General features: G+C 35.8%; 25 protein-coding genes and 2 long non-coding RNA genes across 62 annotated transcripts in view; 15 read left to right on the forward strand and 12 right to left on the reverse strand.

The window, feature by feature from the left end:
• Positions 1–27,034: 27,034 nt before the first annotated feature.
• Positions 27,035–28,260, reverse strand: LOC129792154 (uncharacterized). Its single transcript, XR_008750783.1, has 2 exons — positions 27,450–28,260; positions 27,035–27,391 (listed from the first exon to the last, which is right to left on the reverse strand). It is a non-coding gene; the product is annotated as an uncharacterized LOC129792154 (long non-coding RNA).
• A 9,691-nt stretch (positions 28,261–37,951) lies between these two features.
• LOC129792074 (CCR4-NOT transcription complex subunit 1) lies at positions 37,952–61,100 on the reverse strand. Of its 3 annotated transcripts, none has more exons than XM_055830792.1 (10): positions 60,691–61,100; positions 60,241–60,441; positions 59,864–60,044; positions 55,501–57,599; positions 46,326–48,587; positions 42,939–44,243; positions 40,854–41,524; positions 40,560–40,770; positions 39,146–39,294; positions 37,952–39,053 (listed from the first exon to the last, which is right to left on the reverse strand). In XM_055830792.1, exons 1-10 carry the CDS (start codon positions 60,790–60,792, stop codon positions 38,957–38,959), a joined length of 7,278 nt encoding a protein of 2,425 aa, XP_055686767.1. In that variant the 5' UTR covers positions 60,793–61,100; the 3' UTR covers positions 37,952–38,956. The 3 variants fall into 3 exon arrangements, with proteins under 3 accessions (XP_055686767.1, XP_055686768.1, XP_055686769.1); XM_055830793.1 differs by having other exon boundaries at positions 40,854–41,506; positions 60,691–61,094; XM_055830794.1 differs by lacking the exons at positions 59,864–60,044; positions 60,691–61,100 and having other exon boundaries at positions 60,241–60,351.
• A 1,471-nt stretch (positions 61,101–62,571) lies between these two features.
• LOC129792097 (SET and MYND domain-containing protein 4) lies at positions 62,572–66,669 on the forward strand. The gene is made up of 7 exons (XM_055830845.1): positions 62,572–62,821; positions 62,951–63,184; positions 63,296–63,482; positions 63,552–63,642; positions 63,711–64,728; positions 65,713–66,025; positions 66,093–66,669. Exons 2-7 carry the CDS (start codon positions 62,966–62,968, stop codon positions 66,368–66,370), a joined length of 2,106 nt encoding a protein of 701 aa, XP_055686820.1. The 5' UTR covers positions 62,572–62,821; positions 62,951–62,965; the 3' UTR covers positions 66,371–66,669.
• On the reverse strand, positions 66,602–71,651 carry LOC129794337 (uncharacterized). The gene is made up of 4 exons (XM_055835138.1): positions 70,599–71,651; positions 69,887–70,538; positions 67,822–68,843; positions 66,602–67,352 (listed from the first exon to the last, which is right to left on the reverse strand). The coding sequence occupies exons 1-4, from the start codon at positions 71,623–71,625 to the stop codon at positions 66,682–66,684; spliced, it is 3,372 nt and encodes a 1,123-aa protein (XP_055691113.1). The 5' UTR covers positions 71,626–71,651; the 3' UTR covers positions 66,602–66,681.
• Positions 71,652–72,924: 1,273 nt separating this feature from the next.
• On the forward strand, positions 72,925–74,922 carry LOC129792101 (venom carboxylesterase-6-like). The gene is made up of 2 exons (XM_055830873.1): positions 72,925–74,084; positions 74,146–74,922. The coding sequence occupies exons 1-2, from the start codon at positions 73,070–73,072 to the stop codon at positions 74,784–74,786; spliced, it is 1,656 nt and encodes a 551-aa protein (XP_055686848.1). The 5' UTR covers positions 72,925–73,069; the 3' UTR covers positions 74,787–74,922.
• A 167-nt stretch (positions 74,923–75,089) lies between these two features.
• On the forward strand, positions 75,090–83,840 carry LOC129792123 (lachesin). The gene is made up of 2 exons (XM_055830904.1): positions 75,090–75,726; positions 82,581–83,840. Exons 1-2 carry the CDS (start codon positions 75,204–75,206, stop codon positions 83,117–83,119), a joined length of 1,062 nt encoding a protein of 353 aa, XP_055686879.1. The 5' UTR covers positions 75,090–75,203; the 3' UTR covers positions 83,120–83,840.
• Positions 83,841–83,975: 135 nt separating this feature from the next.
• Positions 83,976–85,384, forward strand: LOC129792132 (RAB6-interacting golgin). Its single transcript, XM_055830914.1, has 4 exons — positions 83,976–84,106; positions 84,441–84,777; positions 84,839–84,979; positions 85,048–85,384. The coding sequence occupies exons 1-4, from the start codon at positions 84,034–84,036 to the stop codon at positions 85,238–85,240; spliced, it is 744 nt and encodes a 247-aa protein (XP_055686889.1). The 5' UTR covers positions 83,976–84,033; the 3' UTR covers positions 85,241–85,384.
• Positions 85,385–85,621: 237 nt separating this feature from the next.
• On the forward strand, positions 85,622–108,887 carry LOC129792091 (sodium-dependent nutrient amino acid transporter 1). Of its 7 annotated transcripts, none has more exons than XM_055830829.1 (8): positions 85,622–85,714; positions 91,517–91,975; positions 97,083–97,397; positions 106,033–106,264; positions 106,463–106,605; positions 106,668–106,711; positions 106,784–107,922; positions 108,144–108,887. In XM_055830829.1, the coding sequence occupies exons 2-8, from the start codon at positions 91,931–91,933 to the stop codon at positions 108,731–108,733; spliced, it is 2,508 nt and encodes an 835-aa protein (XP_055686804.1). In that variant the 5' UTR covers positions 85,622–85,714; positions 91,517–91,930; the 3' UTR covers positions 108,734–108,887. The 7 variants fall into 7 exon arrangements, with proteins under 7 accessions (XP_055686804.1, XP_055686803.1, XP_055686806.1 ...); XM_055830828.1 differs by lacking the exon at positions 85,622–85,714 and adding an exon at positions 86,892–87,042; XM_055830831.1 differs by lacking the exons at positions 85,622–85,714; positions 91,517–91,975 and adding exons at positions 93,791–94,051; positions 94,196–94,346.
• Positions 108,888–109,430: 543 nt separating this feature from the next.
• Positions 109,431–116,089, forward strand: LOC129792146 (LITAF domain-containing protein). The gene is made up of 3 exons (XM_055830933.1): positions 109,431–109,551; positions 109,922–110,217; positions 115,350–116,089. Exons 2-3 carry the CDS (start codon positions 109,934–109,936, stop codon positions 115,453–115,455), a joined length of 390 nt encoding a protein of 129 aa, XP_055686908.1. The 5' UTR covers positions 109,431–109,551; positions 109,922–109,933; the 3' UTR covers positions 115,456–116,089.
• On the reverse strand, positions 111,327–114,096 carry LOC129792131 (peptidoglycan-recognition protein LF-like). Its single transcript, XM_055830913.1, has 2 exons — positions 113,364–114,096; positions 111,327–113,288 (listed from the first exon to the last, which is right to left on the reverse strand). The coding sequence occupies exons 1-2, from the start codon at positions 113,754–113,756 to the stop codon at positions 112,905–112,907; spliced, it is 777 nt and encodes a 258-aa protein (XP_055686888.1). The 5' UTR covers positions 113,757–114,096; the 3' UTR covers positions 111,327–112,904.
• Positions 116,090–116,227: 138 nt separating the features above from the next.
• On the forward strand, positions 116,228–130,261 carry LOC129792100 (palmitoyltransferase ZDHHC9). 4 transcript variants are annotated; one of them, XM_055830868.1, is made up of 7 exons: positions 116,228–116,440; positions 118,864–119,156; positions 119,317–119,662; positions 119,749–119,860; positions 121,549–121,973; positions 122,041–122,104; positions 127,159–130,261. In XM_055830868.1, the coding sequence occupies exons 2-7, from the start codon at positions 118,978–118,980 to the stop codon at positions 127,833–127,835; spliced, it is 1,803 nt and encodes a 600-aa protein (XP_055686843.1). In that variant the 5' UTR covers positions 116,228–116,440; positions 118,864–118,977; the 3' UTR covers positions 127,836–130,261. The 4 variants fall into 4 exon arrangements, with proteins under 4 accessions (XP_055686843.1, XP_055686844.1, XP_055686846.1 ...); XM_055830869.1 differs by having other exon boundaries at positions 116,234–116,444; XM_055830871.1 differs by having other exon boundaries at positions 116,244–116,440; positions 118,869–119,156.
• LOC129792128 (uncharacterized) lies at positions 130,256–131,285 on the reverse strand. The gene is made up of 2 exons (XM_055830910.1): positions 131,160–131,285; positions 130,256–131,094 (listed from the first exon to the last, which is right to left on the reverse strand). Exons 1-2 carry the CDS (start codon positions 131,196–131,198, stop codon positions 130,279–130,281), a joined length of 855 nt encoding a protein of 284 aa, XP_055686885.1. The 5' UTR covers positions 131,199–131,285; the 3' UTR covers positions 130,256–130,278.
• Positions 131,286–131,753: 468 nt separating this feature from the next.
• LOC129792089 (ionotropic receptor 25a) lies at positions 131,754–136,900 on the forward strand. The gene is made up of 8 exons (XM_055830826.1): positions 131,754–132,326; positions 133,362–133,511; positions 133,597–133,899; positions 134,088–134,252; positions 134,321–134,919; positions 134,995–135,587; positions 135,658–136,173; positions 136,239–136,900. Exons 1-8 carry the CDS (start codon positions 132,221–132,223, stop codon positions 136,636–136,638), a joined length of 2,832 nt encoding a protein of 943 aa, XP_055686801.1. The 5' UTR covers positions 131,754–132,220; the 3' UTR covers positions 136,639–136,900.
• Positions 136,901–137,235: 335 nt separating this feature from the next.
• Positions 137,236–153,570, forward strand: LOC129792079 (uncharacterized). Of its 2 annotated transcripts, XM_055830803.1 has the most exons (10): positions 137,262–137,425; positions 138,530–138,818; positions 139,016–139,174; positions 140,476–142,616; positions 145,852–146,503; positions 146,568–146,769; positions 147,067–147,304; positions 148,574–148,837; positions 148,907–149,135; positions 149,211–153,570. In XM_055830803.1, exons 1-10 carry the CDS (start codon positions 137,408–137,410, stop codon positions 149,486–149,488), a joined length of 4,470 nt encoding a protein of 1,489 aa, XP_055686778.1. In that variant the 5' UTR covers positions 137,262–137,407; the 3' UTR covers positions 149,489–153,570. The 2 variants fall into 2 exon arrangements, with proteins under 2 accessions (XP_055686779.1, XP_055686778.1); XM_055830804.1 differs by lacking the exon at positions 139,016–139,174 and having other exon boundaries at positions 137,236–137,425.
• On the reverse strand, positions 138,206–139,168 carry LOC129792155 (uncharacterized). Its single transcript, XR_008750784.1, has 2 exons — positions 138,929–139,168; positions 138,206–138,854 (listed from the first exon to the last, which is right to left on the reverse strand). It is a non-coding gene; the product is annotated as an uncharacterized LOC129792155 (long non-coding RNA).
• Positions 153,571–155,622: 2,052 nt separating the features above from the next.
• On the forward strand, positions 155,623–156,998 carry LOC129792136 (uncharacterized). The gene is made up of 2 exons (XM_055830920.1): positions 155,623–156,159; positions 156,226–156,998. The coding sequence occupies exons 1-2, from the start codon at positions 156,073–156,075 to the stop codon at positions 156,814–156,816; spliced, it is 678 nt and encodes a 225-aa protein (XP_055686895.1). The 5' UTR covers positions 155,623–156,072; the 3' UTR covers positions 156,817–156,998.
• Positions 156,999–164,355: 7,357 nt separating this feature from the next.
• Positions 164,356–193,214, forward strand: LOC129792081 (glucose transporter type 1). The gene is given in 17 exon segments (XM_055830806.1): positions 164,356–164,546; positions 164,673–164,954; positions 165,441–165,590; positions 166,605–166,724; positions 166,796–166,940; positions 167,915–167,950; positions 169,759–169,924; positions 170,003–170,140; positions 170,337–170,593; positions 170,663–170,787; positions 170,863–171,141; positions 171,223–171,500; positions 171,586–171,708; positions 175,111–175,314; positions 175,385–175,524; positions 177,161–177,264; positions 187,828–193,214. Coding segments are annotated over 15 exon segments (4,044 nt in total). The 5' UTR covers positions 164,356–164,546; positions 164,673–164,954; positions 165,441–165,457; the 3' UTR covers positions 189,624–193,214.
• A 3,838-nt stretch (positions 193,215–197,052) lies between these two features.
• On the reverse strand, positions 197,053–204,676 carry LOC129792083 (homeodomain-interacting protein kinase 2). 4 transcript variants are annotated; one of them, XM_055830811.1, is made up of 10 exons: positions 204,278–204,655; positions 203,085–203,802; positions 201,020–201,243; positions 200,574–200,894; positions 200,382–200,482; positions 200,101–200,310; positions 199,589–200,029; positions 199,351–199,502; positions 197,503–199,280; positions 197,053–197,447 (listed from the first exon to the last, which is right to left on the reverse strand). In XM_055830811.1, exons 2-10 carry the CDS (start codon positions 203,581–203,583, stop codon positions 197,313–197,315), a joined length of 3,861 nt encoding a protein of 1,286 aa, XP_055686786.1. In that variant the 5' UTR covers positions 203,584–203,802; positions 204,278–204,655; the 3' UTR covers positions 197,053–197,312. The 4 variants fall into 4 exon arrangements, with proteins under 4 accessions (XP_055686786.1, XP_055686785.1, XP_055686784.1 ...); XM_055830810.1 differs by having other exon boundaries at positions 203,085–204,676; XM_055830809.1 differs by having other exon boundaries at positions 197,053–199,280; positions 204,278–204,645.
• A 497-nt stretch (positions 204,677–205,173) lies between these two features.
• On the forward strand, positions 205,174–209,623 carry LOC129792099 (coiled-coil domain-containing protein 102A). 4 transcript variants are annotated; one of them, XM_055830865.1, is made up of 11 exons: positions 205,174–205,211; positions 205,281–205,547; positions 205,620–205,823; positions 206,237–206,347; positions 206,950–207,246; positions 207,307–207,346; positions 207,409–207,553; positions 207,622–208,060; positions 208,151–208,404; positions 208,531–209,020; positions 209,208–209,623. In XM_055830865.1, exons 3-11 carry the CDS (start codon positions 205,773–205,775, stop codon positions 209,214–209,216), a joined length of 1,836 nt encoding a protein of 611 aa, XP_055686840.1. In that variant the 5' UTR covers positions 205,174–205,211; positions 205,281–205,547; positions 205,620–205,772; the 3' UTR covers positions 209,217–209,623. The 4 variants fall into 4 exon arrangements, with proteins under 4 accessions (XP_055686840.1, XP_055686839.1, XP_055686842.1 ...); XM_055830864.1 differs by having other exon boundaries at positions 205,175–205,211; positions 206,950–207,346; XM_055830867.1 differs by lacking the exon at positions 208,531–209,020 and having other exon boundaries at positions 205,183–205,211.
• A 106-nt stretch (positions 209,624–209,729) lies between these two features.
• On the reverse strand, positions 209,730–218,229 carry LOC129792078 (collagen alpha-1(I) chain). 2 transcript variants are annotated; one of them, XM_055830802.1, is made up of 12 exons: positions 217,929–218,229; positions 217,396–217,468; positions 215,457–215,554; positions 215,282–215,385; positions 213,793–215,196; positions 211,856–213,724; positions 211,714–211,782; positions 211,274–211,641; positions 211,012–211,211; positions 210,827–210,949; positions 210,683–210,756; positions 209,730–210,620 (listed from the first exon to the last, which is right to left on the reverse strand). In XM_055830802.1, the coding sequence occupies exons 2-12, from the start codon at positions 217,459–217,461 to the stop codon at positions 209,926–209,928; spliced, it is 5,070 nt and encodes a 1,689-aa protein (XP_055686777.1). In that variant the 5' UTR covers positions 217,462–217,468; positions 217,929–218,229; the 3' UTR covers positions 209,730–209,925. The 2 variants fall into 2 exon arrangements, with proteins under 2 accessions (XP_055686777.1, XP_055686776.1); XM_055830801.1 differs by having other exon boundaries at positions 215,457–215,560.
• Positions 218,230–221,399: 3,170 nt separating this feature from the next.
• Positions 221,400–231,210, forward strand: LOC129792098 (longitudinals lacking protein, isoforms H/M/V). 16 transcript variants are annotated; one of them, XM_055830854.1, is made up of 7 exons: positions 221,400–221,643; positions 221,880–222,068; positions 222,525–223,029; positions 223,090–223,352; positions 223,454–223,565; positions 229,004–229,662; positions 230,182–231,210. In XM_055830854.1, exons 2-7 carry the CDS (start codon positions 221,898–221,900, stop codon positions 230,485–230,487), a joined length of 2,016 nt encoding a protein of 671 aa, XP_055686829.1. In that variant the 5' UTR covers positions 221,400–221,643; positions 221,880–221,897; the 3' UTR covers positions 230,488–231,210. The 16 variants fall into 16 exon arrangements, with proteins under 16 accessions (XP_055686829.1, XP_055686836.1, XP_055686837.1 ...); XM_055830861.1 differs by having other exon boundaries at positions 222,525–222,776; positions 222,849–223,352; XM_055830862.1 differs by having other exon boundaries at positions 222,525–222,776; positions 222,852–223,352.
• Positions 231,211–232,201: 991 nt separating this feature from the next.
• Positions 232,202–235,323, reverse strand: LOC129792110 (latent-transforming growth factor beta-binding protein 2). The gene is made up of 3 exons (XM_055830886.1): positions 235,081–235,323; positions 233,338–233,888; positions 232,202–233,265 (listed from the first exon to the last, which is right to left on the reverse strand). Exons 2-3 carry the CDS (start codon positions 233,848–233,850, stop codon positions 232,399–232,401), a joined length of 1,380 nt encoding a protein of 459 aa, XP_055686861.1. The 5' UTR covers positions 233,851–233,888; positions 235,081–235,323; the 3' UTR covers positions 232,202–232,398.
• A 1,046-nt stretch (positions 235,324–236,369) lies between these two features.
• LOC129794338 (uncharacterized) lies at positions 236,370–236,978 on the reverse strand. Its single transcript, XM_055835139.1, has 2 exons — positions 236,922–236,978; positions 236,370–236,861 (listed from the first exon to the last, which is right to left on the reverse strand). The coding sequence occupies exons 1-2, from the start codon at positions 236,976–236,978 to the stop codon at positions 236,370–236,372; spliced, it is 549 nt and encodes a 182-aa protein (XP_055691114.1).
• A 540-nt stretch (positions 236,979–237,518) lies between these two features.
• Positions 237,519–238,657, forward strand: LOC129792125 (protein mono-ADP-ribosyltransferase PARP16). Its single transcript, XM_055830906.1, has one exon. It carries the CDS (start codon positions 237,630–237,632, stop codon positions 238,611–238,613), a length of 984 nt encoding a protein of 327 aa, XP_055686881.1. The 5' UTR covers positions 237,519–237,629; the 3' UTR covers positions 238,614–238,657.
• A 9-nt stretch (positions 238,658–238,666) lies between these two features.
• LOC129792082 (E3 ubiquitin-protein ligase SHPRH) lies at positions 238,667–243,048 on the reverse strand. The gene is made up of 4 exons (XM_055830807.1): positions 242,786–243,048; positions 239,672–242,670; positions 239,497–239,612; positions 238,667–239,423 (listed from the first exon to the last, which is right to left on the reverse strand). The coding sequence occupies exons 1-4, from the start codon at positions 242,955–242,957 to the stop codon at positions 238,832–238,834; spliced, it is 3,879 nt and encodes a 1,292-aa protein (XP_055686782.1). The 5' UTR covers positions 242,958–243,048; the 3' UTR covers positions 238,667–238,831.
• Positions 243,049–243,103: 55 nt separating this feature from the next.
• LOC129792129 (proteasome inhibitor PI31 subunit) lies at positions 243,104–244,183 on the forward strand. Its single transcript, XM_055830911.1, has 2 exons — positions 243,104–243,368; positions 243,428–244,183. The coding sequence occupies exons 1-2, from the start codon at positions 243,228–243,230 to the stop codon at positions 244,127–244,129; spliced, it is 843 nt and encodes a 280-aa protein (XP_055686886.1). The 5' UTR covers positions 243,104–243,227; the 3' UTR covers positions 244,130–244,183.
• LOC129792093 (uncharacterized) overlaps positions 244,168–284,503 on the reverse strand; it is a 103,436-nt gene continuing 63,100 nt past the window's right edge. Inside the window, exons 4-11 of one of the 2 annotated variants that reach the window (XM_055830838.1) lie at positions 279,544–279,701; positions 262,772–262,844; positions 259,274–259,441; positions 258,526–258,724; positions 251,182–251,435; positions 250,951–251,038; positions 248,110–248,367; positions 244,168–246,119 (exon numbers count right to left, since the gene is read on the reverse strand). In XM_055830838.1, coding sequence (XP_055686813.1) covers positions 246,007–246,119; positions 248,110–248,367; positions 250,951–251,038; positions 251,182–251,435; positions 258,526–258,724; positions 259,274–259,441; positions 262,772–262,844; positions 279,544–279,701 — 1,311 coding nt within the window. In that variant the 3' untranslated portion in view covers positions 244,168–246,006. Of the gene's footprint in view, positions 246,120–248,109; positions 248,368–250,950; positions 251,051–251,181; positions 251,436–258,525; positions 258,725–259,273; positions 259,442–262,771; positions 262,845–279,543; positions 279,702–284,503 lie in introns of both variants that reach the window. The other variant, XM_055830837.1, reaches the window with a different exon arrangement.

The following is a 284,503-nucleotide window of genomic DNA, read 5'->3' on the forward strand; positions in this document are numbered from 1 at the left end:
GCATTTAATTTTCCCTCTCTGCACTGAATATTGCCAGCTGAAACCACTAATCCCATAGAGTTAATAATATGTCTAATACAAGGCTCGTCGGGCTTGTTATGCGCTATCATACGTTGCACATAAATTGCAATCTAATTAAATCCTTTCTATATGCAAATACCAATTATTCACACACACCCACCCAAAAGCTCCCAAAAAGCCCATCCACCCACATTGTGGGAAAATTATGTGGTGCAAATTGAATTTCAGCTGATAAACTCCCAACGCGTGATGTTTTTTTTCCTCGTTTTATTTTGCTAACAAATTCGGGTGATTAGCCCTTTTTGGATGGAGCAGCAACACAAGAGCACAAGCACAGCTTCCTCGCATGAAGGAAAATTTAAATGTTTATTAAATCTATTTTTATCTTCTCGCAACACATTGTGCGATATAAGATAAATTCCAAGCTCATATGAATGCCTCTCGTAATTTTCTCCATATCTCTGGTGCCCCATTTGGGGGCACATACTCCAAACAATTGAAATCAATGGCCGAGTTAAATCCCAATTTGCTGCCTCAGCTGCATGGTGTCTCGCAATTCTTCTCCCTCTGCCACCACTGTGATGGTGCCCAATTAAAGTTCCCAAGGCGATGGAGGTGATTAAACGATTAACGGATTGAGCTAAATTCCCTGCTGCGGCGGAGATCCCTGCTGCTGTGTCAAAAAAAAGCCTCCTCCCACCCACAATCATCCAAGCGGGTCAATTGATGTGTATTTTTTTCCAACCCTTTTCCCCCTGTGTGACGGAATTCCCTCTGAGAGGGAAATTCCAGAGAAAATGCCTCGGAAAATGCAACACCCTGCGATGTCCCCTCGCCCTCAAGATTTTCCCAAGAACGCACACATGCGCGCAAAAAATCTATCGTTCAATACGAACGCACACACCCTAAAACTCGAGCATTCCACGGAGTTTCTTTCTCCATTCCTCCACGGAGTATGGGTGAAGTTTGGTAAATAGGACGCCCTGTGACTACACCGCACAGGGTGACTCAACTGGAAGTTTTGTAAATTGAATTCAGAAAACTTTTACCCCCAAAGAATAATCTACAGAAGTGATCGAGAGTTCCATTTTCAGGATGTTTGCAGAATGAATTTACAACAAAAGTTGCATAAAAGTTCTATGTATGTAGGAGAAAACTTCTTCTTATGGCTGTAAATATTTCATGAGAGAAAATTAATATAATATTTTCAACGGCACGTATTTTATTATTCTATATGAGAGTGTTTTAAACAATTTAAATATATTTCATTAGAAAACTTTTCGTATAAAATGAATTTTCCATTCTTATTTGAGAAAATATTAAAATTTTCACGAAGAAAAATTTAATATATATATATTTTTTAAATATATTTTTTAACGTATAATTCGACTGATTTAATATTTTTATACAAAAAAAGAGATTTTTTTAAAAGTATTCTTTAGGTATTTATTAAAAATTCTTTCATCATAAAAATAACAAATAGGTGGTACATAAAGCCTAAGAATTTGTTAACAACAATTTGTTAAATTTTAAGATTCAGTAAAGATATCTCCTTGAAGCATATGCACATAGAGCATATGCGTGTAAAGCATATTATAATTTCATTCAATTTGTGTAAAATTTAGCAAAATAATTAGAAGTATTTTAAAACGTCTGTAAAGGCACTAAAAACGAACTTTGATGCTAAAGCTGCAGATCATGCTGTTAAATTATTCCTTCACACCGAGAGGTAATTTAAAAGACAAAGAGATCTAACGCCCCCTGTCAGCTCATTAAAAGGGCACGTCTTCCTTCCAGTAAAAATATGCTTTTGCCTCCCTTTGGCGCGTTCATTGTGATGTTATTGAGTTCATAACACATAAGCTTTTTTATTGCCTTTTTCTTGGGAAATGATTGATCAAACTTTCAGCACCTTTCACCTCGTGACGCCGTTGAATTTGTTATGACCCTTTTTCGTTGATGGCGTGGAGTTCGGTGGCATTTTGATAGATTTTTCGACACATCCTGTGACACTCTGCTTATGCTCGCGTGTCCTCTGTATTGGTGCAATGTGTGTATGGATAAGGGAAGAAGAAGAATGAAAAAAAGAAGCTGAAGCATTGCACACACTCCCATTGTAAAGGGCCTTCGATATGTACATGAATGGTACACGTGCTCATGCGGGAAAGAGATGGAATGCAGTTCAGCGACCTCAGCAACATTACACGTGCAACAAAGAGTCATGCACTCTTAGGAAAAGGCATTCACATCTCTCGTTTACTCCGCTCTCGTACACAAAAGGGCAAAAACACCCAAATTGTCGACGTCCATCGATATCTCTCCCGCGAGCTCTTTCGCGAGATGAGAACGATAGGGGTCATTTTTTTTTCAACGTTTGGGGTCACATCAAGGACACCCACCCAAAAGGACGCTATAAGATGACTTTTCCCTTTATTTTTTTTCATTTTTTTTGGGTGAAAAATAAAACTCCAAATGCATCATTTTTCATGCTTTCTCAGACTTTTTCTGTATGGTTCGTTTTTTTTTATTATTCTTTTTTTCTCTGTTGTTTCTGACCTCCCCCTCCACATGCCATCATCTCGACAATTGTCGGAAGTATCTCTACATTGGAGGGGGCCACGTCCATTTTCTTCCATCTCACTCCATCCTGCGCCGTCCAATTGATTTTCTCAGCGCTTTCCACACGCAAAGGCGCGCGCTATCTCCCCGAATCAACTCTACGCGAGTTCGTAGTTCAGTTGGAGTCGTCGACCAGTGTAGTTTGAATTTTTTACTCTTCTCTGTGTGAGCAAATCGGTCATCTCACCCAAGCCATCATATTTAGGTCATTGATTTTTGTACATACCACTCCACAAAGCTGAAAATCACTCTGAAAATCCACCTTCAGTGTCCCCAATTTTCCTCAAATCTCACCTCCAATCAAACGTGAAAATCGGTCAAACTGTCAATAAATTGTGCAATCAATCCCACAAACTTGTGTTGTAAGTGTTAATCTATAAAAGAATAATGATAAAAAAAATATCAAGTGTTAAAAAAACTACAAGTGCATCAAACTATTAATTTTTTTTTCAAACAAAGAAAACGTTAAAGTTTTTCTTTTTTTATTTTTGTTCTATACATTTAATTTTTTCATATTTCCTGCACAATGTGTAGATGTGTGCGTGCAATTAGTTTTTTTTCTCTCCATCTCACAGAGAATATTAGACGACGCAGTGAGAAACAAAGAACTTTGTAAGTGCTTTGTGTGCTTTGCCTTGGTAGTGCAAAAGGAAAATCTTAGAGGGCACTGGTGAGCCCTGTAGCGACATCGTACGGTAGTAGTGGAAACTACTACTACACAAATACATATATTTTCTCTATGTAGCGCTTTTTGTGCCATTTGACCCGAATACCACTACATGCATCCTTCTCTACTTCATTACTCCCAACACAGCTTTATCTCTTTCTAGCAATTCCCCCCCCCCTCCCTCTTCCCCCCACTTCATACTACTTTGGAAATATGTAGTAATCACCCTACATTTCCCATCTCCCTCATACACCCTACAATACCCAATGTAGGCCATCTCTTCATCCACTTTTCTCTCTATGTATGAAGCATTATATATATTTTACAACAAAGGCGCGCGCTGTGTACATAAGAAAAGTTTTTTTTTTAGTACATAAGTGAAAAATATTGCGCAACTGATATTAATTATGGAATGATGTCATTCTGAAGCCACCTCTCCACATATACATAATGTTTCTATTGGAACAAAGTGAATTAATCTCATGAGAGAATCACATTTAATTATTTTCAATTGTCGAGGGATGGAATTTTCTCGCTGTGTACTAAATTGGGCGTGTGGGAGTGAGATGGGAGGCATCGTTTTTTTTTCTTTTCAAATTGTACATAGCAACGTGTAATAATTCGTAGAATTTAGAATACGAGAAATAAGTACATAAGTGCCCTTATGTACTTAATCGATCCACATCTCCCATGTATACATAAGGGCACCCATACTGCTTTTCACACTCAATAGATTCTTTGTTCTCTCGAATATTTTTTTTTAGAACTAACACCACTTTGTTTCCAGTACTAATTTTAAAGTTTTTCATTATTTTAAGGAAAAAAAGTCCAAATTATATATTTTTACTATTTCTTACGAATTAAAGTGTAAAAAAAACTATAATTTTTTAGTGTTACTGCAAGTTAGCAGACATTTTACTTTAGTACTAAAAAGTATTAAAAAAAAATGCAGAAAAATCCTTCGGGAAGAGGGTTTAATTTTTTCTTCGTTTCTTTTTTTTTGGAAGAAAAAGAAGCATTTTATTGTATTCTCTCCTTCCCTCCTTACACCTCCCCCACTCCTCTCCCCAAATGTGGCTCCATCGCGCGAGAACATCAATGCGGCGATTGCGCGCGCAATTCCGTGCTGACCAACACAGTTCCATCGACCCAATATATAATGTGGCCAACATAGCATAGGTTCCAATTGGTGGAACGAAGAAAGGTATATAGATCCCCATTCTCCCAAAATATATAACGCCACACTGTGCTGCAGTAGTGTACGTGTGCACGAGTACTTACCGAAAGCAAGCCGATAGCGTGGAAGTAGCACAAAATTCACAGCGAACAACCAAACTACGTTCCATTCGTCACTGAGTTGTCGCGCCGCGTGGACGTGTTTTCCAAAGAAAAATCATCAAGTGTTTTTCTTCATTCAATATTGGAGACTTTTCACATCCATCCTATATATTGTCTTCAACAAAGCCCCCACAATTTGGGTATTCAAACAAATTCACAGAGCACCATTTGAAATTCCCACCAAAAAAGTGCCAACGTTTTTTTTAGTACTACGTGAAGTTAAAACTTTTTTTTTCGCGATGGCCGAATTTCGCGTGTTGAAAAAAAAAATGGCCGAAATTCTTGTTTCATTTTTGAGGCGCGCTATCGGGTGGTGAAGGAAATCCTTCCTCCCAAGTAACACGCGAAATCGTTTTAGTTCTCATTTTAGTACAAGAGAAAATTTATACAATTACGCAACGAGTGTGTGATATCACGACCCAATTTTCCAACTTCCGCATTGAGCGCCATTTTGAAGAAATATACAGAGAGGAGGAAAAAACGAGCGACTGTAGAAGAGAAATGCCATTAATTATGGATATTGCGAAACAGGGTGGATTGTGTGGAAATTGTGAAGAATTATGAAGAGAAAAAAAAGTCGTTCGAATTTAGTACTAAACTTTTTTTTACTGTTAATTCAATTTTTTGAGAGATAAAAGTTCAAGATTTCGGGGAGAAAATCATGTGCTCGCGAAAGTGGAATGAACGACAAAGAAAAACGTGGGATCATGTGATTTTTTTTCTATGTAGGCTCATTTAAAAATTTTCCACAATGATATTGAATTACCTATAGGCGCGCGGGATTCTCAATCTAAAACGTTAAAATTCAGCAAATTGTGACGTAATGGCGGTTTTTTTTGGGGGATTAGTTGGCCATGGAACGTCTCATGATAGCCTTCGTAGAGCAAAAAGAGAGAAAAAAAAGACAGCCAACTATGTTACTAATTAGATAGCAATCGGGTAAAAAGCGTAAAAAGTGTCAAGGAAAAATTGGCATAGAGAGAGGAAAAACCTTCAATTTGTGTGTCACGAAAAGGCGGGAAAAAAGAGTTAGATTAGATGTTGAAAGCAAAAAAAATTATATACCTTCAGTTGGAACGTTTTTTTTTTATATCTCCCTCCGTTTCTAACATTATATCACGTTTCTATGGGTTGGCAGAGTGTGGGTTAATTCAAAAGAGGTGTGTGGGGGGGGCAAAGCAGCGAGATCCAGCCTTGGAGAGATAAATCCGTTTTTGTGCCCGCAGGAGTGAGATAGGGACTTACTTGTAAAAGTAATAAGCAGTCAGTCTTTTTCTCTCTCCTATGGGACTAGCGGATCTCAACAGCAACGGGGTGCGCAAAATGGAAGTTTAACACTACACAACTATCTCATTCGCACACATACAGTTGGATGAGAACATGAAAATGGGAATTTCTGTGCGGGAGCAGGATGCGAGATCCCGCGCGGAGAGAAGGCGGGAATTGAGGCCTCTCCTCTCTTTGTGACTCACAGCACACACCAAAAGAAAATCCACGTACTTTTTTTTTATTTTACTTCAAACACTCAGATAAAAAGACCTTGAAGCTGAAATATGATGAGATGTGGATTTTTTTCACAATGTGCATGCATCTCTTTCCCGCACGCATGTACAATTTATCGCGGTTGTACTAAAAAGTGCTACAATGGGGTTGGAAAAGGTAAAAAAAAGAAAATGCAGTGAAAACGAGAGTATCGCTTGCTGTGGCTAAAAGAACAAGCTGCGAGACTATCGATATTTACTGTGAAAAATGAAAAACATCGGAAAATGTGGATGTACTAAAAATGTTCTAAAACCCCCAGAATGCTCACAAAAATGTACCTTAGAGATAAAATAAAAAAAAGAAAAGAAAAACCGACGCACCCTTGAACAGAGAGAAAAAACCATCCATGAAGGTACAACAAAGATGGTATTAGCTTAGTAGGCTGTCATGCGTGTCGCGTGTGCGTAAATTAGTATACGCAGGGCGTGTGTGGGAGAGAAAGAGAGAGGAAATGGAAGAATTGAAGGACAGAGGAAAAACACTGGAAATTTCCAGGGCGTAGGGGGTGAGTCAGCACTTCGGCGAATCCGACGCCATGGCACGACGTTTGAAAGTGAAAGTGGGTGCAAGCGAGAGGGGTGAAAAGACGCGGGGTTTTTTCAACTATCTCTCACTCTCGCCCTAGCCCCACCCCCATTCCACCCTTCAGCGGTCTTCCATCTTTGAACACTTGCTGTACAAAGAAAAAAAATTCTCAAGGCTCCGCCACATCATCCATCAATCGATCTCCTCCCACCCGAAAATAGTTGAAGGACGAAAGGTTCACCCATCTCTCTCTTCCACGGGTTTAATGATTAATTTTCCGTCTCAAGCACGCGGGGTCTCTCACTTAGAAACCCAGTTTCTGTACGCCTTCGAATACTGTTATAATAGTGATCCACTATTACAGCAATCGCGCTAGATTCTCGCACACAGTTTACATTTTTTTTATTCAACTCTCAAGTTGATTTATGTGAAAAACCGCCATTTTTTTAAGAGAATAAAGATTCTTTGTTAAAGAAGTTTGGAACAGAAACTTTTTAACTATTCAACGTGATTGAGTACATCCGATGTGACGCTAACCAATACCTGACTGTATAAAAAAAAACTTTTAGTACTCAAGGATCTTTTAATTTAGTACAAAATGAAAATAAGATTCATTTTGTATTATTACAAAATTGCAAAAATAAACATTACAGCGAAGACTACATGAAAAAAATCAACAATATGTAAACTCTAGGCGTGGTTGATGTACATATATATTTAATTTTGAGTAAGTTAAGTGTTCCTGAAGGTCTCACTGTATTATTGATAAATAAAGTATTTCTAATGTGAAGAAAAAATCGTTTTTCTTAATAGTTTTCCTTCTCAACGTCGTTTAACATGTCTTTGATCGATTGACTGCAACTATTGGGACACATTCTGCGTTGTCAAATGGATTTTTCATTGCGAAAGGCTTGCGCAGATGATTTCCCAACGCATATGCTCAAATCGGACGTATCCGATTGGGAAACCGCGCGCGCGTTTGTTTCAATATTGAAGTCGCGGCATGTGAATGTGTGTGGATGAGTTGCATATGGTAGGTTAGATATGTTGGGAATTGTTTCAAAAGAAAAACCCATTTTGTTCTCTTGTTGCTAACGCAAACTCGTAGGTATGCTGCGGGGCTATCGCGGTGGGTTTTGGGGTAAAAATGTGCGGTGTAATCTCAATCCGCGAGCTGTGTGTGTGCGACGAAGCTGGCGCGGAGAAAAAGGCGCGCGCGCGCTTGTTGGGGGGTATTTTAAGCATTTCAGCTCCATACAGAATCGCGCGTAGTTTGTATTAGCAAATTGCAATGGATGGTGTAAACAGAGTTTTGGGCGATTCTATCGATTTAAGTCACGTTTTTTGTGATGAAAAAAAAGGCAAAAGAGAATTTTCTTCTTCGTTAGCATAGAATGAAAAGCTGTGCAAAAGTAGCGCGAAAGTTTCCAGCTGCCATGTGGTTGCGCACGCATCCACATGGACCTGATGCGAGAGGGTGTTTAAATTTAGAACCAGGAGGCGCAGCAAGCCCGATGGGCGCTGGCCAGATGTGGGATTTGAAGCGTGCGTGGCTACGTATTTTTGGCGGGCACATTGACTAAATTGTGATGCTCCCATCACCCCCGTTGCCCAATGAACCCCGTGCGCGCAGCAATGCTGTAGTAATGGCAAATTGGACCCAATTGTCTCCAACACCGTATCGTCGTCATCCACGCCAACGCAGCTCCAACGGACCATGCATCTGACCATGACGATTGGGAAGAATCAAACAAACACACAAACACAACTCTATACGAATGACGGGGAAATTCTGAGAATCATGCAGATTTGTCACCTTCTCATCCCAAGAGTCATCTCTATATTTAATTTTAAAATGCAAACCATTGCTATCGTCACAGGAATGCCTCATTGTGACTTCCTTGATGCGATGATGAGTCATGAGAGTGTTTAAAAGAAATTATTACCACTCTCGGGGAACTTTTGCTGATTTCTTGTTTTTTTTTCTTCAGAGACAAAGAAATAATACGACAAAGAATAAGAATAAAATGTAGGTTGGGTGAATGAACTACATAATTTAAAAAAGGTACCTTTGCAGATGTTGAGGAACGATATTTTTGTAGACCGCCGAAAGTTGTTGAAAATAATTATCTAAATTAATGTATTCTTAATTTTTGTATCTAAGCTCCGCCTACTAATAGAGCATATGATGCAAATAAATGAGAGAAATTTATATTTTTTTAAATTAAATAAAATTTCTTAACTTACTATTTCTTATCAGATAATTTTCTTTTTTTCCCTCAAAACTATTTATTCCCCGTTTTTATCCTCTATCAATTAGGCCTACATACTTCAAATTTTAGTGTACTAAAAAATAAATTTAAAAAAATTAAATTCAAATTTATTGTCGTTAAGACTATTTTATTCAAGCCTTACATCGAAGCTCAATCTTCAAAAAGAAGTTAATTAAAATAAAATCTTTAGAGTATAAAATCTGTAAAATGAAATGTAAATAAATAAGAAGAAAAATTACATTTTTCCAAGATCTCTGATTGGCTGAAAAGGCTGAAAATTTCAAAAAAGAGTTTTTTCATTGGCTATCGTTCAGAAGGTTCAGACCTTCAATGCAAAGTTAATTTAAACGACAGCATGAAAATGATATTTTTTACAACAAAAACAAATTAATGCAGCTTTTCTAAACTTATTTTTTTAGAGTTGGCTTTAATGCATAAAATAAATGCGGTAGCTCATTAGTGCTAGCTTTTATCTTTTGGCATCGCAACTTCCTCTTTTATGTGAAATGCTGCGCAATCTGATACAAAATAAAAGAGAGAAGATTAGCTTCGGATAGTGATGTGGAGCTGTGCGAGAGAATTGAAATTGAAATAGTTCCACCATCTGTTTTGTATTAAATTTCATTTTGTGTGGCGACTTTAATGTGTTGAGCATAGCAAATTGAGCACTCTCCAAATGCTCGCCCCGCATAGAGAAGTGGAGTTGAAAAATATTAATTGAACTTACTGTATGTGGAGTATGTCCACTGACGCAATACTGCGCGCTTTGCTCATTTTTTTCAGCTTGGATTGATGATGGCTTTTTCGACATCCCCGCAGCTCGCATTATGTACAAAAAAAGCTGACTTACAAGGAGATGACCAAGCTGATGGGTCTTCGATTTGGTCCATCTTCGGGCAGGTGGTAGCTATGGGCCAAGGTGAATACCTCGCCGAGAGGGTTGGTGCCAATGCGTCCTCCTTCTGCAGATATGCGTGGGTGTTGTGCTTTTGGCATGTCTTGGGTTTTTGACCAATATCTCGGTCTAGGGTTGATGGATTGCAATGAGCTTGGGCTCGTTGGAAAGCTAGATAGATGGGCTACAAGTGGTCCGAAGAGACCAAAATTGTGGGGGCACCCCATGGGGCTCAAAAAGGGGCTTCTTTCGAACATTTGCATTTTTCTCCAAGAATAAATATATATATGCGGATGGTTCATATACCATAAGATGGGGTTCATGGAGTTGTACAATTCGTCCATACATGACTTTCTTGTGCGACAACGTTAAATATGAGTTTTTTTGCATTTTGTGAAAAATCAGTGATTTTTGTTCATTTGTTGCCATTTTGCGATGACAGCTCACAGGGTGCACCGGCTGATGTGTCTCCGTACAGTGGAAAAATCCCTTTGGGGAGAATTTTGGGATTTTCATGTTTTCTTCGTGGCAGTATTCAATGGATTTGGGTGCTCCACGATGATGACCATGCAATTGGACATTCTTTGGTGGTTGATGATGGCACATGCAATTATGCTATGTACATTTTTTCAACAAAACAAATTTATTTTCTTTCTCAAACCTCTCCAATGCTCCCGTACGTGTCTCATTCGGTGCAAATTCATGCAAAATTGTTAAATATGAATGGTCAAGTGGTTGCCGATGGACATTGCTATATATATTTTTCAACATTTACCATTCTTTTTCCTCTTCAAAAAATTGAAGAAAATACAAATTAAAGGGAAATTTTATGTGTGCGGTGGGTGATTGCTGCTGATGGTAATTTTCTTTCTTCTACTTTTTCTTCTTTAAATAAATAAATAAAATTATTATTTATTAAATTCGAGAAAATAATAAAATTGTTAATTCTATTTTCTTCTCCAACATGTTCTTTTAAAGAAAATTGAGAAAATACGCATTTGATAAGTGAAAATGGTAAATGTGGTGGTTTGTTGCTGATGGAAATTTTTCTCTTTTTCTCTTTTAATATACATAATTACCATTTTCTTTACCAATTTCTTCATATTATTTTGAGATGATTTTTTTGTTCATCTTCAACTATTTGAAGAAATGGGAGAAAATAATGAAATTTTGTTAATTGTGGTGGGTGGTAAATTTTTCTCTTCTTTTCCTTCAATTTATATTTTTCAATATTTCCCTTTTCTTCACCAACTTCTTCGTATTATTTTGAGGTGATTTTTTTCTTCTTCTTCAATGACAACAATTTTTGAAGGAATTTAAAAGAAATTTCATAAATAAATTGGTAAATGTGGTGGGTGGTAATTTTTCCTCTTCTTTTACATCAATTTATTGCCATTTTTCACCAATTTCATAATAACACTTTGAGGTGATTTTAAAGTGATTTTTTAAAGAAATTTAATTTATTTTATATTGAAAATAATAAAATTGGTAAATGTAGGTTCTTCAACAATTTTTAAGAAAATACAAATTAATTCTTTATCAACTTTTTTCATATTACTATGAGGTGAATTTTTTCTTCTTCATCAACTATTTGAAGAAAATACAAATTAAAGGGAATTTGTAAATGTGCGGTGGGTGGTTGCTGATGGAAATTATTCCTCCACTTTTTTTTTATAAAATTAAAAAATTTTTTGCCATTTTTCACCAATTTCATAATAACACTTTGAGGTGATTTTTTTCTTCTTCTTCATCAACAACAATTTTGAAGACATTAAAATTGAAAGATGTAGTGGTTGATTGCCGATGAATAATATTAAATAAGAAAGGAAACATATTGACAATTTACAGACATTTTCCAATCTTATATTGGGGAAATTTCTCTTCTTCAACAACAACAACCATGATGAATCTTATGGTAAAACAATATTTATTGAAAACTATTTTTGCCTTTGTGATTTCTGCGGTTCTAACGGAAATATTTTTTAAATAAACACAATACGACCATGTTCTTTGGATAGTTGCAGATGGCACAATTGAACATTTTTTTTAAAAATTTATTTGGTGAAAGTTGAAGATGGTAACAATTTTAACACTTGAGGAAGAATTGTTTTCTGACTTCCTTGGGTGTAAATTCGAGGATCTGTAGCTTCTTCACTGCAATTTGGTCACTTTTACTGTTGCAATTGGAAATGTTTTTATTTAAATTTTTGTGTCAGCAATGATTTTTATTTTAACATCCTTTTGATGGCTGCAGAGAGCAACAATTAACATTGATTCTTCCATCCCCTCATAGGGTCCATGAAGCGAAATTTCACATTACATTTACCTCAAGCTCAAAAATACAATCGAAAAGCATTTTTGAAAAAGGGCTCTCAAACCAAATGTATTGCTGACAAAATATTATCAACACTTCCATCTGCAACACCCCTTAAAATTACCATTGACAAACAGGAAAATAAATCAACTCACAAATGATCCCAAAGTAAAATTTAATTAAAAAAATAAATTTATTAATTCTTGCCAAATACCATCTTCAACGTGAACCAAAGATCTGCATGACCTCACTAACCATCGAGGTATATGCTCTTGAGTGCCATAAATCCATTGCAAACCAAATACCATGGTCATTTCTAGCTCAAATACAAATTTGCAAGCGTCTGGGTCGAAAGCTTTAATGAATCTGGCATTGGGTATCTTGTATGACAAAATAGCCCTGTGGATGGTGTACTGGATTCCCTATTTTACAGTCCGGGGATCTAATCCCGCTGCGGAATTTTCTTTTTTCCCCTAAATTCCCCTTTTTACCAATAAATACCCATTGGAATGTCTCACAAATTGCCACGGGGAGTGTTCTGATGGTGGACAGAGTGGATGATGGACATACAATGTCTTTTCTTTGATATTTTCTCAACACCTCACATACATCATTGCTGAATATCATCAAAATATTAATAAAATCGCAATTGATAATTATTGCAGAGCTCCCATTGGGTTATAGGGAGTTCATTGAGATCTTTGACATGAGCCTCAAGTGTTTTGCAGACCATGGTCACATGTTGAAGATGGTCACAACTGTTAATTTTTATTCTTTCACATGGAAAATAAGTACAAAAATCATTCTTTCTACCTAAATCTTTCACGGTGTGTATTATTACTATCATTTTACCATTCTTGTAGGTGATCATAATGGTAAAATTATACATTGCAGATGGCAACATTTTTTCAACAATGCTATTTTTTCCAAATGTTTCCTAAAAATTCCTTTTAATTTGCAATGTCTCTCTTGCAAGAGTTTACTATATCTATATTCATCTTAAAAAATGGACCTTTAGGGGAGGGGGGATGTGTTGAATAAAGAGAGATAATTTTTGATAAAAAAAAAGTTATTCTGAAATTTTAATTTTATTAGTATTGGTAATTAAATTACCTTTCAGGAAGGTTTTAGTTTTATACTATGAGGTATGTCTTAAAGATTTCTTTTGCTTTCTTTAAAAAATAACATTTAATTTTTATTTTATAATACAAGGGGTTTAAACAAAGGAATTTCATTGCTGTACATACACATGTACGTACATGGCTTATGTAATGCAATCCGCGATAATAAATTATTCTATTTTTTTCTGGTAACTTGACAATTGCAGAGGACAATTTTCTTTTTTTCCCATAATGTTCTTTTGGTTTTATTGGCTTTTTTTCAATGCCTTGATATTTTTGGTGTAAAACAAGAGGTTTGGGAACGGTCCACATGGGTCAGTAGACCCGAAGACCTTAGGGAAGGGTGGGGAGGAAAGAAGAGAAGAGGTTTGGGGTAAAAACATTTAAATGGAAATGACTTAAAAATTTTATTTTGATAATTAATTCTTGAGATATAAGGATTTCAGTTGATAGTACGAGGTTTATTGTAAAAGATTTTTTTGCTGTCTGAAATTTCTATTCACGACCCTGAGGATAAACAAACAATATCTAATTTTTCTTATATAAAAATAAATTAAATATTTGGTTGCTGGAATGGAGCTATCAAGGTGTAATTTTTATTGGAGAAGAAAAAAACAGAAAATGTTATCAATATTTCTTTGTTAGAAACATTCTCTAATTTTGACATAAAATTAAACGACGATTACCAACAAACAGGCCTTTCTTTATTATATAGATAGATAATACATTTTTTACTTGCCTTTAATTGAAAAGAGTATTTTAACCTGATTTTAACATAAAATATTACTGTTAAATTAAAAACTAATTTAATCAATTTTAATTATTTGCAAAAGGAGTTCTTGTGAGTGATATTCCGAATGTGAAGAAGATATTCATGTTCACTTTTTTTTTTAAATAAAAGGAGTAATAATATGTAAGTCATAAGATTTTTGGTATTATGGTAAATATATTAAGAAATTTTGACATTTTATTTCTTTCTTTAATCAGATCATTGGATGAACATTACTTTTCCATTGCTGTTTAAAGCTCCTTCTTATCGTTTTCTAGAACAAAAAGTCTTTGTTTTCCTTTTTGTAGAACAAAAAAAGAAAACGGTAAAAAAACACCATCTATAGTGCTACTATAGATCACTGTATCTCTTGCATATAATAAACTATATATTCATTCATTCATTCATTAAAATCTTACAACATCTTTTAAGTTGTTAGAAAAGAAAAGATTTTAATCAAAATCGACCGATAATTCTTTAAAAATTATAAACTTAAATACATTCAAGAAATTAAAAACTTCAGATTGAACGTTATTTTACTTCATATTAAATGGAATGAAATTCTTGAGCCGTGGTAAGAAAAAGAGAAAATTCTCTGTACGGCTTTTACTTGACGAAAGAAAAGGATTTCTAATGATTTAAAAACCAAAGATAATGTATCAAGATTTTCTTTACTACTTTTTAGGAAAACTTTATTTTAAAAAATTATGACTCTTATGATATATTATTCTTCAAATTACTGCATTTCTCCCATTCTTATTATTTACAAAGATGTTAAGATGGATAGATAGATTATTTTACTCATCTCATGAAGGTTTTCCAACCCCATATTACATCAATTTACATGTGCATTAGAAGAATGAGGTGACCCATAAGGGAGAGAGGATAACCTAGCTAAATACAAACTCCATATTTACCAATATCCTTTCTACATTATTTCATGAAAACGTTGTCCTTTAAGCTTGTAAAAAATGAAAAAGGTCCACTAAAACTTTCAAATTACCGGATAAAATAAGAATGATTTAAAATATTTCATATCAAAGATTTACTTCTTTATAGCCAAACTTAAATTTTTGCAAGAGATACATGAGAAATTTAAAAAAAAGAAAATATGTAAATAATGAATTAATGAAAATAAAAGAAGAATGATGAAAGTTCAGAATATGACCATTAATATACCGTAGAGACCCTGTATTAAAAATATTATTTGATGAGTTTGTATGCAGTAAAGTATTTATGTTAAAAAAGTAAGACTTCTGAAGAACCATAGAGCCATTACAGCTCTGTCTCTCTCAATGGGTAAAATTATTTCTCCATATACATTGTATTTTTGCTCTATGGAGCAGGGATGGCAACTAATAACCATCATCACTATGGTCACTTTTCACAGCGCGCAACATCTAGGACTATATGCGAGGCAACTAATAAATGAATAAATAATTCTATTTATCTACTGTATATTTTAACATCTTTATAAAAAGAGCGAGAAAAGGGCATATTCTTTTGAACTATTGATTTTAAAAGTTGAGTTATTTTTAAGAAAAAAATATATAATATGAATCATGATTTTTTTTTAACAAACTTTTCCCAGAAAATAGTAAGACAAAAAGTTTTGAATTATTTTTTTCATGGTTTTTAAAGGAATAGAAATCATTTAATTTTAAAACGTTCTCACAGTTTGCCCTCTCGATCCTGTACTATTATGTACACAGTCTCGACTCTCAAGATATCTAACAGAATAGAAAGTAAAATTACGCACAATCATAATTCTTCCAGACACTGCATTTTTTTAACTCCTGAATATACATTAACATTGAAGCAAGTGAACATGAATCATTTCTTCCCATTCGGAATTTCACAAGAAATCCCATAGCAAAAAAACTGAATTGATTTTTTCTTCATTTAAATATAGTATTTTATGTTAAAATACCTCTCTTGTATTTATTTTGAATACGAATAATAAAAAAATATTTAAACTTAAAAATATATTTTTTTTTGAATGATAATTATTTTTCCTTAATGAAAGTAAGGAGAGTAGATTTCACTTTATTCCATTCATATGCTTCAATTGTTAAGAACCTTATTTATATCTTTTAACATATATGTAAGAAAGCAAAACAATTTAAAATACCAATTTCATTTGTAGAAATTGAATGCGTGATTAAAAAGACTTGAAATCAGACATGATGACAATTATTTCTTATATCCTCCTAATGAATAAGATAATAATAGTTTTTTTTTATGATTATTAGCTAAATAGTTTATTAGTGTACTAATAATCTTTATAATAAAATCATAAAAACCCCTTTTATAATGAATTTAATATTAGAACTGCATTAAAATTAAGTCTTATTTAAGACCAATTGCCCTCTCTTGTGACCTATGGTCAGCAATGAATGCTAAAAAATCAATTATAAATGAAAATCATTCAATCTTTCCTTTCTAACAATATTACTCTTGAAGATTAACATTTTATCGTTAGAGATTGTGAGAAACCCTCTTTTATCAATCTAATCCACAATTTTCCTAACAAAGAATTATTTACCAATACTAATAAAATTAAAATTTCAGAATAACTTTTTTTTTATCAAAAATTATCTCTCTTTATTCAACACATCCCCCCCTCCCCTAAAGGTCCATTTTTTAAGATGAATATAGATATAGTAAACTCTTGCAAGAGAGACATTGCAAATTAAAAGGAATTTTTAGGAAACATTTGGAAAAAATAGCATTGTTGAAAAAATGTTGCCATCTGCAATGTATAATTTTACCATTATGATCACCTACAAGAATGGTAAAATGATAGTAATAATACACACCGTGAAAGATTTAGGTAGAAAGAATGATTTTTGTACTTATTTTCCATGTGAAAGAATAAAAATTAACAGTTGTGACCATCTTCAACATGTGACCATGGTCTGCAAAACACTTGAGGCTCATGTCAAAGATCTCAATGAACTCCCTATAACCCAATGGGAGCTCTGCAATAATTATCAATTGCGATTTTATTAATATTTTGATGATATTCAGCAATGATGTATGTGAGGTGTTGAGAAAATATCAAAGAAAAGACATTGTATGTCCATCATCCACTCTGTCCACCATCAGAACACTCCCCGTGGCAATTTGTGAGACATTCCAATGGGTATTTATTGGTAAAAAGGGGAATTTAGGGGAAAAAAGAAAATTCCGCAGCGGGATTAGATCCCCGGACTGTAAAATAGGGAATCCAGTACACCATCCACAGGGCTATTTTGTCATACAAGATACCCAATGCCAGATTCATTAAAGCTTTCGACCCAGACGCTTGCAAATTTGTATTTGAGCTAGAAATGACCATGGTATTTGGTTTGCAATGGATTTATGGCACTCAAGAGCATATACCTCGATGGTTAGTGAGGTCATGCAGATCTTTGGTTCACGTTGAAGATGGTATTTGGCAAGAATTAATAAATTTATTTTTTTAATTAAATTTTACTTTGGGATCATTTGTGAGTTGATTTATTTTCCTGTTTGTCAATGGTAATTTTAAGGGGTGTTGCAGATGGAAGTGTTGATAATATTTTGTCAGCAATACATTTGGTTTGAGAGCCCTTTTTCAAAAATGCTTTTCGATTGTATTTTTGAGCTTGAGGTAAATGTAATGTGAAATTTCGCTTCATGGACCCTATGAGGGGATGGAAGAATCAATGTTAATTGTTGCTCTCTGCAGCCATCAAAAGGATGTTAAAATAAAAATCATTGCTGACACAAAAATTTAAATAAAAACATTTCCAATTGCAACAGTAAAAGTGACCAAATTGCAGTGAAGAAGCTACAGATCCTCGAATTTACACCCAAGGAAGTCAGAAAACAATTCTTCCTCAAGTGTTAAAATTGTTACCATCTTCAACTTTCACCAAATAAATTTTTAAAAAAAATGTTCAATTGTGCCATCTGCAACTATCCAAAGAACATGGTCGTATTGTGTTTATTTAAAAAATATTTCCGTTAGAACCGCAGAAATCACAAAGGCAAAAATAGTTTTCAATAAATATTGTTTTACCATAAGATTCATCATGGTTGTTGTTGTTGAAGAAGAGAAATTTCCCCAATATAAGATTGGAAAATGTCTGTAAATTGTCAATATGTTTCCTTTCTTATTTAATATTATTCATCGGCAATCAACCACTACATCTTTCAATTTTAATGTCTTCAAAATTGTTGTTGATGAAGAAGAAGAAAAAAATCACCTCAAAGTGTTATTATGAAATTGGTGAAAAATGGCAAAAAATTTTTTAATTTTATAAAAAAAAAGTGGAGGAATAATTTCCATCAGCAACCACCCACCGCACATTTACAAATTCCCTTTAATTTGTATTTTCTTCAAATAGTTGATGAAGAAGAAAAAATTCACCTCATAGTAATATGAAAAAAGTTGATAAAGAATTAATTTGTATTTTCTTAAAAATTGTTGAAGAACCTACATTTACCAATTTTATTATTTTCAATATAAAATAAATTAAATTTCTTTAAAAAATCACTTTAAAATCACCTCAAAGTGTTATTATGAAATTGGTGAAAAATGGCAATAAATTGATGTAAAAGAAGAGGAAAAATTACCACCCACCACATTTACCAATTTATTTATGAAATTTCTTTTAAATTCCTTCAAAAATTGTTGTCATTGAAGAAGAAGAAAAAAATCACCTCAAAATAATACGAAGAAGTTGGTGAAGAAAAGGGAAATATTGAAAAATATAAATTGAAGGAAAAGAAGAGAAAAATTTACCACCCACCACAATTAACAAAATTTCATTATTTTCTCCCATTTCTTCAAATAGTTGAAGATGAACAAAAAAATCATCTCAAAATAATATGAAGAAATTGGTAAAGAAAATGGTAATTATGTATATTAAAAGAGAAAAAGAGAAAAATTTCCATCAGCAACAAACCACCACATTTACCATTTTCACTTATCAAATGCGTATTTTCTCAATTTTCTTTAAAAGAACATGTTGGAGAAGAAAATAGAATTAACAATTTTATTATTTTCTCGAATTTAATAAATAATAATTTTATTTATTTATTTAAAGAAGAAAAAGTAGAAGAAAGAAAATTACCATCAGCAGCAATCACCCACCGCACACATAAAATTTCCCTTTAATTTGTATTTTCTTCAATTTTTTGAAGAGGAAAAAGAATGGTAAATGTTGAAAAATATATATAGCAATGTCCATCGGCAACCACTTGACCATTCATATTTAACAATTTTGCATGAATTTGCACCGAATGAGACACGTACGGGAGCATTGGAGAGGTTTGAGAAAGAAAATAAATTTGTTTTGTTGAAAAAATGTACATAGCATAATTGCATGTGCCATCATCAACCACCAAAGAATGTCCAATTGCATGGTCATCATCGTGGAGCACCCAAATCCATTGAATACTGCCACGAAGAAAACATGAAAATCCCAAAATTCTCCCCAAAGGGATTTTTCCACTGTACGGAGACACATCAGCCGGTGCACCCTGTGAGCTGTCATCGCAAAATGGCAACAAATGAACAAAAATCACTGATTTTTCACAAAATGCAAAAAAACTCATATTTAACGTTGTCGCACAAGAAAGTCATGTATGGACGAATTGTACAACTCCATGAACCCCATCTTATGGTATATGAACCATCCGCATATATATATTTATTCTTGGAGAAAAATGCAAATGTTCGAAAGAAGCCCCTTTTTGAGCCCCATGGGGTGCCCCCACAATTTTGGTCTCTTCGGACCACTTGTAGCCCATCTATCTAGCTTTCCAACGAGCCCAAGCTCATTGCAATCCATCAACCCTAGACCGAGATATTGGTCAAAAACCCAAGACATGCCAAAAGCACAACACCCACGCATATCTGCAGAAGGAGGACGCATTGGCACCAACCCTCTCGGCGAGGTATTCACCTTGGCCCATAGCTACCACCTGCCCGAAGATGGACCAAATCGAAGACCCATCAGCTTGGTCATCTCCTTGTTAGAGTGGTTACACATTGAAGGTAAAATATGAAAGGATTTTTTTTCTCAACCAGCCATACTCTGCGTCCCACTTGAATTGTGTTTGGATTTCCATCAACCAATTCCAACGTTGGAAGCCTCTTGGCGTCTTTTCACGGACGCTGTGCGTGAAAAATTGAGTGTGACACCATCGTTTGCGCGATGATGGAGAGAAGATGAATAAAAAAAATATATAATACAGCCTGACCACAGCAGAATATGCTAATTGCAGTGGAGTATTACAAGGCAGTTGTATTTGATTCTCGCGCGCTATTTTGCATTTAATTACTCTGTGCCAACAATGAATTTCCAATGTTGGGTGTAAATTGTTTCGTAATTACACACCGCGAGATTTGCATGAAGAACATTTATTGAAATTGAAGGTTAGATTGCATAAAAGGTTGCCTTTTCCTCTTTCAAATCATCTGCGACACGTTTTATTGGTCGACTTGTGGCTTTTAGAACTTCTTTTTTTTTTGTTGTAACGATCAGTAATGATTTTTTATTCTTGTAAATAGGGATTCTTTTGAATCATCCTCGAGGGTGTGGGTGATATCATTGCAATATCTACTACACCCTCTCTCAAACATTCTGCAGAAGTAAGTGCGGTGAGATAAGGGTGGAAAAAAAGCCAGAGGGTTGATAAAAAAAATGGCGGCTACTGTGTTGTGCCTCTGTTGGTTTTGCTGCCTGAAATTCTGCCTTAAAAAGGGAATCATGCCAATAAATCCATCTTTTCATCATCAAAGATCATAAAAATCATATTTAGATCATGATTTAACGTTGTTCTCGTCCTAAAAGCATAAAATGCTATTACAAGACCCTGACAGTTTTCTTTAAGATTTCTTATTTAGCTTTTTAGTACAGGATTGTGTACTAAAAAAACAAATTCTGTGCTACCTAACCTACATTTTTTACTTCATTCTCCATTATTCCATGATTTTTCTTTTCTTTTTTTTTGGGCAAACCACTCATTATATGTGTAAATTGCCTATTTGGCTTCTTTTTCTTTTGCTTGAACGAAGGCGCGCATTTTGTGGCTGGAGATTATCTCATTTTCTGCCGTATGTGTTTTCTTCTTGGTCGTTTTTTTTGGGACAACCACGGAGTGAAGGGGGCCCAAAGGGGGACACAAACACTTGGCAGAGTGGAAATACTCCAAGAGAGTCTCTAAATATTCCGTTATGTACAAGCTTTTGCCTATAAGAAAACTCATATATATATAGCAAGAAGATGCTTCTCGACCTATAATACAATAATCATAAATAAATTAAATACTCGTTCTTCTTCTTTCTCTGCACAACTCTTTGAGCGCGCGGGGCAATCAATTTGCCTTTTTGCCATACAAACACCATCAATTTGCTCTCTTTTGCATGCTCTCGAGGCTTCTGGGGAGATACGAGATACGGCGAGATGGAGAAAAATTTCTCAAGTATTTGGACATCATCCAGATTCTTGCACTTGAAATTCTTTTCTATCATTCCTCACATCGAGTGAGGTCAATTTTTTTTAATCATCGATTTATCCCATTCATCCGTTATTTTGATAAAAAAGGAGTTTTCTTTCATTTTTTTAGAACAAAGTTTAGTACTCATTTAATTTCTTATGAGAGTAATATCAACGTCTCTAATATAAGGAAGGCATGCAAGGCTAACACTATATTCTTGTGGCTTTTTAAATTTTAATCTTAGGTAGGTACGTAATAAAATTTTAATGAAAACGCGAGTTTATTGTATTTAACAAAAAAAAATCTGAGAGGTTCTAAATTTAGAAATTAAAAAAATAATAATTAAGTAAATACTTGAGAGTTTTTGCGTAACATTTTCTTTCATTCTTTGTATTCTTTAAGAAAACACTTTCACAGTGATAAAAAAAAACTTTTTAGTACAACGGATTTTCTTGGAAACTCTTGTAATCATTTCAAAGAATTGGGCAACTTTTGCAAATCTTTACTCAATAAAATATTAAAAAATATTTTTAAAATCTCAAAATTATGTACTAAAATTTGCCATATCTTGGAAATTTCTTATTCTCACATATCCGTCCTAATAGTTTATTGCTTGCATGAATTCAAATTGACATAGCGGAATATGCCGCCATCTTTGAAATATAGAACGCAACGGAAGAAATGAAAGACAAAAGACGAGAACTCCTAAATTACAATCTTTGCGCAATCTCTTCGTCAAAATTGGGTTAAAATGTAAATCTCTTGTGTGGAAACTCGTATTTTAAGTGATTCTGATCCATCTGCCTCGCGAGATCAATTTGTATAATCAAAAGTGGGATCGGGTGAGTGATCGAGGCGCCAAAAAATGTTTGCAAAATATCTCACCGGACAACATCCGATGTTTAGTTATTGTGGGCATTATCAGTCAACCACCCAGCTGAAAGGCAAAGAAATCATCAAAAAAGAAAAAGAAAAAAAGAAGTCGGTCAAAGTTTTCGAATTCTAATCGTTGCTTTTACATGTAAAATTCACGAGCAAGGAAGGAAGGAAAATTCGATGCCAAAGCACGATATCGCGTCGAATTGGCGCGAGATGGTTTGATGAGGTATACCTAAAAAATGGTGTGCGTGCGCACAAGAGACATATGTTTTTTCAGGGTGCGATAGAAAAAATTGTAACTCATCCATTATTGATGTCTCTTCAGCTCTTTTTGGGCGAAAATAAATTATATTGTACGATTTTTTTTTTGTCATGGCAGAGAAGCATTAAATGCTGAAGAAGAAAAAAAACATGAGAAATTCTAATATGTTAACACACACCGCCGAACCCGCAATGTACATAGAACTGTGTGCTATGTACAAAGCGCGAGATGACGTAATCTCGGGCCACTACGACTCCACCCGAACCCCATCTTCGTGCGCGAATTCAATACGCCTTTTCATGCAGAATTCACCATCGACCTATATTTCGCGACTCATAGCATTTCTCATCACTATTCATCCCTGTGCTGTGTGTGGCAACAAAAGAAGAAAAATAAAAAAACGCTGAGAAATCCCCGCATCAATTTCCGCGACATTGCAATTTCCATTGTCCACCACACAGTACAACATCCCAAATGTAGGCCCTCTCGCATTTGCTTTGCAAAAGTCCCCACAATGGCTGCAAGAGCGGGAAAGAGGGAGAACAAAGAATGTTGAAATGACTGCGAAAAGGCGTATGGAGTATGTATGAAAAAAAAGTTCTAAAACCTAGTTTTTAGCAAAAGTTGCCGTGCCAAAAACTAGTTTCAGGCTCTTTAACATATACGTATGTTTTCTACATACATAATTGACATACACAGCAGTGGTGCGAGAGACGAACTTCTTGTACCGAATTGGCACGACATGATTGCATTGTTGAGATGAAAAACCGATTTTTAGCAAAAATCCTCAAGTCTTTATAATGTTTAAATTCACATACAAAAAGAAGATTTAGTTAAATCCTTTTGAAATTTTATTTAGTTTGAATTTAGTACAGTTTTAGTACATAAACTATTTGTCTGTAATTTTAAAAGACAAACAACTGAATTTAATATTTAAAAAAAAAGATTTACTCCACTCTAATTATTTTTAACTGATGTTAAAAATTAGGTATTTTTTATTTTAGTTTCGTCTTCTGCTATCTAATTAGTAATTACATCAAGTCTATTACAAAAAAAAACAGAAAACAGCAGTAAACCAATTTTATTAATAAAACACTAATCACCTTTTTATAGAATAGTAAAGATTTTTTGTTTATATTTTCTTGATATTTAATTAAAAATATTTTAAATTGCAACAAGGAATAATTTTAGTACAATTTAGATGTTCTAAAATTGGAGAAAATAATTTAAAGAACATCTAAGCACAAGAAAATAAAGCTTGAAAAATAAATTATTAATTCCTTATTTACAAAATTATTAAATTTTTGAATCCAAAAGCTTTAGAAAACTTAATGAAATTAATTTGCCAAAAAAAAATTTTTAAAAATGAGATGTGATTTTAACGAATTCAGTAGCATTTGAAGGATTTGAAGGCTTTTTCAGACACAAAAACGAAAATTGGGATGTGTTTAAAAATCTTCCTCTAACCTAAGCTTTTCCATTTTCATTCAAAGAAAATTCTTATGCTAATTTTTAACATTAAAAGTCAAGAAAATTTTTCCTGTGTACTAAATATAAAGTAGAACCTTTAAGAAAATCTAGAATAATTTTAGTACAACATTTTTGCTTAAATTCACCTTAAACTTTATAGACTTTTTAGCTGTGATTCTTTCTTCAAAGAAGCACAGCTTCTGTGTACACTCAAAAATCCAAAGTCGTCAGATCGGGCTCAAACTTGGGATGACCACGAATTAGGGTCCCCACATTCCAAAAAACGGTGGCGCCAAAAATTGGTCCGTCCGTCCGTCCGTCCGTCCGTCCGGCCGTTCGGAACCTTTCGCTAAATTACAAGAGAACGGTAATAGATAGAGACTTGCGGTCAACGGCAAAGTTCATATATCAGGTGGAAGACATCCGATTATGAAGTCAAATTTGACCCCCCACCCCCCCGTCCGCCATTTTGAATAACCTCAAAATTTTGTTTTGCTTATATCTCAGCCCCTGTAATAGCTAAAAATCTGAAATTTTTATATGTTGTAGGGGACATCAACACCTTTCCAACGATACCTCATTTTCGAAAATCGGTCAAGCCGTTTAGTCAATATGGCCGCCACAATTTTTCATCGAAAATCGATCATAACTCGAAAACGGCTTGACCGATTTTGATCAACCCGGGCTCAAATGAAAGATCTCAAGAAGCCCTACAACCCCCCGGAACATCGCAAGTTCGAAAAATGACCGCAAGTGGCACTAAAATCGAAAACAAAATTTTCGATGAGTTTTCGATGAATATCTCGAGCACGGCTTTATAGATTTGCTTCATATTTTGATATGTTATAGTTGGCTATAATATCTTTCATCATGCCAAAAATGAAGAAAATCTATGTAACCGTTCCGGAGATATCGCGTTTTAAAGTTAACATGTCATATCTTGAGTTGCAAAGGACCAACGCCCCGCGAAGCGGAGCGTTTTATATACATATATACACATATAAAAGTAAAGTAAAATATATATAAATGCATAGATATATACATTATATATACATATAAAAATGCAAAGATAAAGATATATAAACTGCAAATATAAAAATTAAATATAGCATGGATGGAACAGTATAAAGCGAAAGAACGGTAAGTAAAACTTACAGGCTGTGATTCTTTCTTTGTCAATGAAATGTGAAGATGGCAGAAAATTGAGGATGAGCAAATTTTGAGGAGAGACTTACTCGTGAGCCGAATCACAGCCAACGCCCTCCACGATTCAGACTTTCTTCAAAATTTCAGCGCGTTGGCTGTGATTCGGCTCGCGAGTAAGTCTCTCCTCAAAATTTGCTCATCCTCAATTTTCTGCCATCTTCACATTTCATTGACAAAGAAAGAATCACAGTCTGTAAGTTTTACTTACCGTTCTCTCGTTTTATACTGTTCCATCCATGCTATATTTAATTTTTATATTTGCAGTTTATATATCTTTATCTTTGCATTTTTTCAAAATTCCGTCCAAGTCCTTTGGCTAAACTTAAAAAAAAAATTTGCGAGTGGTTTTCTCTCCTCCCTTTGCTTTTGTACGATTTTCATTGCAACATTTTTTAGATTCATGCAGATGCCATAAGCGCGCGAAATCCCTAATGTATGAGCACGATAGCACCCTTAAATGAAGGAGACACCATCATATTTATTTAGCCAACATAGGACTCTCTATGCAAATTTTGGGTGCATCTGTTGTGGCAAAAAGGAAGCCAAAGAGTGCAAAAAAAAATACCAAGGAAGGGTCTCAAGTTGCGCTTCCCGTTTTTCTCCCAGTTTGGTGGTGGTGCCACAAAAGGGCAAAAAGAAATTCTTCTCGAAGGGGTGGATAATTTGCAAAGTTTCATGTTGTTTATAAATTCTACAAAAAATCATCTTGGAAGTGCAAAAAGTATTTTTTTTCTAAATAAACTTCCCTCTCTCGGCTGTAAAGTTCTCTCCTTGAGATTTGTGCGAGATTTGCTGTTTTTTTTTACGCCACACACCGCTTGTACTGGCCTCTGTACAAAGAGATGCAGCAATTAACATCGCAATCTACAAGTGAATTAAAAAGAATTATGAAGAGTGGAGAGAAAAATGAGCACTCGACTACATCTCGCGCGCGGGAAATTACGTAAGATTTCGCAACATTGTTCCACTCTTCGTGAATATTTTTCCACACTCACGTGTTTCGCATTAGGACCATTCATTTTCGCAGCGCGCGTACATGCTTTAGTACATGCTACGGTGAGCGTGTTCTAAAACACATAAAAGCACGATCACCAAAAAGGGGTTTGTCACTTAGGAATTTTTGGTACTTGTATTATTTTTTGGGGAGATTCTCAATAACTTCTATCATATATTGAGAATAAAAATTAGAATTAAAGGAAACAATTCGAGATCTGCGAGGAAATTAATTTTCTCTCAAACATCAATCTCCTAATTAATTCAATTCACAACAAATTAAAATCTTCTTGCCACTAACTTCCGCATTGCAATCACAGTAAAGCAATAGAAAATGTTCTTTGTGTTAAAAGAAAATGAAACCCTTCTTTGTTCAACACAACTTCTCCGTGTATAGGAAAATCAAAGCCGCCACAATCTCGTTGCAATCGCAAAAATGCGCAAAATTTCATTTAGCTGTAGAAAAGAAATTACATTTCATTCTATAGAAAAAAAATAAACGCCTTTCCTGCATCGCGGGACGCACAGAGTGAATTGTGAATTCCTCTACTGATAAGAGAAAATTTTCGCGGTGTTGGAGAGAGCAAATATAGTTGGGCTTGTGCAAGTTTTATCAACGGCACTGTTGATTCTTAATGTGGACTTAAATAAATATAAAGCTGATAAGAATTTTTTTTTAAATTTATTTCAGTACATATGGCAAGGGGTTGGGTACTCTGTGCATACAAATGCAAGCCCCCGTGCGATTCGTGTGAATTTCTCACAGCGATTGGGCAATTTATAGGTATGTACGCAACTCTTATGGAGATCTTTGGCATCTTGAGCAATCGCACTGCGGATTTTCCACTACTGTCGATTTCCTCACTTCCATCGATCACAAGCGATGGAATGTTTGGGTACAATGGTCGCAAATGAGGTGAGTTTCACGATGCAAATTCACCTGTCACTCCGCCAAAGTGGTTTCTTGCACTTTGGTGTGTCTTTAACTGGGAGGAAGGTGGTGGTTGTGAAAAACCGTTTTTTTCTTAAATTCAAAAAAATCACTTTAATTTTGAATTAATTATTTAGGAAATTTAACTTACCAATAGAGCGTTTTTTTGTCTTTTCATAGTTTGGAAGTACGTTCAGCGATGTAGCACACCTGGTTTAGCATAAAATTATGATTTTAACTGATTCTTCACAATTTTGCGGTCATGTAAAAATTCAATGAAAGTGCTCACCACGAGAGGTGCTGTTGATTGAAAGGAGGGTTTTTCTATAACAAATCGTCCGCCGTTTTGTTAGGCTCAACAAAATGGCGGACATCATGCGCGGCATTCAAACATCTTCCATCTAAAAAACTTTTCAAAAAAAAAAATAAAACCCCAACGGATGCTTCTTTGTTAGCAACCACATTCACTGCACATCTCAATGGATTTCTGTGGCAACATCAAAGCACCTGAGAGTGCAGAAAGCTCACATAGTGAGACGCCCACGGAGCCATCATCAAAGTTTAACGGCAGGAGTGTCAAGGATGGTAGTGCTTTTGGAGCACCTTTCGCAAATGTGCTAGATTTTTCTCGCTGCATCTGGCGTACGAAAAGCACCTCAAAAAGCTGCGAGGAAGTCATAAAGAAAAATCCCGCGAGCAAAATTTACGATCGGTACAGCTTTTAGTTCGTGAGGCACCCATAAAATTCCATCTCTTGCCATTTTATGCCATCTCGCACAACTTTATTGAGCTTTTTTTTCTCTTCGGTTAATCATGCGCAAAAGTTTGCATTCTGTGTGATGGGGACTTTTTTATTGTGGCACTTTATTCGAATTTATTGATCCATTATTGCAGAATGTGCTTATGTGTGCATTCTCTATGCTTTTATGCGGGAATTGTGTGCAAGTATGATTTTACTTTTGCATATATGGAAAAGAGCTTTCAGTGCACTTGTTCAGGAGGAAATCATTGTGAAATTCAAAAAGAATAGTAATGAAAGGTTTTGCCTGAAAATCTCGCTGCTGACGAAAAAAAAGAGAATAAAGCCAATTCATGGTGAAGAAGACAAAGAATATATGCCAGGTGAGACTCTTAACCCTTTGAAGGTTTATGGATTCATTAATGAGCCAAACCAACAATCTTTACCTAACCTATAATACAATCCACATTGTAGAGATAAATTTCTTTAAAAAAGTCTAAAGATCAGGAACTCTTGAACTCTTTCTTCAAAGAATTCTGAACAGCTATTTGGGATCCAACTTAAGGCCTAAATACCTAAAAGGTTCTAAATACCCTGATGAAGTACTAAAAACAAACGAACAACCGTTAGGAAGCCATATTTAAACCAACAACGCCAACTGTTTAAACTTTGATATTTATTCTACTAAAAGAAATCCCAATAAAATGCAATAGCTGCCCTGATATTCATTCCACCACAATAATGTTCAAATGCGCTGGCGAAGACGTGCTAAAATGTATTTTAATCCATGAGATATGGCTCTTTGTTGACTCTTTTTGGGCCTCCAACAAAGGTTTTGCCAGCTGTGTGGGGAAACAATAAAAACTTCCAAATTTGACGCTTGATGGATTTCACGGAGGACAAAGATGCACGCTGGAGTCGCCCACATTGGTCACCATTGTTTAGCATAAAAGCTAAAAGTAATTTCTAGGTCGCAAAATGGTCAGACCTACAGTGCCCATCTACCATTTTTCATGGGTTTTTTGTCCAGTATATGAAAAAAAAAAAGATCTTTCATGCGCGAAGAGAAGGCAAAAATTAGAAATTAGTGACACTTTGCTGGGTTTTTTTTGCTTTTTCTCTCTCTCTGTGAGCTGAGTGTGGGGCAAACGGTTCGAAAGAGAAAGCTCCTCCATATGATGGCTCAATGACCCACATTTTTTTACATCTTACAGAGATAACTGTCAAAAATATTCATTATAAACAATTCTTTTGCTTCTTTCGCTGTAGTTGTATTTTATTAGCCTCACAATTCCATGGGGTCAGCGCCATGTGAATGGGAAAAGGCTTGTTGATCAAACGACAAACATTCAAATTTGAATAATGTCCTAACGTTAGTTTGACAGTATTTTGTAGGAACTGTCACAGATCGGGAAGTTTCGTTTTTACCAATCTTAATTACATAGATAGTTGCGAACGTTATGCGAATATTACGAATAATTTTCCCAAACGGAAACACTCTCACGGTGATTATAGTTAATCACACCGTGATGACCACTTTGGTGCAAATGTGGAAATTCAGCATGAACAAAAAAATCGAGGAAAAAAGTGATGAAATGCATTTTGTTGGGAGATGTTAAATCATATTTTTGGAAATTTCACAATTCTTTTAGTTTTTTTTTTTATTGCAGCACTTCGTTACGAAGGTTACCCATCCGTAAATCTTTCCGCTTTTGGTTTGAATCTTTCATTTTTTTTTCTCTCTGCAAATGCATTGAATTATTTCAAAATATATATATTTTTTAAATAGTAATAAAATGAACGAAAAAATATATATTCGAAATGTCCATAAAACTTTCTCTCAGTGTGACAAAATGTGGGCAGATATTTATTTTATTAGCTGAATATGAAATTAAGTTTGCATGACAATGTATTTAATTTCTGGGGAATTTCTGTGTGTAAGAAAACTGTTAAATGATTCAGAATATAATAGAAAATTGAATACTTATAGCGATATAGAATTACTTTTAAAGGAAAAAGGAGAATATCCTTTAAGTTTCCTTAAATTTCCTTTAAATGTCTCAAAAAGTTTGTTTGAACCAACAATTCAATCTTGATTATTTCCTTCATCGCTCTTCTATGCTGATTTTCCTAAAACATTCATTGTTTCATTAGAATGTTGAACGTCTGTTCTGTGTTAGAAAAAAGAAGAAAAACCATAAATTATTGTAGTGATTCGTAAATCAATTCTTGAAATATTTCCTTTGAGAAAAAAATCATGACATTTAAAACCTTTTTACCTAAATATTCGCATCTAAACATCCATCAACTCTGGGCTTTTTCTCAGATCTCAAGCCAATCAATTGAGCTGTGCAAGAGCATTTATTTGTGATTGTGCTACAGCATTTCCGCTCGGCATGGAGGACGTGGTGGTAGAATAAAACGAGATGTTTCATTAGAATCGTCAAAGAGCATCTTCAACATCCGTTACGTGGTGCGGTAAAAGAAGAGCTGCGAAGAGTTGCTTTCTTGGACAGCTCTCTCGAGCAATCTTGTGGGAAATTCTTTCCGCCTCCTCGTTGGAAGTTTATCGTGTGAAAATGCCGTTCTTTCTGGGGAAAAGTTGATTTTCCACAAGAGAAAAACAATTTAATTTTCTTCCAAGAAAGAGAAGTTTAAATAATTTTTAAATTTTAAACATTAAAAAATGATCTTTTCCAGTACTTAGCTATCACATGCGGTTGTAATTTATTTTCTAAACTTGTTTGAAATCACGGTGGTATAGAGATGGAGTAAGAAGAGGCCAGAGGAAGTTGATTAAGTGGTTGATTATGAGCCCATCGAGGTTTTTTTTTGCTTCGCCAACAAGCTGCTTGGCCTCAATTTTCACGAAGAAGCAACTCCTGCTCCTTTTGAGATAGCCTCACATTGACCCGAAACACGCGGTGGTTGTTGTGTCCTTTTCAGCCCAATTAGATGGCAAGCTCACTCCCAAGGACTCTTGTCCTCTCCTTGAGAAACCCATCCCCAACAAACCACCCCCTACATCGATCGATCTGGAATATTCTACCACCGCCATGGCAGAGCGAGAGAGCGAGAGAAAGACCCAAAAATAGGCCGCAGTGTTTTGCACCCGTCCATCGTTCTCCATGGCAACAAGGGCCAAACCTTTTCGGCACGGTACTTATTGGCCTAAAAAACCATCAAGCTCCGATTTCCCATCACACCCGTCGGAAGTTCACCACCCCCACAATGCCACCCACGTGCCACACCGTGGGTGGTTCATGTGGGGGGAAGTTAACAAAGAGGAGATCGATTTGGGATTAACTCTTTAAAATTGCAACAGCAAGCTGCAAAATTTAAGTTTTCTATTTGGAAAAAAATATTCAGAATGTAACGGAATTTAAGGATTTTTGATCCTTTTGAAATTAATTAAAAAATTATTTGATTTAGAATTTTTAACCCTTTGAGGCCTCTGAGGTCCATTAATTCCCTGCATAAGGTTATACTGGAAAATTTTAAAGACAGAATATTGAGAAAAAGCATATTTATTTTTAAAAAAATTGACATCCTTCTTTTTAATTAAAATTAAAATACTTCTTTGTGATTTCGGGATCTTCGTCGGATGGTTTGAGGTGGGATTAAAACACGAATATTCTTTTCCCAAAGCTTTCGATTCTACCCAGAACCTTCATCAGTGGCGTATGTGAGGGATTTATTCAGAACAATTAGTCATCTACATCATAAATTAATTTTTTCATCATTCACTCAAAATTTGTGTCTTTCTTTTTCTTCCTCCTTCTCCTTCAGCTAAAATTATAATTTCAATTAAAATTAAAATAATGCCCCTAGAATATAATCATCCCCACCGTTGCCTCAAACATACTACTTTAGCCGCAATATTCTAAATCATCTGCACCAGGGGAATGCCATCCGTGTCATTTCTGCCTCCCTGCTGGCTCAATTTATTGGGGCAATTGGCGTGCAAGTGCATGAAAAATTCATTAAATGGAAAATAAACGGGAAATTTAATCCTTCATTTGGGAAATGCGATTTATCCCCCAAGGAAGGGGCAGTGAGGGAGAATTAATTTACATGAGATCTCCCCCTCCCTGTGCGGGAAAATTGTATCAACAAATTAAATTCATTTTATTTGTACATTTTACCCACCATCCACATCCCACGGGAAACACTGGCGGGACAAATTGGTGACTTTTTTTTTCTCATTTTCTTTTGCAAATTTTGTGCGTTCTACTGGCCTCATTTTAGAATCTCATGAATTTCCGAGTGGGGTGTATTACTACGATAGCGATCCCGGAAACAGAGAGAGCACCCCTTTCACCCATAAATCCACCCTCAACCCTAAATCGACATTTTGTTCAACCCCCTCATATATGGATTTCCCGAGAGAAAGAAAGGCAAGAGGAGGCAGGAGAGCAAAAGAGCCCCATCAGGCTGAGAGGTCGGCAGATTACATTCCCAGGGGAGCAAATCGTCGGTGGATTTGCTATGTGTAAGGGGTTTCCTTACAAGAGAAGCTCAATTTCCACCCCCAACAACCTCCAGCGCGGTGTCGCCATGTGCGCCTCACGATGTTATTTGTGGGGTAGGAACGACAGGCGGTTTTACCTCATAGAGTCTTTGTTCCTCTCACGGGTAGAGCATCAAAAGTAGGTCACCACCCGCACCATCCTTTCCCCAATATCACCCTAATGTGTACCTCACGAACAAATAAACCACCCCAGAGACTCACCCACCTTCACGTCGCTCATTTCCCATCGATGAGCGAGTGCGCACCTTCCTCAAGCACAGCAGCACTCCCTCAATCTACGAATAAATTTTTAAAAATGATTTTTTTGGGAAATTCGAACAATTTTGTGAATTTTCTGGAATTGAGGAAATAGCAAAACTCATAAGAAAAATTATTCTTTTAAATTCTAGAGAGTGAAAATAAGCTTTTTTTGCATTCCAGCGACGTTTTCCTTTTAATTTTCTTGTCAATTGTTGTAAATGAAGAAGACTAATTTAATATTTAGATTACCTATTTTTATTATTTCTATTAAAATGATCGAGAGGTTGGAACAATAAAAAGAAAAATGAAAATTTTAATTAAGAAAAGAAACTTTAATGTTTTGCAAATATTTTTTTTAAACATACAGTCATACCCCGCATAATCAAGTCGAGGTTATACTCTTCTCACCCATTAATTTTAATGCGTAAGAAGAGTATAACCTCGACTTGATTATGCGGGGTATGACTGTAATTGCATTCAATGGGTTGTAAAATTTAATCCCCAATTAAATAAAAGGGTTGCGGAAGGAAACTCGGAAGCAGTCTTTGGAAAAAGGTGTTTTATTTATCGCATAGAACTACTTTTAGGCCTCTTTTTGAGCCTTCTTCAGGTACTGTTAAGTAACAATTCAGACAAAAGAAAATATAAGAAACCGGGAGAAGTAAAAAGTCTAATGCAGTAATATTTAGGGGAACATGGCCCAAATCCGACCTCCAAAGGTCCGCGTAGAGTGAGAAAAAATGGTATAAAACAAAAAGAAATATTCTTAAATTTGATACCATTTTAAAGCCCTTTTAATATTCTTTTAACTTCCATAACTTTCTACATTTAAAGTTTTATCAGTTTTAAGTAATAGCGGATTGAAAAAGGCCTTAAGAGGTCCGAATTGGGCCACATTCCCCTAATATTTCCGTTTTTATTTGAAATTTCCTTTAACTTTTTTCTTCTCCGGTTTCTTGTATTTTCTTTTGTCCGAACTGTTACATATTTAACAGAACCTGAAGAAGGCCCAAAAAGAGGCCGAAACGTTGTTCTATGTGATAAATAAAGCACCTGATTCCAAAGACTGCTTCCGAGTTTCCTTCCGCACACCAACCAATCTATTGTTAATCATAAAACAACATAAATAAGAGGAGAGTCCTGATTTTTGAACTAATATCGACCACTCTGTTGGCAATTTATTGATTTTATGCTTCCGCAATGTGGCTGATAAAATGAAAATCTTCCTCTTCATACGGGCCTGCCTCTAAAAGCAATATTTTCCTCACTCTATGTGCTGGCTGCTTGTTGTGTGGATCATGTCATATGTATTTTATGTACTCCACTTTCCCCCCCCCCTCCCCTCGCCCCCGTCCCATTTCCCTGCACATAAAATATAGATAAAACACAATGTGGAGAAATTACATACAATCCCACTGTGGATTGTGAAAATCCACCCACCCATCTACCACCCCCCACCCCCCCCCCCTTCAGCGTTTGCGGGCAGGTATTTCCTCCGGTGTGTGTGCTTTTTCACAATGTTGGGAAAATCAATAAAGGGTGGTTCATTTCCATCGTGTATGAAAATTGTGTTGCAATTAAAATCGCATTTGGAACCTAATCGAACACATCTTTCATTTTGGATTTTTCTTCATTTTTCCAATGATAAATTCCATGTTGGGCTTTCCACAAAGAAAATTAATGCTGCATTCACCGGAGGTGTCGGGGGTGGTTTATTTATTCGTTTCACTGTCCGATGTTAAATATTCACATTGTGTGGGGGAGTGATTTTCATCACACACAATGCCACCCCTCATCCTGACAAGGTCAAGGGAGTCGTTCAAGGATCCGCCCAAGGACGTTTGAATTTTTTAACGAGGAGCAATTTATTGAGGTGAAATTACACGAAAATTGGCACAGTGTTGATTTATTAATGTTTGAGGAAACCCTCTGGGCGGAATTCAATACTCAGTCGGGCTTATTTTAAGTCGATCTTAAAATTTATTTTAATATATTTTTTTTTATTTTATGAAAAAAGTGTAGAAAACATGATTGAATACTTCCGCCCTTATCTCAACATTATGTATATTTTCAATGGGAATATTTCTGTCTTTGAATTGGTTCTGAAAATTGACTTTAACACGCGATTCTCGATCAATTTAACGCTGCATCTGCCTTCCCTTGAACATGGAAGAATAGCAAATAATTTCCGCGAGATTTTTTTTCTTAAAATTCTCAAAAATGTGATCTCTTTAAGCTAAAAAGAAATTTATTATAAATCTCACTTATTTCTTGTCATTTTAAAAATTAACTGTCTTGAAATTTTTCTGCCATTTAATTTGCTCTTTTGGGAGGGAAACAAAAGGAATTTTTTTCGAGGGTTTTTGCATAATTTTGAGACATTTCTCACTGAGAAATTTCTCTCATAGAGAGCCATTGGAATGCCTTTTATTGAGCATAGAGAGCTATTTCTTCACTAATTGTATCTAATTTCAATGTATTTAAGTATTTTTGCCAAAAAGCAATTTTTATATTGCTCCTCTGTGCGTAATTGCTTTCGCCTCAATTCTCAACAATTTTTGAAATCATTCCCCGCGCGCGCTATTACGGAATTAATTGCCAAAATAATACAGTGATGTCCCTCAGAAAAAAAAACATTCTTTTATTTTAAATTCATTTTGAGGAAATATTTCGTTTGTATTTTATAAAAGTTTCGAAAGATAATTGTTTAAAAGATTTCGAATGAATGATTAGATTTATTATTTAAAATTATTGAATAAAAAAAATATTGAAATTTAATTTTTTGAAAGAAAAGTGTTAATTTTTATTTTAATCGTCTGCACGCCGTTGTTAATTCATCAAGAAATTTATGAAAATTTTGAAACATTAAACTTTTCTTGATGAAATTAAGAATAAAAAAAACTCTGATCATCCAAATAATGGACGTTCTACGAATCAATCCCTAAATGACCTTTGTTCGGGACCTCCCTGTACTTATGTGAGATGAAGATTTTCCTTCGCAACGATTGATTTAACTGTGGGCACATTGAAGGAGCAGCTTAAAGCAAAAACATACAGCAAAATGATGGCTTTTCTAGCCTTTTCTTTTTACTTTTTCAACCACACGGAATATGTTGTTCTATTGAGAACTTTATGGGGAGAAAAGTCATAAAATATCGCCGCATTATATACATTTGAAATGCATTCTCGTAAATCCATTCGCGCAGTTTGGCTATTGTTAGAAAATGTTATTAAATTACATTCTTCGTTTTGATTTACACCATCCTCCCATCTCCAAACATTATTAATCTTTATGGCCTCATTTTAGGAGATGGTTTATACTGAAATTTCACTAATTGACTTTGCTTGCTTACCCGCGATTGATGGGCCTTCAATCGAGAGTTTTTTTTTGTGGAAAAATTGCGGTTGGAAAATTTACTGTATGGCGTGCCTTTTAGCTTGATTAATATTTCTTTCTTTCTTCTCCAGTTTTTCTTAATTAAAAATTTATTCACAACAAAACTTTATATCTTCTTGGAAATTGAAAGTTTCTCAAATAGAATTTTATTTAATGAGTGGAGAGATGGATTTTTTTAAGTATTCTCTGTGAGTTATATGCTTGTGGTTTTATAGTTAAGTAGTTAGATCCACTAATTTTCCAGTAATTACTCAAATTTAACCCTTTCACGGGCATTAGGTCATACGTAGACCGAAATGTGAAATATCTTAATTTTCCTAAATTTAACTTTATTTAGTTGTTTTTCCAACTTAGAAATTCCTAAATTTTATGGAAATTATGCCAAAGAAAAATTCTCTGTTTCACGTGTACACAAAACGGGTTAAGAAAAAATTATTAAGAAAAATTCTGATAAATTAACTATAGTGATATGTGGGGAGGTGTGGCTACGGAGGAGGGCATTTGGGATTATGGATCCCCTGGCTCTGATCGACTATCGTAGTCCATAAACTGGTGGTAGGTCACTATGGATTTACAGATGGCGGTCATATGGAGACTTTGATGGCAAATATTTTGTGCCTATTCGGAGCCTGTTGTCGGCCCAGTAGAGCAGTGGCAAAGCAGACGGTCCCAGTGTCCGTTTGCTCTGTCCCTGGGAGGGTCGGCGGGTTCGAGGCTCGGTGGTGTTCGATTGGCTGTAATGCAGATATGAAAAAAGATCTCATTCGGTCAGGAATGCCCCCACTCGTTCCCACCAGTGCAATATTACAACGAGAGGCAACTCTTGAACTGATATTGACTGCTCTGCACCGTTGCTTGTGATAAAAACTTATGAATGAGGAATATTCCTAACACAAAGTCACAATGCAACAAAAGTGCCTCTCTGAGGTTGACGTCAGGTCGGCAGCCGGTCATTAAAATCAAAAGCCAAAATTTGTGTGTGAGAAGCCAACCCCAGTAATGGGACAAATGGCTATGTGTGTTGTTTTGTTGTTTATTCGGAGCCTGTTAAATTCGGAGGCCGTCTAAAGTCTGCTTCGGATTTTTTTAATTTATTATTTTAATAATTTTTTTACATGTGTTGTGTTAGTTTTAATTTTACTTTATTTTTTTCCTTTATCTCGGCTTCTTTGGTTTCATCCTGGATAGAGGGATCCTTTACTTTTTCAGCATACTCATCAAGGGTCCCGCGAACGTCCATCATGTACTCCCTCATTTGTTTCACTTTATCATCCAAATCGACGCTCCCGAAGATTATGAACCATACTCCTTTGTTAAAAGATAGGAATATGGTTCATAATCTTCGGGCACGTCGAAATACTTTTCGTGATTCTTTAATTCTTGTTTCAGTTGGAATGTAACGTTTTCTTCCATTTTAATTTATTTTTTAATTTTCGCGTTTTCACTTTGAGATCGATTCACTTTTATGTACTTTTTTAAAACTCAAACTCAACTCTCATTTGCGCTTGAGTTGATCAAAATCGGACTTGTAGAACCCGAGTTATGACATGACAAAGTTGGAACTCAATATTTTCAAAATGGCGACATAATTTTTTTTATAATCAGGTTATAGTAGGCTATAATAAATCAAAATTTGAAGCAAATCGATAATGGCATTTTCGAGATATTCGAGTTCGAAGTTTTCGAAGATTTTGCTCAAACTGTGTCTGAAAGAAACACAGCTAAAAAGGCTAAAAATAAAAGATATTTTTTATGATTTTTTTATCTGCTTTATTTAAATCTAAAAACACATTTTTCTAATATTATTTTCATCATCATATTTTTTTTTAATATCAATCTCCTCCCTATTTATTCTACACACTACAAAGTGTTTTATATGTATATTTATATCGTGTTATTAAACTATTTATTTTTTCCATAAACAATGTTATTCATTATTTAAAAAATATTTTGTTTATATATAATATTTACGTGTTTTTAATTAGACTGTTTCATTTAATTCACTTCCCTACGCAAACTTTACCCCCTTCACAATAATTTTAAATCTTTTATTAATCTTATTTTTCCCATCAATTTTAGGCTCTCACAAAAGCTCTCTCAAACATTTTAGTTATAACCATTTATCTATAAAATCTTTTCATTAAATAATTTCACATTTATGCTTCTTTTTTTTCTCTACAAAATCTTGGCCAAATGTACAAATTTTGGTTCTTTTTTTCAATCAAAAAATAAATTTACAAAAAAAAAAGAGAACAATCAATTGAGTTTCGTTTCATATTCTCGTTCATTTCTTCTTTTTTTTTCTCACTTTGTTATCGCTTTGAGAGGCAAAGAGGAGACAAAAAAATTAATATAACTTTCGTATTGTTTTTTTTTATCGTTTTGCTTTAAAAAAAAAGTTTTTCTTTCTGCGTAGAAGTTGTCTCTTCGTCTTTTCTTCTTCTTGTTTTTCTGTACTCTTGTGTGCGTGTTTTTTTCCTCATATTAGACAAGCACCACGTGTGCTACCTTTAGTGGCACAGAGGCTGAGAGTGAGAGACATAAAAAAACACCCCAAGAGACGAAGGAACACCTTTATACAATTTATTAAATTTCTCTCTCTCTCTGTGACTTGCCTCATTTCCTCCGTCGTCGTCGCCCCCCCCCTCTGTCTCACCTGACGAAAATTCAATACATTGATGTCTGCCTGTCTCTCACCATCATTACACTTTAAGAATTTCTGCTGTGCCCACGGAGGACAAAGCAGACACTTCAGTTGCACTCCTGCAGTTCCGCCTCGACGCTGTTCAGTGTCTGCTGATTGTTTGTCTTCACAACCATACACGAGCGTGCCACGGACTCAAAGAGCCTTCAAAAAGCAAAACAAAAAGAAATATAAATTTAATTTTCAGAACTTTCAGCATAACTTCACAGAGAAGCTTTAATGCTTTTAAAACTTACTTTTCAATTTCAGGGGCGCAGTGAACAAAATCATGATCCCAGAATTTGTAGACGGGATTCTTTATGAGCTCAATGAAGGTAATTAGCAAACCCCATGGATGTGGGCGATTGACAATGAGACGCTCCAGAAGAACTCTTGTTATTTGTTCCTAAATTTCAATTAAAATAATTAATTATGTTGAATTTTCACAAAAAAGGAGTTTAAATTGAAATGTGTAAACTCCTTTCTTTAAGAATGTTTTTTTCTCCGCAAAAGTTTAAGAATTTTTGTGACTTAAGCTTAATTTTAGTACTTTTTAAACTTGAATATTTAGTACTTTTTATGTTTAAATTTTAGTATTTTTGGGCTTGGATTTAGTACTTTTAAGCTTGAATGCAACATTTGTCAAGCTAAAATTTAGTATGTACAAATTAGGCTAAATTTTAGTAATAATTACGCTTAATTTTAGTACTTTTTAAGCTTGAATTTAGTACTTTTTTATTTATTTATTTAAGTACTTTTTCTCCTGAATCTGAGCCTGTTTGTGACTAATTTTTTTAGGCTTGAATTTAGTATTTTTAAAGCTTGAATTAAGTACTTTTTTGTGTTTCAATTAAGTACCTTAGGCTTAATGTCAGTATTTTTTCGGTTTGAATTCAGCATTTTTTCAAGCTTAAATTTAATAATTTTTAAGCTTGAATCAGGTATTTTTTAAGCATTATATCAAGTACTATTTAGGCTTAATTTCAGTACTTTTTCAAGCTTAAATTTAGCAGTTTTTACCCTTAATTTAGTTCCTTTTTTGAGCTATTTCTCCACAATCTGACCCTCTTAAGCCCTAAAATCCAAATAACTCTCTTCGACAATAATTGGTTACTTTTAAGGCTAGAATTTAGTACATTTTTGGCGTAAATCCAATACTTTTTAGGATTGAATTTACTACATAATAAGCTTAATCTGTTAGTACTTTTAAGATAAAATTCAGTATTTTTTAAGCTTTAATTTAGTACTTTGTAAAGCTATTTTTCTTTTAAATCTGAGCCTCTTTAGAATTGAAATCAAACTAACTTTTGTTAGAGTTAAATTTAGTACTTTTTGGGCTACAATTTGGTGTCTTTTTTTTAGGCTTGAATTCAACATTTCTCGAGCTAAAATTTAGTATTTTTCAGTCTTAAATTTGATTATTGCTTTAGGCTTGAATTTAGTATTTTTAGGGTTAAACTAAAAGTAATTTTCTGGTTAGAATTTAGTACTAATTTGTTTTTTTAGTACTTTTTCTCTTTAATCTGTGTCTCCTAATAACTGAAAACTAATATCTGCGGAATATTTTGATTTTTTTCTCACAAATTATCTAAATATTTCCAAAGATTTTGAATATTTTTATTCTTTGATTTTTCATCAACAATTGAGAGAGAAAAAAGGACAAAAACTCACCTGAATTGCTTCAGAATTTGCCTCGACAAACAAGTAGAGGAGGACACAGCTGAAGTAGTGCGTGTGACTGTTGGGATAGCGTAGTTGATTGGCAACTGCATTGAGGAAGAGATACCTTCCCTCATTATCCAAATCCACTGCTAAATTCTGGAAAATATCCATGTGAGCACTGTGGACGATTGTTGTCATATTCGGGACGAGATTTTTCGATCTAAAATAACAAAAACTTTTTCTTTTAGAATGTCCTTCGTGTGAAGAACTGAAAGAGAGAGCGAGAGAGAGAGAGATCCTTACCGAATGAGTGTGATCGCTTGATTCCCAACATAGAGTACGAGGGCATTCATTAGGGGGATATTGTACCTCGAGCCAGGCTCATTGGACACCTGTAGGTGCCCCCTGAGTTCCGACAGGAACGTCACGGGTGCCCGGGCTTTCAAGTACGAATCGAGGTCCTTCTTGAATGTCGCCGGTTGGATGTTTGATACGTAATTTGTGAAAATTCTCGGTGCCGTGGAAATCTCACTCAGCATATCCACCTTGAGATTCGGCGTGAATGGGTCCGGGAGGCGCATATTGCGCGGAAAGGCCGAAAGGATAATGTTGCGCATTTGAATGCAATTCGGGGGGATTGCATCGCAAAAGCCAAAATGATGATCACACAGGAATTCCGGGAAATCATGCAGGAGCACAAGGAGCACCCGGAGTGTACCCTTGTACAGCAATGTGACGGGTTTTGCGAGTTCAGCATTCCGCAAGAATGGGGCGAGATACTTAAAGAGATCCATCAGGAGTTGCGAATACATTGACCAACCCTTCTGCTGCGGGATCATCGCCAGCACACGCCCAATGAAGACACGATGGGAAATCAATTCCAGCCACGAGTAGCAGAAGCCCGGGGCCACGGAGGGCCTTATGAGGTGATATGTGTGGCAGAAAGCTGTGACAGTCTGTTGGGAAAGGCCTTCCTGTTAGGATCCGTTTGGAAATGGCAAATAGTTTGCAATCAGAATGAGGAAATTTTTCACTTTTTTGTGTTTTTTTTGTTGTTATTGTTTTTAGTCTATCTAATTTTTATTTAATAATTCTTTTTAGTCTAATACAAAAAATATTTTATTTTCTCTACCATCAAATTAGATTTTACTACAAGAAACATGCCAAAAATATAATATTACTAAATCCTCTATGAAGTAGAAACTAATTTTGAAATTTTTGAAAAATAAAAGAATTTTTAAAATAAAAAGAAAGTTTTTTTTTTAAGGTTCTCAGGTTCAGGAATTAAAGTTCTTTAATTCAGATCCTTTAAAAACCTAATTATAATTTAAAGAAAAAATGTCTTTAAAGAGTTTTGTTTAAAAATATTTTATAAAGTAGGTATGTGAAAGAAATATTAAAATTACATTACACAAAAAAATGAAATAAAATAATGAATGAAATAAAGCAAATAGTAAAAAAAAGTAATAAAATATGAAAATGAAGCATTATATATTTAAAAAAAAACTCTACAAGTTTTTTTATGTCTTTATTATTTAACATAAAAAAAAACGAAAAAAATTCTTAAATATTAAAATTAAGGCTTTTCTTTAAAATTAAAAACAATTTAGAAGATAAATTTTAATAAAAAAAAAGATGAAAAATGAAGAAATAATGAAAATCAAAACATTTTTAAATTAAACTGCTTTTAAAGGAAGTTAAAAGAAATTTAAAAAAAGCTCCACAAAATCACTTAAAAGTATTTTTTAAGTCTTTAATATTTAACATTAAAAATATGAAAAAAAACAACTTTTTTAAATTTAAAATTAAGGTTTTTCTTTAGGATTTAAAAAAAAACAATTTAGAAAAAGATATTTATAAAAAAGATGAAAAAAGAGGAAATAAAGAAAATTAAAACGTTTTTAGATCAAATCGCTTTTAAAGAAAAGTTAATTCAATTTTTTTTAAAAAGAAGGAATAATGAGCCTTAAACAGCGACCAAGAAATCCTTTAATCTTTGAATTTTTTACGCAAATTTCAAGATTTCAAGCCAATTTAAAGGATTTCTACGTCGCTGATTAAGGCCCAATATTAAAAAAAAAATTATTAAAGATTTATTAATATAATAAATAAAATATGAGAATGAAGCATTATTTTGAAGAAAGTTCAACAAAATCAGTTAAAAGTATTTTTTTATGTCTTTATTATTTAACATAAAAAAATCTTGGATCTTAAAATTAAGGCTTTTCTTTAAGATAAAAAGTAAAACAATTTAAAAAAAGATGAAAAAATAAGAAATAATGAAAATCAAAACGTTTTTAGATGAAACCGTTTTAAAAGAATTAAAAAAAAGTTAATTGAGAGAATATTAAAATAAGAATAATTAAAAAAAAAAATTATTAAACTCACGTGAAGACTAATATTCTCCAGGACTGGCTCGGGATTACTCAACTCAAGGAAGAGCATGATGAAGAGACGATGATAGCCAAGCTGTTGGAATGCAACACCACGAACTTCCTGATCCTGCTGCAAGACTCCCACAACAATGCCCAAAACTTTATTCAGCAGATTAATCTTTGTTGTTGCATTCCCATTATCCCCCGAGTGCTTAACAAGGAGCGCAATGAGACGCACAAAGGCATCAATCCATTGGAAACACTTTGATTTACCCACTGTTGGCATATTATTCACTTCATTGATATTCGTGTACACAACATCAATGCACAGCTGCGTGGCCTGACGGAAGAAGCGCGTAATGAGATCATCCGTCTTGAGTATCCCACAAATATTCATTTTCCCCACAAACATCCCGAAAACTTTCATTGGATCCCGATTGAGTGCTTGATTGTGGTAAATGTTGACCCAATCCTTCAGCAGATACTCCGTTTTGCTTATCAACCCCGGTGGATCTTCCATTTCATTTGTATTGCGCACCTGCACAATGCCCGAATTAATGTGCGGATTCTGCATACGTTCAATCGAAAGGAGATTATTCGGATCCTGATTGAGACGGAGAATCTCAATGAGGTGCGGTAAGCCCTCGGGGGCACGATGATGATGCACCGAAATGCGCGTTAGGAGATCAATCGTATTGACAAAATCATTCTCCGTGAGTACCGTCGCCTGACGCTCCTCAATGCAAAAATGCTGAATGAGTTGCATTGCAAATGCCACAGCCAAATAGTTATTCCCATTGTCCATTAGCTGACTCAGTAGTATGTCAAAGTTGGGGACATTGATGAAGTTTGAGGAGAAGAGTAAATCAATTGCTTCCAAATTGTAGCGAATCTCCTCGCGGCATTCAAAGAAATACTTCGTAATGATGCGATTTGTCGTAACCACACCGAAAGCTCGGCTATCCTGCATCATACGCATTACACGCAAATGGATATCACGGAACATCTTAATATGCTCCGCATGCTCGGGGATATTGACAAAGCCATCCAGTAAGCCCTCAACGGCTTTATTCAGCAACGAAATTGCCGTCATGTTGTCACGCTGACGACGTGCTGCCACCAAGTAGTCCAGCAGGGAAGCCATATTTGTCGTTTGCACCTGCAATCCCGGCATATTCATTGTCCCATTGAGGAAGGACTCAATCTTATTGCCCAAATCATCGTACAACGTCCCAAAGTCCGAGCCGCTGAATTGATTAGATCCCACAACAGTCTGCTGTGGCATCTGAGCTGCAAATGATGACATCGACATGGGATCCTACATGGGGGGCATAATGAATCTTTAGGATACATTTTAAACTTTTTTGATTTATTTAGGAAAGTGTTTTTGTTAAAATAAAAACTTTTTAAAAAATCAGGAACAGAGGGGTTAAATAAATCAAGAGAAATGAGGCAAAATTAATCAAATCTAACACTTTAAGTTTTCTGGAACCTTACTTAAAGAAAACTTTAGTTTGACTTAAAAAAAAATCAGCCTAACTCATAAAACTTAAACCTAACTTTTAGATAAACTTAAGCCTGACTTCAAAAATTGAATCTAAGCTCAAGAAACTTTAATTTCATCCCATGAGTGAAGTCCAACTTGATTTTCTCAAGTCAGTCTTTAAGTTTTCTTAAGAGCAGCTTTATTTTTTTTAAGCTAGCCTTTAGTTTTTAGGCAAGGCCTAAGTTTCTAAGCTAAACTTAAGTTTTCTTTTAAAACAGGCCTAGTTTATTAAACTAGATTAGACTAGACTCGACAGTCTTCTTAAGCCAGACTTTTATTTTTTAAGTCAGACCTGAAGTTTTAAAGTTAGTCCAAAATTTTTAAAGCTTAAAGTTTTGAAAAAAAGTCTTTGTTTTTTTTGTAACTAGGACTAAGCTTTCTTATTCCAAGATATAATTTTCAAAGCTGTTTTAAACGTTTTTATTTTATTTGGCTGAAGAATTCAAAGTAAGGCTTAAGTTTTTGAGGCAAGACCTTTAAGTACATGGATTTATATAGGGGGACAACCGGAAGTCTTCATGCTGCACAATTGTTAGATGGCACCACTAACTCCCAGTCATAAAAATTAAAAAGGGTGTTATCCTTCTGAGCCAATATTCGTTGAGAAATGACGAGAAACAATTTATGATTTTACAACAGCTCGTTGAAGCCCGCGGGCAAATGTGAGTTACTTGTAATATTCAAGATGTTTATTTTCAATATTGAAACGGACTTTTTCACATAAAAATATTTTGATTACGGCGTTTTGTTTTATTTTGAATTAATAAAAAAAAATGGTTTCTTACAGATAAAAGAGCTAATAATTTTTTTTCAAGCTTGTAAAGATAAATATAATCTATAAATATCAACAAAAAATTAGACAACAAATTTTAGATAATGAAGAAATCGACCGTTGATTGTTAATGGAAAATCGAGGGGTGTTTATCTGAATAAAAATCTTCGGATCTTCGGATTATTCGCCAAAAAGATCAAAAAATTCGCCAAATAAACACCGCGTTTGGAGCGATGTCAAAATTCATTCATTTTGACTCTAAAACTAACAAAATACAAATTTGATCGTCACGGATACAATTGTTATCGTCACCGATACATTTTTTGGCGTCACGGATACGTTTTTTGGCGTCACGGATACATTTTTTAGCGTCACGGATACATTTTTTGGCGTCACGGATACATTTTTTGGCGTCGCGGATAGATTTTTTGACGTCACGGATACATTTTTTTAGCGTCACGGACACATTTTGATTTCTTAAACGAGTTTTTTTTATAGTTTTAATTCATTTTAATATTAAATTAAAATCTTTAAGAAAAATCAGGAAATTCCTAAAGCAGGACTAGTTTTTTAGACTAGATTGCAGTATTCTAAAGTCAGACTTTTATTTTTTAAGTCAGGTCTGAAGTTTTAAAGTTAGTCTTAAATTTTTGGACTAAATTAAAATCTTCTCGGCTTAAAGTTTTTAAATATACGGCCCAATGTTGCTTTTTTTTTAAACTTAAACTTAAGATTTTTCAACTAGGCCTAACATTCTCTAAATTAGACTTGAGATTTTTGAGCTTGGCCAAGGCTTTTAAGGCTATGTGTAAGTTTTTTAGACTTGGGCAGATTTTTTTAAACATAGGTTTGAAGTCAGGCTGAATTAAGGCTGAATCCAAAAAAAAGTATTCAGCTTGTCTTGACCTTAAAAGCCTGATCTAGTTAAGCCTAGCTGAACACAGTAATGAAATTCATCCAAAACTCTTGACTTTTTCAAACTCTTCAAAAGTTCTTTCAAAAAATAAATAAATTTAAGACTTGAAGAAAACTATTCTAAAAAAAAAAATAAAAAAGATAAAAGATCAAAAGGCATCACATACCTGGAAGGACTGTGCTGGTAGGAAATGCGCCATATCCTGATCAGTAATAGGTTGAAATCCGGGGATATTCCTTGCGAATTCATCATAAACTGCAAATTGCTCACTTGAGATCCCCCCAATTTTGAGCCGAATCCTTTTTGGCATATTTTCGCAGTGATAATTGTAAACTGCCTCATCGCAGTACCTTCTTCCCTCCTGCCGTGTCACCTTTCTTATTTCGTAGTCACTCGCAAGGCGCTTATCAATCTCCGGAATTGCCTTCTCAACCGTTGTCTTCTGTATTATAGCACAAGCCAGCTCCATATTGTCCGATGCAAGTTGCGTGGCAGCTGCATCAACAAATTCCTTCTGTTGCGGCGTCACGGCGGCATTGAAGGCATTCTTGATGTTTGTCGTAATGGTAAGGAGTAGTTGTTCGCGACAAGTTATCATGGCCATACCGGCTGACAAATTCCTTATCATGTAGTGTGCTGCCGTTCGCATGCGATTCTCATCGCCATCGAGGGCAAAATCTTTCCGGATAATTTGTTCGCATGTTGTTGTTGCTATCTTCACACTACGCTCCACAACGGGGGTCATCCAATCCGTTAGGGTGCGCTCAATTGCTGTACGTACGAGCGCCTTGAGATGTGGCTGCGTGTGCAGGAGTAGAATATTCGGGGAGATTGTCATGAGGTTGTTGATGCATGAGAAATTCGACACAGTGATGTCCATGTAGTTGAAACGTGGTTCCGGTGGACCCAGGGCTGTTGATTGGGCATCCAACGATTGACTCGGTGACCCCGCAACATTCCCACTTGACGACGAAGGAGCAGGAGTTGATGAAGTCACGGAACTCGTATCATCTGATGCTGTTGCACCACTGTGAAGGGGAGCAATTGGCTGCTGAATTGGCTCCTTCACCTTACCCGGTTGCGATAGTTGATACTCAATCTTGTGCGCCTTCTCGGCATCCTTGAGGTACACCACGGGCTTCAGGTCAGACACATCAATGTTGAAATTCTTACAAAGTACCTCAATTTCAAATTTTAAATTTAACTTCAACTCTGGCTCCTGATGCAACTCCGCAAGGACATTCATAATTGCCATTGTCCACGGATTCGGTGGTTGGAAAACTTTACTTTTGGCGCATGATTCAAGGACTTTTGCCACAAAAGGGACAACATACAGCAACTCCTGCTGTCCCTTGTGATAGGCCTCCATGAGGAGACTCTTGAGATCAATGTCAACATGAAGGATTGGCCTATTCCGCCCTAGCGTCAGCATCCCAAGCCAATGCCCGAGATTCTTCAGCAAACTCCTATCGGAGAAATTTGCAATACTCTTATCGCTTCGCAAGAGAACACGAATATTCCGGAAAGTTTCCTTCGTGACAAGACGATTAATCTCATTGATCTTCAGGGCATCCAAGAAGTTTGAGTACAGCACGTGGAAATTCACCTCAATCGAGGCACGCTTGAGTACAAGATACTGCGATAGCCATGCCCAGTAGTCCTTTGTCATAATCTCCTTAATCTCCTCGCATTTCTGCGTCAAATTCAACTGACTCAAATTATTAAAGATAAACGCCGTCTTCTCTTGCACCGCATCCGGCGGCGTAACAATCTTCTCCTCACGATCCTGCGTTGCCACAAGTAACGTATCAATATTCGTAGCATTTGCAATTGATTTCACCCGCGACGTCGTTAGGGACGCCGATGGGGGATTCGTCGGATTGGGAGTCTTTGCCGTAGGCGTTGTGGTCAAGTTACTCGTCACTGAACTACTACGACTATACAATGCCGATGTACCCCCCGTACTCGATGGCATTGCTGCCATTTGCGCAAGGGTTGACTGTACAATGGCCTGCGGCTTATTCGGTGGCTCCTGCTGATTCGCCCCATACTCCACATACTCCACCAAATGCGGCGGAAATTGATCGAAATGCGGTATCGTCCGGACATGCTCGCAGTATTTTTGATACAAGTGCAACTTGCTCTTGAAACGATCTAATGCCGTAATACCGAAGTAGTACATTTTAGATCCCTCAGGCTTGCGCAATGCGTCAAAGACACAGCGTAGGGCAAGGCCAAGTGACACGTACGTAGCCACGAGACTTCTTTCAATCATCCCACCAAATAGTTGAGCTGTAATTTGCAACTCTTTATCGGGGTACTGAGGGAAGAAGCGATATTCCTCGAATAAATTTCGTAGCATGCACGTGTACACCTCATTTTCGAAACGAATACGCGATTCCTGGAAGCGCTGGAGAATGTCCAGGACCTACAAAACAATACATACATCAAATGTATTTTTTTTTAAAGCTCTTTTTCTAACGTTTTTGGGAATTCTTTTGCCCACGTTTAACAATTTTTACTAACTATTTTGACACTCCAATTGTTTGAAGTTTCATTTCCAATGTTTAACATTTCTGTACTAAAATTTGACGTATAATTTCTAACGTCAATTCTTTGTCACGTTTGACATTAAGTTTCTCTAATTTGGCTTTTTTTTAAACCTTTTTTTTACTTTTCAATTGTTTGAAGTTTCTTTTCCAATGTTTGACATTTCTGTACTAAAATTTGACATTTCATTTCTAACGTTGGACTTTTCCGTTGTAATATTGACATTTAAAAAAAATGATATTTCTTACATTGAACGTCTTTGTACTAAAGTTTGAGATTATAAAAATGTTTAACGTCGTTGTATTAAAGTTTTACTTTCTTTTCCAATGTTTTACATTTCTGTACTAAAATTTGACGTTTCATTTCTAAATTTGTTTTTTTTCCTTCGTATTAAAAATTTTATTTTAGGATTGATATTTCTACCGTTAAACGTCTTTGTACTAAAGTTTTTAGATTATAAAAATGTTTAACCTCTTTCTTTTTAACAACATTTTGTAGTCCTAATTTTTTTCCAGACCCTAGTCTCATGGCTAAAGGGTGGAGGGAATGTGCGAGCTAAATGTCCTAGGCGGTGGATGTACGTGTGAGCGTCGTCCATCAGCACGCTCCGGTATGAGTCAGTCTCTCTCTGAGTTTCGTCGGGAGCGCATGTGGGGCATTTAGTTAGCCGTGCCCTACCGCTCAAATAGAATTTCTAGGTAGCCCAACTTAATTGGACTACATATCAGAAGTGGGATGAAGATCCCTAAAGAATCGCAGAAGTGAAACTGCGAGGTGTACGCGAGTGAAAAGTGAGAAATGTGGTGAAAAGTGTGGAAAAGCTGCGCAATCGACGGAGCGACAAGATGGCGGACGGCAAAATTCTCGGAAAGAGAATTTCTTCCTCATCTGGCAGCGAGGTTTCCGGCACCAGGCAGCCATCAAGGGCCCCAAAAGGGAAACTGTGAGTAGAAACGGGGGGTGTTCCGCCCCCGGGGCACGCGGAAGAGACCATCGCCGAAGGAAAAAGTGGCGGATGGGGTGCCCGTTGGTAAGAGAGAGAAAATAAATGGAAAAAAAAAAGAGAATTAAATACATGCGCATTTTCTTCATTTTCTTATGAAAAACTCTATATATGTGTATATATATGTAAATGTTGCAACAAAATCTACCCCTGGGGTGTATGAGTGTGTGTGTGTGCATGAGAGATCTCTCCGACACGAATTATTTCCGATTGTTTTCGATGACGTCACGTCAAACAGAAATTTCGAGAATTTATGACAAAGTGACAAGTAGTTGCGCGGAATTTCTTATTTCTGGCAATTTTATCAGCAAAATATCGTGTGAAAATCAAGGAGAATTCCTAAAGGTAAACAAAAAGGGCGATAAAAGCCGAGAAATACGTGAATTTTATCCCAATTTGGGTCATTTGCAGTGAATACTGTGTGCAGTGCAGGGCAGCTGGTGAAGACACATTGTGTGAAGAAGACGAATTTTTGGGTTTTATGCAAGAAAAAGGAACCAAAGTAAGTACAAGAGGGTAATTCAGGTGTGAAAGAGGATGACTAAGTGCAGAGAAATGCTGGATAGAGCCGCAAGAAGTGATAAACAAGCACAAAAAAAGGACAACATGTTTAGAGGTTATGTTGTTATTGTTTTTTTTTTGAGCAAAAATGAGCGGATTTGCGAGCATTTGTCCACATTATTTACGCGAAGAACCTCATGTTAGTCAACCTCGAGCACCGGGGGTGCGAGATGTACCATCTTATGTACTAAATGTCGTTGTTTTGGGGTTTTCAGACAACAATGACTACTCCTCCGACTCAACGTCCACGGCTCACTGCAGTGGAAATGGAGGCTCTTATCCCTGCGTTCGAACCTGGACAGAAAAACGGGCTTCTTGCGGAAGAGTGGATCCGGAAAGTGGATGATGCCATTGTCCTTTTTGATATGGACGCCAAACAATCCCTGGTGGCTGCAGTGTTTCGGCTTAAAGGTGCCGCCAAGGATTGGTATGAAGGAAACCAAGGGAATATACGATCGTACAGTGACTTCAAGAAGGAGATTCTACTGAATTTTCCGGAGAAGTTGTCCGTGGCACAAGTGCACCACGAACTGAAGTCAAGGAAGAAGAAAGAGGACGAGTCGATCGAAGAATATTTCCACGCGGTAGTAAAGCAGGCCAGGAGAATCAGACTGGGAGACGATGCAATTCGTGACTACCTAATAGAGGGCATCCCGGACACAATGATGCAGGGTCTGTTGACAGCAGCTCCACCTTCTTCTCTTACGGAGTTTCTGACTTATATGAAAAAGGTCCACACAATTATCAAGGACAAGAGTGGCAATAATTCAGAGGAGAAGAAGAGATATCATCCGTACAAGAGATGGGGTGGAAAGAAAGGAGCCAACGATGCTGGGACGTCAGCCTCCGAGGCAGAAGAAAAGGATTCCATGGAGGAAAAAGAGGAAGAGAAGAAGATAAACCCAGGAAAGCCACGAAAGCGACAGTGTTTTGCTTGCGGGTCAGAAGAGCACCTCGTCAAACAGTGCCCCAAACGCAAGGATTTTCCGTAGGGGTGGTGCGGAGGCCCACCACCCAACCAAATCAAGGTTTCCTAGTGATTGTGCGAGTGGGAGAAAGAGAGACGAATGCGCTGATTGACCTCGGGAGAGTGGCGACACTGGTGGCTGAATTCTTGGCAGAAGAGCTCAGATGGAATGTAACTTGTGATCGGAAGGTATTTTCAGGCTTTGGTGGAGGTTCGTGTACATCCCTGGGGAGCTTGAACACCGAAATGATTGTGGAAGAATTCCAGAGACCCTCAAACACGAAATCGTTGAGACAATTCCTCGGATTGTCGGGTTATTTTCGACGATTTGTGCCCGCTTATTCCATGATTGCCAAGTCATTGTATGATCTACAAAAGAGTGAAGTTTATGAATGGAAGGCAGAACACGAAGAAGCGTTCAACAAGTTGAAACAAATTCTTTCGCATTGGCCTCTTTTCACCTTGTTTGACCCGGACTTAGAACGTGAGCTGCATTGCGATGGGTTCAGCTGCGGTATGGGGTCAGTGTTGATGCAGGTGGATACAAGTGAAGATGCCCGACCGGTGGCATATTACGGCAGAGTGACTAGCAAGGAGGAGGCTAAATATTCAAGTTTTCAATTGAAGACGTTGGCAGTAGTAGATGGTTCGAAGCGATTTCGATACTACTTGCTGGGGCATCACTTCAAAATCTTAACGGACTGCTATGCCCTTAAACGAGTGCATGAAAAGCGAGATGTGTCACCACGAATGACTCGTTGGTGGGTGGAAATCTTGAAGGATGATTTTGAGTTGTACTTCTGCAACGGATGCCACATGGCACGTGCCGACTTTTTCAGCCGGAATGCCCTGGAGTCAGATCCGGGAAATAGAGAAGCGATCTGTTAGTCGGGTTAAATTGTCGTACTTCCTGTGAAATAATTAATTATCATTAATTATGCTGTTGTGTTGAATCTCTTCTAATTCTTTCCTGTTTATTTGTAGGCATAAATCTCCTTGTTCCTCGCATGGATTGGGTAGAGGCATTGCAGACCCAGGATGGAGACATTGTGCAATTAAGGAAGGTTTTGGATGTAGTGTTCCATGAGCACGTGAATAAGGAAAATGTTTTGGCCTCCTATGAAGTGATCGGTGAAAGAGTCTTCAGGGAAACACCCCATGGGCCAAAATTCTACGTTCCGAGAGGCGTGCGATACAACATCACGCAATTGTGCCATGATAAAAATGGGCACGCAGCATACGAACGTACGCTGGTGCACATTCAAAGGGATTTCTACTGGCTACGGATGTGGGCAATGGTGCAAAGAGATGTTGATAGCTGCATTAATTGTTGTCAGGCGAAACGGGGTAAAGATGAAATTCGCATTGAGCTGCATTCACGCGGGAAGTCCCCGATCCCATTCAAAGTGATACAGTGGGACCACAGTGGGCCTATCCCGAAATTTGCAGGAGGTTGCGAGTATGGCCTCATCGCTATAGATGCATCTACCAAATTCAACATCTTGAGGCCAGTGCAATCCGCGGGTGTGGTGAAAATGTTGAAGGAACTTAGCCAGTTCGTGGGCTTCCCAGCGGTGATTGAGTGCGATCGAGGCTTTGCATTTATCTCGGAAGCCTTTGAGGAATTCTGTGCCGAACGTGACATCATGCAGGCTCTAATTGCGATGAAGACGCCCAGAACGACTGGACAAGCAGATTGTGTTCGGATCGTAGGGGAGGCTTTGAGAGTGATGTGTGCGACAGAGAATGGAATTGACTGGTATAAAAATCCACTGGTGATTCAATGGTATTTGAACACGTCAAAGAATCGAATTATCGGACTCTCTCTGCAAAAGTTTCTGTTCGGATTACGGCCAAGACATATTTTGGGGAATACCCTGGCAAATGCGGTAATGGACGAAGCTGATACCAGCGATCCCATTGTGAGTCTGGGGCAAATTCGTGAAGTCGCAGCACGCAGGGTACAGGGGCTAAAGGAAACCCAAGTGGCAAAATGCAACGCAATTCGTCAGGGGCCGCAGAGATGCGCTGAGAAGGAATTTGTGTTAGTAAGGTGGGACACCACTGGCTTTAGCCAGAAGTTGCTGGGGCGACACCGAGAACCGTACGTGATCGGTGGGGTGTTGAGAATTGATCGCTATTTGGTGAAGGATACTTCCACCACGCAGCTCTCTAACAAACCCTTTGAATCCGTAGGTGTGGCGGATGAAATCAAGCCATGAGCTGATAAGGGAGAGCTAGAAGCGGTGGAATATGAATATGAAGATGTGTACAAGAAATAAAACCCCTTTCTAGGTATTTGGAATAAATTTTGGTGAAGTTAACTGAACATCTTCTGAGTACGTTAATCGTGCGTGAGGACTTTAAGTCTGAGTCATTCTAACCCCTGTCATTTTCTCGAGAACATCCTAAGTCGAATAATTGAAACAGAAAAGATGGAAAATTCTCGTGGGGTTAGCCTCTTGTGAGAGGGTGTCGCTATCTTGGCACAAGCATTTTCCTTGGGAGGGTACTTGGAGTCACAGTAGCGGGGAATTATTCTTCTAATCGAGTTTGCTGCAGTAGTGGTGGGTTGGATAAAAGAAGATGATTCCGTGTTCAATGGCATTTACGGTGAATGTCGTTGGTGCTGGCAATTATGCCGTGTTATCCACATAATTGTGGGAAAGGTCTTGTGTCATACCATCCGTGGGTGGAGATTCACTGACCGTGGATCAGTAAATCTGATCATTTGGCAATCTTGCCGTGTCGACTGCGCTGTGGTACGGTCGGGTCGATTTATTCGACTGTGGATCAGTCAATCTGGTCGTGTAAGGACAGCCGAGCTGATGTGGGGAAAGAACGGATTACGGGTGAGGTGGCGTGTTCCAAAACTGTGGACTCACTACGCTCATCGGTGACAAGGGACGTCACCACATCAGTATGGCCGAATGTAGTCCTAATTTTTTTCCAGACCCTAGTCTCATGGCTAAAGGGTGGAGGGAATGTGCGAGCTAAATGTCCTAGGCGGTGGATGTACGTGTGAGCGTCGTCCATCAGCACGCTCCGGTATGAGTCAGTCTCTCTCTGAGTTTCGTCGGGAGCGCATGTGGGGCATTTAGTTAGCCGTGCCCTACCGCTCAAATAGAATTTCTAGGTAGCCCAACTTAATTGGACTACAATTTATTGACATTTCTTTTCAAAAATTTGACATTCCCTTCTTAATGGAAGAACATTTGCTTTTTACAAAATGATTTTTATAATCACAAACCTTAGTACAAAGACGTTCAACGTAAGAAATAACAATCTTTAAAATAAATTTCAAAATTAGGAAGGAAAAGTCGAACGTTAAAGAAACGTCAAATTTTAGTACAGAAATATTTTGCATTAGTAAAACTTCATTTATAAAAGGCAATTCTATCGTTTAACGTCTCTGTACAAAAATTAGATTTAAAATAATTAACGTCTTTAAAATTAAATTTCCCAATTCTTTTCTTACGTTTGACATTTATTTTCTCTAGTTTGTGCACTTTGTTCTAAGCCATAATTTTCTAACCAGATTGACATTTCTATTGTTTAATGTTTCTTTTGCTAAGATTAACATTCCTGTACTAAAGTTTGTTATTTCTAATATTTGACATTTTTGTACTAAAATTTGACGTTTCATTTCTTGCGTTTGACTTTCCCTCTTAATATTGACAATTTTTTTAAAAAAAGATTAATATTTCTTACGTTGAAAGTCTTTGTACTAAAGTTTGGTATTTTAAATAATTAACGACTTTAAATTATAATTTGTCAATTCTTTTTTTACGCATGACTTTTCTTTTTTTCTAGTTTGTAGCATTGTTGTGACATTTCTATTGTTTGACGTTTCTTTTGCTATGTTTAAGATTCCTGTACTAAAGTTTGTCATATGTAACACTTGACGTATTTGTACTAAAATTTCACGTTTCATTTATAATTTTTGACCATTTCTTTCCCAATGTTGACTTTTCTATTACAAAATTTGACATTTATAATATTAGCGACTCTGTACTAAAGTTTGCTGCTTCTTTTCTTCCTTTTAAACATTTATATTCAAAAGTTTGACATTTATTTTTTAAAACTTTTGACGCTTATTTACCCATTTTTGGCATTTCTTTCCTTACCTAAATCAACTGAATTTTTACCGTTTTACTATACACAAAATATCCTCCCTGACTACCCCACAATTCAATGTCAAACTAACCCCTCTCAATTAATTTCTCTTTAAACGAAACCAAATTAAAAAAAAAAACTCACCTCATCAACCGAAAGTGTTGGGTGTGGTGGATGATTGTAGATGCGCTGAAAGTAGCTATTAGCTTCATCTTCTGCCTCCTTGGACACCGTTGATGTTCCATCTGTGAACAATTGCTGCGTATTGGGTGCCATTGTGATTTTATCCCCCGTTGGCGTTGGCTGAATGCGCGTTATGTTCATTTGGGGCGTTGATTGCATCGGCATAATGGAGAAGGGGCTATTTGAGGGGGCTGAGAGCAATCGCGACGGCGATGCGGGTGTCGACATGAGATTGCCGAGAACGTTGAAATTGAACGACCCATTCCCGGGTCCACCCAAATTCAATCCAGCCATATTTGATGTGAACGAATCCACCGTGGGTGCCGTGAAGATCTGCCCACCGAGACTTGAGGCATTAAAGGGTGTCTCAATGGCACGATGTGGCCGCAGAACATTGGGTGGTGGTGGCTGTCGCTGTTGCATCTTCATCAAATTATTGCAATTGGCATTCATTGTGATGATTATTTCATTCAGCTCCGGCTGGACATTCCCAATGCACGCATGGAGGCAGGACACCATTGTATTGAGTGTCTCATGGGGTAGTTGAGCTGCCTTCGGGAGTTGATCATCGAGAATTTTCGCCCCGACAATTTGTGGGCAACGCCGTTGGAGGAATTTCACCATGACCTGCACAAAGGGTTCACCGTGTTCGCGAATTTTATCACTGAGCCACTTCTCCAACTTGAGGTACTCCCTACGTGACGCCAGGCACGCCAGATCAATGACAAACATAAATGAGCGAACATTCAGGAGATTTGAGAGTGCCTTCAAGTCCTGCGCAACATCGAGAATACGTGAAAGGCGTGATTGATCATTATCCCCACGGAGGTACCATTCACTCATTGAATGCATTATGATATGCCTGAGGGATGGACTGAGATTTGCCGAATTCCATGCATGATGCAGAATAGCTCCGGAATTTGGGTGATTACCCAAAAAGATGGGAATGAGATTTTGAAAGAGTTCCTGCCGCAGCACCGTTAGCGGCGGATTAATCTGCAGCAGGGCCATAAACAAGACATCCGGACAGTGTTGAATGGGTGTCTTAAACAACTCCATTACAGCCGTATAGAAGCCATTCTCAGCAATGTACAGGAGCACCTCTACAAGATGAAGTGACTTCCATGCGGCAATTTCCTTATTATCCGCCTCCGGGGGTGTCTTGAGCAACTCCACCGAGACACTCGTGAAGATGTAGTCGGCAAAGGAGAAAATGTCGGCATTCTTGAGAATGAGGGAGATCAGCGAGAGTTGTCCTTCGGTATTCGTCCAATGCCTATAGAGGCATTCAGCTGGGAAATTCTGTGGTGGTGTCATCGATTGCAAACCCAAACGGAGTGTTGTCACGAGAAGATTCAATCCTGCACGATCTTTCAGCATAAATTCCGCATGATCCAATCCCACGCAAACATCCTTCCAACTCAGCGCCGGAACAACCTCCTTGAGTGCCTGAACAAACACATCGGGCTTCCATGTGACATGATCTGCAGCCGGTGTCCCCGGTGGTCCTGCTGTAACTTTATCCTTTGTCCCATCGGCAGGTGTTCCCGTTGCCCCTGCCCCACCTTGTGCCCCTGCCGCCCAGAAAGCACCCGGTGTTGGCAAATTAATACTACTCTCCGACAAATTGCTATGCGTCCGACACATAAGAGCGAGAATTTTGGCCACATCCTGTGCCCCAATCTCCCGCCCTGTCACCTTAATCAAATGATTCTTGCACTCATCCACGGACACCGTGAACGAATACCCAATGTCCATCACAAGATTCGCCCACGATGTATCCATTATTCCACTCGACATCACACCCACAGCCGCTTGATTCCCCCCAACAATCCTATCAGCTGGCACTTCGGGCTCCTCAGCGTACAGCAAAGGTGCAAGGATGAGTGGTACTCTATCGCGTGGAAAGTCCCGACACAAATGTGTGATGAATTTGTCGTAGATAACGTCCGATAGCCCAAATTGCGCGTGTTTCCCGTGCGATATAACCGAAATAATCACCTGCAGCAATTCCGGAGCGATATCGTTTAAACTCCCCTCTTGATTCGGACGAGATGGGTCTGCAAATGACAAATTAAAAACCCAACATTTCAGGGACGAGCACACACACCCCAATTCCAAAAACAATATTTTTTTTTAATTCAAATTTCACATTAAACAGCTTTTTTTTTTCTTAAAAATCCTTTAAAGAAATTCAGTGCTTTTCAAACTTTTATGCCCAACATTAAACAAAATAAATAAATAAAAAAGATAAAGAGCTAAGAAAGAACAGGTTAAAAGCAAAAAAAAGACACCGTGGCGAACAACAAATGAGTTTGATGAAGAAGTAACAAAGACAGGGTTATTTACACCAACAAAAATTAAATGAAATGCTTAACACAAAATTTTGCCACCTCCTTTTAAAAATAAATTTAAATAAATTATTCCCAAAAATATTTTGCAGCCAAAACCAAATGAAAAAGTTATTTATTTATTTTATATTGGTAAAGCATTAATATATGTACATAAAAATGCAACATCAGGGAGTTTATATACAAGAAATTTTCATTTTAAATATCATTTGAAGAAGAGCATTCAAGCTTGTGCAGTACAATCAAAATTAAAGATCTAATTCACTTTTTTTTTGAATAAAACTCAATTTAGGGGTTAATGAAAGCTACACAGAGCAAGAAAAATGAGTAAACTTCATAAAAAAAAACTTCTGTAGTAAAATTTCGAAGATGTTTGAGTACTTCATCAGGTCTTTAAGCATTTAAAAAAAATGTTGTCATTTATTTATCTAGAAAGGTTTGATGAGAATGAGACAAACCTGTAAATTATTTTCAGAAAAATGTTTAAAAAAAATTGTTTATTAAGCAAACTGAAAGAATAATTAATAAAAGAATAAAATAGAACTGCGCATTTGAAGCACTGAAGCATACGCTTTATACACGATGACGAAATCAATGCCAATTATTTCTAGCTATTTATTTATTAAAAGAAAAAGTATTTAAATCCGCGTTTTTATCGTTTTATTGAATAACTTTTTAACTTAAAATATCAGTTAACCCTCCGTATACTGTGACTAAAACACTTATGCGCATTACTACATAATATGGGGTAACTGACCGACTCTATAGAATTTTTCGCAATAAAAACAAATTCTTTCGATCAAATGACCTTTAATAGACTCCTTGGTATTCCCTAAGAAGTCTTTTATCCATTTTAGAACAGAAAAATAAATTTTAAATGGATTTTTTTATGGTTTCTGCAATAGTTTTTTGAGGTTAGAATTGTCAAGAAAGAGACAAAGAGTGACAAAGTGAATTTTGGCGGTTACGTCAATTTTTGAATTCCCTCTTCTAACATTTTTGTTAATAACTTTTTTTCTGGTGGTCGGATTGACCTCAAATTTTTACACAATCTTTTCAGACAACCAAGAAACTTATTTCAAGAAGCTTGGTTGAATACCTCTAAGAACTAAGGCGCAATTAATCGAAATATAGCTCTGGGGTCGGTCACCTACCCCTCATTGTATACGGAGGGTTAAAATAACTGAAATATTCTGCTAAAATGATTTTTTACTAAATACTTCTGTTATCTTAACCAATTTGAAATTTTTAATTATACAAATGACACGTATAAAAGTGAATATACTCCTTTTATTCATAAATCTTCATTTCAGAGCTTTAAATTGTTAATTTTTATATTTTTAGTTTTTAAGATTTGTAAGCTTTATATTGTTAAAATTATAAATAATTTTTCTTTCAAACAACGAAAAGATTTAACAAACGTTAAAGCCTCCCACGTGGTTTTCTCTTTAAACAAAATTAATTAGTTAAGGAAAACTTTTCAAAAGTTTCAGAAAAATGTACTTTTGATTATTTTTAGTTCTTTCTTTATCAGGAAAATTAATTTAATTGTTTTTGTGTTTTTTTCTGTGAAAATAAAATTCCCTTCTTCTATTTTCTCCTAATGATTGTACAAGCTTTACCTGCCCAGCACCAATTTTGGCTAGACTTTTAACAAAACATAACTTAAGCACATGGAAGTAAAAGAGAGTTTAAAGGACGCTCCACAAAACGAAAAAAAAACATTTTTATGTACAAAAGGTAACAAAAAAGGGGGGAGAAAAATGTGAAAATAAAAGCCAAATAAAAAATGAGAAAATGAAATAAATGGAAGATGAAGAAAGGTGGTGCAGAGAGTTAGTTTGAATATCACTGAATCTCTTCGTTAATTGGGGCACCTCTGTCTGGCCCATCTCTTATCAAGGTAAGTAGCTGATTTAATTGAAGAGAGAATAAACAAAAAAAAACTTAAAGATTATGGCAAATCTCCTCACCAATATCAATGTACGACTGAATGAACTTTGGGAGGCAAGTTTTCAAGTGCTGTTCAGCGTATTTGGCAAGTTCTGGATTTGCTGAATGGAGGAGCGAATAGGCAATTGCTACTTCTTTTATCTGTGACAAACTCAGCGTTCGTGCCACTGTATTGAGAAAATTTGGTGATAATTTCAGTGTCTGCAATAAAATAGGACAAGTTTTTCTTTTAGTAAACAACTCTTATCTCGTCTCGTCTCGAGCCTCTGTTGGCGCGAAGGGGCGTGGGGGGGGGTGTAGTTGGTGGCACATTTAAAGGGGCAAATGAGGGTGCTTCCGGTCGAGAGAAAAGTGTGGGAGAGGGGGCTCTGTGGTGAGAATCATCAAAAGAAGGTACCTTCTGCGATGTGAGGTAATTCTCAAATGTGTAGCAGATGGTGGAGACAAATGATGGGCGTCCCAGGAGGAAGAGTAAATTGCCACAGAGGAGTTTCGCCTGGAGTGAGTGTTTGGCTATTTGAGAGTCCGCAAAGTCAATTGCCGCGAATAAACAACGCAGATAATGTCGGTCCGCTTCCAAGCCGAATTCACGAACGAGCTGCAACGACAAAATTACAATTTTTGAGTTATAAGTTTGTTCTCGAAGTTTCTCTCTAAACTCTCCCTCCTTCCCTCCACTCAAACTCCCAACAGGTCAGTTAATCAGCTGATCAGCCGTGTGGGGAAGAAGTGAGAGAAGAGGGCAATGAAAGAAAAAAAAACGGGAAGAGTTTCGGTGCAAGAACATGGCTGCCGGAGGAGACAAAGAAGAATTTCAACTTTTAGGAGCTTCCGGACGCGCCCTCACCTTGTCAAGTTGTCGGCTATTCTTATCGAAATTCTTCTTGTTTAGGGTTGAAACCAAATAACTGATCTGCGTTAGAGTGAATGACAAAGAATCCTGGTTCATAATTCCATTCAAACACTCACGAGAGCTTCAAACGCCGTTGAAGCTCCCGCACGCAATTTCCTTCACTTTGTCTTTCTTGTGTCGCTCGTTCACTCGCAATTTGCAGTCTTGGCCCCACATTGGGGCGACTTTTTCTTACACCGCACACTTCACAAGGACTCACAGCACAACGTGCGGATATTTTTAATTGTACTAATGCACGGAAAATTGGTGAAAAATCCAATTGAAAAAACTCTTTACACAAGAAAAATCACACCACGACACTCTTTTCACAATCAAAGGGGACTTTTATGTCTTGCTGATTCATGATTTGGAATCATAAAGGGGCTATTCAACGATTTGATTCTTTATGATTCGCGGATGTATTCATAAAATCGTGCATGAGGCTGTGTGGATGTCGAAATGACGTCCGGCCCTGAAGTTTTTAAAAAGAAGAAGAAGAAGAAATCGTGCATGAAATATTCCTTTTGTTTCACTAATTCTTATTCTAAATTCGCTTATAGCTATTCCAATTTATCTATTTAATAATATCCAGTCAAAAAGGCTAGTTTTAAAGTTAGGAAAACAAAATCATTTTTATCTTGAAATTTTGATTTTTTTTTTTGACTGAAAACAGTTTTTGCAATTTTTGGCTTTCCTGTTGATTTTAAAGCAAATCTTTTTTTTTGTGAGAATTTTATTTGCAACTAAGGCCAAATACTGATAAGAATTCAGTACTTTCGATTTAGAAAATAATTTTTTGTGCTCAAAAAAATTATTTGAAATTCTCACATTTTGGCCAAATTAATACATATCGAGGGCTACATTGTAAAAACGACTAAGTCGGTACCGACTTAGCTGATTTTACAATGTAGCCCTCGATATATTCAGCAATTGGTATGATAGTGACTTAGAGACAACAGGGAAGTTAAATCCAGTGACTTACTTCAAAATCAGGCAAAAATCGACAGTAGTCAAGTCAGGAAAAAAGAAAAACAAACAAAATGAAATAAATTTTTCATTTAGAAAATTTTTTTTAAGAAATTTAATTAATTTTCTAGAGCAGATTTTATTTTCATTTTGGTTAACAATTTCTTTTAACATTTTACTTAAGAAATTTAAGTTTTTTTTTATCTGAATTAATTTTTCTTTTAGAAGAGAATTCTTTAGAATTTATTTTCTTTTTGGTTCTCAATTTCTCTTAAGGCTTTTCTTAGAATATTTAGAAGCTATTTTTGTCTGAAAAACAATATAACAAGAAGCTTGGAATTTAAGCACTTTAGGACGATTAAACCGTTTAAATCTACTCACAGCCTGAACGTCAACAAGCCTTCTCAGTAATGGGTTGGGATGATCAGCAATTCTGCCCTTATATCGCTGTGCCCACTCCGAAATCCCTCCTCCACCTACGGAATCTGCAGATCATGATGAATTAAGTCACTGGGAACGTAGCGTGGCGCATCAACTATGATCCTCAAGACCTTGTTCTGAAACCTATGCAACATCTCTATGTTAGAATGAGACGCCAAACCCCAAAGTTGTATACCATACGTCCACATAGAGCAAATCTGAATAGATTTTTGGGTCATCCCGTATCCACAGCGGTGCATCAATGAGCCCGATCGATACCAAAGGGAAGTTTCAAATGTAAAAAATTAGAATTTTCAATGTTCTCCTTAAAGTTTAGAGACACAATATTTTGGGCTGAAATCAGTTTATTTTTGCATTGAAAATTAAATTGAATCAATTAATAAAATTCGAATCATGATTCCGGTATAGTGGAATCGCGTGAATCACCCCTTGGAGGGAAATTCGTGGTTGTGTGTGTGTGTGTGTCGTGTAGGTAATTGTGACAGTGTGTGTATAGAGAAGAAACGCGGTTTTGACGCAAAGAAGTTTTTCAGCGGGGAAAAACCATGCCGGAAAACAATAAATGGGACCTCATGCTGGCCCTCTTCATCGACAAGAAAGACATCTTCAAGCGGGAGATCCTTGTTTACCAGAGTGAGCTCATCACGGTCCAGCAACTCTACCAGATTCCCGTTGTGCGGTGAGTGCGAAACGCATGTCCCATCCGGCGGAATTTTCCTCGCATTTCCCCACACCCGGTGCCCCAGGAGGGCATGCAAAACCCCATTTAGATTTGCTAATTTGCTCGTTTTACCTTTTCACGGGGCAGACAATTGTTCTCGCGATGGATCCAATCGTTGGCGTGACGAATAAGCGGAATGAGGATCAGAGCAAAATGTTCCGGGAGCGCGGGAATGAGCTGTACAAGAGTAAACCACCCAAGTACAAGGAGGCAATTGAATTCTACACAAAAGCCATCTACCATGCACCCAGCAACAGTGTTGAGTTGGCCCTGGCACATGCCAATCGTGCTGTGGCTCTCATGGCTGTTAAATACTTTCAGGTAAAAACATATTCCAGCCAGCCAGCCCCCGCACGACTCCACAAAGTCACGCAATTCTGGCCTAGAGCTCATGCTAAATAATTCTTTTTATCACTTGGTCTCCCTTTGCAGGAGGCCTATGATGATTGTGAGATGGCAGTAAAGTTCTCCTATCCGAAGGAAAATATCCTCAAGGTGCTGTTCCGGCTTGCGGCATGCTCAGCTGAGCTACGTGATCGGAATCTCCTGCAGAAGGACATCAAGTCCATTGAGAATGAACTGAAGAATCACAAAAATCACAATCCGCACATCAAGAAATGTTTGTTTTTTTTGTCTTTTGCTTGTCTTTCCGGGAAAGTTTTTTTTAACTTTCTGTTTCCTTTCACAGTGATGGAGTACAAAAGTAAATTGCAGGATCTGAAGAATTTCGTGGAGGAATTCAAGCAGCAGCACAAACAGCCATCGAAGAATGTTGTTGAGTAAGTTTTTTTGCAGGAAGAATAAGAAAATTAATTTTAACGATTATTCTTTGGGGGGGATTGCGTAGGAAGTACACGAAAGAGCAGGGACGCTTTGTGACGGCTGGGGAGAAGATAAAGAGGGACGATGCGATCATGAGTGAGAGAGCTTTTGCCTTTGTGCCTGTCTATGAGAACTTCCCGGACGACACGATCGACACAGACTGCCAGAATTGTGCCAAAGTCAACATCATCTCCTTCCCGTGCTATGAATGCTACCGCGCCACCTATTGCTCCACAAAATGCCGCAAGGAGCACGAGGCGATTCACGCGTTGGAGTGCCATGGCTACAAAAGGGATCTCTGGTACTACATTGGTATTGCCCACCTCTCCGTGCGCACCTTCCTCGCTGGATTCCCGGAGCTTGTGGAACGCCTCGAGAATGAGCCGGCAATTGCGTCGGTGTCGGAATTGTGGGAGAGAACACTGCAGTTGTGCAATGATGAGACGTTCCGCTATGGGCGTGTGTTGCGTCTTGTGAGTAACTTCGAGAAGATGAGCGAATCGACGGATTTCATTCGCTACAGCCTCACTGCCACCATGCTGACGGTGTACTTGCGTGAGAACACCAAGTTCTTCGATCAACTACCGCCGGTGTGCGAGAAGATCCTTGAGAATCGCTACAGCTGGGAGGTGTATGTGGGTGCCCTGATAATGCTGCACATGGGGCAGTTGGTGAGCAATGGGCATGCCATTACGGATCTCCGGACGACGCTTGCGTCGGAAATTGATTGTTTGGACTCACCGCATATGATGGTGAAAGTGGGAAAGCTCCATTGCTACGTGCGGAGTACGCGTGTCTTTACGGCCCTCTTCCCGCGCATCAGCATGCTCAATCACTCGTGCAATCCAAATGTGCGCAACAGCTTCGATCGCAATCAACTCACAATCAGCGCCACGCGTCCCATTGCCAAGGAGGCGGAGATCTTCAATTGCTACGGCCCAAGTTTCAAGCTGATGAGCACAGCGGACCGGAGGAAGGGTCTCCGGGAGCAGTACTGCTTTGAGTGCTCGTGTGAGAAGTGCAGTCAGGTGCCAGAAGATCGGGTGAGTTGCTTTGTTTCCTTAATTTTAGCTGTGTTTCTTTCAGACATGGCTTTTGTGTACCGAGCAAAATCGAAAGTCCTCAGATCGGGCTCAAACTTGGGATGACGCAAAAAACGTATGCGTCAAAAATAAGATTTTTCCGGCCGGCTGGTCGTCCGTCCGTCCGTAGTATAACGCTAAATTGCAAGAGAACGGTAATAGATAGAGACTTGCGGTAAACGGCAAAGTTTAAATATTGAACGTCAGCCATTTTGAATAACCTCAAAATTTAGTTTTACCTTTATCTCAACCCCTATTCTAGCGAGAGATCTGAAATTTTTAAGTTATCGTTGTAGGGGCCATCAAGACCTTTCCAACGATGCCTAATTTTCGAAAATCGGTCAAGTCGTTTAGTCAATATGGCCGCCACAATTTTTAATCGAAAATCGATCATAACTCGAAAATAGCTTGACCGATTTTGATCAACTCGGGCTCAAATGAAAGCTCTCAACAAACCCTACAACTTTCTAGGACATCCGAACAAAAAAGGGGCCAAAATCCAAAACAAAATTTTCGATGAGTTTTCGATGAATATCTCGAAAACGCCATTAAAGATTTGCTTCATATTTGATATATTATAGCCTACTATAACATCAATTTTGTAAAAAAAAAATTATTTTTGTCGCCATTATGAAAATATTGAGTTACAAATTTGACATGTCTTATCTCGGGATCTACACATCCGATTTTGATCAACTCAAGCGCAAATGAAAGGTTTCGTGAAACCCTACAAATGTATAGAACATTGCAACTTCGAGAAATGACCGCGAGAGACGCTAAAGTCAAAATCAAAATTTTCGAAAATTTCGATCTCGAATTATCAGTACATTTCTTCTGTTTTTTTTCGATCTTTGCGAAGTTTTCCTTGATTTAGAGTTAGAGAGAGAGGTGGGTCAATTAAAATGTGCAAAGTTCAATATGTAAAGTTTTCTTTCTTACCTGTAGTCCTTCCATCAGTACTACATTTGCGAAAAATGCAAAAGTAAAATCTACATTGATGAATCAAAGAACTTCTGGTGGCGCAATTTAGAGCTGAAACCCAAGATTGATTGCGAAGCTTGTGGGCTTCGTGTGAACTTTAGCTGGTTCAAGCTGTTTATGTCGCATTTGGGGGAGATTGAGTCCGAGGGTAAGGTGAGCAATTCCTTTGCGAAAGTTTGCGACATTCACGCCTCCACGGAGAAGAGTATGGGCATCCACAATGAGCTACGACAGGATGTTGGAATAATGATTCTCTGTCACTTTATTCCCTTTCTCAGTGAGTTTTCTTTATTGGGACCTTTTGGGGGAATTTTCTGTTCTAACAAGGAGATTTTCTCTCGTAGGTTCCTACGCGTCATTCAATGAGAAACTAACGCAAATCGCCACGGAACTGCTAAAGCTGCGTGAAGAGAAATTTGGCATTTACAGCATAGAATTTATAATTGCCAGCACATACCTGCTTGACTTGATGGCACTGCAGCGGAAGTTAAATCTCAAAACAAATACTGATTTCAGCATCAATCACATCCGCAAATCATTTCTCATCCTCTCCAAGGATACCCAGGCCATTCTCAATGACTACATCAACTACAACATTGTAAGTGGTACGAGTGAGAAGTGACTCAACAGCTAAAAGCAACACTTCCACCCTCTTTTCCCCCTCCCCCTGAATTCCCAATTTTTTGCAGCCCTTTTCCTCCCCCAAAACACTTTTAATCACGAAGAATTATCATTTTTGACTTTTTTTCCTTTTCCATTTACACACACAACACGCATAAAAAATAATAAAATTAAAGTATAAAAGAAAATTAAAAACTTTGCAAAAAATAAGCAAAGAATGGAAAACAATTAATTTGTATAAAAAAAAGTCAATTTGATTCTTTTGATATAAAAAAAACAATGTGCTGAATGTCCATAGAATGGGATGTTTTACTAGAGTTCCCCTTTAATGGTATTCCGTGCGGGATGTCCTCCGGGGAGGAAGCCTGATTCCTCAATTGGAAGTGATTGCCAGAAGTCTTCTTCGCCGACATTCTCCTCCAGAGCCATGGAGATATTTGTTGGGGAACGAATGTGGAGGAATGAAGCAAACCCATGGGCATTGACTTGGGCAAATGTGACATCGCCAACGGTGGGATGGGGATCCTTTGCAAAGGAGACGTACATTTGCGTGAGGAGTCGACACATTTCCTTCTCAGCTGGGGTTTGTTCGTCCCGTGGATCATTTTTATTTCGTAGCAAGACAAAGACGTCATCTCCATGTCCGGCGCCGTTGTAGCGCGCATCGACGCCCAGATAAATCTGCCAAATGCCAAAAATGGCAGGATAGTCGTAGCGATAGAGGTATGTTGGGGCTCCTTGACTGTGGAGACGAGCACACTGACCGATTCCTGTGGCAAAAATTCTGTCGGTTAGCATTGTGACGAAGGCGCTGAATGTTTCACGCGAGAGTTTCTCATTGCCAAGGTAGAATCGCAAAATTCGATGGGAGAGATCTTCATGATCACCCTGTGTGGTTGTTCCATTGAAATCCAATACAAATGGTGCAACGGTTGACCAACGATCCTGAAGAGCATCCAACATTGTTGGCTCAAGGAGGAATTCTGCGGATTGAGAGAGAATTAATTATTTCTTTTAAAAAAAGATTCCTCTGCAACTTGAGGTTTAATATGTTCCCGGAAAGTGCCATAAGTGGCTGGAACTTGTGCAGTCATCCTGCCCATTGCAACAGGAAGTTTCTAAGGGATCTTAGGAACTTCTTTTTCAACACCCGGTTGATCCTTGATTTTATTTAAGGGTCATTATCTGTCCATTTAGGAAGTCCCCTTTGCGATTGCATGAAGCGTTTTTATAGATTCAGATTTTGATCCCTAAATGGAATCAAGGATCAACTGGGTGTTCAAAATGAGGCTCCTAAGATTCCTTAGAAACACTCTGATGCAATAGGCAGGATGCATGCACAAATTTCAGTCACTTACGGCACTTTCCGGGAACATATCAAACAGTTCCGGAAAGAAAAATTTATTCAAAAAGTATAATCTTCCAAGTTGCTAGATTTCTTAGCATCCTTACCAGCTGCAGGGAAGACCCCATCAGCATCGGTGTAGCCCACAATCCACGGGAGTTTGGAGAATTTCTCCGTTTTGTAGAGAACATCCGGATGGGCTGGGAGGAAAGGATCCTTCGTGTCCTTTTCCACAACAACCCCAAAAGGGGTAAATGGTTGCGATGGCCAGGGCTGGAAAAGTGGTACACAGCTCACAATATCCTCAGCTGGCTTCCCTCTTAAACAATCAATCATCTCTTTGACATTCTCCGTAGGGCATCCCAAATGATTGGCAAGGAATTTTGCTTTCTCCCGTGAATTCTCAGCCAATACCCACGGATTGAGGGCACATCCACTGTGTGAGATTCCACGATGGAATAACCCCGCGGAGTGTGGGGAGAGGTAGTGGAGATGAACACTCGCTCCACCAGCTGAAAATCCACTAAGAGTCACAGATTCACGATCACCACCAAAGAGATGAATATTCTCCTGGATCCACTGAAGAGCCACAGCTTGATCCTTTAGTCCCATATTCCCAGGAACAACGTCATCCTCCGTGCTGAGGAAACCAAGGGGACCAAGGCGATAGTTTACCGAGACAAAGACCACGCGCTCCAGCTGCAGCATTCGCTCTGGGCTGAAGAATGTTCCACTCCCATAAGTGAAACCTCCACCGTGGAAGTGCACAATCACCGGAAGTTTCACATCTGTGCCCACTTGAGGCGTGTAGACATTGAGGAAGAGACAATCCTCCTGCCCACTGAGCTTCTTTGCTGTTGTTTCACGCCACTGAAGGCAAATCTCACCGAATTCCGTGGCATTTCTCACATCTTCCCACTGCCCACGGAAAAGCTCAACAGGTTGGAATCGTTTAGCCCCAATGGGGGGTTCAGCATACGGTAAGCCCTTAAAGGAATAGAAATCTGGGTGTTTTTCCCCACGAATTGGACCATTTGGCAACTTCAAAATAACTTCCTGCGCCACCGAAGAGCCACACAGGGCAAAGATCACGAAGAAAATTAATTTTTCCATGAGATTTCGCACCAACGATCACGATTAAACTGTCGCAGTGTTCAACGTTGCCCTCTTGCCGGAGAGTCTTATCAATTTTGTCCCCCAGGCAAAAGCCAAAAATGTGTGAATCATGAAATGTTTAAACTCTTTGATAGCCTCGTGGAGCGACATCATTGATGCTGCAATGTGTGGCCTTAATGTCTGGGCCGGGAGATTAAGAGCTTTCAAAGATCTTTTCTTTTGTTGATCTTTGAGAAAAATAAAATTAGACAGAGGAGAGATTCTCCAACTAAGCTTATCTGGCTCTACTTCCTTACCTGATGTAAGAAATTCTTAAAATTTACTAACAATTCTAATCCAAAAAGAATTTTTTTTTGAACTCATAAATGATTGAACATTAGCTCTTTTATCATATCCTTTCACTCGCTGGATTGTGTTTTATCTTGAAGCACACACTCTATAAATTTGGCTGGGCTTAAGATAAGAAGAGGCAGACTTTTGTAAATATTTGGTGAAGAAAAAAGCTTAGAAACTCTACTTGATAATAAAAGTTTGCTCGACATTTTTTTTTTGTTTGTTGCCTCTGCAAATAGAGCATAGCGAGGAAAGACAAGAAGGTTATCAAGGGTCAAATTGACCCCCAATGACGTCTTTTTTATTGAAGATCTTTTATACTTTTTTGCATGGGTTTTCCTGGACAAGATTAATTAATTTTCCGCCGTAAGTTCAACAACTTTTAGATTTATTGCCCCATTGCAATTTCTGCTTGATAATGAACCCTTTTAGTAGAAGAAACAAATCGTAAAAATCTGAACTTTCTTGCAAAAAAAAAACTAACAAAAAAGAGCATAAAAATGATCATTTTTTGAGGGAACAGATAAAGATGCCAAGAGCCATAAAAACCAACATTAAAAAGAAGTTTTTACTTTGAAAATTTTCCGCAATATCTGGGATGATTTATTGCTCACTCACAGAGAAAAAAACCATCTGTGAGCCAATTTTGTCCAATAGCTTTATCAACGGTGTCTGATAAAGCTCCTCTCTTACGGCTCCTGATAACTCCAACACATTTAGAGCTCCACCCTCTCGGGCTTTCTTGGGGCATTCCATTTGGAGTATTCGGAAATGGGGAGAGAATACCAGAATTTCTCATTCCCAAATCCCATTGTAACTTCCAGGGAAATATTTTTGGGTGACTGGATGTGGATGAAGGGCAGTTTGGGATCCTGTTTGATTGGCAAAAGGGACAGGAGGCCTATTCGTGGTTTCCCCATTGCGTAGGAAATGAAGAATTTCGCATAGAGGTCAACCATTTCCTTTTCCCTCGATGTCAATGGAACTGTCCTGAAGGATGTCTTGTAGATAACCATATTGTCATCCCCATGACCAGCTCCGGTGAATTTGAAGCGTGGCGCGAAGAAATGTTGCACACCAAAAATAGCCGGATAAGTGTAGCGGATGAGATAGTTGGGTGCTCTCACGTATTGCCCATGAAGACGAGCACTGAGACTGATCCCTGCATCAAAGAGACGATCACTGAACATCTGCACGAGCTTATTGAAGTTCTTCTCATTTATCTCCTCATTCTCAAAGTAGAAGGTTCTTATTATCTTTGCAACAGTTGTCTGATCATTACTCCCAACGGTTCCTTCGTAATCCAAAAGAGCTGGTGCCAATTCATCCCATCTCCTATTGATTTCCTCAAGCTTCGACGGGGGATCGACGAAATCTGAAAGAATTCTCAAATGTTACATTTTGAGAACATTTTTTTTCTCGCAAAGAAACCTACCAGCAACAGGATAGAGTCCCTCAGAATCCGTCAGGGAGACAATCCACGGAACTTGGGCAACTTTTCCCGCTCTCAGAAGATCCTCAGGATGCTCAGGGAGGAAAGGATTAGAGCCTTTTTTCTCCACAACCACCCCAAATGGTGAGAACGGGTTATACAGCCACGGCAGGAAGAGCTTAGCCCCCCGGACAACCTTCTCAGCTGGGCGGGATTTTAGGCAATTAATCATCTTGATGTTATCTCTCGCTGGGCAGCCCAATTTAACGGCAATTGCTGTGACTTTCTTCTTGGAATTTTCAGCCAATACCCACGGATTGAGGGCACATCCACTTTGGGAGAATCCACGATGGAAGAGCCCCGCTGAGAGGGGAGAGAAGTAATGAAGATGCGTACTGGCGCCACCAGCTGATAATCCCGTGATTGTGACTGAACCGGCATCACCGCCGAAGAGGTGAATATTCTCCCGGACCCACTGCAACGCGACAACTTGATCCTTAAGCCCCATATTCCCGGGGACAACTTCATCTTCCGTACTGAGGAATCCCATTGCACCAACGCGGTAGTTAATTGTGACAAAGACAGCCTCCTGCAGCTCGAGAATCCTCTCGGGAGTAAAGAGAGCCCCACCGCCGAACATAAAAGCCCCACCGTGAATATAGAAAAATACGGGGAGTCTCCGATCACTATCCATGCTCGTTGTGAAGACATTGAGGAAGAGACAATCCTCCTCTCCCATCACCTTTGCTTCATCACTGTATCCCATGTGGGACATTTGGATGCAGTATGCCCCATAATCTGTGGCATCTCTCACACCTGACCACTTTTCGCGATTAATCCCAACGGGTTCGAAGCGTTTCTCCCCCACTGGAGGCTCCGCATATGGGATACCCTTGAAGGAATAAATCTTTCCCGATTGAATGCCCCGAATTTGCCCATTGGGGATTTTTACAACAACCTCCACATCTTGTGCCAGCACCGCAAGAATGGCTACGAGCAGCACAAGAACAATTTCACGTATGAAGTGCATTCTTCGAGTCTACGGGTAAAACTGATAAGAGCGTTTAGGTCTTAAGATATGTGCCTCCCATGCCGCTAATGGAGATTGTACTATCTTATCTCCCTCCTCCAGAAAGTTCTCTGCCCGGCCGAAGATCAAATTTTCACGATCTTGGGAGATTTGCAGCGATCCTACAACGATCTTGCGGTGATTTGTGAGGTCAAGAAACTAAAATAAATTTATTTTGATGTATTTTCTTACATTTTGCTTAAATAAAAATATTTTTTATCAATTTAATATCTGTTTTTGTCTCTTTTTAATTTTTTTTTAATCGCTAAGAAAATGAAAAAAGAAATTAAATTAAATTTGAAGATTCTTATCAAAAGTTCTAAACTAAGCGAGCTAGTTTGAAAATTTTTCTCAATTATTGTAATTAAATGGAAAATTAAATAATTAAAATTAATTATTGAATTTATCATTAAATTCATGAAGAATAAAATAATTCTACAAGGGGCTAATAAATGGATTTAAGAAATAATTTTCAATTATTCCGAATAAATTAAAATTCTGCGAATAGTGTTGAATTTGAGAAAATAGAAGATTTTGTCTAATTCATTCTCTATTCTAATTAACTTTACATCAAAACTAGGTGATGACGTAGAGATTAGTTAGCCAATGGGAAAGCTTTGTCTGTATTTATCAGCCAATCAGAGAGCTTTCTTTCTTCTTTTTATTTTTCTTAAAGAATAAAATTCTATTTGAAGACTGGATGCAAGGTTTATTTGAAAAGACTAAAAACTTAAATCAAAACGTTAAAAATTGCAAAATAAAGTTGCATTATGTGCATTATGTTGTGAATTGAGGGCGTGTGAGAAGATTTGCGTGATGAAATGATAAATGATTCTGCCATGCGACTGATTTCTACACAGTTTCAATGTTTATGAAGCTTTTTATTGCCCTTAATGCAAATCATTGAAAGAGGAAAAATCAACGATTAAATTATACAAATTTGCTATATTGTATCAATCAATGTGGCTTGGCAAAAACATTTCATGATCATTTACTTTTAATGATATGTCGTAAAAAGCGAAGAAAATTGTAAAGAACCCTAAAGACTGATCTTTGCGTTATTTTTGTAAACTTTTTAACAGTTTTCATAAATATTTTGAGAGAAAAAAGTGATTTTCTTGAGTTTTATTGACAAATATTATACAAAAATTCAAATTTATAACCGTTAAATCCACCATGATGAAATATTGAGCGTGGTTAATGGCCTCTCTTGCTTTTAAAGCATTTCAATGTTCTCAATTGATGATGCAGCATTTTTTTTATCCCACCTACCTAATCACTTAATAAATACCCAGATGACAATGAAGAATTTTCCCTATAAATTGTAAAGCTGAGAAAAATCGCGCTCCAATGTCATCGCGAATTTCAATCAAGACGCCAAAATCTCTATTCTTCTAATAAGTAAATGAAGTTCCTCCTGATCTGTGCTTTCTTAGTGATTAATGTAATTAATGCAGAGGAAGTGATTGTGAATCTCCCCAATGGTCCCATTAGAGGGGTGAAAAATGGACCAATGTTCATCTTCAAGAGCATCCCGTATGCGGAGCCCCCTGTGGGTGAGAAACGCTTCGAACCCGTTGGGATTAATCGTGAAAAGTGGTCAGGTGTGAGGAATGCCACAGATGAAGGGATGCCATGTATGCAACTCTCCCACATGGGCTATTCGCAGGTGAATCCAATTGTTTTTGGGATGGAGGATTGTCTCTTCCTCAGTGTCTTCACCTCAAGCCTGGATAGTGGAAAGAAGCTTCCGGTGATTTTCTACATTCACGGTGGAGCTTTTATGTTTGGCACAGGATCATTTATGAGCCCAGAAAGGCTCTTTAAGTATCAGGAATTTGTCTTTGTTATATTTAACTATCGTGTTGGGCCATTGGGATTCCTCAGCACGGAGAATGAGGTGGTTCCTGGGAATATGGGGATGAAGGATCAAGTTGTGGCACTGCAGTGGGTCCAGGAGAACATTCATCTCTTTGGTGGGGATCCCAATCGTGTGATGATCAATGGAGTATCAGCCGGAGGAGCCAGTACTCACTTACACTACTTCTCTCCACTGTCTGCTGGACTCTTTCACCGGGGATTCTCTCAGAGCGGAAGTGCCCTCAACCCGTGGGCTATCACGGAAAATGCCAGGAGTAAAGCAACCACTCTTGCTGCCCATTTGGAATGTCCAACGCAGGATCCCAAGGCCATGATTGAGTGCATGAAGGCTAAACCTGCTGAGGATATTGTTCGTGGCTCGAAGCTCTTCCTGCCGTGGCTGTACAATCCCTTCACACCATTTGGGGTGGTTGTGGAGAAGAAAAGCCCCCAACCATTCCTCTCTGATTATCCTGAAGCCATTTTAAGGGCGGGGAAAGTGACGGATGTTCCATGGATTGCCTCCTTGACGGATGCTGAGGGAAATTATCCAGTTATTGGTGAGATTATTTCGTCCTTTTTCTTCTCAAGATTTTCTTTCAATCCTCATATTTTTTTCAGATTATTTGGTACCATCGACAAAACTTGATCAACTGAACAACAGATGGGAAGAATTAGCACCAACTGTGCTGGATTTTGCGGGAACAGTTGTGCCACAACTTCAACCGGAAGTTGGACGGAGTGTGAGGGAGTTTTATCTGCAGAAAGAGCAGATTTCTATGCAGAATGTCGACAAACTCGTTGCAATATTTAGTGATCGACATTTTTGCGTGGGAATCAGCCTCAGTGCACGACTCCATGGGCAATTTACTTCCGCATCCAATTACTTGATGTACCTCACCTTCCCCTCTGAAGCTGGATTAGGTGATCTGTTTGCCCCTGGGATAAAGCTAAAGGGTTGCGGGCATGGGGATGATCAGACGATGCTGTTTGTTACTCCAGTCAGAACACTTCCTCTAACTGAGAAAGAAGAAAAATTTGTGGAGCTCTTTGCAGGATTGCTGGTCAAGTATGCAGCTGGACATGATCCCGAAATGGCTGGTGTGCAGCTGAAAGCAATAACCAGCAGTGAGAGTATGGATTACTTGCACATTAAATCCCCCAATGAGATCACTCTGGAGAAAACTCCGGGATTTGGGAATGAGAAATTTTGGTATTCTCTTCCAATTGCTGAATGGAATTTATCATTGTCTTCCAATTAGGATACTTGAGAGCCTTAGAAGGATGTTTTTGGGGCTTCCTGGCTGTTGTTTGATCTTTAAGAAAAATTAATTCCAGAAAATCACAAAAATTGATTAAAGAAAATTAAAAGAAATAAAAAATCAAAAACTGTGATAATTTTCCTTTTTCTTTCCTTGTCTTTTAAACTTCCGGACGCCTTAGACACCAAGAAGCCTCAGAAGATCATCAAAATTCCAGCAACTTCGATCACAAATTAACGAACTTTTCAAATAAACAAACCGTCATTGGAAGTGATGACTAAAACGAACTGGAAGCGCTTTGACAATACTGGAAAAGTTGTTGGAAGTGAAGCTGGAAATTTCCAATATTTGTTGGGTGTGGTGGTTGTTTTTTGTGATTTTCCCTGAATTTTCCTGCAAAAGAAGCGCCCCAGAGTAATGAATTTCGCAGTGGTGGTATTTGTGGTGCTGCCCATGGTGTGCGTGGCGCAGAGAACCCCCTCAATTTCGTATATAACACAGGAACAGATAAAAGACATTGGGGGCACTGTGGAGCTCCAATGTTCCGTGCAGTACGCCAAGGAATACGCGGTGGTGTGGACAAAAACAGGTCGGGATAGGAGTGACAGTGTCTTCCTGTCCACGGGCAGTTCGCTCGTGATCAAGGACTCACGCTTTGCCATTCGTCACGACATCTCCTCATCCACGTACACGCTGCAAATTAAGGATATCCAGGAAACGGATGCTGGCATCTACCAGTGCCAGGTAATCCTCTCTGTGGTGAATAAGATTACGGCTGATGTGGAGCTTCAGGTGCGACGCCCTCCCGTGATCTCTGACAATTCCACGCAGTCAATTGTGGCGTCAGAGGGGAAGGCTGTGCAAATGGAATGCTATGCCGCTGGATATCCACGACCCACAATCACCTGGCGCCGTGAGAATAATGCCATCCTGCCCACAGGTAAGTCTCATTTCATCTCTCTTATCTCTCTCTGTGTAGCTTTGGGGCTCAATTATCTCCCGGACAATTGGTTTTCCCGGAAAGTAACAGCTGAAGCACCTGCCCTGATGCATTTTCACCCTCATTATTCGTTCTTTCCCACAACTAAAGCACCCCTATTGCCTCGAGGGGCTGCTAAATCCAAAATTATCTATCCCTAAAATTCAGTTGAGAAACAAAATTTATGAGGCTTCTGAACTTCATTCCCTTTGCTGGGGAAGACGTTCTTTTGGGCTAAGAAAACTCATTTAGGCGTGAAATTTATCTTCAAGAGAGCCCTAAAAAGGCCGTCAAACTCCCGGGTTTTTATGTTTTTTCCTCGAGTTCCCTCAATGATGCATTTTTGTCGTTCCGTCCTCTTTTAATCTCTCTGCATCGCTAGAAAAAAAAAGATCACCTTTGTTCACCTCAGCAGGTAGGAAGAAGATGAATTAGAAGAAAAAATGAAGTGAAAAATCCTCTCAAGAGCCCTCAATGGGTCCTCATTATTGACAGAGAGATTCCCTTACAAGAGGCATTCTTTCAGTGACTAATAAGGTGGAAAATGTTTTATTCATCACCCGAGGTGGGATCTCTCTTGTTATTAATGCAAATTAATTGATCTTACTCTCATTCAGTTTGAAAGAAATATAACAGAGAGAGCGAAAATTGCTCTCAAACTCTCAAATGATGAATCATGAGACTGATTCGTGCACAATCCAGACGATCGCAATCATCAATGATAAGATCTTGAAGCGATCTTGGAGCGATCTTTTCGCGCTTCGATCATTCTTGAAACTCAAACTTGTTTAGAAAAAAAAATTAAGAAGAATTGTGAGATAATTTATAACTAGACTATCACAAAAGAAAGATCTCGAGAGAGAATTTAAAATAATCTCTCTTAGAAGAACAATAAAAAAATAAGAAGTTCAAGAAATAAATTGACTTTTGGGGATTTTATCGACTTCCTTCTTTCACACAACGTCTCCCCCGAGAAAGGTGATTGTCCTCCAACAAAGGGAGATTAAAGTCAATCAATCTCTTTCTTACTGGAATTCATTGGACATGAGGAATAAGCAATGAGTTGCCCTCCGGTAGCAGTTTAAAGGAAAATTATATTGAACTTGTACTCATGAATCTCCGCTCAATAGCCAGGAGGGTTCGTTAATGTTTTTTTTTTTCGTAACCAGGAGCGAAAAATTACGTTGCACATTGTTTATTTCCGCACCCTCTTGAATAAATGAAGGAAAGACAGCCTTTTATAAGTTAGTTTATGTGATGCAAAGGGGCGCCTAATCCCCTCGGGGGTGGATTGCATCAGAATAGCATGTTGTTTACGGGGAAAGTTTGTTATTTCGATATGACTGAATTTGGAAGAAGAAATTTCTTTAGTTTAGAAAGTTAACTTTTTTTTTGTTAAAAAAAAGACAAGGAAAGAAAAACGCTAAGACAGGAAACGTAAAAAACCTCAAATAGCCGTCAAATGATAAAATAAATGTCAAACAAGAGTTTAAACGTCAAAATAAAATGACAAACTTTGAGAAAATAATAATAATAATAATAATAAGTTTATTTCGTTTCCAAACTGCGGCTGCCGCCGTCTTCATTACCGACCTCCCCGAGTAAACGTCAAACGTTAAAAAGAAATGTCAAATGCTAGAATAAACGTCTAACATTACAATAAATGTCAAATATTGAAAAGAATTATGTTAAAAGTTAGAAAATAAACGTTTTTAGTGTTCTTTGGTTTTTTTTGAGCATTTTTGTGAAAGTGAAACGTCAAATATATCTATATAATAAAGAAAGGTCCATTTGTTGGTAATCTTCGTGTCTGTACAGCTATACAAATCTACACCGTTTGTCCGATCGCGATGAAATTTGGTACAGAGGCCCCTTATATCAGGCGGTTTCAGATGGCCGTATACATTTCCCCCCCAAAGCCCCCCTTCAGGTAGCCCCCATGTTCGGAAAACTTATGAAATAAAATAATATTTGAATTTGGCGCGCACTCGTGTGGTGAAAATAGAGAATGTAGGGAAAAAAGAATGATTTGGCGGCAAAAATGACAGATCGGTTTCGGAAGGCAAGGAATACGGATGCAAACGTGCCTGCTCCGTAATAAAGTGTAATTTATCGCGTATAATTCGGGGAATTTCGCGAACACCCCATATAAAGTTCATGTACTTTTTGCGAATTTTTGAATTTGGCGCCGGAAATGTTGTATGAAAATGATTTCTTCTCTTTGCAAAATTTTTTCTTTTGAGTTCGATGAGAGCTTCCCATCTATATAATAAAGAAAGGCCTCTCTCTCTAAAATTTTTGCGTGTATCTATATTGAGGTGTCATGCATCTATATTGTGGTGTCATACATCTATATTGGGGTGTCATGCATCTCTATAAGGGTGTCATGCATCTCTATAAAGGTGTCATGCATCTCTATAAGGGTGTCATGCATCTCTATAAGGGTGTCATGCATCTCTATAAAGGTGTCATGCATCTCTATAAAGGTGTCATGCATCTCTATAAGGGTGTCATGCATCTCTATAAGGGTGTCATGCATCTCTATAAGGGTGTCATGCATCTCTATAAGGGTGTCATGCATCTCTATAAAGGTGTCATGCATCTCTATAAAGGTGTCATGCATCTCTATAAGGGTGTCATGCATCTATATTGGGGTGTCATGCATCTCTATAAGGGTGTCATACATCTCTATAAGGGTGTCATGCATCTATATAAGGGTGTCATGCATCTCTATAAAGGTGTCATGCATCTCTATAAAGGTGTCATGCATCTCTATAAAGGTGTCATGCATCTCTATAAGGGTGTCATGCATCTATATTGGGGTGTCATGCATCTCTATAAGGGTGTCATACATCTCTATAAGGGTGTCATGCATCTCTATAAGGGTGTCATGCATCTCTATAAGGGTGTCATACATCTCTATAAGGGTGTCATGCATCTCTATAAGGGTGTCATGCATCTCTATAAGGGTGTCATACATCTCTATAAGGGTGTCATGCATCTCTATAAAGGTGTCATGCATCTCTATAAAGGTGTCATGCATCTCTATAAGGGTGTCATGCATCTATATTGGGGTGTCATGCATCTCTATAAGGGTGTCATGCATCTCTATAAGGGTGTCATGCATCTCTATAAGGGTGTCATGCATCTCTATAAAGGTGTCATGCATCTCTATAAAGGTGTCATGCATCTCTATAAGGGTGTCATGCATCTATATTGGGGTGTCATGCATCTCTATAAGGGTGTCATACATCTCTATAAGGGTGTCATGCATCTATATAAGGGTGTCATGCATCTCTATAAAGGTGTCATGCATCTCTATAAAGGTGTCATGCATCTCTATAAAGGTGTCATGCATCTCTATAAGGGTGTCATGCATCTATATTGGGGTGTCATGCATCTCTATAAGGGTGTCATGCATCTCTATAAGGGTGTCATGCATCTCTATAAGGGTGTCATGCATCTCTATAAGGGTGTCATACATCTCTATAAGGGTGTCATGCATCTCTATAAGGGTGTCATGCATCTCTATAAAGGTGTCATGCATCTCTATAAAGGTGTCATGCATCTCTATAAGGGTGTCATGCATCTATATTGGGGTGTCATGCATCTCTATAAGGGTGTCATACATCTCTATAAGGGTGTCATGCATCTATATAAGGGTGTCATGCATCTCTATAAAGGTGTCATGCATCTCTATAAAGGTGTCATGCATCTCTATAAAGGTGTCATGCATCTCTATAAGGGTGTCATGCATCTCTATAAGGGTGTCATACATCTCTATAAGGGTGTCATGCATCTCTATAAGGGTGTCATGCATCTCTATAAGGGTGTCATGCATCTCTATAAAGGTGTCATGCATCTCTATAAAGGTGTCATGCATCTCTATAAGGGTGTCATGCATCTCTATAAGGGTGTCATGCATCTATATTGGGGTGTCATGCATCTCTATAAGGGTGTCATACATCTCTATAAGGGTGTCATGCATCTCTATAAAGGTGTCATGCATCTCTATAAAGGTGTCATGCATCTCTATAAAGGTGTCATGCATCTCTATAAGGGTGTCATGCATCTATATTGGGGTGTCATGCATCTCTATAAGGGTGTCATGCATCTCTATAAGGGTGTCATGCATCTCTATAAGGGTGTCATGCATCTCTATAAGGGTGTCATACATCTCTATAAGGGTGTCATGCATCTCTATAAGGGTGTCATGCATCTCTATAAAGGTGTCATGCATCTCTATAAAGGTGTCATGCATCTCTATAAGGGTGTCATGCATCTATATTGGGGTGTCATGCATCTCTATAAGGGTGTCATACATCTCTATAAGGGTGTCATGCATCTATATAAGGGTGTCATGCATCTCTATAAAGGTGTCATGCATCTCTATAAAGGTGTCATGCATCTCTATAAAGGTGTCATGCATCTCTATAAGGGTGTCATGCATCTATATTGGGGTGTCATGCATCTCTATAAGGGTGTCATACATCTCTATAAGGGTGTCATGCATCTCTATAAGGGTGTCATGCATCTCTATAAGGGTGTCATACATCTCTATAAGGGTGTCATGCATCTCTATAAGGGTGTCATGCATCTCTATAAAGGTGTCATGCATCTCTATAAAGGTGTCATGCATCTCTATAAGGGTGTCATGCATCTATATTGGGGTGTCATGCATCTCTATAAGGGTGTCATGCATCTATATAAGGGTGTCATACATCTATATTGGGGTGTCATGCATCAATATTGGAGTGATATATCCTCTTTGTAAAGTTTTTTCTTTGGGATTGATAAGTGGTCTTAATCTACTTATAAACCATCACATTTTTTCTCTCTAAAATTTGCGCGAAGCACAACAAATCCACGCGAAGCGGGGCGGGGCAAATTGGAGCGAAGCGACAATTTACCTCGTTAGAAAATAATTGTCGAATGAATAAAAAAAAATCATTAAACGTTAGAAAAGAAATGTCAAACCTTTGTAAATCAAGTCATTTCTAATTTATTTTCATTGTACTATAAATGGAAAACAAATCTCCAAATACCTAGCAAAGGTTTCTGTCTATTATCCCGCGGAAAAGAGATGAAATATTCCCGAAAAGAAGAACTCTTAAAAAGGTTTTGTTTCATATAAGAATCTAACCAGAGAAAAAATCATAATGCACAATGTTAGACTCGAACCAGGGAGCTACAAAATTGAAAGTAGGCTCGTCAAAGAAAAAATGAGCAACGCTTTAACCTGTTGCACCAAGTGGATCGCAGTTAATCAGATAAAATTGATTTTTTTTTCAACAAATAATTAGTTGGTGTTCCACTTCGTGGCCAACACCAAGTATTGTAATCGTCGGAAAAACCAACCACCTCAGATCGGGCTCAAACTTGGTATGAGCACGTTTTAGACATCCCACATTTCGAAAATGGTGGTGGAAAATTTTTGATCCGGCCGGCCTGCCGTCCTGCCGTCCTGCCGGCCTGCCGTCCGGGACTCTAAACTTTGCCTTATAGCTCGAGAGCGGTAACAGTTAGAGACTTCGGGTTTGAAGCTTTCTATAGAAATGTGGGTGTAAAATTTCATTTTTTCGCATTTTCAAAATCCAAGATGGCCGCCGTCCGCCATTTTGAACTACCATCAATCACTTCCCTTATAGCTAGAGGTCTGAAATTTTAGTATGATGTAGAGCTCAGTGAGACGTTTTCATCAACAATTCATACTTGAAAATCGGTCAAGCGGTTTAGCAAATATGGCGGCCTAAAGCAAAAAGTGTTTTTTCGATATAACTCGAGAACGGCTTGACCGATTTTGACCATCTTGGTATCAAATGAAAGATACTGAGAAGCCCTACAAATGTCTAGAACATTTCAAGTTCCAAAAATATCCGCAAGAGGCGCTAAAATCAAAAACAAAAATTTCCTAACTTTAAGGGGCAATATCTCCGAATCCCGATCATCGATTTCCTTTAAATTTTGATATGTTGTAGCCTGACTCAATATCTGTCACCAGTCCAAAAATGAAGAAAATCTATGTCGCCGTTTAGAATATATGACCATTTGAAAAATTCTTGAATTTGTATAGTTCTAAGAGCCATATCTTCTGCACTGCTTGACCGATTTTGCTAATCTTGGTATCAAATTAAAGGTTTTGCAAAACTCTACAACTTTCTAGAACATCAGAAATCTCTAAAACCATTCCTTCAGGACAAAAAAGGCCAAAAAGTGTTTTGGTAAAACAAAATGCCGCCATTTTGTGTTCTGGAGGTGACCTTGAAAATTATTGAAATTTATGTCAATTTTTAGCCTGTGTTAATACCTTTCCAAAACTAGTCAATAAATTTCTGTAGGTTTTACAGAACCAGAGATATAACCATTTTTATCCATCATATTGTCGAATTTTACAAAAAAAATCTTTGTCTACTAATTCTGCTCACAAATCGCATTACAACGCATAAACAAACTTCTACACGTTGTGGGACACCAACTCTTATAACTGGACGCGTTATGATTGACTTTGTAATTTAAATCATTTGTTTTTGCTTCTTTCTTTTTTCTTTTCACAATTTTTGTATAAAATAAATTTTAAAAAATTGTTAAAAAATTGAAACAACAGTAAAAGAATTTTTATTTGAGCGGCCTTTCAAGGCTACTAACCGCGAACGAAAAGCCGCGCTATCGTGCCTACAAAAACGCGTTCGGGGGGAGGAAATCACTGAAGCATGTAGAACATGAAATTTAATGTGACAGTTGCATGACCGTCAAAACATTCCTCTTTACCCTACTCTATCTACCACTTAATCCGCATCTTAACGTTTCTATTGCAGGCGGCAGCACGTACACGGGGAATGTTCTGAAGATAAATTCCGTGCGTAAGGAGGATCGTGGGACGTACTACTGCGTGGCAGACAATCAGGTCAGCAAGGGCGATAGGCGCAACATTAATTTGGAAGTGGAATTTGCACCCGTGATCACCGTTCCACGACCCCGTCTGGGGCAGGCGTTGCAGTACGACATGGATCTCGAGTGCCACATCGAAGCATACCCCCCACCGGCCATTGTGTGGGTCAAGGATGAGGTGCATCTGTCGAATAATCAGCACTACAGTATCTCGCATTTTGCCACTGCGGATGAATTCACAGATTCCACGTTGAGGGTGATTACAATTGAGAAGCGTCAGTATGGGGATTTCGTGTGCAAGGCCATCAACAAGCTGGGGCAGGCTGAGGCGAAGGTGCACCTCTTTGAGACAGTCATTCCCGTGTGTCCACCAGCTTGTGGGCAGGCACACTACGGCGAGGCATCATCTGTGCCCATTTCCAGCGTAATTATCTTCCTCGGAGCTATTGCAGTGCTCTTTAGCTAAATCAAATGACGCTCTCAGTGTGGGAGGGGGTGTTGAGGAATTTATCCTCCTTGAGGAAGAGGAAACTTTTTTTTTGTTTCCTCTCTGAAAATATTTGAACATTTTTTTGTAACATCATTCCAGCAGCAGTGAAAAAATTCACAAAAAAAAGTCAAAAACTAACAACACATCATATTGACAAGGGTCCTCTGGCCAGGAATTCCGTCCAACAGAGTATTAAGGTTTTATTACCGAATGATTTCCTTTTAAAATTCTTTTTTTTTTGCCAGAGGATCCCCTCGAAAACCAATCCGCATTCCATTGGTACAAAGTTTGACACAACTTTTTTTTTTTTTACATTAATAGCTCTTAAGTCCAGTACAGTACGTCCTTAAGATAAAGACACTTTTGTAGTTATTTCTTAACAAATTTGACTCTTAGAATTTAATCGAATCAAAATGATATTCATTTAAAGCAATTTCCGGGTATTTCTTCCACATAAAAATACCCAGAAAAATTGTAAAGAATCTCCGCATTTTTGAGAATATCATTGACAAGTTTTATTTGGGAAAAAATGTAAATTTATGCATGATTTTTTGCAAAGTGAAGTGCCTAAAAAGAAGTTTTATGGAAAAGTTCCGTCCATTTTGGGAAGTAATCAACGAAAAAAGTCTGCAAAAATGGCTCTATTAATTTTTTTGTAATGTAGCGAGAATCAAAATAAAGTTCTAGGATAGAAAAACTCGAGGATTTTCTTTGAATTTTCCCTCATTTTCCTCTGAATTAAGCTTTTTCCATTCTTTCAAGTCTTTCAAGAGTTCTATGGGATGATCATTCAACGGTCGCTGAGTTTGAATTTTTTTTGACGAAAGATCGGCCAGTTTGTACGATCGTGGAAAAGCTTCAGTTTTTTAGACATTTCATTTATCGTGAAAATGTCTGGGAAATTCAATGGATTTACGCAAGAAGATATCAGCAGATTAACCACAAGAGCTGTCTCTAGGCCAGGTAATTTTAGGAGGAATTGTGGGAAATTAGAAAAAGCAGGAAATTGACGTGGAATTGTTTTTATGGAGCAGAGTTTTGTGTTTGTTTTTTGAATTAACGGTTATTACACTGTTTTTCATCTCACACTGCTTATGGAATACTTTTTAAAATCTTTTTTGTGATTTGTCCAGGTGGTTTTTGCAAAGAAATTCAATAAAAGTTCTTAAAGAATTTAGTAAGAAATCCCCCCAAAAAATATTAAACTCAGATAACTTGGATTTTGAAGGAATTTTCAGTGTTTTGATTTAGCAGACGATTTTTTGTAGTGTGGTAAAAGAGTAAATTTTTCCTCCAGCCGAGAGAAATGTCCATCAAAGTCGTATCCGGAAGCTGGGAGAAGCAAAGCAGGTGAAGAGCAATGGGCATGAAGAGGTGCACCAGAAGAATGAGAGTGACACAACGTTGGAGAGTACAATTGAGCAGATTGCGCAGAATATTCACTTCCAGCCACTTCCGGACACGCCAGAGAAGCAATCAAGTATTGAAGAGGAAGCACCCAAAGGGGATGCTGATCCGGCCAAACCATCCCCGTTTAGGGGTGTATCGTTGAGGGAATTTGAGGCACAGCGGAAGTTGATGGAGGAGCATAACAAGCAAAAGCAGGACATCCTCACCAAAGCAATAGAGCAGCAGTAAGTACCATCCTGCAATATTCACGAAGATTTGGAAGCTATTGAAATTGCCAATTTGCAGTTCTGAACGTACAGCAGCTGAGACGAAGAAGTTGCAGGAAGTGAAGAAGGAACTAAATAAGCTGGATGCTGAACTTGCAACGGATATTGCGATACTCAGGAAGCAAATTGAAGCTGCCACAATTCAGTATACAAATACGCAGTAAGTACAACTTTGTTGTTCATTTTCCAGTTATAAGGGTAATCATCCGTGGGGTAATTGGAATTTAGGAAGCAGTATCAGCAAATTGAGGCAATGTTCCTCAAGGCAAAGATGGAGCTGTATCAGGCTTCAGAGAAGAAGGAACTCCTTACTGAGCATTTGTGCACAATTATTGCCCACAAAGAGGATCGAAAGGCAAAGAGATTAACTGAATTGATGGAGAAAGTTGGACTCAATCTTCCAGATAATCCTCCCTCGTAATCCCTCCCTTCTTCCTTCCCCCAAATAAAGAAAATCTAACCAGAAGAGCTTCTCTAAGAAAAAAACAGAAACATTCTAATCCAGATTTTAAGTAAAATTATAATTACATAAATTATTAAATAAACATTTTTTATCACTCGTTTAGTTAAAAGAGTTTCCTCTCTAATGATGTGAGTCAGTTTTTCTTTGAAGATTTTCCTTATCAATTTACAAGCGGGGCTTATCGCCATTTAGCCGATTGAGCTCATTTCCCGCTTTATTTCTTCAAGATTGCCGGAATTATCGCCTCTTCCGAAAAGCCCCTTAATTCTGCATTAAAGTTGTGTGTGCAAATTAGATGAATTATTAGTGACCAGCAAGGGGCAGAGAAACCTCACTGGGTGAGTTGGCTTCAATTGTTGCCCGCACAGTGTTGGTGCGACAGGTAGCTGGCGAGGCGAGGCAGGAGTTGGTGAACCTTGACGGAATTTTCAGGTATTACTTTCCGGGCTTGTAAAATGAGGGTCAGGGACTGAAATGACTGAAATGCGCAAAAGAGCAAAAGTCTGTTGGCCAGATGTTTTACAAAAAGAAGCTAATAATTGAGAGTCAAAATTCACAAGAAAATTGAAGAGAAGCGCAAACAGTGATGGACAGTGAAATGGAGCCATAATTTATAATATTTTCTCCCGTCTCTCATCGAATTTTATGAGTATGCTTTTTCAGGCTCTGAAAGTGAGTCCAGAAAAACTGAAAATTCTAAAAAATCTCCGCGACTTTCTCAAGTTTTTTTAATTTAGCGGATTTTTGATCACTCTAACGTGAATTTCAGTAAATTAAATAATTTTTCTTATTTGTAAATACGTTAAGTTTATCTAGTAGAGCCTAGAATGTCTTTTGAGAGGGCCTATAGTACGAGTCAATAGATTTTCTGCACAGAATTGTTGAAAATTACATTAGGAGCAATCTTTTAGTCAAAAAAATCTCGCGGCCATCTTGAAAAGCGATTAAAATTGCCTTAAATAATTTTATTTCATTACAGTTCAGCTTCTAAAAGCAGCTAAAAAGCTAATATTTCTTGAAGATGATTAGAGCAATTCAATTTTATTTAATTTAGAAAATATAATTTGAAGATCTTCTGCTTGATCCTCACTTTATGTTCAAGAAATTCAAGATCAATTCAAAATATTTCTTTTAAAAGCTCAAAGTTCTATCAAAAGAGCTTAAAGAACTCTCTAAGATTATTTTCTCAAGACATTTAAGTAACTTCTACTGCTGAAATTCTTTTGCCTAATGATCTCTATCGATCCTCCCTCATACAACTCCTCTTTGTGACGACCGACAACAACAACATCTCTCAACATTATACCAAAAGATGAAATGTGAGATCACTCTGAAGATATTTAATTCTTTTGGCGTTTTTTTTCATACCATCCTCGTGAATGATCCTCAAAATCTCATGAGAATGTTTTTTTGACCTCTCTGCAGAAGTCCACGGATTTGTTTTTTTTTTTGGGAGCTGCGGGTGTTGGGAATTCCGCGCATTGGGCTCGCGTATGGTTGTATGAGCAAAATCGAGCGTCATGGTAGCAAATGAGGCAAACACACAGGTTTGTTGTTGTGGCGGGAGATTGGCTGTGTAGCTTGGCTGGTGCGGTATCACTTGCTTTTGCGTTTCCACCGCAGTCCGAGAATCGTCGTCGTGCTGTGAAGGTGCGTTCTGCTTCACTGCGTTGTACCGGGTTTTGTGTCATCCTTGGGACGCGTACGCGGAATTAATATAAATTCTATTGAAAATACGAAATAGAATTGAGGAGAGAAAGGTAATTCTCTGGTGTGATTACCTGGTGAAATGTGCTAAATTTTCCTCGCAATCCAAAACTTGTGCAGAAATCAATTTATTCCATCTTAAATGCGAATTTATCTAACACGTGAATTTTATATAAATTTATTTTTAGTTATAACTTCAATTGTATGGATTATTTCTCGATATAATAAATCCATGAATTCGGGTGACGTCATACCATTTTAACTGCAAACCACACCGGTGGTGCTGCAGGAAAAACGCGCGTGGAATTTTCATGAAAATAGGAATCTCATGTGAAGTATTTCTCACAAGAGTAATACTTAATTGTTCTCCTCCAACGTACTTTGTGCAATTTTTCGCAGAAATTCAAAGTTATTTTGCATATAAAAGTGAAGGGAGAGGAATCTCTTGTTGAAATGTTGCGAAAATTTGCTGATTTTTTTTGTTATTTATAAATTCTATCAATTGATATCCGCTAATTTGCTATTTTTCCAAGTTATTTAATTTTTTATTGTTGCTGTAATGTGTAGCCTCTCAGAGGCATTTAATTGCTGTGTGTGTGTGTGTACTTAATGGGAAGCATTACCCTGAATGTACCGTCGAGTGTTCTTGAATTATATGGAGAAAAAAGTGCACGGTATTCTTTCTCCCTTCCTCCCTCTCTAGAAAAAAAAAAAAGCTCACTGCCAGACAGCAGATATTTTTTTTCTTTTACTAAATATTTACAAGAAGAGGGTGTTTTTGTTTCAACAGTCCCATTAGAGGGAGATTATGTAATTCAAAGCCAACACGGTGAAGAAGCATTTCGGAGGAGCGCAAGAAAAAAGGTGAAGGACAAACTTCCGGTCGGTTTCATGTGTCTCCCCAAACGCCAGACGAACACGGCATTAAGAATTTAAATTGAAGAGTCTCCTCATGCACCTTCATTCAGTCTCAATTGGGAGTTAAAAATAAATACCCTGTGATTAATTTTTACTGAGCTTTCCAGGGTGGAATTATTCGTAATTTTCTTGACTTTTTTACGAGGTTTTTATGATGTTTTTTAGCAAAAAAAAAAGCTGGAAAAACTTTAAATAAGAACGTCAAGACATCAAAGAATTCCAATTAGAAAATTGTACCAATCTAAGATCAATTATTTTATATCAAAAATAATTTATTTTATTGCTGTTTTTTCACGCTCAATGCTTTTTATGTAGACTTCTTTGAGCGCTGAAGAGGAACATTGGAATTGACGTCTTACAAAATTGACTAATTAACTTTTTTTCTCATTTAGATTTACGTGCTTCTTCAATTCTCTCCGTAATGTTTAATATTAAATATCTTAAAATGTATTTAATTTCATGTCTACCTCAGAATGTCTAAAGAACATTTAATTTTCTTCGAGTAAATTATTTTTAAGGAAACTTTTAATTAATAAATTTTTCTAAAAAATTGTTTGTTCCTTTTATGGCTAAATAAAATCATTTAATTAATGCTTTTTGCTTTTAACGGATGTTTTTAAACTTTGTAATTTTTTTAACGTTGCAATAAAATTTTTAACATGGAAACTAAATTAAAATCATTAAAGTTTGTTCTAAGAGAAATAAAAAGTTGAGTTAAAAAATTAAAATTCAATTACTAAGTAATAGCGGGTAGATGTGTCAAAAATGCCAAGATGGCGTCATTATGTCAATTTATATAGGTTTTTTCACAATAATTTAATTTTTTCTTTTGAAATAATGAAGAGAAAAGTTTTGACCAGTAATTTCTATTTTTATATTTAAAAAAAAATGTTATATAAAACTCCAGCTGCTCCAGCTAGAAAAATTATTAGAGAATCTGTGAAAAAAATGGTCGACAAGGATGACGCCATCCTTGTTTTTCTGACACTTTGCTTTAATTTAATTCAAATTGGAACCGCTCAATCTTTCAAAATTTTATTCATCAATGAAAAATTAGAATTCTGAGAAATTTCCCAAATAAAATTTAGCTCAAGTCTAAGGAAAAGAATTTCCATTTCTTTTCATTTGTAAATCACCCAAGACCTTTGCTGTAGGATACATCGTCCCCATTTCACCTTGATGAAGAAAAAAACTGATTCCCTTCAGACGATAAATTTGTACAAATTGTTACATTTTGAGAATGATTTATTTTGAGGGTTTCCGCCATGAAAATTCTGACCCCGCCATGGAGAATCGATAAGTTGAATGAATTTTCCACACAATTTGCGTGCCGACAAAAATTCATTTTTTCGTGTGTTTTTGTACACAGCATACGGAATGAAATTACCTTGAAATATTGTAATATACCTGCAGAAGCAGAAAAAAACGATTGTTTGCGAATGTTCTGAGTTGAGTGAAGATGATTGTGGTGGCAGCAGAAATTGAGGAAATGTGCTGGCGAAAAAAAAACGTTCCACAGCATCACTATTTTGAGATGAAACAGAGAAGCGCAATTAACCTTTATTTCATAATAATATCAAGCGCAATTAAAGCAAAAAATTATTTAATTTTTTTCACACATTTCTGTGAGTCATGTGAAGGTGTGCGATAAGAAGTGACGGAGAATAGTTATAGTAAATAAAACATTGTGATGCGTTGAGGATGTATTAAGAGGCAAAATAGTCAAGGATAGGAGCATAGAGAAAATTGATGAAACTTTAGGGAAACTCGGGGTATAGAGTTAGAAAATTAAGAGATTAGAAAATGGAATTTGACTGATTTATTATTTTATTTTAATAAAATCTAAGGCAAAGTAAAAAAAACGAACATTTTACATCAGAAAGAAAATTCTGAATTCAAGAAAAAATGTAACAAGCAACCCAAGGTTCCCCTATAGACACACGAGATGTTCTCGCTGATTGTGGACTTTGTTATCAAATCTCATGTATTGTCTAATCAGTTTCTATTTTATTTTTGGTTTATTTCTGATGGGAATTGAAGGTGCTAAAGGCGCACGCTTATAAAAGAAAAAAATTGCGTGCGTAAGAAAAGGCTATAATAGTATAAAAATTAATTATATTCTCCGCAATAATTCTTTCCATATAGTCTTGTGTCTTGGAAGATTATATTCTTGTTGAATGTCTTGTTTGCGCTGCAATTTAATTACTTCATCACGTAAGAATGCTAAATTCACCCAACAACACCTTCCAATATTGTTTGATGATTTTTTTCTTCACTGCACATTGAATTGCTTAGTGAAACAATCCATCAATTATTTTATTATTTACCATATGAGAACAAAAGGGGGAGAGAGAGAACGTGCATCGAGAAGAAAGAATATTGTATACATAATTTAACCAACATCCTACAGACCGCATGCGTTCATCGTGAATTCATAAATCACTCAAGAAGAGACTTTTATACACGGTTTTACTGGAAAAGTTAATAATTCAGTACTTGTTGCAGTGAAATCTCTCATATGCAAGTTTCCGTGCAACATATTAATACTAATTTATTCACTTTGCAAAGATTAGAAAATTTATCTGGAGAGGATCAAGAGAGAGAGAGTCAAAGACGTCTCAGGTGTCTCGGATGGCTAAAAACTTCCAATTTCTCTAATCTTTTTTTTTTTATTCTAAACAAACTTTAGATTCTAGACATAAATTCGTAAAATTCTCTTGAACTAATTAATTTTTTGTGATTTCTTTTGCAAAATTCTTTGTTTAGGGGTTCAAAGAGTTCAATAACATTTATGCTTCTAGCTCTATTTGATTATAAAATATCTGCATAATCCCGTAGGTTTGTTTAGAATTTCATATCAGGAATGGATTCTGTTTAAATTCTTTATCTCAATATTTTTATAATAGAAACAATTTTATCATATCTCATTACATTAAGAATAAAATTTAATCAAAAATATCATCTTTCAGCGATTTTATAAATATTTATTCAAGACACACGTCTAATTAGAATTCTAAACAAAAAAATGGCTATAACAAAAGAACAAATATTAAATTTAATTTCTTTTGCATAAATTTCAAAATTCAAATCGAGGGGTTTTTGCTAACTCTCTCCTCTAGAACTTTATTCTTTTTCTTGCTATAATTCACAAATTCTTTTGCTTGTCGTGATGTTGGCTTTCCATTTCTGTAGCATTTATTTATTTTAATGTTTTGTCCACAATAACAACAAAAAAAAAGTCTGCGACTGATTCATATGTTGCTGCTTTTATTTACTCGTGCAGAAAAAACAGCACTCAATACATTCGATTTTTTTTCCAATAAATTGACCTCAAAATGCGCGATATTTCGGAGAAATGTCTTGATAAACGTTTTCTCGTGGTGACTCTCTTTGTCTCTCCACCTTGTGCGATTGAATTTATGAGCAATGAAATTAAACTGATGCCGTGGAATTAAAAAGATGGAATAAATTTAAATGTTAGAGCTGTTAGAGTTTTATTTTGTGAGCTGTGTAGGGGTTTACCTCAACATGTTGCTCGTTTTTTTTTTCGTGTGAAAATTCCACCGTTTGTCTCCTAATTTGTTCTCATCGTTTATTTTCCCTCCACAGAAGAGATCTCACCAGCAGACGGAGGAGTGCGCGCCCCCATTGAAGATGTGAAAAATTTGTTTGGTGTGTGCAACAATATTGCTAATAAGCCATTGCGACAGTGTTTCTTATTCAATTTTCGTGTGCCTTGTGCGAAGGCATCAATTTGTGGTGGAGAAGAAGGTGAAGAAAGTGCTGTCGGGTGCCTTATCAAATGGCATTTATCACATGAAGGAATTGGATTGTCTTGGGCGTGAGAGAATCAAGATGACAAAGATTGGATAGAGTGAAGACGACGCCCTGGGAGTGAAATCAACGCAATATTGGGGAATTTATTGTGCATACAGAAATCACATCGAGTGAAGGATTTATTTGCAAGAAAAGAGACATCTTTGTGAAGAAAGTGAAGGTGATTTGTGCATCAAAGCAAAGAAAATGAAGTGGCGACGGAAAAAAGAGCAAGAGGAGCTCAAAGAACCGGTGAGTGATTTTTTCAACAATTAAAAGCCTTTTAGAGAATATTTCGAATTAGAATTAGAAATAATTCTAAGAAATCAATTATTTTTCTTCCAATAAAATAAAGATTCAAAATGACCCAGAAATACCTTCAAAAATTAATTAAAATTGCAAATTCCTGCGCAACTGAATCATTTTTCATGGCCATCACTGTAAATAACATTTTTATTCTTGACCGAATTATAGATTATTATTTACCAGATAAATTTTTTATACATCAATTTTCTCTTGATAAAAGCAGAACAATGAAACCCCGAAAAGGGGCGCAACATCTTGATATTTCTACGAAATCACTTTCAATTTAGAGAAAATATACAAAGAAAAATTGCATGAGTTTGATTAATTTCTGGATCGTTACATCCTGTAATATTCAATTATTAAAAATTTTCATTTTCTTTCAAAGTGAATTGATTTGTTTGGCGAGATGAAAAGTTAAGCAAAAAAAAACATTGCAGAAATAGCTAATTAAAATAAATACCCCCTTTGGGTGGGTGGGAGCTTTTAAGAAGCTAATAGTAGCACAATGTGTACACATTTTAATTGATACCCATGGTGGTCAATTTCGTAACTTTCTCACCGCGTATGATTTGTGCAAAATAGGTGGCATTTTATCATATAGACTGTGAATGCGGTATGTGTTGTGTTTTATTCAGAAGCAGGTGAATTGAATATCGAGGGGCATTCAACTGTAGGAAAAATCGACAAAATTCACTGAAAAGAATTTATTCGATTCTGTATGGAGAAATAGCCTTTATTTGGGGAAATAATCGGGATACACGTAAAATTTTGGAAGATCAAAAAATATTCAGAAATCACCTGACTTCTTATTTTCCAGGAGATTAGCTGAGAAAGTATTCTTTCTAAAAATACGAACAATGACGTCATCATTGTGATTCTTATTTATTTTAATGTAAAACATCTTTTTCATCAGGATATTTATTGTATGGACGTTCTTAGAGAACATTCCTCAGTCAGAACATCTCCTTTGGCGTCATTTACATAAATTTAACGCATTTCAGATATAGAAAACAATTAAATTAATTTAAATTCTATAAGATAGAACGTTTTCATCAACGTATGACTCAAAGGTATGCGAAAGGGTTAAAATATTCCATTTTGTCCATCAAATGAAAAATTTTAAATTACAAAACGCTCAAGAACTCTTTTTTTGTCCAAAATATCTAAATATTTAGTAAAATATACGTAAATCCCAAAGACATTTAACAAACCCAGCTAAATGCCTCCTCAATGGTGCTGCTGTGTAGCAGAATGCTCATCAAGATCAATCAGTGTGTGGTGTATATTATGTATATTTCCACATTTATTAGCACTCGGCGCGGTGTGGATTATGGGATGATAATAAAAAAAAGCATTGAAAAATACTTTGGCATCAATTGAGGAGGAATTGAACCGGAGAATTTGAAATATTCCACAATCTTGCTCTGCGCGTCCGCGGACCATAAACGTGTGCTCACAGTGCCCACATGCTGGTAGTGATAATGCGAGTTAATTATATTATTTTCTGTTGTTTTTAGCGCGCCAATCTCAATGGGGTGGGAGGGTACACATTACAAGTTTGCCGGGTAATTAAATGTTTTATCAGCTAAATCGATTGGTATGTTTTTTCTTTCCATTGATGATGGCGCACACCGAACTCATCCAATTTATATTATACCTCTAAATGGCTATATAGCAAATAGTTTTGTGCACCATTTACAGGGGGAAGAAGCACTTTTCCTTTTCACTGTGGACAGACTCGTTTGGAAAGTGCCAACGTGCGCGCCACCGCCTCAAACGGATGTTGCGCGGAAGTATAAAAATGATGTGATATTTCCTCGATATTTGATTTTAAATCGAACGACAAGGAAATTGCGGAATTCGAGTTTGTAAAAGAAATGCTGACGAGCTTTTCTCGTGGATGGTGGAAAGTGAATCACATAGAAAAAAAAAGCTGTTTTTACTTTTATTTTGCTGAACTCGCTCGAGGTTTTGTGCATAAAATTAACGAATAATTCGGTGCGACCGCATAAATGAGTCAAGGTTGGAAAAGGCGGAAGTTTTGTGCTTGATTCCTTGCATTTGCCTGGAATGATTGAGAGAATCGTGAATTGTTGGGCGATGATGATAAAAGTTCTCCGGAAAAACGTGACGCAATTTTTATCATCATCATCCATGCATGTTTAGGAGATGACTAAAGCTCGATGGAAGTCACCGAGATTTTTCTTTGATTCCAAACTCGTGGGGAATATTTATTAATCCAGCTTTCAAGGGGATTTCACAAAAGATACAGAGAGGTTCTTTAAAATAGTTGCATCATCCCAACAATCTATAAAATGTAATTTTTTGGCTCATTTAAAAAAAGATTTGCTCACTCAGAAGAAATTCATTAATTAAAATCTTTCTGAAAAAAAATAGTTTATCAAATTATGCAAAACAAGCATGTACACTACCCGCGAAAAGTTTTCGGGCAAGGCTAAAATAGGATATTTTTGAAGGCAAATTTTAAGTGGCTATATCTCCGGCTGTGATTAACCGATTTTCAAAAATTTACCAGTTTTGGAAAGGTACATTTCTCACCTTTCCAAACTTGGTACATTTTTGAAAATCGGTCAACCCGTTCGCTATTGGCAGCCATTTTGGTAAATCTAGGTAGAAGATGCTTTTTTCAATATTTTACAATTTTTCACTTTGACCCCTTGCATCTCGGCCGCTAGTGCACCGATTTTGATGAATAGAGCATGGTTGGAAAGGTAATTTAATTCTCTTTCCAAATCTGATAAACTTTTGAAAATCGGTCAAGCGGTTTAGTCGTGACAGCCATTCTAGTGAACCATAGTGAAAAAATACACTTTCGAGTATATCTCAGCCTGTGGTTGACCGATTTGAACAAACTCGGATTCAAATGGTAGCTAATCATGTCCCCTAACTTTCAAAAAAAATTTCATCGCGATCCGTCAAGTGGTTCTTTTTTAATGTTTTTTTGAGTGATACCCTTATGTTACAAATAGGGTACCCTAACTTCAGGCGTTGACCATTTAATTTTTATAAGTTACACTTGGCCCAAATTTCATCAAAATTAAAAGTAGACATTATTATCTAACTTTTAAAAAAAATTTCACTCAAATCCATCAAGGGGTTCTTCTGTATTGTCATTTTTTGTGAAGCTATACGCGATTTTTGTCTCTCAACCGTTCTAACCCCCCCTCCCCTACCAAATGATAACCCAAATTGTACTCAAAATCATTAAACAAACGTTGTTGACCTTATTTTATATTGTTATGGCAATGGGATTTGAAATTAAATAAAATTATTAAATTTATAACTTGAAATCTGCTAATAGTCATATTGTGGCTCTTGAGGTGACTAATATTAAGATTTTGGGCGAAAAATCGTCAAAATTATTTTTCAATTAAATTGAAAAAAATGAGTCAAAACAAGGTCCAGAACACCATTACTAACATTTTTAAGCCGATTTAACAAGGATTTGAGTCAAATTACACTCCAGGGGCCGTAATTTGGTTGAGTCGAAATATCAAATTTTAACGCAAAAATGGGTCATAGTTCCACAAAAAATGACATTACAGGAGAACCCCTTGATGGATTTGAGTGAAATTTTTTTTAAAAGTTAGATAATAATGTCTACTTTTAATTTTGATGAGATTTGGGCCAAGTGTAACTTATAAAAATTAAATGGTCAACGCCTGAAGTTAGGGTACCCTATTTGTAACATAAGGGTATCACTCAAAAAAACATTAAAAAAGAACCACTTGACGGATCGCGATGAAATTTTTTTTGAAAGTTAGGGGACATGATTAGCTACCATTTGAATCCGAGTTTGTTCAAATCGGTCAACCACAGGCTGAGATATACTCGAAAGTGTATTTTTTCACTATGGTTCACTAGAATGGCTGTCACGACTAAACCGCTTGACCGATTTTCAAAAGTTTATCAGATTTGGAAAGAGAATTAAATTACCTTTCCAACGATACTCTATTCATCAAAATCGGTGCACTAGCGGCCGAGATGCAAGGGGTCAAAGTGAAAAATTGTAAAATATTGAAAAAAGCATCTTCTACCTAGATTTACCAAAATGGCTGCCAAAAGCGAACGGGTTGACCGATTTTCAAAAATGTACCAGGTTTGGAAAGGTGAGAAATGTACCTTTCCAAAACTGGTAAATTTTTGAAAATCGGTTAATCACAGCCGGAGATATAGCCACTTAAAATTTGCCTTCAAAAATATCCTATTTTAGCCTTGCCCGAAAACTTTTCGCGGGTAGTGTATGTTGCTATTTTTCGCACATAACTGCATTCTGTAGGGGTTAATTACATTTAGAGGAGTTTATTGAGAGATACATTATGTAAATAAATTTTATGCTTTGCAGTATGTATCCGTATCATTTGAGAAGACATTGCGGAGACACTCTCGCAGCCACACGTTACACACCATCAATGCAACTTTCCAATTAATTGAGTGATCTTCTCCACAATTTTCGTCTCTCTCTCACACTTTTATCAATTTTTTGTTATATTGCAACAAGACATTTTCTCTGCCATATCTTATCCTTGAGAGTGTTGTTGAATTACATTGAAATTTCTTTGATTGCACGGAGACATTCAACTGTTGGTTAATAATTTTCGCATTGATGCGGCTTTATGAGACGAGGGAATTTCACAAATGATCTCCATTTGAAATGCGATGCGAAATTGGCTTCTTAAGTGCATAGATACATACTTTGTTCATTGATATAATCTTGAGAAAGTGGATGTAATATTTTATCTACTCCTTATCGCTATGACTTACTTTCTATTTAAAGAACACTTCAAGGAAAGCTTTTATGGCGATTTCTTAAATTCTTCACACTGCAAAAGCCAAAGCAAAAGCATTGTTGGCATCTTAATTCAAAAATGCTAAGATGTTGTGGAAGACTTTCAGGAATTTCTGGGTGTTGTGTACATAAATCGTTGTATTTCTGATCGATAAAACTCCCTCAACTTTCACTCTTTTTTTTTCTTTTTAAAATTTCTTTCAATAATTCCATCTTTTTTTGGAAATTTCTTCTTCCTTGCAGGTGTATGGAAACAACTCAATGCCATTTCTGGGCAATGAGAATTTGACTTTCCATCGATTCTCCGACGGTACGGTGTCTGTGAGTGGTCATCAATTTTCCACCGCAGATGGAAAACGTCCCAGCGTTTCGAGCCACCAGAGTGACTTTGTGCAACCAATTTGGACAACAGACACGTTCTCCAGTGCAGTGGGTACAAATATTGAATTCCAGTACGTGACCCCAAGTGAGCATAGCAAGAATCTCCATGAAAATAACACCTCAACGGCTAAATTGATGGACACCACGGCGGAAGACGATGACCAGTCCACGAAGCAGGTAAGACACAAATTTTCACAAACTACCTTCAATACCTGAGCAAAGAACAATGAGCGGGGGTGTTGATTGGCATGAATCATGCCTGTCGAATTCTATGCTAATGGGAACTGTGCATGGGGAATTGTTTCGACGACAACAATTGCTTTGGGAGGAATTTGCCTCATTAAATGCGTAAAGAAGATGTCGCACACACAAAAGCCCCCAGCGGTGGCTCCTACGAAGACACTGAACTCGGTTGTTTCTTTTATTTTTCATGTCTCTATTTTTGAAATTTTTTTTCGACTGCCCAATTGATGATTCAATCGAGGCTGATCGCGTTTTAGCGATCATTCTTCTTCGCAACCTCCTTCACGTGCTTCACGAAGGTTTCTGCATTCAATATATCCGTCAGAAGCTGGAAAGAAAATTGCGCAATATAAGTAAGAAAACTATGCGAAAATTGCTCTCCAATATGTTGTGCCATTATGTAAAAGCTATTTCCATTGAGTCACAACTTTTGCATGCATTTCATTCATATGGAAAATTAGTCTTCAATTGGGCGTGTAGATTCTTCTGGCATTTCTGCCACCTGAAGACGATTTACTGTGCATGTGATTGAAGTTGGTTTGAAGGGGAGAATTTTTGCTGATTTATTGCTGGAATATTGTCAAAACGTTTATGGGTTTGTGGTTGATTTGGAATATGTTCAAAGAAAATGGCAAATTAAAGAGGGAAAAAAGTAAAAATTAAATAACTTAGAGTACAAAAATAAATCAATAAAACAAGGAGAGATATTGGTAATCAATCATAGGATCTATAATGTCCATTTAAACCATTTAAACGTCCAAAATTAAGGGCACTACGAAACCACACAGTAATTCGAATTTTACTCATTAATCCCAATTAATCCGTTTAACCGCATACGCGAATAAATTTAGATAAATGAGATGAATTAATTAATGGGGCTTTTTTTTAAAGAAAAATAAAAAATGCGGTCATTCCGCGGTGAACCACAAATGGGCGAGAAAAAGCCCAATTTGTAATTCTTCTCTCACTCAGCGCATTGTGCAAGATCATGCGTAAAGCAGCAAAAAGAGAAGAAAAATATCAGGGTGTATCTGCTGAATGTATTAATTTCATTTTGTTTGCAAAAACAATCACCTGTGCACCACACTTTCGCCTTCGTTGTGACCTCTACCTCAATAGTGTGTCGCCAATTGATGGAGCATCCACACGAAAAAATTGTTCGCCCCATAAAATCTATCCTTATACGTTTCTTTGGTGGCTCAAAGACGCGCATTATTGTTATTGTTTGAGCGTTTAATTAAAAAAAAAACTCCATGTTGTACGGCATGAATTGCGACGATGAAAGAAAATTACAGGGTTTAATGTTCCGCTCCAATTGCTCTTTAATTCCACAGACACACAAAAAAAGAACTGATTGAACTGAAAATAAAATACTGACCTCACATGCAGTGTCAAAGTTCTTTCATCGCAGAACTTTTGGATTTTCCATTTGGGACAGCAACACACAAGAATCTATCTTGCGGTGGCATTTTTTTTTCAACACTGCAACACCACGTGATATGGCGAGTGTTCTGAAATGCAATTTGAAAATGTACAAAAAAAAAGCCACCACTAAAATTGCGCAATGGTGGCCTCAATGAAAATTAACGACTCAACCTGTTTGGCGCGTTATTTATATGAGAGAGCACTTATGAAAAAATTTTCTTGAGAAATTGTCCGACTCTTGAGATCTTTGCTGCTGCTGAGTGTAAGAAAAAAAGCTCTAGACGGTTTTTCTGCCCTTTTTCTCAACGATTGCATATTATGAGAAAAATTATGTAGATTATTGTCTTTTTTCTATATAGGTGCACTTTAACAAAATAAAAAAAAGTGCACGTAGTTCAGCACTAGCAAAGGTGCTGAAGGTGCTAGATGAATGTCTACTTTTCCACAACAGTGGGATTTTATTTGTGAAAAATCAAGCACACTGCAGCCAAATTAGTTGATGCATTACTTGCAAAAGAGCAGAGCTTTGTACTAAAACAGAGTTGAGAGGATGTGAAGGTGTGGCATTTTATAGATGAGAGATTAGATGAAGAGTTTATGGACAAAGAAGGGTGTTTGAGTGTCTGATCTGGACACTCTTAAAGTTCAGGTAGTTTAGGTTAAAATAACTTATTTCCAGTCTAAAAATAAATAAAAATGTTATGAGAGAGCGTCAAACGTTAGAAGAAAACACCGTTAAAAGTTTAAAAAAGAAACGTCAGGAGTTAGATAACAAATGTCAAGTGTAAGAAAAGAGACGTCAAACGTTAGAAGATCAAATATTAGAATATGTTTATTCAAGTCTCTCCTTTGTAGATACGAATATAGTCCTTTAACAAATAAAAATTCCTTTTTATAATCTTTAATTGAATCAGGAACACCTGAAAATCTCCAATCTACCATTTCATAAACTCTGATTTAGGTGTTTTTAATACAATATGATCATGATGCGGTGTTGTACCAATGTCTTGTAAATAAATTCAGTGCAACATGTGAGAAGAAAAGGGGGCTCATAAAAAATGATTTCAGTGGGAAATTGTAATTATTCTTCCATTTTCTTCTCTCTCCTCTTTAATACATTATTAATTTATGCATCAGAGAATTATTTAAGAGTCTATTACTTAATTTATTGTGTATTAAATATAAAATATAATATAATATAAAATTAGATGTGCAAAATTACCCACAAACACGATGAAGTCAGATGGGGAGAGAAAGAAATCATTGGAGCATTTTCAGAACATTTTTATCGGGTGTTAAATGGTTGGATAAGGGATTTTGTGGATGATGTTTTATTGCCTGGGTGGGTAAGCGCCTGTGAGTCCCCCGTGTGAGGTGAGTAATGTTGCATTCACTTCACGGAAATTAATATCGCAGCTAATTGAGCTAAATGTGGTGTTTGTCGTAAATCTCTTTTGGGCTTCTATGGGGCATTATCGCTAATTTTAGGCATTGAGCTTTTTTGTCCAGTTGGTATATAATGCGCCTTTTCACCGTGGTCATGGTCATAGCCTATATACGTGTGGACTTTTTATTGCTCCAGATTTATCGTGTAGTTGGTGGTTTTGTTGTTGAGTGGAGAAGACATTTTTTTATCGCAATAGTTTGTGCATTAGGTTGCGATACATTAAAAAACCATTAGGGGAGCTACCGCCTATATCGCTGGCTCACGAGAATTTCAGGCAATTGCCCTGGGTGATAAGGGAAAAATTTAATTTAGCTCCAATGAGAGTTTTGTTCTTGTTCCAATTTCCACAAACATACCTACATATATACAATTGAGGTGGAGGAGGAATAAATTCCATAAAAATGTGGAAGTTCACTTTTCACGTTGACCGTGAAAATTCCTCGCTATTTACTTGCTCACGCTGCATTTCACTGCTTCTCTCCTCTGTAATTATCAACAATATAGTATGTACAAGAACTACTGACTCGTGCAATTTCTCGCCACACTTTGATGATGATGATGACTCCGGGGAAAAATGAGCTATACAATATACAATTTAAATGAAAATAGACTTGCTCAGAGCAAGGGGGGAACCATAATATATTATGTTTTCTTATTAAATAAAAAGCTCCGGCATAGCCGCATTTTTTTAACGCCAAAGCAAGAGCAAAGAAGAGCACTCCTGCTTACAAATCCATGACCATTCTTGTACATTATCACGTGGATAAAACAGCAAAGTCTTGTGCTCTCCTATATTCTATGCCAACATTATTCTCCTCTGTAACATTGTTGCTCTTTTATATGCAATTAATATTCACTGAATCTGAATAATTATTATGGAAATGTTCATTTTTTTAATATTATACGATTTTTCATTCATATTATAAGAATTTCACAGTGCAACTGCGAAATATGAGGAAATAAGAAAAGAGAGGTGCAAAAGGAAAACGCAACTCATATGGAAAATGCCGACGCGAGCACATTTTCTACACATAAAATGTAATTTAATCAAACATGAAAAATAAAATGTTTCAGTCTAGGGGAGTTGCAACAGTCAGAAAGTATTTTTTTCTGTGAAATTTTCATTTAATTTCTCATAGAAATTAAAATTTTTAAAAAATCACCTCTTGCTGACCACATATTATACAATTTCTTTTAATAGCTTCTCTGCGAATTCTCACAAAAGAAATTTTCTCTCAGTTACTCCATTAATCGCTTATTAATGGGTTGCTCTAAAATTGCTGTATTAAAGACATTTTGACCATTTTAGCGAGACAGATTTGCAGCATAGTTTGTGGTTTTTGGTGGAGAAAGAAATAAATAGGTGAAGGTGCCCTAATATGGGATTGATCAATAGATTGGATTTATAGCTATGGAAACATTTTTTATATAAATAATTCGTTTTTTTTATAAATAAGGATCTTTTAAAATTAATTTTTTTTATTAAAAATGTTGTTCAAAATGGAATGTTTTAGCTCTTCAGATCATTTTTATGATTAATAATTTACCATTGCATTGAATATAGTCAAGTTATCGCTACAGAAGCAATTTTTCTATCTTTCATATCTTGTAATTAAATATAATTAAATAGTAAATTGGATTAATAAGCTTTAATATAAAATTTATTGCTTCATTACATAGCATAAATGTTTCGTCATAACTCATTTCAATCAATTTAATTTTTTCTAGTATTACCTGTTGTATATTAAAATGATAAAAATATTTCTTAGATTTCTTACATTCTCTGTACGTCGGCAGACGATAAGTAGGCACTACTCTCAATTTTTTGTGATGAAATAACTGAAATCTTTTCAATTGAATGTTCTTTTATCTTTTTGAATGAATAATCTTCTCTATACTAAGTCCGCCTAATTTTTTTTGAACTAGGCCTAAGTTTTTCTTATTCAAAACTCAAGTTTTCCTGAAGGAGGCTTTAGGTTTTAAGCTAGGCATTAATTTTCTAGGCTGCCTTAACTCTTTTAGGCATGGCTTGAGATTTTTTCGAAGATTAGGCTTTTTATCTTTTAAGATCAGGCTAGTTCCAATGTACATAGCCTGACATACTTAAAACTTTTAAGCTTGACCTTAAAAATTTAGATTCAGCCTAAAAGAAACCTAGCCCATAGTCTAGGCTAAGTGGATTAAATGGAACTTATCTGTGAATTTCATTTATTTTAATTACGTTTTAGAATCTTCTATTTTTTGTTAATTCTATCAATTTTCCAACTCTTCTAACTTGATTCTAAAAAAAACAATGTTTTCTGATAAAGTCCTATCATTTTTATCTCTAAATTATTCGAAAGAATCCTCAAATTTCCCTATAAAAAAATAAAATTTCAAAGATAAAAAAATCTCAAACTATCCGTTTAACTTTCTCACGGTTTGTGAACCCTTTTCGTGTCCATGGGCCATGGTGTGTCTTACTGGAAGTTGATTCTCTCTGTGCATGGCGTGTCTCACAGAGTGGACGCGCTTGAGTTTCAAATCACATGCAAGGGGATCGCGGTACAAAAGGGGCCTCTGGTACACACTGAAGCATACAATCACAAGAAGTTGTTCTCGCGGGATTAGAGCACACTCCGCGGAATCCTGTGGGCTTTATTCTCGTGTATTGCTTCGTAGGTTGTGGATGAATTTAAGGGAAAGAAGAGTTGGGGATAAGCTCAGAGAGCAATTGAAAGTACATCGCATATAGGGAATTTTAGCTTGTCTGTGCACAGCTGAATTCACCACCAAAGTGGTTCAACTCCAATGATTTTGAGTGTTTCGTTTTTTGCGCTTCGATTCGACTTTTCTTCCATGTGATACACACTTTGCTATTATTCTCCGGATTCAGTCTTCAATTGATTCTCGGTCGCTTCGTACGTGACTCTCTTGCACTTTTTTTTATTTTAAAAACTCAAGTCGATGCTTTATATTTTCTTTTTCTCTCGAACTGTTCTCCAAGAAAAAAGGAAGAGTTTTTCCCTTCGTGGTATTTGTTGTGGAGTGTGGTCGACAAAAAAAAAGTCAAAAGACTTTTGGTGAAAGAAGCATAAAAAGACATGAAATTTTAGATAAATGGCAAGTGATTCCTCTTGAAATTGAATTATGTGTGCATGGGACCTTGTTCCATAAAGGGTCTCATTTTTTTTGGTTGTTGTTGCTTTTACTCCTTGGCGTCGGTGCAAAGTGAAATTTTCCATTCTTTTTTTCTTGTTTAAAGTGAATTCCATCTTCAAAAGGATTTCTTACAAGTGCTTGGGCGATATGTGTTGAAAAGAAATTGGAGAAATTTCATTTTAAAATTTTTTCTTCCATACAAAAGGCATTCCATTGACCTTCCTTGCGTTGGAGGTTGTTGAAACCTTATTGAATTTGTATCACGATTATTATGCAAAACAGTTTTTAGGTATACACCGTGGCAATGGAAGAAATTTTTCTTAATCTTCTTTCTCAGTAAAAAATCATAAATTATGTATAAATTCTTTTTTTTATGAAGAGAATCTCAATAATTTTACTATTTTTTCGCAAATTTATATTTATCAATCTCCCGTTTTTTTTTTTCTTACGAGAAAGTAGAGCTTCCAACACTATTTTTGCGTCCATCTCTGCGCCCAAACGGGTGAGCTCATATATTTTACAAGAAAGTGAAGAAATAATTAATTATGAATTGGATAAAGAGCAAAAATTTTTAGAGTGCTTTATTTTAATTAATCACGCCCAATTTAATCAAAGCAATTTAGCAATAAATTTTAAATATTTCTCCTGCATCCATGGACCAATTCACACCACGGGGAGTGTCTCAAATTTGGTCGTTTTGTAGCGACTATAAATTAGGGGATTTGCATAAAAATGAGCTTCAAGATGCAAGCAAGGAAAGGCGATTGTCTCTTCGGTGCTCTGTTGAAAAATGCAGCTGAAAAGAGAATGAGGGAAAATTTAATTTATTTCCTGCCCATAAATCCGTGTGCATTGAAAACCTTGAAATTGATGATCTATTTAAGCTGCACAGAGTGTTTCGTCATACTTTATTATATCTAAAACTCCGAAAACTCCTTAAAGAATCTTTTCTACAAAAAGAATGGAAAATTAACAAATAGGATGGAAATAATGGTAGTTGGGACAGCATTTTTGATGCACACACTACTGCTTTTTATAAAAATTCTCGCTTCTTAAGCATTTTTCTGTGACGGAAGCATGCAATGGGCCTTTAAATGGTTAAAAATAAAATGCTCACACATAAAAGTTTATGATTTACTCTCTGCTGCAACCTGTTGACCACCGACAAATGGACATACAATTACCAATTGCATAATTTTCTCCGTACACATCCAATTAAATAATCTCCGCGCGCGAAAGGAATGAGAGAGAGAGGGTCGATTCCGGTGTGATTTCTGCTCGATGGTGATATAATGAAGACATATGGGTGGAACAAAAAAAATTGATTTTTTGAAAAAAGTGTGCCAATAGAGCGTAATTTTTTCTTGGACGTCGGGGAAATTCAAAATAACGATGCAGAACGTCCAACATTTCATGTGAACGATCGATCACGCACAAAAGTAAGAGAGACACAGAGCGTGGAAAAGTGTATGTTGTATGCGCAGCACCATGGCAGGGAAGTGGAGTCCCCCATTCACGTGGTGACTGCCCTGGTGAGGACACAAATTTTTTTGGGTGCTCCCTGTTGCCAGAGAAGTGAAGCGATGGATCCAAATACAGCCAAGTACCTCATTGATTACCTCTATTTCACACGAAATGACGAACAATTTCGCTACCTGAAGAAAGTGAGTGTGATTCACGGAATTGCACATCCACTCCCGATTAAAAAAAAATCCGTCTCAATTGTGCACTGAGAGAGGCAGGAAGGAAATGATGAAGAAGATGATTTAATGACTTTTATTTACATTAATATCAAAAGTCGTAAATTTTTGTCATAAATTCGTCATTAAGCCCTTTAATTACCGATAAAAGTGCAATTAAAATTGATCTTCCAGTAAAGTTTAATTTCCAAGATATGGCTTCACTTTGTCTTCTCCATTTATATGCCATTTAATTCTCATATTTCAATTTAAATGAAAGTGAAAAAAGCTTCTGTTTAATCGGGTGTAATTAAAAGGGCATTTAACTACGGAATATTTCCCAAAAATTCGCTGAATATTCATGAATAAATTTAATTATTATTAGTTAAGATATGCATGATGTTTTCGAAGACATTCGGTTGAAATTTAATGGTGTAGGAGAATACGATGTATGACATGTTGCAGCTTCACAATATACTTCTGTATTCGACGTTTCGAGAGTTTTATTCGCCATTCATCAGGTCTAATAATGTAAAAACTCTTGAAACTTTCTCCAATCCGTACAGACACATTTTCAACACCACAAATCATTTATCAAAAATGCAGACTGTAAAAAAATGTTATTTTCCTATTTTGGAATATTTAAAAATATAATCGGAATATTGGAATATTTTTTATTAGCTAAATGCCTCTTGAGTTCTTCTGCATTTAAGCTTTATGTAACATTTAAGAATTTAAGGATTTCTTTCAATTCCTCAATTAAAATTGATTTTTTTCCTCTCCACAGTGCACAAATTTTTTGAAATATTTTATTCCATTTATTCTTTATCAAATTAATAATTTAATAACAATTCTCTATTTTTTGTTCTATTTTCAGTCAAAGTGTTCCATCTTCCGGAGCATTGTCCTCTGCTTGTGCCTCAATTTAACATATGCCAATGTAATACGTTTCCCACGTGAGCTCCAACGACACGGGAGTGCCTTTCTTGTGCCTTACTTCAGCCTCCTCTTCATCATTGGGCTGCCAATTGTTCTTCTGGAGGTGTCTCTGGGACAATTTCTGGGTCAGGGATCTGCTCATACATGGCGCGCCTCGCCAGTCTTCAAAGGTTTGCTTTTGCTATTTGAAAAATTCGTTAAATCACTTCGCATGAATTGAAAAAAAAGTAATTTTGTGGCACAAATTCCAAATAAAAAATTTTTTCAAGCCATTTTTCATGCACACGCGGTATTATCTCACAGAAATACGAACTTTTCACCTGATTGAGTTTATTCGATAATAAAAATAACATTAATTAATGCTTCAGGTGCGAGTTTTGTGGGACGAATTGCGTCCTGGTTGAGCACGATCTGGACATCGTTGCATGCAACAGTGGCTTTCCTCTACATTGGGATGCTCATCTTCAAATCCGTGCCATTCAACTATTGTGCGAGCCTCAAGCGACTTGATGTGAGTTTTTAATGTCCTTTTCTCAAGGATTCTGGTGCTTAATGTTTTGTTTCCTTTTTCAGGATGGATATACAGCAGTTGGGAAGAGCGGTCAGGAATGTCTCAAGTGAGTTTTTTTTATTCAATTAAAATTTTTTCTTAATGAGTTTTTAATAAAAACTTTTTCTTTTCCTTTCAGGCTGACCTTCCTGGTGCCAGTATGGGAGAATACGTTGTACTTTGGGCTCCTCACAATGGCCCTCATTGTCTTCTGGATCGTCTCAATGGTCTGCACACACAGCAGCAGAGTTGTCCGACGAACTATCTTCACGATGGGCCTAATTGCCTTCGTGATTCTCATGCTGCAGACAGGCTGGGAGATTTCACGGTCAGTCACAAAGGAGAATCTCCCACCGATGTGGCCATTCGATGAGATGCTCCTCACAGAGAGTACTGTGTGGTTCAGTGCACTCGTCCAGATGATCCTTTCCACGAATATTGGCTTTGGGATTATTCCCGTGATGACGGGAAAGTTTCTCTACAAAGGGGATGCCGTGAAGACAACTTTTGCCTACATTTGCTTCAACATCCTCATCACCATGATCGCCGTGACATTCTTTGCATTCCAATTTCACAATGAATTCACCGGAACAAGCCCACTCTTTCCAGAACTCGCTGCACTCACGGCGATCTATGATCGTGCTCAAGTTGAGGAGGATCCAACGTTGGCAAGAGTTGTTCCAGGGATCTCATACCTGGTGGTTATGATTGTGGCGGGAATTTCCATCGTTATCCACATCTATACGGCCTCTCGGATTCTGCGGAAACATCCCAACTATACGCTTGCCTTTGCGGCTGTTATTGCATCCATTGTGGCGCTCATTGCTCCCGAATTTGCAGCTGCACGACTTCTCGACACACGATTTGTTGGCGCTTTCATTGTTTGTGCCCTTATTGTGGACATCCTGGCAATTATGTGGATCTATGGCGCGAAGAATATCTACACAGATCTTGAATTTTCCATTGGGCGTCCCATTGTGAAGATTTGGGTAATTCTCTGGGTGCTAACACCCATCTTCTTGGCCGGGATACTCACGTGGTGGGCCATAATCTACATTCCAAGTGAACTCCTGATTGAGTATATGCCACGATGGTTGCCGATTGTTGTGAGTTTTGGGATAATTGTGATTGTGGCATGTGTGGAGGTGTCCAAACAGGTGGACTACAACTTCATCAGCATGATTCGCGGTGCAACAAAGCCATCCAAAGACTGGGGACCAGCAGATCCACTCGTGCGGCACGCGTGGAAACAGTGGACGTCCAAGTGTGAAGACACAGGTGAGATTAATGGCCCCGTCAAGCTTATTTTTCGCCACAAATTCAAATTAATTTTAGAGGAAGTCATGAAAAAAAATGTACATAACTGCAATGTTAAGAAATAATTGAATATTTATAAAAATCAACGGTTGAGTGGCCATTTTGTTTTGAAAGGACGCCATTATTTTTCAAATCTATTTTATCATTAATTTGCTTAAATTTTCTTATCATTTATCTTTCAGGAGAGCGTGATTTTACACTGAGACGCCGTGGAACCAAAGATTACACAAATTCCATCAAGAGGGGTCAGTATCCCCATTCAAAATACAACGGTCACACACGCAACACCTCCACACCGGGTAGCAGTTCCCCAAACTACAGTGGCTCCGTGTTCGGGGATTCAGCCATCGAGGAGGACATCAGTGTGGACAAATTCCACAACTTCCGTCAGAGCACACTGGGAACGTTCCAGCAGAACGACCAGAGTTCATCACCACGCACCTCTGAGATGTCCAATGGGGCACCACGATCGGAGCTGAATCCACGCTCTGAACTCCCAATGCGATCTAGTCTGTACACAACGGCAAGGGTGCGTGATGACAACAACTATGCGTCTCGCATTGAGATTCTGCCGCAGGATAGGCCAAACTACAAGATCTCCCTGGTGCGGAATCCCATGGCACGTGCACAGGATGTACCAAATCCGGGATTCCCCCAGCGCACGCCCTACCATGACAACTACGATCACTTTGTCGGGGGCTACGACAAAAATGATCACATTTGTTGGCGAAAGTACTCCGGGAATTCCGAGGAGTACTCCACCGAGTTGTAAAGGGGGGCCACACAGACGCTCAAATCATACCATTTCCATGAAAGCCTAGTTACTTAATAATAATAAATAAATAAATAAAGATCAATTGTGTACATATTTTATAAATATGAATTTCTTCAGGAGATTAAAATATATATCATTTATGTAGTAGAAATCTTTTTCTTTTCTTAATTTTGCGTTAATTTGGTTAATTCAGCAGGAAAACTGGTGTTGTTCTGTTAAAAATTCCTTAATTTTCGTTAACTTTCGTTTTTTTTTTCAAATAATTTGGTAATTTTGTACATTTTAAGCCTCCCATGCACCAAATTAGCTATTCCTGATGAATTTTACTAATTTTTAAAGATGTTTTGAGATTTTACAATTCTATTTTTTGCTTTCTGATCATTTTCCTTTTCAAAAATATTTTTTAATCAGTGATTTGTTATTACTGAAATTCAGAAAATTTTTCTCTCAGTGTCTTCATTTTAGAAAAGTATTTTTTTTTATTTCTCATTTATTTTAGTTTATTTAACGTTCTCTATGCAATGTTTTTAAATATCCTTAAAAACTTGTTATTAAAGCGCGAGAAAATTCATTAATTTTTGATAATTTTCATTGAAAATTCGGAAAATTCACAAAATCTTCCAATAAAATTCAAAAAAACGAAAAAGGCGCGAAAAAACCTGTAACAAAAAAATGTTTCCTCTCGATTACGATTGGCGTCGCTAGTGTCGAATTGTCAATTTTCTCGTCTCTGCAGTGTTGTGTTTTTCTCTGTGAATTTCTCTGTTTTTGTGGTCAGGAGATTCGCCCAAGAACCCCCAGAGAAGCCCCAAAAGGTAGGAAAAGTCTTCCCATGTGACGTAGGGATGGGTTTAGAGTGAAAATGAGGGGGGTAAGATGATTTATTGGTGGAGTTTCTAAAATTAGCACCGCGATGGTCACTCACGGTGAAGATTTCGCAATGAGAAAATCGCAGAATTGGCTCACAAATATTACATCATGTACGCCCATACGGAGTAAATAAACACATTTTGCTGTGATAGCGTCCGACGCGGCTGGTTAATTGGGTGAGAAAGTTCACAAGAGGCCACACTCTCTCTCTGGGTGGATTCTTGGGGGTGACTCACGCCCGTTTTCCGGATATTTCTGCATTTTCTATTGAGTTTACTTTTCAATTAATTCTTTTTTTTTATTTGTTTGTTGCAGGAAAAAGGAAAGATGGGTGATAAGAATGGAACGGCTCCGCCACCTTATGGCTTTGTACCACCCCCGAGTGCTCCACCTAGCTATGCCCAGGCGGTCGGTGGGGTACCTCCGGTGAGTCCATTCACGCCACAGACAAACACGACGGTACCAACGGCAATTGTGACCACAGTGGTCCCCATTGGACCCCACACCACTCACATGATCTGCCCCAGCTGCCATGCCGAAATTAACACGCAGACCCGCACTGAGCCAGGACCCATTGCCTACCTCAGTGGGCTCGTTATTGCACTCCTCGGGTAAGTTTTTATTTTTATTTCCTCCTTTCCTCCCCGCTTTCCTCATTGAAAATCAATCTCTGCGTGACCTCTGGCGCTCTCATTAATACCCCATCAAGGTCTCTCTCCACCCGGGTGGATGATTTTTATTTACCTCTTCCCGAATTCTTTGCCAGAAAGTTACATTTCGTGACCAATTTTCCGTGTTTTCCAATAAAATAGAAAAAGTTTCCCTGTGTCTGATTGGAAATTATTGCTCTGTAATGGAAAACAAGAATTTCTCCTGCCACACAGAAAGCTTTTATGTTGTGAAATGTAAAATATGTTTACTTTGCACAAAGTTTGAAATTTTGATGAATGTTCAACACCTCTTTGGGGTTAAAGTTTCTTACGACTTTCTTTATTATGCGGGGGGTGGAATGACGTCATTTTGGGGGGTTTTAATTCCCAATAAAAGAAAAACTATACAGCAATTAATTGGATTATTTATTTGTTTGTGGGAATTAATTGATTTGTGATGCAGTTAAGTGGTTAAGCTAAATTGATTCGGAGGGATCGAAGGGATATCTTATCACCAGAATGATAGAGAGATAGAGAGTCTTATCAGACTAATCGATTAGCCGTCTATCGAATTTGATAAGAATAATTTGATATTTGTTAATTTTCCCGATTAATTAAACAATGGAGGAGAAATTGGAATAATTTGTCTAGAATTTTATCAAAAAAAATCTCTTCTATACAATGTTCTACAAAGAATTAAATTAAGATCACGAGATTTCATTGGGAGTTCACATTCTTTAAATTGCTGAGTGCAAAAAAATTGTCAATAAATCAATTTAGAATGCTAAAAGAAGACTCAATAGGGGGGCACCCCAGCAGCACTCTCCACTTTGTCTGGCTGCTGGCTGACTCTCGCTTAACACACAAAAAAATTCTCAACTCCATTTCAGCATGTATGTAGTGTTCTTTTAATTATGCCAATTAAGAGACGAATAAATTCTATATGTTGCGTGGAGTACGAGGCGAAATGTTATGCAAAAGCACAGAAAATCGATTTTATGACCTCCTCTATGTCGCCTTGCCACGTTAGAATATAAATTTCCCAATGCAGAATAAAAAAAAAGTCTCTGTTCACTATTCTATATAGTTTTATTATTACTTTATTTTATGTTGGTACCTAAAGTGTAATGGTTTTATTTTTATTGCTGAATGCTTCAGGTGATAAAAATTAATTTGATTTTAAAATATTTTCCGGAAAGTTTCCGCATTGATATTCTCAGTGAATTTTATGCTTTGTGATTTTAGAGCATTGGAAATTCATTATAAATTGAGCGCAAAAGAAATTTTTATTAGAATCATCTTAAAAATTAATTTTCTTTAAAGATTCTTGTTGATTTGTAATCGGTCCAGCCGTTTTGAAGGTGTTTATTTGCCACAGACAGATAGACTTTCTTCCACATGTTTTAGGGTGATAAAATCGTTAAAATTAATTTTTATTAATATTTCTGAAAAATAATCCTTTGAAAATTTTGATTTTTTGTTATAGAATTAACTTTAAACCAAGGGGTAGGTTCTGATAAAAATCTTTTCTTTTCTTACAATTCGTCAAAGATTTTTGGTATTCTGAGAAAAATCTTATAGGATTTTGACATTTTATTTCTATTAATAATTGATTTTTTTTTAAGGAAAATTACTTTTCCAGGCCTCTTTCTAACTATTTTCTTGTACAACAAATTCTTTATTTTTCTATTCTAGAACCTCAATAGAACGATTTAAAAACACTCATCTGTCAGAAAAAAAAAGATTTTTATCGGAATCTACCTCCAAAGCTTTAGTTTCGGACAGAACTTCCTCCTAATCGTTCTAATTACACTATATTTACAAAATATCTCGAAAATGAAGTGTTAATGAATAAGAAGAAGAATTCTCATTTTAAACGAGTTCTGATTGGCTGGTAAATTCAGACAAAACATTTCTATTGGCTACTCCACTCGCCTATAGGATGCAGCTTCGGTGCAAAGTGAAAAATCCTCAAATTTTCCCTTTTAAAGTACCACAAAAGAACAATTGACAAGCGAACTGTTAAAATCTTTTATCTTTTCAGTTGTAAGAAAATAAAGAAAAGATTTTTACAGAGTTGCGCCTGATATTTTTTTCTTTTCATCAATTTCTTTCTTCTAAACATATTGCATAAATTTCTAATTTTTCTTCTCAAATAAATTCTCTCAAAATATATTTCTTTTTAGTTTTTTTCCCGGAATTTCTTTACGAAAAGCAAAAGTATTTTTTTAAACACTTTACAAGCTTTACAAACTATCGCAGCATTTTATTTATGTTTTCTGTATGTAGTATAATAAATCTCTCAGCCAGAAATGAGGAACAATAGAATGAAATTTTCCTTTGAGTAATTTAAAATAATTGTGGAGGTGTTGTGGCAAATTATACACAGTTTAGTGGGAAATTCTTTTTTGCATTTCCAACTTTATTCTGTCTATTCTACGTGTTTTTTCTTTCGTTGTTTCGCATCAAAAAAAACTTGAGAAAAAAACTAAATTTTTGGCAATGAATTCTTTTGTGAATTTATTGAATAGTTGATGGGATATCTTCAGAGAATTCTTCATCATTTTTTTTTGTATTATAGACTAAAATCTAATCAAGGTTATCACGATTACTTATTCTTACGACTTATAAAAACCTGTTTGGAATTATTAGTTGATGTTCTCAGACCAATGGGGCCATTTCTTGATGATGTCGTAGAGAACCTGTCCAGGGCTACTTGTGGGTGAGAATTGTCGATGCCCAAAGAGTTTGTACATCTCATCGAGTTTTTTGCTGTCAATGCCCCACTGTAGGAGATTCCGGAAGGCACGAAGTTGCTCCTCGGGTGGTGTTACTTTATTGAATGTTCCAATGAAGGCAATCCCAATGGCATTGACGTTGTAGTTTTTCGTATGAGCCCCCTGTTTTTCCCATCCACGTCCCTCGTAGGCTGATCCGTCGCCACCCACGAGGAAATTGTACCCAATATCATCCCATCCGTGGGTATCCATGTGGAATTTCTGGAGATCCTTGACGATCTTTATGCAATCCACCTAGAGAGAATGAAACCCCAAATTGTTTTCATTCTGCTTCTTAAAAAAAAACACATTTGAAGCTCATCTTCCTACCAATGTTGTACAATTATCCGTAGCTGTGTGCGCCAGAATGACTCTCTTTGTGGGTAGATGAAGGTGTACGGGTTCATTTAGTTCCGGTCTTGCTTCCCACTCATTGCGACTCACAATACGCAGGAGATGCTCATCATCCGTTGGGGGACTGTGCTCAATGTCAATTGTCGTGGATTCCTCTTCTTCGGATTCCGAATCACTCAATTCATGACAATCGGGATCACCTCTCATACTCAGGAAGACCACAATCATTATAATACTGACCACACTGAAGAGAAAGAGAAGCCATCCCGTGCAAACACTTCCATAGCACCAGCAGCTCTTAATTTTCTCCTTTTCATCTTCGGTACTTTCAAATTTTGTATCTTCAGGTTTCTTTTGCTGCTGCTGCATCCCTCAACGGATCCTTCTACCTTTTTTTTTAATTCACTTTTCTTCAAACTTTTCACTTTGAGCACACACAATTGACTATCTCTAGAGATGCGGGAAATTCTCCTGGTAACCCACATTGCAGTACATACATATGTATATTGCATTCCCCACACCCCCATCGTGTACTGTACATAGTTTTTGTTTTAATCACATGGGAAGAAAATTAAAAATGCGAATTGATTTGCAACAACTAAAAAGAAAAACGGGGCTCACACACGGAAATTAGTGTGCGAGAGGAAAAGCCAAGTAGAAGGGAATTTTCCAGCAGAGTTTGTGAGATTCTCTAACTCATTCTATCAATGAAACTATAAGTTATGCATTTTAGATGTTTTATTATCTAAACACGTATTTTTTGCATTTTTTAAACGTCTGGAAATATAATTTTATCGCAAATTCGTGTTGTTTGTTAACCCTTTCGTGTCCAACGTTAAACATAAAAACATTGAAACATGCGCCCTTTTATCTCGATATTTCCTCTATGGATGCTTTCAGAGGATTTCGCAGTTAGAAAGTCTTCTTTGGTCTCTTTTGCATGAATTTAATGCATTTTTGTAACTTGAAAAAAAAACAATAAAATTCATAAAAATTTGGAAAAATAAAATGTTTCATGTTTGGATCTATGTTTGATCCAAAAAAAAACACGAAAGAGTTGAACAAAAATCATTTAATAAATTATTCTAAAGGTAGAAAATTAGATTGAAATTAGGATAAAAATACGTGAAACATCTGAGCGAATGTTTCATGCATTGAAAAAGACTAAAAATAGACAGTTGTGACGTCATTGTTTGTATTTTTCGGGTAAATCTTTTTCGGTCTCTTTGTTGCTTTGAATGAGGGGAATGTGGGATTATATCCCGCATGTACCTACTGATTAATTAACACTTTTGCGTACAAGTGAAACATGGAAACATTGAAACATGCGTTCTTTGTATCAAGAAGACTTTTCTTATAAGCAAAACGTCTTCTTCGGTTTCTTCTGCGTGAAATTAATGCATTCTTCACTTGGAAAATCAAAAGAATTCATTAAAATTTGGGAGAAAAAAATGTTTCACGTTTGGGTCTACATATAAGTCAAAGAACGCGAGGAGGGTTAACTCCTTTTATGTGTAGAATAAATGACAAAGTATGAGGTATATTTTACGACTTTTTCACAGAGAAAAATGTCTTTGTAAATTGTACATAAAGTCCTTTAATTGCTCAATAATATAATTCAATTTTAATTATTATTTTAATGACTCGAGCATTAAAAGTTTACGTCAATTCCCTTTCTGTTGTGTGGTGCTTTAAAAAAAATGCAAAATCTCCCATTGTTTACACAAAGAACGTCCAGTAGAACAGCTCCCATTGTTCTCAAATGTGCGGCTTGATGTTCTTTCATAAAATAAATTATAAATTCTCTCGCTCCAATTGCGTGAAAAATTATGCGGGAATGCGGCTGATGAGAGAGAAGTCTCTCCTGAACGGAAGTTGTGTTAATAACTATACTACAAAGTTTATCAATGAAAATTTTCTCTAATTTGCTCATTTTTTTCTTTATTTTTTTTTTCTTTGCAGATGCTGGCTAGGCTGCTGCCTAATTCCGTGCTGCATTGATGAATGTATGGATGTACATCACACATGTCCCAATTGCAAAGCATATTTGGGGCGCCATCGTCGATAAAGAATTTTCTTGTGCTCTCTCATTTTGGGAGCAGATCCCAGTTTAACAAGATGAAAAAAAAAATCTCACAGCGTTCGAAGTTTTCCGCATAATGAAAAAAAATGTTTAAGAAGTAAAACTTCATGCAAAATGTCCTAAAGGACAGCGAAATTATTTCAATAGTTGTCTCTTTACTAATCACATCTAATGCCAAATGGATTCTAACTTTTACCTATCATACATAAATACAAGAACAATGCCTTTTTGTGTTTCCTTTCTATAGTACTTCCCCATAATTACTTTTTTTTATCAAGAAAGTATTTAACAAAATGATTTTCTCAAGAAAAAAAATTGAGAAAAAAAAGATTTATTATTTTTTTATTAAAACAGCATCAAATGGAAGAGAACCAACAGAGAAATGAGCCAAAGCATTCCTTCCTCGTTGAAATTAGGATGAAAGAAAGAAAAAAAAAATTACAAATTGTATTTTGATGCATTTTTTGGCTTATTTTCAAAAACACAAAATTGACAAAAAAAATTAGGTTTGAATTAAAAATCTCGCGTCTTAAAATGAAATGAAAAATCTCAACACATAATTTTACTGTTGTCATTTATATTTAATGTATAATATAACATGGAAAGAGTGTAAAATGAATTTTCTTTTTTAATTTTCTGATTTTCTTGAAAATTTGGAGGATTCTTCAAAGAAAGAAGATTTCTTTTTCAAATAGCGGGAAAAGCGCGGGCTTTCAGAGTAATTTCAACAACAGATGGCACCACTGCAAATTGACAAAGTAGCGCCACGGGGCGGAGTTCAGCAATACGAGCAAAAATACGAGTCCGCAGGATTCGCATTTATTTTTCTCACGAAAAAATACTCATTCTTGTGCTCAAAGTGCGTGAAAGGTGTGCCAAAAGGTGCAAATAGTGTCGGAGGATCTCACAAAAGTTTTCCCGTAGTGCAGTGAAATGGTTATAGCGTGAAAAATCCACAAAATTCACAAGGGTAGGTGAGGAAAAAATGCAATTTTTCACAGACCTTGCATGAGGGGCCACAGTGTCAATATTTTTCTCTCCACCAAAGAGTCTTCCGCATACAGAAGCTCAGCTGCCCTCAATTGCTTTATAATGCCCCCAATGTGAGCCCCAAGCGGGGAGAATGTTGTTTGCTGATCTCTTGCCTGGGGCTTTTTATTGTTCCTCCGTATCTCTCTCAGTCAGCTACAAACTCCCTGCAATCTCCCTTATCGCACATTTTGTCACCTCTATCGATCGGGTGGGCCCATGTGGGTGACTCACGCGGGGTAGGATTGTGGGGCACACCGACTGAGGTAGAGAGTGAATTTTCGGCTGGGTCCGTCGTGGTGGGAGCGCGTGAGCTCATCCATCCGGATTGAATGAATTTCCTTCGCTTCGGTGATTCCGCGAAATCACATCGCGGCAAGGAAAGTGAGATTCATTTTCTTCCCAACACACCGTCCGGAGGTTTATTGTTTTCACAAACTGATGAACTGATAAGGGAGGGGGCTCACCAGCAAACCAGCTGGTCAGAAGAAAAGGGCCTATTTCATTAAATCCGTGGGTGGGAAGAATAAATTGAGAGCTTATGGGAGCTTTCTGGGGATAAAGTATCTGAAAATATCTTTATAGGCAGATGGAATTAGCGTCAGGGGGTTCAGGGAGTTTATGTGAGTGGTGAGGAAACTGAAAACAATGCTGGGTAGCCGAGGAAGGAAAAGGAAGCAGAAGGACTGCTAAAGAATGCCAATAAAGTATGATTTTAGATGAATTCGATGAATCAAATTAGATTAAAGTTTGTAAAAAGCTTGTAAAAGTTTGCGAGAAAAATAACAAACTTCTTCCTATTAAATCGATCTTAATTTTTAAGAGAAAAATCTTTTTAATAGGTCTGATTAAGTCAATCAATTTTAACTAATTATTTCAAGACGAAAGGCATTGAAGGATTAAGTAATAGAAAAAGGATAAAACAAAATCTTAAAACAAATAAAGAACTGTAGAAACTTGTACAAAATAAAAAGAAAAAAAAATGCGAACAAGTAAAATAAATATCATAGAATTATTGTTTTCTTTAAATCTTTTTCACTCTGTTCATTTTTTATGAGAGAGACTAAAGGAATTTATTCATTTGTAGACTCTGAAAAAACGTTACATATTATATTTTCCAAGTCTGCAGTAAACAAAGGATGAAAACTTTACGTTTGTTTTATTTTCTTAATTGCGAAATTTCTTTATTACGCTTTTTGTAGAAAATATTTAATTACAAACAGTTCTGAATGTTTCCTAAAGTCGTTAAAAAAGCAAACTACTAACTATAAAATGTAAAGGTTGACAATTAGTCGTTTAAAAATATGCTTAAACGCCATGCAAAAGATTTTTTTCTCATAAGAATTTTCATATCAGCGACGTTTCGATTTTTAATCATTTTGATTTTCGTTCTTTCCATGGGCGTAGTCAAGAAATCTGTTTAAGGAGACGTTTTGCAATTTTCTTTTAGTAAAAATATAAAAAATAGGTTTTAAAATGACTTGACATTACTTGTCTAACGTTAGATGCTAATTTCTAACGTCTAACGATTATTTTTTCTAACACTTAATTTTATTTTTAAACATTGCTTTGAAAATAGTTTTTTTTCGACTTATAAAACAAGTCGGAAGAGTCGGAACCTTAAAGGCGTGCTGAGACACCCAAAGATCGCCCCATTCTTGGTTCTCTGACAAGACAATTTAAGCTATTATCTTCCTTTATCTCAACTCTGAAATAAGTTTTTAAAAAAATTTCAACTTTTTAATAAATTAAAATATTTTTAAAGTAGTTCCTGTGTTTCGTTTAACCCTTTAAGGTCCGTGATCAATCTAGCGAGTTGATTGAACTAAAAATAATTTTTATGGGTTCCTTTGAGCTCAAATAAGACATTTTTGGCAAAAAATCCCCACTCGAAAATCAGTTTTTTGTCCTTCCTGATCTTGCGAGTCCTTGGGGATATCCTTTTGTGATCATAATATGATCAGGGATTGTAAAGACATAGTCTTGTACTAATTTGGACTCAATATTTATAAAATATCTATTCAAAATGAAACATTTTCAAAATCGAGCCTTTGGGTCAGCGTATGACCCAATAGACCTTAAAGGTTTAAAATCTTTTAAAGAAATTAATCAATTTAGGTTCAAAAAAGCAACTAAAAGATAACTTTGTTAGCCTTATTTCTGTCTTCAAGCTCTTCTCACAGTCATGATAAATAAAAAGATTTTTCTCAATGATTAGCCCCCTTTTCGGGGCATATACACCTGCCTGCCATATAGCTCTCTATATCTTATCACTCCTCGTTACTATTTGCACAAATCCAATCAATTCGTCTAACTGCCCATTTTCTCTCACTTGTTCATTTTTTGCGTCGTGGTGCGCGTCAGGAAAGGCAATGACAAGGAAAAAGCCATGAATTGGCTCTAGCGGTAGAGATTGCAAGAGCCCCAGTGACGTGAAGATCGAAAGCCGCACCCGCAGGACCTGCCGCGCATTGCCAGATGAATTTACTTTGCTGGACAATGGCGCCAAATCCGCGTGTGACGAGGAAGTGGGAGATCTTTGCGGGACGAAATAAATTCTTCTGTGATGGACATCTTATGACTGCACCACATTCGGGCATCTTCTATTTGACTGTTTTCCTCATTACGGGCACCAGTGCGCTCTTCTTTGCCTTCGAGTGAGTTTTTGTTTTCTTTTATTGCACAGTGAAAAGGAATTAATTTTGCAAATGAAATCATTTTTTGGGGGATTTTGTGTGATAAGATGAAGTGTTATCAGAACATTTAGCTAATCATTAAATTGTGGTGGGGGCGTCTTTTTTTTTCATTGCTCTTTAGCTGCCCATTCCTGGCGGAAAAGATCACACCTGCTATCCCAATAATCGGTGGGATTCTCTATGTTTTCACGATGAGCTCTCTCTTTCGCACATCCTTTTCGGATCCAGGGATAATTCCGCGCGCATCGCAGGACGAGGCGGCGTACATTGAGAAGCAAATCGAGGTGCCAAATTCCCTCAATAGCCCAACATATCGTCCACCGCCGCGTACCAAAGAAGTCCTCGTGCGGGGGCAGATTGTTAAGCTAAAGTACTGCTTCACGTGCAAAATCTTCCGACCCCCACGGGCATCGCATTGCAGTCTCTGCGACAACTGCGTGTCCCGTTTCGATCATCACTGCCCATGGGTGAGCTTCCCCACCATCCTCTATTTTTGTATTCAATTTCTTATAAGTTAATTTCCTTTTGTCCTTTTGTTTTGTCCTTTTTGCAGGTTGGCAATTGCGTGGGAAAGCGTAACTATCGCTTCTTCTACATGTTCATTGTCTCCCTGGCATTCCTCACCGTCTTCATCTTCACCTGCTCAACCACACACATTGTTCTGCGTAAGTTGTGAATCCCATTCATATTTTCTTTTACTCTCTTCTCTCCCCAAAATGTTGGTAGTCCCCCCCCTACTCCCCTTAAACGACTAATATGTATGTCGCTCCTCTCGCACGCAGAAATAAATTGCCATCATGCACAAATATTTGCGTATTTACACACAAAAACCACCGGAGAGGAATAATATTGTGGGCTTTTCTGCCGTGTGCGGTTTAATTGCTTTCAAACACTCATTTACTCGGGGTGCCACAGAGTTAAATGTTTTGTAGATAACAGAATTACAAATTGGGCTTATTTTCAAGGAAAGATTTTTTTTGTCAGAAAAAGACAAAGAAATTTCCAAAGAAACTTTTCACTTTTAATTGGTATTAGTTGAGGAGAACCAGGCAAATTATTTGATAAAAAAAAAATGCAAAGAATGACGTAACTGTCATGTTTTATCATAGATGAAACATTGGCGGGAATGTTTCACGAAATAAAAAAGAAACATTTGTGATGTATTTGTGTGAATTTTTGAGTAAATTTCTTTAAAAATTTGTAAAATTATGTTTTCAATTCCAAAAATGATAAGAAAATTATTATTTTTCTTTTCTTTTCAAGTTAAAACGATAATATTTTTGCAGGGGGATGCCCAACCCCGAGAAATCAGTACTTTTAGTGAGGCAGCAGGTTCTTCCGATCAAAATAAGGGATCAGCTTGCACAATTCTACTTGCAATCGAAAGTACATTTTATTAGCTTTCGATTGATCCCTATCTCATTATTGAAATAACATTATTAATATAAAAAAAGTTAAAGTGTTTCTCGGGAATCGGTCGAGATTGAGCGAGATTCGAGAATTCCTCATACATTTTGTTCAACAAAAAGTGACTTTTCTTCACTGAAAATGAGGTTAAACCATCCCCTTGTATTTTTGTTAATGTTTAACTCTTTAACGTCCAACGTGAAACATAAAAACATTGAAACATGCGCTCTTTTATCGCGATTTTTATTCTATGAATTTTTTTAGAGGACTTTTCTCACTCAGAACGTCTTCTTTGACCCCTTATTCGTGAATTTGATGCATTTGTAATACGGAAAAACAATTAATTCATAAATAATTAAAAAAATAAAATGTTTCACGTTTGGGTCAGCGTATGACCCAAAAAACCTTAAAGGGTTAATTGAGATTAGTTGGGGAGAAGCAAGCAAATATTTGCTTAAAAAATGCAAAAAATGACGTCACTGTTATGTTTTTTCATAGATGAAACATTAGCGGGAATGTTTCATGAATTAAAAGAGTAAAGGAAACATTTGTGACGTAATTGTGTGAATTTTTGTCGAGTTTTTGATTTATAATTCTTTATTTAAATGTTTTTGATCTCTTTTGATCTTTTTTTCATACAAAAGCGAATAAACTCCTTTTACTATTTGTAAAATTATGTTTTTCAATCTTAAAAAGATAAGACAAAAAGATAGGACAAATTTTTACTTTTTTTCATTTCTTTTCAAGCTAAAAAGTTAATTTTTTCTTGCTATTTAAGTCGAAGCATTTATCATTAATCTAGAATCTCCTCTCATTAATTTCTTTATCAACTCTACTAGTCCCCAAAACAACTAATTAGCACGCTAAATTGTTCTACGAAGAGCATTTAAATGGGATTTTTCTCTCTCTTTTTATGTTTTTTTGTTTTCTTTTGCGGCACACGCAGTGACAAAAGATCGGAATGATTTGACATTGGAAGCAATAAAGGAGAGCCCTTTCAGTCTCATAATTGCCATCATTTGCTTCCTGTCTGTATGGTCGGTTATTGGATTGGCGGGCTTTCACACATACCTCATTACGAGTGACCAGACAACGAATGAGGACATCAAGGGGTCCTTCTCTTCCAAGGGTGGCCAGCACGCCGTTAATCCCTACTCTCGTGGCAACATTTGCCTCAATTGCTTCCATATTCTCTGTGGTCCCATTCAGCCGTCACTAATCGATCGACGGGGCATTGTGACGGATGAGTATAGGAGTCAGATGCTCGTGCCGGATCCTTTCATGTCCAATGCCCCGATGATTCCTCAAGTACCCGTGACGCAATCACCGGAGAATCAGGGACAAAAGGCGGGAAATATCTACGATATGGATGTAAGTTGAGCAAGAAAAAAATAAAAGAAAAGGATCAAAATTCTCATCATTTGGATGTCTTTTGCAGGTGGAGGGGAATCCATCGAGTACAGGGGTCTACCGACAGCGAAGCTATGATAATCTCCACAACGGTAAGTGCCCCGCAAACCGTCCACTTTCGCGTCATATTTACTGCGACACCCCCGCGAATGTCCATCCACTCGCAATAATTCAAAGTAGCGCCAATCGGTCGCCGATTCCCTCCAATTTGACGTACTTCTCACCACAGAGGCGTACCGCGAAGGTGCTACCGCCTCAGTATCCCTATCACCGGAATCGTGCAGTTGTACGGCGCAATGGTGATGTCCGGGCGCACGATGATCTCGATTTGCGCGTTCACATGGGGAAGATGGTACGAATTGGGGGGATTGAGAGTGAACTTGATCCAATGCTGAGCCATAGGCCGGCATCGGAGTATTTTGCCACAAAAAAGCGCCCCATTGTCACGAGTCCCATACTAAAGGGTCAACGGCGGCAGCAGAGATATTCGAATCTCTACGAATATGCCATTCAGAAGGATCTCAATGCAATTGATGAGGATTTCAGTGATCCCTAGTACACAGTACATATTTGAGATTGAAAGTTATAATAAAATAAAGGGGCCAAAGACTGCCCCTCCGGGAAATGATAAGAAAGTACCCCAAAAGGAGAGACAAGACAAGCTCAAAGAGGGGAAATAATTGATATTAAATTAGGAACGGAATTCGAAAGAAAAGTTCTCTCTCTCTTGAAATATTAATCAAACATTAGAGGGTAATAGTATCACCACAAAACATCGCGTTAGATTACCATAATGATTCCCCCAACTCTCCACACATACTTACACCTCAACAAAATAAAAATGGTGTTAATTTGTGAAAGAAACAAAAAGTGTTAATGGATATGAAGGAATATTTCCTAATTAAATCGCGGCCTTAGGACGACAAAAAGAAACTATTAATGTGTAAACAAAACCAATTTAATTGGAATCATTTCCCATGTCATTCCTTTTGTTTAATCTAATTATTATTTTTTTAATATTTAATGCGAAAATAAAATATAAAAATCAAATTAAATTACACTACCCGCCAAAAGTTTCCGGATAAAAGCGAAAATTTAAGATTTATTGAGACAAAGGAGTTTATTCATCGGTATGTGGAAAAATTTTCTAATTCGGGAAACAATTGGGACATGGATTATCTTATAGATGATGAAAAACTAATAAGAAATCGTTGAAGAAACTTCCCATTACTATTCAAAAGGGCATTATACACAAGACAAGGGTCAAGTACCTAATTCGAAAAAAACGGAGAAAACAATTTTGATCTACCCAGTTTTGTAGAGAATCAAAAAAAGGTAGAGAATCGCCAAAAATATTCATTATTTTCAAATGGGAACACAAAGAAAAATGCTACCTAATAAAGTTCCGTATAGATTCAAAAAAAATTAACGGCCATTTGCCATTTTGTCCCTTTCAAAGCATCAAGCATATGCATAATGCTCTATTATTTTTCCCAAGCAAATGCTTGATGCATTGAAAGGGACAAAATGGCAAATGGCCGCCAATTTTTTTTTTGAATTCTATACGTAACTTTATAAGCATTTTTCTTTGTGATCCCAGTTGAATATAGTGAATATTTTTGGCGATTCTTTATCCTTTTTTGATTCCCTACAAAACTGGGTGGGTCAAAGTTGTTTTCTCCGTTTTTTCAAATTAAGTACTTGGCCCTTGTTTTGTGCATAATATCCTTTGCATAAAAAAATCTTCAATTTTTGCTTTCATCGGAAACTTTTTTATGACAGTGTAAATTTAAAAAAAATGCTCAAAGAGGAAATGAATACGAGTGGAGGAGATTTTAAATGAATTTTATGGATATAAAAGAAGTAAAATATTTTTTTCGGTTATTAGAAAAATTTTGTTTGATCAGTAAGTTTTTTAGTTTAATCAGAGATATTATAAGAAGTCAGAAAGTTATTTAGAAGGTGAATTATTTTGATTAGGTCTTAAAGATGTTTTTATTGATGTTATTGATTGATATCTTTTAAATGATAGACTTCTTCCGTTAAAATTCAAAGTATTTTACTGACCAAATAAATATTTTTTTCTGACCAACACAATAATTAATACTGATTAAAAGAATTTTATATTCGAAATTAATCTTTCATCAATAAAATTCATTTAAATTGATTATGAAGAGAATTCCTTTAAACTTGAACTGTAAGTTCCTTTATTTTCTAAAATAAAGTGTGTTAAACACATCGGAAAAGAAATGTTTCAACAATAAAATGCGATGTAACTCATCAAAAAAAATATTTAAAAGCAAAATATATTTATTTATAAAAAATGTCTCTAAAAGATTTGGAGGGAAAAGAAAATGTATATTTACAAGTAGAACATGTTAGATTTGTAATTTCCTATAATAATTAATACATATTTATCGATATTATTCCAAAAGAATTGAAGAGAAGTAAGGAAGGAAAAATTAAGTAAATTCTGTGAAGGATTAGCAAATATAAAGAACGATTCTTATTGAGAATTAAAATTCAAGAGACGTCCCCGTAATATTATTTTAATGTTTTCATTTATTTTCTCTCCACTTTTATTACATTTTTGAACAAATTAATTTTTCTTTTTCTCTCTTTCTCTCTTCCCACATTTCTTGCAAATGAAATAAAACAAAACAAAAAAATCTGCAATGAGATAAAGAAAAAAGATTTTGTGAGGATGGGGAGAATTTTTTGAGGGTGAGTGTTTACCTGTAAAAAGTAAAATTCACATAAAATGCCAAAAAAAGAAAACACAATTTATATAGCTGAATACACCTTCCCCGCCCCCCATTAAAATAGACTTGAAAGCAAGCTTTTAATATAAATAATTTTAGATGCTCTCTGGTGTTTTTAGACATTAATTCCTTCTGTTTTTAGAAAATCTTCTCTCTCTCTATTAAAGCCAAAAAAAGCTTTTGCTGTTTTTATCACCATTTAAAATGGGAGAGAAAATGAAAATCCTTTTGTGGGTCAACGTGGGTGGGAGGAGATGCGAGGAGAATGTGAAGGGTTTTTTGTACATCGTTCAATGCTCCACATAATCCGTGTGACCTACCTTTTCCTCTATAGCCACACACACACCACATATTTTGTTATCATCTAAATGGGTATTCTCCACTCCAAAGACCTAAAAATAGTTCCTTAATCCCTTTCCGAAAAAGAAATATGTTTAGGGCTGTGTTGAAATTATTTATTAAGAGGATTAGTTTTTGATATTAAAAGAAGCAAAAGGGAGAACGGAATCCTTCTTGTTATTTACGGTTCAATAAATTTTAGATGAATTTTCCCTAATTTAATTGGGAGCAGGAAATTTTAATTTATTTAAATAATTTTGTACAAAGGATGTTATGCACAACGTATGAAGGAAATCCTTAAAATTGAAATAGTTCAAAATTTAAGAAAATTTCTACAGCGCATAACTAGGGTTACCACCTCTCGAGGTTTCACCCGTAATTAAAAAATCGAAAATTGAAATAGATTCTATAATTTAGGAAGTTTCCATTTCTTAGCTAAAACAAAATCCTCTGAAGTCAGATCTCAGTTTTTCTAAACCAAAATAAACTTCTTTAAATTAGACCAAACTTTTCTTCAAACAAGATTTAAGTTTTTAGAGTCAGTCCTAAGATTTTTAAGCAAGACCTTTGTTGTAGACTAGAACTAAGTTTTTTTTAAGGTTAGGCTTTTAGGGTTTCGAGGTTAGATCAGGCTGAACTGAGTCTGAATGGATCTTGAAAGTCTAACCTAAAGGAACTAAAGTTCGGGTTAAGAAAAAAAGGTCTGACCTTATAAACAGCTTAGCTTTGTTTCTTAAGTCAGGCTTAAGTTTTTTTTTAGGGTCAGGCTTTAAGGGTTTCAAGGTTAGATCAGGCTAAACTGAGGCCGAATTCCTTTTAAAAGTCTGGCCTAAAGGAATTAAGGTACGGCCTAAAAAAAAGGCCTGGCCTTATAAACAGCTTAACTATGTTTCTAGAGTCAGGCTTAAGTTTTTAAGTCAAACTTACATTTTTAAGGTGTTACACAATTTTCCTTACAATTGTTTAAAATAAGGCTTTTATAGTTTTATTAGTTAAAAATAGACTAGGTGTAGATTACACCTAACACTACCTCAGCCTGACCTTATTAAAAGAAACTTAAGAATAAAACTGAAGCCTGGTTTAAGTAAACTTAAGCCCGGCTTAAAAAACTTAAGTTGATCCCTTATGCTAATAAAGCTCGTAAAAATCGAAACTTACTAACAAAACCCGACTTAAATTTTGTTTTATATTAAAAAAAACTAATTAAAACATTTTTGATAAATAAATTTTTTTTTTTCAAATAAAAAAAATGTCATTAACTATCATGAGATCAACGTAATTTTTAGTATTACGGACATTTGACATTACGGTCAGAATGTAATGTGAGGTGGTACCCTTACGCATAACTTCCTTTACTTTGAAAAAAAAAATTACCTACAATGTTTTAATTATTTTTGGAAATTATCATTAAATTTAAATCCTTTTTTTCTGTGAACTTCAAGCTAAACAATCGGTCAAGCAGTACAGGAATTATATCTTTGTCCATAGACACTAACCCACAAACTGTCTATGAATCCCTTGTCGGTGTATGTCAAGGCTAACATTCTTCTAAAGTTTAATAACTCAAAATTGAATCCTTTTGTTGCTTTAAGTGTTTATTTATTAATTTTTGTTTCAACACAGCCTCAGAAAAAAAACCTTTTGCATTTTTATTTCTATTTATTTTGTTTCTATTAAATCTCTGTGATTCGATGTGCTTCATTGTTCCATTATTATATTGAAAAAAAAAAACTCGCTGAATGCACCATGAAAAAAACAATTTGTTGTGTCCTCCTTGCCCAGAGGAAGCCCAGCCAAGAAAAGAAAAGAAAAGAAAGTCTGGAGTTTTGTTTTAGAGAGAATGCGAGCTTTTTGGCAATGTGTGGCTTTTTGAAGGTTTACCTATTTAGGCTAATTCCTGCATTTTGATGAGTGTCTGCCCAAAAAAGAAACCAAGGAATGCCTTTAGATAAAACTCTTTTATTTTTCTTAAAGAAATTAAGCTTATTCTCATTTGTGCTCAACTAGTGGTTGATTTTTCTTTTTCATTTGATTCCCTTTTGCAGGAAATTCCAACAGTGTGGACCATTTGGTGGAGAATGAAATTCCCCTGTCAACGATGCAGAGCCCGGCTGATGAGGTGCACCCCAATAAGGTGAGTGGGAGCTATACAAATCTCTTTCGGGCGTCAATGGACGCAGATGCGGAGGTGCAGCAGGAGAATGGTGGTGTTGCAGTGGTGGAGAATGTTTACAGCAATATTCCTGCTGCAGACGAGGATCCCACGATGCATGTTTACTCCAATGTCGGTGGGGAGGGGAATGATTTGAGTTTTGATGTGGCAAATAATCTCCTTGCGGCATCCTCCACCCTCTTGTCCGATGATCTCGATTTGGACGATCCAGCGGCCGCTGCGAGTGCCTACCGGGGTGATCAGTCGTCCACAAAGAGTCCCACAAAGGCCATCGCGCCAAAAGCGACTGGTGAGGAGGTGACGAAGGTCCTTAAGAATGGTGATGTAGGGCAGAGGCAGAAGGGTGGTGGTGGGGGGATTGAGATGAAAAATGTGATACCGTCAGTGGCGGAAAGTGTCCTCACGGGGGGAAGCACGACGAGTCGACTGAAGATGCTCCACGATACAACGATGATTGACACAGCCCTAGATCTCGATAGCCTCGATGGGTCGAGTTTGGGCAATAATTCCAGTGCGTGTCTCGTTAAAAGTGCCGCCGCCATCGTATGAGGCGCCTCAAGCACGTCCCCCCCGGCCTCCACAGCCTGCATTTTGTTTACTTTTTTTTTAATTCAAAGCCATTCTACCTCCTGTGCGCCCATCAAGAGCCCAGAAAAGTCTCCCTTCCCCAAGAAAAAGAAAAGTTCTTTCACTATATACTTGTTTATTTTCATTAAATATTTTGTTTTTTATACAAGCAAAATTCGTAACTTTCCTGCTTCTTTAAGTACCATAGTTATGTTTTTTTTTTCTTTTTTAAAATTAATTAATATTATTTTGTAAATACTGAAGTATCCACACGACTACAGGCTCCATAAGATACGTATATAGAGTGGATACAGAGCTTACAATATTATGTTGTTGTATAATGAGTTTTGGTCTCTAGAGGAAGGCTTATGAGGAAGTTTGATGATGATTTAACAAAAAAAAATAATTGGGGATAAAGACGGGAATTAGATAACAAAAAGAAAAATATTTACAAAAAAAAATCCCAAGGAGATTAAAAGAAACATTAAAAAAAAACTAACGAAAAAAAAGTACAATTAAGTGAGAACACATCTTAAGAAGAAAAAAAACAAGATAATCATCAATGGCATTTCATTCTAGGAATGTTTGCATTAGAGGAAAAAATTCATTTAATCTTTTTTGGCAAGAATATGTGGGCAGCAAAGGAATTTCTTCCCGTTTAGGGGAGAGAAATAATTTAAATTTATTTTTTTTCTCGAAATCTTCAGAAAAAAGTTCTTCTAATAAGAAATATTTTGGATAGAGTTGCAATGAATAGTAGATAAAAGATTATAGATTTTATTTGAATTCTTTGAATTAAAGCCAGTATTCTTTAGATTAATCGGAATGATATAGGAAAAGAAATATTAATACTGATGATTGCATTAATAAATAATTAATAAAAAAATCTATTAAAAATTAAAAAAAATAATTGTGAATTCAAAAACAGGAAGAAACCAAAAAATAAGCAAAATTTACATTTAAAAATTAATTTCATTTTGAAAAGTATAGTTTTATTTAGTTAAAAAAAAGTATTTTTCTAATTTTTATATATTTAATTTTATCTGTCACAGGTTTAGGATCTCATTTAGCGAAAAGAAATTTGTAAAATTATCATGAAAAACGCAAAAAAAATAAATGAAAAGTATATTTCAGAGGTTTTAAAAAGAAAAATATTAAATTTTCATAAAATTCTTTACAAAGTGATGATTTTTTAAGGAACATTTTCCATGAATTAAAGGTTTTACAATGCTTAGAATACGACGAAATAAGTCCCACAGTGCCATTAACAAATACATACAAAAAATATATTTTTCTTACAAAATTTACTTGGAATCCTTGGAATGCATAAATTTCAAGTATTTATGTCATAAAATTTAATATTTTATTACAAATAAAATAAAAACATTGAAAAATTTTACTTCAGGCAATATAAATCGATGAATAAAAAAAACTAAACTACCCGTATTTTAGCTTAAAAAAATGAGCTAAAAAGTTTATTTTCTTATCATTTAAAAATTTGGAGGACACGACAATTCCAACTTCAAACTTTATATTTTTCTTTCAATGGGAATGTGAAGAAATGAAAATTTCAGAAAGAAATGTATCGAATTTATCAAAAGGATACGTTTACTTTAATTTTATGACAAGATATCAAATTGGAAAGGATTAACCACAAAATGTCCTCCAAGTGTTAAAGGATTAAACAGATAAAAAAGAAATTTTCGTGGGTCGGGGCGAAGATTCTTGGCCCGTCGTCCTGCACGAAGTGATACGAAGTTCATCATAAGAATCATTTTGGAGCTTCGGACCACTTCGGATCAGACGATCTAGCACGAAATTTTTTTCTTTCTTAAAATAAATTCCTTTATCTTTATCTAGAAAAAATGTCTCTAAAAAATTTTTGCAACTCTGTTATTTAGCCAAAAAATTCTTTACTGAAGATTTCGAGAATTTTTTCACATGAAAAAAAAACAAGCCCAATGAGGGAAAGCTTAAGGAAATGCAATTTTTGCAAGAAAAACAATTAAAAGAATGTCTAAAAAAGACATTAAAAAAAGAAGGAAAATAATTATAGATAAATTAATATTTAGGCGAAAAGAATAAAAAAAAAACGCTTCCCACTCGAGAACAAGAACAAAAAAATTAACATTCTTTGCTATAATATTTAATCTTTCTCTCTCTATTAAATGCAATTGGCTTTAGAGCTCAAAAAAAAAAAAATAATGGAGAATGTTTGCATTGTCCGTTGAGGTAAAAAAAAATGAGATTTCGTTAATTTTTGATGAAGAAATGTGGAAGAAGTTAAAAGTAAAGAAGGATGATAAGAAGGAGGAACTGTATAGAATTTTTTGATAGATTTTACTACGCAAGGTATATCAAAATGAATGATTAAGATATTATTTTAACTAAAAAAAAAATGATGAAAATGGTGCATTTTTATTGCTCACTGCGTATCAATGCGACTGTGCTCGAGGATGTCATCACTGGGAATTGGTTCTGTTTCCGTTTCGCAGATTATCTGCTTGAGCCATTGCTGAATTTGGCCAGGGTGTTGGGGATCGATGGAGGTCGTTTCCATGGAGCATGTTTGGGGATTTGGGGTATCTTCGAGGCTAGAGGAGGCAGCCGGGGTGGCTTTGCAGGTTGTATTAATGGTGAGATGGGAGATATTCTTCAGGTTGAGCGTTCCCGAGCACCGCTGAATCGTCATGTTGGAGACGCAGCACTTTATTGATTTCCCCGAAAGCTCTGCTTCACCCTCATCCTCCTCCGGCGCTACCTCTTGTTTACATCCCATTGATTTGGTTTCCTTGACACCTACTCTTGCAGCCCCTGGGGGTTCTCCTTGCCCCTCAATGAGCTCCTTTGACTCACTCAGAATGATATTGATGATGGAATCATTGAGATAATTTGCATTCTCCGTGATAATTGTTCTGTTATTGCTGAAATCAATATCTGGACCTGATTTCTCCTCACTCACATACTTGTACAGTGTCTCATGGTCATTTGTAGGGCAAATGTAGTCCTCCGTGGTCAGAAGATCACTTACAAAATTGTAATTTTCCAAATTAAACCGCCCAAACTCCCGGATGCAATTCAAGACAGCTTCCTCATTCTCCGGAATGAATTTCACTTCGTCAATTGTGAGTTTTTGCTGCGTTTGATTCAGCAGGACTTCCACTTGGCGCAGCAGGAGCTTCTCCCGGATCGCCAGGGCTTTTCGGAGGTGCTCAAATGATTCCCGGACGTGACTTTTTAGCTACACAATAACAATTTCATGTTAGTTTTGTTGTTTAAATTGATTTATTAAAATTTATGAATTACCTTTTCAGCTGTGAGACTCCCTCTTGTGTTGTGTTCCATCCGAAAAGCCACAGGAAGTCCTTTCTTCGGCACTCACAAAATTTCCTTCCAACCTCCGTCTCGGATTTTTCTTCTTTCACAATTTGAGGTTAGGTTGTACAGCAGCGGGAAATTCAAAATTTAACACTGCAACGGCTCAAAGTTCTTGGTTTAGTGATAAATCTTACTTTATTGAATAATTAATTAAGATTAGAGATTTATTTGAGGAAAATTGGCCTGAGAAATGATGTTTGTGCTAATCTTTTCAAGTTTTATTAGTTGATTCCAAATGAGGATTTTTAATAATTTTATGAATGATTTTTTATAAGATTTTTAATCTCTTCCAATGATCTCTTTTTAACTTTTATGTATATTTAAAACATTTGAAATAATTTAATTAAAGAATTTATTTCTTAATCATTTTATCAGCTAAAATCATAAATGGTGAAAAATTTAATTTACCAATTAGAATAAAAGAAAATAATCTAATTGAGAAATCACGCGCCTCGAAAGTCCAACATGAGAAAAATTCCTTCGTTGTCTCTAAATAAGGTGGGCGGCAGGTGGGTTGGGAACCTGTTGATTGCTGACTGCGGGGCTTTTATTTATCCTCAATGGGGCGGCGGGAAAATTCAATAGCATGCCCATGAATAAAGCAAAAAGGAAGTTACGGGGAGAAAAAAAGTATCTGAGAGGCGATTCCAAGGGAGTTGTTTGATAATTGTGTTTATCGAACTTCCACCGCGCGGACGTTAATATTGGATGGTCGCGGCTGTAGGCAATTGGTCATCGCCACGGAGACGAATGCCCACCAAACACGGGGATCCTCACCAGGTGGGGCTTCAGGACACTCACTTGCAGTACAACGCAACGGTTGAAAACACACCAACCGCCAAGGATACGTCTCTGTGCCTAATTAGTGGGTTTCACAAAGCGCCTCTACTCCCATCGAAGCTCAATCACTTCCTGCCATTCAGTGGACGGAAGTCGTTGTGAGTGGAGTGAAAATTGAGAGAGAGAAAAAAAAAGTTTTCCGGTGCCCGATGTTTGTTAGAAAAGTGAAAATTCGCTTCAAGTGGATTATCCTTTTGGTTTTCCAGACCTTCCTTCGTGGTGTGGATTTGCAAACATCACAAAATATCAATGTCTGTAAGTTTAATTAAAAAAAATGACTGAAATATGAAAAATCACAAAATATATAATATTCCGAAGAAAACCTAGTTGTGGTTCACCTTGCCTGTGTGTGTGTGTCTCTGTTAGTACAACAGCAATTTATTATGAAAAATGTTTTGCTGGATAATTTTATTGTGCAGTAAAAGTCATCAATTACCTTTGGAAAATTATTGATTATTCAATTTTAGATATTAATGATAAATAATGCTACGTTTGTCCAGCGGTTCGGCATTAAATCCCATTTTATGCAAGAACTTGAACTTAAAAAAATGTTCATCAAAGAATATTTCTAACTCATTGAGCGTCTTTCTTAATGTTCTTAATTCGTTTATTTTTGGTGTACTTCGAGGGGTAATTTGGTACTAAAATAAACACTCAATAAATCAGTCTGTGGTGTTAATTACAGGAATTACTTTTTTTTCTAAGTATTTAGTAATAAAATTTATTGGGAAAGAATAAATATAAATTTATCCTTTCAATAATTAATAAATTAATTATGAAGCTCTTCACGATTTTAATTAAAATCGAACTAGAAACGGTTATTTTTTAAAAAATATATTTTTGTAAAAAGAAATAAAATGAATTAATTATTTTGATATCAAGAACAAGATGTCTTTTCTAGAACATAATGCATAATCTCAAAAACTTTATTAAGATTAAAATTAAATAACTTTGAAATGATCCCAAGAATAAAGTTTCAAAAAATATTTCCTGAAAATTAAAATAATTAAATTTAAAATATAATGAAAAACTTATTTTTTGTAGAATTAAAACAATTAAAAGATTTATTTTGTAAACTAATTAAAGGCCCAATAATTAAAAGTTTAATAATAAATAATTTGATAATAAGTTTTTTTTCTCAATAATTTTGATTTGAAGACTTTCAGAGAGTAGATTTTCAAAAAATAATTCTAATGAATTAAAAGTTTTATTATGAACTGACCAAAGGCCTAATTTCCATCTCAAGGATCATCCCTTTTTTATAATTCAGTTAATTATCCTTTTCTTTAGTGTACATAAATGAGGTGGGAAATGATATAGCAGCAAAAGCCGTGGATGTTGCTGTGAACTACGTCAAGAAGAATCCCAATCTTGGTTTATCCGTCGAAGTGGTGTCAGTTGAAGGGAATAGAACTGATTCAAAGGGTCTCCTTGAAGCACGTAAGACAACCCTTTCAATAATTTCAATCCTTATTCTGAGAATTTCTCAATCCCTAAAATAAAAAAAAATAATCCGATTTTGCAGTTTGCACGGCCTATTCAAGAGCCTTGGTGATGAATCGTCCACCACACGTAATTCTGGACACCACAATTACTGGAATTGCCTCAGAGACGGTTAAATCCGTTAGTTCCGCTCTTGGGATTCCCACCGTGAGTGGCTCCTTTGGTCAGGAAGGGGATCTTCGGCAGTGGCGAGATCTGAGCGACAAGAAGAAGAGCTACCTACTCCAAATTATGCCACCTGCCGATCTTATTCCTGAAGTAATTCGTGGCATTATAATCAATCAAAATATCACAAGTGCAGCCATCCTATATGATTCCTTCTTTGGTGAGTTGTTGCCCCCCATCGCCCTTCCTCAAAAGAAAGCCCCCAAAAAAAGAAAGAAGAGAATTGAGGTTCCTCATGAAAGATGTAGACAGAGTAGTGGCCTAAATAGCACGTTGCATGCACCTTTCGTCGTCACACTATTTTTGGGTGCTGTTTTTTCACTTTTCTTTTCATCATAAAACACACAGTGATGGATCACAAGTACAAGGCCCTCCTTCAGAACATCCCAACACGCCACGTTATCACGGCAATCAATACCGAGCAACGTGGTGAACAAATTGAGAAGCTGCGGAATCTCGATATCAACAACTTCTTCATTCTCGGGGAGCTTCAATCAATTAAAGCTGTTCTAGGTAAACTTAATACAATTCCTCCTGAATCTCTATTAGTCTTCTAAAAATCACCTTCGTGGAATTTGCAGAAGCAGCAAAGAAGGAATACTTTGAGCGGAATTTCGCCTGGCACGCTATTACATTGCAAAAAGGAGACTTGGCAGCAAATTTAGATAACGCCACAGTGATGTACCTTCGTCCTGTACCCGATAGTAAGGCCAAAGATCGTCTTGGTGTCATGAAAACCACCTACAATCTCAAACAAGAACCCGAAATCACATCAGCTTTCTACTTTGACTTAGCTCTGAGGACTTTTCTAGCTGTTCGGGAGATGCTGCAAGTTGGAGCATGGCCAATGGATATTAAATACTTAAATTGCGACAACTACGACGGTACAAATACTCCGGAACATACAATTGATCTCAAATCCTACTTTATTGGGGTCTCAGAACCAACAACTTATGGGACCTTTGAGTTCAATACAAGACCTGCATTACCCTTCAATGGGTACAGCTTCATGAAATTCGACATGGATATAAATGCTGTGTCCATCCGTGGTGGGGCATCAGTTAATACGAAGACTCTTGGCTCTTGGACATCTGGGCTAGATGCAACGATTTCAATTAAAAATCAAGAAGATATGAGGAATTTAACTGCTGATGTAGTTTACAGGATTTACACAGTTGTGGTAAGTTTATCAGCTAAGCTAAAATTCCCTAAGAGGAGCTAAAATCACTGATCTAACTCCCTTAATTGCCCAAAGCAACCACCATTCATTATACGCGACAAGGATGCACCAAAAGGCTACACAGGCTACTGCATTGATCTAATTGAGGAGATTGCGAAGATTGTGAAATTCGACTACATGATCCAAGAAGTTGAAGATGGAAAGTTCGGCAATATGGACGAGAAGGGCGACTGGAATGGTATTGTGAGGAAACTAATGGACAAACAGGCTGATATTGGGCTTGGTTCAATGTCCGTCATGGCTGAACGGGAGACTGTAATTGATTTTACAGTCCCATACTACGACCTCGTTGGCATCACCATCATGATGCAGCTACCAAGTACCCCAAGTTCACTCTTCAAGTTCCTCACAGTGCTGGAGACAAATGTGTGGCTCTGCATCCTAGCAGCGTACTTCTTCACAAGCTTCCTCATGTGGATCTTTGATCGATGGAGCCCGTATAGTTATCAGAATAACCGTGAGAAGTACAAAGATGACGATGAGAAGAGGGAATTTAACATTAAGGAGTGTCTGTGGTTCTGCATGACTTCCTTGACGCCACAGGGTGGTGGTGAAGCTCCTAAGAATCTCTCAGGACGCCTAGTGGCAGCAACGTGGTGGCTTTTTGGGTGAACATTGAAGATTTTAAGTAGAAAGATCAAGACAAATTGCAAAAAATCCTCTTTATCCTTTTTTTAGATTCATCATAATTGCTTCGTACACCGCTAACTTGGCTGCCTTCTTAACTGTCTCACGTTTAGACACACCCGTTGAGTCATTGGATGACTTAGCGAAGCAGTATAAGATCCTCTATGCTCCACTTAATGGCTCCTCTGCCATGACGTACTTTCAACGTATGGCAGACATTGAGGGGAGATTCTATGAGATCTGGAAGGATATGTCCCTCAATGATTCCCTATCTGCCGTTGAGAGATCCAAATTAGCCGTCTGGGATTATCCTGTGAGTGATAAATACACCAAAATGTGGCAGGCAATGCAGGAAGCTGGACTACCCAATAGCCTGGAGGAAGCCGTTGGTAGGGTGAGGAATTCCACAACAGCAACGGGATTTGCCTTCTTGGGCGATGCAACGGACATACGCTACTTGGTGCTCACAAATTGTGATCTCCAAATTGTTGGGGAGGAATTTTCGCGAAAACCCTACGCCATTGCCGTCCAGCAGGGATCACCGTTGAAGGATCAATTCAACAATGCGTAAGTTTTCTTTCATTTTATTTAAGGAATCTTCCTTGGACAAATGTTTGTCTCATTGCCAATAGCATCCTGTCGTTGCTGAATAAGCGACAATTGGAGAAGTTTAAGGAGAAATGGTGGAAGAATGATGATGTGCAGAGCAAGTGTGAGAAGCCAGAAGATCAATCAGATGGGATATCCATTCAGAATATTGGCGGTGTGTTCATTGTTATCTTCGTGGGGATCGGTATGGCGTGCGTGACGCTCATCTTTGAGTATTGGTGGTACAAATACCGCAAGAATCCAAAGATTATCGATGTCAGCGAGGCCCCAGTCACCCAATTGGGTGGTGGGAAGCAGCATCATGAACAGGGTGGGAAGATTGTCGATATGGGGGGTCTCATAAAGTTTGACGGCAAAGGTGCCACCAATAATGCAGCATTGCGCACACGAAATCCCCAGGCAGGCTTCAAGCCACGCTTCTAAGCACGCACAACAGGGCCGCGCGCGAAAGGTTTTTTTTTTTTATCTTTTTCATTGTCGCAACTCTGCACGTGATTGTGGCAACGCGTGGTCATCCCACCGCCCCCGCCTGGACTTGATCACCACCACGGAGACGCACACTACAAAGCAAAAAGTTGTAAAAGAAAAAGATCTCGCACAGCTCAATTTGCCTCAAATTGCACTCGAGTTGTGTTTCATCAATAAAAAAATATAAAGAAAATAAAAGAATGGCAAGCATTTTGTTTATTAATTCTTTTATTTTTTATTTCTACAATTATTATTAACTTAATTTTAGCAAAATTTCCCATGTCGGTCGGCATTGACGGTTAAAAAACGGTTAAAATTCGAAATGAAAGAAAGTCTTGCAAAATACGCGAGAAAACTGCAATTTCAGCCCCAAAATATTGAAGAAGCCCTTTTATGGCCCCACAGTAGCCTAAGGAACACCCAAAGAGCAAAAAAATATGGATTTTCCTTGAAAATTTTGGTATTTTTGAAAATCTCCATTGATAATGTACATACATGTCGTATGACAATCCACGGAGGTGGCATCGATAAGATTTTTTGTGGGGTAATCGAAAAACCTGCAGATGTTTCAGTCGTTCCATTTCCTGTGCCTGCAGATAATTCCGACGTTCATTTCCTGTTGAAAATTTATACAAAATAATAAGGTGAAAAATTTGTGTGAAAAAGGTGTTTACATGTGAAAAAAATGCTTCTAACGGACAAGGAATGTCCAAAATAATGTGCCATGGATCAGGATAAATCGGTGAGGAGCTACAATAAGGTTTTTTCCATACATGCCATTTATGTAACAAAATCGGTCGCCTGCAAAGCAGAGTTGGCTGATAAAACTCTACTTTTTCCCGTGAACAGCATGGGCAGGGTGCTCCCTGTGGGCCTCCCAATGGCCACTCTTTGACCCCACGGGGTTCCCCATCACCTTGTTGACCTTCCGCGAAGAGCCATTTTGCTCATTTTCCTCAAATTCAATGTGGATCACAGCCCCCCGCAAGTGTCCGCACAGTTCAATGTGCAAATCATTCATAACCTACAAAAAAATTCCACAGAAAAAATGCTACTTTCCTTTTCTGGGAAGATTTAGTTTTTTAACAAAAGAAGGGCCCCCATGTGACTCCTTCGCTTTCGCTCATATTCATCCAGTTGAGATTAAGCATTGGCGTGCATTTTTTTCGGCTGAGGAGGAGAAAACCGGTCAATATTGGATGTTCTTTTAGTTTCATGGAAAACTACCCACGTCACTAATTTCTGCGTTTGCTACTCTTCCTCATCCTGCTGCCACAGTTTGGAGAGAAATTCTTTAATCTCTGTTTTCCTTCCAATATTTTTGGGGTTGGAATTATCAGTTTGCTACAATTTAAGGCAAAAAAATGTCTAAAATGAATGACCAAATGACCCAACCCCCTGCCGCATTGCAACATGGAAAGAGAAATTACATATTTTTTGCATAACTTATGCTGTAGTAAAATGTAACATAGCATAGAATTGACATTTAGCAAAAGAACCTTTAAAATAAATGCTGAAATCCTTTTAAAAATGTTGTTTTATTACTTCTTTTTAACTTCTTAACCCTTCTTTTTCTCATACAAAATTTAACTTTTGAGACAGCTCGCATTCTATTCTATATATTTATTACATTTTGTTACTTGGTCACGTAATAAAATATATATGTGTGATAAGATAACACAAAATAAGAAATTATTGTTTTTCTTTGATAATTTTTTTTAATTCTATTTTTAGTTTGATGAGTTCACTTAAAAAAAAAACAAATCAATCATTTTTTTGTAAAAAGAATTCTCACAAAAAAAATTGAAATTCTTAAAAAAAATGTATTTTTGGGGCTATTTTCTAGGTGACACAGGAGTGCTACGAATTCCTAGATCTGTCTGATGTCAATGATACCGAAAGAAGTCAACTTGCAACAACACTATATCCAGGTGAAAAGCAACAGCAACAAGCACACTTATCTTGGGTGCAGAATCTGCCGCAGCATCATCAGCACGCATTTAGTGCAGCAGGTAGTGTCCAGCAGAGATTACCGCAGCAACAGTCACAGCATCCGGAACAAGAAGAGGGTGTTTGCCAAAGGGAAGTCGACCATGATCCAACGGTGATCAATAGTTGGAATGAGACTCCTTATGGTGAGTGAAAGATCATTTTCTCTCTCACACATTTATCTGTGAAAAGAAAAAGAAAATTTAAAATTTAAAATTAAGAATTAGAAAGAAAGATAAACAAAATAGAAACGAACCAAAAATTATTGAACAAAAAGTAAATTAGGGAGAGAAAAAAACAACAAAATTTGGATTGATAAATCTGAATGTATGTATTGTGTTAGGGCAAGCCACGGCTTCGCCATTGGTACGCAGTTTGATGCCGCGTTTGATACCACCATTGGCGGCAGCGGCGGCGCTCCCCATTTATGCTATTGTCAAACCCACTTTGGCTCCCCTGGCAGCTGTGCCATTGAGCATGCCGGCCGTTGCGGGTGCTGCAGGTAAAAAAAATTAAAAATAAAATAAAAATTCAGAAATTAATTTCAGTGTTTATTTTTTGAGCTTTTTTTTGCTCCTTATGATTTGTTTTTAATTTAAAAAAAAAAACTTAAAATTATGACGTTATAAACGGCAAAAGAATATTATTATTTCTTGAAGAAAATTACCTATTTTACCTACATTTATTTGAAGCCTGTCTTGCTAAATAAAACTTCTGCATCGGCAATGTTTTGTGCGTTATCCTTGTTTCCTTTTTATCCCATAATTTCATGTAAATAGATAATGTTTTCTTAAGTTGCTAATATTTTATTTATTTTTAAAAGATTTTTGTTTGAAGAGATAATTTACGTTTAATGTGCTTTTAACCCTTTCGCATCCACGTGGAACATTGAAACATGTGCTCTTTGTATCACGATATTTATTCTGTGGATATTTTTAGAGAACTTTTCTCAGTGCCAACGTCTTCCTTAGCATCTATTGCGAGAATTTGATTTATTTCTAACTTGGAAAAATCATTAAATTCTTCAAAAATATGTGAAAATAAAATGTTTCACATTTGGATTTACTTATGACTCAAAGAACGCGAAAGGGTTAAACATTTCCCCAATGATTTTTTACTATTGAAGGAAAACTTTTGCTTTTTTAACAGAAATAATTTATCAAAATCTTTCATATTAATTTACTTGTGCCAAAACTTTGATCATTTTGACGGATTGATGGAATATTTTGGCAATTATTTGGTGTTAAAATAGCAAAAGTTTTTTTCTTAAAAGTTTGAAACTTTAGCTCAGAAATTTATTCTCTTCAAGGAGGGTTTATCTGGACGAAATTATTCGGATTATTCCCTTAAATTCGGATAATTCGCCAATAAAAGTCTAAGCCTAAAAATGCTAAATTCAAGCATGAAAACACTCAAATCAACCGAAAAATAGTAAATTCAAGCAGTAAAATAGTAAATTAATTTAAAAAGGACTAAATTCAAACCAAAAAGTCCTAAATACGTTTTTTGGATTTATTTTTCGATTTTGAGTTATTCGGTTTTTAGTAAAAGATGTTAGTATGAAGTCAAATATTTAAATCTTTCGAGAAATTCTCTAAAAAAAAAAACCAAAATATTCGCCAGATAAACATCCCTTAATTCTCTCTCAATTAAAAAAAAAATTCAAATCAACTAATTTCTTAGCTAAACGTTATTCAAATTCAAAGATCATATAATTTTTTTGTTTTATTTAGTTTAAATTAATGCTGAATAGAATGTTTATAGATGAAAAACCAAAAAAAAAAACAATTTAAACTCTTTCAGTGAATGGCAATACGTACGATAAGACACCATCTGAGACAGAAACAGAATCGTCCGTGACGACAGACTACACGGAATTTGCGCATCAGCAACATCAGACCCATCAGCAGTCGTCAAATATCGAAATGTCACCACATTCGCATCATCAGAATCAAACACAGCACCACACGCAGGGATCAGCGGCCGGGCAGCAGCAGCATCAGGGCCCAGGGATGCAGCAAACTCCTGGGGCACAGCAGCAACATTCAAGTGTTGCTGCATCAATGTATTCAGCTGGAGGAAGTCAAATTGGGCAGCCAACGTACATGACACAGGGGTCGCATGTGTATCAGATGGTGCAGCCACCGATGCCCAACAATGTCTATGTGAGCAATGTAATTGCAAATTTAAATTTTCACAACATGAGTGCACAGATGCCGCAGCCCTTTATGCCGTCTGCTGGACCACCGACTGCCTTCATACCCAATGACATGCAGGGGCAATCAATGGTAGCAGCTCCCACGTCGCATGATGCCGTGCCAACACTCGTCCATCCGCCACCACCGCTAACGGGGACGCGGATGAGCGGTGGATCACGGAGGGGTCGTGGAAATAAATCTGGTGGATCGCATAGACGTGGCGGCGGTGGTGGGGATTATGTGTCGCGGCAATCGCAGGAGCAGCAACGGCAGGAGCAGCAGCACAGACAGCAGCAGCAGCAGCAACAACAGCAACAGCAGGGTAGTGGTGGACCACCGGAGATGATGCAACATATGATTGATCCGCAACAAGTTATGGGTACACCGGGGTATGCACCGCAAATCTACTACAACTACCCAAATTACTATCCAGCACACAATATTATGCCACACCCAGCGACACAACATGCCACGGGGCCACCGTTGTATCTGCAGAATCCCATGCAAATGTACTCGGGGGCCCATCAAATGGCCTATGGGCATCCGCCTGGGATGTTTATGTACCCCCCGGCAATGATGTCGCCCGAATATGCCGTAATTGACGATAAGGGTGACGATCAGAGTGTAATGAGTGATGGGGGGAGTGTTGTGGGGCAAATGTGGTCACCGCAAATGCAAATGGACTACACGATGGAACCCAATTTGGGTGGGCCACAGGGTCAGGAGGAATACATTGTGCAGCCGGATATGATGGAGGATCCCACTGGGCTAATGATACCACCAATGATTTCCCCACAACAACCACCACCACCACCACCAAATCCCCAGACAAGTCATCATGTGCTTAATCCAGATGTGGCGAATTTTATGACAATGAAACAACAAATGGAACAACAGCAGGCACAACAAGCCGATCAAATTGTGCAGCAGCAGCAACAACAGCAAATGATGCCAACTGAATATTTGCAAAATGCACAAACAAATCAAGCTATAGCAAATACAATGACACACACAACACCAATTACAACAAATTCACTGCCAATATCAGTGGTAAATGCTGTTCCAATAGAAGAAGAAAATCCCGATACAGCAACACCGCAAAACATCATCACCGCATCATTGCCACAAGCTGCGGATATTGTGGAAGAATGTGAGATTCCACGAGAAATTCCATCTGTGCAGCATCTAGTGGAGCAACATAAGGATTTGGTGGAGGAAATTGTTGTTGCAACAGAAAAAGTACATATACCAGCTGCAACTGTTGCCCCAGTTCCCATATCCATTGTTGATTCAATGTCACAGCAACAATCGGACACTGTAAGCAGCAGCAGCAAAGAAGTTCAGTCATCAGTAACAGCAACCAGTAGTAACAATCCCAGTACAATCATTATTAATACCAGCAAATGCACCAAAAGTAGTGCAACAAGCAGTGTGATATACACAGAAAATGCCAACAGCAACAACAACAACAATAATGTTGTGAAATCAAAAGAATTCGACGATGGAAGTCGTGTTGCTAAAATAGCAACAAATGATAAGCTTATGCTTAAAAATGAACGCGGACAGAAGCCACCGGCGTGGAGTAAAAAGAGTACAACGAGTGTTTCAGTGACAGCACTTCCACCATCGACACCAATTACAACGTCACAGACAGCCAATATTACTGATACCACCACTAAGCAGCAGCAGCAGCAACAGATTAAAGTGACTCCACCGCCATTTGCCAGTCAGAAAACATCTCCAAAGGTTAGTTTAAATTATTGTTTTGCTTTTTAACTTGTTTTTATTTGTTCGTTTATTTATCATTGTTAAAAAAAAGACTTCAGTTAAAATTATTTAAGTGGATTTTATTGATTGGATAATAGATAGATGATGAATGACAAAAACAAACTAAGCTTAAATTTTCATCTTTATTATTCATTTTTCTTTCACACAAAGTATTTCACAACGTGACAAAATTTCTCTCCTCAAAAAAGTTACCCTAACCTGAACATACAAAAAAAACATAAGAAATTAGTTGGAATACCACAATCGTGGCCAACACCAAGTATTGGAATCGTTGAAAAAACCGACCACCTCAGATCGGGCTCAAACTTGGTATGAGCATGTTTTAGACATCCCACATTACGAAAATATAGTAGTGGAAAAAAGTGTTCTGGCCGGCCGACCATCCAGTGGTCCAAACTTTGCCTTATAACTCGAGAATGATAACAGATACAGACTTCCGGATTGAAGTTTTCTATGGAAATGTGGGTGTGAAATTTCATTTTTTCGCATTTTCTAAATCCAAGATGGTCGCCATCCACCATTTTTAATTACAGTCAACCACTTCCCTTACAGGTAGAGGTTTGAAATTTCAGTAGTTTGTAGAGCTCAGTAAGACGTTTTCATCGATAACTCATACTTGAAAATCGGTCAAGCGGTTTAGCAAATATGGCGGCCTAAAACAAGAGGGGTTTTTTCGATATAACTCGAGAACGGCTTGACCGATTTTGACCAACTAAAGCTCAAATGAAAGGTTTAAAGAAACCCTGCAATTGCGTAGAACATTCAAAGTTCTAAAAATGACCGTAAGAGGCGCTAAAATCAAAAACAAAAATTGCCTAACTTTAAGGGGCTATATCTCCGAACATCTGTTGTAGATTTCCTTTAAATTTTGATATGTTGTAGCCTGACTCAATATCTTTCACCAGTCCGAAAATGAAGAAAATCTATGGCACTGTTTAGAAGATATAGCCATTTGAAAAATTCTTGAATTTGAAAAAATTTAAGAGCCATATCTCTTGAACGACTTGTCGGATTTTGCTCAACTTGGTATCAAATTAAAGGTTTTGCAATACTCTACAACTTTCTAATATATTAGAAATTCTCTAGAACCATTCTTTCAGGATAAAATGTACTGGTAAGCTGACCAAGCTTACGAGAGCTGTGTTTCTTTCAGTGTACCAATTTTGTGAGAGCAAACTAGAACGCGAATTAATTTAAATACGCGTAAAGTCGGGAAAAGTAGAAAAGTCATACCCTAAGAAATCTTTAGACGGCCATATCTCGAGAACGGATCCATAGATTTTCATAAATTTTTTTTTGTTTGAAAGGTCTTGAAGTCAGCTATAACATATCGAAAAATGAAGAAAATTTATGTCGCCATTTTCGAAAAATTCGAGTTCGAAATTTTTGAAAATTTTGTTTTTGATTTTAGCGCCTCTTGCGGTCATTTCTCGAAGTTGCAATGTTCTAGACATTTGTAGGGTTTCACAAAACCTTTCATTTGCGCTTGAGTTGATCAAGATCGGACTTGTAGAACCCGAGATATGACATGCCAACTTTGGAAGACTATATCTCGAGAACGGATCCATAGATTTTCTTCATTTTTGGCATGAAGCTAGATAATATGGTCAGCTACAACATATCAAAAAATGAAAAAAATTTATGTCGTCGTTTTCGAGATATTCATCGAAAACTCATCGAAAATTTTGTTTTTGATTTTTGGCCCCCTAGCGGTCACTTTTGAAACTTCGAATGTTCTAGAGAGTTGTAGGGTTTGTTGAGAGCTTTCATTTAGGCCCGGGTTGATCAAAATCGGTCAAGCCGTTTTCGAGTTATGGTCGATTTTCGATGAAAAATTGTGGCGGCCATATTGACTAAACGGCTTGACCGATTTTCGAAAATGAGGTATCGTTGGAAAGGTATTGATGGCCTCTACAACATATAAAAATTTCAGATTTTTAGCTATTACAGGGGCTGAGATATAGCGAAAACAAAATTTTGAGGTTATTCAAAATGGCGGACGCGGGGGTGGGGGGTAAAATTTGACATCATAATCGGATGTCTTCCAGTCGATATTTAAACTTTGCCGTTTACCGCAAGTCTCTATCTATTACCGTTCTCTCGCAATTTAGCGTTATACTCCGGACGGCCGGACGGCCGGACGGCCGGCCGGAAAAAAAAATTTTTGGCGCATACGTTTTTTGGAATGTGGGGACCCTAATTCGTGCTCATCCCAAGTTTGAGCCCGATCTGACGACTTTCGATGTTGCTCGGTACACAAAAGCTGTGTCTGAAAGAAACACAGCTAAAATGCAAATAACTGTTTTGATAAAACAAAAAGTCGCCATTTTGAATCCTGGGGGTGATCTTGAAAATTATTGCTTATTTCAAGACTTTTCTAAAACTAGCCACGAAATTTTTGTAGGTCTAATTAAACTTGAAATATAAACATTTTTATCTTTCAAATTGCTGAATTTTACAACAAAAAAATCACTTATGTCTACTAATATTCCTACTTAAAAATTAAATTACAACGCTTAGACTGATCCATCCGCGTTGTGGTATACCAACTCTTATAACTGGACGCGTTATGATTGACTTTTTATTTCACGCAAAGTATTTCACAACATGATAAAATTTCTCTCCTCAAAAAAGTTATCCTAACCTGAACATACAAAAAATCATAAGAAATTTTAAATTCAAAAATTCACATTTCCGTTAACCGTCCGCAACACCCTATATAAATTTAATTAAATAATAATTTATCTTTTAATTTGGACAAAGAAATTCATCCATTATTTGAAAAGATTAAAAGAAGAATTTTGCGTTTTTAACTGAAGTTTTTCTTAACAGTGATAATGACAATATTTTGGTAAATTGAGGGATGGGGTACCACATGGAGTCAGCAGATTATTTCACATTACAAAAAAAGAAATAATCAGCGTTACACCTGTGGCAGAGCATTTTCATTTCCATTTCATCCACAATTCCATGGAAACTATTTTTGTTTTCTGGTACCGTGGCCATGAAGGGATTTGAAGTGAATTTCTCATTGAGAGTTGATCAATTTGTTTTGATGGTGTTACAACCAACAATATTCTAGAATTGATCTTAGTAGAGAAATGTACATTTTTTCATTAATTTTTTTTTGAATTATTTTTTGAGAAAAGAAACATTTTTTTGACAGAAATTTTATATCTCCCTCTCTGGGTAGGTTTTGTTCACAACACAAGTGACAAAGGGGATAGAAAATGAGGGAAAGTTATTAAATCAAAATGAAAATGTAGCTTCAGTTGCTGCATGTATGGATAAGAAGACTGAAGGAGCGATGTTGTTGAATAAAACCGTACAGGCAATCCCCATGCAGCATCATTTGACGACATTTGAGTCAAAGCAAGTGGAAGTTCTTCCGCAAATTCAGGAAAAGACAGTGGGAGTTGTGTCCAATGAGAATGTGGTTGATGTTGTTGGGAAAGTAACGGCAAATGGTACAACATCGGATGGTGGAAGTGTTGCTGCGGAGCGTGTAGTGAAAGCAGAAGTAAGTCCGAGTGCAACATTGCCACCTCTTGCACCATCAACAGCACCACCACCGAGTAAATCGTGGGCTAGTCTCTTCTCATCGGACAGCAGTTCGTCAGCATTGGGCAGTGGTGGGCATACAACGAATAAGAAACCCGTGGCAAAGGTACCACCATTTGAACCGACTCCTTCACTTCCAATTGGTGGACTATCCTATTCAGCTGCTTCGGCACTTGGGCTGCCTGCTGCTGCACAAGTTGCGGCAACAGAGACGACAAAAGTTGCTGCACTCACAGCTAAATCAACCAAATCAACTGTTGATGATCGATGCTACAAATTAGGAGGTAGGTTAAAAGAATTCTTTTGCAGGGAAATTATTTATTAAAAAAAAACTTTTTTACCTTTTAGAATTTTTGTCAAAATATCAAATTGACAACAGCAGTGTCATCCTGTGCCCGCGTGGTCTTACAAACAGATCAAATTTCTGCTATATCAATGCAATTCTTCAGGCACTCGTTGCATGTCCACCATTTTATCATATGATGAAGAAATTGCCCCTAGAACCGCCGGCATTCCGTCAAAAGAGCTCAACACCCATTATTGATGCAATGTAAGTTTATTTTATTACCTATTATTTAGTCCATCTAACCCTTGCTATTAAGCCGGCTTCTCAGAGTTTTTTTTTAGCCAGTCCATTCTTCAATGGATTTGCTTTTATTTTATCTTTGAGACAGTGTGCAATGCAAGGGGACATTATTCTCTGGTGTGTGTATGATTTTTTCATCAGAAATTTAATTGGAAAACAATCAAAGAAAAACCAGAAACAATTTTTTTAATGTGTAAAAAAAAGTTTTTATAGTTTAGCTGTGTTTTTTTTAACATGAAAATCATTTTTCTTGATCATCAGGGTGGAGCTTGTGTCGGAATTTTCGACAATGCCCCCAGGTGCACGTTTGGGGAAGCGCGAAAAGGGCTCAAAGTCAAAGGATGAGATTGATTTAATGTGTGATATGGCATTTGAACCAACAGTCATACATAAAATGCTAAGTAGTAGTCGATCGGAATTCCACGTTGAAGGGCGCCAAGAGGATGCAGAAGAATTCCTAGGATTCATTCTAAATGGGCTAAATGATGAAATGCTGGAGGTGAGTTTAAAGACAAAAAAAATTATAAAACATTTTTTATTGAAATTTCAAGATTTCAAACGAATTTCAAGGGTTTCTTGGTCGCTGAATAAGGCCCAGTAAATAAACAAAAAATTAGATAAATTAGTAATAATTGGTAAGTTGACCAAGCTTACGTGGGCGCTAACACAGCTCTCAGAAATTTTCTTTCAGTTTACAAAATTTCGTTAAGGCAAACTGGAATGCAAATAAAATTAAATATCCGCAATGTCGGGAAAAGTTAAAAGATCATAATGCAGCTAAAATATATTAAGAATTATGAAAAAATATGTTGGATAAACGGATTTAACGATTTTTATAAATTTTTAATGTTTTTTTTTTTGTGAAATGAATCAGTCTTAAGATTTCTTAAGTGTTCTTAAAAATATCTTAATTGTTCTTAAGAAAAACTAAGTTTTCTTAAGAATTTTTTTTTAAAAGTTCTTAAGATGTCTTAAGTTTTCTAAAAAAAGAAATATCTTAAATGCATTAAGAAAAACTAAAATTTTTTAAAGTTTTCTTAAACGAAACTTGAGATTTCTTACGTCAAGCTAAATCGCGCTAAATGTATAATTTTCAAAGGTTCTTCCTTATCATATTCTTCAGGCATTAAAATTCGTAAAAATCTTCGAAGAATATGTATTTAGTCTGATTCAGCCTTACTTGAGAAATTTCAAGTTTCAATTAAGAAAATTTAAAAGAATTTAAAAATAAATTTAAAAAAACACTAAAAACATTAAAACTTTCGCTTTAGAAAAACTTTAAAAAATTAAAAAAAAAAATCTTATCAAATCCTAACTATCTTTTTAGAAGAATTAAGTATTCTTAAGTTTTTTTTATTAAGAAAGTTATAACATATTGTTTAAAGAAGTTTGTTTTTGACGTTTTCGAGTCATTCATCGAAAAATTAGTTTAGCCATTTTAGAGATTTTATCAAAATTAGATAAAACATTGTGGCTTGAGTAATTTTCAAATATGAAATGTTTGACCACATAGAAGATACAATTTTTAAAACCTCTAATGTTTTAAAATCTGAGAGGTAAAACAAAATTATGGGGATGTTTCAAAAGGGCAGACTTCTTAAACGGATAAAGGGTTTTCCGGTTTAACTTTTTATTCAACCTTTCCGGAATGTGAGGACCCTAATTCGTGCTCATACAAAGTTTAAGCCCCAAGTTTCGTTGTGCTTAGACAGCAAGAAAAACAAGAAATTAAATTAAGTTAAGTAAAACTGATAAATTGCTTTTTTAGTTGATTAAACTGGTGGATAAGCAACCAAATATATCAAATGGGGAACAAGCAAATGGTGAAGTGCAGTCTGAGGAAGGTGGTGGTGATGATTGGCAAGTGATTTATGGGAATCGAAATAAAGGAACAGTTACGCGAACAACTGATTTTGGAAGGACACCCATAAGTGATATTTTTGGTGGTCAACTCAGGTCTCGCGTACAACGCGAGGGTGATCACTCAACGGATGTTATTCAGCCATTTTTTACGCTCCAACTTGACATTGAGGTGAAGTAGAAAAATATTCTTCTTTTTTGTGGAGTTTTTGTTTTATTATTTTAATTTTTTGGGCTACAGAAAGCCGAATCCGTGAAGGAGGCACTTGAAATTCTAGTCGTAAAGGATCAATTGGAGGGTGTTACATGTTCAAAGACAAATCAGGAGGTTGCTGCATGGCAACAGGTGACATTGGAGAAATTGCCTGTTGTTTTGATTCTTCATCTCAAATGGTTCGACTATAAGATGGATAGTTGTACGAAAATTCTCAAAACTGTTGAGTTCCCAATTGAACTAAGAGTTGATACAAGTATGTAGCTCAATTTCTTCTTCTATTTTTTTTTCGTAAATATAATTTATTTTTAAAAATATTTTTTTTTTGTAGAAATTCTCTCATCAAAGAAATGCGTGCCGAAACAGAGACAATACAAACTCTTTGCCGTTGTTTACCATGATGGTAAGGAAGCGTCCAAAGGACACTACATAACGGATGTTTTCAACATTGGATACGCATCGTGGATTCGCTATGACGACAGCACTGTACGTTCAGTGTCAGAGCATACAGTACTTCATCCACATTTACCCAAGGTTCCCTACTTGCTCTACTATAGGCGTTGTGATACAATAGGACCACAGGGGCAGTCAACATCGACTGTTAAGTAAATCTTTGCGTGTCTCTCTGGCAAAAAAAAACAACTTTGTACATCTTTACGCATCCCATAGACTAAAATTTAAATATATATACATATTATGTAAATATTACTTTATTTTCTCGTTTTTTTTTATTTTTAACAATTACACCCTCTTGTGAATAAATGAAGTAGGAAAGCATCAAATTGGTTACTATCTCATGTAATCAATAAGTTTTTTTTTAACAATTATCTTTTTTTTTTTTTAAATTCATTTGTTATTAAGTAAATTAGACATAGTGCGTGAGAAATTAAAAGAAAAAAAAGAAATATTTACGACTTCTCACGCACATAGGTAGGAGAACGAATATAGAATACCACTGAAAAATCCTAAAAAAAATGAACACTTATAAAAAACATTTATTATTTTTAAATTAAAAAAAAAATAGTCTGTAACTGCATTATGGGAAATGTTTATTTTGTTGATTTTTTTCTTGCATTGAATTACAAATTTTTGGAATCAAATTGGAAACCAACTAATCAACAAATCAAAGAAAGCAAAATTAGGGTGGATCTAGAGAAGAAAGATTCTGATGCTTTATGGGTATGGGTCAAACTAAGAAAAAAAAATTCTTCAATGAAAAAAAATCATTTATTGTGTAAATAAGAGAATTCTTTAAATAAAAAAAAAATAATAAATAGAATGAACAGGACTCTGTAAATATAAAAGACTATTAAACAAAAAAAACTTTAGATATTTCGCAGATTTTTTATATGCATTGTTACTCAATATTGAATCTATAAAATATATGATTGAAAGAATAAATAGAAGAATGAATGGATTAATGAAGCACATCGGATATGGATATGTACCTATATATTGTATTTAAATAAAAAAAAAAGAAGAAAAGTTATCTAATAATTTACTGAAAGATGAATAAATGAGCAAAGTTTTCTTTTTTTTTTTAAGAACTTGTACTAATAAAAAACAAAAAATAAAATATTTATTATTATTTTAATTTTAGATTCATGGTTTAATATTAATATTGTTTTTTTTTTTAATTAATATGTAACCTTTTTCATTGAAATACTATTTAAACTAGTCCTGTAGTTTCGCGAGGCATGACATGAATATGAATGTGAAGAAAGTAGTAGAATACTGAAGTAAATGCTTAATAAATTATGTACAGTTTTATAGAAATTACTAACTACTTTTAATAATTATTAAAACTTTTTTTTTCTTTTCAAAACATTTTTAATTTTTTTTTCTAAAAATGAAGTAGAAGTTTTCTTGGGAGGAATAAAAAAAACTATGAGATATGATAAAATATATAGGAATTTAGGATTTTTTTGGAAAAAAAAAGATATTGGAAATAAAATTCAAGTCTCATATTCATTTTTCTTTAGTCTCGCAAATCTACAAAAAATATCATATTTACTGTTTAGGAATGATTATGTTTTGTTTTATAATTAAACGCTGCTACTTCGAATCTTTTTTTTTAATTATGCTGTTTTTATGTATTGATAAATATTTTTTTGGGAAAAGAGTTCATTTTTAAGAAAAAGAAAATGATTTTATTAATCGTCGTTAAACTGAGCGTTATGAATTTAATAAAAAAGAATCGGTCGATTTTGTTTAATATCTGTTCTTTTCTACAAACTTTAAAAGTTTTTTTTTAATGATTTTAACAAATTGATGTTTTTTTTTAATTGTTTTATTGTAGTTCCACAAATAGGAAATGTACTGGTAAGCTGACCAAGCTTACGGGAGCTGTGTTTCTTTCAGTGTACCAATTTTGTGAGAGCAAACTAGAACGCGAATTAATTTAAATACGCGCAAAGTCGGGGAAAGTTGAAAAGTCATACCCTAAGAAATGTTTGGAAGGCCATATCTCGAGAACGGATCCATAGATTTTTATAAATTTTTTTTTGTTTGAAAGGTCTTGAAGTCAGCTATAACATATCGAAAAATGAAAAAAATTTTTGTCGCCATTTTCGAAAAATTCGAGTTCGAAATTTTCGAAAACTTTGTTTTTGACTTTAGCGCCTCTTGCGGTCATTTCTCGAAGTTGCAATGTTCTAGACATTTGTAGGGTTTCTTGAAACCTTTCATTTGCACTTAAGTTGATCAAGATCGGACTTGTAGAACCCGAGATATGACATGCCAACTTTGGAAGGCTATATCTCGAGAACGGCGACATAGATTTTCTTCATTTTTGGCATGAAGCTAGATAATATAGTCAGCTATAACATATCAAAAAATGAAGCAAATCGATAATGGCGTTTTCGAGATATTCATCGAAAACTAATCGAAAATTTTGTTTTTGATTTTTGGCCCCCTAGCGGTCACTTTTGAAACTTCGGATGTTCTAGAGAGTTGTAGGGTTTGTTGAGATCTTTCATTTGAGCCCGGGTTGATCAAAATCGGTCAAGCCGTTTTCGAGTTATGGTCGATTTTCGATGAAAAATTGTGGCGGCCATATTGACTAAACGGCTTGACCGATTTTCGAAAATGAGGTATCGTTGGAAAGCTCTTGATGGCCCCTATAACATATCAAAATTTCAGCCCTCTAGCTATAATAGGGGCTGAGATATAGCGAAAACAAAATTTGGGGGTTATTCAAAATGGCGGACGGGGGGGTGGGGGGTTGGATTTGACCTCATAATCGGATTTCTTCAGGTCGATATTTAAACTTTGCCGTTTACCGCAAGTCTCTATCTATCACCGTTCTCTTGCAATTTAAGTTTATAATCCGGCCGGACGGCCGGACGGCCGGCCGGCCGGAAAAAATTTTTTTTGGCGCATACGTTTTTTGGAATGTGGGGACCCTAATTCGTGCTCATCCCAAGTTTGAGCCCGATCTGACGACTTTCGATTTTGCTCGGTACACAAAAGCTGTGTCTGAAAGAAACACAGCTAAAACAAAAGAATTTGATTTTCCTGGAAATATTCTGAAATATCTTCAAAGAGAACCATTGAAAAGTAATTTTCTTCTTAAAAGACAATTAAAGAAAGAAGGAAACTGTTAACATATGATAAGATTTTTCACGAATTATAAGAAAAGAATTTTTTTAGCAGAATCGACCGATATTTCTTAATTTTTCTGATAGTAAAAATCACTATAAAATACAGGAATTAGATACTTGTTTATTTACTCTTAACAACAAATTATAAAAACAATTTTTTCTTTAAATATATCAGAAAAGCTTTTATTTTATTTTTCACGATATGATTTGTCTCAAAAACGAACAGCATAATGGGTTATCGGTGAAACAAAAACAATTCAAGGATAGGAAGAGTATTTATGAAAGAAGAAAAAAAAACGAATAAATAAAATGAACAGAGACATTAAGGCTGTGTATATTTTAATTTTTCTCCGCAAAGTATAATAAAAAAAAATGAAAGAAAGAAAAATTGGGGAGAAGGATGAATAAAAAAAATCGATAAATCAACAAAGAATGAAAGATTTTGTATATTTGGAATTTATGTACATAAATTAGGATTAATTTATAATTAATTATTATTGTGAGAACTGAAGAATGGAATAGAATGTGAAGGATACACATAAAGATAAGAATGTGTTTCTACCTAAACTTTTAAGGTGAATAATCATAATAATATAATAAAGAAAAAAAGATTTATGATTAATCAAATATTGCAAAAAAAACTTGTAGGTAATGTGAATATAGAACACTTCAATGAGTCATTTACAATAAAATAAAATTTAAAAAAATTGAATAAAAAAGAATAACAACAAAATAAGTTCTTGTTTATTGTATTTTTTCAATTATAATACATTTTAATATATATATTTTTGTAAAACTAACTTAATGTGTAAGATATAGGTGAATAATGATACATTATATACAAAAATATATATACATATGCGTAATAGGAATTTTATATAAATTAAAAAAAAAGAATAATACAATAAAAAATATTCTATGGAAATATAGAAAGATAGGAAACAAAGAAATATGTATAAAGTTCTGATTTTTTTTCACATAAATGGTCATTAGATTTGTAGCAGAAACAACATTAAAAAAATATATTCGAAAAAATGCTTTTTTGCAAGAATTTTAGAGAACTTCATTTGGAAACTCAAAAAAAAGAAAGATGGCGCATATGAATGAAGAAAATGCTCGTATAAGTTTACTTTTAATCCTTAAATATTTATTGAAAATAATTCAACAAAGCCACAAAAAAGCATTTTAATTTTGCCCATAAAAATACAAGATATTGTGCATAATTTGAAAGGAGGCTATTCAGTTTATAAGGAGAGTTAACTTGGGAAGAGAAAACAATTTTAATTCGCAAGATTTCATAAAAAATCAAAATTAATTATCCTTTTTTTTGATTCTCTATGAGATTGTGTGGGTTAAAATTATTTTCTCGAGCCAAGGAAACTCCCATACATAGCTGAATAACTTCCTTTTCTATTCAAGACAGAAATATAGCTTCATATAGCTATCGTTTGATGATCCTGCTGCGTCATTTGAGTAAAATCATAAAGTTCTCTATCGCCAAAGATAGTTGTCTTAAAAAGACTCAAAAGGACTTCTATTCAAAATTATCTATTTAACATGTTAAAAAAATAATTAATGAACACTAACCTTAAAAAAAAGTATCCGGATGAGCAAAAAAATTCTTAAGCTAATTTCTTTTACTCCGGCTTTGATAAACCGATTTACGAAAAATCTACCAGTTTTGGAATGGTTAGATATGCATCTTCCCTAAACTGGTAGACCTTTGAAAATTGGTTTAACTGGACGAAATTAATCGGATCTTCGAAAGTGTATTCGAATTATTCGCTAATATTCAGATAATTCGGCAATATAAGTCTATGTTTAAAAATGTTAAATTCAAGCAATCAAAGCAAATCAAACCGAAAAATTGTTAATTCAACCCATAAAAAAAAGACTAAATTCAAACCAAAAAATTCTAAATACGTTTTTGGATTTATTTTCCGGTTTTGAGTTATTTGGTTTTAGCAAAAGATGTTCATGTGAAGTAAAATATTCAGATCTTCGGAAATATTCAGATGATTCGTCTAAAAAACCAAAATATTCGCTAGATAAATACCCCTTAACCACAGCCGGAGTAATAGCCAAATGAAGTTTGCCTTAAGAATCATCAATTTTCGTTGGTGCGGATACTTTTGCAGGGTAGTGTACTTACTTATCGGGAATATTTTTCTTTTTTAATTGAAATTAAACATCTAAATTTTTATTGAATTCAATTTTGCAGCAACATCGTATGATTTTTGAATGATTAATAAAATGAATTTTCACAGATTTTCTTTTGAATAGAAGTTTCGGTTATACAGAAAGGCGATAACTTGGGTAAGAAAATATCAGTAAAAAGAGACACATATAGCATACAATTATACCTTTATACCTAACAGAAATATTCACATTATACATTACTTATATTATCTATTATTATTTATAAATAATAAATTTAAAACTAAAAAATGAATAGATAAGTGCACTTATACGAAATGAAACGAGATAGTGAAAAATATTATACATACCTATTCCAAAAAACAAATATATCTATATAAAAAATTGATAAAAATAATCAAATATTGTATAGAAAGGACAAAAATACGAAAAAAAATCAATTTTATTATTAAGAAAAAAAAGAGATGAGAAAGATTATAAAATAATAGGCAGTGTTTTCTTTGAGAAAATATAGGAATGAAAATTAACAAAAAAAAAACAATTTAATAACTTTGAATTTATTGGACAAATTATCTCTATATATAATGTGAAAACTGCTTATGAATCAATATATATAGAATGAACAAGTTTATGTATATTTGTCCCCCTTATTTTTTTGCTTTCAGCATAATTATGAAAGAGAGAACGAAAAAAAAGAATTAAACACAGAATGAGAATATAAAAAAAAACAATAAAAAATTACATCAAAGAAAAAATAAGCAAAAAAAAATTCAAATAAATGTAATTGATATTGAAATAAAAAGAATAAAAAACTCTATTTTGTGATTTTCTCAATTTTCTTCGTCGCCCCTTTTTTTTCGTATTCATCTTATATGTATATGATTTAATTCTCACCGCTCTTTTTTATATGTAGGTATGATATATACATATGTATGTAGATATATAGATGTATGGAGGGTGACTCGACTACGACTGTTTCAGTCTTTTAATCGATTTCACAACAAAATGCAAGTGCGCGAGAATGAGAAGGCGGATTTACATAATTTAGTATTGATATTTTATGCTACATACAGGGGGGGGGGGTAGGGGGAGAGTGGGAAAAAATTTGAATAACTAAAGAAATTGCGCAAATTATCGAAAAAATTGGCCAATGAAATCGCAATCAAATCGCATTGGTTAACTTCCGGAGGAGAAATTCGTGTCGATATGATTCATCTTCGAGCTTCTCCGGTCGTTCCTTCCTCGGAGATGTTCAACAATGTATGTACTACCTTCGGGTAGACATAGTCGGTTACCGTGTGTACTCTATAAAAGAGCGCGCTTTTCAAGTTCCATCACACACAACATTTATTCGGAGTCACAAGTCCACACGAAATTGTGATAAAATTACATTAAATTCTGTGACTCATTCTTGTTCTTTTTTTTGTGTGAAAAATGGCCGCACTTATTGGGAATATTCCTGAATTCACTCCCTATTCCGATTGGAAGGTTTACCTGGAGAGACTCGAGCAATTCTTCTTGGTAAGAAAACTTAATTAATTTATGAAAAAAAGTGATTTTTTTTATTAATAAAAATTATTTTTATAGGTGAACGACATCCCGGATGAGAAGAGGAATGCCATTCTCATTTCCGTCATTGGCAATGACACCTACAAGACTTTGCGTGATCTCTGCCATCCAGCATTGCCCAAGGATAAAACATTCCAAGAGCTGTGTGAGTTGATGGACAAGCAGTTTGGCCCACAAATCTCTGTCTTTCGTGAACGCAACAAATTCTACCAGGCAAAGCAGTATGACTACGAAGGTGTCTCACAGTGGTTTGCACGCATCAAGACACTTTCGGTTGATTGTAAATTTGGTGAGACTTTGGAAGCAATTCTGCTGGATCGTTTTATCAGTGGTCTCCGCAATCCTGCCGTTCTTGATCGTCTCTGTGAGGAGAATGAGAGTACTCTCACGCTAAATAAAGCCGTGGAAATTGCCGTGAATAAGGAGAGTTCTGGAGCAGATGGGAATTCCTATAATCGTTACAACAACAACAACAGCAACTGGAATCGTCCATGGAACAATAGACGTGGGAATCGCGGGAGACGTGGAGGTAATCGCGGTGGGGGATTTAATCCTGGATTTAACTCAGCAGCAAATGAACAGACTGGATCTGAGCATGGCGACAATTAAAATTGAAACGCAATTCTCAGTATAACTATAGAGCCTTAATATAATGTGATTTTATCTATTACAAAATGTCTTTATTTTTATAATAATATAATAGTATAGGTACATTAAGAAGTTATGTACAGATTGATAAAAGATTTAAAAAATTGTTGATTACACCTTTAATAAAATTGTATTATACAACATTCGAGTCGTTTTATTTTCTGATAACTTCTAATCAGCTGCATGGCGAAATTTATAGGAGAGAGCATGTTCTTATCAATCATTTTGCACAAATTTTTGTTCTTATTAAACACAGAAATGTGCAGAAAAGTCTTAGAACCGACGGTGAATTTTATTATTTTCTTTTTCATTTTAAGAATTATCGTCAAAGAGAAATTTGCTTAATCCTTTCAAGTTCTTTTGGTCATAATCTAACCCAAATAGGAAATGATTTCGTAACGACATCTCTAGTTAATATTTTTGGTTGATTTCTTTGTAGTTATAGAGCTAAAGGATCACCCAAACAAGATATTTTCTTGGTTTGTTCAATTTTTTTTTAATTTTTTTATTAACCATTTTTAGCAACAATTTGAAAATAAATTTATTGAGTTTCAATTGTTTAAAAAAAAAGCAATTTTTCGTTTTTAAAAATTATCCGATGGTCCAAATTGTTATAGATTTTATAAATAAGGAAAAGTGGGGCTAAATCCTAATTAATTAAACCTTAATCTGTAAGACACCCAAAAAGCAAGAAATTTTCCTAAATAAATCGTTCTTGTAGGAAATTTTCTGCCCTACAACTTTGTCTCAGACCACTTTTCTCTATCTGCAAGAGAAATATAAGTTTTCGAGTTATTTATAAATCTTTCCATTCCTGATCCTCTTAAAAATTGTTAAGCAATTTTAGTTAATTAATTTTTTTTAAGATTAAGTAGAAGAAATTTTCCATCATATGAAGAAAATTTGCTCTTTGAGAACGTCGTAAGTGGAACAAATTTTCTGAAAAGCTTTATTATAAGTACTTAAACATTATCAATTTAATGGACATGAAAGGATACAAATTTTCTTTTCAACATTTCAAAGAAAATATCAAGATATTTAAAATTGCACCTTAAAGGGTTAAGCAATATATAGAGAAAAAAATATTTTTTTTATGCGCACTATTTTTTTTAATTTAACTCTCCACAAAAGAAAAACTTTTTTCTCTAATATTCAAAAGAGAATTCAAAGGAAAATATAAAATATCAAATTTTTTTTTTAAATTTCTATTACATATTTAGAAATTAATAGAATTCTTAGTCACCCACACATTTGAATAAGGGTATACTGCTAAGCTTAATTTGATATGGATTTTCTAATGAATTTCCTGCTATATATAAAATACCTGTACCTACATACATTATATACATATATGAAAAAAAAAATCATTAATAATTTTTCTCTAATTTCCACTATTTCACAATGAATAGTAATGTGCCGGGTATGATGATATCATAATACAGTGAGCCCCAGTATACAACGACTACTCGGATGTACTCTTCACACTCATTATTTTCAATGCGCGAGAGTAGTTTAACCAAGTGGTCGTTGTACTGCGGCCCACTGTATTTCTACAAATACAAACGCAAAAAGAAGATGAATGTTGTTCATTATCAGACCGCCGTGTGGGAAAATCTTATGTGTGGGAAATCCCCCGATGAGAAGAGTTTGTGACCATAGGAAAAAGACCACAATGTCGATAAGTTTGGCGGGGATTGGTAGCACAAAGTGGGGAAGAATGTTATAAATATTGCAGTCTTGGGCGCTTGGCTTCAGTTTCTGTAGCGTCTTGGTCTGGTTAAGTGTGGTGACGTAGTGCAGTAACATCATCATTGAGGCCCCCATTTGGGGGGGCACCCTCTCCGGCCAACGGCCACGTCAGCAGGCTGGCAAAATTGAACGAAAAAAAAACACCCAGTGATGTCATTCAAAGATCAAAAATCTTTAATTGTGAAATTTTGTTCTGATTAGAGTTTTTCTGCTGCTAAAATTCAACAAAAAAAGTGTCCGAGAAAAACCAATCAAGGTAGGTTTCTTTTTGCAATTTCCCCAGTTTTTCTGTCTCTCTCCCCACCCCACCCCTTCCAATCTGTGATATTTCCCCGTTCTTCTATTTATTTTTTATTTTGTAAAATAAAATATTCTTTTTAACCCATTTAAGTTACATTTTAAGTAACTAATTAATTTTTTTCTCTCCACTTTGCTCAACATTGAACGAACATCGCACAATGTAGAAGGAGAAAACTCTTCGAAGACAAAGAACTGCGCAATTGAACGGCCATTTTGAAAGACGCCCATGACGTCAGAACAGAAACTCCCGCTGGCCAGAGAGGTGAATTTTTTTGAGTGTGAACAACATAAGGAGGAAAGATAATGTCTTATCAGTGCAATCGTCCCCTTTTGTCCATTAATCTTGGACGAGGGGGTACGCAAACACACTTTTGAGGTACTTATCTTCCCTCAAGAAATGATTAATCCTCGCAACTTAGATTGTATATATTTTTGGAAATTATTGTAGAATATACTTCGTATATTTGAGGAAATATTTGATACCGCCCTATTTGAGATGAAATAATCTCTTGTTTGGGGAAATATTGACTAAAATGAAAAAGATAAAAGTAATGATGAAAATGAAAAATAATTTGAGCGATTATTTCCAAAATACAAAGAAAAAAAATGTTTAATGAATTATACGTAAGATCAATGATATATAAAGAGAAGAATTAAATGAAAAAAAAATGATATTTGCAGTAAAAAGAGATAAGAAAAATGATCTTAAAGGAAATGAAATATAATTGAGAACTACACTACATGACGACAAAGGTATACAAAATCATTTATAAAGGAGTTAAAAATAAATAAAGTGCGCTGAAGGCAAATTAAGTAAATGTTTACATCAAATATATAAAGAATATGCGCTAAAATGAATTACATGAGGAATTTATAAAACATAATTAATGATTCATATATGCTACTTGATTGATTTACAAGAGTGAGAAAAATGTAAAAGAAAGGAAAGAAACAATTATTGAAAATTAGTGAGCTAAATTTGCTTCACAAAAGATCTATCGTGGTGATTAGGCAACACCATTTGCAAAGAAAAAAAAATCTAATAAGGGTACAATGACGGTAAGGGACGGCCTGATTTGTTACCATTTATTAATTCCAGTACTTGACAAAATGTCGATATTTGTAACAATTTAAAAACAACGTAAAAATGCCACGACATCCAATCGACTAGTACATGGGTTTTAATCGCTTTGCGATTCTTTAATAACAAGAAAATCTCAGAAAAAACGTGAAAAACTATGAGAAAAACTTAAAAAAAAAAAGTCAACATGACTATGCAAGATATTTTAAAATGCTATAAAGAAAACAAACAAGAAATAAACAGATTTGCATCAACATATAATAACTATCGAATTCATAATTTGAGTATAAAAATTGTGTGCTAATAAATATCAACATCATGAAGGAGATGGTTACGCAAAGAAACAACAGTTTAAAATCACTTTCAGTTGGTACCCATTGACATCAAGGGACCTGTGCAAAATAGTAAAGAAAAAAAAAGAAAACATTTTCACGATAAAATATCAACTTGCAAGAAAAATAAATAAAAAAATAGGTTTGTGCATCACAGCCAAACTTAATCAAACAGAAAATGCAAAAAAAATCATAAAAGATTAAAAAATTGCTTAATTTTAAAATTCCCATAGATTTAATGAATAAAAATATAGAATCTATGGGTAGTTAAGAAATTAAGCTACACAATTTACATAAGATGGAAAACCTTTAAAAAAAAATGAAAGAAAACTAAGTAAAATTAAGATAAAAAAAAGATAAACAATAAATCCAAATGAAGAAAACTAAAAGATGAAATTGTCATTTAAAAATACTTAAAGTTCCTAGTAAAAAAAAATAAAAATAGTATTGTGAAGTAAAATTTTAAAATGTTTGAAAACAATATATAAACTTATTAAAATGAAATTTTGAAGAAAAAAAATTAAGTAATCTGAAATAACTCTAAATAAACTATTTGTGAAATTAGATGAGCAGAATCATTGAATGAAGAAAGAAAGAAAAAAAAAACAAATAACTAGATGTAACAGAAATATACATATGTGTGGAAAAAAAATTTGAGTCGTTGAATTTCATGATAATACGTAGTGGAAAAAAAACATGAAGAAATAATGAAACATACGAGTCTGACGAGATATAAAGAAAAATGATCTATATTTGATTTGAAGAATTAACAATTTTTATTTGTTGAAAATAATGATGATTATGAAATTGATTTATCAATGAAATGAAAAATTTGTATTGTTTTATAATTAATGACAAATTTAATTTGTAAATGAAAGGATTGTAAGCAAGATACATGCAATTGGGGATATTTTTCAGCAATTGCAGAAACTTCCAATTTGCCTTTGCATTTTCACGCGTGAGTTTAATTCTCCAAATACATTCCACTAAATAGATTAAAAAAATCTATTTCTGTGTGATTTGTATTACGAGGAGGAACACACAAAGGAAATGTGATGAGGAGCGTGGAAAATTTTTGAAATTGGTGATAAATATTTTAATTGCATTGTCGTGTATTACGTCCTTTTGTTGAAAAATTATTTTTTTTATTATTATATTCATACGAGAAGATATTGTGACTGTAATAATTTTGATAATTTGAAATGTTATTGTGCGAGATTATGCTTTTATTCTGTGCTGTCGGCTCTGAACATTAAAAAAAGCATAATTATGAGATCAATGAACTTAAAGAAAAAGTGAACAAAAAAATTATAAAAATGAGAAAAATCAATAAATGAATATAAGATCCGGATAAAAATCCGAGTAAAAACCATTTCAAGTTGTTTTCTTTTTATACTTCCCTTAACCCTTTCGCGCTTCTTTGGGTCATACGTAAAATCAAATGTGGGAAACATTTTCCTACATTTTTATGAATTTATTTGTTTTTCCCAGTTGGAAAAATCATTAATTTCACGCAGAAGAGGCCAAAAAAAGACACTCATGTTTCAATGATCTTTTGTTTAACGTGGACGCGGAAAGGTTAACTGATTTCTTTTTCTGGTGAGTTTTTCTGTGCTAATATGTTTCATCTTCAAGGATCTTTACTGACAATTCAGTGAACTCACAAAATTATTTTCATAATCCCACACAAGGAGAAAACAACAGGTAGGTAGAATATTCAGTTAATTTGCACAAAGAAATAAAAACAGGAAGCTTTATTAAGTTTTTCAGTGTTCCAACGTCACGATCACTAATAAAAATTTCCGAAAAATGTACATATTGGTGATCGTACGGAATGGGACAGCAACAACAGAGAATTTTTCCTGCATATTCTTTTCGCCGTATTATTCACCGAAATGACTACAAATCATTCTTTTGGAATAGTCTGAGAGCGGTGTAGGATGGATATAGAATAGAGATATAGAAAAGTGATGATTTAGGATAAAAACAGGACAATAGAAAGGTAAATAAACTCTTTACTATGAAGACGATGAAAATCACCTGTTGCATTGACTGTCCGCCGTATATCTTATTTGGAGAAATATATTTTGCTGACCTTTCTCTTCCTCTTTTGAGGAAATTCTGTATATTATAGTGGTCTCTTTTTGGGTCAGTTACGTATGCTATATAGCAATTCATGTGATTTTTTTCTATACATACCCTATGTGGGTATTCCCTCAAACGACATCTTTAGTGAAAATCCAGCAAATTCCTTCGAAGGATTTTTCGTAAATTCCCACGAATTATCCTTCAAAAGGAAATACCCGTAAGGCGGGAAAATCTCAACAGAGGTCTCTAATTTCCTTGTGGAAAATGTGTGTGAGGAGGAAAACGATGTTCTATCCCTTTTTAAATATAGATATTGATTCCGAAGTTGGAGTCCGATGTAGTACGAGTAGCTCCACAACCATATATATTTGCAAATCGGGAAATCTCTTCTTGTGCAATATACTGTTTAGGGCGGTTCCGCAGACCAAACTCGTAGCCGTGCAGAAAATCGCAAAATTTTACAGTGAGTACCTCAATTTTCCTTTTTTCAACACTTCCATCCCCGAAACAGTGTTCATGGGTGTAGGGAAAAAGTTAAATTAATCATGGAAAACAACTGAAATGAAGGAAAATTGCAAGTTGGTGTTGAAAATAATTTTCACATTGTGGGAAAAAAAGTCTTATGGAATAAATCCATATTTGCTCCATTCAAATGGGGCCACAGAGGAAGGGTAGTGAAAAATACTCATTTCTAATGTTAAATTGCAATTGGAGATGTTTAAATTGAAAAGAAAATGGTGCTTAAACTATTTAGTCCATATTAATGTACATATTTATCATGAAAAACATAATTTAGTGATTCCTCAGTGGTAGTGTGAAAGATTGACTATTGCAATACCTAATTTATAAGTTACAGGTATACATTGGAAAAAGTGTAATGGTAGGATTCGCATTAAAAGTTTTGGAAAATTTTTACAAATTACTCTCTTGTAAAAAGAGAAAAAGGATTCTGTGGTAGCTTAAAAAGTTCTTTTCATTTGTAATTCCCAAAAGGAAAATTTTTCCATATAGTGTATGAAGGAGGTGAAGAATCCCATTTGCAAAAAGAAAATGGTGCAAAAAATACATATTACAGCAGTATCCTAAACTAGGATAGTTGAGAGTCTGTACTATATGCTATATATAGTGCATACACATACATACATATTGTGAGAATGTATGTAGTATGTGTACGTAACCAAAATAGTGTTTTCGTTGTTTCCCAGTTAATTTATTGTTATAAATTGAAGTGCGTACTGCTCTAAAAACATTTTAATGTAATATTTATGATATATTGTTGATTTTTGAAACTGATATTTTAATCTCTTTCTTTTTTTCTCTCAATTTTCTCTGAAAGGATTCTTATCTACGTACTCATCTTCTGCAGCACTACTCGAGTTTGGTTCTGGATTTAAATGGTAAAATATCATTATTACTCTTAAATTACAAATTGCATTAAAATCAGTAATATTTTAGAGTAAAAATTTGAGCTTTCAAACGTATGGAACCCCTTAAACTTTGCATTTTATATGTGTATAGAAACTTTGCGCATTATCGAAACAAGTTTTCCAAACCTTTCAACAATCTGTTTTGAGCTACTTGCGGTAGTGTAGTAGTATCGTGTCACTCTTCAGTACATATAAAACTTTCAGACTCGCGAGACTGATCATAGCTGTGATTACATTGCATGGAGATCTTTAAAATTTAAAGGTAAAATTATAAAGTTGAGAGATAAATGAGAGCTTTTTTTTATTTAACAAGCTCTAAAGATCTTAGCTTAACCTTGGTCATAATCATAAAAACAATTATAAAAAAAATTCTGTGTTGGTGAAAAGCGTGTCAAAACCAAAATTCAATAATTATACTCGTTTCACGCTTTTTCATATGTGTTTAAAAAATAACAGGTGAATAAAATGAACGTATGTAGTAGTGCAGTTAAGTGTACCTAGCACTTGTCTTTTATTAGTCTCTTGAAGATCTTTCTCTCTCTCTACTTCAATTGGCCTTTAAATACGAGTAATAAACTCTCTTATCGCTCAGCATAAGGAGTTTTACTTTGTCATTTTCTTCTTTTCAACATTCTCAAAGTGCTAAGATGTGACATTTTTCTTAATTGACATTAACTATAAAAAAAATTCTAAGGAAAGTTTCTTGTTTGTCAAGTATTGCAATCATTGACTAATTGTTTACTAATTCTCGAGTATTTTATAGCTCATAAAATGCATGAATTTTAAACTAAATTTCCATTGAAAGAAAAACTTATACCTCCTTATTTCTTCTCTTTGCAGGAATGTGTTTCGTGGAACGTGCAAGAAATTGAATGATAACGTTGTGTTAAAAGACAATATATATTTAATTTTGTGTATAAGAAAAAGTAAATGAAAAAAAAACTCTAAAAGATACTGTAAAGTGAAAAAGTGAACAGAAGGAAAAGAATCTCTAAAAATAAATTCATAGTGAAATAACATTATATAAACACCGAACAGTTGATAAGAATAATCACATCATTTATGTTTTTATTGTCTATTTCGTCTGACCTGTAATACGGGATGGCTTGTATGAATATTCAGGTACGAATTCATTCTTTCTTCTTTCAAATTAGTTATAAAAATTAAATGAACGATCTCTACGATTTCGATGCTAACACAGAGGAAATATTTTTTAAAACTTTAAATTGAATGTAAAAAATATGTAGGGAAATTCCAAAAGTATTGAAGTTATTTTAAATGATGATTGGCGAACCAGAACCGTGTCCAAGGTAGTACAGAATATAATGACACCGATAAAAATTAATGAATCATTTAACACGTAACATCTCTTCTTGCATTCTTGTACATAATTTGATTCGGATTTATTGTTCAATGCTTATTTAACAAAAAAAAATTTAAAAAGGATCTCTAAAAGACCTTTCGGGAATAATAGATATATAAAAAAAATATCTAAGAGAATTATATGTTGTTTTAAATAATTTATGGGAACATTAAGTTCATCAGTTGAATAATAATGTTTTATGTAAAATAACAATGCTTAAAATCTAAATATTGTATTTTCTGAAGATGGCCATTTGCGTTTCATGGCGGCAAATGGCATTCCTTCGATGATCTCTCCTTCGTCTTCCATTTCAAACGGCCCGGAGCCTCAATTACCGCCATTACTGCCACCACTTCGTTCTGCACAAGTATTGCAACCGTTGTCAGTTTTTCCAGGTTAGGGATATTAAGAATTTCTTTCCTTTTGTAACATTAACAGTGTTAAATTTCCTTTCTCTTTTTGAATTTTTGATTTTTACGTGGTAAATTTGTTATAAATATCAGTTAATCAGAAAGAATGAATTGGTTATATTTTAAAATGCAAAATAAATCACACCAATACTGTGTGAAATGAATGTTGTATTAATTAGGAAAAAGAAATTGCCAAACAAATTTACCATTTTTAAAGTATTCGTGTCACATACTTTCAGAGGCATTATATAATTTTATTTAATCATTTTTTGGTTTTTTTATACATCAATCCTTTGTTTTTTTTACATTGGCAAATTAATTAAAAATACTTTAATTGCAATTATTGTTACTTTCTAGTTTAAGCTTTGAAAAAAAAAGGTGTATAATATTCCATTTAAGTTTGAGAAAGAAAGTGATTAGATTTATTGTTAACCCTTTCGCGTCTAATTTGAATTACTGATGAATTTAATTACTTTTCTGTGATAGAAATGCAATTAATTCACGTAGAATGGGACGTAAGAAGTCGTTTTAACTTAGAAATATCTCTTGAGAGTATTTTACAAAAAGAATATCGTGATAAAAAGGCATGCATGTTTCAATGCTTTTATGTTTCGTGTGGACGTGAAAGGGTTAAAAGAAGAGCTTTTATTGTTAAATTGAAAAATCAGGTGCATTAAATGTACAATTTTCGTGCCTTTTTCCTCAACTTAAATGGAGTAAACCCTTTGTCTTATTTCTTCCTTAAATCCTTCTTATTATTTTTATTGCAGATGGTTCATCCTTTTTTTTTAAATTTTGAGCTTGATAAATATTATTTATTTTACGTTGATTGTCATGCTTAGTGAAACTTTTGTTGTGCTAAACGTTGTTTAATGCTTGCAATTATATAGGTGAGATGAGCTCACGTGCAAAATTATGCATTGACTTTTATATTGAATTGAATGATTGTGTATTGCTATTAATATATATACATATTATTCTATATTAAATTGAATGCAGTGTCAGCTGTGAGTGAGGAAGGAACGTACGATTATGTGTTTGGTGGGCCACCATCGGATAAGTCGGCCCTGTCATCATCACTCAAGCTGACCTCACCCCCTGCTCGGCTGCGATCAGACGGTAAAAGTGAAATTTGTGAAGAGTGTTTGAATCTCATACATGTGGTCTACCCGACTAAATGATGTTTATAGATCACAAAAGTGGCCTACAAGATGAACGTCCATATCGTCGATCACTTGGACATGCTACAAAGCGTTCAAAAAACCTAGTTGGGCTCTATTCAGCTGTAAAAGGACATGGGGAAGACGAAGCCACTCTTCGACAATTGCTTATTGAGTATGTATTAAATTTCTTTTTATTTTATTTTTTTGTTTGCCTTAATTGTTATTTAGTAATTTTTTTTTATATGTCACGATATGCATTAAAACAATACGTTTACTTTATGAAGGATATTGTAAATTCTATATGATTTACTGCCATCACGTTTTTGTTTTTCTTATCGTTTTGGCATCTTTTTATTTAAATGTAATATCAGCCTCGTCTGCGGTCTATCTAGGATATATAGCTATATGTCTGCATAGCAGATAATGTCTTAAAAAAATTTAGAGACAATATACAATAAAAAATTCCTGAGGCATTCAGTGAAATAAATCAATTAGTAAGAAGTAGACAAAAAAAGGCTGATTAATAATTAATCCTAATTTATAGATATTCATTTCCTCCGCGGGTGCTCAATTAAATTTTTGTGTAGTTCTGATGTAATAATTTTCCTGTAACTAACTCTTTGTTAAAACTACTATAAAACATGTTTAAAAAAATCACAATGTTATTTTATTTGTGATTTTTCCTTCACCTAAATACACAAATAAATTTTTATTTTTAAATAATTTTTTTACGTCTATCTCTAATCTACATAAAACAAATAGATATAATTAATTAGAATGCAAAAGGATTTTTTGTGATAGTACGTCATTGGCTGTTACAAATGACGATAGAGTTTCTCTAGATAATTTTAATTTAATGTTTCTGTGTTTGCTTTTTCATTAGATTTACGTTCATTTACATTAAACGTATAAATATCTCGTCAGCTTATTTTAATGACAACAAACAGAATAATTTTATTATTGATAAAGAATTTTTGAAAAAAAAAATGTTTTCACATCATTTACAATTTTTTGATTCTGGCTTCATTCTTATAAAGCCATTTGAATCTGTGAGTTTGAAATATATATCTTTGCTTTTTTTTACCTTGCTCAGTCATATCGGTAATTCATGTGACATTAAAGAAAACGTATTATTTTTTATTTAAGTCCCACGGAAGATACAATGGAAGGTCTAATTTGCAGGTATGATTATTAAAAAAAACGTATAAATAGCTAAAATCTCTAATACGAATTATCAGTGAATTTCTTTTGAAAAAATATACATATATTAGGTATTTGTGTGTCTTTATTGCATTTAAAACAAAACTTTTATACCTTTCTACTACAATATTTATTGTAACGGCTAAACGAATATTTTATAGTTAATTTGCAATCTTGCGTTTTGCTTCCAAAAAAAAACATGACATGAGAATGGAATAGATTTTTTTTCAATTTTACTTTTGCTTTCTTGTATAAATGTAAAAATTTTTATTTTAATTACCTGACTAAGAAGAATTACAATGAAACACTAAAAATTATTAAAATATTTTAAAATAAGCTGATGATGAATTTGTTGTGAAATCTTTTGTTTCTTTGTACATATGTATGTAATTATATAAGGATAATTCTTTATAAGTGTCATACGTAGTATATGGGCACATTTTCAATTTTAAGTATCTTCTTTCTCACTTCTTTTTATAGCATCTCATTCATACGCATTTATTAAAATATAGGACATCTTCCTCATCTTACCTATCCCATGGAAAATTATGGTAACTACCTACATAGGAATTACATAGCAGTTAGCATAGTATTCATGAGATAGGTTAAATTATTTTTCAAAATAAATCCACGACCTTAGCCTAGAGTTGTTTATTAACCAACTTAATGTAATTTTCTTTTTTTTTGTTTTTAGATTTGCTTTATTGGTCAGTAATTATCAAGCAGAGTGATAAAGAAAAATTCTAAATAATTGAAATTGAAGAGATTAAATTAATAGGAAAATGTCAGAAAAGATTGAAATGATTGGAATTTATTAAAATAAAAAATCCATTTACGTGCGTTTGTAGAAACTTGTGAGTAAAACAAATTGCTTCTATTCTAATTAATATTTTTTTTTTACCTTTTTGTGTTTTATGATGTTTGGAAATGGCAATATGTTGAGAAAAATCAAAGATAAAAGAAAGAAATAGCTCATCATTAACATCATCTCTTCATCCTTAACACAGTTCATCATCAAAATGATGGGCACAATGGCCCCAAGGTATATCTTTCATTAAAATCTTCATCATTCTTTTCATTTAATTCATACTTAATGATTTTTTTTTAATTTGTGTGTGATACATGTTATTTGTATGTAATATGCTTTGATTAGTTACTCTAGAACTTAAAAGAAAGCTCTCTATGTAAAAGAAAAGAAGAAAAAAATGTATTTCTCTACTATGCTACATGGCGCAAAGAAATACAAATAATATTTTAATTTAATTTCAGTGGCAATTTTTTTTTGTTGAAACAACATTCTACACACAAATGTCCTAATTCTCAACTTTAAATAATAATTAAAAGCTTATGGTTAATTAATAAGTTAATGATCGTGATTCAGATATGTCTTTCAACGTATATTAAGCATTATGATTAAAAAATTAAGATTCTTCATACACGATTGATAAAAAAAATCCCGAAGAAGTCCAAAAAAATTTTTTTTCCAAAAAGGAATTTAGAAATTTTAAATATTCACAAAAGAGAGCTCTACAGAAGGAGGAAATGAAATGAAGAAAATGGATAATAATGAAAATAAATATATAAATATACTTAATGATTTCTTAGTTAACTTTTATTTCAAGCCCATTTTTGCAAAGCTAATTAAAAAAATAAAATGATTAATAGTTTTCACTCCACGCTCTAATAATAATGTCTGAGTATTTTTATTTATTTATTTATTTTTATAATTTAAAATATTATAAAATGCTTATTGAAATTTTGAAAAAATCTTTGTTTTATCTTTCTTGTAGTTTACAAAAACAAGTTAGCGTGATGAGTATGAATTTATCAGCAAAATTGGATGAGTTGCAACGTGGTGATCGTCACATGGAGACAACTGTAGCTCTCTGTGAGATTCGATCTCAACTGCAAGAACTCACAAAATCAGTTGAAAGTTGTCAAAGTGAGGTTTCTGAGGTGAGTTCTAATTATCTAAATAATTTTGATTTTAACAAATAATTGAGGATTTTTTTTTTTACATTTAATTGATTACAGGTAAAACGTGATATGGTAGCAATAAAACATGAATTGGATACGGTGCAGCAGGTAAAGGAAGAAATTGAAGAACTGAGGGAGTATGTAGATAGACTTGAAGAGCATACTCACAGGAGAAAACTACGTTTGTTGGAGCAAGTTAGTGATGTGATCTTTTCTATAATTTTTTTTTGTTATTTTATTTATTTATAATTATGATTTTATATATTTAAGCATATAAATAAATGTTTTTTTTTACATTATTTTGTGTGTTTTTTTTTAAATGTATTTTTTTTAAAAACAATTTCTCATTTGTTTATCGAACTAATATATTATTTTTTATTGGGTTTTTCAGGGGTTAACATTTTTCCTCACATACGCAATATTTGCCGCTGTGTTGGGAATGCTTCAATTTGGCTACAATACCGGTGTAATAAATGCACCAGAAGTTAATATCGAAAATTTTATGAAGGACGTATACAAAGATCGCTATGGTGAAGACATTACCGAAGAGTTTATTCAACAATTATATTCAGTGGCTGTGTCGATATTTGCCATTGGAGGTATGTTGGGTGGTTTTAGCGGTGGATGGATGGCAAATCGTTTTGGAAGGTAAAATTACATCTCTAAGTTTACAAAGAATGTGTATCTATAAATTTTTTTTCTGTTTAATAATTATAGGAAAGGTGGCCTGTTACTCAACAATATCCTCGGTATTTCTGGTGCATGTCTTATGGGATTCACCAAAATGAGTCATTCATATGAAATGCTCTTTCTTGGAAGATTTATAATTGGCGTCAATTGTGGTATGTGCCATAATCCTAAATTTTTCTTGTAAAATTTCCACAAAAATTTACTTTTTTCTTAACATTTTTATTTAGGTTTAAATACATCTCTCGTTCCAATGTACATCTCGGAAATTGCTCCGTTGAATTTACGAGGTGGCCTAGGGACTGTTAATCAATTGGCTGTGACAGTAGGTTTACTATTGTCTCAAGTATTGGGCATAGAGCAAATACTTGGGACAAATGATGGATGGCCAGTACTTTTGGGTTTAGCTATTTGCCCAGCAATTTTGCAGCTACTCCTGCTTCCTGTATGCCCAGAATCACCACGATATTTGTTGATTACGAAACAATGGGAAGAGGAAGCACGAAAAGGTACAAAAAAAGAGGATTCCCAACGAGATCAGAAATCTCTAAGATAAGACTTTTACCTTTAATGTTTTATTTTTGGTTTAGCTTTAAGACGGCTTCGAGCGTCTAATCAGGTTGAAGAAGACATCGAGGAGATGCGAGCTGAAGAACGCGCTCAACAAGCAGAAAGTCATATTTCAACGATGGAACTAATCTGCTCCCCAACACTTAGAACCCCACTTATCATCGGAATTGTTATGCAACTTAGTCAACAATTAAGTGGAATTAATGCAGTTTTCTACTATTCTACATCTCTTTTCATGAGTTCCGGCCTCACGGAGGAGAGTGCCAAATTTGCAACTATCGGAATTGGTGCTATAATGGTATCTCTTTTACTTTTTAAACTTATTTAGAATTCATCATCAGAGAATGATTAAATATATATTTTTTTAATTTTCCTATTTCCAGGTTGTTATGACACTTGTTTCTATTCCACTTATGGATAGAACTGGTCGAAGGACATTGCACTTGTATGGACTTGGCGGAATGTTCATCTTTTCTATATTCATCACTATTTCATTCCTCATAAAGGCAAGTTTCATATCTTTCTTATTGAATATTAAAAGAATCTATGGATGGAAAGGAAGAATATTAAAAATTGAGAAATATATGCCAAAACTTTTATAAAAAATAAAAATTTTGAATTATTATATTTAAGAAAATTATTGAATTTTCTTCAGCTGCACAAGCATTAGAAATTTTGAGTTTTTAATTGATTAATTCGTTTAATTTACTAACAATAATTGTCCATCAAAAATCTTGAGCTATGCGTATATATTACTCAATTATTATCTTCCAAATAAGTTAAAAAAAAAATGTTGGTTTGTATAAACTTACATGACTATATACATTGTTGTTTTGCTATATACATACTAATATATAATATTGAAATTTATTTTTCAATTTTCTTAGATGTGGTATTGACATTTGCTCAAAATTATACTTAAATTTGGAACAGAATTGAATTGATTTTATTGCTAATTAAAATTATTAAAGCATTTTTTGATAATTAATTTCCATTTGTATTGAGGGTAATTTTGAGTGAATTGAAAATGCATTTTCTAGAAATATGCGATTATAATTAATATTAATTTAAGTAGCAGGTTTTTATAAGTAATATTCGAATTATGAATGTAACATGCGTGAATAATTGTTTTGCATGTATTTCCGTTTTTTTCTACTCCTTCGTTAAAAAATTCTCTATGCGGTTTTTAAAAGAAATAGCTATACATATGGAAAAAAATATTGGCTATTAATTTCACAATAAACATTTTTAATGGAGGGATTTTACAATGGAAAGTTTATTTAATTAAACTTTGTACATTTTCATGGATTTTTTTGTTCGAATATGTGATTAATTTTAAATAGAGAGTAAAATTAATTCTTTGTAATTTTTTCGGTACGTCTTTATTTAGTTCAGGAACAAAATTGACTAAGCATTAATTAAAAATTAAAAAAATTAAGGGTATTTGTAATTTTCTTTCAAGTCAAAAACATTGACAAGAAAATTTTTGTTGGTGCTTTGCTCTTATTTATTATACTTAACTATGTATGTATAGTTTACTTCTATTGATGTTGTATTTTACATACTTACCTCTTATTTTTATTTATTATTATTAGTCTATATTAGCCCACAAGTGATTGCATGTGTTTGCTGGTCTATATTATTGAACTGGGTTAAGATATCTCAATGCGGTTAAAGGCTAAATGTAGAAAAACTTTTAGAAAAAAATGTTTGTTTTCAATTTGAAGTTGTTTACTCAAAAATTGTAACTGCTAGACCCCAAAATGTGAGAAGAAATTTTATTTAGATTATTCCCACAAAGTTTCTTCTAACGTTTCTGGATCCAGCTCTTAAGATTCCTAAGATATTGACTTAGAAATGAAAGCAAATGAATTTTATGAATTTTTCTACTACATAAAGACATCTCAACCCAGCCAAAAAAATAGACAATCAAAGACATGCCTTGACTTTTGACCTACCTGTGTTAGTATTTATTATTAATTGTTTTTTTTTTAATTAACAAATGACGATTACCTACTTGCTTTTCGCCATTTTATGCTTACCTCTTAACTCTTTCATGTTCTGCATTTTACAGTAATATAATACAAAATCGAATAGGAAACTTTTATGAATTTATTCAATGTTTTCATAAGATATAATGTTACTGAATGAGGCAAAGCTTTTTTATACAGTTTTTTGAGTTTTGCGAGTCAAATATATTTTAGTTTACGTTGTTAATTAAAAATATTCTTTGTTAACTTCTTAGAAGTATATTGTATTCAAAATAAAATAAATGAATGAATATCAAATGAAAAAATTCAAAAACATAAAAATATTTTCAAATCTTTAAATCCATTCAAAAAATTTAGTTAATGTAAATAAAAAGAATTTGAAGATGTAAAAAGATAAGCAATTCATTCATTTATTTTCCTCCTGGCCCCTGGAAGAAATAATTCTCGATTTGTCAGGCTTTTAACCCTATATTTATAATATTTGATAAAATAATAAAAGTTTAAAAAAAACAAGGAATTTTAGTTTGTTTTTGTTTTGAGTGTAAATATGATTATTTTTTAGTTTATTTTTTTATCATTTTATTAAATTATGTATTATTTTTCAAAAAAAATTATTTTTATTTTATTCATTTAAGTTTCCATTCGAGTATAATTTTTGCTTTCAAAGAATATTTCACTAAACACCATGTTGATAATAAGAAGCCACCAAGTGAACAAAAATAAGCGATAATATGCACTTTAGGATCCCTTTAAAGTTTTACATAATACCAAGTGGTTTTACCACAAACTTAAACTGATTATTAGGTGATCTAGGTCCATTATATATAACGCACTTTCATGCAATAAAAAATCATGATTTCCAAAAATGAAGTATAGGGAAAATATTAGGACAAAAAATCTTAATAAGTCTGCCTACAAAATATTTAAAAAAAAAATTGAATATTTTTGCTGTTTTCTTATTTAAATTGAGATCCATAAGAAGTCATGCTAATAAAAGAGATTCATACACTGTACACAGCGCTTTAGCAAAACACTGTAAAAGCTCATACACGCGAAAGCATTTTTCCTTTTATTTTATACTGTTTTCATCTTCTGGTTTTAAGTTACTTTACAAAATACTAAATATTAATTTAATCTACCAAAAACCACCTTCAATCAGTACTCAATAATTGTATGCAATATAGTAATTAATGAAAGATAAATAGATTTTTTATAATATGCAGAAACATTCAACGATTCTAAATAATTTAATCATAAATTAATAAAGGTTTTGAGCACTAACGTCCTGAGTTGGTAAACCTATATATTTTTCTTGAAATCCTTTCTAATTTCTTCTTGGTTCGCAATCTTTTGCTATTTCAATATTTTCTTGCGATATTTGCGAAACGAGGACATTATACCTACTTCATTTATACAATAAACAGGTGTGCACATAAAAGGATAAGAACTTCTGAAACATAATCGCAAAAAAATACTTTTTTTTTTACAAATCTCTCTCTTTTATTTTTACTTATATTGCACTGTAGATAAAAAGCTAAGAAAAAAAGAAGAGGAGCTGTTCATTAGAAGTGACATCAAAAGTAGGAATCAAAAAAAGAGACAATTTTGAATAAAAAAAAAGATACTGATACAAAACCTGCCTCAATACGAAGTATTACTCGGGCAAATACACTACTGACTAATCATAAAAAATATATTTTGTTCATTTTATTTCTAATTTTCTTTCTTATCTTTTAAGAAAAAAAAAAGAAAAACATAACATACATATGTTTATGTATTGGAATGGTGAAAGGGGATATATACATACATAATTCATTAATAATTAACACTGTCAGACGTGCAGTTTAGTAAAAAAGCCTCCCAATATCGAGAATCGGTAATTACCGCCTTGTATAGGAATTTTTTGGCTATGTGCAGGAAATGATTGACTGGATGTCATATTTGTCGGTTGTATCGACTTTGGCATTTGTGGTATTCTTCGCTGTGGGACCGGGTTCAATTCCATGGATGATCACCGCTGAGCTCTTCTCACAGGGACCACGTCCTAGCGCCATGGCCATAGCAGTATTAGTCAATTGGATGGCGAACTTTGTAGTTGGCATTGGATTCCCAAGCTTAAAGGTACAAAATAATCATTTAAATTAAACTTTTCTTTAAACATTAATATCTACTCCCACTTTTCCTCACTCAGACTGCTCTGGAGAATTACACATTTTTACCATTTAGTGTGTTCCTTGCAATTTTCTGGATATTTACGTATAAGAAAGTTCCTGAGACAAAGAACAAGACATTCGAGGAAATTCTTGCTCTCTTTAGACATGGTAATGGGAGGTAAGAGCATTTTTCTTTACTTCCTATTTATAATTATTTTATTTTATTTAGTCATTCTATATTTTCTACTTTTTTTGAGTTTATATAAATTAAAAAAAAAAGAATTTGAAATTAGATTTAGATCAATTATCTTCTCTCATCCCCATATTAATTTTTTATTTCAAAAGAATTCAGCTATTGAACTATGTAAATGTGACAAAAATCGGAAAATTGTTCTTAAAAATTTCAAAATTTTTCTCAAATAAATGTTTAAGAAAAATCACATGAATATTTAAAGTATTAAAATAAATTGTTTAGAGGAACCTTTCGTGGTAGAAAGTTATATGGGTAAGTGCAGAAAATTTGTGAATTGCCTTACTGATTTTCACGAAAAACAATTTTTTAAAGTAAAAAGAAATGAAAATCAGTAAAAATGCAAGTAAAAAGCATGCATGTAAGTGACTTGCTTTAAAAATAAACTTATGAATAAACGTCGCGAAACTATATTTTTTCTTACGAAGAATATTACTTAATTCTCTTAATTTCTTGGCTTATTCATTTTATCGTTTTTTATTCACTGTTTAATGTGTAAATCTTTTCAATATATTCTTATAGTTATTTTTTTTTTAATATATTTTTTATGATAAATATCTTTTATCTCTTACAATGAAGTATATAATTGATGCATGACGCCAAATATTTTGTTATTTTTTTTGTTTAATTATCTATATAAAATGTTTAATATTCTTTTGGGTAATCACAAATAACTATGCACATCATTCTATACATGTTTGAGTAAATATACCTCTAATCAACGTTAAGAAGTAAGAACAAGGCGATTTTGAATTGTGTGGTTCCTAAAAGTTTTTGTCAAACATTATTCAACATAAAATAAATTTGAAACGATAAGAAGTATCACTCAGTAGGTACTAAACTGTTGCAATTATTACTACTAATATATACTTAATAATGCAGTATTGCAGAATCAAGTAATGTCAACGAAACCCAGATGCAGCATTACCCAAACTCTCAGATCAATGAAGATCACAGTAAAATGCAGAAATAATCGTTCTTTTTTTTAATTTTGTGTGTTTGTGTGTTTCTTTTTATTTCTGTGAGCTATATATTATTTTGATTTAAATAAAATTATTTGTTTAATAAATATTTGTATTTTTTTTGGTTTGTATATTATAATTTTTTGCATATACTTTAAAAATATTTAGGTATTACCTACACATTGGAATCATTAATTTATTCATTTATATTCGCACCCTTTAACATTTTGTTCAAAACCAATTCCAATTGGTATCGAACCTAAAAAAAAAATATTAAGAGAAAAATATAGGAAATTTTTGTACAGCCCATACGATAAACAATCCATAAAAGGGGAATAAAGAGAGCTAGAACATTTTAGTTTAGTAAACATTCTTTCATTTTTTTTTCTTTTACCTACTTCAACATCTTCAATAATATAGGTACTTTAATTATTTCCTATACATAACACATTGTACCCATAGTGTTGTCTTAGATCGCTCCACCCACCCCATTTTTTTCAATTTTATTTTAATTTTTGTACATTCAAAGAAAAATTTTTTGTGGCATTGTCTCATGTCGAAAATATCAGTTATCTCATAATCGTGGAGTATGCGAATTTCAGGAGTATGCTAAACTGCGTAAATAGTTTGGAACCGCAGAGCATGAATTCAGGCATCGAGCATGCAGCGCTGATGATATCCGAGGAAAAGACTCAACATGACTCACGTAAGGCATTTCACATCATTTTTATTTTTAAATCAATATTTTATGGTTTCTCACAAAGACTATATACCTACCTTCTTCTTTTGTATTAAAAAGAATAAATACATTACTAAATGGAAGAGAAAGATCTTTAAAAATCCATACAGTTTGTGGAATTAAAAGTAAAAAAAACTCATCTAATTTTTATCAATCGAACTTTTCTTTTTAGAATTTACCAATATTATTTGCAAATTATTCTTCTTTTTACTCCCCAAGTTTATTGAGTTGTTTTTCTCATGTTAAATCTTCGTCTGAGTTTTATTTTTATTTAAATTTTAATAATTATTTCTTTTCCATATCGTAATTTATTCAATCTTAAATCAAAACGTGGGACTAAAGACACGAAATATTATTTTAAAATTAATTAATTTTAATTCCATAACTGTATGTAAAATAATAAGATCAATTTAAAAAGCATATGGATGTTCGTAGATATTTTACTTTGGATTATTAATAAAACAAATATAAATTATTTAATTAATTCTCAATTAATTATGCAGTGTAGTACATCCACATGTTTGTTTTATGATCTTTAATTACATCAATATCTACATACAATGTACCTTAATAAAATATTGTGTAAACTTGTTGAAATTCATCCAATTTTTTTTTGTCATTGACATACATACATAAAATAATTGAATGTTTTTTTTAATACCTACATAATGCATGAGCTATGATCGTATTTTTCATTCATTAAACTTTTTACATGTTTTTTTTTCATTACTAAAAGTGTGTGATAAAATATTTGATTATCTCAATTTGTTCACCGTAAAGCCGTAAAAATAGAACATAAAACCAAGCCATAATTCTTTGATTCATTTCTTATGCGCCTGTGTCCATTTAATGGACATTTTAAGGACAAAAAAAAAGATTAAAAACAATTTCAAAAACAATATTAAATTAAGGAAGAAATTTATTTACAAGATCATCGTTTACTTGTGAATAAGTTGATCTCTTTTGAACTAAACGGCCGTTTTTTTTTAATCTTTATCCATATTTCTTCACTCACTTAATTTGCATGATTGTAGGTAATTTTTTTTTGTATTTTAACTAACCTTGCAGTGGAAAACTTCAACTGTTTGAATAAATCGCGTATATTTGTATATCTTACATGTTTCTCTATAAAATGTAAAAGTAGAAATGCGGCAACGTTTTAAACGTACTTTTGCACCTTCATGCTCCCTCTCTGCATATTTATTTGAAAAATTGGTAAAAAAATCGTTATTTTTGCTAATTAGTTTGAAATTGGTAACAATGAATTGAGTAAAACAGTTTAGAGTGAATGTTATATTAGCTACATATAAAATTTTTTTGAATTTTGAGACCATTCTACATAGAATGAAAAAAAAGTCTACAGAATACCTGACTGATTAGTGAATTACAATTCCAAAATTTTAATGCATTTCTTGCCCTCAAAATCAGATAATTTTTTTTCTTCAAAATTTCTGAATGAATTGTCAAGAAAATTCCTTAACTATACGAGAAAACTTCACATTGAAATGGAGTGAGAAAAAGTTTGTAATTCGTTTTCTTTTTTTTTTTTTGAATGATCAATTTGATAAAAAAAAATGCTGAATATGTAAATTTGATCATATTATGCGTGTATCATTTCTTTTCTTGTGAGAGTTCGTTAAATCGAATATACCTATTATATAATTGCACGGGGGATGAACTGACCGAACTATATAAAGTGTTTGGTACAAGTATGGACCAAACGGCTTTGGCTCTCATGACGGATGGAGAAATTCCTCTAACGGACAGCACAAATCTTTTGGGGCCATCGAGTCTCGTAGGTATTACGCCATATCGCGTCAGTTATGGGACAAATTCACCAATGCCAAACCGAAGGCAACAATCCAACAGTTTAACACCGCGGGATAGTTTCCGGAGACATTCTGCTCATGGGAGAATCTGTTCACAAGGTACAAAAACACACATTCGCACCTTCTCACCTCAAGAACAAACCCCTTAAAATATAATCTCCTACACTGTGGTTTCGTATAACGAACAAATTGACTAATAAATCGTCCCAAAATCTCTTTCTGTCATTATTCGCGCCATTAATGTGTGAATGTGTGAATGATTGTGGGGTGGATGATTGTCAGGTGTACGTAACGAGCAGATGTGAAAGTTTTCGGTCATTTTATTCGCTATATGAAACCTCACTGTATACACACAATCAAGGACCACTGAAACTAGAAATTGTACCACGACTTTTTATTTTTATTTTTTAATCACAAAAATTCATTCTTTAATTTTGACTTTCCTTCTTATAATTATCTTATATACAAAGTATGATGCTGTATACCTATAAACACAAACTAAATATTAAACCCTTCTATATATTTAATGACCTACAAATGGGGTTTCCCAAAGAACAAGAGAACACTCCGCAATTAATATATAGTTTTCTTTTTAATCACACATAGTCGAGGCTCCTCAAAAGTGCAAAAGAGGAGTGTACATAACATTTTTGTTCCATAAAAGAAAATGAAGTGTGACTCCATTAATTATACGCACTCAAATACAAATTATTTTCTTTCGTTTTACTTTCAAATTCCTTTTCTTCAGAGGATACAAAAGAAAGATTCTAAAAGGAAAACGAATTTTTCATATAGTTCTGTAGATTTCAATAAAAATTGCCAATTTTCTCTTTATTTTTGATACTACAAACTCCACACAAACTCCCATGACAAGGACGCGGTAAGGGAGTCTATAAAGCAATAATAAATATAATCCGAATTCTATGAGAAAGAAAACCTTAACATAGGAAATTCCATTTCACTGACAATATGGGAATAAAAGAATCTTGTAGAAAGGCTTTTCTTATTATTCTCTCAAAACAATTTTTAAAAAAAGCAAAATGATCTTAAGTTTTGTCTCATCTTCTACAAAACTATCTTAATGGTGCTATACAAAAATATTTGTATAAATGGATGCTGATTTTTTTTTCAAAATCCAAATGTGTAGCACCATTTAAGAGATTCTCAATTAGATCACGTGAAAGATGAGATAAGATTTTAAGCGATGTATATAAATATATTTTATTTGCACATTTTAAATTCTAAGCTATTCTCGGGTATAACTTTAAGGTTCTTTTTAGGTCCTTATTATGCTCTTTTTTTTTTAATAAAATAATTTCTAAACACTGAACTATAATCGACATAAAAAAATAAATGAAAGAAAAAATAAAAGAATCACAAATAATGAAGAATTAAATTTTTTGATCATAAATTTTTCTTTCTTATCTTATTAAATTATTTATTTCTCTTCATTATCTACAAGTTAAATTTTCATTTAAAAAAAAAAGAAAAATCAATTGCTCTTAGCTCAATAGGTATGTAAGTTATAAGTTTTATCACTTTTTTTATTACTTTTCTTTTTTTGTTTTCTTTTTAATCAAGATAAGATATGAAGTACCTGAAGTAGGGGCTTCATGGATCTGGAGGACTCCGCCCCCTTTCAACTCCCGGCACTGTACCCAAAATGTCACATACACTAACGCTCTGACTCCTGTTGAGTCTTACCACTTGTATCAGCCGAGGCGGTCTGACTCCCTCCTCGAAAGACACCCCTAACAGTGCATTGTGGGAGAAGAGAGAGTCCTCTTACGCAAAACAGCCTAAGCTGAAGGGGTAGGCATTCGGGCTTTTTGAACACCTTTTGGGGTCATAGAACTACACTCGGCCATTCCTGAATTTCGACGTCCTCGGCGAAAAATTAAATGAATCAATGATTTGTGGAGGACATCAGCCTATCTCTAACCCCACCTCACTCTTCTATCTCCCATCTCCTAACCTAGTAATCCTATCCCATCAAGCTAACCTAAGCTTGGCCTGTATCTCTTTGAAAGTTCCTTTCCTTTACTCGGGTCATTCTGATGTTTAGCGTGCACGCTTACCCATTTTCTAGTAACATGTTACCCTTCTGGTCCCAAGGCCCTTCGCCTTTCTTCAATCTGCTTCAACAGTTCCTTCTGTAAGCATGTATACTGCATATTGACGTTCTCACATATCCGTTGAGCTAGCTTTGTCTTTGAAGTTCCTTTACTGCCATCTCCTTTCGGGTTCCACCTGTAGGCAAGTGCAGGTCTTTCACCCATACACATCCAGGTTAATCGGGGTTATCTCCGGGGTTTGGTGAACAATGCCATGCAGCTATCTGGGAGGAAGTTTGGCAGACGCGTCTGCCAGGCGGTCCCAGAGGCAATACACAGTGACAATTGCTCGCCCCTTTGATTACCCTGCTGTTCAATTCCATACATTTGGACCTTCATTGTCCTGGAGTCCGTTCAAGATCACAAGATGGTGCGTGCATGTGTCTGACTCACCACGCCTACAACATTCAACTATGTGCACTCTGTCTGCCAATGAACTCTTGGATCTGAAATGATACTCAACGATATTTTTAATTTCCAAGGATCTACTTCTCACTCTCGAGTTCATCCCAGAAATTAAAGCCTCTGTGTTCTTTTATTACATTTTATTCAGAAAAATCGTCATCTCTCAAATCCACTTCCATTTCCTCTTCTAATTCCTCTAATCCTTCAGGAACACCACACCTCTTGAGGCGATCAGCTGCATATATGGCCTCAAACGGTCGTATTGTCACTTGTGTAGCTGGGGTGTCCTTTATCAAATATCTATCGCGACCCACCACTTTGGCAACAATGTAGGGACCTCTGTATCTGGGTATCATCTTCCTTGATCCTCCTGTCGCTGGAGCAGTGTATCTAACCAACACCAGATTTCCTTCCTTGAATTGTGTGGGCTTCTTCTTCATCAGATTATGTTTTTCTGCTTCAACACGTTGATGCTCCAACATCCTTGCTTCAGCCTTGCTTCTTAGGCTCTGCAAGTCTTCCATCGCGGTGTCTGTTCTTTCTACTGCGGTGGTCACAGCAAATGACAACAGATTCTCCCGTTGTTGTCGAGGATTGTACCCCAACAAGAGCTGATAGGGAGTCTCCCCTGTTACTCTATTTATTGATGAATTGATTGCCCATTGCACAGTCGGTAAATGTTTTGCCCAATCCTTGCCAAGCTCATCTTCTGACAGGCAGCGTAATGAGTCCTTGACCACCCTGAAGATGCGTTCTACCTGACCATTGGCTCTAGCAGTGGCCACAGCCACAGGGGAATGCTGAATGTTATTCTGCTTGCAGTATTCCTGGAATTCACGAGATGTGAACGCAGACCCATTGTCGCTCACTGCAATGCATGGGAGTCCGAAGAATTGTGATATTTCATCCAATGCCCTTGTTACAGTGAGTGTTGTGGGCCGAGCCACAGGTCGAAGAATCGTGAATCGTGTGAAGGCATCCACAATGGCCAGAATGTGTTCCTTGCCTCCCGATGTACGTGGAAAAGGTCCACAGAAATCAAGATGAACTGTGTGAAACGGTATGGGTTTCTTCTGCATAACGTGCCACTGGTATCGATGTTCGTCTGGGCTGGCTTTATGCATGGCACATTTCATACAGTTTCTGACATATTTTCGCGTTAATTGTCGAAGTTTTGGGAACCAAAAGTCCTTTTGAATGCTCTTGATGGTTCGGTCGGTTCCCGGGTGTCCACGCTCATCGTGTGCTGCACGCATCACAAAGAATTTCAATCCTGGGGGCACTACAAGGCGATTTCCCTGGGGAGTGAGTCTAAATAACTTGTTGTCCTGCACCACGTATTCTTGCAGAATTTGTTTCTGATCCACCTCTCCTTTCAACTTCCCAGTGACAACTGAGTATATTCTCTCCAATTTTGGGCTTTCCATCTGTCGTGCCACTACCCAATCTTCACCAGATATTCCAATTACCCTTACCCATGGATCTTCTTTGTTCCCGTCCAAAGGTACTGGGCATCGGCTAAGAGTGTCTGCATGGGTCATGGCAGTTCCTTCTCTATGCTCCAACACAAAATCAAATGCCATCATCCGTATCCACCAACGTGCCACGCTGTCTCTTATCTTGTGCTTGTTTTGTGTCATTTGAAGAGCACTACAGTCCGTCACCACTTTAAACTGCTTTCCCAACAGAAAGTAGCGGAACCTCTCCATTGATTCCACAACTGCCAAGGTCTCCATTTCATATGATGGATACCTGGACTCTGCATCAGTTGCTGCTCTGCTGAAGTATGCCACCGGACGTAGGGGGTCGTTTCCGGTACGTTGCATTAGCACACTTCCTATTCCTAGCTTTGATCCATCGCAGTGTAGCTCATGGAATGCCTCTGGGTTGTAGAGTGTCCACAGCGGTTCACTTGTGAGAAGCTTTTTGATTTGTAGAAAAGCTTTTTCCTGACTTTCACTCCAAGTTATTGTCTTCTCTTGATGAGCTTCCGCCCCTTTCTGTTTCTTCAACAATTCCCTCAGGGGCTGAGAAATCTTTTGAAAATCGGGGATGAATCTCCTGAAATATCCTGCCAGTCCGAGGAATTGACGCACATGGCGCTGGTTCTGTGGCTTTGGGAATTGTTCTACTGCATGAACTTTGGCTTTACCCGGCGACATGCTTTCCCCATTGATGTTATGACCCAGGAAGTTAATGGAGGAGTGTAGGAATTTACACTTACTGAGTTTTAAAGTCAGGTTGTGCTTCGCCAATTCAGCAAATAGCTTTTCCAACACCGCCAGATTTTCTTCCACAGATGTAGTAGCTACGATTATATCGTCTACAAAACAGTGCAATGTATCACCCTTTAGTGGCTCTAGCACATGGCTCATTGTGCGCATGAACACTGCAGGGGAATTGGCGAGACCAAACGGCACCCTATTGAATTCATACTGCCCCGATGGTGTGACAAAGGCAGTGAGATATTTAGATTGTTCCTCCACGGCAACCTGGTGGTATCCCATCATCAGGTCAACGGTGGAAAACACTGCTTTTCCCTGCAGCTTATGCACCTCCTCTTCTACGGATGGCATTGGATAATGCTCCTTGACAATCAGTGCATTTAGTTTACGATAATCCACACATAGTCGCAGATCACCGTTCTTTTTCTGCAGAGCCACCATTGGGCTTGCAAATTCTGATGTGGACTTCCGGATAATGTTGTTGTCTAGGAGCTCCTTTAGGGCCTCATCCACCTTTTGTTGCAGCCGCAGGGGAATGCGATAGGGAACATATCTCACCACCTTTGCGTTGTCCTTGAGGGAGATCGTCATTGGGAGCTCAGCATTGTGCCCCAACTCCTTGGAAGACAAAGCAAAGCATGTGCGGTACTTGTTGACCAGCTGCACAAGCTTATCCTTAGCCACGTCATCACCTTTGTCTCCAAACTTGAGATCCTCCATCTTCAATTCCCGTCGTTGCATCACATTGTTCCTCATTTGGTCCTCACGTGTCTCAAATGTCGCGTCTACAGTGGGGATAATTGTCTGACTTCTCCTTTTGCTTGCTTCCAAATAATTTTGTCCCAGCAGCAAAGGAAATTGTTGGTACTTTTGGGGCACAACATGTATTTTAATTCTGCAGTACCCATCTCCTGATTTTACACTCGCGCTGGTGGCCCACAATGTTTTCCTCCGTCCTCCTCCATACACCCTAAAGTGGATGGCACGTCCTTCCTTCAACAATCCCAAACTTGTGGCCACGTTTTCCTGCAGCAGGGAGATGTCGCTTCCGCTGTCCAGGAGTGCGTCCAATTTCCTCCCTTCTAATTCGATTTGAGTGAGCGATTTGCGGATGGGGCTCAGGCTGGTGGTACGCTCATGCACCAGCCTAACCCGAAAATCCTTCTTCTCCGGGCACTTCGACGCCAGATGTTCATCAGAGTTGCAGATGAAACATCTTTTCTGCGTATTTCCCCGGCGACTTCCACCCCATTGTCCGGATTGGGGCTTCCTTCGCTCAGTCTTGATAGCATCATCTTTCCATGAATTGCGATATTGACGATCGCGTGATCTTCCCCTATAGTTCGGCTTGTGTCTCCCTTCACAGGAGCGGGAGCGATCTCGCCTTGGGCTTCGGCTTAGATGTCGGCGATCCCTGCGTCGTTCTCTCATTCTGTTGTCCCTCTCGCGTGAGCGGTTCCTCTCACCTCGACGGAAAGTTCCACGCACTGAGTAGCGATTGCGTGAGTTGTGATTGCTGTCATCAAGTCGCTTTAACGCCAGCATCAGATCAGGTATTGTTTGGGGATTGGTGCATGTTAATGATGAGCGTTCTACATGCCCCGGCACTCCCTGGATTATGTATTTTATTATTAACCGTGTAGACAGTCCAATGCGCTGGCCCAGGGCATACTTGCCCATGACATAGGCCTCCACCGGTTCATCCCTCTTGCGGGTGGCCTCCATTTTCACCATGGCGCTCAAGTCGTCCACATCATCCGGGAAGAATTTTATAAGTGCCTCTTTTAGCTTGGGCCATGTATATGCCAAGTCCATGTTTCCCTCCAGCCATGATCGTGCTGCCCCTTTTAGCCTCATGGTGGCTATGATTACTTTTTGTTCATTTGTAATGCTGAACTGGGCGCAGCGTTTTTCGACCATTTCAACCCATTTCTGGGCTGACAGGGTTCTGTCTTGGTCCGGATTAAATTCGGGAAGCATGGATTCAACTTCCCTTTTTCCTATGGACATGCCCAATCGCGGCACAGTGGGGTATTCCCGTGTTTCCGGGAAACCCCTGAATACAGAGCTGTCGGTCTCACTGAGCCTTGGTGGGACCTCACCATGCTCCTCGGCATCTCCAGGGTTATTTCTCCTGGTTGATGTGAGCCAGCGTTGGAATTGCACAAGAGTTTCTTCGTCCATTTCACTAATCACTTTTCACTTAACGCGTGTTGCTTGACTGAGAGCGATATGCGGAATGCTTTGTCCCGAGAGAAACGCAGAGTGCTTTGCCTCGACAAAGAAGACTTAATGCTTTGTCTTCCTGATGACTCACACATTTTCTCAGGACTTGGAAATTTTCCACTCGCCCGGTTAATTTACACAAAGCTTACTCACCGCCTTCGGCAATTATCGTTTACCCTCTTGTCGGTCGATGAGTAATCCTCACTTTCTCCTGATCCCGGTCGATCTCGTTCCCCTTCTCTCTTCTTTTCTTTCTAGCGATCTGAAAAGCTTCAGTTGCATTAGTATTGGGGTTCTTTTTCTATGACTGGTAATTTTCCACTCTTTCGTTCTCAATCAGCATCATTCATGGGCCCCATTTCTCACACACATACATACGTGCATACATACATACATATATATGCATGCCCACGCCATGTCTTTGCGATTAAAAAAAGAATGCTTATCTTTGTGAATTGCTGAATCCTTTTTCCATCTTTACACTACACACTTGGGGATCTGTTCAGATCCCACTTCTGAATGAAGTACCTGAAGTAGGGGCTTCATGGATCTGGAGGACTCCGCCCCCTTTCAACTCCCGGCACTGTACCCAAAATGTCACATACACTAACGCTCTGACTCCTGTTGAGTCTTACCACTTGTATCAGCCGAGGCGGTCTGACTCCCTCCTCGAAAGACACCCCTAACAGTGCATTGTGGGAGAAGAGAGAGTCCTCTTACGCAAAACAGCCTAAGCTGAAGGGGTAGGCATTCGGGCTTTTTGAACACCTTTTGGGGTCATAGAACTACAGATATAACATTTTTTTTAATGTTAGAAAGCAGAGAATATCAGTGGATTGATTAATTTTGCGAATATAATATTAACAGTACGCAGGTTCTTTCAACTGATAAAAGAATTTCCATTCATAGGATTAGGCATACAAGTAAGGAAACTAACTATACATAATATATTTATCTTAACTAATATTATCTTCATATCTAAATATTTTTGTATATACTATATTGATTATATAAATACATATAGTATCGAATATTCTTTTTTTATATCTATAAAGTTTAATCTGTCAAAGCTTGACGATATATCTTACAATATTTCTATTGTTCTTTATTATGGGAATCAAGTAATATATAATGCATGACATTAGAACAATTTTGAATGCAACTAAAATAGCATGTTTTTCTTCAAATATCTTCTAAGTAAGAGTGTTTTATAAGCCATTAGTTTGCACTAATTTTTGAGAATATTTGAATGCGCTTATTTTTAGAAATATTTTCCCATTGTTATATGTAAATTGTATATAAATACGAAAACCTTTTTTCTTTTAATATAAACCGTAAAATAGAATTTCATTCTAAATGCAAAATAAATTAAACTTTAACGATCTTTTCGCCCAAATTGGTTTTTAAAACCTATTTTACGGTTATTATACATCTATGTGGTTTCCATGGGCCAGTCATACCTATTCTAAAGTATATGGTAATTAATTTTTCTCATTAAAACAATCAAGAATGTTTAAGGATTCCTTATAAGGCAGGTTATAAGGAATCGAAAAATATTTAATCATTCTTAATTTTAAAGAATCAAAAAAAAAAAATCTCTAAAAATAAGCGATAGTGATGATTGGCCAATGATGTTAAGTTTAAAAAAAAATAAACATATATTGGTGTAAAATAAAAAAAAATATTTTGTGAATTTTTAAAAGATTTTAATTGGAGATATTTCTTATTTAGCCGCTTCAGAGCGTTGTTCAGAAGGCGCGAAAAATGTCCAGCAGGGGCGGAACGCTGTCTCTGCGCCCCATCACCTTCGACAGGGAGTAATTGCGTGCCCGAACAGCGGGCTCTGACTGAGGAGCGCCTCCCCGCCTAGCGGCAGCAGTAGTAATGGCATCGAGGTGTCATCTCATGCGGTTGACAGTAACGATGTGGCTACACCACCTACCATGCGTGTACGAGATGACTATGCGGATACAATTAGTTTAACATTGAGTACAGCATCACGGCATGGGGGTTGCCGACGTCATCATCAACATCATGGGCATCATCATCACTACCGCCATCGGCGTACATCATCCGCATCCTCAACAGCCAGTGCTAGTTGCCGTCGTTCATCGCCACCGCGTGTTTTTGTTGAACGCTGCTGTAGTGCTCTCGATGATGAAGTTGAGAGATATTTTTACGTGAAGAATCGTAGAGCGAGTGGTGGAGGGGCAGCAGTTACATATGGATCACATGGTTCCCTTAGTCGTCTATCTAGATGCAATTCAATGCGACGCCGACGAAGTCATACATCCGTTGTTGCACCATTCAATGAGAAGCAACAGCAGCAGCAGCAGCAGCAGCTTTTACCTGTGCAGGCACGAACCTTTCGTGCCATAAGTCCTAAGCCAATCTCGGATGGTGGAGCAGCACGTCTTTTGCTTACACCAAGTAAATTAACCGTGGAAGCTGCATCATCACGCTGTAGTTCAGCTATAAAGTGCAGCAGTAGTGATACAAGTGAACTTTTACCTGATTATGTGTATGCACCATCACCCATAAAATGGAATTTCCCATCAGATGCGGAGAAAATGAGCGATAGAAGTAGCAGTAGTGAGTCTGTGAAATCCGCTGATTCACAATTAGGTTGCAAGAAGCAGCCCGATGTGAAGACTGTATCAATATGGCGGACAGATAATGATGAAGCTAATGCTATAATTTTTCATCATGAAAGTGAAATTGTTGAAAATTGCTGCAGACCACCACCACCACCGTGCAATGATGATGCGTATTCGGACACAGACTACAGATGTGATAGTGAGAAGCTCAATAATTGCATTGCAAATCATCCACCTCCGGCTAGAATTGAGATAGCACACCGCAATAGTTTTCCATCTGTTAATCATTCACTGTATCGTATTTCATCAGACTTGCGACGTTTCCAAAAGACATCAAATTTCAATCACAACACAAATAATTTTAACATAACGTCCAATGGGAAAATTGCTAATTGCGAACCATCAACAAGTCGAATTTTAGTTGAGCAAGCAGCTAACAATCTCACAGACATCTTCAGTCGTAGCCTGGAACAAGCTTTTCTTGGTGCAAGCAATGAGAGAGATACAAAATTCACAAATAACATTACCTCCTACGCAACTCTACCTCATTGTACGGATTTGCTATTTCGCACCTCACCACCGCTATCGCATACAGCTGCTGTACATTCATTGGCACGTTGCTACGATAAATCATCAGCTAATATAAGCTTAACAAATCAAAATCGATTTACATCCTACTTCAATGCTGATCGACGACAATCCATTAATGTACTCCTCCCTGCAACGGATGGTGATACAGCAGCCCAACATAGTCCAACATCTAGTCACGAAGCCATACTTGATGACCAACATCTAGCCTCACTTAATCATTTTCGTGCAATCTCCTGGGGATTAAATCAAAGGGCTACCGGAATCCCCAGCTTAGTACGCGGAGTACGACGTAGAGCGAGAAAATTGCGAGATTTTTTCAAGCGTAACCACATAAATTAAACGATTATGCACAAAAAAACATTTTTTCAATAAATTATTAATTTCAAAATTATTTTCCTTTTATAAATAATAGAAAGTTACAAAATATCCCTTAGATCCAGATAATGTTCTAATATAGAATATCTAATCAAAAAAAAATATTAAGGAAAGATCGATTATCATGAAATTGGGTAAAAGAGGATAAAATATAATTATGTTGGTACCAAAAATAAATTATTTCAAACTATTGTTTTTTTTAAATAGTTTTTTTGGAAACCTTAACCAGTCTTGGTGATTTAAACGCAGCACTGTCAATATCTTTCAGCCATACTTATAAGACTTATCTACAAAATTAACTAAGTAAAATAACCGATATAAAATAAATTCTAAAATGTAATTGTACATTTTACGTGAAATTAGATTACATAAAAAAAGAAAAAAATGATCAATAAAATTTCTTCACACGACTAAACTTAAGAATATAATAATAACTTAGGGAAAATGTAATGTATTACTAAGCTATAAATAATTTATTAATAGAAAAAGAAAATAAATAGATAGATCAAATCCTTATGTTAAATAACATAGATGAAATGACTTAAATATTGTTCTAAGTAAACAAATATTATATTATATATTCAATCCATGAATACATACGCAGATTTATAAAGTTTGTCACTTTTTACGATTTTTTACATTTTTCTTTGTGCTTTCACAATGATTTTTTTATTTTTACTTTTGAATCTCATCAATTTTTTGCATGATAATTTACAAAATTCTTTTTATAAAACATTTTTCATCTCCCCAATAACAATACTGATCCTACTAAATTTTAATTCTCTTGAATAAGAATATATAAAAAAAACGTAAAGTTTTCATAATAATAAAAGTGACAAAATTTATTTATCTCTGATGAATTGTCTCAAAATATGATACAATAATTCATTAGATATGTATGTAATATGGAATAAAAATAAATAAAAGATAATTAAGATAACTTATCTTATTTTTTTATTAAGTTAAACATTAAAAAGCTTTGTCTTTGCACAAAAAAAAATGAAACCAAACGGGAAAAAAATATTTACTTCTTGCAAAAGAGTGGGCTCGTCGAAAAGTTTAAAAATCACTTAAATGAAAAACAAATCAAAGAAAATTAAACACATGAAAATAACTGATTGTAGTGTTATTAACTAAAAGTAAAATGATATACATAACCAAATTCCTTTTGAACTATAAACTGTTTTTTCATTAGACACATTAGTAATAAAAAATTATCCGATTAAAATATACGTAGAAGAATTTATGGAGTTTTATATGCATTCATATATACATATAATAATTGAGGGTTAATATACATAACTACTCGAAATAGTGAAACGGGGAAAATGTATATTGTATTATTCAATCGAAAAAAAAACAAAAATAAAGGAAAAAAGAGATAAATTTGATGTGAGTTAAAACAGCGATTAGTTAGAGAAGTTTTAAAGTTAAAAATTAACTATTTATAAAGTTTAATTCGAGAAAGAGGTGGAAGGATGAATCCTTTTATTAAGTTTTATCTTTTGTTGAATAAATTTTTGTGAATCTGTTACGATTTCATTCTTTTCTTGAGATATTCCCACTAACGTTATATGCATTTGAAGCTTAAGTAAAGTACGAAAGGAAAATTCTTTTTAATGAGTTTTTCATCAATAATTCGTGATGAGAAGTAATACTTTGCATTCGCTTAAAAATGCCATCATAAGATGAAGAAATATTCTCTGATTGAAATTCTTAAATAATTTTTTTTTGATTTTTTTTTGTTAAATAGTTAAAAGTCAAAATGTGCCAAATATTTTTGAATTTAATGAAAAATTCAAGTAATTATTTGCAACGTAAAATTTTATTCTAACACTGGAAACATTTTGTCACTTGCATTAGCAAATGGTGTAGTTTGTTTAAAAATTCTCATGCAGAGATATACAAATTTCTGAATATACCATTAAATGAATGAAAAAGTAGCAGATGTGCAAACTTTCTGTCACACTGGTGATAATAAAAAAAATGTGTTTTAGTTATGTAGTTAATGTAAAATATGTAAGCACATAAAATAATATTTTGTAGATTTACACGTATAAAACAACAAATACATTATTAATTGAAACATATTATGCAAGGGAAGATGATAAAAGATATAAATTTTGAAAAGTACCTACATATAGATATGTATGTATTTAAAAAAAATGATTGCACTGCCATTTTTTTTAGTAAATAATGTTAAATAATTTCTTTTTTGTTAAGACAAAAAAAATAGAACGTATATCTTCTAAATGTAATAACAAATAATATGTACTAGCAAAACTATATAATGTTCGATTTATGTATCTAAAAACAAAATAACATGTACATAATCGATATATAATACAGAACATCTAGGTAAAGATTATGATCTCAAACCAAAAAAATATTTCATTTAAAAACATTTTTTTGCTCTTATAAGTACAATTTAGTTAAATATTTTATATGTTATTAATTAGAATATTAATTTTCGGGGAATGATAAATGATTCGTTAGTGATTTATTTCGTAATATGGGCCAAAGATTGTCACAAAAAGAAGCTTTTGATTTGGTTAAAGAAAAATTTAATAAGAGATAGGATTGTATAAGTTATGAAAAGTGTTTCAATTATTGACATAATTCTAAATGTACATAATACGGCAACACATATGTAGTTTAATACAAAATTTTATAGAATAATCTTTAACGTATAAAACGTATATAGTGAAGGTTTTTAATTTCATTCGAGTCCTAAAAGACAAGTTGATAAGGAACAATACTTAATTTATTAATTATTTAATCAATCTTTCTTTTTTTACTAAATTGCTCAAAATGAATATTTAAATTGATAGCTGCAGAGGAGTCTTTTCTACTCAAAAATCATTCAATTAAAGGGTTTTTAAATGAAAAAAATTGTCATCTAAGTAAAAAATTCTCTAATTTATTTTATCTAAACAATCACCTACTCTCTCCTGTTAAACGTTTCACGGCGTATTATATCACAAACATATAATGCTCAACATAAAACCAATGAGGAATCATGAGTTCTAATAATGAATTTAACTATAAACATCACCTACCTATTTCAAAGAATTTCTTCCACGAAAAGCGACTTTGTGGTATCATAAATCATGACTAAAATTAATTTTATCATTTGTGTTCATGTAAATAAAAATATTTTGTAAATCGTACCTTTTTAAATAAAATTTAATACATTTTTTATAGTTATTTATATACCAATTGAATTAATGTGATCTTGAATATAAAAGAAAAAAACTTTGATTAAGTATGAATTTGATTTGATTGAAAACAGTATTTTTTGTCGCAATATGTTTGGAAAAGAAAAGCTCCTTTTGTTGTTGATAGAAGACAGAATATAACGGAAAACACATACATAATACATTTACTTACATTAAGAATTACATAACAATGAAAGAGCAAATTATATAAATCAACGGAAGAAATAAAATATAGAAAATCGAGATATATGAAATAGAAATTGTATTATATTATATACAAGACATAATACAATTATAAATTGTAAATTGCAATAATAAATTACCAAATAATACAAAACCTTTTCTTTTTTTTATCCTTTTTTCCTCTTATCGATGTAGTGTTACCTACCTATGTATCTTGTAGTGAAACAACAAAAGAAAATCAAGGTAAGTAAACCACAATTTCCTGGCAGAACTCTATCCAAGGAAAAGAATAAAAAAACATTTTTTCTGCTGAATAAGATCTCTCTTGTATTTCTTTTTTTTTCTTTATAAATAAATCATGAATTTTAGTGACAAAAGCAAGATTATTTTTCTTTTACCAAATAGTTTGTTTCAACGATAGTAAACTTTGTTATGTCTTAAATGTCACATTATTCTTCTTTTTTTGCCTATGTGTAGTCATATTTCACAACAGATGTACATATTAATTTTATTTCGTATTTATAATTGTATTCTTTTTTGTCCCATATGAACCTTATAAAAAAGATATTAAAAACACCTTATAGTTCGATTTGTAGGCAATATTTATGCAGTATAAAATATTGATAAAAATATTTTCAATGTTATGTATTAATATTATGTATGCTATATAAGGGAATAAAAAAATATAAATTCAAGAAATAAATTTAGAATTTTAAATTTAAAATGAAATAATAAAGTTAAAATATTCTTTCTTTTTTTTCATTAAATTTTATCACCTTTTATACCATAATTGGATTATTTTGCTTTCTCGCCTACAAACCGTTATTTTTTGTTGTTATATATTTTCCATGAATATATACTTCATTATTTCACACGTTTTTTTTCTTAAATATATATTCATTCTAAACCTTTGTATTTCAAATAAACTGATTCTAGCACACAAAGCCTATTTCATTATATCTTTTTTTGTTGTTGAATTTCTTATATAATATTCTGTTTACAATATTACATAAAAGACATTCATAAAATGATAATTTTAGAATCATTTCATACGGAGTCTGCATCCCTTCAGTAATAAGGTTCAAATTTTGAATGGAAATTTGTATTAAATGGTGCGATTTTTATGATAAAGTTATGCCAAGATTAAAAATGTTTTGGTTTTTTTTAACCCAATTTTGGAGATTTATATCAATGCGGGAAAAATTTGTAGATATTTAAGTAATTTTGAAAGTGAAAATTCAAAATTCGGACAATCTTATTGAAAGGATCTTCTCAATAACAACTAATATATATTATACAATCACAATGTTAGTATTAAATATTAAAAGTACATAACTATTACATATTATTACATTGTTTTTGTGCACCTATTAATGTATAGTCATTGTTTATTCTTTTTTTTTTTTTTGTAAAACTTTAATAGGTAGTCTATGGATGTCAATTTATGTAGAAAAAATATAAGGATTATTACATTAAAGGGTATACTGTTTTTTTTCTTATTTTCTTCTTCGAATATAAAAAAGATCATGTTTGTAGAAAAAAAAGATGAGTAGCATACACATAGCAATTGTATACAAAATTGTAGTTAGATATAGATCAAAATTACTTAGATGGGCATTTCGTCTTTCACAAAGCATGATTAAATGAACCATAAAAATGTCATGTATTTCTTGTTAAAATTTTTCATTCAAAACATTTTTTTAATGGATGAAATTAAGTGTTTAAATTGATTGAGAAACTTTAAAAAACTGATAGTTTAATGATCTTCCTGCATTTTCTACTCTACACCATTTAAGGATACATTTTGTATGAGTTATTTAAGAAGATATAGCTTTCAATGTAAGGTAAATATATGTATGTATATATTTTGACCGAATTAAAAACTCAAAATTAAGATAAAAAATAAAATAGGTCATAAAAAAAACAAAGATTACGTATGAATTATACAAAACGGCCCCCAAAAAAATATATATCTCAATTTAGTAATTTCATTCGCTAATATCTACTATCAATATATAATTTGCCCATATTAATTGGCTTATTAAATGTGTGTAAAACTTTTATCTCACTGTTAGGCCTGTATATAGAATAAACTTATTAAATTTTTATTGGTTAAATCACAAAAATTTTCTACTTTATTTTGTTGATATTACAAACTCTTCTTTTTTTTTCATCTTCTTCTTCTCAGTTTAATTTGCCGTATAAAATACTTGGTATTGCCACTGTGTGTGGGAATACCAACTAATATGGAATTACATATTATTTATGTTCTAAAATATTTTTTATTTACAATTAAATATAATTTCTTCAAAATTCTAGACAATTTTTTTTCTTGCATCCTACATTCTCATTTTTAAAAATCATTTTGTCAATTTTCTTTTAAAATTTTGTTTGTTGAATAGAAAAATATATTTTTAGTCAAGTTATAAATCACACGATAAGTGATTAGCACTAATAAATCTTGTACAGCAACAAAAATTATTAAATTAATCTACATCCTATTTTTTTTAGCTACTGCACTGATCATTAATCCATAAATTGATTTTTTTCTTCATATTAATTTAAAATAAAAGAACTCTGCCACCACCTCCACTACCTCAGCTACAATAGGTGTCATACCTGAATCTCAATATATAAATGTATTTTTTTATATTTTTTAAATAATATACTTTTTTTATTTATAATATATTCTGCAACGTTAATGTTTGTGAAAAATGTCATTTTTGTATTTGTTTTTTACAATATAATATTGTGATTTTCTCACTTGTTAAAAATGCATCAGAAAGCCCCCAAGAATATTTTGCAAAAGATTGATATTTTTTAGCCACAAAAATTTTTTTATGTTATTTAGTAACAAAAAAAAACATCATACATATTGGGGATAATTATATGTTTATGTATGTATGTATAAGATTATAAGAAAATTCTTTAATTTCTTCATTTATTCTTAATTTGTATTACATCAATTCAAACCAATATTTTTCTCTTTTCATGTATTCATTGTATAAATTTTTTTAATGGTGTTTTGAACTTCGCTCCTTAGATGGAGGAATTTGATAGATATTTTTTTCTCTATAGGATACAATTCAGGTGTAAAAATTAGAAAATTCTCATTGAATAGATGGATTATCTAATAATAATAATAATAAGAATAATATTGAAATAATTAGTACAATAATAAAAAAAATAATATTTCAACATAATAAATTTTTTAAGATAATATATTAAGTTGTATTTTTTGTTTGCTTTCAATTATATTAATTAATCATAACACTATGTGAGAGTGTAGTGACAGACAGAAAAATTATGTATATATCATTCAGGGAAAATGTGGGACTTACACCCAAAGGATGACCACAATCCTTGATCTCTAGATAATCCTTTAGGTAACCACTTTTTTTTTTAAATAGTTTTCATTTGAAGAATAAAAGCTAAATGATTTTGGTAGAATAATATGTGATTTTTTTGTGCCTAAGAAATATCCCATTATTTATTATTTTATTATTTCGCATAAAAAGAAAAAGAAACTCAATATCCTCGGAAATATTCACTAAGGATATTTATGTAAATAAAAAAAAAGGAATCAGATTAATTATTTTCTAAATATTTACCTCCAATGTGAATAATAAGAATTAAAGTGTCATTAAAATTGAAAAAGAAAATTATACAACATTAAGTACATAAGAATTTTATTTATTTTTTTGTTTTTATTTAAGGAAGGAAGTATTTTTGTGTGTTATTAAAAGAAATTCATTTTGTTTTTATTTTAATTAGTTCGATTGTATTGCAATAAATTGTCATATACAGGGCTGTTTTGAAAAAAAAATCACTTGGAGGTTTTTAAAAGAAAAATAATATTTGTTTTTTTATATAAAAAAATATTGAAAAGAAATAACAAAATTTATATACTTTCTAATATACGAATATTTCCAACATTTCACGTTAATGACTTTTTTCTTCTTTTCCATTATTACTCATGTGTGAGTGTAATATAGTGTTGCAAATATATATTTATTTGTATATATATTTTTTAATTTATCATTGTTTATATATGAAGGTATATTCACATAAACTCACACAATTTCAATTAGATTCTGTGAACATACATAAGAACACATAATATTACATTCTTTTCTTTTTTTTCTTGTTTGTATCCATTTAATATTTTGTCCTAAGCTTTGATTTTGTGAAAAAAAATTCATTGTTTATACAAAAATTACAAATTAGTTAAAAAAAAAGAGACAAAGTTTGTTTATTCACCAAACCACAAATTAGCAGTTTGATAGTGTCCATGCTTATTAGCTACCTGAGCAGGACTCAGTGGACCAAATTGACTGTACTGCGCCGGAAACTGAATGTGAGCAGGCAATGGATGAGATGGCAGAACCTGCAAGGAAGATTAAATGAGTATATTTTTTAATGCTATGAAGATTGTTATTTACCTGTCGGCTGGAGCCATTGTGAGCTGGTGGGGGTACAACTCTATTATACGTTTGGTATGGGGCTTGTGAAACAAAAACAGTGGGGCGCCGATAAATATCACTTTGTGCATAAATATCTTGCTGCATAAGGCCCCCAGGGGAACTACCCAGGGGTGTATTGGCTGATTGATGTTGCTGCCGATAGACTGGTGCACCCCATGATGCAGCAGCTACAGCAGCCACGGCAGTTGATGAATTTTTCGTATGCGCCATTGGTGGTGGATGCTGCGAAGACATATACGGTGCTGTATCTCTCTTGTGGTGATTGTGATGTGCCGGTGGTGCCCATGATGCCCTCTTATCAACTTGTGTGTAATCATACGTAAATTCCGTTGGTTCTTGCTTCGGGACATGCAATTGATTTGACGATGATGATGAAGTTTGGAGGAAACATTCATTTTGCGCCATTGCAAGAAGACGCTTTTTCTGTGATTGAACTGCATGTGGTTCATATTTAACAGATGAACTGGATGACTGTGAAGATTTGTGTCTCTGCTCACTCGTGTGATTTGATCCTTGTTGCACAGGCTGTGCATGCGTGTGGTGATGACCAGATGATGCTGTGGTGGCTTTACTTGTATGATGAGTTAAGTTTTGCTGTATTACTTTGGGGCTTCGTGCTCTCTCCTCATTGTCACTGTCGCCCACTGTTACGCAAGAAATGACATTCTTGCGATTCCTATTGGATGAATTTACCGATGACGATGACGAGGAGTTTGTCATTGTGCCGACATTTTGATTATTTGATACATTGCTGGGGTGATTGGAGCGACACGATGACGATGAGGAGTTGTGACTGCGAGTTGTATTTTTACATGGAGTCTGGTGTACTTCGGGGCTCTCATCTTCACTGTCGGAAATTGTTATAATTGCCGTGGGTGAAGGTGTATCGTGAATTGTTATTGTTTGCTGCTTCGCCACGGAATTACCAACACCACTAACGTACGCTGCATTCCCACTTTGACCACTATTTGTGTGCCCATGGTGGTTGTGATGGCTGTGGTGATTGCTGCTACTATGGTGGTGATGGCTACCACCGTGACTACCGCTCACAACTTCAGCATGATGACCCACAGATGCTGGCATAACTGTTTGTTGCTCTTGCAATGATATCAATGGCTGTTGGATGTTCCCACTACCATTGGTGCCACTTGAACCATAGAAATGATGCGAACTGTGGTGATATTGTGGCGAAATGTGGGTACGATTGTAGCGTTGCTGATGTGGTGGGGTACTCTCTTTCACGCGCTTCTTAACTGGAGACAATTGATTTGTTTCCTTTTTATCATGTCGCGGTACAACGAGATGCTGCAAAGGTGATTCCTTTTTCGGTTCATGCCGCTGCAGACTCAGATGGTGCTTGGGATAGATCTCTTCAACATTGAGGAAAGGTGCTGGATCCACAATGAGAGAGTGTGGTGCACCCTGTTGCGGCCAAGATGGTACCAATGCTACTTGACGCCCACTCTGCGGCCATGCTACGCTATTAGTTTGCACGGCATTCGTGAGGAGCATTCGCTGACCCGACGATGGTTCCACCATTGATACAGGTACTGGTACATTAACATACTGCTGCGATGTTATCTGCAGCGGTGGTTGCATAGCAGTTCCACCAACTACAACATGCTTCGTTGGACTGGGCATTGCCTGATACCCAGGTGGACAGAGAATACTTGATACCAGTTGATGTTGGAAAGCATCTGTACGTCCACTAGCATACTGCCGACCTACAGTTCGACCTGAAAATTGCAATAAATTTTTTTCTTAATGCTCAATGCAATATTTGTGATTTTTTTCAAGCAAACTCACCTCCATAAATTTGATAGAGATTGTCATATGTGGTAGGACGTTCACGGACTAAACGCTGCACTTGACTTGTTAATTGGTTATTAATGGTAAAAGTCATATTTTCCGTTGTATTAGGTACAAAATTTGTGACAAGAGTCTGTGCCGGTTGAACCCTGTGGTAAAAAAATCAAAGATTTAATTAACCAATTAAGAAAGAAAGAATATTTCCTTGAAATTCATTATTTTATCATTAACTTACGTATGAAAATCACTACGACGACACACTTCCATCATCTGCACTGATGCCTTAACATTGTTACAGTGAGCATAATCCACAAGGTGTGTGAGTGTAGTAAAGGCGTGATTAAGAGCTTCAGCCGGTGTAATACGACGCTCCTGATCAATTGTTAGCATCCTCTTCAGTAAATCAATAAATTCCCTTCTATCTGTCTTTTCTGCGAGTAGTTGTCCACCCTCCAAATCCGTGGGTACATTCACTTGACCAATATCATCCAAGCAGTTGAAGATATACTTTCTTGCTTCTTTACTCCGTGTATTCGTTTCAGCTTCGTGTTCTTCAGGTGTCTTTAAACGCCAGAAAGGATACGTTGAGTCCACATCACGATAGAAGAATTTTGCCGTCTTGCTAGCACTGTTGAGCATGTGTTCAGTCGGCAGACCTTGTGTTTGCGATATGTACCTTTAAAAGAATTCAATTCACAAAACAATTAACCATGAGCGTTGCATAAAAATCTTCCTGAAAAAACGTACCTAATTTGATCATATTCCGATGAACCAGGATACAAAGGCCAACCAAGAAATAGCTCAGCTACCACACATCCAAGGGACCACATGTCAATTGCCTCGCAAAATGGCAATCCCAGAATAATTTCCGGTGCTCGATAGTAGCGCGATTGTAAGTACGTGTTGCACACTGTTTTACTTACATGCGATGCACTGCCAAAGTCAATAACTTTCACCCTAAAAAAAAATGATAAAATTTGAAGATTTATTTTTTTTCTTTTAGAAAGAAAATTTTTAAATGTTTTTACCTGTAAGGTTGACGCACTGGATCCACGAGCATAATATTTTCTGGTTTAAGATCAGCGTGAATCAGTCCCAGTTGTTTTAATTTCAATAGGGCCGTCAAAACCTTCAAATAAATGAAAATGAAAATTATTTTAAATGAAACTCTATTCCTCTATACAATTTGCATATTTTCATATCGAAATCTTTTTTTTTACCTGCTGAAGTATTGGTCTAATGTATTTCAGTGGCAGAGGTGAAAATTTGTTATGCTTCAAGAAGTCATATAAATTCTGCTCCAGCATTTCAAAAACCAAACATGTATGGTTTTTGTGCTGAAAGCACTCAAATGCCCGCACAAAGTTGAATTCATCGGCATTCTCCTGGCTTAGGCGGGATAAAATGGAAACTTCAATTTGCCCTTGTCTCGCATACGATGGGTGATTCTTGAGGATTTTAATTGCAACAATTTCACTCGTCCCTTTCTTCCAGCATTTAACTACTTGTCCAAAAGTACCACGTCCAAGAAACTCCAGCACCTTTAAAAGAATTAAATGGACAAGATTTTAACCCTTTTGCTGCATCCCTTATTCTTCTTTAATTTTTTTTATGTGGGAGGATTTAATTACATTGAATCAAGTCATTGGAAAAATTTCTTAATTACCTCATATTGTGCTGATAGCGAATACAAAACTTCATGCTGAACCAATTGATAGTCACCGTCAGCGCCGCTGCTGGAACGTTTATTGGGGGCCTGCGTTGTTGCATGACCCCCAGAATTTGCAACTTTAGTGTGTGCCGTTTTTGAGCTGGTCGATGGGGCAGCACTAAGCGGCCCCGACGTACTACTAACAATTGTTGAGTCAACACAACCGCAATCGCACTCAGCTAGAAAACAACAACAACAAATCATGTCTCAACATCTCTTTTTTTTTTTCAAATTGCAGCATTTTTATAACTTTCTTAATGTAACCGTTAAAAACTGTTTTAATTTAAAAAATGGAAAAGGTGATAATTTCAGGTAGGGTTAGTTTGATTTTAATAATCAAAAATATGGTGCGATTGTGAGATAAAAGCTTTAACCTTTGGAATGCGGAGGCCTTGGTAGTTACGTAGAATGCGAAGGTGGGGTCGTTGAACGACCCCAAAAAGAAGGCCAATTTTCTCCAAAACTATAGAACCTGGAGTTGTCGGGTTAGTGCCTATAGATTCCTTATATAGTCCTCTTGCCCCTTGCATCACAAATTCGCCACCCGGAAACACGCAGAAGAAGATATTAGGGAAAAACATTTTTCACTCATTTTTCACACTTTCTTCGTGAGAAATTTGCCACGAAGTTTACCGCAACCACTATTTTTTCCACTACTTCCCCGCATTCCCCTCACTTCCCGCACCATGATAAATGGCAATATTTCTCGAATATTCTTTATTGTTTTGCACATTTATATGCTTTTAATTATGTTTTATGTTGTTTATGTCACTTATTCGCGATAATTCTGACACTGAGAAGGTAAAGTGAAAAAGTAAACACAACCCTTTAACCCCCTTCAACCATATGATTTATGATGTGACTAACTTCATTCTAAAAAATTTTCCGCAGCATGGCCGTTACACCAATTTTTGAATTCCCTTCTTCTACATTTTCCTTAATAACTTTTCTTGTGGTAGTCGGATTGAGCTGAAATTTTTACACAACCTCCTCAGATAACCAAAGAACTTATTTCCAAAAGATGGGAATGGTATCTTTTATATTTATGGAGATATAACACGAAATATAGCGCTGGGGTCGTTCAACGACCCCGCTCCGCATTCCAAGGGTTAAGTTTTGTTTGTAAAAAGTGAATTATATTTTGACGAAAGAAGTATATAAATAGTAAGAGCTAGTGGAAGGATATTATGAATTCACATTGCAGATGACAATCTCGGGGTAAATACGTGGAATCAACAAGAAATCCTAAAGAAAAAACAATAAAGGTAAGAAATGAAAAAATATTTATATTGGGTTGTCCAATATACTATGTCGGATTCCTCTAAAAAGTGCCACGAACTCCCCCTTAACAATTGTATGACAAAATTGGTAATCACTGCTAATTCTGCTATTTTGAATCAAAGAATAAAAAAAGTCTATCTAATGGTAAGTTCTCACTTAAAAACTTGAAAGAAAATTTGAATAAAAAAATTTTTTTGAAGGAAAATCAAGTTCAGAAATTAGAATTTTTCTTCCTGGAATGGTTAATAAAAGTTCAATATTAGAGTATTTTTATATTACAGAAGAATTATAGCGATTGATAGTGTTTTGTTAACTGAAGGGAAGTGTAGGACACTATATGTTTTAAAAAAAATCATTGAAAGGACGCGCAGGTGCTTCGAAAGTTCTGGTCATAATTGTAAGGATTCGTTTGATATTGAGCTAACTTTCTCGAAAGTACATAGTAGGTACTAGAAATTTAAGGGAAAGTCAAGCCAAATGTAGATGGGAAAGATATTCTAGTCGCATCTTTTTATAATTTATTTTTCTGAGTTAACCCTTTCGCGTCCTTTGAGTCATAGGTGTGACCCAAACGTGAAACATTCTATTTTCTCAAATCTTAGTAAATTTAATTACTTTCCCAAGATAGAAATACATTGAATTGACGTAAATTAAACCAACTAAGACGTTTTAAGGTGTTAAAATGATAAATTATAACAATTTTAAAAAAAATCGTAAATACGTAAAGGTAAGTAGTTACCTGGTTCTCGTTTTCTCTTTGCTCCTTTCTGCTGATTTTTATTGATTGCGTTCTTAATTACGTGATATTCCCCCGTGGCTTCTACAGTATCTCCTGCACTTGTACTAAGGGGATTTCGGGCCTCATTGGCCGCTACCTCATATTTGTTATTTGCTTCCAAATGATTTGGACCACCGCCGTATGAATTAGCGGAAGCAGATGATGGGTGATTGCTTGCGATGATCCTCGCCGTGCTAACTATGGAGCAATCGTTATCATAGTGTTGTTGTTGTTGCTGTTGGTGTTGCTGGGAGGACGATGAATGATGGTATTTGGTGGTAAGATGAAAGCCTGACGATGATGATGGATAATCGCCGCCTTCACCGCTGCCACTTTGGTAGTATTCCTTGTCTTGCGTGTGAATTTGCCCGCTTGATTGGTGACAAATTGTTGTTGATGCTCCCTGAATAAAAGGGCGACTCGGGAAGTCGTAGTTGGTCGAAAAATGCGACGTTTTCATTTGTGTAGACGCGTGAATTTGTCTAAATTTTTCCTCTTCGTCTTTTACTAAGTTTTAGTTCTCTCTTTGTATTCACACTTTCACATTGCATACACATTCCCGCATTTATTTTTACATTTATGTTATAAAATTATGTACCACACACTGATTTTAAGATGTATGATTTTTCTTTTTTTTGTGTTCTGGTCCCCTCTTTAGTAGGTTTTCATTTTTTTTCTTCTTCAATTTTGAAAGAAAATTTTTTTTTATTAAATAATGTAAAATTAAATTCGGAACTTTTGTTTTTTTAGAGATTATTTTCTTGTTGTAATTATTAAGTGAAATAAACTTTTTTTTTGTAGAAAAGGTTAAAGGAAAAAAATCTACAACGCAATATGTTTCAAAGAGCAATGCTAAAAAAAGGCTTCAGCGTAGTAATATAAGGATTTTCTTGTTCGATCGATGTCTGAAAATTCTTTTATTTCATTTTATTGTTGTTTCACACAAAAAAACCTCTACAATGCAGGTGATTTTCCATAAATTCTTCACTGAATGAAAAATAATATATACGTAGATATATAATTCTAAATACCACACATTTAAAAATGTGGTTAAAAAAAATACACGCACACCATATAAATATATATAAAATTAGGGCAGAATTATTTATATAAACTATTTTTAAATATATATTAAAATTTTTCACTAGGTATACATTATGCTCTCCTATTTATTGCTTTTGCTTTCTCCATTTGCAGCAAAGCAAAAATTACACTGAGAAATTATTTGAAACGTCACATCTCGATTATTTTCTTTCGCACATTCGTTTTTCTTGCTCCTTTTTTTTCTCTCAATGATTCATTTTTTTCTTCAGTAGTAAAATTTGCACCGTGGTGGAAAATTTTCCTTGAATTTCACATCTTCTCGTACATTTCTACGCTATTAATTAATGAATTTTCACACAATGAATACCAACTATGAACTACAACACTCTTTTATGCTATTTTAGTTAGTTTTAATTAGCGATTGTGAACAAACAATTTTGTACGGAATTTTTGGTACCTCGCCATTTGCTTTGTCCGCACATCACATCGAACAAAATTCGAAAGCTAAGTGTTAGAGCCACAGCCCCTATCAGCTAGTTGGTATTCTGCAAATTTTTGAGCACACTTTATGCGTTGTAATTTAATTTATTAGTTGAATGTTAAAAACATTGAAAATTTGCGGAATTTAAAATAAAAATTGTATACTCAGAGATTGATCCCTCGAAGTATGCTACAAAAATACATAAAAACAATTTGTTTGGAGCATAAATCATAATTGGGTGATAACTCAAAATATACTCGTACAAGGTTTAAGCCCAATGTGAGAGTATAGTTGGTTCTTTTCCCAACTTGGTATTCCCATCTTTGGGGAATCGCAAATAAACCATCGTGGGTATGCACGAAATGATCCGAAAGTAGACATGAGAGCAATTCAGCAGAGGTTCCACGACACCAGGCACACTACTTGGAGAATTCAGCAATCTCAGGTACAAGTAATGGGTCAGAAAGGCATTATGTTAAAATCCCAAAGTTTTCAACTAATGCAAAAAAGATTTCTCTATTTCAGGTTCTATGAAGTAGGATTGACCAAAATTTCGAACCAAAGTAAGTAAAAATTAAATTATTTGAAATTTATTTGAAGCTCAAAAAATTAATTTTTATTCCTTTTATCAGGAAAATATTTTTTTTTGAACATTCATCTCAACATAAAACAAGGCCTTGTGGCTTGAAAAGGCTGGGGCCGTAAAGCTTTAAAATAAAAAAAAAAAAAAAAAAAACATAAAACAAATCTCTATCCATGAGATCATTGTAATGTATTAGACATCTCTGAATTCTATGCTGGGATTCAGATGGCAACATTCGGGTATTTTTGTACACATTATTAATGGAAAAGTCCAAACATTGAAGAGAATCACCAAAGTTTGTATATAAAATGAAAACGTAAGAATATATCTGTTCTTTATATTTAATGATTGATAATAAATCTAATATTCTTATGCTCACTTTTTACAGTAAATTTCTGGATGAATGGTACGCATAAGAGTCTACAAAAGATATTTAAAAGAGTAGTCGGCAATCATAAATTCCCAAATAATTTATTTTAAATGAAAAATTCTCAAAAGAATAGAACGGAAAAATTGGAGTAAAAATTGAAATTCAAACACAATGGAAGCACAGGTGCCAAAGCAAGAGAATGGAACATTATCCACGGAAGAGGTAATGTCCTAATAAGTAAAAAAAAATCCTAGAATGTAGGGGCGTCAGTTTTATTCAATCAAATTTTTGATAAATATATTAAGAATTTAATTTAGAATAAGAATATATTAGTTCCTAACACAGTCGAACTTATGATTAAGTTCATTAAAGAGTCAAGCATTGCCAGACGTATTAGGGTTATTCTAGTATTAGGAATGAGGTGTTGGTAAAATTTACCAATTTACCAATTACCAACTTCTTGTTTTGCTATTTTTTTATTTAGTTTTCTTACCTCGTTTAAGCATTTTATTTGAATAGTAGTTTTTCTTTTTAATTTTAATTTGATCTTGAAAATCTTTTTTTTTTAATTAAATAAATAGTTACAAAGTAAAATACAAGAAATAAAATATATTACCAAATATGATATATTGCAGTTGCAGAGGCAACGAGAACTGGATGAACTGCGTGCGAGGGCGAGTCAAATGGAAAAAACCATGAAGTGGTGGTCAGACTGTACGGCAAACTGGAGGGAAAAATGGAGTAAGGTGAGATTAAAAAATTTTACAATAAATAAGCTTTAACACTAAATTGAAAGCTCAAAAGCTCACTCAAAATATTCTTAAAGAATCCACAAATAAAAATCAAAAATTTTCTAATTAAAAAAAAAATCATTTGTACGACAAAGGGCAATGCTTTACCTTTGCGTGTTATTACAACTTTTCTATCCCTTCTTAATAGACTTTTAGTTAGGAATTCTTATTAAATCCATTCTTTATGACATGACATAAATGTTGATGGACATTAATGTTACTTGGCATCGTGTGCACGCTATAAAATAGGAGAAAGTTGTATCAATATTCAAATTGTGGATTTTTCCTAACAAATCTGAAAATAAAATCTCCTTTAGTTGTTTGCCAATAGTCATAGGGTTAAGAAGTTAATACAAAACATATAAGTATAGAATAAAAAAATGAAAACCAATTCAGAGGCAATCAATGAGATTTTAGAGTCAATCCTTGAATCATTTACAATTATCCCGGATACTCAAGATGTTATTCCGGATCTTGTTGTACCCCTTGATTCGGATTCTCCGGTGGCAAAAGTTATTTATCACTGGTTAAAATTTTGGGCTCTCTCTTATCCACAGGTACGTACGGAGAGAAATAAGGCACGCGATGAGGCAAAGCAATTGCGTACGAGTCTGGAGGCGGCTATTAAGGAGTCCACATCGTATAAAAAGGAAAAAACAGAACTTGAAATGCAAATTAATCAGCTGAAGAAGGAAATGGAAAAGATCCATATGCTTCTTATGAAGCATGCTGGTCAATTCCACAAGAGTGGGCTTGAAACGTCGGATGAACCCCTTGATTTGGGCAATCGTGACAATGAGAGTCCCGATATATCTTCGGATGGTCTTAAGAATGTAAATAACGAGGATGGATTGGTAATCAAAAGTGATTATACTCAATTTAGAGACTCAGATATTGAGACATGTATGTTGCAGGGGGCTACATCGAAGGTATTAAATGACCAAGAGGATAATGGTAAGATATGCGAACAAAATGGATTTTATTCTTTAACAATATAAATTTTTAAAATTCTGCAGATGATCAAAGCACCGAAGAACGGAAGCTGATACAGCAATTATTCAAAGGTGAGGAAGGTGATGACGATGAATACTTTAAGGACAAACTATCACTGCTGAATATTCGTCTTGATGAAGCGTATCAAACGATTGAAAGAGAAAAGGAGTAAGAAATTTTTTTTGCATTAATTTTAGAATTTTGCAAATCAATGGAAATAATTTTCTTTCTCACAGAGAAAAGGTGGAATATCAGAAAAATGTGGAAAAACTTGCAAATGAAGTTCGAGATTTAAAGGTAAAATGCGAAGAATTGCGCCTATCTAAGCAGGATGCTGTCCGTGAATTGCTTACCCTTCAAGAGCAACATAGGGCAGAAGTGCGAATATCCAATAACACCCTTCAAGATGAAGTTAATGCGAGAGAATCCTTGGAGAGGCGTCTCTGTGAAGTACGTATGGAATTGGAAAGGATGCAGGCAGAAAATGCCGCTGAATGGGGTAAAAGGGAGCGTCTGGAAACGGATAAATTAATGCTGGAGCGAGATAATAAGAAGCTACGCAGTGAATTGCGAGATTTTCAGGAACGCGTTGATCGTCGTGGACGATCCCTTTTGCCATCTACATTTGATTTAGAGCTGCGTAATTTACAGCAAGAATTAGTGGAAAGAAATAAGGTAAAAAGGTCATTTCTTTCAAGAACTTTTTAATCAAAATTTTAATTATTCGATATTAATAAAATTCTTCTTTTCTTGCAATTGTTGCAGGAAATTTCAGACTTGAGACATTCTCATGGAAAATTGAAGAAACTTCTATCTGAATCAAATACAGAGTTGGGGCATGCAGTACGGCGTGCTGAACAGTATGAATGTGAAGTGAAACGCTTAAGGGCGCGCATTGAGGAGCTCAAGCGTGAATTGGCTCGAGTTGAAGATGAATTGGATTTAGCATGCAATCAAGTGAGAAAACTTCAAAGAACAAATGAAGAACTCAATGGTGGGGAAAATTTGCAAGTTAACAGGTAAGATTTTTAAAATTTTTATTTAAAAAAAAATGCCTTATTTATCAAAAAATGTTCTTTCTTCACTGGACGCTGCTTTTATTGATTTACTTGTTTACAAATCAAAAATTTTCAATATGATATTAGAAGTTCAACAAGTCCTAAAACTCAATCATTTTCATACAAACCAAATATAAATGATTTGAGACAACTATTTGATGATTCTAAACGCGGTGGTATTGATTATCGGGGTGGTTTTCCACCCACAAAGGGTCAAGTAGTTGATAGTAAGGGTCAACAAATTCCCCAATCAATGTTTGATGCAAAAGGATCCTTTCTAGAAAGTGAGAATAGCCTAGATGGGCGTCACAATAAGAACAATATGTTTGACTTTGAGCGGGCAAAGCAAAAATTTGATAAAAGTGGAAAATTATCATCGAAAAATAGTTCTTGTGGGAGTAGAAATGCATCATCATCTGGGAGGAAATTCACAGAATCTCTAAGTACAGATTTGGGCATCTCCAAGCACAATTTTAATGAAACAGTTCAATTTTTCGATGAGAATCTTCGTAAAAAAGATGGAAGTTATATGAAAACTAGTCTTAATCTCGATGATTTGAAAATTTCTGATGATGAAGTGAGTAAATATTGAATATCTAGTTAAATGTGTGTGTGCGTGTGAAAATTAAGAAAACCGAAAGGGTTAAGATTCATATAGGTTTGAATAATGTCCTTTGTCTTACTTTGAATAAATATTAAATAGTTATATTAAATTCTTTAATTTAGAAAACACTCTTTAAGATATTTTTTTTATACTTTCACAGGTTGTCTAAACCAGAAATACCGATGGATCCATTAGAAGAAGGAAATGATGGGAGTAAGAATTAGCATTTTCTGTGTATTCAATTTATCAGTATTTATCAGTAGGTTGTAGTACATTGTCAAATTGCCATTAAATGTAATGATTACATTTAAATTAGGAAGTTAGACTCTTGAAAAAAGAATTCTTTGACTGATTTTTTATTTTAAAAAAATCCTTTTTTAAGTCCCAATATAATATGATTTTTTGAACATTTTTTTTCGATTTAAATTATAATGTTTCAATCTTAATCTTATCAATGCAGATCAATATTAGAATAAGATATATACTTACCTAATGTTTGTCGTGTGATTATTGCATTCCTGTAAAAGACAATTTTATGCTAAAAAAAAATGAATAAAAATAAATAAATATCCTCCATAACTGATATCTCTCTTCTTTCTTACCTTTTTCATTTCTTTTCGTCAATTTTTCCTGAAAAATCTTTAAAATTATGCCAGAACAATATAAAATAAAAAAACGTAACTTTTAAAATAAAAATTGTTTAATTTTTCACGTATAAAGAAAAAAAATGAGTCCAACAACATTAAGTTCCATTATTCAAAATATATATTTTGTTAATTTATTAGTAAAATAAAAAAAAGAAATATTTTTCAATTCCTTGGTCGTTGGCAGTTATTGAATGTTTATGGTTCTAAAAAAGAAGAAGGAAAAGAATTTAATCAGCATTTCCCATTTGCGGGTGCCTTTGGGCGGCATATCTTGCTGCGTCCATTTGATCCATAAACAATGTTGCAAGAGAAGGTAAAATATCCACATGTGGATGACTTTGTATAATACGTGGAAGCAAAATTCTTCGTTTCTGCTGGTGGTCTTTTTGTGTCATCTATGCTTCCTGTCACGGATTTGGTGACTGTAACATAACTATCGGGATTTTTGCCATTATTTCCGAGTTTTGTATTCACTTCGTGGTGCTTTGAGGGGAGGAATCTTGTTGTGAATTTCTTTGGCTCCACCGTAGGAGCTGCTGATGTTGTCCGGCTATTTCTCGAACCATCTTGGGGATTTTCAACTTTCCCATTAAAGCCTTCGGGTATTTTTTCTGTAGTCGACGGATAGTACTGCGTTCGTCCGTTTTGCTTCTGGAACACGCGGAAGTTATCCGTTCCAACGACCGTAGCTTGTTGCTTTTGATTCTCAAATGTTTGGCTAAATGTATGAATGGGATTGGAGGAGGAAGTAGTTGATGTTGGTACTGATTCAGCATTATTGCCACCATTGGAAGGTTTATGTTCTGATGGAGCAGATTTGGCTTCTGGTATTGTCTCGTAATCCTCTTCATCACTGTACTCATCTTCGTACTCATCTATTTCATCTTCAGCTACATTTGATGCCGTATTATTGGGTAATTGATATGCTAAAATAAAATATATTAAAAATTAGAAAAAAAAATTGTTTTTTTAATTAAAAATTACTTACAAACACTTTGGTGGGATGCTCTTAATTTTAAATCGGCTGCATTAGATGCTAAATTAGCTCCAGGAAGGGATTCTCTGAAATAAAATATTTATTATTGAAGATATTTTTGCTTGAAAGTTTTAATTTAGAAAAAAAAGCTCAAACCTATTTGATTTTTGAAATTGATCTATTGTTTGGAAAAGAGCTCGATTTTGCTCTCTGTATTGATTCACCTGCTCCTTTGTCCCAGAAGCTCCTTGGGCAGCTCCATGATATGAAATGCCATATCTACATAAAAAAATAAATATTATTTTATACATGAATAAAATAAAGAAAAGGTAAATACTCACTTAAAGTTTCCATTTATTTGAGATTGACTCTGCCCTGAGTAAGAAGATGCCTGTGCTGATGCTTGGCCACCTCCATTGAATACTGAGTGTTGCCCTGCAGAGCCACCATCTGGTCGAAAACCAATTTGTGCCTGTGAAGATGTCTGTCCAGGTCCACTGGATTGTGCATCAGCTAATCCACCTCGTTCATTTGCTTGTACCTACAAAAAATATTATTTTTTACAATTTATTGAAAAATTAGGAAACTTTTTTTTAAACTTACCTCAGATTGACTTTCATGATTAACGCCACCAGTTTGAGATGATGCCGAAGTACCTCCAGTTTTCTCATTTACTGACACTTGAGATTGAGATTTAGCACTTCCACCACTACCTTGGGCAGAACTCATGGCACCATCCTTATTGCCAGTCACCTGAGCCTGTGCCGCACGATCTTTGTCCGAAGTTTGAGCATTTGCACTGAATGTTCCACCTGAACTATACGATCCAGATACTTGAGTTTGTGCTACGCCACCATGACGCTTTCCTTGAGCACTAGCTGTAGCTTCGCCATCCTTTACTGCTGTTTCCGATTGTGCAAAAGCATCATCATCACCAACACCACCTGCATGCTGGCCAACTTGCAAAAGTCCTGAAAAATATTTTTTAAAAGGAAATGTTGAAGTTTTAGTAAACAATTTTTAAAGTATTGTATGATACTGACCTCCTCCAGGAATATAGCCTCCAGGATATAAGCCTGCATATTGTCCAGGATATTGGTCACCTCCATATCCTACATAAATAAATTTTCAAATTAATTTGATATTAAATTTAAATTTTATTTTATTTCAGATACAAAAACTTACCAGGATATTGCCCAGCACCGCTTCCTCCAATAGCTCCACTTCCACTGCCAGATTGTCCTAATCCTCCGGGATATTGTCCTGTTCCTACACCTCCTGGTCCTACACCTCCAATTCCACCACCAGGTTGACCAATTCCTCCAGGATATTGTCCTGTTCCGATTCCACCTGGACCAACACCACCAATTCCACCTGGTTGGCCTATTCCTGAGGGATATGGTCCAGTTCCGATTCCACTACCAGGTTGGCCAATTCCTGATGGGTATTGTCCTGTTCCACCTCCACCAATTCCACTACCTGGGTAACCGATTCCTCCAGGATATTGTCCAGTTCCACTTCCTGGCTTCCCAGTCCCTCCAGGATATTGTCCTGTTCCAATTCCACCGGGGCCAACACTTCCAGTTCCACCTCCTGGTTGCCCAATTCCTCCCGGATATTGTCCTGTTCCTATTCCTCCTGGGCCAACACCACCTCCTGGTTGCCCGATTCCTCCGGGATATTGTCCTGTTCCTATTCCTCCTGGACCAACACCTCCAGTTCCTGGTTGTCCTATTCCTCCAGGATATTGTCCTTGTCCAATGCCTCCAGTTCCACCTCCTGTTTGCCCGATTCCTCCGGGATATTGCCCTGTTCCAATTCCCCCGGGGCCAACACCACCTCCTGGTTGCCCGATTCCTCCCGGATATTGTCCTGTTCCTATTCCTCCTGGGCCAACACCTCCAGTTCCACTTCCTGGTTGTCCAATCCCTCCTGGATATTGTCCTGTTCCAATTCCCCCGGGGCCAACACCACCTCCTGGTTGCCCGATTCCTCCCGGATATTGTCCTGTTCCTATTCCTCCTGGGCCAACACCTCCAGTTCCACTTCCTGGTTGTCCTATTCCTCCCGGATATTGTCCTGTTCCTATTCCTCCTGGGCCAACACCACCTCCTGGTTGCCCGATTCCTCCTGGATATTGTCCAGTTCCTATTCCTCCTGGGCCAACACCTCCAGTTCCACTTCCTGGTTGTCCTATTCCTCCAGGATATTGTCCTGTTCCGATGCCTCCAGTTCCACCTCCTGTTTGCCCGATTCCTCCGGGATATTGCCCTGTTCCAATTCCCCCGGGACCAACACCTCCAGTTCCACCTCCTGGTTGTCCTATTCCTCCAGGATATTGTCCTGTTCCTATTCCTCCAGGTCCACCTGGTTGACCTCCAGGATATTGCCCTGGGCCAGCACCTCCAGTTCCACCGCCTGGTTGCCCGATTCCTCCGGGATATTGCCCTGTTCCAATTCCCCCGGGGCCAACACCTCCAGTTCCACCTCCTGGCTGTCCAATCCCTCCAGGATATTGTCCTGTTCCTATTCCTCCAGGTCCACCTGGTTGACCTCCAGGATATTGTCCTGTTCCAATTCCCCCAGGGCCAGCACCTCCAGTTCCACCTCCTGGTTGCCCGATTCCTCCGGGATATTGCCCAGATCCTATTCCTCCACTGCCTGGTTGCCCTCCAGGATATTGTCCTGTCCCTATTCCTCCAGGTCCACCTGGTTGACCTCCAGGATATTGTCCTGCAGTACCTCCTCCTGTTCCCACAGTTCCTGAGCCTGTTCCACCAGTTCCAATTCCTCCTTGTCCTGCTACTCCTGGCTGATATGGATACCCAGTTTGACTGCCTGGTTGTTGAATTATTTGCCCAGGTTTGGATGGAATATATTGAGCTGATATTTGTGGAGTTGCACCTCCTGGACAACTAATAGTTAAGCAAAGAATTGTTGGAGATCCAGTTGGTGATCCTTTTGGGCTCCATAGAGTAATATCACCTGATCCAAGTCCAGGAATTGTTCCAGAGGGTCCAAGGATAATTTCAGCACCACCAGGAGCAGATCCTCCTACAAATATATTTTTTCATTTTAATTCTTTTTAATAGCAATTACAATAAATTATTTCTCAAGCTTACCTAGTCGATTACCGTCCTGATCTAAAATTCCTGGCCTTCCCGATGGTTCTCCTGCCTGTTGCAAATTTCCACTTCCTCCTGTTCCATATCCAGGATATCCTGAACCACCTGTTTGTGGGTATTCAGATCCAGTTGCAGATCCTCCGGGTCTAGTTGTAGAATAATCAGGTCCTTTGGGAACACCAGATCCTTGACCAGGAGCACCTGTATATCCGGGACCATATCCATTGCCTCTTGGTAATCCTTGTCCAGGCACCCCAGAAACTCCCGGAGAAAATCCTGAACCCCCAGGACCAGATGAACCACCTGGGCCGTAAGAACCACCAGGACCAGCTGAACCCCCAGGGCCAGATGAAGCACCTGGGCCGTAAGAACCACCAGGACCAGCTGAACCCCCAGGGCCAGATGAACCCCCAGGGCCGTATGAACCACCAGGGCCGTATGAACCGCCAGGACCAGATGAGCCTCCAGGGCCGTATGAACCCCCAGGACCAGCTGAACCACCTGGGCCAGCTGAACCTCCAGGACCGTATGAACCCCCAGGACCAGCTGAACCACCTGGGCCAGCTGAACCTCCAGGACCGTATGAACTCCCAGGACCAGCTGAACCACCTGGGCCAGCTGAACCTCCAGGGCCAGCTGAAGCACCATTTCCATGAAGTCCCGGAGTGTATCCAGGACGCTGACCTGGTCCTGTTTCAGTAATACGTTGGCCAGGAAATGAAGATCCAGGTCCAAAAGTACCTCCTTGTGTACCATCTCTTATTTGACTGCCTGGTGTTAATTTATCTAAATCTGTTCTTCCACTTCCAGGGACGCCAGGTGTTCCATTTCCATTTAAACCATTTGTCTTTCTTCCAGGTGCTCCATTGTATCCTGGTTGCAATTGACCACCAATTCCACTACCAGGTTGCCCAGGAGACAGTGTTCCCTGGTCTGGACCAGTATAAGAACCACCAGCTCCACCCAATGCTCCACTTCCGGGTTGATATCCTGGTTGTGTAAGTCTACCCTGTGGAGAACCACCTCCTAAATCGTGCTTTCCCGTACTTCCACCAGGCTGATATCCACCTGGTTGATAACCACCAGGCTGATAGCCACCAGGTTGATATCCAGTGGATGATAGACCTCCATCATATCCATCTCGTGATCCTCCAGGAATTCCAGTTTGTGAATCAGGCCACTGCCTGCCATCAGGTAATTGGAGTCTATCAATAATTGGTCGTCCTTGAGAGTCCACCTGTATGCCCGTTCTACCATTTACACCTGGCTGAAGCAGAGGATCAGGACGTCTACCATCGAAAGCTCCACCATAGCCACCACTTCCGCCTGCTCCCCCAAAGCAGTCGCCACAATCACCCCCTGCAGATTGACTTTGAGCCTGTCCCATGCCATTGGAGCCGGCTATTTGAAGAAAAAAAAAATCACAGAAAAATTCATATCAACATAGCATAAAAAGAAAATCATTTCTGCCACATTGATCACTCACCCACGTATGCACGTGTTCCATGTTGAGTAGCTTCCGCTTCAGCTTTTCCCTCATTTTGTGCATTGCCAAAATTTACATATTGCGATTGTGTCTGTCCACGGTGGCTATATTGGATAGCAGATAAAAGGCAAATTGTAAATTAAACAAAAAAAATTATTTTTGGATGGTCACTCACTAGCCCCTTCCGTAAGCATCACGCCTAAATCTGTTGCCATCTTGGAGAAGCGACGCAATGTGCTCTGGACTTCCCACAACCGCATTTGGGTCAGCTTGCTGAGCCTCATGAAAGCATGCGTGTATTTATTTTATCAGTAACCATAAGATCATAAAAATTGTTTGTGTACACTACGGATGGATTAAGGGCTAGGGTATGTTCTCTTTTATTTTTTGCTCACTAATTGTATTATGTACAATACATTATATATAGACACTGCTATCTAAGTAGTTTCGGGAGAGAGAAAAAAGTCTTGAAATTTATTCGTTATAGTGACGAAATAATTCAATGAATGTAGTACATTTGTAGCAAATCTCAATCACTATATACTATACATATGTAAGCACATTATTTATTGATATAATGTATCGAGAATTGTTATAAACCGCCATTGATTTTTATCAATCACTTTGGACATTAATTAATTTCTCACTATATATGCACAATGTGGTGTAAATAGAATGAGAAAAGAGTGAAGATGTAAAGAATTTTAATACATATCAAAGGGAATGGGAGAAACATAACGATGCAGCATTACTCCCATGGAAATATGGAATCATAATGCGAAATACAGCCAAAGAAATTTAAGTGCTTCCACTTTATTTTTTTGTTTATTGCTCAACTACCAAAAACGAAAAGGGCAGTTTCAAAATTGTGTATACACATAACAAATTTATTTGTCTGTACAATTAATTACTTTGTTGAGCTCTCTATCTAATAAAACACGCTCTTCGATATGTTTTCTCTGGAGGATTCTTCGCATATCTTCTCTCAATGCAATTTGGTCTCAAATATTATTTAATTTACAAAATAATAAAAAACGTTTTGAATTAGGTAAAGTTTAGCGCAACAATGTTTTATGTTAATCAAAGGAAAGAAAAATGATTGACGTTGCTACATAAAACACTTGTATGTATTTACGTACACATGATGATAAAAGATGACTCTTCACTCTAAATACAATAAATTAGTGGATCTGATAGGTCTGTGAGAACAATCGTCATTGACCTCTTGATGTGTTATATTCTCGCTCACTATACTGCACTTATCATGTTTTAACCGTTTTATGTATACAGATTTGAGCATAAAAATCTTTAGTGAGAGAGCTCTTCCCAATTTGAAGCATGATATGTGTTTAGTAGAGAAAAATTTTTTACTATCACAGTAAAAACAATTAACCCATTTTACAGAATATTTCAGTATATACAACACCTACAAAGTTATATGTAGAAAAATCTAAGAATAGATTTTTTGGCGCAAAAGGAATCGTTTATTTATTGAAGTTTGAAAATGGATAATTTTATAAGTGAGAATTTCTCATCATCAAGACAAAGCACCAAATGATGTGTGGAATCATTCGCGCTTGAAGCCTCTTTTCTAATTTATTTGTATTTCTCACATGAACACATTTTGGTGATGCTCTTTGCGGGAAGTTGGGAGCATCGTTTCCTGCTGCTAATTATATTATGGTAAAAACTTATTTTTTTAAGGAATTTTCAATTAAGAATTTTCACTGTAAATGTATTAAGTATAAAGAAATCTTTTCAAATTAAAAAGATCGTTATTAACCCTTGGAGGATTTTACTAGCAATATTTAACATTTAATGATAAATTCTGCACCTGTGTGTAAGGAAGTTCAATTACTTCAAGTTCGTCGGAAGAAAACTCGGAAAAACATTTTTTTTTATGAGAAAATTATGATCGAAGTTTCCAAGTTAGAAATATCGATCTCCCAAGGGTTAATATACCTAATTTATCCTTTTAGCTGTGATTCTTTCGTTATTAATTAAATTTCCACTAAATTTTCATCGCGCAGAGTTTTCCTCTAGCCCGTGAAGACATTACAAAAATTGCTTAGGTATCTACCTCGTAAACTTGATACATTATTAATTAGTCTTACCGGATAAATTGCACATTTTCCAAGATGAAAAATCAGGGCGGTGAATACCAGAAATAAAAGTCTCATTGCACGCCTAGAAAAAAAAGAAGATGGAGTGGGAATCTTTTTGTAAGGTCCGGAAATTAACAGAGAGACAAAGATTACGCCTAAAATTGATGAAAATATGTGTATAATGAGGAAGATCAACGAAACATCATGAATTTTTGTTACAAATATTCGCACAGAAATCAAATACACGATTTGCGGCTCCAAAAGGGTTATCTTGTCACCTCCTTATCATTTTGTCTTTAATTTTTTTAAATACATAAATAACCATACATTAGGAACACATTCAATATCATGGGGCACATAATAGAAAATCTTTCTTTAGAGTTTTTTGAACAAGTTTTTTCTTCTTTGATAGTCACACATATTTCATTCACTTGAATTTATTTTACTATACTTAATTTTATTCATCCAATTTCAATTTAAAAAAAAATATCATTCATTAGAGGGGAAATTTATTTGTACATAAATGAATTTTCAAATCTTACCTCAACTTTTCTCAATAACTTTTGTGCAAAGAAAAGTTTTCCAATTTTAATCACTCACATGAAATTTCCAAAATCTAATTCATATGAACACTTTTAAAATTATAAAAGAAAAACTCTTTATGTGTCCTTTCTTATGTATGTTATAGCACTTCAATAAGCTCCATGAATTAGATTAATAGAGAAAATGAAATATATATAACACAAGCACTATTCAATGAGAAGAAGCAAAGAGGAATAAGAAATAAAAAAAAAACTTTAGAAGAAAAGGAGATGTGACTGTTCAGAGGAACAGTTCAGTAACAAGTGAAATGAATATTCCTTGTACTGGACGCAAATACTATGTCTGGTTAGCCTGGGGAACGCGAGATATTCGACTTCTGACCCATTTCAGTTCGTTAAGTCCCCACTTCTACAATTTTTAATTCCTCCATTTTCAATTACACAGACATCCCATATTATGTACATTACAAACATACATATATATGCCCATTTAAACGCAGTCGATATATTTTCCTTCATGATTATTCGATCTGTTTTTCTCTTTTCCCATTTCTCCCATCATGCTCCATCATTCCATAAAACACAACTCGAGTTGACATACTCCCTGAGAGCTGACTGAGTATTTTTTTCTCTGTGCTTAAGTATTTTTTCTTTTTAACAATTAAAAAAATATTAATTATGGCTTTAAGAAAAATTAATAGAAAAGTGCAAGAAAATTGGAAAATTATTCAAGAGAATTTAATCAGATATTTTCAAGCAGATTAACTTTTATTTTATTGTTAAAATCGATTTTTACGGACTTAGAAAAAAGGGATTAAGCATAGAGATTTTTCTGATAACTTTTCTTTGAGTTCCAGCCCAACAAACCATTGATAGTTGCCTAAACGTTGCGCGGAGTTACATTTACTACAATGCAACCATGCCTAACGGTATATATCTGCGTTGCCTCGAAGTAGATGGTCAATAGATATCTGCGTTGCCGCAACTAGTAATCTCAACGTTGCAAAACTCTGAAATATCCTTTCCCGTATACCATCTCGCAACTAAAATTTTTTGAAACAAAAATGTTTCAAAAAATATTTCAAAACATTCCGCTGTCATAAATGGAGGGAAATATGGTACACACTCATAATAATCATATGGCGTCCATATTCCCATCATAATAAATGACAAACTCTAATGGATAATTTATATTATTTAATAATAGAGTTTTTAGATTTTTTCCAAATGAAAAAAAAATATGCCATGCGGTTCTACCGTCATGAAATCGCCTCAAAGGAACTTAAATGATGCTCCCATTTCAATTTTCTTAATTTTTTTAACCAAAAAATAATTTTTTTTAGGGGTCAAAAATTTAATTTTTTTAAATTAATTATTTAAACACAAGTAATGCACCCAACTATCCCTAAGAAAGCCTTCCCACATCATTTTGGGCTCCCAATTGCTCGGAATAATGAAATAAAAATCAACTTTTTTATGCCGTCGGCCATGTTAGATATTTTTTGCAACTCTGAGGCAACGATGCAGCAACCTTTGCAACAACGTTGTAAAATGATTCAGTAGCAACCCACCAGGGCGGCGCTAGTTTTGCTGTTTGTAAACATAAATGAAAGAGACAGACTCATTTTTTTCTATTCCGCTCTCTGTCTGTTTTGGGTTATTTCTCGCGATAGACGCGCCCCTTGCGGTGAAAGGCGCAACATAGGCACAAAACGTGCTTGGGTTGCGCCGGCATACCCTGATGCAACGTTTAAGCAACTAAATAAATTATATTTAATAAAATTAACAATTTTTGATAAATTATCAATAAAAAATTATTATTTTAGGGATAAGTAATGCATAAAACTCATTTAGAGTCCAAAAAAACTTAAATTTCAAGGAAAAATTGATCTCTTTCGAATTTTTATTGCAACTAGCGCAACGTTGATATATACTTTCCTGCAACTATTTTTAAGGTGATTTTTTCAAAGTTAATTATTTTGCTTAAAATTCAGATTTTAGTGTGTTTTTAGGTAAATTATTCTTTGAGAAGTTGTAGAAAAGACTTTAGAATGCAAAAACACTTAAATTTTTCAAGTTATTGAAATAATAAAGAAAATCTTGCAACTTTGGCAACATCGCGATAAAGTATACTGCATCGTTTTCCATGCAACCATATTCGCAACTTTAGCAACTAAGAAGTAAACTCTCTTGCAACGTTGCTTCAGAGTTTCCAAAGTTAAAGTTGCAAGGTGTTTGTTGGGAGGGATGTCAAGGATGTCAAGGAAAATTTTTAATGAAAAAAAATCGGCGCCTTGTAATGGAGAATTTTAATGAATTTATTGCAAAGTTTGGTTCAAATTGATCGTTAAAGGAATATAATTTAAATTAATCTTCTAACCCTTCGAACCAATTAATCTTTGGTAAAAAAAAATTGTAATTCCAAAGAAACTTCACAGGAAATAATACATTTTTTATATTAAGAAAGGAGCTTATTCAAGCATATATGAGTTTTGTTCTGGGTCAAAGAAACAATTATGTGCTTTATCCTTTCTTTAGGAAATCCAAAATGGTTAAGAAATCTAAAAGTTGAGTTTAATTGAAATTAAATGAAAAATTAATAATTAATATTTTTAATTATATAATTATATAAAATTATATAATTAAAAATATATAAATTTTTATTTATGTTAATATATTTTTTAAATTTTGTATTAATTAATTTTTTCCTAATTTGGGAAAAGAAATATAACGGATTTTTTTTAAAAATAAAAGCCAACCAATATCTCAGTAGAAACCTAATAGTCGTTTCCGAGTAACCTAGCAAGTGTTCCTGATAAACCTTACAAGTTCCCCGATAAACCCAAAGAAGCATTCTCGAAGAAGCTTTCATGCAAGTCGTTGAGCAGCCATTTTGATTTAGACTCGTAGTTAATGCTCACGCTAGAGCACTATTGTAATCGATTGGTTTTTATATTTCTACATGGTAAAAATTTCATTTTGTTCTCTATTATTCAGTTTTGCTTATTGGAAAGTGCAAGAAGAGATTTTATTAGTTTAAGAACGTTAAAGAAAAACTATTATTAGTAAATTACTTTATTTCCTAAATGGGCAAAGCCATACAAAATTAATAGCTTAGAAAGCTTAGAAATAATAATTTAATTAATCAATTTTCTTGTTTTTGATTAATTTATTTATCATATATAAAAAAATACATTTCATTTAAATATTTTTACAGTTCTGAAGTGGTGAACGATTCTTCCTCTTTAGATTATGGCTTCAAAATTGTAAGATCTTCGTTTTGTATTACTTTGGAGGCTCTGTGTCGCAATAGAGGCATAATATGTTATCTTGAATAATAATTTTTTTTCTTATAAAAAAAAAGTTAATCAAAAAAAATATATATGAAGATTTGTTATAAAGTCAACGTAATGAGCACATCGCTGGCATCGTTGGGTTCGAGATGTGAGCATTCGGCCGAGTCTTTTGCCCTTTCATCAGTCTATTTTCACGTTCGTAGCTTCATTCGGAGCCATATTTTCCACGGGATATTTTTCACAGAATTTCACCAAAAGGGTGTGTGAAAAACGCCGTGAAAATACGAAAATTGTACGCTAAAGTGTGTCAATGAGAGTTTGAGTGTTTTTCAACGTGTCCAGCGTGTGGTTTTATGAGAAAATTCGTAAAATATTGCTGGGTGACGTCATAGGTTCAAGGTCTTCAAGAAGCCAGAGAGGTAAAATTTTCACACCAAAATACTCCAACATAAACTTGTGGAAATGCAAAATAGAATTATTTAAATTGTTTCGTGGGAATTTAGCTGCAAAAGGGCGGAGGAAAGAAAAGTTGGTGGACACTGGGAATGATTGAAATTCTAATAATTTTGATATTGGAAAGAGCTTTTTGTGCCACTTTTCTTCTTGCATTGGGTCTCCTCATTTCACGCGTCTTCTCTTTCTCTCTTCCTCACAGTAGGCCAATGCAGTGAAAATGTCCGTTCAACAATTTTGTTTGCGCTGGAATAATCACCAGCCCAATTTTATTTCGGTCTTCTCGTCCCTCCTGCACAATGAAACCCTCGTGGATGTCACCCTGGCGGCGGATGGGAGTCAGCTACAAGCCCACAAAGTCGTTCTGTCTGCCTGTAGCACCTACTTTGAAGTGAGTATGGACAAACCTATATTATATACATATGTATGCTATGTATGTATATAGCTTGCTTCTTTTTACTCCCGGAAATTTTTATATATAGTACGAGTATATATAATTCTTATACTAAAATAACAAAAATAAAGAAGAAAAAAATTTTTTTTTTATTGAAAATTGAGAGAATTTGTTTTCTAGACAATTTTTAAACATTTTTTTTTTGAAAATAATTTTATAATAAGCATCATTTCAGAAGATGAAAGTGTAAGTAAATCAAACTTTTGTTTTCCAAGGTGGTGCAAGAATAAATTCCAACTGGAGATTCTACTCAATGATGTATCCCTTCGTGTACATCACTGTATTTCACCCTCCAGACAATTTTTCTTTGAAAACTTTTAATTTTTTTTATTTACAAGAAAAATGATCAATTTTTGCAAATTAAAAAAAATTAAATTTGTATTTTTTTTTCAGAGCCTGTTCACAACGAATCCTTGCCGCCATCCAATAGTCATCCTCAAGGATGTTCGGTACAGTGATTTAAAAACATTGGTGGACTTTATGTACTATGGTGAAGTGAATGTGTCACAGGAACGGCTGCCGCATATAATAAAAACAGCAGAGATGCTCAAGATAAAGGGCCTGGCGGAAATGTCAGATGCTGCATCCCTTAGTAAATCGGAGAGCAAGTCCTCATCATCAGACACTGAGACATTGACGACAAATGTAATTGTGAATGATGATGGTGAGTCGTTATGGCGCACATCGCATACTCAACATTCTCTCCTCCATCGGCAGCAGGCAACGCAATCTACGGCAGGTGGGACGTCGCAGCAGCAACAGCAGCAGCAGCAGCAGCAGCAACAGCAGCAACAACAGGCGCCCCAGCAGACGGCACACATTCACAGCCGGAGGACACCGTCGCCGGCAACAATGTCACCGGCTGCACGCCGGAAGCGTCTACGAAAATCATCCACCGGTATGCCAGAGTATCCAATACGTAAGGAACATTACGTAACTGATGATGACTTCCGCCCAGGTTCGGGCTCAGTGTCCACAGCCGATCGTACATCCGGGGAGGAGCACAGCAACCTCGAGGGTGGCCCCAGTGGTACCTCAACCATACACATGTCGCACATGGATCCCATGTCCTTTGCAACGGCCAGCAATCTCACGTCCACCATCAGTAATGCACGAATTATAAAGGATTCCCCCAGTTCTGATACGGAACAACCGCAGCATGAAACATCGCAGGAGAGTGTCGATGAGCAAGGATCTGTACAGCATCATTCTATTGTTGTGGTAAGTTAAACATTTTCCCCTTAAAATTAAAGAAAAATTCAATAAATTCTCTCAATTTCTTTTTTTTATTTGTTTTCGTCTCTTTTTGGTGTATAAAAAAGAAGTCTGACACTGATCTGGATCATGTGTCACAGCCGATGCCTTTGGACATTACTGGATCATCATCATCTGGTCAGGGTCCATCAGTTTCTCAGGCACAGTCTCAGCATTCTGGTACGTATACACAATTACTTATTTTTTAAAAAAAAAACATTAATTTAGAGATGGGAAAGAGACTATTATCGTGTTGTAAAAACTACCCCAAATCGTTCCTGTTCACTGAATTTCTCACAACATACGATATTTATAGTAATACCTATACATACCACCTTCCACGCGTGATAATAACTTACCTGTGAAAGAAGAAAAAAAATTCTCTGTTCAATATATTTTACCTGTTTCTGCATAAACATTAATAAATAATTTAATGATGAAAAGAGGCGCGATAAATACAAAAAAAAAACAGAGGGAATTTTATGTATATAAAGTGCAGTGAAGACTATAAAAGTATATAGTTTCTATTGCAAAATATGCGTAAAGTATATAGCACACACATTGTTCTCCATTTCGTTTAATTCAATTTAAAATTGTAAATTAAATTAAATTTTCTTCACTAAATTTTATTTATTTACTTCGACAAAATAACATTTTTTTTTATCCTAAAGAAATTAAAAAAAAAGATTAAACTAAAATTACGTCAAGTTTGGAGGATACTTGATGAGGCAGGAAAAGAAATAATAATAAAAAATGTGTTAAGTGTTACGTCTTCTACTTTTTTTTATTATCTGTAAAACTGCTTTTAGCTTGAATGTAAACTTATAATTTGATGAAGTGTTGGATGGGAGTGATATGAGAAACAAAAAAAAAGAAGAAAGAAAAATAAAACAGAAACAATTGTCAATCCAATTGCGATCTGGGAAAAGGCGAGAGCTTGTAATCGATCCGTTCAATTTGCTATTAAATACATTTTGAAACTAAATAGTTATACAATTTATTGGACAAAAACTATTCTAGTCTTATTTTCTTAATTTTTATCTTTATTTTTTGTTAAATTAGTTCCTAATTCGCATTTTAGCCTAAACATTACGTGAAAAAGGGATTACCGGGCAATTGGGTGTCTTTAAATGCAATGTTAATGTAAAAAAAGTAAGAAAAAATAGCTGATAAATTTAAATTGAATGCATGAATACAGACTTCCATCTAATAAAATATTTTACTTTGAATTCTTCTTCAAAAAAGATTGATATTTTGTTTAGCATTGTATTAAAAGACACTTTATTTATTTAATTTTTTCCTAATAATAAATATAAACTGCAAAGTTCAATCACTTCACTGCAACACTACTTGAAAGAAAATATATCTTTAAAAAAAACGCGCGTAATAAATTTCTAAAGAGATGAAATGAAGAAAAAAAAAGAGATGTTGTATAGTAAGTTAATGAGAAAGTCATTTAAGTATGTTTTCTCAATGAAATTACTTACTTGGCATTAAAGAAAAAAAAAAAGAATTGTGAAGCAAAGATATGGGAGAAAGTGGAAAAGACAAAAATCTCATCCTGAAAAAGAGAGAAAAAAACATTTGGAACTTTAGAATCAAATATTTAGAAGAAATTTAAAAAAAAAAAAGAAAGAAAGGAGATCGTAAACTAAAACTAGCTCTCGTTTTTTCCTTCTCCCAGGTGTGCAATGGACAGTTGTTGAATCAAGCTATCCCCGTTTTGCCCTGTCATCGTGCCCCACGAATATTGGCATGAGCGGAGCAACGCACAACCATCCGGACGATGGGCATCAGCAGCAGGGTGGAAATGGAGCCAATGGGAATAGTACAAATCAACCGACGGCGGCAGGAACGACGGCATCCGGTGGTGGTGGTGGAGCAGCTAGTAGTGGTGAGAGTGCTGGTGCATCCTCGTCCTCAGTTCACATGACACAGTATCAGGGTTCCACGTATCCTACACAAATAATCTCCGTTAATAATTACTCACAACCCTTGTCGACACCAACATCGCCCCAGGGGGAGACATCGCTTGTTCAAAGTGTCTATAGTCAGGGTACAACACCCAATCAATCCCCAATAAATACAAAGCAGCAACAACAGCAGCAACAGCAACAGGCATCAACTGGTACGCCGGCACCGCAGAAGAGGAAACGTTCCGTCAATCCGCAGGGTGATGAGAATTTCATTCGTGCCCTAGAAGCTGTACGATACGGTGGTATTGGCTTCTGCAAGGCAGCAAGACTATTTGGTGTGAACAATCGTACACTGTGGTTGGAGTATAAGAAACGCGGCTACCCCATTAGTAGGCCAAGTATCAAAAGTCGCATTAAATTGGAGCCCAATGTCTCCCCGCAGCCACCCCCAACGCCAACAAATGAGGAGAATACAATGGAAAATTATGAACATATCGCCCAACCGACTATTAATATGCCCATTTCGAGTACTACCACGGCAGCAACACCGGAAACACCCACCTCGGCACCCATTATGTGCCCCCCACATGCCCATCCTATGGGTGTAATGAGTTTCCTCGATACGCGCCACGTTGAATTCCCATCGGTGCATCCAATGGCACGACAGAGGTACCCCGATACGCCAGTTAACGTCAATCCTTCAGCCATGAATCTACAGGGCCTCAATTTTAACACAATGTAAATTCCCCCCTCCTTCTTCGTCTTTTCTCTGTGTGATGAAGGAGTTGCAAAATTCATTTTGAAAAAAAAAAAGAAGAAAATACTTGAAATACCACCAGTTAAATTATCCTGTAAAAAAAAGAAGCCACGACATTGGAAAGAAGCCCAAACAAGCAGACCTATCTATCCCTTTTTGATGGGGGTAGGTGTACAAAATAATAAATTTTGAGACAAATTTCTCCGACGAAAAATGATAACAAAGGAGACTTTAGGAGGACAGAAATCCTTCCGGAAGAAGAAGAAGGAAAAAGAAGAGTCCAGTAAAAAGTTGTAAATGTTGAAATTTGTGGGAAATTGTGAAAAAGTAGAGGAAAAATCTAAAAAGTCCTCCAATATACCGCTGAGCGAGATATTAACGCAATTCGCCAAAATTAGACTTTACTGATCGCTGAGGAAGACGCGCAAACTGCGTCGAAAGCTCCAGAGGTAGTTGTTTTAATTCGGCTGGATTAAGACGCGGGTTTCCTGCCAACACTTCCGGAAAGAGTTCTGTGCTCCTAAAGTCTCCTTTGTCAACATAATAAAGGCAAAAATAAATAAATAAACAAAACCAACTGGTACCTAACATCAAGAGAGAAATAGTGCTGAAAACTCACAACATCTGTTTGACTCTGAAACAGTAAAAGAAAAATTTACTTACAGAAGAAAATACTAATTAATTAATTAATAAATTAAAGAAAGTAATGTGAATAATGAAGATATTTTTTATCATCTTCCTTTTTTATGTTTATCCCATGCCATACTATTATATATATTAGAAAATATATATGATATCTTGTAATCTACATGTAGGAAAAGAGGTAGGCAAAAAAACCGGAGGATATATTTCACACACAATTAAACTCTTTTAAAATACAATTAATAATTATAGATTTATGCCACTCTTAAGTGTAGGTAAAAGATGTAGGTTGTAGGCCACAATGTAAAAAAGAAAAAAAATGCTATATAGAAAGGTATAAAGATCCTTCCTCGGTGAAATTGTTCTCTCTCTTAATTTTTGTTTTTGAGAAAAAAATTCTTTTTTTTTTGTTTATTTTGAAAAGTCAACTGAAAAAAATTAACTTCCTTTTGAGAATTTGAGAGGGAAGAGAAAAGAAATTGAGAAGGATAAATAATTAATTTTCTTTTGGCTAAAAAAATTAGCCTAAATGGAAATCAATCTCTATGTTATTGGAGAAGTGTAAAAAAAATATTTAGATTTTTTATTTTACTATATTTAATCGTGAGATTATTGATTTATGTGGTAGTGCAAAATATATTTGTAAAAAAATGTCAGAGTACTCATTCCTGAGCTAATGTACTGTTTTTTATTATTCTGTCTATTGTGTAAAAAAATCAAAGAACAATATTTGTTTAGTCACTTTTTTTTTGTCTTTTCAATTAATATTATGTATACTAACATGTTTTTTTCTCTTTTTTTAATTAATGTGTACTTGTATGAAAGAAATGAAGAGAAAAGTGAATGCATGTGAATAGAAATGTATAGGCTAATTCAAGTACTATTTATGCACACTAAATTAGATAAAAATTAATTAAAAAAAAGAAAAGAAACTTTTAGAATAAAATAAATAGGGCTAAAAAGAATGTGGAAACTACCTACCTTAAAAAAGAAAAGTAAATAAAATAATGAATGAAGAATATTTCTCAATGTGAATTGCAAGCTAGCACATTTTAGTGTTATCGTATACAAAAAAAATCTTTCTTTTCTTATTATATAGCTTCACTGTGGCCATAAAAGGGGATTTTTTTCTAGTTCTACCGTGGGGTGGGAAAGAGTGAAGAGTATGAGTATATAAAGAGGAAGTTTAGTAAAGAAGAAGAATATTTTCTTGCAACAACTTCACTTTGCATTCACAATCTGAAATATTTATAGTGGAGTATACATAGAAATTAAAACGAATTTTTCACTGAAAGAGTAGTTTAATATTGTAGTGTATTTCTTCTAAATAATTAAACAAAAAAAAGATAAATGAAGGTACGAAAGAATAAAAGAAAAGAATAGGATTGTTGGTAAAAGTGAAGCTCCTGCAGTAGCTGTGATTCTTATACGTTTAACCATCATTTTCCATTGAAGAACGTCAAAGACGATCAAAAAAATAATTTTATTTTAACCTTCTGCTAGTCTATTAAACCACCTAAATGATTTTAAAAGTTATTCGTTGTACATTTCTTTTGTATTTCTTCAACAATCTCAAGTTAAAAAAATTTCGCAAAGAAAATTCAACTAAAAGCCCCCAATATTTATCCAGTGAGTCATAAGAATCGCAGCTGAAAAAAAAATTGAATGAAGAAAGAAAAAATAAATAAATAAGGAGCTTAGAAAAGGAACAAAAATACCCAAAAAATGGTTAAAAGTTCTCAAAGACTTGAGTAACGTGGATAATGTGTGTATAGAGATGAAAAGAAAGCGCCACAAGTAAAAAAAAAAAAAAACAAGTAAGAAATTCATGCGTGTACATAATGTATTACTGAATGTTTTAAACTAATTTCTCATTTAAAAGAAAAGAGATGAGAGAAAAATATTAAGAAATAGGGCATTCGTGTTTAAAACTAAGAAAAAGAAAATTTATTAATACAAGCTATAGTTACAGAATAATGAAAATAAGTTTAAAAATAATAAAAGAAAAGTAATATTAAGTGTGAGATGCATAGGAGAACAATAATGTAAAAAAAAAAACAAGCAAATGGAGGTGGGACAGATAGATCCTTCCGCGAGGTAAAAAAAAAACGAACAACATTGAGTAGAATATTATGTAATCAAGTTTTAATTACATATTAAAAATATCACAATTGAAAAAAAAATTAAAGAGTTTTTCATTATCTTTTAAAAGAATTTTTATTAATTTTTAATTAAATTGGGGGATTGTTTTATTTATTTTTTAATTTCTTTTAAATGATTTTCTTTTGAATCTTTTTCAACAGGTCTTTCGGTATCAAAGAGTCTCGTGACAACGTCTACATCGACTATGGGTAGTAAACGAGGGAGATTGCTAATTAGGCAGCCGCGTATAAAGAAGGAGAGCGATGCCATGTCCAGCCAAGCCAGCCCAGAGCCGGACATTGTATCGGATTTGAGTTATGCACACCATTTGCTGCGTGTACCACCGCAGAAGATTGAGCGGCATGCATCGGAACCAGCACCGGGAGCTGGATCGCCGCATTTACTTTCGGTACCGTCTGTTGGATCAGCTGCTGGTGCTTATCTCGTTAAGCAACACTCCCATCCACTGCTACCGAGCCAATCATCCCCGCCTACGATACCTTTTCCGCTCCAGCGACAACTCTCGCATCCCGCGAGTGCCACAATGACAACGCTAACGCCATCGCCACCAATTGAATCCCCGGGGCCGTCCAGTGCACCACCGGTAACACTCTCCAGCCATCTCACGCACTTTATTGCCACAACGCTTAAGGGAACATCCGAGGAGGTTCTTTCGTCCGCGGATATTCCTACACCCTCAACAAGTCGTGTACGCACCCTGTCGCCCACTGTTCTCATTGTACCCGAAACAGCACCTGAACCCCTTGCCGCCATTCGTGTTAAATCCGAGGAACTTCAGCGCTCTGCGTCGTCGCCCCAGGTGAGCTTTTTTTTAATTAATTAAATTTCAATTAAGGTGGTTCTCTTGGGCAAATTGTTGGAATTGACATATCTTAACATCTTCATTTTCCTTGGAGTTTTTCTTTTTGGTTTTCCGATATTGGCCACATTTGAAGAGTAAAAAAAATCACTTCGCCACCTTAAGTGTAACACCATCTTGTGATTTTCCGCCTTTTTCACTGGATGAATTTTGATGGGGTAGAAAGCACATGAAAGAGGAAATACCAATGCAGACTTTGTTGGAACAGAATTTTGAATTTCCATTCTGCGGCTGAGAAAAATGGAAAAAACGTCTAAAAATCATGCTTTTTATGATATTTTTCTGCAAATTTACGTAGCGTCACTTGAAAATTTTCTCCGCCATTTTTCTTTTTGGCCTACTACGATTTTCCTAATTCCCAAATCTATATCATATTAGTACAGAAAAGCCTACTTGGTTTCCAATAGGAATAATTTGAAAGAAAAATTTTTAAATGAATACCTAATAATCCTTCTTCAGGTCAAGACACGCGACTTCTCCTTGGATAACCCACGCTCTAGCCACTGCCCCGTGGTACGTCCGGGTCCTGCACTTGGGTGCAACTTCTGCTGGAACACAATCGATGCACATGGACGCATCTTGAGGAGGAAAACCAAATATCACTGCCCCGAGTGCCAGACGAACCTGTGCATTGTGCCGTGCTTCCAGGAGTACCATGAGCGTCAATCGTCATCTGGTGGGGATGATGGAAGTGGCAATACTAGCAAAAGTACACAAACATCCGTAGCTACACTGAGGCATTTCCCAAAGACAGGCTCAATATAAATTTAAAATGAAAAAAAAGGAATAGCGCTCCTACAGGGAGGAGATGCATTAAGAGGTACATAATTATATTTACTACCTATATATAAATTTAAAAAAAAAGAAAAGAAAATTGCTGTAGTTTTTGTCAATTTTGGATATAAAATATTTTATTTTTTGACCTCCTCTGTATCAACACAAATGAATAACTTATTGCACCACATCAATGCCCGTGAAAGATAAATAAGATCATGTTGTGTCTTATTTTTCTTGCATTTTATTGCCATCCTTCTTAAATTTTATTTTCATAAATATCCCGATTAAAAAAAAATAATACAAAAGAAATTATTAAATGTTCGAAAGCAGAGAAAAAATCAGAATTTTCTGCTTTTTAAGTGTTGAGCAACTTAAAGAAAAAAATATCATCAATAGACAAAAAAAAATAATAAAATTATAGTTTAACGAAGAGAAAAAGTATATTAGTAAGTGTTGAGTATATTAAAAAAAAAAAAAGAAAATTTGAAGGACAGAGAAGATAAATTTTTCTCTTATATTTTCCTAAATGTGTATCTGGTATAAAAATATTTAAATGAAAATTGCTGAAGAATCATTGACAAAGAGAAGATTTTAAAGAAAAAAAAAGAACTATTCTGATACTAAAACAAGATGACATTTTTTGAGAGCTAAAAAGAGAATATTATATATAAATAGGTAATATTGTAAAGAAAAGAAAATTTGTAAAATGTATTTATAACCATATTTCATTCACAATTCGTTCTCTCCTCTAATTTCTTTCTCTAAATCCGTTTTTCCCCACCATCAATTGCAAAACTATATTTGAAGTACACAATAGGTACCTTAAAAGGAGTTTATCCCCTTTTTATTATTATCAAACTAATAGAGAATTAAAAAATGAAAAAGAAATAATTTCTGAAGATACTTCCTAATATCGGAAATCAAACACGGAAATATTTAGATGTTCATAAATTCTGCGAATTCAGAAACTTTAGGAATCTGTACCTGAAGAAGGAGACATCCAATCTTCAAAACGTTCTACAAATTAAAGGAATTTCTGAAGGTGTTTTACTGTTCTATGTTTTTCCGTGTTTTATAGGTGGGAATAGTCTCTGCAAAGATTGGTTAAAAAACACAAAAAATGACGTCATTGTTGAATTTCTTTTTAACTCTTTTAATGAATGAAGCATCAAAATTGATCAAAAATCATCGACGAAGCATTAGCATAAATGTTTCATTAATTGTGAGAGACATGAAACACAACGATGACGTCATTCTTAGAGTTTTTAAACCAATCTTTGCCAGCTTTTCCCAGCTGATCCTGCAGTGTAAAATGAAAAGTCTCATTGGGGATTTCTTTAATTTTTTTGGTCCATTTCGCGTCACTCGATTCATTTCCCCAAAGCGGATAAACTCCTTTCCCCCAAACATTTTATCTTCCTTATATTTCAACGAGAAATTTTCTTTTCGTAATATAATTTTTGGCACATTTTATTCTTTAAAAATTAATCCAAATCGCACTCCTGCACAAGACAAAAAAATGCTTTTCTCCTATTTTTCCTTTACTTCTTGAAATAAGAAAAGAAAGAAAATATGATGAAGAGCTACAAAAGAAAAGGCAACCTTTTTCGTTGTGTTTTTACTTATATAGAAGAGCAGAAGAAAAAGATGTACCTGATATAAGAGAAAGATGACGAAGAAAATGAGTAAAAAAAAAGAGATGTTTTATGCAAGAACTGTTGGTAATTTTATTATTCTATTCCTTAAGTTTTTATTTATTTTCTCTCTTTTTTGTCTTCTCCATTTACAAGGTAATTTATATATAAGGGAAAAAAATCACAAGAATACTCATTTTCCTTCCTGTTGTGGTAACTTCATTAAAATCTCCGTCAAATTCAAGGGAAGGAAAGTGAGCTAATCTCATTGAGAAGTTCTCTGTTTGAAGGCAATTTTTTGGGCTTTGCTCTGAATACGTCGATTGAGGTAACGAGCTATTCCCACGCTGGGTGCATGACATCCACGGACACCATTTGCCGCCTCAAAGCGCTTATATTCGGGTTTGCATGCACACGTTGCCCTTCCAATGGAACCCTTTGATGGTACAAGCCACTCACCTGGGCCACAGGGTCCGCGTGAATAGAGTTTATGGCATTCACCGGCCACTTCAGCCATCCCTGGAGAACCACGACATGCACTAGCTTGGGGTTCACGTTCACTGCACGTCTGAGAGAGGGTTGTCACGATGCCGGCACAGCCACAGACACCATTGTAGGATACCCCATCAATGGATGGGCGTGCAGTGAAGTCAAACACAACGACGGCATTGAGATCACACGGCCCTTGGGTACCGATGCGATGACAAGAGGAATCGGTGGGAAAGAATAGTTCCCCCTTGGCGCAGGGATTCATCACACAGGTGGCATTTGCTGCTATGAGAAATTGTCCTGATTCACATGGGCCACGAGTGAAGGCACGGTAGCAGGCACCATCATCGGGCCACAACACACTCCCTTCGCGGCATTTGCATTTTGCCTCAGTGCCATCTTCTTCAACTTGAAAGACATGCCCCAGTGGACAAGGACCCGTTGTGTCCAATTCAAAACACTCACCGGACTCCCTGTGAAATTGAGGTAAATTCCGGCGACATCCACAATCACCGGTAGGCAGGAAGAGTTCTCCTTCAGCACAGGGACCCCGTGTGAAGTGTTCATAGCAGAGTTCATCAGCTAAGTGGAAGAAGGGTGCTAAATGTCCCGAATCAGCGCATTGACACTCTGCTAGGCCATCCTTTGAACCAAAAAAAAATAATTTTATTTCAATGAGATTTATGCTAATTTTTTGAGATTTGCGCATGAATACCTTTCCTTCCGTGAGAAGCTTCCCCCTTGGGCAGGGTCCTCGTGTAAGTTTCCCATAGCATTTCCCATCGGGTGGCCAAAAGATCTCCCCACTGCCACATTCACTGGGACTTCGGCAGACACCCCAACGGCCATGAGAAGTTTTTCCCGCAGTCTTACCAACGGGATCAGGACGTGGGGCAAAAAATTGTCCAGCATCACACGGTTCACGTGCAAAGAGACGATGACAATTTGTCGTGAGGGGACTCTGAGCAGTTCCTGGTGGGCATCGACATTCTGCCCCAACACCCGATGGGGATGGGCTCAATTCCATTGTGTCTGGGCAGGGGAATCCCAGTTGAAAGATACGGAAGCACTGCTGCAGAGGTTGCCAGAAGAGCAACTGCCACCCACCAGGACGTGCAGCACAGGGATTTCTTGCAGGATCAGCCCATGCCGGTGGCACAATGGCTCCATTCACATGGATGCTACTCAGTGTGCCCAGCAGCACAACAAGTACATTAAGAAGCCTCATCTTTCACCACAAAGCTTTCTGTGGGATCTTCGAAGGTTCTGGAGGTGAGAAAAATATTTCCAAAAAATTTTCTTTTAAAAAGATTCATTTTTTTTAAACTTTTTCAACTACAAAGAAATATTAGTCTTTCTATGGAATTCCTCGGAAGCCTTTGCCCTGCGGCAGGAGGAGGTGCAAAGAATGGAGTGAAGAAAAAAAAAGAAATACAAGAAGCGCGCGACACAGTTGATGATAATTATTACGTACGATTGCGCGAGAGCCCAGATATTATGTATGAAAATATGACCCAAATCTCCTTCTCTTTTTCACTTTTTTTTTCTTCTTAAAAATTTCTCGCATTCACTCTCTCTCTCCCTCTCTGTCCAACTCATTTAACGGATTACGTGTCATCGCGACGCCCGAGGCCAAGAGTCTTGGCGCGCGATTTTGTGATGTAATGGTCTTAAATGAAATCAACGAAATCGAAAGTTAAGAGAGCCCATACCATTCATCCATCTAATTGCACATATTTGAAGAGGATCTCGCTGTGAGATTCTTCTTCATTCACATACTATCATCTCCTCATACATAACTTACTATTAACTCTCTTGGAGCTAATGCTTTTCAGGTAAAATTTTGCTCTCTCTCTCTCTCGCAGGCAGGTAAGAAAAAAAATCTAGAAGAGACCAATACATACAATTTGGAAGTGAATTATGCACAAGAGAGTAACGGCAAAGGTCAAATGAGATTGTATGTTGTAGCAGCAGCAGCTGTGTGTAGCATGTTTTTGTGGCCATAAAGCTCTAAAAGCTAAAACTTTTAGAAATCCACAAGCACATCATGCACCACACTGAGACTCTTTTTACCACCAAATGCTTTTTATGCGCACAGCAAGAAGGAAGACAGTGGGAGACATTTTTGCCATCAAATGCGGAAAGTGAAGCAAATTCAAACATCTCACGAAGAATTTTTCAAGATTAACTTTCAGTGGCAATTTTTTGTGTAAAAAAAGTCTTTTTTGTGGTAAACTTGAGTACGTCGTACTTGGTAAAAAAAAATCACGTATTTATTTACAAGAGAGGATCTCTCTCAGTCATTGATGAGCACCACGAGTTCATCGTGCCTTGATGTGTTTACCAACATCTCTTTATGATTGAGCATAAAAGGTGAAGAAGAAGGAGGAAGAAAAAAACGACAAAGAAGTGAAGAAGGCACCCACACACAAGTAGATGAAAGAAATTCTTCACAAACCTGATGGATTGTCATTGAAGAGCCAATTAATTCGCAGCAAAGTCACAGATGATCGCGAAATTCCTCTTCTTCTTCTATCAACACCACACAATACAATATAGAAACTCTTTCACCACTTGATGACAAATTTTATGGATCTTTGCGTGCTAAAATGAGTGGAAAGACTGTGGTATTGTGGAGGAATAAATAAAGCAACAGCAAGAGCCAAATGCGTGGTACCACGCTAAGAGTTCGACTGAGACTGATGGACAGACAGACAAAATTCCATGCGGAGCTCCCAAAGACATCTAAAATAACACATAAAACACACCAATTGCTGTTCGGCCTTCAATTCTCTTTTAGTCACCCAGCTCAATCTATTTTTTTTTCAATACCAAACTTCTTAAGCTTTTTTAATTATTCAAAATTAATATTATGTTGTTCATGTACAGAAGACCTAGCTGCTCAAACGGTGCAACGCATAGATTATTTTTCTTCTTTAGCAACCAACAACCTGCTGAAATAATAACTTGTAGATTGTAGAGAGTTTCATATAAATTATATAATTGATTACTTAAATTTATTTAATAACAAATCGATTTTTTTAAATTTATTCTAATGGTCAGGTAATTAAAGGATATTAATTTCAGAGCTAAAATACATTTAAAAAAAATCTATTTTTGGTATTTTCAAATGAATAAATTTGTCATAAACTTTAGGATGAGGTACGAAAAACGCCAGAAAAAATGTTAAAATCAGTAAAGGAACGCTGAATGTTAGAATTCAAACGTTTAACGTTAAAACAAACGTTAGAATCACCATAAATCATTAAAATAAATGTCAAATTATAAAAAAAATGCCTTACGCTAGGTAAGAAATGTCTAACGTTAAGACAAAGTGTGTAAAAGTTTAAATTATTTTTCCGGTGATAATTTCCTGCAGAAGAATAATTTTACTGATTGAAGAATTTAACGACTGTTTAAAGTTATGTTGCTTTTTTGATCGGAGACAGTCAATTAAAACGCACGTCTTCACGCTTTCAGCGACGTTTCGGTTTATTTAAAACCATCATCAGGCTTTCAGCTGTACGACAAGCCTGATGTTAGTTTAAATAAACCGAAACGTCGCTGAAAGCGTGAAGACGTGCGTATTAATTGACTGTCTCCGATCAAAAAAGCAAAAAATGATTTTACTCCTCCAAGAAATTTTTAATTCTTCCCCCTTTGCTAATTAATACAAAAATCACGCTTTTGAAGAATTTATTTTAGCAATATTGCTAAAATTCACAATAAATTGTATTTTTATTTATTTCATTCTTTTGCAATCAATGCAATCCATTTGCTGTGATAAATTTCATGACGATCCTTTCCATCCATTTTAACAAAAATCTTCGATTCAATGAGATATCTTGCTTCTGGCGTTAGAGATGGTAAATTCTCATGGGCAATGTTGTAGCCTTTTAGGTGGATATCTCCCTTCTTCACGGGACATTTGAGGGGGATACTCCCGTAATTGTTGATATCCTTCAGGAACATATCCAACAGTGGGGCCATTGTGTTGTTCTTGTCAAAGGCACAGAAATCAATATCTTCTGCCTTGAGGAGGGGCTTGAATTCCCCTGGGTCACCCTCGGTGGACACGAAAATATCCACAAATACATCTGAATCAATATCTTGGAGAATATTCCCGGAAATATCCACCACTGTCCCACCATTTTCATTCCTAATTGCCGCTGTAACGGTGGCAAATGCAGGATCTGCCTCAACATCAACCTTCTCCAGGGTTACTTTGAATTTCTTCTTCTGCAAAAAACAATTTTTATTCTTTCTAAATTAACAAAAAAAATCTTTAATTGTACTCACATCATCATTTGCTTGAGCAACAGCCACTAGAACGATCACAAGAAACTTCTTCCACATTATTCAGCAACAACACTCGCGGTTATTACGCGGATTTTGGGCAAATAGAACAGAATTCGAATAAATAATACATTTGCCAAGAATCACAGGGATTTTATAGAGCAGCAAATTCGGTGATAATCTCCCAGAGTTCATCAACAATTTACATCCCCAAATTGCTTCCGTTTTTATGCTCAATTTATGCCTCAAAAAATATAATTTAAATGTGCGATAGTAATCATACAAAAGCATGTGACTCTTGCATTTAAACTTATTAGTTTGGTGGAGCTTTGAGGAAATTCAGCAAAATCAGCAAAATAAATAAAAATCAGGGAATAAATTAAGGAAAATTATTGAATAAACTTTTATGAGATTTTTTGGGTTATTTTTTTTGGAAAGGTTTTTGAGCTTTTTAAGCTTTTGATATGTACCTATCTATATATAATTATTATTTTTAATAAAAAATTCACAAATATTTAATTTAATTGCTTCCTCCTCCTCCTGGCCCCTTGTGCCTCTTTGAACATGACGTCTAAGCTGGTTGGATAGAGGTTGTCCAATATCGAGTGTCTCCACTTCCCATACAGCAGTGTCGTGCTTCTGTTGCGCGTCTGTCACACTACAATCAATTTGACAATCCGGGAGTTTTTGGTGCTTCTCCTGCCCCGCAATATGCCCCAAGAATTGCTGAATCAATTGGAGAAATTCTCCGCAATCTGCCATGCAATTCACACTGATCCTGTTGCATGTGACCTCAAAGTGTCCTTCTTCTGTGTTGCTGCTGCATGGAATTACCGTCAGGGTGAAAGCGTCAAGCCGAGTCCATCGAAATTCTCCAAACTTGATGATGTGGACATGGAGGGACTAATTGGGGTACTCAAGAAAATCCCTCCACTCACGGAAGTGGCGAACAATGAACCAGAAATGGACGTTGTGGACTTCCTCCATTGGCTCCTTGTGCAGCAGATGCAGCCACAGGTTGTGCGGGTTAATCCCAGCGATGTGAGGGATGTTCTGGAGAAATTCAACTGGGATAAACGAGAAATTCGTCCAACGCACATCTTTCGCATTGCACATGCTGCCGGAAGTGCTGCTGAGATGAAATTCCGCGAGTTTGCTGAGCATTTTCCCACACAGTGGGCCTTCCACGGGTCTAGGGTTCACAACTTCCATTCAATTTTGCATTTTGGCCTGGCACAGCATCTCAATAAGCGCTCAGCCTTCGGGGAGGGTATCTACCTGTCAACAGATCTCTCCGTGTCACTCACATATAGCCCCCTAGAGCCAACGTGGACACATTCTCAGCTTGGGCAGAGATTCTCCTGTGTGGCACTTTGTGAGTATATTGAGCATCCGGATCACTTTAAGTGCCACTCAACGTCAAGGAAGTCCGAAATACCCAAAAATTTCATTGTGGTAACCAACAATGAGACAATCCGTGTGCGATACTTGCTGCTTTACGCCAAGGCATCCCCAAGGAGGCAGCCCAATCGTGGACCTATCGAGGAATGGATGGTGCAGAATAAAGCAACGCTCCTGATCATCAGCTATGCCTTCATTCTCCTTGCTGTCAATCTTTGTTCTTCCAGCAATTCTTGGTGGGCTGACATCCGGAACATTGCCGGGAAATTCTTTCCTAATCTATTCAATTCATAATTTTTTTTGTAGAGAAATAAAAGCAGGCTGTGAACAAAAGAAAACTCTTCTTGTTTCTCATTGAGCATACAATTTATTAATGTATAAATTCATCTACATTGAATACTTTAAGCATAAAATAATTAATTATTCCTCTAATCTTTCCGGAGGTTCTATCATTTGTATAAAAAAATATTTAAATTAAGGAAGAGATCATCTGAAGAAATTAAAAAAAAAACTTAAATGTAAGTATCCCAGTCCATAACTTCCTCCCCGGAGGGTAATTCAAATAGCTCCATGAGTTTATCCGTTGTGATGTCTTTGGTCTCCCATTTGCCTGTTTTATCATTTGAAATTGTCCTGTAAATGGTCTCCTCAATGGTTCCGAGAACAATAAATCTGTGAACAAATGTTGGTCTCGTCTGCCCAATACGGTGTACCCGCCCAATTGCCTGAAGCTCCTCTCCGGGATTCAATATTGGCTCCAGGAGGATAACGTGCGTTGCCTCCACGAGATTGAGACCTTTGCTGCCAAATGAAAGCGGTAGGAGGATGCAGGTAATCCCATTGGTGGGTGATTTGAATTCCTCCACAGTCTTGTGGAATTTCCGCCCAATAGCTGAGACGAATTTCACAGAATTCTCCTCCAGTGCCCCCGCAATCACCGGCAGAACTGTGTCCCAGTGATAGAAAACGAGAATTTTCACATCACGCTCCTCCCTCCGTAGACTGAGAATGAGTTTGACCATCTCAAAGATTTTATTTGAATGCTCCCCCTGAACAATTACTTCCTGATTCATCTGGGATGGATTGAGTGTTACGTGGTAGACACTAAGAAACAAAAGAAGAAGGAAAAGAGATTTGAAGGCTTCTCTGGGCAAGGAGGAATGCCAACAGGACTTACTCTTTATACTTTTGACGATGCCTGCAGACAGAGCACGTGAGGTTGTGCTTTTGATACTTTCGCAATTGCACCATACAGATCATGCAGAGATGATGCCCACACTCCAGGACAAAGTACTTTGGAGGAGGAAAAAGATTTATTTATTCATTGATTAATCAATTAAATGAAAATTTACCTTTTCTTCGGGTTTCTGTGTGCAAATTGGACAAACTTCCGGACCGGTATTCTTCTCCAGATGCTTCAGGTACTTCAGAACACCCCACACACGGATAAATTCCTTTTCAGCCATTTGCAGTTGCTGCCTAAATTCCTCTTCGGCATCTGCAATCTCATACGTAAAGATCTGTGTTTTACTCTTCTTCTCCCCCTTCTCGAGATCCTCCGGACGGATGGCCTCCAAGCGGGATTTACACATTTTCAACTCATCAAAAGCTGACACAGTGTAGTCAATCTCAGACCACAATTGACTGTACTCCTTGTACTCCTTCTTAATGACTTCAATGTACTCCAAATGCTGCTCGGCCTCTTCGACAATTTCCCGCGGTGTGTGATCCTTCTTTGAATGAGCAAGGATTGTTTTAGCAATAACTTCCTCCATGGATGGATTCCAACTCCCCCGGAGAGAATTAATATTCTCCAGATATTTCTTATCAAAGATAACACATTCAAAGTTTCGAATTTTCTGCTTAACGCGACACAATTGACAGAGAACTGTGCGCTTCTTCTTGGGCTTTGGGGCTTCGGGTTCTTCTTGATTCTGTTCCACATCCAAATGACATTCAAATGCTTCGTAGATTAGCCCCTCAATCTTCTCCCGAATGGCGGCATCGACATGCTTGGCAGGATCAACGTTTTCCGTGAAGAAGGCCAACTTCTTGAAGGCTTTCTTCACTTCGTAGCGATGCTCAAATACTTTATCGAGCCAAATTGTTAATTTCAAATCAACCCCATGCGTACTTCTCAAGTCTTCAGCTTCCATTGATCCGTATTGCGTGTGAATGTCCAGGTAGATTTTATCAAGGAGGGCATCTTCACGATTTGTTCCGCGGATTGTACTGAAGATTTCCCTCCACCAATTGCCATCAGTCGATGTCATCGCAGCTTCTATTCTTTCTAAACTATCCGTTGCATCACGCAGTTGCTTCTCCACTTGCTTCATCTTTGTGTGATAGGAGTTTATGTATTTCCCCTCTAGGCGTTTTAGTTCTTCCTCATAAGCTTCCCTTGTTTCCTCTTCCTTTACGTTCTCATTTGTATTTCCATCCGTTTTATCAACTTCTACCTTCTTGAAGTCAATAATCTCAATGAGATTGTGCAAAGCATGAATTTGTAGGAGAGAATCTACAGATATAGCCCCAGTGTAGTCTTTAGCTCTCCTCAGGACGGCTTTGTACATCTTCTCCGCCTCACTTGGGTCATCCTTGATCATTGCAATCCCAGCTAGAGCATTGAAAGACGATACAATTGTCCGCAGTTGGGCCTTTGCTTCAATCTCATTATTTCCCACAAGATGAGCATGAAGTTCATTGGGTGCGAGAGTTTTCTTCACAACAGCCTGATCCGATCTGTGGGCTCGCACAACACTCGGGACGGTGCAGTCAAGCCGAAGCTTCCGCAGTGGTTCCAGAAGGAGCTTGAGAATGTGTGGGCTCATCTTTGACATGGCCAGCGTGGTTCGAATCTTCTGTGCCTTCTCAATGAAGGCATTGCGGCAGAGGGAATGCTGACTGCGGTAGAAGAATGTCTGCAGATCGGACATTGTGACATAGTGGACAACTTCCTTTTGCGGTGGAATGCCGATTTGTTGGAAAACAAGAGATTTGCATGTGCGCCACATAATCTTCCGTAGTAGCCCAATGAGTGGTTCGCAGTTTCCGGAAGCAAAGGGGATGACGAGTTTTCCCCATTCGTGGGTATTCGTGTATGGGTAGACATCGAGGAAGAAGACTAACCCATGGAGGTTGTTTATGTGCTTCTCAATGGGTGTACCCGTGACAGCCCATCTGTGGATGGTGGGGAGTGTTTTGACCATTTTAGCGCACTGTGCAGTTGTTGTCTCCACAAGTTGAGCTTCATCCAAACAAACACGCCACCATTGGATGCAGGGGAGGGGTGAAGTGAGATTCATGTGCTTCTTCTCATGCCTCAAACTTCCACTTCGACTGTTCTCACTTGTAAAGTAAATCTCACTCCGCATCACGTTGTAATCCGTGATAACAACATCATATTCCGCCATAGCTGTTGGGTCTATCCACCCCGAATTGCACACGCCATCGTACACGAGTACCCGGAAATTGGGACTCCGTACATGACGAACAATCTCTGACTCCCATTGCTTCTTAATTGATGCCGGAGAGACGATAAATGTTGCTTTTGACTCCACCGGTGGTTCATTCTTCCAACATTCCGGGCAAATGTACCTCCCAGGTGTATCCTCTTCTCGTCTAATCACACACCCACGATGCTGACTCTTTGTACACCTCAAACACTTTATTAACTTTTGTTTTTTCTTCCCATAGCGCCCCCCACAGAGGCACTGAACATGCCTATGAAGTGCAACACTGGCCAATGGGAGATCATCGTCATCCACTACTTCGGGTTTCTCCACATCCCCTCGGGGATTGTTCAGGATAAGCGCCAGCATCTCCACAGTCTTCCCCAAGCCCATTTCATCGGCTAGAATTCCCCCGGATGGAATGGTTATGTCTTCCGGAACATTTGCAACAATTTCCATTGTCCGGGGATTGTAGAAAAAACGCTCATCGCGCAAATTATTCGCTGTGATCTCAATGAAATCCGTTGGGAGGTATTCGGTGTACAATTCACGATGGAGCAGCCATCGAACGGCATCCTTCTGATAGGGACGAAGTTGTGGTCGTAAACCCTCATGCTGGACATCTTCCAGACCCCCAGTGTGGATAATCTCCCCACTGTGGGCTTCTCTCAATTTCTCATAGAGCGTTGAGAATGACACCGAATCGGAAGACTTTACAAGCAAATCCTCCTGCATTTGCTGATCTTTCGCCCTGAAGAATTGATTGAAAAGCCGAATCTTTGAGGCAATGCTCCCACTATTTTCGGTTAAAGGAGTAAAATATACTCCGAGATTACTTGGGGCTCCAATAGGGGAGCTTTCGACTGTCCTCAGGGAATACTGTGGGACTTTCTTTATGTCTGGAAGGTGAAAAAAACAAAGAAAAATCCCCTTAGAAGTATTATTTTTAGCATGAAACTTCTTCTATGGAATATTTGGCATTAAAATGATTGAAAATTGCAGGGAAAGTCATACCTGACAAAAATGTCTTGATGCTGTATTCAGTTTTGCCTCCATGGCTCAAATCTATCACAATTTTGTAGCATTTCTTCTCATAGGTAAAAATATTGCTACTTTCAGGATCATCGGGATTAACTTCCTGCACTTCCTGGCCAACAAGGCCCAGGAGATAGGAAATACCCGACATAATTACACGCGAAAAACAACCGCAGAAAACACAGACACTCCACAACAAATCACAAAATAAACACACAAAGCTAAAAGTGAGGTTAGGGTGAAATTTAAAGAGATTTCACGATGATTCAATGGACGATTTTAGCGAATTCCATCGAAGCGTTGCCGAAGAGGGACGAACAAAACAAAATAAATAAAGCGTAAAATACGCAAGTCAGTCAAAAATAATATAAAATTCGTAGTTTTTTCTTCAAAATTCTCAGTAATTTATTGGATTTATAAAATGGATGGTGACTATTTTGGTTGGAACTTACTTCTGAGAACCATTGCCCATGATGTTCAAAGTGATTTTGACATCCTCGTTGCTGTAGTACACTGGCACATGACCCGTAAAGGATTCTCCTGTTTGGGCATTGGATGCGATGTAATTTTCTTCATTTTCCCTAACTTATTAATGTTCCTAATTGATTTGGGTATTTGCAGAATATATATGTGGACACAGATAAGGGATCAGAACTACTTCCGGACGATTGGAATGCTCAGGGAGACGTTTATAGATTGAGGTATGTGCGTGATGGAGAGCTCTTCATTCTCACGGCAGTGAAGAAAGAGGAAATGGTGGCTCTGTTTAATTTGATCATCATGAAAAATATGGATCTAAGAAATGTGGAGTTTAAAGTGGAGGACACCGTACGTGGGAGGACAGGAAGTCTCACAGAAGTACTCAATGACGCTCCAAACGTTCTCAAGAAGATTGATGAGAAATTGCTAATTTCCAAGGCGGAGCAGGATAGCTGGAAGGCAAAAGAGAAAGCAAGAAGGGAGAGACATGATCTCGATGATGAACAAAGTAGTCCTCTTGAGGTTCGTGGCTTTGACGTTCATCGTAGATTTCCAGAAAATCCATTTAGTGTGGGACGCGGGGATTTGGACCCTCTGGGAAGATTGGGTGGGGGGATGCTCTTCCCCAGTCCAGATATGCCTTTTGCAGGCGGTATCCCGGATCCGGGTTTTGGTATTCCTGGGGGTTTACCACGGGGAGCAGTACCACCAGGAGCACGTTTTGATCCATTCGCACCACAACCAACAAATCCCCTTCGGGGGCCAGGAGGAGGACGTCCCAGGGGCGGTAGTCCGGACAATGATCATTTCCCACCACCTGGCTACAATGATATGTTTATGTAAAGAGCTCACAGCATTGAATTTTTGGAAATAAAACATTCTTTTGAGAGATATTAACCAACACCTTTTATTTGATATTCTATTTTCTATATGATACCTTCTATATCGCCACACTTCCGGTGGCTTTAAAGGCATTGAAGACTTCTGTTTTTTTTAATAGAGAGAGAATACATAATCTTGATTTCTATCAAATACAAAAAAAATCCTAGCATGATGTTTTTTTTTAAGAAGAAAAAATTAGGATGAGTTTGAAAAAGTAAGAATTGTTCAAAAAAATAATCAAAAATTAATAAAATCACATCGAACAATTCTTCATTTTTCATTCTCGTACACACACTTGAGGAAGAAACTATGTATAATATAGAGCGTATAGAGACTATAAATAATAATTTATTATATAGAAATTTTCTTCTCACATGTGTTTGGAAAAAATCTAAGCTGAGTATTTTAATCGGTATTTTGAGTGTCTCATTAATTTTACAGAGTTTTTCACACTACAATGCTAATTAAATGATTTTTCTTTAATTCAAAATTCTTTCTTCTTTTCACTCTGAATCTCTATTTTGCTACGATGATGTTATTTCTTTTTAATCAATAGATATAATTAATAATATATATTTACACAGGCAGTTTATTTTGAAGTGCTTGAAGCAAAAAAATAATTTATCCGGAATCTTGTCGATTTTTAGTGATTTCATCGATGGGAATCACTCTAAAATTGATAAGATTTCAATTATATGAGAGGATGAAGATTGAAAATTGAATTGCAATTGGTTTGCATGAAATTCATTTTAGACTTTTAAAGAAATCAAAAGAATTCAATGGCTAATTAAAAAAAAAAAAAACAATTAAATAGAGAATTCTGTAAAAAGTTTTTTTTCTTTTTGAATAAATAGAAAAATTGTTAGAAAAACTATTTCAGTAAAATCTGCACAAGAATCCATCAAAAGATCTTCCACATTCCATGCAAATCAAATACAATTCGAATCCTTTTCGTATTTCCTCTCATATTGCAATTTAAATAAATTTTTGCTTGAAGCACATTCAGCAATTTCTCATTATCCTATATTTATTACATAGGTATAGGTATATATAATTTCCAAATTAGGCATTATATAGATTTGCAAAAGCAATATCCTTCTTGTTTATTAAAATTAAAAAAAATATATTGTTTATAGGTAATAATCTCTACAAAGGTATATATTCTCCAAAATGATTTTACATAAAATTAAAGAATAAAAAAAATTGTCAAAATTGAGTAAATTGCATTATATAGAAAAATTTATATATATAAACTTCTAGTTAACATACATTACTTAAAAAATAAAATTAAAAGTAGATAGTTTTTCTTGTTAAAAATTTCATAATTATACATTCACTTTAACTAACACTTTGCCTAATTTCTTTTTTTTTATAACAACTTACACAAATACACAGTATATAATTAGGTATTATTATTTATTATCTTTATAATTTTATTTAAAAAAAAAAGAGAATAGCAAGTGACTTAAATTCGAGATTATAACTTTCATTTATCCAATTTTTTGTTTTCTTCAAATCAATTTCTATTGCAAAATGCAATCAAGGTGCATTTTATCTTTCATTTCTTTTTCTGCACAGACAATGAGAGATTATTTTTCTCCAGACTATGTTGTAAAAACAAATATTACAAAAAAGTAAGAGAAAAATTATTTATTTAAAAAAATATTTCTTTTTTGAGAAAATGTGGAGGGAAAGCTAAATGAGAGAATTGTGGGTGGTGTTTTGAAAGTATCAATATAGGGTTGGAAAAGAGATTTGTAGTGTCCGGAAAATTATGTTCATTTTTATGAGGTTTAACGCTTTTTTTGTATTTTTCTTTTTTTGTTTTTTGTTTTCTTTCAATCCCACTCGCCGATGTACATTGTCCTGGGCGGCGGAGGAATGTAGCCACGCGTGGGCAGCGGAATCCGCCCGTAAATATGATTGTACGGCGATTCAACCAGTTCTGAATCTAGAACGAAATATACACAATGACTTTACTCCAAAAAACAACCCTCAACAAAAAAAGTAAAAGAAAAAATTAAAGAAAAGAATAAAAAGTAAAGAAAAAGAAAGTTCTGTATAAAAAAAGAGAGAGAGTCTTGTGTCTGTCATCCTCTTCAGTGTTCTGAAGAGAAGTTAATAAATTTTTTGAGAAAATTCATTTCGTCAAAATGTTGAGTCACAAAACAATGAGAAAGGGGGGTGCTTAAGAATGCAAAACGAGCAGTAAAAAAAATGTGGAAGATGGTCCCCAAAGTGTGCGTGTTAGTTACAAATAATTAGGTAAAAATTAATTAATTACAATATGAAACATTTTGTTAAATCAACATGTTTTTTTTTTGTTCTTACAGTAAGGATTTTTCATTCAAATTTCCCGTCTTATATGGGGCTGATTTAACAAACTTTACAAAGAATTTTATTAAAATAATTATTTCTCTGTATCCTTCTTCTTCTTCATCTTCAGTTAAGTAATGTATGTTATCACAGAAATAACAAAAAAAATGCAAAATGATTGATAAAAATTAGAGATAAAACACAAAAAACATTAAACTACATGAAAAGTGAGTAAAATTCATTGATTTTTTTTAACGTTAAAATCTTTATTAATGATTTGGAAAATTTTTACAAGAATTGAAAGAAAAATTAAATTTTTTAATTAATAACAGAAAAAAAATCAAAATTTCATTCACTTTTCTACTATAAAACACATAGAATAGCCACAGAAACAAAACAAATTAAACTATTTAATAGAGCGATCTACTTAAATTAGTTACTACGTGTATGAGGGAATATTATATATAGTTAGTTGAAGATAAAAAAAAAATGGAACACAAACAATAAAAAATCAAAAATCAATGCATGGAGGGGGGAAATGTGGACATGATGGTGTGTAAAAAAAAATGGGGCAATTAATCGACGTGGAAGTCATGAGTTTTTCGTATAGCGCAAAGTCCGTCATGGTGAGGGAGGAGAACTCGTAGCGAGGATTTTCTTTGGCGGCGACTGACTACCCCCATTCGCGGACCTTGGACGCGGCTGTAGCGAGAGACGTCGCACGGGTAGCCGAGATGGTTGCGGGCAGCGCTTTTTCACCCTCTGCGGCTCCTCGTGACTTCCATCGGGATTGTTATCGGACCCACCGCCGGGATTTTGGCCACGCAGGAAGAAACTATCACTGGACATTGACTTACGCAGCACTGGTTCGTACAGCACCGTACCATCCGTGTCAGCAAGTGAGCCCTTTCTCCCTCCTGCTGCTGATGAATTTTGGCGTGCCAAGTAGATTTTTGTCACATACTTCACGGGATCACCGGGCTTAATCTTCCTGTACACGGACTTCTCTATGCTGTCCACGGAGAAATCCTCCTCACCCGTGGAGAAGTCTGCTTCACACTTCTGCGAAGCCTCCTCCTCGGCTAGGATGCGTTTGGGGGTGACACCGCGGAAAGTATGCTGACGCTTAAGTGTGGGAAAGAGATCGTTCTCGCTGGGCCATTTGCGTGACTTGGGAATAGCCACGGCGGCTGGGGTGGCCATCCAGTAGCCTGTGTGGGAAACAACTGGGACACTGCCGAAGGGATCAGTCACCACCAAGGGGTTGGAATGGGTGGAAATGATCTTGGGCTTTGGGATGAAGAAGGTGGTGCGAGTCTCCTCCCCGGCATTGGAGCTGCTGTCATCATACCACTCCTGATATGGGCGCAAACTCTTCTTGCGACGCACTTTACCACGTCCCGGATCACCATCTGGTGGCTGTCGGAAGCTCTGAATGCGCTCCACGGGGAGCGACTGCGGTTGGTATTCGGGGCAAATGGGCACGTAGTGGGTGTAGGATGGGAGTGGGGCTACCGAGGGGATGGATGGGGTACGATAGAGAGTGGTAGGATGGTGGTGTGGTGCGTGTGATGGTGGCGTCTGATTGTCACAGTCAGGCATGTAGCGTGAGTGTCTATAAATACCTATGCCACTCTCGAAGCTGCGTGCGTGCCACATCATCTGCTGCTGGTGGGCAGACATGAGATGCGGATGCGGGTGCATCTGATGAAGCTGGTGGAGGGACTGCAGAGAGGCTGGGTGCTGAAGGTGTGCCAATGACATCCGTTTTGGTGTCTCCTTTTCGTGCACACTGTGTCCATTGTGATGCTTCGCTGGTGGTGCCTTCGATGTCTTCACAAAGTTCGGTACACGAGCACGTAGGCCACAGTAGTACGGATCGTCTGATGTGGTGTGAAAGTAAAAAGAAAAAAAGAAAAATAAAGAATCCTTAAACTTTTAATAAATTCCTTTTATTCTTTTTTGCTTCATAGGGATCATTGTAAAAGATAAATTTCTTAATAAATTATATTGTGAAATCTCTTTGCTGATTTATTTTTCGCAAAGTATAGTTACACCATCGCGATCGTTATGATTGTGACTTTTTATCCATCAGCAAGTTGGTAAAAATCATGTGAATTGCATTTGATTAAAATCAATTTGTACTTCAAACGGTAATGGCCAATGCCATTTGAAATAAATTCAACATGAAAGATTTATCCTATCAATTAAATAAAATGATCATTGAATTTCTCTTTTTCTTCTTTTGCGTTCAATGAAGAAATACAACGCAGGTGAGCACCATTTGCTCTCACTGCATAAGCTCTAATGTGGTGCAAATAAAATTTGTTATAACACAAAAAAAATTCTTTTTTACAATTTCTCAATTCCACCCATTCCTAACATTTGCAATTTATTCTTATTAAATTAATTCAAATAAAATTTTAAAATTCATTTGATGCTGGCTGAATTTCTGATCTTGCGCATATTTTACTTTTCTTTCCGGGGTTTAACTATTCACTGGGAAGTCCATTTAATTAATTCCATCTTCATCAAACCAAATGCAATCCGCGTGTATTCCGTAAACCAACATCACAGCACATGAAGCTTTATTTCTATGTGCTGGATTTTGCAATATTATGGGAGCTCTGTTGCACGTTTGCTGAAAATGGCAACAACACCAGAAGGTTGTTTTGAAAAAAAAAAAATGAGAGTGAAAGTAAAAAAAATGCAGCACAGTCTGCGTGCAAGAAAATTAATCCAGAATGCGTTGGAAGCACGAAATGTGCTAGACTAAGTCGTGGTGAGGCTGGTTTCTGTTTCAAATGAAAACTGGGTCTATTAATTTCCATAAACACCGCGCGCGCGTTATTAAATACTCGACAAAATGTTAATATTTTGCGGTTGTTGCAAAAGTTGCTACATCGCCTGTATACTGGAAGAGCTTTACGCAGGCTTTAAACCTAATCCTACAAAGGATTTATGTGCGTACTTTTTGTATTAAAAAATAACTCTGAAAATATTTTTTAATGAAAATTTAAAGAAAAATTGAATCTTTCGTTAATAATACAATTAATTTCACACAAAACTAATTTTTGAAATAAAAGATTGGTCAATTGATCAACAATAAACATAAAGAAAATCCAGTAAAATCCACCAATAAAACAAATCATTGGAGAAAAATCTCTTTGCAATTAAAAAAAATGTATCAAAAATTGCGCAAAGAGAGTTAAACACGAATATTTGGGGATAAATCGTGAGGCACGTGAAGGAGTTGGCATGAGAGAAAAAAAGCTGATCATCCAAAAATAGCCAATGAATCTCCCTTTCCGTTATAGAAATTTCTTCGTCTGTTTTTTTCTTTAGTTTCCTCTGTGACTGAGACGCAAAAATAGTGAATAATTCGTCTATTGTTGAGAAATTCCATTGATGGTGGTGAGTCGCATTCACACGCCACAATATTGCCAAAAAAACAGACTTCGCTCAAGAACGCGGTCGTGAGGTGAAAAATGATGTCGTCATGATTATTTCGCGATCGGCTGATGGAGTCGCCATGGAATTCATCTCTCACACAATTTCAATGACGAAATTTATTTTACGCGAGATAACTCATCATCGGGACACACCGCAAGCATTTATGATGATGATGTTGAAAAAAAAAGAGAATTAATGAAAACATCAACTATTTGAGCATTTGAACGGAAATGAAATCATATTGTGGGAGAAGTTGCGGAGATGAAAAAGTTTCATCGTTTGAATTTTTGGGTGGGTTCGCGTAATAGTTCACCAAAGAACCCCATTTATGGAAATCTTATGCATTGTAGATCTTTTTTTTTATAGTGGTAGCTAATGGAGGGACTCCACACCTGAGTGCCCACATTTTCACCTTGATGAATCCCTCTGGCCACGCCGTCAATCAATTGTTGTGCCGGCACACAGCAGCATTGTCCGCAAGAAATTCGCGCATAAGAAATTCCTTTGCAAATGTTTCTACATCACGGTATAGACCGTCCTAGTTTTTCTCTCTCCACCATCCAACATCTTGTGCTTAATATTTTTTCTTGCACTCTATTCTATGTAGGTAGGTACGTCCAGCAGTGAGTGGCTGTTTATTTATGCAAATATGTGCCACGCGATTATTTTGTAAATATTGCAGTTGTCCCCATAATTGCTAATTGGTGATTTGCAATATCTCATTAAAATTGTACATATCGATCAAACAAGTTTATTCTTTTATAGCCTCGCGCGAATGGCAAAAGGCGTTAGGAAAATTATTTTAGAGAATAAAATCACTTTTAGATTTGCCACAGGAAGGTGCAGGTGATGAAGAAATTGGTATAAGTGTTGCTCTTGATGGACAAGAGGTGAAAAATTTCGAGGATTGTAATTTTTCTCTCGCACATATTACTTTGTTAAAAATCTTCTGATTATTTTAAAAACTTTAAATTTTAGGGATAAATAATGTAAAATATTAATTAAAAACTCACCATATTTCTTATTGTCCTTCCCCTTGTCCGACTTCCCTCTCGCGAATGATTTTACTCTGGTATCGTCTTCGATATCGTCGTAATCAGGCTGATAATGGAACTTTATAAATAAAATTTGCGACACGCAGAGAGGATGTGTGGTGAAAGCGAAATGTTAGAAGCGGTATAATGATGAATCATGCAAACTGAATAATATCAAAAAATGTTCTTGTATTACGGAAGTTGTCTTACCTTAGGTATATCGTGCGGATACATATTGTCTCTCGGTGGCAATTTAGGGGGTTTTTCACTTCGTCGCGACGCCAATTGCTGCGTCTGCAGGAGAAGTTGTTCCCGTGTTGCTGCCACATGACCACCAGCCCCGCTGGCACCAAAGCCCGAACTGCTGGAACTCCCACCAGAACCCCCATTTCCGGCCACACTGTAGGGATCCTCATCTGGTATGGGGATTCGAGGGCGATTCTTTATATCTAGGGGACGTTGCACTGGAAAGATGAGAAGAAAATGTCAAGAAAATAAATTTAAAAAAAAATTTGATCATTTTATTAATGATGCAAATCACACGGCGGTTGATAAATGATTGGACTTTTGTAAAATGCAGACACCAACAGACAGGACTTTAATTATTTTTTTCTTTTGCAAAAAAAAGCAAAAGTTTGTCGCGGGAATTTGTCTGCGAATTTCTCCCACCTGATTGTGGTACAAAAGAAGATTCACACGAGCCACACTAAAAATGCCATTTATCCTCATTTTTTTTTGGAAACAAGAAGATCAAGTCGCTTGGAGACAAAATATGACCCAATCTTTGTAGAGACACTGAGAACCCCACAGCAAGAAGTCGCCATTTGAAAGCACCAAGAAAAGGAGAAGCTGGTATGCCACCACCACCACTTGGCAACTCTTTATAGTGTGTGACATAATCGGCGGTCAAAGTGCAATTTATCACACAATTTAGCACGTCCATGATAGAAGTCTTCTATATGTAGCTCTGGAAGGAGAACCATATCCGGGTCCTCATTGGCATAATAAAAGAGACAAAGATAAACAGCTTTGGTGTCTCCATAAGAGATTCAACTGGTTTTCACACATCTTCACTGAAAGCGTGCGACAATCTTCGCGAACTTCTTCTATTCTTTACACTCCCCCGCAGAATTATTTGTTCCTTTCAAAGAACTCTTTTTTTGCTGCTCAAATCCTAAAAAAGATTCTAGGAATTTTCAAAAGGTGTTCAAATAAATCTCAAACATACTGTGTAATGTGAACCAAGAAGAAGCTTTAGCATTAATGATAAGAAGCTCAGATGTATCCTTCAGCACAACGCTGTGAAAAGCAGCAATACTGGAAGTTCTATCGGGTTTCCCATAGATCAGGCGTTTAAATTCTTTTTGCCAAGTTTTTATGAGAATGTGGGCGAAGCTCAAGGAAACTCCAACGACACGCGAGCTTCTCTTTTTTTGACTAATTGGATGAATTGCGGCAATTTGATTGTGATTGGCGAAACGTGAAGAGGCGCATCAATTTCATCGTGAAGATTCATAAATTTGACGATGCTTTATGGGAGTGACATTTGAATTTTATTAGAAAGAAAAAAATTAATTTGGCAAGATCAACTGGTGGGACAGGAATTCCTCTCAAAAATTGAGAGAATGAGAATTAAATAAAAAAAGTCCGCCACCCACTCAATAGCCAAAAAATATTGCTTTTTTAGAGGCAAATTCATTGGCATAGTGATGCGATATTCGTCACAAACGTGCGGCCCAAAAGGTCAAACTCCCATAATTAGAATTCCCATCAAACCTCCTCTCTATATAGCACTAACATAACACGTGTTAAATGCATCCAATTTATGTAGAATAGTTTATTTAATTGGTATAGAGGTTGATGGTACATGAGGTGATTTTCCTTCGTCACAAGATTTTTCACGGCTTCTCTGCACTTGTCGTCTATTCTCTCTCTCATGTTCAAACACACTCTACTACGATTTTGCATCCAAATTCTAATATTCCCACATTCGGCCATCCTACACTAATCATCCGTCCTCGGATGATCCCATCACAGTCCAGTTCCGTCGCCAAGTCTTCATCTTTGTAGCTCAATCCGTCTTTGCATCACTTCGTCTTGATTTTGCTGTTGACCTCCCGATAGTCGAAATACAACACTCTTGGACCACTACTATGCTCTGGCATCTCCTTCAAGATATCTTCACAAACATTCAGCTCAACAATCTGAATCCATCTGGTCACATCAGCAACAATCTCTAATTTTCCATGATCCTTCACAGTTTCCCTGGCGTCCGTCTTCTCATTGATCTTCACATCATCAGATTGATCATCGTTCATCTTTTCATCCTGCTCCTCGTTAATCACATCCTCCTCTGATAACTTCACATGGCTTATAATCTCTTGGTTTTCCTTTTCAAACTTCTCATCAACCTCCTCAAATGCTTCCACAAGAGATTCATCTCCAATTTCCACAAGTTGCTCATCATTTTCTTCACAATCATCATTTTCACCAACTTCTTCTAAGGCTTCATCATCATCAGATTCTCCATCTTCACGTTTCTCTTGAATTTCCACAACGATCTCATCTACTACTTCACATACCTCATCGTCTGATTCCTCTTCATCATCATCGTCTACCTCAGAACTCTCGTCTTCATCTTCATCGTCGGATTCATCTTCCTCGGATTCATCATCTTCTTCGTCAGAATCATCATACTCTTCTTCTTCATCGTCACTAGGCACTGCACAACTTTCCTCGCGTTTAAACTCCTCCACAAGTCCTTTCCTCAATGCTCTCCAGTTGGTCAGGCCTCTCGTGCAACTCAAAAACATCCTCGCCGTACTCTTCATTAACTTCCGGCAATACACAAATTTCTGGATCTCGTCCCATCGCTGCTTCTTTGCCAAATTCTCGAACTTCTGCAGCCACTCACCGAAATTCTCATGACGTTCACCCGTGAAGGTTCCCAATTTCTTCTCAATATCACTAAATTCCCTCATCTCTCGTCTCAGCGTCTCAAAGATCCTGAGCTGGTGAAATTCTTCCTTCAGCGTCTCGGCGTCTATCGTCTCAGCGTCTAATTCCTCCAGAAGAATTTCCGTCGTGCGCTCATTCACTCTTCACACATCACAGCACCTCAATCTACCTATCAGAGCCTCTATCCCGGTTGAGCCCCCAAAATTGTAGAATAGTTTATTTAATTGGTATAGAGGTTGATGGTACATGAGGTGATTTTCCTTCGTCACAAGATTTTTCACGGCTTCTCTGCACTTGTCGTCTATTCTCTCTCTCATGTTCAAACACACTCTACTACGATTTTGCATCCAAATTCTAATATTCCCACATTTATACCAAATGATGGAACTTCTTTTTTTACCATTTTGCTGCTATTGTCCTCGGACTTTTGAGCTCATCAAAATGGGTGAAATGGAAACAAATTAATCTTCCTATTTGCCCGCTAAAGTACACGGCGGAATTTTTTTTCAACACTCTCTCTCTAAAGAAGGAGATAAGAATGTAAATAGACTTGCCGACAAGTCTTGTGAAATTGAAACTCTCTGTGAGTATATCTCATGAAGGTGAAGGTGAAGAAATGCCTCGGGGAGAGTGAGAGAGATGTGAAAAGAATATCCCCCAAAATGGGCATGAATGAGAGTGAAAAGACTTGTTGATTGTTGATGAATGATGAAAAGACCATCAATCCGTTAACATTTGAAAGTTAACAAGACTTTTATGCATTGAAAATTTTCACATATATCTACTTTATGCGGTACCTTACAACCTACAATATGCAAGAAAATTACAGAGAAAAGATAAAAATAGTAATGCTGCAATGAAATATTTTCTTGAAGGGAAAATCGTTCTTGAACCTAAAATAAATTATTAAAATGAATAAGATTTTCTTTCTTTTATCATGATTAAGATAAGGAATTTATTACATATCTTATGGGTATTTTTTACATATTAAAATTCTCATAAAAACAAGACATTAGCGTTAACATAAAAAATTTATGATAGCGAATATTTATAAATTATTCATTTTAAATGTCAATCTATTCCAAAGAAGGCATATAAATATTCTTTACGAGACATTTTAACTAAATGAAAATTAAATAAAATTATTTTCTTATTAAATTAATCTCTGTCATCTTTATGGAAATTGTTGGGTGATATTTCTGTTAAGGACTTTTCTTTACAAATTCAAACAAAATAAACATTAAAGAAAGAAAGTAAGAGAAAAAAAGAACTTATGAGAAGTTTATAGCGTGGGAATTCTCTTGAGAAGTAGAAAGTAAAATTAAAATGCGCGAACATTCTCCGTGTGGGCCTGTAAATTTTCCTAAGCACGTTCTTGTGATGTGTTTCTATTGTAAATATTAAATGAAAGAGATTAGATGATGCCTCTGTGAGGTGAGAAGTGGAAAAATATGGATTCAATAACAGCCTAAATCACTTTTCGCGCCTCTTCCGGGACAACATCATGCACACGTTGCGCGGCCCTTTCTTTCTCACCCCACTACTCCCTCACATCAGATTCACGTTGATCTTCCCGACTAATACAAAGTATATAAACTTGTGCAGAAGTGAGCGGAAGTTGCCAGCAGCTTGAAGGCACATATAAGTGTATAAGATACCAAATCTGCACGAGGAGTACCCCTGTTGTGAATTTCCCGCGCGATAGGACATGTGTGATGTGAAGGGACGCCCGAAGGGAGCTGTGAATTTCACGGAAGACACGATGATGACAAGTGAAACTATGAAAACATGAGAATTCCATTTTATATAAAAACTCCTCAAGCCCACACCGCCAATGGAGTGATTGTCAAAGAGAAAATTGCGGTCTAATATTCACAGAATGTCTTATAAACAATTTAATATTCTGCACATAGCAATAAAAAGAAATTTTGAATGCATTTTCTGCATAAATTCAAATTTTCTGTGTGAGAAAAGAAATAAGAAAAAAATCGAAAAGGCTTTATGTGGAGAAATGACAAATATTTTTCGTGTGAGAAAAAAGTCTTCAAGAAAATTTATAAGAGTGACGAATTGATCACAATTTTAATCCTAAATGCCCCTAAAATCAGCCATTGTTTCATAATTCTTTAAAGCATAATTATGCATTAGAATTAAATGCAATAGCTTAGCATAAATCTGTCCTCAACTGAGAAATAGAAAAAGTCAAATCATTCTCGCTTTCACGGAGAATTTTTCAATAGAAAATTGCATGGAATTAATATTTTTTCCCACGAAAGACTGCAATTTCCCAACGTACATAAGACATTTGCATTGAAATCTGGGTGGAGTTCTTCTTTGGGAGAATTTTTGTGGCTTTGCACGACAGCATGGAGCAATTGGATTGCATTATTATAATTTTTGAGGGAAAATCGTCTTTTAAGGCGATCCCCACGAGGCTAAAAACAGATTTAATAAAAAACAAAGAGTTACAAAAGAGATTTTAGCAAAGTAATTATTTTAAATTTGCACAGAGAACTGTAATGAAGAAGTGGAAAAAGGTGAAGCTTGAGGTCTCCTTCTGCAATATTAATTACAGAGACGGAGGAGGTCATAAGATCACTGAAGATTTACCCAAATAACTATTTAACAAATCATCTCATCGGTAATCCAGGTAATAAATCATCCGCGCAGAACGTCCCAGGATGAAAGTAAAAGTGAAAGTTCCCGAAGAGACTTTCCCAGAAATTTTTGCTGGGAAGTCCACACCGGAATGTCGCGCATGGTAAATTGAAAATGCAAGTGAATGTCAGGGAGTGCACGCTTCCAGGGTTTATATTTTCCTTTTTTGTGTTTTTTGTCTTATACTGCGAAAAGGGGAAAAGTTAGCCACCCGAATCGATGGCAATTGAATCCCAAATGAAGCCCATAAAAGCCACATTAAGTTCCTATCGCCCTCCTTCATCATCATCATCTCATCTCCAGCGGCGGGTAGTTGCTCTTCGCGAACACCCAATCGATATTCTTCCCATTGTTCCTCACATACGCGACTTGAGGCACTGTCACGATTACTCAGGGAGCTCACTCGAAGGGGTAATCATACAGAAAAAGGGAAGATTCGTCGGCAATCTTATTCTTTTGAACAATTTTCAGGGAATTTTTCTCTAACTTGTCTCTAACTCCCTATTCTAATCCTTTTTGTGCAATTTATTATTATATTTTTGATATTATAATGAAAATTCTTTCTCTAGCTATAGTTAAACATTTCTTCTGGCAATGATGATCCTTCTTTGGGGAGCCTCTTGAGAAAATTGTGTGAGAGAAACACGAGTCTTCCGCGGGCATACGTGAAATAGAAGAAATTCCAGACACGTTCACAAGAAGAAAAAAAACATACGATGAAGAAAAAGACCAACAAGAGACACTCAATGAAGTCATTAATCAATTACAATTGATCGCTTTGCATGTGATGGATTTACTCCAACTTTTCCTTAATCCCAAATTAAGTACAAACAGTGAGAAATTCCTCGAGATTCCCTTCTCTAAATTAGAAATTGTCGTGAATCAATAAAAGTTTCATCACACGAAAACACGTGTGGTGTGAATTGTTGGAGCTGTACTGTGCTTTGCTGCTGAGAGATAAAGCTCGCAGACGTTTACGTGCGCAGGAAATATAACACATAAATAGAAACACTGAGGAAGAGATCACCGGAGATCGCGAGCTGTTAAAATTCATGCTCGTGATCTTGAATTTGTAGTGTTGGATGAGGTGATGAAAAAAAAAGAAGAAAAATACAAATAGAAGGGAATCGTAAAAGAGACCATATAGTAATTATTGTCACCTTCGCGCGAGCGACATAAGCACATGCATTTTCCCAGCATTTTTGCCCACACATTTTGCCTCAATGGCGAGCTTTTTGGAGGTATTTTGACGATTGAGGAATTCCTGGGTGAAAGGAGATACCGCAGTCCCCTCCTTTTGCACATACATCGTGGGTTTTTCTCACACCAGTGGAAAGGGAATAAATGTTATTAATAGACGGCACCCGTCAAAATTCTCAAAGATCATCATTAGTTGATGTTACACTGGGTCGTGCTTCATAAATTGAAAACACCAACATATTTGCCATTCACAATTTTTCGTCTAATTGGTAGGTTAATTTTTTTATGCTCTTTCAAAGCTACTTTTACTTTCTGCGCGCACATGATCATCTTCAAAACAAATCTACGAGATCTAATACAAGAGAGGAGTCAACTCTTGCACATCTACAGGTTGTAATTTGGATTCTCTTAATGACTAATTAATGAAAATTATAATTTAATTTTTTTTATCAAAAGATTAATGTTGGCATTTTTATGACCACAATTGTATTTGAGAAGAGATCAGACAAAATATTCTAAACTTTTGCAAAGGATAATTCGTGGATTTTATGGAAAATTCATTTTTTTTTTCATATGAAAATGCGAAAAGAGGAGTGATCTGGACACGCTATACGAGCAATCCTGATCATTGGTGTCTCCATAAATGCGACAAGAAAAAAATAAGAAGAAGATAAATAGCAAATTTATGGTCAACGATTGTGACTAAACAGCAATGGTCAGAAGGAAATTCTTCCTTACCTGGTGGCAGTTTGCTCTTTAGCATATCCATGGCGACCACATTGACTATTAACACCCAGATCGGACAGTCCAGGATGTCGTTCTCCGACTTCACAAAAGCCACCGCCGAGAGGCACTGCGTCTCCAGTCGTCGGCGATCCGGATAGGCGCGACGCAGCTCACGATTCACATTTGACTGAAACTTCTTCATGTCGAACAACTAGTGATGGCACAGGGGGAAAAAGAAAATGAATTGTTTCATTATTTTCCACAAGAGATGCACATGGAGAAACCCATAGAGATTCGCAATAGATTTAAATGCTCTTTATAAATAGATGGGCATTGTCCACCATTTAAGAAAAAAAAGCTTTTGCTCTGCCTCTTGTGTGACTCTTGGACGACGATCGTTCTTTTTTTTCCGTCGTACTCTCCTCTGCCCCCCATTTGGCAACACAAATGATCTCACACAGCTTCACGTGCAAGAAGGGACAATAGAGGCGATCTATTTGATTCTCCTTTCAAAGCTTTGCGTTTTTACTGTGAAAGATCACCTCAAGATCGTCCCCGATATATGAATCGGATTGGTGATTGCAAAGTGATCGAGATCGTGTGCTCGTGAACCATATTATGTACATAAACATTCTTGTACATGATGTGATTTACAGAAGCATTGGTAAGTTCGCGCATTGACTTAACAAATGAGCAAAAGACATTTTTTTCTTAAACAGTCAATATAGTTCTTTAAGAAAATCTATAAGGAAAAACTTACCTTGACAATTTTTTCACTTTCAAGCGCTTGATTTGGCAGTTTGAGGATATCAGCACCGATCGCCGTCTCATCATTTGGTCCACTCGCTGTACTTTTTATGTAGACATTACCCTTTGAGTACCGACGTATGAGAATATTTCCTGCATCGTCCATTTTTATTTTGACTCCCTGAAACGGAAGGAAAGTTTTATTTCATTGTAAACAACGCGAGCATTTTTTGCAATACAGAGATGGTGACGGTGAGAAGCTGTGTGGCATCCGATCGCAGACCTTTTCCGAAAGATCAATTGACGGCCTTGAGTTGATTTTCTCTCAATTTTATATAACTCGACTATATATGTATGTATGTATCAATAAAGTGGGAGCCATAAATTTATCGAGCGAAAATAGCACAATGATCTTCATCAATTTTTTTTGAAACCAAAGAATTCTTCTAAAAAGACTTAAAATATATATCTTTGGATCATCCCAGAAATCTTGACGATCTTTACGGAAAGATGATGTTATTAATTTATGCTAATATAAAATGATTGGCTGAAGGGGGAGAAAAAAAGTTTGATGGGATCTTAGTGAAGATCTTCCATGCTAATTCAGTCTCAAATGGTAGTTAAATGAAAACTATTATGCGGTAATTGGTGGTGAAAAAAAGATCTTTAATGTGACCCTGATCGTCTTCTAATAAGTTTTAATCACTTAGGAAGTTTATTGTCCAACGCTTAAGACTTTTTTTCTGTGATCTTGACGCCTTTTTTTGCCATCCACAATCATCTTGCGAGATCCTTCCTCAAGTCAGGCTAATTGGTACTTCGCGATGGTCTGACTGAAGTTTTAATAGTTTTTTTCTTAAATAAAAAAAAATGTATTTCGATGTCATTTCCCATCGATTGATCTTTTTTCCCCCCACTGCATGACATTCACATGGCTCGCTGGGTGAAGAAAAAGAGTCTTGCTCAATGCAACGCATCAGTAGTGCCACTGAAAAAGTGTTTCGTCACACATGTTGGGTAAGAAAAGCTTCTTCGATGGAGCTTCTCGCGCGCTTGCCCCAAGATCGTCAATGAGATGATCTCTTTTAAATATCAAGGCTCCCGCGCACACAGGTAGTGACTCCTTATACTTCTCAACAAATTCTTCATCACCCATGATTGTGTAGCAGCAAAATAAAGTACTTTGTTGCTCTCCAATCACAATGGGACGTCGCACCAATGAAGAGATCGTGTTTTAATTAGTTGCGGATGCAAATCATGAGCTTTTTGTGGGGAAATGTCGTTCTCAATTTTTACCTATATAAGATGCAAAAAGCTTACCCAAGGTTTTCTCTGTTTCTCTCTCTCTCTCTATTTCTTTCTTCAGCAGCATCAACTTCCACCCCGCATGCACACGATTCGAGATTGTGCCATCCCATTGTATAATCTAGCACGCATTTAAATTGAGAGAAGATTCTTCTCATTCGCGATATCTTTGGGATGTCTGTACGTACATATTGTGAAAACAATAAAATACGCACTTGGCAATCAACATCCGGTATTTAATTCTCCAATTCCTCCTGTCTGTGACCATCTCCCCGCGACATTATTGTGACACATGCACTATTTATTCCTTAAAACACGAGCCACACATTTAACTCCCATCCATGCCAATTGATTAGGGGCAAGCTCGATGAATTTATCACGATCTGTGGCAGGGTATTCATGGGGTGTCTCGCGGCAGGAACTTCTCAATAAACTCCCGAACATAAGAAGTTCTATTCACCACGATCTACCACACGGTGTGTGTGTGCCTTCTTGAATTAATATCTCTCAGCGATCGATGATTTTTCCCATGATCATCTTACTGCTGAGCAGTGAAAGATATATATCGGAAAGGTTAGAAAGGAGATATGGAACAAATATTTTCTTTTATCGTTAAATGACAGTGGGGTCCACCACCCCCCCATTGAGCTCCTTAATGCTCTACAAAATCTTAATCAATTTTCCAAGTTAAAAATATGTTTCTTTTATGACAATTAATTCATCAGCAGGTGAATTGAGAAAATTTTGGGCAAGGTGAGTAAAAAATAGAAATGATGCCATTCGAATGTATCAAATATCACACGAAAAAAAAACAAATTTCATGGACACATTGAAGATGTCATAAATTGAGATATTTATGGGAGTTTGAAGCGAAAGGGAGATCCACAAAATGAAGAGTATTGCCATTACAATAAAATGTTGATTGATGATGTTAATTTTCATTGAAGAAGGGAACTTCTTGTGCCATCATCAGCACCACCAATTGATTCTTCACAACCGCATGGCATGGGAATGTGATTTTTCAATTGAATTGCAATTCATATTGCGCGCGACGATTGCAAAGAAGTTTCGGAGTGATTTGTAATCTCATCAAACAGTTCTTTTTCACCTTCTCCTCCCACCAAAAAGCTCCCATGTTGGAAGGTGAAGTGTGAGCAAATTGCACGAAGAGTGCTTTCAACTTATGTTACACGTTAATATGGATTTTATGTTCCGATGCGAGGTATCCGCGCGCGCACCATCAATTGAGGAGAAGAATGGACAAATTAACTTGGAAGTTCGTCAAACTATGTGATTTTCCCTATCATGATGACCTTTTCCCGATAATGTGAACAATAGAGGTTGTAATTTATTGTTGTGCGAGGTAAAGAAAAAAAAACAATCTTTGGACACTTGAGGGGGTTCTCACATGGAAGATGGTGTGATGTTTTTACCTTCTTTGGGTGGGAGGTTTTGTTTTCATTGCTCTCGCGTGGAAATTCAGTGGGGAAGAGTAGCACCGAGATTATGTTTTTCTTTGCAATTAAAATGAGAAGAAGAAAAAAACGCAGCATGGGGCATTGGAGATCAATAAGAGTGATAGTGATCATTTTATGAATGATAAATTACATAAAATATTTGGACGATTTTATCGTTTAGAGACGGTAATCACCATGAGATCGTGATTGTGTGGTGGTCAAGATCAAACCTTCACGATTGCCTATAGCATTTGTTGTGTTGTGTACATTTCTATGCAAGATTTTTGCTTCCACTTCCTCTCTCTTTTTTCCCAGCAGCACGAGGGACAAACCATTTACCATTAAGAAACCTTTGCAAACCCTTTTACTTTGAATTTTCTCATTTCTGAGATCATGAAAAAGATGAGAGAGACAGAGGTGAATTTATTCCTCTAGAGGATCAATCTTAAAACAATTAATAAATTCTTAGTTCTTAAAATATATAAAATTGTTAAAATCTTATGCGCTTTCAAAAAAAAGACAACTTTTATTCAAAGCAAAAGTATCAAAACGATGCAAGGTGGGAGATCAAAAAGAGCAAAGTTAGAGAGGAATTTCATCACCCATGTTGTGGGTGAGGACGTCTGGGTGAGTGATCGAAGCCCTGAGATGATCTTCTGCCACACTTTGAGGTCTCACAGCATTTGAAATCGTGAAATGTTTGACATTAAATGCGCACAGTATGAAAGGAAGAAATAAAAAAAACTTACCTGCCCTACATGACGCTTCACTTCGTCCGTCTTCTGATCCCGCATAGGATTGTCGAAGCCGCACAATCCAATTCTGCAAAAGGGCAAAAGAAGGTACATTATTGAAGATTTATTTATTGTTGGCAGGCTAGATTAATTTTGTATTTAAATTTATTCCAAAAGCACTCAAATTATCCCAAAATAAATTCATTCACGTGCAATGAGAGTCTTGTGCACTCGGCTCTTTCGCAATGCACAACACACACACTTCTAAGCAACCATTGAGGTATGTTGCGGATGGTTATAAAATAAATTAGTGTGGATTCTTTACCATGACAATTGTTATATGGGTTTTAATGTTTTCAAATGAATCAGAGGCGCGTACAAGAATTCCACAATCATCGACCCAAATATTTCAAGAATTGCCATCTCTCTTTCCATGAAAAATCGCTCCATTACCCTCCTCCTTGTACATTTTGTCTTAGACAATTTTTTTTCTTCTTGTGCATAATGCTGGATGTTTTGTCACTCTGCGGGAATTTGTGTTCTTTTTTTCTCCTCAACAACCAACTATTGTACGACAAATGCAATTGCACCACGCCACACGACCCACAAACTTTTCATCTGGCGGTGTATGGGCTCTAGAAAATTTAGACGCGATTGTGAATCACTTGGAATGCCGCAAGAGTTGGTGAAAAATGGTTCAACGTTGAGCCCCACCTGGAAAAGTCTTGTCGCGCGATCGCATCGCACCTCCAAGATTGCTCTCAGAAGTAAATGGCAAAGTCCCCCATTTGCAACACCCACAGATCATCTGTTAGGTATTAATTCGAGGGGGAATTAAAGTGCTAATAGAACTTATTTAAAAACTCATAGAGAAGGCAGGAAAATTCGCATCGATTGAATTTATATAAATATAAAAGAAAACTTTTAAATTATGTAGAAAAATATGACAAAATTGAATTAATAACAAACAAACAAATAACGAACATTTAAATAATAATAAAAGATGTCAGAAAAGTAATAGCTAGAGCAAGAAAATAAGCAGGAGGGGAGATTTCATGGTGTGAAAGATCAAATTTTCGCATGTTTCACTCGCTACAAATCTCAAGGTGAATTCACCTCCGCAAGAATGGTCCAATATCGCATAGAGCCGTCGATATCGTGTGTCGCTTTCAATTCAGTTCAAAATTCATTCGCTTTTCAAGAAGGGGGGCTCGCATTCTCCTGTGTCAATGATCATAAGTCACGATTTTATGCACATATGGACGACAACTGGGGGGCATTCTTTGTGCCGCCGTTTAGTCACTCTCCCATTGCGCAATGGATTTGTGATGTATATATGCCCACGATCTCAATTTCTTTCCCATATTGCACCGAAGAGACACACCAACGCCATACGATCAGATGTTCATGCGCGCGCGACTTGCTGAAAATATCAAGAATTCCGCATCATTTGGCAATATATTTTGGCATACAATTGCCCCAATGCTTGATGGCTGAATAGATGACAAGGAGGACGCACATTTTGCCGATGCGGATTGTTTAGAAAAAAAAGGCGCCAGACAATGGTGTTTGCGAGTGCGATTTTGGCTGTTTTCAATAACAAACGTTTTCTTCGTTTCTTTCTCACCTCACACGAAGGTCGCGATCTCTTCGCGCCAATTTATTGAGACACATATCGAAGGAATTAATATTGGCGGATGTAGGCAGTTTCTTTTTCAACCTATAGTTTGAGCAGATTCAAGTGAATTTTAATAAAGCGAAAAATGGGCGTTGAAGGCATTTCCGTGTATGTGCGAATTAGCTAAGAAGTTTCAATAAAATTCTATTCTCAATCAGAAAAAAGAAAAACATTTTAGCCATGTCCTCCATCACTTTATAGTTCATTGGATAAATAATTAAACTAATTGCGCAATTTTCTCAATAGATTTTTCATTTAGTGCAAATTTTTCTTCAGTTTGGAAATTCAATTGAAAATTGCTATGTAGCGCAAAAAGAGACGCGTGTGCAGTTTTCATTTTCTCAATCACGCCACATTGCTTGTAAGTTTTATTATAATTTCTGTATTTACCAACTGCTTGGTGGAGTGAGACACATTTTTCTCACAATTCAAATGGTGTGTGCAGCTTTAGTTTTTTTTTCACTTCGCATTACCACCATTATTGCCACTATATGTATGTATATAATGTGTAATGCTCTATGGGAATGAAAGAGAGAGTTTTGACGATTGGGGGAGATAATTGGTGTTCCAAGGGCTCCCACAATGGATGCCACACTCTTCAATGTTCAGTACTACATGGATTTGTCTTGTGACGAGATGGATGGCAAGGAGGAATTTTTTTTTTGGTTTTTAGAGATCAAACAATGAGGTAGATCGTTTCTTTTTCTCTTTATTTTTTTTTCATACAATGTCTCTCGCGTGTAATGAGTTGATTATTGCTCAAAAAGAGGTGCAATTTCGCAATATGCGCGCGCTTGTTTATAAAATAAGACACCTCCATGTTATTATTTCTAAAGCCAATTCTGCCTTCGAACAATTTTTCTTTGCGCTTTGGAATTCTCGCGAGGTTTTCAATTGGAAAACTCCAATGTACGCGCGCACACAAATATATAGTTCACGAGATATTTTTCTATATAGCAAGGTGATGAAATTTTTTTACACAGGCAAGTGATCTCTTTTTTTTCCGCGCACTGCCCAATTGAAATATTTTCCTCGCACCTGAAATAATAAGAGATTTGTTGAATTTAATTTTAAGCACACGCGCGCTCAAATTGAAATACCACCGCCGTGAGTTATTTATGTTCAATTGGTATTTTGCAAATGAAACCTATTAATTTAATAGGATCTCGCGCGCCCCGTACCTTTCAGTCGGCCTCCTGTAAGACGAATTAGGCTTCCGATAGATATATTTTGCTCAGAGAAAAAAAACAATTCTGGCAATCTCGTGAATTTGGCGCGATCTCTTTGAAATTTTTCTTGGGAAGAAAGATGGGTGCACAAAAATGGATAATTTACGTGTGCTGTGAGGTATAAATTGCGCCATTTGTGAAAAGGATATAATTGATGGTTGATGCAGATCGTGAGTACAACATAATCGATATATTTTTTTTCTTTCACGCAAAGAACGGAAATTGTATAGGGAATTATCGCATCAGTCAAATGTGACTTCTTAAAGCTATTACAGCGTCATGCTTCATTACTTCATTTGGGCCTCCATAATTTGGGTGATCTTCATTTACGATCTCATGAAATTTCAATGAAGATCTTTCATTATTTTCTTTTACATTTAAATATTATGCTGAAGATTTTGTCAGAACAGGCGGAAGATCACAGAAGATCACAAAAGATCGCAAAAGATCGCAAATTAATCTTAAAGATGGATAGCTAATTTATAAAAGAAATGCTAAATACATTCAATGGGGATTTTTTCAGGCCCACAATTGAAATGCAGAAAAAAGCTGTCTCTCTCATGATCATCTCTTTTCATTGATACAATGAAGCATGGAGGTGGTATGATGATCGAGATCTTGACCCATTTCCCTCCTCGTGCTTATTACAATGAGAAAAAAAAAGAAAAACCAACTTTATAATATTCTCTAATGCGTGAATAAATTATAGAGTAGCTACGATGAAGTCAGGGAGTTCAATGATGATTAATAGAGCCAAAAACTTTGATTGATTGATCGATCTCAAAAAAAAAGCTCATAGGGAAGAATTTATTATTGATTTGCAGAGTTACTCAATGGCATTACATAGACAATGATTGAGATGAAAATTAGCGAAAATTATTGAGCAATATGATATTGCGTGAAATTTCGTGTGTGATCTCTTCAGGTGATCACTGAATGATCTTCACACCGTCCAATGCTTCTCTTTTTGTTTGCCCAGAGGCATCTCTTCTTAAAGAATATTCCTCGAAAACTCTTATCCATACGTTCTCTGTCTCATACATAGTATTTGATGAATTTAAAGCGAGTGGTGAGCATGCAATGTTCATTAAATAGCAGAAGAATTTTTCGTTTATATAGAGTGTTGGGATCACGTCAGTCGATGGCGATCTTTAATAACTTGGGGCGCGAAAATAAATAATAATGACGAAGTTGGGGAGAGCGCGGTGAGTGGTTGACGGGCACAAGTTCACATGGAGAGGTTTTCTAGAAAAGTGAGAATTCCAGCATGGGTGCCAACGTGGTCACACGAGGTGATCACTTGAGAAGAAATTGGCATTACTCGCCCCTTGTGGTGTGTCCTCACCATCCTCGTGTGGATGCTTTTCTGTCTCAACAGTCTTAATCAACACAATCGAGACTAAATCTCGCCTCTCTCTCGAGAAAACTTCATCCCAGACAACTTTGCATACATTAAACATGATGCGCCCCACAACACTGTGCAATATCGTGACGGAATCTTTTCGAGAGCGCGCGTTATTCCCATGGAGTAAGGAAAATAATTTTAATTTTCTCCATCAAGGATTTGCAGGCAGGGGATGATGTATGCATGATCTCCCAATTTATTTCCTGAGCGTCTAAGAAATTTAAAATTTAACTTCTTCACCAATCTTATGGACTTTTTTTGCTGTCTCATGAGGATCTTCTAATGCCTTCTAAAAAATCCTTATTGTGTGAATCACACAGCAATAATTTCACCATACGCCATCTCGTCTGGAGCATCTTCTGCTCCACTCCCAGAAAATGCAAAGAAGAACTCTGGAAGTGATTTAGGTATGTGCCGTGGCTGAGAAAATAAATTCAAAGATCATTATCAAATGGCGAGACAAATATATAGAAGGACTTGAAAAAAAAGAAGATTTAAGTTCTTTGGAAATGTTTTACTTTTCAAATTGTTTAAATTTTTAACCTTTACCTTACACCTGTCTATAGGATATTAGATAAGAATATAAAAAAAACCTTTCTTAAACTTTGCGTAGCCCTGCGAAATAATGATCTTTTTTTGGGAAAAAACATACCCCTTCTCCCGTTTGAAATAGAGTCTTTGTAATTATAATTGTGGTCTCTCTGTTGGACCACTTGGCATGATCTGACACTCCCCATTGTTACTCAATATCCCTCAATGGTCGTGATCTCAATGAAATGCCTTTTTGTCTCCGTTTGCGCTTTTTTTCCTCTTCACCCAATTCATTGTATATTTATCATTGGCATCTAACCGATATTTCACTCTCGATGGCATTCTCTTTGGCTATTTATCATCGGTATAATTTTTGCTGTGCTAAAGAACATTTACTTAGGTAATTTATGTATACTTTTCTTATGATCCGTGATCAGTGAAATGCTCTGGGAGAAAAAGGGAAAATTGAGGTACAATAAATGGTCAACTTGTGGGTAAAATCGTGCCTTCATTTGAAGGATTTTAACTTCAATTCCAACATAAAGGTATAAACCAAAATGGACATTTTACCATTTCATTTTCACTTTCCTCCCGGCAAATGTTTTTTTTTATTTCTGAGAAAGAGATAGAGGGGTATTAATATACTTTATTGAGACACACAGCAATGGGGGGCAGAGGTGCAATTTTGAAGGCTTGACAAGTAAAAGTGTTGAGCAAATGTTTGCAATAAATTTGCAGGAGAATTTGTATGCGATGTGGGAAATTATCCCATACTGTGAGTCTCTCCAGAGTGTTTGTGCCGCAGACAAAGTGCATTTTTTTCACTTCTTCGCGATTTCTTTTATTTTATTTCTCACAAGAAATTGCCAGCATTTGCAGGTAAGAATGAGTGAGAAAGAAAGAATGAATTTGCAAGAAAATTCCCCAAGCAGGTGAAGAGATTTCAGTGCAATTTTCGGGTGGATTGAGTGAGGGTTTGAATGTGCTCTTCTCAGGGCAGGTAAATGTCCGCCACGTCCATTTAGTATCTTTCAAAAGGGGGTCCATTAATTCACATTCGTATGAGATAAGAATGTGATCACAAATCAAAGCTCTTTAGCTGGTGGTGCTTAATTGCTCCTCATTCCCTCTTAAAATCCTTGTTTATTTTTTTTGTTGCTTCTTATCCTTCTCCAGAGAACCCACCGTATCCAGAAGCTTGGGAGTGAAAATGAGAGAGAAGAAATCCCACCAGCACCATCTTGATCTTTTCTCATAAATAATGCAGAAATTTGAAGTCACCCATCACGATTTTTATTCTTTCTGCCCCTTTTTTGTACCCACACAACGGGTACACAGCGATTCGATATAGGGAGAAAATAATTAATTAAATTTTTATTTGCTCCTCCATGAGTCAGGAAATCTCTATTTGGTGATCTCAAGAACTTTTATTGGTGACCACGAACAACGTGAAATTCTCGCCTCGTTACTCCTTCCCCAAAAGGAATCTTTAGTATAGATTCTCTTTGAAAATATATTTATATATATTCTACAATTTGTACAATGTCTTGCTGATTTTAATTGGTGGGACAATAAAATTCCCTCTGATTGCTTTTTCGGGGGAATTTTTAGTACCTTGTGGTGGTAATATGAATCTCCCAGATATTGTTACAGAGATTTTGCTACACTCATGGAAAAAGTAATAGAGACACCAAAGAAAATGATTTTAAAAAAATCTAAAACTTTATTCTTTCTCTTAAGATTCATTTAAATTAAATAATTTATTTTAGCCACAGATAATTCCTTTAATATCAAAATGTCGATATATTTTTTCAGCATAGTGTTTGTGGTTTTGTGTCTTAAGGTATTTTGTCACCTGCTTCTCAGGTGTTCACTTTCGCGATTTGGCAAAAATCCTCGCACGTATTCTCAATTGCTTTTGGAATTGCTCTTATGAAAATTCCTCAATCACCGTGGATTTTTTGCCCCTATTTCGTGCTTTACAATATGACTTTGCAAAATGTGAAAGTGGATTAGCGGTTGACACTGATGTTGAGGAAAACCCAAAGAAATCGCACCATGAGTTACAGCCACAGACACTTGTGATGGAGATGGAGGAAAAAAGCGCTGCATGGAGAAAGACACGGCGAAAAGAACATAAATTGAGTTTTTCACCTGAATTTGAATGGTGGAACGGTTGTTTTTTGTAAATGAAATTTTCTTTTTGCTCTTTTCGAGTGAAATCCCTCAAAGAGGGAACACTAATATGGGTAATCAATTACCGTAAAACATCTAATTAATGGTTACGTGTTAATTATGGGCAATGTGTACGAGATGTATTTCACATTGAAGACTTTCTTGCACTATCTGCAGACTTTCAAAGATCTTCATCCATTAACTGCTTGTGAATTATTTTCTTTGACACAAAGGGTGATCTTGTTCCCCCAAAGAAATGATCAGTGATCTTTATTAATCATTGCAAGGGAAAGAATTCAAGGTAGCAGATTTATTTAATAAATTCAATATACCAAATCTCCAATAGTTTGAAGGAAATGAACGCCAAATGATTTTGAATGATGAGCCACATGATCGACAGGTGGGTGTGATTGCTGGTAATTTGGCAACACAAACATCCAACCACCTTCAAGTACAAGAATTTATTGTCCTATTGTTTTGTGTGCCGATGGTGCCAGCAACGGTTTTTTTTTAGGCCTACAAACCTTTTGTCTTTAGCGACAGAATTATTGGATTTGTTTGGGTTCTTGATCGTTGGCCTCGCGTGTTCACGCTTTGCCGCACTTTCCGACACCCACGCATTTATAAAACGGCAAATTCTGACCACGTTGGATACCTACATATGTATGTTTTATTTGGATTCACGATCACTTTTGAGGATGATTTATTTTGACATCAGCCCACCCCGAAGGAAAGATAAAAGTGCCAAATATCCCACTAAACTTGATGAGTTCAAGGATTGCAAATTGAAATGGATGATCGTGTGTTAAATCACGGGTGGAAGTTACATTACCAAAAAGGGTTTATTAATATAAATTTGTTCTTTTTTTTAAACAATTCAATTTAACACCATCAATCACGGATAATTTGGAAATAAATTTGGAAGATTAATGCTAAGAATCTTGAACTGTCCAACGATGGGTTTCTTTCCATGAATACCGCTTAACCCATCACCTGGACAATTTGTTAAAAACAATAAAAATCTCTTTATGGAAAGTATACGTTATGGATTAATTTATGATGACCAAAAACACTTGATTTTTGCTTCTTTAATAAGAAAGAAAAAATCCCATTAACCAATACATTTAACCAGAACGCCATAAAGTTGACAAACAAACCCAACCTGTCGTTGCATCGTATCCATTGGAAACAATTATATTGGCTTGGCAAGAAAAATGAAGGGAAGAAGCCCGCGCTGGAAAGAATCTGTGGCATCACAGGGACACTGGGTAATTTATTCAAGGTCGTTCCTTTTGCACAAGAAAATCCCTATAGCCTTCAATTGACAAAGAGACATTTAGCGCTCTTCCTCCCACCGCGTCTCCGCAAAAAACAAGCAGACGTTCCAATTATCGGAAATTTTAATCGCTATTCCTTAAATCGCCCACTCAACTATAAAAACGAACAAACGCAATTCAGGTGGTTTTCACAATCCAACCGTGTTTTCCGCACAACAAAGCAATATTTACTACAGTCAAACTCCCTTTTGCAAGTAGAATCAGTTCGCATCTCCAGACATCTGACCATCTTTTGTTGGGAATTTTTACCACCGCAATTGTATTTCCTACGCGCTCGTTCTGAACCTTTTCTCTCTGTGTGCCACACAACACAAAATCCATTCCAAGTGCAATAATCATAAATAGAAAAGGGATCTTGGGGACATTCTGCGCGCTTTGGCGATTGCCATCGTCTTGTGACCCGAACCTTTTCAGGTGAAACCTCACTGAGAGAGTGGAAATGAATGCGAAAATTAGCATGAGAACGACAACAAGTGCATCAACAAATACGCAACCCTCAGACCTCATCGAAGTGTCTCGCTGCTCGACCATTTGCAAAGATAATGCCACTGGCAATCCTCACCTTTATGTGGGTAAGCACACGGTAGCAGGATAGTTTGTCATTTTGGCATTACAACAGAATAACTAAGAGAGGGAGGGAGTGAGGGGTACAAAAAGTTCTTGGCTGTACTGTGTGCCGTTAAAAATTTAAATTTTCCAAGAAGAAAATAAAATCTTCCTTCAGCTGAGAACTTTTCAACCCCAATCTATTACTCGACGTACATGTGGAATTCAATAGAAAGTGTGTGCATCAGAGCACCAAATCCGGATCAATTGACTAAAGAAGAAACCAAATGGTATATATACAAGAAATTCATCTTGTGTGTTTATTGCAAAGATTCTCTGGTCTCAAAGAGAAAATTCAATACCACTCCTCCAGACGAATTGATTTCAAATAAATAGCAATTTGTTTATTTGGATACCATTTGTGGATATTAAATCGCTTTTACTATCGTCTCCATTTATTTGTATTTTGCACCTCTTCCTCAAATACGCGGCCTTTTTCAGCATTCAGCCTTAGGCTATATAAGCTTTATTTATTCTATTCTGCCAGATGTGTGTGGATAGAGCATATCGGGGGTATATGAAGAAAGGGTCTCTCATTGACTTCTTCGGCACCGAAAAGAAGTGTTGGAAAGGAACGACAATGTGTGGTGTACTATAAAGCTACAATGTGTCATATTTATTTAGTTAGTTCAACTAACAATTTATAAGTGGTAAACATTTGCAGAGTTATTGTTGGGAGGTGTTAATTATTTTAATTACAGCCACAATAATTTCATTTGAATTATTCCCATTGTCAATCTGATACATTGAATGGATAAATACACGTGACGCTTCAAAAAGTATATACATCGTACTACATAGCACATCTCTGGTCAGCAAGATTCACCAGCCGATTGAATTGCAAAAGACACCATCAACGGCTCATAAAATTTTATTGATAAGCCTCCGAGGCATTGGTAAAAGGTTGGAGAAGGAGTCAACCTTGTACAATAATTTGTTCTATCGCCTTGTTCTATAGCTCCGATTAAAATTCCTACCAATTTTCTCCTTTTTTGCGCTATTACTGTACATATATAAAATGCTAATGAAGGCGAGGAAAGCTCTGTGTAAATACCATTGAGATTGTAAGCAAATGAGGTGCTAAAGGCATTAAAATTTTTTGATATCTAATTCACATTATGTAGGAAGTGACTGATGAACTTTAAAACATGACACCGGGAAGCCACTCTTCTGGTCCAATTGAGCTGTCCACGCAACGTGTTGAGATCATTGGCGCCAAAATTAAACATTTCATATCACCTGACGCAAAAAAGGCTTCAACCGTCACCATTAGCAAAACCTGTTGCTGTGCGAAATCATTAGAAAATCCACCCAAAAGACTCCTCAAACTCTATTAGCTATGCACAAAAATTTTTCCACACACAAAAAATAAAAATAAATAAACACCATTCGCAAGGTGTAGCATTAATTTGAGAATACTGTCTCATAAATAAGACTAAAGGAAACAACAACGCCAGAAAAAGAGTCAGAAAAATCTTCCACGAAGCTCCGCGGAGTAAAAGAGCAAAAACCTTACTCAATATACTTTTTTTTTTGCCATTTTGTGACTCATATGCAGTTCGGGGCGATCTTCATTAAATTTCGAAAGTGAACTTGATTTCAATTGATATACCTGAACAGGAGAAACTTGCAATTATTGATTCACAGCACAGAGGTCTTGTTCATCATCAATCATCCATGTGCAGGCGGGTTTTGAATTTCTTCAACGTGCCACAGAGATTGATCATAAATGACCAATTGCTGGATTTTTCGTTTTGAAATTTTTCATTGATATGTAATTCTCATACAAAAAGAGCAATGTTTAAGGCACAGGTAGAGAAGAGATTTAAGCCGGTTTAATTTATTTTGCAAGCACTTTTCTTTCTTTCAACGAATTATTTTAAATATTACTTAATCCCTGAATTAATCCATAAAGCTTTTCTTTTCTATAAAACTGATTAATTTGAGTTTAAATTAAATTAAATTAAAAGAGTAATTTCTCTTACACAAAAATCCCTCTTTTAACAAATTAAAACTCCATTTAAATCTCGATTAAAACCTCGGAATCTATACCATCTATAACATCTGAAAGTGACTGGATGAGCTAAACAAAAAAAAACAGAAGAAGTTGCACTCGTTAGCATTGGTGGAAATGGTTCATCCTTGCAGATGTACATGGATGCTGGATTTCTTGGAAATCATTTCATGCCATTACTCGCCAAATTCTCATGTGTGTGCGTTTACTTTTTTGTTTGGATGCACCTTGAACTTCTCTCGCATTGGAATTCCGTGTGGTGAGTCGCAAGAACTTCAAGTGATCACCTCCAGATCAATAAATGTTAATACACAAGGAATCAAAATAAAAAAAAGGAACAAAAAACCATCCAACATGAGAACTTGTTTACCATGAATTTCAGCGACACTTCTTTGTGTGTTTTTGGGCAACATTTGTGGACCACGGAGGGATTTTTGCTGTAGCAGCGAGCTTTGACAATTTTTTTTTCACGCAGACGTACCATCTATTTTAGCATCTAATTTAAAAATAAACGATTAATTTTGAATGCGGCTTCCGAGGCAAAAAAATGAATTTTTGCGGATCTTTTGAAGATAGCGATAGATCACCTAATGAAGGTGATTATTGGGAGATATGGATGCGAGATTAGAAGATTAACACCTAAGTCGTTTAAATGTAGCTTCGATAGAGTGAATTCTAGTTTAAAAGGAAAAAAAAAACGCGCGCGCCTCTCGCAAAGTTGGAAGTCTTATACAAAGAGGGGCGCGAGAGTTACTCAATCCCGGCAATTTTTGCTTAAAGACCCAAATAACAATGCAATATATAGTGGAGTTTGAGACAAGAATGTTGCAAAAGAAGCGGATGAAATCTTTGACAATGTAATATTTGCTTCCACATTATTTCATACATATAACAGGGCATGACAAGGACACGAATTTATAAAGCTCGATCCAATCATTTCGCCGCACCACGTAATTGTTATATTTTCCAGAATATATCTCGTATACCACCATATGTATGTGGATTGAATGGTAATTATAATGCAATATAGGAGGGCAATTGTTGCTCTGGTGCGTGATTGAAGTAGGGCGTTGTCGCTTTTAATTTTTGCCACACATATCAACCATAAAGGTAGGTATGTTATATATGAAAAATTCAAGAAAGTGACTGTGAGATTCTGTTATGGGCACACATGGGAGAGAAGGTGAATTGGAAATCATATATAAGAAACCAATTGCTATTAAAATCTACATATAAGAACTAGACGACCTTGTCGCGTGCACATTTTAATGAACACATAACGAAATCTTAAAATAAATTAATTTTCCAGTTTCCAGCGTTCAAAGAAATCCGCTCTGGGGGAATGATATTAGTGATAGAAAAAAAAACCTCTTAATATATTACAGACTGTCTTATAAGAAAATCACGATTACAACGACAAAAGAAAGATTTTTTCTTATTAGTTGGTGTTCCACTTCGTGGCCAACACCAAGTATTGTAATCGTCGGAAAAACCGACCACCTCAGATCGGGCTCAAACTTGGTATGAGCACGTTTTAGACATCCCACATTTCGAAAATGGTGGTGGAAAATTTTTGATCCGGCCGGCCGGCCTGCCGGCCTGCCGGCCTCTGGCCCGAACTTTGCCTTATAGCTCCAGAACGGTAACAGATAGAGACTTCCGGTTTGAAGTTTTCTATAGAAATGTGGGTGTAAATTTTCATTTTTTCGCATTTTCAAAATCCAAGATGGCCGCCGTCCGCCATTTTGAACTACCGTCAACCACTTCCTTTATAGCTAGAAGTCTGAAATTTTAGTATGTTGTAGAGCTCAGTGAGACGTTTTCATCGATAATTCATACTTGAAAATCGGTCAAGCGGTTTAGCAAATATGGCGGCCAAAAGCAAAAAGTGTTTTTTCGATATATCTCGAGAACGGCTTGACCGATTTTGACCATCTTGGTATCAAATGAAAGGTATTGCGAAGCCCTACAACTGTCTAGAACATTTTAAGTTTCAAAAACATCCGCAAGAGGCGCTAAATTCAAAAACAAAAATTGCCTAACTTTAAGGGGCAATATCTCCGAATCCCCATTAGGCAAATCTTTTAAATTTTGATATGTTGTAGCCTGACTCAATATCTTTCACCAGTCCGAAAATGAAGAAATTCTATGTCGCCGTTTAGAAGATATCGCAGTTTGAAAAATTCTTGAATTTGAAAAGTTCTAAGAGCCATATCTCTTGAACTGCTTGTCCGATTTTGCTCATCTTGGTATCATATTAAAGGTTTTGCAATTCCCTACAACTTTCTAGAACATCAGAAACCTCTAGAACTATTCCTTCAGGATAAAAAATGCAAAAAACTGTTTTGCTAAAACAAAAATCCGCCATTTTGTATTCTACAGGTGACCTTGAAAATCATTGAGATATATATCAAATTACAGCTTATTTCAATACCTTTCCAAAACTAGTCAAGAAATTTCTGTATGTCTTATAGAACCAGAGATATGACTATTTTTATCCATCAAATTACTGAATTTCACAAAAAAAATCAATTTTGCGTACTAATACTGCCCACAAATCGCATTACAACGCATAAACAAACTTCTACACGTTGTGGGACACCAACTCTTATAACTGGACGCGTTATGATTGACTTTTCTTTTCGACTCAGAGAAAACTCAAGATTTTCATTAAAGAAGAAAATTGAATAAACTTTATAGGAAAGCTCAAATTAAATTAAAATTTCATGACAAAAGAAATTCCACAAAAAACCTTCTATTGAAACAGACTGTGTTTTGTGATCTCAATTAGAGATTGTGTACATAGAGATCCATTTTAAGGAAATAAAGTGGGACACTTTTTTGGCATATCTTGCCTTCAATATTCTACATAATATAAAAAGTCTCGATGTGGAACATGAAGAATGAAGCTGTGAATCAATTTTTGCTACCTGAATTGTCTATTCCGGGCAATATTCTTTAGTTGGTAAACTCAAAAAAAAAAACCCCCAACAAGCTCTCCATGTCTTTTTCCACTCAATTTAACCGAATCGCGATTTGTGCGGAAAGAAAGAAACATAATACACGTTATACTTTCTCTTTTATTTCTTTCTCCTCACATCGTCGCAACAATAAAGGCAAAAATTATGATAAACTATCTGACCAGACAATTTTCTCGCCGAGCAGTTAAAAAAAATTATGAGAAATAATTGGTGGTATTTTGAATTAAAAAAAAATATCAATTTAATACTCCTTTGATTACGATATTTAGCCAACCCATCTGTCTACTGGTAAGCCAATGGGGAAAATTTATTTGTTAAAGAAAAGAAAAATTCATGTGGAATAAGTAATGAGCACTGAAGGGCAAAAGTCTCACAAAGAGAAGAAATTTCCATGATGGGGAGTTTTGACGAGAAACAAAAAATTAAATAAGATATTTTTATGCATACAAAAGACACAGAAATCGCTGACGGCTATTAAACCCCCTTATTCACACGACACTGTCCTACAATTTGCCAAACGATTAATCATGCTGTTTTGTTAGGTAACGAGTAAAAATTTTCATATAAAAGCAACGATATAGGCTTCTAAAATCACATACCCGAAATATTTGATGACTTTTAGCATTAGCAGCAAAGAAAACCAAACCCAAAACGGATCTACCCAACAGTGTGTCGCCGGTATGTAAATTTCAAAGCTATATAGGTATTTATGGAAAATATTCATAGTCGATGACGAGCATGGTAGACTCTTGTTTTATTAATAACCCATTCCACCACTCTAAGCGGGGCTGTGTCCCGAAAATCAACGAGAATTAATTATATACTTTGTTGTGGGGAAATATTAGAGAAGGAGAGAGACAGCAGAGATGTGAAGTTAAGCAAACAAATTGGAAAATTGATTAGGATGCTGAAGAATACAAATTGATTATGTCTAATTCGCATATCCCTCTAATGATTGCGACAGGTGGGAGGTTTATCGATACAACGCTCCGTGTGATTAATACGTCTGTAATGAGATGGAGTGTTGGCACATTCGCCAATTAAACAATCAATATACACATCACGATTACAATCAAAACAGCAGGTGATCCTTAAATTCCTCTCAACATTCAATTTCTTATAACGTTCCTTCACATTATAAGTTTATGTTAGATCAGTGTTGCAATAAAACCGCATGCGAAAATTTTAACAAGCTCTAAATCAGTTTAAAAAAATCTTCCTTTTATTTTATTCTTAGCTCAATGAAAGAGTTGAGAGGAAAAGGATGATAATAGTTTATAGATTAACCTTTAATTTGGTGTAAGTAAAAAGATTCTCTTTCAATGAAATCTCTTATCTATAAAGGCCTCAAATCTATTTTGATTGATGGAAAACTTCTTGCATAAATGTTAAGTAAGAAAAAATTGCGCTTTAGTGCAAAAAGCACGTGTCATGCATCATAGAGCTGCACTATAATATGTATATAAATTGAAAGGGAAAGGTGGAATACAATTTAAACAAAACTACAAAATTTAATATATGTATTATACAAGAGATCTGCTTTGGGAGCTTGTAATAGAGCCCCATGGGGAATGGGTACACCACAATGGAGATCAAAACAGATCAATAGACACTTTCGGAAAAGTCGCGCGCGCGCGCCCGAGTGCAGTTTACAGCAAAAAAGAGAGTGAGAATTTGCCAATTGAATTGCACAAAAGCCAAAGCCAATCAACAAACATTCAAAACTACCTCATTTTGCACGGGAAGGCGATTAATTTAATTTGACAACCAAACATGACATGACTTTACTTTTTAGAGTAGGGTGCTGCACACAGAGAGAAGAAAAATTGGCAAAAATGGCAAATCCAAAATCAATAGCAATTGAGATTATGTTGACCATTTTTAGTACCTCATTGTTTTACAATTTCCCTTCTCTCTTTGCTGATAAATTGTCCCGTGGTTGGGATCGTTGGGATAAGAGAGATCACAGTGCAAGATAAACGAATAAATCTTTTCTCTATCTCTTCTAATCTCATCTTATCCTTCTCTATATATATATATTTTTTACTAAAGCGTCTTGAGGATAATCATCGAAATTGCAAGATGAAATGCACGCGTCAACATTCCTTTTGGTCTTCTCGCCATCAACATAAACGATAACAATGAGCAAAGAAAAACAAATAAACAAGAAGTTGAAGAATCTGTTGAATTCATCGCTAATTGCTATTTTATTAAATGTATGCAAATCTGAGTATTTTAGAGCTTCAGCAGCAGAGGAGGGCTTTGGAGAGGCCATCAAACATGCGAGCATTGAAATTTTCAACTTTAATCCACTATTGTTTGTCTTCTACGTGTTCGCACAATTGTCAGAAAAATAACTAAATGTGTACATGCAAAATTCACACACAGGTAGCCCATTGAGAAAATTTGATTTATCTGATTGAAAGTGTGGATGATCAGTGTGGTTGATTGATTAATGGGGGATCATTGCTATAGAAGTGAATTATCTCCTGGGTGCCGTGAATGATCATAATAAACACAATTTATACATTATAATGGACCTTATTGCTATGCTAAAACATTTTTTGTATCATATTTTATTATGTTAAATTTAGAGAGTGATTTAAATACGATTCTCTACTCTTCTTTTTTATATAGTTCATTAAAGTGTAATACAAAAAAACTTACAGTGATGGTCAATTAAAAAGAACCAAATAAAAGTTTTTATAAAAAAATAATAATGTTAGTTGTTGATTAATTCTTAATATGATATTGTCGCTGAAACATTCACAACTTTTCTCAGAATGTTATTCACACAAAAGAAAGGAATAATTTAATTCAAATTAACTCACCTCATCCCATCGAATCCATCATCTGAACCATTTATCGTTAGTACAGGTGCTCTCGCATATGCCTTTGCCACACGCCGATTCCTTTCAAAAACTATTACTTTGGCCCATATTTCATCGTCTATTTGTGTCCATTTGTCCAAAACTTCTTGTATGTGTTCCTGCAATGGCAAAAAAAAACAGATGAAGATAAGACATCGCGTTTTGCTACTTAATTTACAACTTGTACAGTTTTCATCTTCCTTCCCCCATATTTTCATTTATAAAGAAAAAAAATTGTTGATGTCTCTATGAAAAAAAAACTGCGCTGGTGTTACACCGTGTACGGCTAGTCTTGCTCGCACGCCACAATGGAGAAAAAGTGAAACCAAGTACAAGTAGGGTCGTTAAGATTCTTATGAATTATTCATTGGGGATTCATAAATATAAAGGTGAGTTGTTTCGCTTTTTTTTTTGTTGTTCCCTCGAATCCTAACACTTTTCTCATGTGGCGTGTACTTTTCATGAGATTTAACACCTCTTTTCCGTTTTGTGCAAATTCTACAAAATTAGAGATACACGCAAAATAAAGTTATAAAATTATCCACTTGCCAATTATGCTTATTAATATGAAAAGAAATTCTTCCCTTCTTCACCGATGTTTTCCTCCACAAAACAAATGAAAGAAAAAGTAAGTTGTTTGAGACAATTTTTAACCTTCTGTGTGGAAAATCACGATGTTTTCCATACAAAGTTTATTGAACTTTTTTGCAGTTTGAACGAAAAAGCTCACAGTCGCTATCTTGCCATTAGGTCAGACATTATTACACAAAGAACAATCTTAGGCTTTTATCATAAAAGTCCGCAAGTAATTACGTACAAGCTTGTAGTAAAAGTGAGTTGAATTTTGCTATTAGTGCGGTTTTTGCCTTAGCCTATTGCCGAGACTTTTTTGCATATGTTTTGTATAGGTAGAGAAAGTTTTGCATTTTGCTCCCCTTGTTATCGCGATTGGTGGCGCGTGATCGAGATGTCGGGTGAAAAATGAAATATTCCCCCTAAATGTGTCTGGCATGAGAGGACATTGCTGTGTGACCCACAATCCCATGCACAGACTCGTGCTGAAAAATGTAACACAGCACATTTTCCCTCCGGGCAATTCGTGACGTGGTTTTGCGCCAAATGAAATGGAAAGGTGCGCACGCGGGATTTTTTAGAAATCAAAAGCGCCAAATTCCTCAACCAAACGTCGCGCAGGTATAAAAATAAAATTTATACGCGACGAAGCAAAAAAAAATGGCGTGCACTTGGGCGATTTAACTATTACCGATATTATTGGTTAAAATTTGTGATCATTAAGTTATCTTGCGACTGGTAATGCAGAGAATTTTATTTTGTATGACCTCCTTTGCCAACACTCCGCGTGTCCTGCTGAGATTTTTTTTCGTGAGAAAAAAGACCTCAAATTCACGTGCGATTAGCAACACTATCATTTTTCCCCAATTGCTCAACACTACAAACTTGCAGAGGCTTTACTGAGTGAGTACCCGCACAGAAGCTTCATCAGAGTAATTGGTAGGTACCCTCAAAAATCCCGGTCATCAGCCTCTTTCTTTTTTGTTTCATCCCAATTGCAAAGCAAATTAGTCAAGATGGTCATCGACTTTTCTTCACTAAGCCTTCGTGTTTTAACAATCATTGCACCACGACCAGCAGCACTCAAGATGCCTCGTTATCTGTAGCATGAAGACACCCGAATTTGCAAACGAGACATTCTTATTGACGGGCCTTTTCTTCGCATATCTTTATTCATCATGTTGTGTGCCGAAGATGGTTTTTTTTTCACCTCACCGACCACAGGTAAATTCTTTGATTTTGATCTGCTGCTCTTTTTTTGCGGTGTGGATCGCTTTTTCGTCGTTCAAAACTAGATGGTCTCTTGGCAGGAAATGGCAAGGTCGTCCGCTGTTTTAAATCTTCCCCGCAAGGTCGGTCATTCTCATACAAAATTGTATACTCCGTGAGATGATTTACTTTTCCTTATGTTTTCAGAATTCTTTTTTTTTGTGATGGGTTTGCCCACGACCTTTGATGATGATGTCGGAATTTTATGGTTCATTATTGGATGAAGATTTTTCCTTCTTCACCACAAAAAATCGTTAAGAATGAATCACAGAGGAGCCACAAAAAATTCAACTCAAAGAATTTTTATATTTCTTTTGCAAATTATTCATAAAAAAAATATTTTTAGGATGAATAAAACGGAAAAAATTTGTCAAAAATCGACATAAATATAGTTTAAAATTCAAACACTTGCGGATTAATATTAATCTTGAAGTTTTTGTCCACAAAAACAGGACCCCATATGGCTTTCAGAACAAACAGAAAAAAAGAAAGAATTATCACGAGAAAAAAATCTTTTAGTGGAGATTGTAAATAGTTGGATGTGTTGAGCACAAAAAGCAGCCCATTAGCAAAACAACCACTATGTTTTCTTATAAATAGTCTTTTGGAATAAAATAAACAAGCATTGGTGGTAACATTAAAGTCGCCAAGACATTAATCTGGTGTGGATGGGGACAAAAACTCTCTCACACAGCAAATTAATTGGGGGATTTACTTTCGCAAAACGCACCATATGCGATGGAATTGGGTGGAATTGCACAAGTGGACAATCCCACATGAATTTATAGTAACTCCAATGACGACCTTTTAAACCCAAAAATCACACAGAGGGGCACCCCTGCAGCAGATTGCTGTTGTTAGCAACAAGAAGGCATCCCGAGATGTGCACACCTTGATGATTTTCTCGATGACCCAGTTTGTGAGCGCACCACACACACGAAAAGTACCTCAAATGCCACCGCAGTGCAAATAAATTCATCGCTTTTGTGACCCATTTGCCAAACAATTCAGCACGATTTTTTGGGCTATATGTGTGTGGCTTCCTCGCCAGACGCGAAGAAGCAACCAGAAATCTAACGTCGTGACAGACAATTTTACCTTTTAAAATTTATACTATATATAAATGGATTATGGAAATGAATTGGCAATCTTCATCATGTGCAACTCGTACACAGCACTTCAGCAGATACGATATTTATTTGATGCACGAGTAAATAATTTCATTTTAATTATAACATTTACCCAGAAGATTTTGCCACTCATCAACCTATGTCGATACTAAGGGGGTTATTTAACCTATTTCTTTTAATTTAATTATTTGTGAATTTTATTACTCTTTTTTATTTAAAACCTTTTGGTATTATTTTATTTATTTTTGCAGATTTATTTTTTAATTTTTGCTTTTTTTGTAAATAAATTGTCATTGATTTTTTACATTGACCTGCCCCTTTTTTCTTAATTGCTGATCCATTTCAGATTATTTAGGTGCCTTGAATGAGTAGTAGGTAAAGCAAGGTGTATGCAGAAAACATATACCCAGATACAATGCAAAGAGAAAAATCCCAGACATTTCACATTAATATGGTTGTTACTTATAAAATGGGATTATGCAATTGTAATTGAGTGCAGGGAGGCAAAGAAATCAAGAGTTGGTATAAAAACCCGATGTCAGATGGAGGAGAAGTAAAAAAAAAAACGAGCCAGCAGCAGCTGAGTCCGCATGTGAAATGCCTGAGAAAAGCATCTTGTGTCATTTCCATGATGAAAATCCACAGACAAATGCAGATTTCTTGTGGATTGTATTGTAAAAGTGCCATTGGGTCCATCATCATTCATTCAACCGGAAATTGTGGTGTCTTCTCCGCACTCCACACACGTGGATTGACCTGATTATTTTTTGCATAAGAAATGTTGCTCTTAGGAAATTCCTCTACATGTGGTTCCCATCATTGTCTCATGGTGGGCGCGCACACTGTCGCACTGATTCTGCCAAAATGTGAGCCCAACTGCAACATCAACAAAAAACAAATTCCCTTTCATTCACCATCTTATTTCACTTTTTATCTCACCTGGTCAACCTGCAGTGTATATTTCCGCATTACTTCTCTTCCCATACGTTTGTTTTTTTTTCTTTCATTTGCGGTCTGCACGACATAAATGCAAAGAAATTCTCATTGAAATGATATTACGCAAATTTCATATAGGCACGCGTGAGTTGTCTATTTTGTGCCCCCCAAAGCCCTCAATTGCAAGAATGTTGTTAAAAAAACCCACACTGTCTGACATTTCCTCATCACGAACCCCGCAGCCTCACAAATGATATATTCCACCCGCAAATTCTTTATGCTGCTGCAGCAAAAAAATGAATTCAAATGGAAATATCACCGGCAATGTTACACCGAAACTTTGGGTCGAGGAAAGCGAAAAAGAAAATGAAAGTCTGGCGTTCGCTCAACAATTGAACTTTTGATTTGTGGGAGTTTGCCCCGGAATAGCAGTGTATACATATCATTATTTTTTAGCCCATAATTGAACATATAATTCACTCTTCGTATATGTGATTTCTACACCACGATAAAATACAGTGGCGCAGCTTTATGCTTTCGTATATGAAGAAAAAATGCACATTATGATTTTGAGAGATTAATCTCAATTGATAGGAATAGTTTTTGTTGCTGTGTTATTGTTGTCTTCATTCAGCAATTGCAGAGAACATCTCCATTTATACTTTTCTTCATATATCGTGTTACTTAACAGGTAAAAGATATAATAATTGTTATAAAGTAGTTGAAAAAGCATCTGAAAGAGTGTGTGAGGTCAACTAAAGCGAGCAGATTTGTTAGAGGTAAAGGAGCTATCGTTATGAAATTCATTTTTGGAATCTAAATGAATTTATCTTAATCGAAATCTCTATTTGATATTCAATGGAATTTAGTTGATTTTTTGGAAATATGCAAATCTCTATTACATACATAGCATACATACATATCAATCTATGGACAAAAAATACGTTTAACCGTTAATTAAAAAGGAAGTTATTAATTTTTTGCAAAGAAACAAGAAAAAAGTAATCCATCCA

Source organism: Lutzomyia longipalpis, chromosome 3 (genome assembly GCF_024334085.1).
Source record: "Lutzomyia longipalpis isolate SR_M1_2022 chromosome 3, ASM2433408v1".
NCBI lineage: Eukaryota > Metazoa > Arthropoda > Insecta > Diptera > Psychodidae > Lutzomyia > Lutzomyia longipalpis.

Coding starts and splice junctions, on each gene's coding strand:
- LOC129792129 (XM_055830911.1), top strand. CDS start 243,228: ATGGATGGTGACTATTTTGGTTGGAACTTACTTCTGAGAACCATTGCC. Junction 243,369..243,427: donor GTTTGGGCATTGGATGCGAT/GTAATTTTCTTC, acceptor GGGTATTTGCAG/AATATATATGTGGACACAGA.
- LOC129792074 (XM_055830792.1), bottom strand. CDS start 60,792: ATGAACCAGGATTCTTTGTCATTCACTCTAACGCAGATCAGTTATTTG. Junction 60,045..60,240: donor ATTACCTCACATCGCAGAAG/GTACCTTCTTTT, acceptor ATTTTATTGCAG/ACACTGAAATTATCACCAAA. Junction 40,771..40,853: donor CAAGCGATCACACTCATTCG/GTAAGGATCTCT, acceptor TTGTTATTTTAG/ATCGAAAAATCTCGTCCCGA.
- LOC129792101 (XM_055830873.1), top strand. CDS start 73,070: ATGAAGTTCCTCCTGATCTGTGCTTTCTTAGTGATTAATGTAATTAAT. Junction 74,085..74,145: donor GGGAAATTATCCAGTTATTG/GTGAGATTATTT, acceptor TATTTTTTTCAG/ATTATTTGGTACCATCGACA.
- LOC129792146 (XM_055830933.1), top strand. CDS start 109,934: ATGGGTGATAAGAATGGAACGGCTCCGCCACCTTATGGCTTTGTACCA. Junction 110,218..115,349: donor CTCGTTATTGCACTCCTCGG/GTAAGTTTTTAT, acceptor TTTTCTTTGCAG/ATGCTGGCTAGGCTGCTGCC.
- LOC129792091 (XM_055830829.1), top strand. CDS start 91,931: ATGAAGTGGCGACGGAAAAAAGAGCAAGAGGAGCTCAAAGAACCG. Junction 91,976..97,082: donor AAGAGGAGCTCAAAGAACCG/GTGAGTGATTTT, acceptor TCTTCCTTGCAG/GTGTATGGAAACAACTCAAT. Junction 106,712..106,783: donor AGCGGTCAGGAATGTCTCAA/GTGAGTTTTTTT, acceptor TTTTCCTTTCAG/GCTGACCTTCCTGGTGCCAG.
- LOC129794337 (XM_055835138.1), bottom strand. CDS start 71,625: ATGCACTTCATACGTGAAATTGTTCTTGTGCTGCTCGTAGCCATTCTT. Junction 70,539..70,598: donor GGGACTCTATCCTGTTGCTG/GTAGGTTTCTTT, acceptor GAATTCTTTCAG/ATTTCGTCGATCCCCCGTCG. Junction 67,353..67,821: donor TGGGGTCTTCCCTGCAGCTG/GTAAGGATGCTA, acceptor CTCAATCCGCAG/AATTCCTCCTTGAGCCAACA.
- LOC129792079 (XM_055830803.1), top strand. Junction 148,838..148,906: donor CGCTCCAACTTGACATTGAG/GTGAAGTAGAAA, acceptor TTTGGGCTACAG/AAAGCCGAATCCGTGAAGGA. Junction 149,136..149,210: donor TGAACTAAGAGTTGATACAA/GTATGTAGCTCA, acceptor TTTTTTTTGTAG/AAATTCTCTCATCAAAGAAA.
- LOC129794338 (XM_055835139.1), bottom strand. CDS start 236,978: ATGTGGAAGAAGTTTCTTGTGATCGTTCTAGTGGCTGTTGCTCAAGCA. Junction 236,862..236,921: donor TTGCTCAAGCAAATGATGAT/GTGAGTACAATT, acceptor TGTTTTTTGCAG/AAGAAGAAATTCAAAGTAAC.
- LOC129792131 (XM_055830913.1), bottom strand. CDS start 113,756: ATGCAGCAGCAGCAAAAGAAACCTGAAGATACAAAATTTGAAAGTACC. Junction 113,289..113,363: donor CGGATAATTGTACAACATTG/GTAGGAAGATGA, acceptor CATTCTCTCTAG/GTGGATTGCATAAAGATCGT.
- LOC129792097 (XM_055830845.1), top strand. CDS start 62,966: ATGGATCCAATCGTTGGCGTGACGAATAAGCGGAATGAGGATCAGAGC. Junction 63,185..63,295: donor TGGCTGTTAAATACTTTCAG/GTAAAAACATAT, acceptor CTCCCTTTGCAG/GAGGCCTATGATGATTGTGA. Junction 66,026..66,092: donor TCACTTTATTCCCTTTCTCA/GTGAGTTTTCTT, acceptor TTTCTCTCGTAG/GTTCCTACGCGTCATTCAAT.
- LOC129792132 (XM_055830914.1), top strand. CDS start 84,034: ATGTCTGGGAAATTCAATGGATTTACGCAAGAAGATATCAGCAGATTA. Junction 84,107..84,440: donor AAGAGCTGTCTCTAGGCCAG/GTAATTTTAGGA, acceptor TTTTTCCTCCAG/CCGAGAGAAATGTCCATCAA. Junction 84,778..84,838: donor ACCAAAGCAATAGAGCAGCA/GTAAGTACCATC, acceptor GCCAATTTGCAG/TTCTGAACGTACAGCAGCTG.
- LOC129792082 (XM_055830807.1), bottom strand. CDS start 242,957: ATGTCGGGTATTTCCTATCTCCTGGGCCTTGTTGGCCAGGAAGTGCAG. Junction 242,671..242,785: donor CATCAAGACATTTTTGTCAG/GTATGACTTTCC, acceptor TTCACCTTCCAG/ACATAAAGAAAGTCCCACAG. Junction 239,613..239,671: donor CACAGAAACCCGAAGAAAAG/GTAAATTTTCAT, acceptor CCTCCTCCAAAG/TACTTTGTCCTGGAGTGTGG.
- LOC129792089 (XM_055830826.1), top strand. CDS start 132,221: ATGTTTGTTAGAAAAGTGAAAATTCGCTTCAAGTGGATTATCCTTTTG. Junction 135,588..135,657: donor GCAACGTGGTGGCTTTTTGG/GTGAACATTGAA, acceptor TCCTTTTTTTAG/ATTCATCATAATTGCTTCGT. Junction 136,174..136,238: donor AAGGATCAATTCAACAATGC/GTAAGTTTTCTT, acceptor CATTGCCAATAG/CATCCTGTCGTTGCTGAATA.
- LOC129792083 (XM_055830808.1), bottom strand. CDS start 203,583: ATGAAAACGTCGCATTTTTCGACCAACTACGACTTCCCGAGTCGCCCT. Junction 200,311..200,381: donor CCAGTGCGTCAACCTTACAG/GTAAAAACATTT, acceptor ATTTTTTTTTAG/GGTGAAAGTTATTGACTTTG. Junction 199,503..199,588: donor CGTCGTAGTGATTTTCATAC/GTAAGTTAATGA, acceptor TTTTTACCACAG/GGTTCAACCGGCACAGACTC.
- LOC129792128 (XM_055830910.1), bottom strand. CDS start 131,198: ATGGAACACAACACAAGAGGGAGTCTCACAGCTGAAAAG. Junction 131,095..131,159: donor GGAGTCTCACAGCTGAAAAG/GTAATTCATAAA, acceptor GTTATTGTGTAG/CTAAAAAGTCACGTCCGGGA.
- LOC129792099 (XM_055830864.1), top strand. CDS start 205,773: ATGGAAGCACAGGTGCCAAAGCAAGAGAATGGAACATTATCCACGGAA. Junction 205,824..206,236: donor GAACATTATCCACGGAAGAG/GTAATGTCCTAA, acceptor GATATATTGCAG/TTGCAGAGGCAACGAGAACT. Junction 208,061..208,150: donor AATTAGTGGAAAGAAATAAG/GTAAAAAGGTCA, acceptor CAATTGTTGCAG/GAAATTTCAGACTTGAGACA.
- LOC129792078 (XM_055830801.1), bottom strand. CDS start 217,461: ATGAGACTTTTATTTCTGGTATTCACCGCCCTGATTTTTCATCTTGGA. Junction 211,642..211,713: donor AGGCTATATTCCTGGAGGAG/GTCAGTATCATA, acceptor AATATTTTTCAG/GACTTTTGCAAGTTGGCCAG. Junction 210,757..210,826: donor CAATTTCAAAAATCAAATAG/GTTTGAGCTTTT, acceptor ATTTTATTTCAG/AGAATCCCTTCCTGGAGCTA.
- LOC129792125 (XM_055830906.1), top strand. CDS start 237,630: ATGCCCCAAGAATTGCTGAATCAATTGGAGAAATTCTCCGCAATCTGC.
- LOC129792100 (XM_055830868.1), top strand. CDS start 118,978: ATGAATTTACTTTGCTGGACAATGGCGCCAAATCCGCGTGTGACGAGG. Junction 119,157..119,316: donor GCGCTCTTCTTTGCCTTCGA/GTGAGTTTTTGT, acceptor ATTGCTCTTTAG/CTGCCCATTCCTGGCGGAAA. Junction 121,974..122,040: donor GAAATATCTACGATATGGAT/GTAAGTTGAGCA, acceptor TGTCTTTTGCAG/GTGGAGGGGAATCCATCGAG.
- LOC129792098 (XM_055830846.1), top strand. CDS start 221,898: ATGTCCGTTCAACAATTTTGTTTGCGCTGGAATAATCACCAGCCCAAT. Junction 223,353..223,453: donor AGCATCATTCTATTGTTGTG/GTAAGTTAAACA, acceptor TGTATAAAAAAG/AAGTCTGACACTGATCTGGA. Junction 223,566..225,069: donor GGCACAGTCTCAGCATTCTG/GTACGTATACAC, acceptor TCCTTCTCCCAG/GTGTGCAATGGACAGTTGTT.
- LOC129792136 (XM_055830920.1), top strand. CDS start 156,073: ATGGCCGCACTTATTGGGAATATTCCTGAATTCACTCCCTATTCCGAT. Junction 156,160..156,225: donor GACTCGAGCAATTCTTCTTG/GTAAGAAAACTT, acceptor TTATTTTTATAG/GTGAACGACATCCCGGATGA.
- LOC129792123 (XM_055830904.1), top strand. CDS start 75,204: ATGAATTTCGCAGTGGTGGTATTTGTGGTGCTGCCCATGGTGTGCGTG. Junction 75,727..82,580: donor TAATGCCATCCTGCCCACAG/GTAAGTCTCATT, acceptor TTTCTATTGCAG/GCGGCAGCACGTACACGGGG.
- LOC129792110 (XM_055830886.1), bottom strand. CDS start 233,850: ATGAGGCTTCTTAATGTACTTGTTGTGCTGCTGGGCACACTGAGTAGC. Junction 233,266..233,337: donor AGCTTCTCACGGAAGGAAAG/GTATTCATGCGC, acceptor TTTGGTTCAAAG/GATGGCCTAGCAGAGTGTCA.